At 45.0% G+C, this 243,793-nt stretch overlaps 1 protein-coding gene across 4 annotated transcripts; it reads right to left on the reverse strand.

Annotated features, from left to right (window-relative positions):
• Positions 1-42,699: 42,699 nt before the first annotated feature.
• Positions 42,700-243,308, reverse strand: LOC141133846 (NACHT, LRR and PYD domains-containing protein 3-like). 4 transcript variants are annotated; one of them, XM_073623423.1, is made up of 9 exons: positions 242,998-243,306; positions 150,003-150,070; positions 148,682-148,984; positions 143,231-143,269; positions 140,694-142,404; positions 139,138-139,335; positions 63,666-63,836; positions 49,817-49,993; positions 42,700-49,159 (listed from the first exon to the last, which is right to left on the reverse strand). In XM_073623423.1, the coding sequence occupies exons 2-9, from the start codon at positions 150,037-150,039 to the stop codon at positions 49,078-49,080; spliced, it is 2,718 nt and encodes a 905-aa protein (XP_073479524.1). In that variant the 5' UTR covers positions 150,040-150,070; positions 242,998-243,306; the 3' UTR covers positions 42,700-49,077. The 4 variants fall into 4 exon arrangements, with proteins under 4 accessions (XP_073479524.1, XP_073479525.1, XP_073479527.1 ...); XM_073623424.1 differs by lacking the exon at positions 242,998-243,306 and adding an exon at positions 168,824-168,922; XM_073623426.1 differs by lacking the exon at positions 139,138-139,335 and having other exon boundaries at positions 242,998-243,308.
• Positions 243,309-243,793: the final 485 nt, after the last annotated feature.

The raw sequence follows: 243,793 nt of genomic DNA on the forward strand, positions 1-243,793 counted from the left end.
TTTGGTCCGCAGCCCCAAGGTATGATCGGTTTCAGCAACCATCGCCAGCGTCTGTTTTACATGGTGCTGGAATACCTAGGGGCAAGATCTGACTTGGACACCTTTCCCACCGAAAATCCTCTGGGTTACTGGGTCTGGAGCATGGATCACTGGCCAGAGCTTGCACAGTATGCAATTGAGCTACTGGCCTGTCCTGCATCCAGCGTTCTTTCGGAATGCACATTCAGTGCTGCTGGAGGCTTTGTAACCGATCACAGGGTGCGTCTGTCCACCGACTCGGTCGATCGACTGACCTTCATAAAAATGAATCAGTCTTGGATCACCACCAGCTACCAAGCACCTGATGCTGATGTAACCGAATAGTTTTTTTAAAAATCTCAGATCCCTTCAAAGACTGCCTACGCTGATGCTGAGTGACTATCCTGAGTAATTATCCTCTTCCTCCTCAATGATCACGCTGATAGCTTGTAAGAACATTTTTGGTTCTGGGCGCCACCACCAGTGCCTAAGGCACAATTTTTCAGCCCCTGTTTAACAGGGGCGTGTAATTACAATTTTTAATGCAATACTTTGCAGCAGGGCTCGTTCCTGCATTCCAACTAGAGTATCTGTGAGGGGTAGCAGTGTTGTGGCACCAGCACCAGTGCCTAAGGCCTAATTTTTCAGCCCCTGTACAACAGGGGCATGTAATTACAATTCTTGATCTAATATTTCACAGCAGGGCCCTGTGAGGGCTTACAGTGTTGTGGCCACAACAACACCTAAGGCCCAAATTTCTGCTGAGTATATAGGGCAGGCCCCTACTTTCAAACATCCAACTTACAAATGACTCCTACTTGCAAACGGAAGGAGACAACAGGAAGTGAGATGAAATCTACCCCTAGGAAGGGAAATTCTCTCCTGTAACAGTTAATATGGGAAAAACATGTCTCCTCTTCAAGTGAGGTGAAATCTTCTGAAGAGGAGGACAGACAGCAAAACAAATGTCACAGGGGTGATAACCCTTCCCTGTGTTTTCCAAAAAGTTTAAAAGAGATTTTTTGGCTGGAACTAAACACGTTAAAAATGTACCCGTTCAAAATTACAAACAGATTCTACTTAACAACAAACCTACAGTCCCTGTCTTGTTTGCACCGCCTGTATACTGCTGTTCAGAGTATATAGGGCCTGGTGGCCCCACACCTTTCCTTATTTTAATTTGGGTGCGGGGTTCCCCTTAATATCCATACAAGACCCAAAGGGCCTGGTAATGGACTGGGGGGTATCCATGCAGTTTGTCTCACTGATTTTCATCCATATTGTCAGGACCCGACATTACATTAAAGCCGCAAGCACTTTTAAATGACTTTTTTTCCTTAAAAAATGACATTTTGTGCAGGGACTGTTCTAAGCACGGGAAACACGCGCCACTTTACAGGCATACTATAGACACCCCCCAGGTATGATATTTAAAGGAATATTTCACTTTTTTTTTTTTTTTACTTTAAGCATCATTAAAGTCACTGCTCCCGAAAAAACGGCCGTTTTTAAAAGTTTTTTTTGCATTGATACATGTCCCCTGGGGCAGGACCCGGGTCCCCAAACCCTTTTTAGGACAATACCATGCAAATTAGCTGTTAAAATGAGCACTTTTGATTTCGAACGTTCGAGTCCCATAGACGTCAATGGGGTTCTAACGTTCGTGCGAGTTTTCAGTCCGTTCGCAGGTTCTGGTGCGAACCGGGGGGTGTTCGGCTCATCCCTCCTGTTGAGACACATACTGTGAGGAGATGCTAATATCAACTCCACTCACCTGTCTGATGTCTGCTATTAAATGCTTAATGTAAATGAGTTTAGTCTGGCTCACCACAGGTTATAAGGGTATTCCACACATTGTTTTTTTTCTAATTAACACTGTGTTGATGTTTATGGTAATGTGTATTGAATAGTCAATGGCTAGGAGACGAACAGTCTACTCCTACTATAGTTTGTGGATGACTAGGCTGAGGAGGGGGGATCACTGTTTGTATTGTTAATTGTAATTAGCTCCTGCTATTGTGAGAAAATGTCCTGTGGTTGTACTTATGATAATGTATAATGTACTGTGTGAAGCTCGGTGACCACAAGTCTGGGCAAAAGTTCATATCTCTTAGTCATCCTGCTGTATATATTTGTGTGAGATCTCAAATAAAAAGTCAGTCCATGTTAGCAGTGAAACAAGTGTCGCCTTGTTTTGTGCTTATGAGCGGTTGGAATATCTGATATCTGAGTCCAGACTGGGAGGAAGTGGTATACTGACGGAAACACTCAAGCGGAGTGTGGGACTTTCCGTTACAGAGAGAGATGAAAAAAAAAATACAGGCTGTGCAGTTGGAGTCAGGGGTGCGGTTAAAAATCATGGGGATACAGCCTACCTGACACCCCCCCAAAGTGACTGAGGACATAGATTTTATCAGTCCCTTTATTTGCAGTCTCAGCTGCAAAGATCAATGAATTGGAAGCGCTTTGAGGTTTCCTGCTTATTCACAAATGGAAGCATAATAAACAGTTTACTATGCTTCAGTGATGAATGGATGCAGGAGTGATTGGTACCGATCACTCACTGTGTTCATTCAGGAAAAATAAGGGACCAATAACATATTTACCTGCCCCTTCCCTCACTCTCTATCCTGAAACATCCCCCTGTGCGCCTGCAGCAGCTGCCGGCAGGAGAGGAGATGTCAGGGGATGTTATACACAACATCCAATGCAGGTGATCAGATCGCTGGGCTGCACCAAGGAATCAGGGACAAACGAGAAACTGAATAAAAAGGTATGTTTATTGTTAATGATAAAGACACACGTGAAATCAAGACAGCAAACCAAAAACAAGTAAATGGTGAAAACACAGCAAACCCCTAAACCCACCTAACTATCTATCTATCTAACTAATATAATACACAAGCAAGGAAACAAACATGAAAATAAAAAATAAGGCATGGGCAAAAAGCGACAAGGGAACAGAAAACAGGAATAATGAAGCAGACCAAGGAACAGGGAACAGGAAACCGGAAACAGGGCTCAAGGACAGGATACACAAACGGGGTCCAGGAACAGGCTGGAACAGGCTGGAACAGGCTGGAACAGGAGCAGGTACTGGCAGGGACAAGGGCTAGCAGAGGAATTCTGAAGCACTGAGGTTAGTTCAGGGCGGGTTTATATAGTCCAGCAAAACCATGACAGGTGTGCTTGATGACAAGTCTGCAGTCCAGGCAGGGAGACCCCCGCTGGTGGCCACTGGAATTACACCCTTTTGGTGCTGAATGTAATAGTACCACCAGCAGGAGAAACCGGAGATGACACCGTTCCTGACAGGAGATAAGGGAAGCCGGGGCACACAGGGGGGCCCAGGCAGAAGATGGAAGGGGTGTATGTGCTAGAACTACTCCTCTGTAGTGCAGCCAGAGGGAGAAGATGGCAGTGTTTCAGGGGAAGGCAGAAGAAGATTGGTGTCTGCAATAAGACAGTACAGCCGGCCCTCCTGCATGGCAGGTGACTGGGCCCTCTCTTTTGAACTGATGGAACCCCAGGATCAGAGAGACAGGGAAGATGAGATGGGAGGAACTGCAGGGAGAGAAACAAAGTTACAGAGGTAACAATCTCACCTAGCAGAGCTAACATTAGAGCCAGCCCTGGGGGGGCACACAGAAAGGGGGATTGGTGAGAGATGACAATTGTGTCTCTTCCTCCAGCAGCTGAAATCTGTCAGCAGGGAGAGGAGAGAGACCAGCTTTCAGCTGCTGCAGGAAGAGACACAATTGTCCCTCACTAATCCCCGTTCTGTGCTTGGGCCCCTTACAAGAGGACTGGTGGTCCCCCCTATCAGCTGCCCTGTGTACAACTACGATGTTAAATCCACACTATAATGCTTTTTTCACGCTCTATCTTACTTGTTCGTACATTTTTATGTTAGTAGCTCAAGGAAACCTCCCTGGTATGGACTTTATTACACCACACCTATTTATTTTATCATATGGTGACCTGCATTGTCTCTTGGTGACACGGTGTACATGTGTGACTTGTTCTTCAATGTGGTCACCTCCTTTAAAAAGTATATCACATGCCTAAGTATGTTTCACTTTGTATTTGGTAAATCCAATGAAAATTAAACAGCTCCTGTATTAGAGTGTCCCCTCCTCTGGATGAAGGAGCACAGAGGGCACATTCAGTCTGGGGGGAGGGGAGTGTTAAATGTAGTAGCATATTTGAATACAGTAACACATTAAAGCCAAACTCCAGCTAACACACATGACAGCTTGTTCTGAATAAAAATAACAGACTTACTGGCCAGATTACCAGGTGAAAATTAAAGCAAATAAATGCATCCATCACATCTAAGAAGTGTACATGGGCAGTGTGATAAGAAGGGGCAGTGTGACAGGAGAAAGGTACCCAGACAGTGTGACCATAGGGAGAGCAGTGTAACAGGAGGGGACATTATGACAGGAGGGGCAAGATAACAGGAGGGGGCAGTGTGATGGGAACAGATTGACAGGAGGGGGCAGTGTGACAGGAGAAGGGCACCTGGACAGTGTGATGGGAGGGGGCAGTGTGATGGGGGAGCAGATTGAAAGGAGGGGGCAGTGTGACAGGAGGGGGTTTAGTGTGACAGGAGTGAGCAGGATAACAGGAGAGGGCAGTGTGACAGGAGGGGGCAATGTGACAGGGGAATGGTACCTGGGCAGTGAAACAGAAGGGGCAGTGTAACAGAATGGAGGCAGTGTGATTGGGACAGTGTGACAGGAGGGGGGCAGTGTGATGGGGGCAGTGTGACAGGAGGGGGACATTATGATAGGAGAGGGCAGGATAAAAGGAGAGGGGCAGTGTGATGTGATCAGTTTGACAGACAGGGCATTATGACAGGAGGGGGCAACATAACAGGGAGGGGAAGTGTGATGGGGCAGAGTGACAGCAGGGGGCAGTGTGACAGAAGGGGAGGGCAATGTGATGGGGAAGATTGACAGGAAGTGGCAATGTGATGGGAGAAGGGTACCTGGGCAGTATGACAGGAGGGGGGCAGTGTGATTGGGGTAGCAGTGTGACGGGAGGGGGGCAGTGTGACAGGAGAGCAGGCAGTGATAGGAAAAGGGAATCTGGGCAGAAGGAAAGGAGGGGGGCAGTGTTACAAGAAGGGGGCAGTGTGACAGCAGGGGAGGCAATATGGCAGGAGGGAAGCAGTGTGACAGGAGGGGAGGACAGTGTGACAAGAGGTGATGACATGTGACAGGAAGGGGGGCAGTGCTACAAGAAGGGAGCAGTGTGATAGGAGAAGGGTACCTAGACAGTGTGACCATAGGGAGAGCAGTGTGACAGGAGGGGACATTATGACAGGAGGGGGCAGGATAACAGGAGGGGGGCAGTGTGATGAGGGCAGATTGACAGGAGGGGGCAGTGTGACAGGAGAAGAGCACCTGGGCAGTGTGACGGGAAGGGGAAGTGTGATGAGGGAGCAGATTGAAAGGAGGGGGCAGTGTGACAGGAGGGGGCAGTGTGACAGGAGAAGGGAACCTGGGCAGTGTGACGGGAGGGGGAAGTGTGATGAGGGAGCAGATTGAAAGGAGGGGGCAGTGTGACAGGAGGGGGCAGGATAACAGGAGGGGGGCAGTGTGATGGGGGCAGATAGAAAGGAGGGGGCAGTGTGACAGGAGGGGGCAGGATAACAGGAGGGGGAAGTGTGATGGGGAGCAGATTGAAAGGAGGGGGCAGTGTGACAGGAGGGGGTCAGTGTGTCAGGAGGGGGTTTAGTGTGACAGGAGTGAGCAGGATAACAGGAGCGGGGCAGTGTGATGGGGCAGTGTGACAGGAGAGGGACATTATGATAGGAAAGGGCAGGATAAAAGGAGAGGGGCAGTGTGATGGGATCAGTTTGACAGACAGGGCATTATGACAGGAGGGGGCAACATAACAGGGAGCGGAAGTGTGATGGGGCAGAGTGACAGGAGGGGGCAGCGTGACAGATGGAGGGGCAATGTGACAGAAGGGGAGAGCAGTGTGATGGGGAAGATTGACAGAAATTGGCAATGTGATGGGAGAAGGGTACCTGGGCAGTATGACAGGAGGGGGCAGTGTGATTGGGGTAGCAGTGTGACGGGAGGGGGGCAGTGTGACAGAAGGGGAGGGCAGTGTGATGGGGAAGATTGACAGGAAGTGGCAATGTGATGGGAGAAGGGTACCTGGGTAGTATGACAGGAGGGGGCAGTGTGATTAGAGTAGCAGTGTGATGGGAGGGGGGCAGTGTGACAGGAGAGGAGGCAGTGAAAAGAAAAGGGATACTGGGCAGAAGGAAAGGAGGGGGGCAGTGTTACAAGAAGGGGGCAGTGTGACAAGAGGGGAGGCAATATGGCAGGAGGGAAGCAGTGTGATAGAAGGGGAGGACAGTGTGACAAGAGGGGATGACATGTGACAGGAAGGGGGCAGTGTTACAAGAAGGGAGCAGTTTGACAGGAGGGGGACAGCATGACAGGAGGGAGTCAGTGTGACAGGAGGGGGGCAACATGAACAGGAGGGAGTCAGTGTGACAGGAGGGAGTCAGTGTTACAAGAAGGAGTCAGTGTAACAGTAGGGGAGGCAATGTGACAGGAGGAGGCTGTGTGACAGGAGGGGAGGTAGTATGACAAGAGAAGGCAGTGTGACAGGAGGGAGTCAGTGTGACAGGAGGAGACTGTGTGACAGGAGGAGACTGTGTGACAGAAGGGGAGGTAGTATGAAAAGAGAAGGCAGTGTGACAGGAGGGAGTCAGTGTGATTGGGGGAGCAGTGTGATAAGAGGGAGCAGCATTACAAGAAGGACACAATGTGAAAGGAGGTGGGACAGTGTGACAGAAAGGGGGGCAGTATGACAGGAGAGGGGGGCAGTATGACAGGAGGGGCAGTGTGACAAGAGTTGTAGCAGTGTAACAGGAAGGGACAGTATGACACAAGGGGGGCAGTGTGACAGAATGGGGACAGTGTGATAAGAGGGGGGCAGCATTACAAGAAGGGGACAGTGTGACTAGAGGGGGGACAGGGGCAGAGTGATTGGGGGAGCAGTGTGAGAGGAAAGGGACAGTGTGATTGGGGGAGTAGTATAACAGGAGGGGGTAGTGTGACAGGAGGGGAGGCAGTATGACAGGAGGGGGGTAGTGTGACAGAAGAGGTGGGCAGTGTGGCAGGAGGGGGTAGTGAAGTGGCAATGAGGGTCAGTTAATGTGGGGGCAGTGAGAGTCGGTTAATGTGACCGTGTTACGTAATAAGAGGAGTCAGTTTAAAACTAGCTAAAAATTATTCTTCACATCTCATGTTCTATATGCCTATAAATTTGCGGTTAGACACTGAACTCACCCCCCTCCCCTCACAGACATCTTTGCAAAAGTTTAACCTCTTGCCGTCCGCGCTATAGCCAAATGACGGCCACAGCGCGGACCTGAATTCCCGGGAGGTCATCATATGACGTCCTCCCCTGTGAGTGATCACCGAGTCACTCAGACTTGGGTGATCACCTATCCGAGTAAGGGGCCGGTCCCCATGTGATCAGCTGTCAGCCAATGACAGCTGATCACATGATGAAAACAAAAGATCGGTAATCATTTGTTTTTTCTCCTCACGCTGACAGCGTGAGGAGAAAGAAAAGCCGATCGCGACTCAGCTGCAAGGGACATTGGTCCCGAAGAGGAAGAGGCACATCTGCCTCCTCTTTGCCACCTAACAGTGCCCACAGTGCCACCTATTAATGCCTACAAATGCCACCTATCAATGCCCACAAGTGCCACCTATCAATGCCCACAAATGCCACCTATCAATGCCCACCAGTAGGGATGACCATCGGCTGTTCGCCAGTTCGCTGAATATCGAACAATTTGGGTATTCGCGGCAAATTCGAAAGCCGCGGAACACCCTTTAAAAGTCTATGGGAGAAATCAAAAGTGCTAATTTTAAAGGCTTATATGCAAGTTATTGTCATTAAAAGTGTTTGGGGACCTGGGTCCTGCCCCAGGGGACATGGATCAATGCGAAAAAAGTTTTAAAAACGGACGTTTTTTCAGGAGCAGTGATTTTAACCACTTCAATACAGGGCACTTAGACACCTTCCTGCCCAGACCATTTTTCAGCTTTCAGCGCTGTCGCAGTTTGAATGACAATTGCGCGGTCATGCTACACTGTACCCAAACTAAATTTTTATCATTTTGTTCCCACAAATAGAGCTTTCTTTTGGTGGTATTTGATCACCTCTGCGGTTTTTATTTTTTGCTAAACAAACAAAAAAAGCCCAAAAATTTTGAAAAAAATAAAAGTTTTGCTTTTGTTTCTGTTAAAAAAAATTGTAAATAAGTAAGTTTTCTCTTTCACTGATGGGCACTGATAAGGCGGCACTGACAGGCACTGATACGGCGGCACCGATGAGGTGGCACCAATGAGCGGGCACTGACGGGCACTGACGATGGGCGCTGATATGCGGCACTGATGGGCACTGGTAGGCGGCACTGATGGGTGGCACTCATATGCAGCACTGATGGGCATTGATAGGCGGCACTGATGGGCACTGATGGATGGCACTGGGTGGCACTGGTTGGCACTGATGGGCACTGATAGGCGACACTGATGGGCAATAAAAGGCGGCACTGCTGGGCACTGCTGGGCACTGATAGGGTGGCGCTGATAGGTGGCACTGATAGGCGGCACTGCTGGGCACTGATAGGCGGCACTGCTGGGCACTGATGGGCACTGATACGTGGCACTAAGGGGCACTGATACGCGGTACTGATACTAGGCACTGATGGGCATCCCTGGTGGCACTGGCAGTGGTAGGCATTGAAGTGGGCACCGACTGGCAGCTGCCTGGGCACAGATTGGCAGCTGCCTGGGCACACAGTGGCATTTCCCTGGTGGTCTAGGGGCATACCTGGTGGTCTAGTGTGGATCGCTTCCCTGGTGGTCCTGGGCGGCTTCCCTGGTGGTCCTGGGTAGGATCCGAGGGGGGGCTGTGCTGATAAACAATCAGCACAGACCCCCCCTGTCAGGAGAGCAGCCGATCGGCTCTCCTCTACTCGCGTCTATCAGACGCGAGTGAGGAAAAGCCGATCACCGGCTCTTCCTAGTTACATCGTGATCAGCTGTGATTGGACACGGCTGATCACGTGGTAAAGAGTCTCCGATGGAGACTCTTTACCTAGATCAGTGTTGCAGGGTGTCAGACTGACACCCCGCAACAACGATCGCCGCGATGCGTGCCCCCGGGGGCGCGCAGCGGCTCGATATTCCTGATCACGTCATATGACGTCCGATCAGGAATTCAAACCACTTTGCCGCCGTCATTCTGTAATAGGGCGGGCGGCAAGTGGTTAATAATGCTTAAAGTGAAACAATAAAAGTGTAATATTCCTTTAAATTTCGTACCTGGGGGTGTCTATAGTATGCCTGTAAAGGGGCGCATGTTTCCCGTGTTTAGAACAGTCTGACAGCAAAATGACATTTCAAAGAAAAACAAGTCATTTAAAACTACTCGTGGCTATTAATGAATTGCCGGTCCGACAATATACATAAAAGTTCATTGATAAAAATGGCATGGGAATTCCCCACAGGAGAACTCCGAACCAGAATTTTAAAAAAATGATGTGGGGGTCCCCCTAAATTCCATACCAGGTCCTTCAGGTCTGGTATGGATATTAAGGGGAACCCCGCCCAAAATAAAAAAAAATGGCGTGGGGTCCCCCTCAAAATCTATACCAGTACCTTCAGGTCTGGTATGGATTTTAAGGGGAACTTCGCGCCAAAAGTTAAAAAAAATGGCGTGGGGTCTCCCCAAAAATCCATACCAGACCCTTATCCGAGCACGCAATCTGGCAAGCCGCAGGAAAAGAGGGGGGACGAGAGAGCGCCCCCCCTCCTGAACCGTACCAGGCCACATGCCCTCAACATTGGGAGGTTGCTTTGGGGTAGCCCCCCAAAACACCTTGTCCCCATGTTGATGGGGACAAGGGCCTCATCCCCACAACCCTTGCCTGGTGGTTGTGGGGGTTCACAAAAAAACTGTCAAAAATGTTAAAAATGACAAGAAACAGTTTTTGACAATTCCTTTATTTAAATGCTTCTTCTTTCTTCTATCTTCTTTCTTCTATCTTCCTTTGGTTTCTTCCTCCATCTTCTTCTTCTGGTTCTTCCTCCGGTGTTCTTGTCTGGCATCTTCCTCCATGATGCCGGCGTCTTCTTCCCTTCGTCTTCTCAGGCCGCTCCGCATCCAGTATGATGGGAGGCCCCCGCTGTGTGACGCTTCTCCTCTTCTGAGGTTCTTAAATAACGGTTCTTAAATAACGGAGGGTGGGGCCACCCAGTGACCCTGCCCCCCTCTGACGCACGGAGACTTGACGGGGACTTCCCTGTGGCATTCCCCGTGATGTCAGAGGGGGGTGGACAGGGAAGTCACCGTGCGTCAGAGGGGGGCGGGGTCACTGGGTGGCCCTGCCCTCCATTATTTAGGAACTGTCAAAGAGGAGAAGCGTCACACAGTGGAAGCCTCCCATCATGCTGGATGCGGAGCGGCCCGAGAAGACGAAGGGAAAAAGACGCCAGCACCGCAGAGGAAGATGCCGGACGAGAACACTGGAGGAAGAACCAGAAGAACCAGAAGAAGAAGATGGAGGAAAAAACCGAAGGAAGATAGAAGATAGAAGAAAGAAGATAGAAGAAAGAAGAAAGAAGAAGCATTTAAATAAAAAAATTGTCAAAAACTGTCTCTTGTCATTTTTAACATTTTTGACACTTTTTTGTGAAATGGTAGGGGTAGTACCCCCTTACCATTTCACACAGGGGGGAGGGCCAGGATCTGGGGGTTACCTTGTTAAAGAGGGCTTCCAGATTCCGATAAGCCCCCCCGCCCACAGACCCCCACAAGCACTGGGCAAGGATTGTGGGGATGAAGCCCTTGTCCCCATCAACATGGGGACAAGGTGTTTTGGGGGGCTACCCCAAAGCACCCTCCCAATGTTGAGGGCATGTGGCCTGGTATGGTTCAGGAGGGGGGGAGCTCTCTCGTCCCCCCTTGTTTACTGTGGCCTGCCAGGTTGCGCGCTCGGATAAGGGTCTGGTATGGATTTTTGGGGAGACCCCACGCCATTTTTTTTTACTTTTGGCACGGGGACCCCACGCCATTTAAAAAAAAATGTTGGCCAAAGTTCCCCTTAATATCCATACCAGACCTGAAGGGCCTGGTATGGAATTTAGGGGGACCCCCCACATCATTTTTTCTTCAATTTTGGTTTGGGGTTCCCCTGTGGGGCATTCCCATGCCGTTTTTATCAATGAACTTTTATGTGTATTGTCGGATCGGCAATTCATTAATAGCCGCGAGTAGTTTTAAATGACTTTTTTTCCTTTGAAATGTCATTTTGCTGTCAGACTGTTCTAAACACGGGAAACATGCGCCCCTTTACAGACATACTATAGACACCCCCCAGCTACGAAATTTAAAGGAATATTACACTTTTATTGTTTCACTTTAAGCATTATTAAAATGACTGCTCCCGAAAAAATGGCAGTTTTTAAAACTTTTTTTTGCATTGATTCATGTCCCCTGGGGCAGGACCCGGGTCCCCAAACACTTTTTATGACAATAACTTACATATAAGCCTTTAAAATTAGCACTTTTGATTATCCATGTTCGTGTCCCAGACTTTAATGGTGTTCGCGTGTTCGAACAAATTTTTTGCCTGTTCGCATGTTCTGGTGCGAACCGAACAGGGGGTTTTCGGCTCATCCCTACCCACCAGTGGTGCCAATCAGTGCCACCTAGCAGTGCTGCCTATCTGTGTAACTGATCAGTGCCCATTATTGCCACCCATCAGTGCCCATCAGTGCCGCCTCATCAGCGTACACCAATGAAGGAGAAAAATTACCGGTTTTAAATTTTTTATAACAAAATATAACATTTTATTTTCTAATTCGGTCTTTTTACATTTTTTTAACAAAAAATAAAAATCCCAGCTGTGATAAAATACCACCAAAAGAAAGCTCTATTTGTGGTAAAAAATGATAAAAATTTAATTTGGGTACAGTGTTGTGTGACCGCGCAATTGTCATTCAAAATGCGACAGATCTGAAAGCTGAAAATTGGTCTGGATAGGAGGGGGTTTAAGTGCCCAGTAAGCAAGAGGTTAAATATATGCTTTGCTGAAATTGTCTTGTGGCTTCGCTCTGCAAAGCAGCCAACACCTTTCTAACAGATGTATAAAGCAGATAAATATGTAAATTAAGGAAACCACAAAAGTTACAGGAAATGTGTTACGCTATTGCTAGTTATATGTATAATAAACTAAGAATAAATAGACTAATGCGCAAACCAACAGTGACCAATAGGCTGATAAAGAGCTGCCAACATATAACAGTGTACTCACATAACTAAAGCAAAATAAAAACAAATTATGTGGCGCTACTTACGCCTAAGTGTAAAACTCTATATAAGCAATAAGTGAAATAAATAAGAGTGCAAAAATTGCATAACCTAAATGCAAAAATAATAATCATACAATTCAATCATGAATGAGGTAAACTCATATAGGGTGAAGTGCGATTCCACCAAAGTACATAAATGATGTGCAAAAATGCATAAGAGCCCGTGACTCTCAAATGAGTGTAATAAATATATATAAAAGTGCAATCATGCATAAATATCATAAATAAATAATATCATACAATATAATGAAAAATGAAAAAGGGTGAAGTGCGATTCCACCAAAATATATAAACAAATGTGCAACAAACGTAAAAACCAGTGACTCACAGGTGAGTGTATAAAATGTCCAAATAATTAATAATGAGTGATCGGTAGAGTCCCAACGTCATGCAATGTAGCTCCCAATATCAGCAAGGTCAGATCTTCTGATCAGACAAGAAGGTGCAAGTGCAGTGAGCAGATATTTTGGCAAGAAATGTCTATGGTAGATGTGTGCCTCCCATCTGGCTCCAGAGTGCGACACCTGTTTCCCCCAGCCTCTCACCTGTAACAGCGGCCCCCAATGGGCCAAATGGAGCGTTAACAAACAAGTGGTAGAGATGTCCACAGAGAAAGCAGCTTCCGGTAGTGGTCACAGCACTTGGAGACATACGATATCCAACCAGCAATTGCACTCTCCCACATTCAATAGTAAAAGAGAAGAGAAGGCTCCATAGTGTAGTGGTTAAGTTCATTGACAAAAAAACAAGTAGTAACTTACATAAAAAACAGTAAAAGGGACCCTTTGAGAAAGTCACGTGTGATGTGACGCAACGCGTCAGCGAGGAGCCAGGTGCCGCTGCTTCCGAGTATGGCCGAACCCGAAGCCAGATGGAGGCACACATCTACCATAGACATTTCTTGCCACAATATCTGCTCACTGCACTTGCACCTTCTTGTCTGAAGATCTGACCTTGCTGACATTGGGAGCTACATTGCATGACGTTGGGACTCTACCTATTAGTGGCGGAACTACTGTCATAGCGACCCACGCGGGCGCTATGGGGCCCGCAGCTGCGTGGGGCCCAGTGAGGATGAGGAATGCAGACATCTCACCCGCGAGTGCAGGGCGATCTACCGCTAGGCGGCCGCCTAGGGGCGCACTGCTGCCTAGCCTAGCTGGGAGGATGCAGGCCGACCCGGGTGGATCATCATGTGAGTGTGGCATGTCAGTCTGCGGGGCCCAGCAATGGCCATGGCTCCGCCGGCATAGTGCTACCTCTGTGTGTTCTGACTCTGCATTGCTGCTGACCATGCAGACCGTTTGTCCGACCAGCGCTGTCTGTGTCTGCCAATTGAATTGGAGGTGACGCCGCCACCCGCCAGACTCCGCCAATGCCTATCACGATTACAATTCGGCTGCTTCCTGTGTGCCCAGTGAAAGGTGCCGTGACAGCCAATGAGGTACTGTGCGCAGGCGCGGTGCACTGCCCACCTTATTGTGATGACGTTCCCTCCTCCAGTGCCACCCACAATGGAGCAGAGGAGCCCGCGCAGTGCTTTGGCTGGCTGTCCCACACGGTCTGCACTCTGGAATGGAGGCTCAGGCTAGAGCTGAGAAGAAGAGAAGGTACAGACAGTCTGATGTGTAACAGTGTCAGTGTGGCCTGTAATTGGTACAATCTCATGTGTGTAACACAGTGTGTCAGTCAGATAGTGTGTCCTGCAATAATTGCTGCCTGGCTCAAGCTGTAGACAGTTTTTTACACAGTCTGTAGCTGCAGCAATCATATTCAGACTTCACAGTGTACAGTACAATGGCATCATATACGTATTTATTATAGTATACCATCATCCCGGTACCGTTTTTTAGAGCCAGCGATCGGCTTTCCAGGGATAACAACCGATGTGGCTAAAAGCCGCTTGGCTGTTATACCAGAGGAGCCGGAGGGGACACCTCCCCTCTCGCCGCTCTCAACGGGCCTCCCGATCCACCGGGAGACCCGATCAACAATCCACCACCTTCAGCGGCCAGCCGCAGACTGGAACAAAGCCGGAAACGGCTTTGTTCCAGTCTCCTGAATGTAAACACGGAAGTGTCGTCATGACGTCACTTCCCGTTTACTCGGCTGCCAATGGCGCCGGTTTTAAAAAGATACGCAGTATTCAGAATTGCTGTTTTCAGCGATCTGAATATTTTGAAGTGCAAAGGAGGGATCGGGGGTCCTGTCACCACCTATTACTGTCACAAGGGATGTTTACATTCCTTGTGACAAAAATAAAAGTGATCACATTTTTTTTTTAAACACAATTTATTAATATAAAAATAAATAAAATAAATAAGAAAAAAAATGTTAAAGCGCCCCCGTCCCCGCGAGCTTGCGCAGCAAAGAAAACGCATACGGAAGTCGCGCCCGCATATGTAAACGGTGTTCAAATCACACATGTGAGGTATCGCCGCGATCGTCAGAGCGAGAGAAATAATTCTAGCACTAGACCTCCTCTGTAACTCTAACCTGGTAACGGTAAAAAAAATTTAAAACGTTGCCTATGGAGATTTTTAGGTACCGTAGTTTGCCATTCCACGAGTGTGTGCAATTATGAAGCGTGACATGTTTGGTATCTATTTACTCAGTGTAACTTCATCTTTCACATTATACAAAAAAATTGGGCTAACTTTACTGTTTCGTTTTTTTAAAACGCATGAAATTGTCCCTTTTCCCAAAAAATTGCGTTTAAAACACCGCTGCACAAATACCGTGTGACATAAAATATTGCAACAATCGCCATTTTATTCTCTAGATTCTCTGCTAAAAAAACATATATAATGTTTGGGGGTTCTAAGTAATTTTCTAGCAAAAAATACGGATTTTAACTTGTAAACACCAAATGTCAAAAATAGGCTTAAGCAGGCCATACACGGTCGAATTTCGAACACATTTTCTTTTCAAAATCAGAATGTTCATTTTTTTTGTGATCCGATGACGCCACCATTGATTTTCGAAATTCGGCCGACTAAGCCTTCAATTTCACCTCATGTTGCTACAGAAAATAATTTTCGTGGCTGGGAATCTTCTTTTCTCTCCGTAAATGTTCTTTTCTTATTACATTTCTCGCACAATTCTCCTATCATTGATTAGAAAATCGTTCGTTTTCCAAAAATTTCCAACATGTCCGATTCCTTAAATTTGATTGCTGCACGAAAATCGGCCGTTGCTGCAGCCCACTAATGGTGCGAAATTCGTACGAAAATTCTTTAAGACGATTTTCGAAAGAAAATTCTTTCGAAATTCGAACCGTGTATGGCTGGCATTAGTCATGAAAGGGATACACTCTACACACTAAGCTGTTGCCTGGGTACTATGTCACATGAGTGTGGTAATCTGTTGTTCAATGGCATTAGTTCATTTTTTTGGGGGGGGGGCTGTTTCTAGGAGGGGGGCCCATACAACATTTTGCTATGGGGCCCTGTGATTTCTAGTAACGCCCCTGCTACCTATCACACATTATTAATTATTTGGACATTTATTACACTCACCCGTGAGTCACTGGTTTTTACGTTTGTTGCACATTTGTTTATGTATTTTGGTGGAATCGCACTTCACTCTTTATGAGTGTATCTCATTTTTCATTATATTGTATGATATTATTTATTTATTTATATTTATGCACGATTGCACTTTTATATATATTTATTACACTCATTTGAGAGTCACGGGCTCTTATGCATTTTTGCACATCATTTATGTATTTTGGTGGAATCGCACTTCACCCTATATGAGTTTACCTCATTCATGATTGAATTGTATGATTATTTTTGCATTTAGGTTATGCAATTTTTGCACTCTTATTTATTTCACTTATTGCTTATATAGAGTTTTACACTTATGCGTAAGTAGCGCCACATAATTTGTTTTTAAGTTATATGTATACTGTCAAAACCAATAGACGGGTCATTTTTAGCTCCGGCATGAGTCGGGCTGATTGCCATGTTGGCCAATGTGAAATAAAAATGGTTTTCCTAGAGTTTGGTGTTCTGGAAATCTTCCGCCTTAGTAATGTGACAAGAAGGGAGGAATTATGACAGGAGGGGGGGGGGCAGTGCATGGCTCCCAACTGTCCCTGATTTGGAGGGACTGTCCCTGATTTGGAGGGACTGTCCCGGATTTCCAGGGACTGTCCCTGATTTCCAGGAACTGTCCCTGATTTGGAGCTATGTCCCTCTGTCCCTCTTTCCACCTCATTTGTCCCTTTTTTTGGTCTGATCTCTATAGTTGTATAAAAAATGCACTTTTTATCTTTCAAAAAGTGTTTCCCAGTGCTGAGCCTTTCATCCAAATTCTAAATTGCTGCATTTGTACATTTAAAAAGCAAATATAAAGGAATAGTAGTGGTAAAAAAAAGTCCTTGTGGATTTAATTAACCTTTTTTTTTTGGTTAATTCTCCTTTAACCCTTTCATGACTAAGCCTATTTTTTAAATTTGGTGTTTACAAGTTAAAATCTGTATTTTTTGCTGGAAAATTACTTAGAACCCCCAAACATTATATATATATATATATATATTTTTTAGCAGAGAATCTAGAGAATAAAATGGAGATTGTTGCAATATTTTATATCACATGGTATTTGTGCAGCGGTGTTTTAAACACAAATTTTTGGGAAAAGGGACACTTTCATGAATTTTAAAAAATCCAAACAGTAAAGTTACCCCAATTTTTTTGTATAATGTGAAAGATGATGTCACGCCGATTAAATAGATACCAAACATGTCACTCTTTATAATTGCACGCACTCGTGGAATGGCGACAAACTACGGTACCTAAGAATTTCCATAAGTGACGCTTTAAATTTTTTTTACGACTACCAGGTTAGAGTTACAGAGGAGGTCTAGTGCTAGAATTATTGCTCTCGCTCTGACGATCGCGGCGATACCTCACATGTGTGATTTGAACACCGTTTACACATGCGGGCTTGACTTCCGTATGCGTTTTCTTTGCTGTGCGAGCTCGCGGGGACAGGGGCGCTTTAAAACATTTTTTTTTCTTATTTATTTGATTTATTTTTATATTTTTAAATTGTGTTTAAAAAAAAAAAATTTGATTACTTTTATTGCTGTCACAAGGAATGTAAACATCCCTTGTGACAGTAATAGGTGGTGACAGGTACTCTTTATGGAGGGATCGGGGGTCTAAGACCCCCGATCCCTCCTTTGCACTTCAAAGTATTCAGATCACCGAAAACAGCAATTCTGAATACTGCGTATCTTTTTAAAACCGGCGCCATTGGCAGCCGAGTAAATGGGAAGTGACGTCATGACGTCGCTTCCGTGTTTACGATTAGGAGTCTGGAACGAAGCCACCCACGGCTTCATTCCAGCCCACCCCCAGCCACCAAAGGCAGCCGATTGGTCATTGGTAAGAGCCGCGGGAGGCAGCGGGAGGGGGGGGCGTCCCCTCCCACTCCTCCGGTATAACAGCCGAGCGGCTTTTAGCCGCATCGGTTGTTATACTCGGATAGCCGATCGCTGGCTCTAAACAACGGTACTGGGATGATGCCTGCAGCTGCGGGCATCATCCCGGTATAACCCCGGAAAGCCGAGTACGCACATCTGCATACGCTTGGCGGGAAGGGGTTAAGGGGTGTGGTAGGGGGCGTGTCCTATGCCTACATACACTTGTTAGTAGGTGTCTCTCATTCCCATCTCAAAATGTTGGAAGGTATGGCAGTGTGATTGGGGGAGCAGCATGACAGGAGCATGGGCAGTGTGACATGAGGGGTGCAATGTGAAAATATGGGGAGCAGTGTGACAATATGGGGAGCAGTGTGACAAGAGTGAGGCAGTGTGACAGGAGGGGAGGCAGTGTGACAGGAGAGGTGGCAGTGTGACAGGAGTGGTGGCAGTGTGACAGGAGGGGAGGCAGTGTGACAGGAGAGGTGGCAGTGTGACAGGAGGGGAGGCAGTGTGACAGGAGAGGTAAGCATGACAGAAAGGGGGCAGTGTGACAGGAGAGGTGGCAGTGTGACAAGAGGGGGCCTGGCGATTGGGTGAGCAGTGTGACAGGAGGGGATAAGTATGACAGGAGGGTGTAAGTATGACAGGATGGGGTAGCATGACAGAAAAGGGGCAGCATTACAGGAAGGGGGCAGTGTGACAGTAGGGGGAGCAGTATGATTTGGGAAACAGTGTGATTTGGGAAGCAGTGTGACAGGAGGGGGCAGTGTGATTTGGGAAGCAGTGTGACAGGAGGGGGAGCAGTGTGATTTAGGAAGCAGTGTGACAGGAGGGGAGGCAGTGTAACAGGAGGGGGAGCAGTGTGACAGGGAGGGGCATTGTGACAGGAGGGAGCAGTATGACAGGATGACACCTGAACACACACTATACTGGCTCAGGGGCTGGGTAGTGCTTTGCATTGGGTATTCTTTCAGACTCAGGGATCTGCTGTAGCAGAGGCTTGGGGCAGGGGAAGCAGGACTTACCCGATGGGGGGGAGCCTGGCGACAAGGAGCAGGAGCCAGAGTTGGAGGGTGGACTGATGAATCTCTTATCATTATTGAGGATCAGGGTTGCCAGAAACACTTAACAGCAGGCTGGATTAGAGGGATGGTGGGTGGCATATAGAAGAACCGCTCCATTCTCCTCCTGGCACCTGCAGCCGCTCAATGCCTGGAGGAGGAGAAGGAGGAGGGAGAGGAGGAGAAGGAGGAGGGAGAGGAGGAGGGACAGGATCAGGTAGAAGAGGAGGAGGAGGAGGGAGAGGAGGAGAAGGAGGAGGGAGAGGAGGAGGAGGAGGAGGGAGAGGAGGAGAAGGAGGAGGGAGAGGAGCAGGTAGAAGAGGAGGAGGAGGAGGAGGGAAAGGAGGAGAAGGAGGAGGGAGAGAAGGAGAAGGAGGAAGGAGAGGAGGAGAAGGAGGAGGGAGAGGAGGAGAAGCGAGCTTTTAGTGGCTGCAGAGCCAGGAGGAAAATGGAGTGGTTCTTCTATATGCCTTCCCACCATCCCTCCTATCCAGGTGCAGACAAATGTGACAGAGGAGCTGCACCTGCGTATGTAGGAAGAATAGCAGAGATATATTTGTTTAGGAGATGTGTTTGAGTTTCGTTAAAATTTCCGCCCCCATTTTAAACAACACTGCCCATCATTACAATATACTCCCCTTCTGTAGGCATCTGCCCCTCACACGCGCCCATCATGAAGTAATCCGCCCCTTGCAGAGTTGCACGAGCATCGGGCGCGTGTGGCACAATGTTGGCTATTGTGCGCAGGCACAGTATACAGCTGATCATAAATTCCGATGTTCGGCGGCTTTTGGCAGCTCCGTACTGCGTAAGCGCTGTGCATGCGCAGTACCGGGCAGGCATTATTCAACAGGCAGGCATTTCTTGTCAGAACACCGGTGGGGGCTGGGTGGTGAGGCTGCAACAGTTGTGGAATGATCCAGTGCTGGTGCTACCTTATAAAAGCACTGGCGGTGACACGTAATGCCTCCTGCATTTGCCACCAAAAGACGAATGGGATGGAAGCAGCTGAGAGAGCTCAGCCCCATGCACTGCCCTAGGAGTCTGGAGGAAGCGGGTAAGCTAAGAAGAGAGAGGAGAAGAGCAGCTGTGTTTGCTTATATGGTGGAGGAGGGAGCGGAACGGAGCTGCTGCACACAGTGCATTTCAGTCTGCAGGGCTGACTGAGCCTGTCAGTCTCAAAGGACAAGAGCAGTGTACATGTGGGGGGATTTCCTGCTGTACAGGTGCTGTGGTCACATGGTGTGGTCCAAGGAGGAAGGCTGAGGAGGAGCCAGGATGGTTTATCATTGCTGCAGGTGTTCCGTCAGATATGGCGACCCGTCAGAATTGGTAACGGGAGTGAGGTTCCGTCGCCGCCATCTTGCTACACCCCTCACCCCTCCACAGTAATGATACACCAAGAAGGGGGCAAGCGGACCTCTGCCGGGTTAGCCCCCCATATCAAAATTTTTGAAAAAATCTTATGCAGTTTGTTAGATCTTTGTTAGATCAGGTTAGATCAACCGTTGTTTGCGTTAGATCTCACACAGAAGAATCGATATTAACAGTTATTTGCTGGGGGGGGCTAACCCGTTATCAGCCCCCCCTTATCAAAAAATTGACCAAACAGTTAGCTATTTTGGAAGCAATTTGTTAGATCCAGTAAGATCAAGTGGTTTTAACGTTAGATCTCACATAATTAGAGACTTATTAAGTGAATAATGAGGGGGGCTGGCCCCCCCTTATCAAATTTTCGGGCCAAAAATCATTCAGGCTAATAGATATTCATTAGATCAGGTAAGATCAAGTGGTTTTAACGTTTGATCACACATAATTTCAGAGATATTCCACATCAAAATAGAGATATTAGGTGGTACATATGGACCGGCTGGCCCCCCTTATCAAATTTTTCGGGCCAAAAATCATTCAGGCTAATAGATATTTGTTAGATCCGGTAAGATCAAGCGTTTTTAACGTTAGATCTCACATAATTAGAGACTTATTAAGTGATTAATGAGGGGGGGCTGGCCCCCTTATCAAATTTTCAGCCCAAAAATCATTCAGGCTAATAGATATTCGTTAGATCCGGTAAGATCAAGTGTTTTTAACGTTAGATCTCACATTATTTCAGAGATATTCCACATCAAAATAGAAATATTAGGTGGTACATATGGACGGCTGGCCCCCCCCTTATCACATTTTCGGGGCCAAAAATCATTCAGGCTAATAGATATTCGTTAGATCCGGTAAGATCAAGTGTTTTTAACGTTAGATCTCACATCATTTCAGAGATATTCCACATCAAAATAGAGATATTAGGTGGTACATATGGACGAGCTGGCCCCCCCCTTATCAAATTTTCTGGCCAAAAATCATTCAGGCTAATATATATTCGTTAGATCCGGTAAGATCAAGTGTTTTTAACGTTAGATCTCACATAATTAGAGACTTATTAAGTGATTAATGAGGGGGGCTGGCCCCCCCTTATCACATTTTCAGCCCGAAAATCATTCAGGCTAATAGATATTCGTTAGATCCGGTAAGATCAAGTGGTTTTAACATTAGATCACACATCATTTCAGAGATGTTCCACATCAAAATAGAGATATTAGGTGGTACATATGGACGGGCTGGCCCCCCCTTATCAAGTTTTCTGGCCAAAAATCATTCAGGCTAATAGATATTCATTAGATCTGGTAAGATCGAGTGTTTTTAACGTTAGATCTCACATAATTAGAGACTTATTAAGCGATTAATGAGGGGGGGGCTGGCCCCCCTTATCAAATTTTCAGCCCAAAAATCATTCAGGCTAATAGATATTCATTAGATCCGGTAAGATCAAGTGTTTTTAACGTTAGATTTCACATAATTAGAGACTTATTAAGTGATTAATGAGGGGGGGCTGGCCCCCCTTATTACATTTTCGGGCCAAAAATCATTCAGGCTAATAGATATTCGCTAGATCCGGTAAGATCAAGTGTTTTTAACGTTAGATCTCACATCATTTCAGAGATATTCCACATCAAAATAGAGATATTAGGTGGTACATATGGACGGGCTGGCCCCCCTTATCAAATTTTCCAGCCAAAAATCATTCAGGCTAATAGATATTCGTTAGATCCGGTAAGATCAAGTGGTTTTAACGTTAGATCTCACATCATTTCAGAGATATTCCACATCAAAATAGAGATATTAGGTGGTACATATGGATGGGTTAGCCCCCACTTATCAAATTTTCGGGCCAAAAATCATTCAGGCTAATAGATATTCGTTATAAGATCAAGTCTTTTTAACGTTAGATCTCACATAATTTCAGAGATATTCCTCATCAAAATAGAGATATTAGGTGGTACATATGGATGGGCTGGCCCCCCCTTATCAAATTTTCTGGCCAAAAATCATTCAGGCTAATAGATATTCATTAGATCCAGTAAGATCAAGTGGTTTTAACGTTAGATCTCACATCATTTCAGAAATATTCCACATCAAAATAGAGACATTAGGTGGTACATATGGACTGGTTAGCCCCCCCTTATCAAATTTTCTGGCCAAAAATCATTCAGGCTTATAGATATTTGTTAGATCCGATAAGATCAAGTGGTTTTAACGTTAGATCTCACATCATTTCAGAGATATTCCACATCAAAATAGAGATATTAGGTGGTACAGAAGGTACATCCATCTTCAACCGTCTCTGGACGGTCTCTGGAACCTTCTTTGCATGGTTCTTCAGCGGGTGCGTGGTGTAGTCTCTCCTCACACCTCCGTTCACCTCCCTGCCTCATGGTGATCTCTCCTCAGACCGACAAGCTTAAGTCTTTAGCTAGCCCCCCCTTCTTGCAAAGCAGGCTTGGTAGTTCCACCCCCTGTAGAAATCAATGGGGCTGTATTGTGGGCCGTGGTCCTCTGCTGCTGCTGGATTGGCTTCCTCTCCCTGCCAATAGGGACACAGGAAGAGGAGAGGGAGGGGGAGAAATCCCCCACAGGGACTGACAGGTGTGCTCTCCCTCAGTGAGTGCCTGTGTTAGTGTCTATTCAGTCCGGCGGTCGCTGGCAGGAATGGCGGGAGGTGCGGGACCATGGGTAATAGAGTAGCCCCCGCTACACACTCCCCCCACCAAAGAACCTTTGGTCCACCAAAGGAGGTAAAGAGTGTATGACCTGTTACATGCTTTTGATATACACAAAACAGGTTAGTGTGCGCAGGAAACCATACAATTTACATCTGCATAAAACCCTGGCAGAGGAACTTCCCAACAATTAGCATAGGAGGGGAGGTTAACTGGAATGGCCCAGCTAGATGTGCCAGAGGCTGAGTGTCAGAAACCAAGAAATCAGGCCAAGACAGAAGTACATTTAAATCACACTTGTTTAATAATAAAAGTAAAAAGAACAAACCTAGTCAAAACATAGCCAAAGTTCAGTAACCGGAACGAATAGTCAGCCAAGCCACAAGTCAGGGATCAATGTAGTGGAACAGCAAGCAGGATCTGGAGCCAGAAGGGATGGCAAAGCAAGTCTTGAACAGGATCGCAGGAGATTGTTTCTGTGATGTTGACCAAGGCGAAGGCAGAGATCCTCTGGACTGGACGGCTTATGTAGGCAGTACTGACGAGCAGGATATCATCAACAGCTGAGTAACTGTGGAGAGATAGGAGCTGGCAATTATTCGACAGCTGAGTGGCCAGCTCAGAGAAGGAAGGGCTGAGCCCAGCCCTGACAGTGAGTTGGGATTGTCCACCACCAAATCTGCAGTGGAAGGGTCAGTTTCTTCAAGAGTCCTTTTTGCAATGGGAACAAACTCCTCAGAGCTTTCACTCAAAATATCATATATTAGTCTTTTGGGTGGGTGAATAACCCTTCGCTCTCGCTGTTCTTTAGGTTTTGGGGTTACAGGCACACTGGTCTCTTCTTCTTCCTGCATATCAGCTTCAGCTTCCTCAATGAAGGATGGAAAGTCTTAGGGGTCTGTTGTCAGCAGGGAGGATTGAGGGTCTTCCAACTCTTCAAAAGGTGGACTTTGAGGTACAAACTCAGGAGCCTCTGGCCTGAAAGTCACCTCAGTCACCTTGGGAGGAGAAGAAAGGGGGGTGGCAGGCCCTGGCATTCGAGATGGCCACAGACAATCTTTCTCTTCATCCTAGCTGTTTTCATCTTCAGCAAGGGGTACAGAGTGAGATCTAGTCACTAGCCGGGATCTTTGAGAGGCCGTGGGTGTGGACTGTTAATCTGGCTGTGGTAGCACATGAACTGCTTCTGACAGAGGCAACAGATGATTGTGATGCTAAGTCTTCAGCAGGCCTGTGCTTCCCTCTGGCCGGATTTGATATACTGGGTGTCTGGGCAGATGCTTGCAAACCACATAGGGCTGCGACTTTCAGCAGTTAGCCAACTTGTGCTTTCCAGGGACACCCAGGTTTCTCAGCAGTACCTTGTCATCCGGCTGTAGGTCCTGCACTCGTACCCTAAGGTCAAAGTTTATATTGTTTCTCTTTCCTCGGGCATATGAGGCAGCTTGAGCCTTATCATAGGTGGTTTTCAGATGTCTCTGCAGGCGATCCACATACCCTCTGTGGAAAATTGCTAAGGTATGGTCGAGGGATGTGCTGAAGGCCAAGTCTACTGGCAGCCGGGCCTACGGTCTGAACATCAAACTATAGGGAGAGTAACCTGTGGCATCATTGGCGGTGCTGTTATAAGCATGCACAATAGCCACTATATGCTTGCTCCAGTGCTGCTTTTGTTCTGAACTTAGAGTTCCAAGTATATCCAGGAGGGTTCAGTTGAATCTCTCTGGTTGAGGATCTCCTTGAGGATGATATGGGGTGGTTTTAGACTTCCTGATGCCCAACAGTTCTGAAAGTCTCTTGATGAGATCTCTTGACATCTCTCGCTTGATCAGAGTGGATGCATTGGGACAGACCATAGTGCACAAAGAATTTCTCCGCGAAGATCTTGGCCACCATGGATGCTTGTTGGTCCCTCGTGAAAAACGCCTGGGCATACCGAGTGAAATGGTCAGTCACTACCAAGATATTTCTCTGCCCACTGAGATCAGGCTCCAAGCACAGAATGTCAATGCACACCAGCTCCATGGGTCCTTGGCTCTGAAGATGGTCCATTGGGGCAGCTCAGTGAGGCAAAGTCTTCCTTTGGATACATCTGATGCAGGAGTGGCAATAGTCCTCAACTTCAGCCTGCATGCAGGGCCAGTAGAACTGGTCCCTCACCAGGAAAAAAGTCCTCTTGGGCCCTAGGTGGCCATGGTTGTCATGTAGGTGTCAGGGCTGGGCTCAGGCCTTCCTTCCCTGAGCTGGCCACTCAGCTGTCGGCTAATTGCCAGCTCCCATTTCTCTCCACAGTTACCCAGCAAGTTGTCCAGCTCACTTGATCTCTGTCTTCACCTTTGTCAACATCACAGAGTCTTTCTCCTGCGTTCCTGTTGAAGACTTGCTAGGCTGACGTTCCTTCTGGCTCCTGATCCTGCTTGCTGTACTACTACGTTTATCTCTGGCTCTCTGACATTTGCTTGGCTGACTACCCGATCTGGTTACTGAACTCTGGCTTGTTTTGACTACGCTTACTCTGTTTACCTTATTATTATTATTATTATTATTATTATTATTAAAGAAGTGTGATTTAACTATACTTGTGTCTCGGTCTGATTCATGGTTTCTGATAGTAGGGCAGTTAATACTGTCTCTGTATGTTTTTCATGTAGGAATAGCTGCCATCTTTCTTCAGAATCGTCAAAGGGGCCCCTTCGGTAGACCAACCCTCTGTGCACCTGAAACCGATCCCACTCTCGGTGCAGCAGATGGGTTTCCTTCGGGGAGTCAGTGAGGAGCAACTCAGGGCATTGGCTCTCCAAGGCCTTGAATGCCAAGCTACAGGGAGGGTCCTCTAACTGGTCCCTCCACAGGTCTTTGACAGCTTGGGCAGACCTTCATTCCCGACTTGGCCGACATTGCAATAACATCTGGGGACACCAACGACTGACACTCCAACCTCTTCGGTCCTGGATCCTACTCCAGGTTGATGTTCTGCTCCTTGACATAAGGCTCGTACCCTTCAGGTGTCAGTTGGGCCTATTCTTCTGGAGAGTCTCTGGAACAATGGGGCTTTCTTGACAAAGCATCAGCGTCTTGTTTCCTGACCCCGGTCGATACTTCAGGCTGAAAATAAACCCTGATAGAGCAGCCAACCATTTGTGACCCGTGGCGTCCAACTTGGTGGTAGTGAGGATGTAGGTGAGAGCATTGTTGTCGGTCTTGATCACAAACTCCACTCCATACAGGTAATCCCTCAGCTTATCCACCCACTTCAAGGCCAGAAACTCAAGTTTGTGCATGGGATAGTTCTTCTCGGCGGGGGCCAAGTTCTGACTCACGTAGGCAAAAGGCCGTAGATGGCAGTCATGTTCTTGATATAGCACCCCACCTAACCCATCTCGACTGGTGTCAAAGTGTAGCTCATATGGCCTGGTTGGATCTTCATAGGCCACGACTGGAGCGGTTGTTAGGCTTCACTTCAGCTGCCTAAAACCTCTTCACACTTCAGAGTCAATTGTTCCTGAATGAACTCTCTGGGTTTTCTGGGCCCTCCAGCTGGTCTGACAGGCTTTGCCAGATCAGGGTCAGCGCCTTAGCGAATCCCTTGACAAATCTTCTGTAATAAGAGCAGAATCCTGGAAATGACCTAAGCTCGGTCACATTGGTAGGCCTCGGCCAGGAGGTCAGTGGCCACTTCATCAGCAGACACAATGTGACCAAGGTAGTTGACCGAGGGTTGATAAAACTGGCACTTTTCCAGAGACAGCTTCAACCCCCTCACCATGGAGTCTCTTAAGGACCTTCTGCAGAAACTCTTCGTGCTCTTTCAGGGTCTTGCTGAAAACGATGATGTCGTCTAAGTACACCAACACCTCGATCAATTTCATTTCATATGCCCCAGTAAAAGGACCTCTAGTCCGAAACATGTCGGGTTGCAATTGATTTTTTGTTCCTGGTACCACGCTACTTTTTATTGTGATCACTTTTATCTTGGCTGCTGTTATCTGGATTTTTACCCTATTTGGTTTAAAATAAACCTGCTTCTTTGGATTTAAGCACTATGTGGAGCCTTTTTTTCCTTTTCCGTGTCCGCACGATGGCTTTGTGAAAGGTGCATTCCTCCTATATACACCTGTCGGAGAAGTGCGTACAACCAGACCTGGAACATCTGATGTCTTTAGGTCGTTTACTATTGCTACAAAGGAACCAGTGGAACCTGCCGTATACGCCTCTACAACAAACATCTATTTGGATCGATCGATCCTTAAGCCTGTATGACACCTAGCCGTACGGCAAACGTGTCCACCTGTTCCGGTAAGCGTATTTGCTCCATTCATTCTTTGCTGTGGATACTAAGTGTTGGAACACCACCTCTGTGAAACCATGTAGCACCCTTGAGATACCTCTCACTCATCTTACATTTACAGTGCCTTGCGAAAGTATTCGGCCCCCTTGAACTTTTCAACCTTTTGCCACATTTCAGGCTTCAAACATAAAGATATAAAATTTTTATTTTTTTGTGAAGAATCACCAACAAGTGGGACACAATTGTGAAGTGGAACGAAATCTATTGGATTGTTGAAACTTTTTTAACTAATAAAAAAATGAAAAGTGGGGCGTGCAAAATTATTCGGCCCCCTTGCGTTAATACTTTGTAGAGCCACCTTTTGCTGTGATTACAGCTGCAAGTCGCTTGGGGTATGTCTCTATCAGTTTTGCACATCGAGAGACTGAAATTCTTGCCCATTCTTCCTTGCAAAACAGCTCGAGCTCAGTGAGGTTGGATGGAGAGCGTTTGTGAACAGCAGTTTTCAGCTCTTTCCACAGATTCTCGATTGGATTCAGGTCTGGACTTTGACTTGGGCATTCTAACACCTGGATACGTTTATTTGTGAACCATTCCTTTGTAGATTTTGCTGTATGTTTGGGATCATTGTCTTGTTGGAAGATAAATCTCCGTCCCAGTTTCAGGTCTTTTGCAGACTCCAACAGGTTTTCATCCAGAATGGTCCTGTATTTGTCTGCATCCATCTTCCCCTCAATTTTAACCATCTTCCCTGTCCCTGCTGAAGAAAAGCAGGCCCAAACCATGATGCTGCCACCACCATGTTTGACAGTGGGGATGGTGTGTTGAGTGTGATGAGCTGTGTTGCTTTTACGCCAAACATATCGTTTTGCACTGTGGCCAAAAAGTTCGATTTTGGTTTCATCGGACCAGAGCACCTTCTTCCACATGTTTGGTGTGTCTCCCAGGTGGCTTGTGGCAAACTTTAGACGAGACTTTTTATGGATATCTTTGAGAAATGGCTTTCTTCTTGCCACTCTTCCATAAAGGCCAGATTTGTGCAGTGTACGACTGATTGTTGTCCTATGGACAGACTCTCCCACCTCAGCTGTAGTTCTCTGCAGGTTATCCAGAGTGATCATGGGCCTCTTGGCTGCATCTCTGATCAGTCTTCTCCTTGTCTGAGCTGAAAGTTTAGAGGGACAGCCAGGTCTTGGTAGATTTGCAGTGGTCTGACACTCCTTCCATTTTAAAATGATCGCTTGCACAGTGCTCCTTGGGATGTTGAAAGCTTGGGAAATCTTTTTGTATCCAAATCCAGCTTTAAACTTCTCCACAACAGTATTACGGACCTGCCTGGTGTGTTCCTTGGTCTTCATGATGCTCTCTGCGCTTTCAACAGAACCCCGAGACTATCACAGAGCAGGTGCATTTATACAGAGACTTGATTACACACAGGTGGATTCTATTTATCACCATCAGTCATTTAGGACAACATTGGATCATTCAGAGATCCTCGCTGAACTTCTGGAGTGAGTTTTCTGCACTGAAAGTAAAGGGGCCGAATAATTTTGCACGCACCACTTTTCAGTTTTTTAATTGCTAAAAAAGTTTAAAATATCCAATAGATTTCGTTCCAATTCACAATTGTGTCCCACTTGTTGGTGATTCTTCACAAAAAATTAAAATTTTATATCTTTATGTTTGAAGCCTGAAATGTGGCAAAAGGTTGAAAAGTTCAAGGGGGCCGAATACTTTTGCAAGGCACTCTATACTGCTCACCTTTGTTGAACATTTATATGACCATAATGTTCACGTTATTGGTCGTTAATATGATCATGGACTCACTATAAAAATACAATATTGTATTTGGCTTCCTGCATTTTTCATATTTAGTTAATTACTATCATGCTGCACAGCTGATAGTCATATTTGTGTTGATTTTTATGTATAGCGCTGCATTGTTTTTTCTTTTCACTTTTCACATTGCCACTACTTTGTTGATGCTGGCTGCTATACACCCTCTCTCTCTTTTTTTCCTTGTCAAAAGACGTTTATTGAGTATACAATATTATAAAGATACATAAAGTAAGTTTACAAGGATCTATAAAGTAAGCTCATTGTTTTACAGTAGGGTTTATATAGGTAAATATCATGAAATTTCAAATATTAAACATTGGGTTCACGTAAACCTAAATTAAAGATATATATCATTTCCTTAGTTACTTTTGTAGGTATTTAAATGATTTATACCTACTATACATATTGTTTACAAGTAGAGTGTATATAGGTCAAATAAATTCTGATAATGAGCTTTAATCGTAATGTGGAGAAAAGGAAAGAGAAAGAAGAAAAAGGGTTGAAAGGTAGAGGTATGGTCCACAAGGTTGTCCCGCTCGTCAGTTTATTATTCTTTTTAGTTCTCTTTGAAGCCTTAGAATGGGTGTCTCTGTAAGTCATTTAATCTGTTACCATGGCAACAGGACAGAGTCATTGAAGTTTCATAGGAACTGTTGTTTTATCCAAGGATGCCAAAGTTTTTCAAATTTTGGAATTTGATTTTGATCGATGGCTACCATCTTAGCATGGGACATTGTATTATTCATTCTGTGAATTGTTTCTGCTAGTACCAATGTAGGAGATTTCCATGCCTTGGCCACTGTTTGTTTTGCAGCCGTTATTAGTTGGATCATAAGTCTGAATTGAGAGAGTGTTAACCATTCCGGTTTTAGATTAAGTAAAGTTAAATATGGATCTGGTTGTATTATTTTTTTAAATATTTTAGATGCAATCACGAAGACTTCCTTCCAGAAGGTTTGGATTACTGGGCAAGTCCACCATATGTGTAAATATGTGCCTATTTCTGGGCATCCTCGAAAACAAAGAGCTGAGGTATTAGGTGAATATTTTGCCACTCTAGCGGGTACAAGGTACCAGAGAGTTAGGACTTTATAATTTGTCTCCAGTGCTAAGATGTTGGGTGAAGATGACTTAGATGTGAGCCATATGTTAGACCAGTCCGTGTCTTCTAAAGTTCGTCTCAGGTCCTCCACCCACCTCTGAACGTAAGAGGGTCTATTAAGATTTGCTACTCCATAAAATTGATTATAAAGTGATGAAATTGTACCTTTAGCAAATGGATCTTTTATACAGATTGATTCAAAAATGGATAATTGGGATAATGGTGTATCCCCCTTTAGGAATGGTGCATAGAAATTTTTGATTTGGAGATATCTAAATATCTCAGAGTTTGGTAGATCATATTTTTCTCTAAGCGATGGGAATGAAAGGAATGATTTAGATGCTACAAAGTCATTTAGTGTCTGAATGCCTGATGTTGTCCAAGCTTTAAAAGAATTTGGGTAGATCCATGCCGGATAAAAGGCCGGATTTCTGATAAAAGAAAGGAGAAGGATTGTGTGGAGATTGTAACTAATATTTGGTTTTTAGTTTATCCCAGAGAGATAAGAAGTGTTTAGTTATGGGATTATGAATTTTAAAGCGATCTTTAGGATCAAGCCATAATAAATTTGATATTAATAGAGGGTCATTTTCTGAAGCCTCTATAAATACCCATAATGGGATTTCCTGTTTTGCATGGTATTTGGACAGACTGGCCAAATGTGCTGCTCTGTAGTAGTTAGTAAAATTAGGGTATCCCAGGCCTCCTTTATTTTTGGGAAGATATAGTGTGTGTATAGGTATACGTGGTTTAGAAGAGCCCCATATAAACGAAGTTGCTCTTTTTTGTACTATTCTCAAAAAATAGGAAGGAATTGGAATAGGGAGGACTCTGAATAGATAAAGCAATTTGGGTAGAATAGTCATTTTGATTGCATTAATCTTCCCTATCCAGGATAAAGGAAGTTGCGACCATTGTTTTATTAGATTTGTGATCTGTCTTAATACAGGAGGATAATTGGTTGAGAATAAGTCAGAATGAGATGCTGTTAAATGAATTCCAAGATATGGGATTGATTTTTCTGCCCATGTGAATGGGAGTGCAGCCCTAGCCGGGATCAATTCCATGTTTGTGAGTGAAATATTAAGCACTAGGCATTTCTTAGGATTAATCATAAGGCCGGATAGGGCTGCAAATCCATCAAGAGCTGGTATAAAGTTAGGACCAGAGACCTGTGGTGATGATAGAAAAAGTAATGTATCGTCTGCAAATATACATAATTTGTGTGTAATACCTCCTACTTCAATGCCAGTTATAGTTTGGTTTGTTCTGATGTATTGGGCCATGGGTTCGAGTATAAGGGCAAATAATAAGGGAGATAATGGGCAACCCTGTCGGGTACCTCTTTCGATATTAAAGGCATCAGATTTGTATCCAGCATATTTTATATAGGCTTTGGGTTTATTATATAATGCTTTGATCCATGTTAAAAAGTGGGGTCCAAAACCCCATTTTTGTAATGAATATTGCATATATTGCCAGGATACTGTGTCAAATGCCCTCTTAATATCGAGAGATAGAAAACATAAAGGTATTTTCCGTTTTTTAGCAATATGTGCCAATAACACTGCCCTGCGTATATTATCGCCTGCCTGTCTATTTGGCATGAAGCCTACTTGATCTCTATGTATTAATTTTCCTATAATGCTATTGAGGCGTTTTGCTATTATTTTTGCTAATAATTTAATATCGAGGTTTAACAGAGAGATAGGCCGATAATTCACACAGGAAGTATCATCAGAAAGGGGTTTTGGGATCATACAAACAATTGCCATTAGTGTTTCTTGCCGAAAAGAATGTCCATCTAGAAGTTTGTTAAAAGTTTCAGTGAGAATGGGAGAGAGTATTTTTGAGAATGTTTTATAGTATAAAGCCGAGTAGCCGTCTGGGCCTGGTCTTTTGTTAAGTTTTAGGTCTTTTATGGCGTTAGCAACTTCATCTATAGTTATAGGCTCATCCAAACTGCTTTTTTGATTCTGAGATAACTCAGGTAAGGTTATTTTTGAGAAGAAGGATTCAGCCTCTGTAGGATTAAATTCATTGTTTGTCTTGTATAAAGTTGTGAGATGTGAGTGAAATTTATGGACTATTTTAACTGGATTACAAGTGTAAACATTTTTTGATAATTTCAAACGTATTGGTTTGAAAGATTTGTTAGTTGAATTTAATGCCCGAGCCAAATATGTACCTGGTTTGTTTGTATTCATGTAGAAATTGTGTTTGGAGCGTTTGAGGGATTTATCAACTGACTCAGTGAGAAATAGATCGTATTCCAATCTAGATTTTTCCAGATGAGATTTTGTACTCTGAGATGGATTATCTTGGAATGATATGTAGGCTGCATTAAAATTAAGTTCTAGTTTTTTTGCTAGATTTTTGCGTTCCCGTTTAAATAGTGCCATTTGTCTTTGTATTGTACCACGCAAGACAGGCTTATGAGCTTCCCACAGTGTTATTGGGGAGATGTCTGTTGTATTATTAATTGATATGTATTCCTTTAAAGCTTGTTCAATGGCCTTCTGATGTAGTGGGTGTTTGAGCATTATGTCCGGTAAGTACCACATTGGGTCATGCGCTTTTGCTATGGCTGAGGCTATAGTAGTGTATACTGCATTATGGTCAGACCACGGAATCGGAATTATATCTGATGCAATAATTTCTGGTATCATTCCTATTGTTAGAAAAATATGATCTATTCTGGTGAAGGTTTGATGAGGGTGCGAGAAATAAGTGAATTTCTTTTTCATTGGGTTACTTTCTCTCCACGAATCTACCAGATTGTATTTGGAAAGAAGTTGAGAAAAAGGTAATCTAGAGGTTATTTTGGGTGGTGTAAAAGGTGATTTATCTAGAAATGGGAGGAGGACCTGGTTCGAATCCCCACACATTATCACTGTTCCTATTTTGTGTGTATTAATTACTTGTAATATATGTGAGAGGAATGGTGTAGGTTGTTCGTTAGGAGCGTAGTAGGAAATCACCGTGATTGCTGTATCCATTATATAACCCATGAGAATCAGGTATCTACCTTCTGGGTCTTTAATTTCTGATGATAAGGTGAATGGTGTGGATCGGTGAAATGCAATTAGAGTTCCCCTTTGCTTAGTACAGGCAGAAGCCGTGTAAATTTGTTGATAAAAAGGAGAAATATATTTTGGAGTAGAATCTTTAGTGAAGTGTGTTTCTTGGAGGCATACTATGTGAGCCTTCTTGTTATGAAAAGTACGGAAGGCTTTGGTCGTTTTTTGAGGGACATTTATTCCCTGAACATTCAGGGAAAGTATATTCAGTGGTGCCATGGCAACAGATCAAATAGTTTTGACTTACTTTTTGTTATGCAGAGCTGACTGCGCAGATCAACCTGTGTGGACTGAAGAGATGAATAGATAGAAAAGAAACCAGTGAATTCTGGAGTAAAGAGTAAACAAAAAACATATGAGATTAGATGATACATTGTATAAATTATTTTTTGCAAGTAATCACAATTTACCCGTGAAAGAGAGTAAATATCTCTCTCAGGGGAATAAGTGCCTTCGTCACACTCCCACATAATATGGTTGGGAGAATGAGGAGGGCTAATGAGGGTACACGGATCTTCCGCTTACAGGAGAGAAGTGCTATGTCAAAAGACATCAAAATGATGTTTCATTAATTGGAGTGCAGAATATAGTTTTTGTTGAAATTATTTATTCCAGGGTGGTTGTATATGGTTAGTCTTGCCCTAGGCTAAATAATTCAGTTAGAAAGGTACTGTTAATAACTTTGGTATTGATGAAGATAGTTTGAATTGTTTTGGGATTTTAACCCTTTTAGAGTAAACAATTACATATTTTATTCATATGTAACTGTTTAGATATGTTAACTCACAAAATTGAGGTTGTATTGCTTCAGATTAGAATAAACAAAAACATAATTCTAGGAACTAGTTAGGTAATAATATATTTGTTTTAGGAAAAGAAAGAAAAAGCTTCCATTACTTCTGGATTATTGAACATATTTGTCCTAAAAAGTAATAAATCTATTGTTATTACCTGATAATATATAACTGAACAAGAATTTCCTTATTTCACTTATATATTCTAAGGCTATATGAATCAGAAGTAATGAGAAATATAACTGGAATGTAACATGATCCCGCACAGTGTGTGACTATCAGAATGCAGTTACATTCAGTTATAAATACAGGTTTTTTATAGAGAACCATCTCTTAGTATAATAAATGAAGAGATATCAGGAATTAGGATGTCAGTCCATTGAATCTTCTTGGTCCATGGATGATGTGGCATAACGGCCTCTTTTGTGAGAATGATGATTCCCATTTTGTTCTGAAATTTTCTGGGTGTTGCCTGAAGGTGAAGATGATGCCATTCTTCTGCGTGTGGGAGAGTTGTTGCTTGTGGGTTCTGTCAGATTTAATTTTAAAAGGGTTTGTTGTAGTTCATCTGCTGATCTGCTTCTGTAAATTGTACCTTGGTAGTTAAATCTGACTGAAAAGGGGAAGCCCCATTGATACATAATGTTGTGGCGTTGCAGTTCCATTAGTTGGGGTTTCATGGATCATCTTTTAGTAATAGTAAGTTGGGATAGGTCAGCAAAAATTTGATAATTGTGTCCTTGAAAATTAAGTTCCTTTTTTCTCTTGCAGCAATTAGTATTTGTTCTTTCGTTCTGTAATAATGAAATTTTGTGATTATATCACGTGGGGGTCCATCTTTCTTTTTGGCTGTGAGGGCTCTGTGTACTCTGTCCAGTTCTAAACGTTCAATAGGGATATCTGGCTTTAGTTCTTGTAATAGAGCAGTAATAGTAGATTGCAGGTCTGTCACAGTTTCAGGTATTCCCCTTATGCGCAACTTTGAACGTCTGGCTCTATTTTCGTAATCTTCGAGCTTAGTTTGAAGTATTAAATTCTCTTCTTTTAATTGTTCCAATTCTGTTATATTTACTTGGGTTGTAATTTAAATTTCATCCATTTTTATTTCTAAGGCTGCGGTGCGGTTTCCCAGCTCTCTTATTTCTTTCGTTAGGCTTTTTGTTATTTGGTCTGAGGTTTGTTTTAAAGCCTTATGAAGCATCTTTTCAAATTGTAATAATATCACTGGGGATGCTGAGGAGGCTTGTGGAGAAGTTTGTGAGAGGAATTGTTCTGTATCTGACTCAAATGGAGAGTCTTGCTGTGACATTTTCTGTCTGTGAGAGCGCCCTGATGCTGTATATTGTGAGGTGACTGGAGCTGCTTTAGTTGCAGTGAGTGCCTGTGAGCTCTTTGTGAGGTGATTTTTATTTCTGCCACGGTTTCCTCCCAGTACCATATTTCCTGCCCAAACTTTCACAGTTTGTTCCCTGGGGCAAAAAGGTTCAAATGGATACCTTTTGAGCCTGCAGGCTCTGCTTTGTCCTTCTCTTCTCTCCTCAGCGGTGTGGAGCTCTAACAATGCATGTCTGCTCCGTTAGGCTCCGCCCATCTCCCTCCCTCTCTCTTTTTTTCAGTAGCGCAACCATATCGTTATTTTAACTTCTGCAAAGGCAGGTGCTTGAGGTGCCTGTCATAGAAGTCTCTGTAGAGAAGAGTCACTTAAGCTCCAGTATCCAGAAGGGCCTTGGTGTAGACTCCCTTTACTTGGATGGGAACAACAGGAGAAGGTCCCACCAGCTTGTCAGGGAGCATGGAGGAAATGGTGGCCCTGGTCTGTTCGGTGGTTTGTATCTGCGCTCCTCTCTGCGAGGTTCTGATTCGGCTTAAATCTGTGCTAAGTTCTGGGAGTCTGGTGTGCATTGACTCTCCGACACCAGGCAGCATTTGTCAAAAGAAACAGGACACTGGGTTGTTTGAAGGCAACAATGGGGGGCCCTCTGCAAGGGTTTGGACTTTCGCTGCTGTCTCTTCGTGTCATTGGTTTTGAGCCAGCTACTGTAGATGGGCACACGATTGACTCCTTCACCAGAGCCCTCCGAAGTTTCCCTCTGGCTTCTGTCACTGTGCTTCAGGCTTCACTGGGCTTGGACACACCTGTCGATTAATGTCCCACATAATTTCAGCATACCTTAGTATGCTCAATGGCACTCCTCCCTGGTACATGTGAAAATGCTCATCACCGCCTCTGATATAGACACTAGTATGGATATACGTGCATCGTTACCAAATATCCATAATATCCCTGTAGTTATGGATAATCAAACATTAAATCACTTGATCTTACCAGATCCAATGAATATCAATTAGCCGGGTGATTTTTTGACGTTAAAACCACTTGATCTTACCGGATCTAACAAATTGCTTCCAAAATAGCTAACTGTTTGGTCAATTTTTTGATAAGGGGGGGGCTGATGACGGGTTAGCCCCCCCAGCAAATAACTGTTAATATTGCTTCTTCTGTGTGAGATCTAACGCAAACAACGGTTGATCTAACCTGATCTAAAAAAGATCTAACAAACTGCATAAGATTTTTTCATAAATTTTGATATGGGGGGCTAACCCGGCAGAGGTGGCAAGCGGACATCTCGTTACACCCACCGGAGTTTTCCATTTTACAGTTATTTTTAACGCAAAGCGGAGCATATATGTTTAAATGCAGTATTGAGAAATCCGACGGACTGTTTACATGTTGAATTTTAAAATCAGAGGTGTTCTGTCACATTAGAAAACCTGTGAGGTCAGCAAGTTTGCCGCTGCTTTTAAAATGTAACATTTAAACAGTCTGTCGTATTTTCAATACTGTATTTAGGCATATATGCTCCGTTTCCTGTTAAAAATAACTGTGGAATGCAAAACTCCAGTGAGTGTAACAAGATGTCCGCTTGCCTCCTTCTCGGTGTATCATTACTATGGAGGGGTGCGGGGTGTAGCAAGATGGCGGTGACATAACGTCACTTCTGTTACCAATTCTGACGGGTCGCCATATCTGACGGAACACATTGTTCTGTTTTTAATGGAGCTGCTGCCTGGAAAGAGGGAGGGGGCAACTTTCCAGTCCTCTGATCTGATCTATGGCAGCATGCTGTTGCACACAGGCACTGACTGAAGGGACATGCCTGATCCGGTCACCGACTGAAGGGACATGCCTGATTTGGTCACTGACTGAAGGGACATGCCTGATCTGGTCACTGACTGAAGCACAATGACTAATCTGGTCACTGACTGAGGGGACATGCCTGATCTGGTCCCCGACTGAAGGGACATGCCTGATCTGGTCACTGATGGAGGCGACATGGCTGATCTGATCTGGTCACTGACTGAGGGGACATGCCTGATCTGGTCACTGACTGAGGGGACATGCCTGATCTGGTCACTGACAGAAGGGACATGCCTGATCTGGTCACTGACTGAGGGGACATGCCTGATCTGGTCACTGACAGAAGGGACATGACTGATCTGGTCACTGACTGAGGGGACAAGTCTGATCTGCTCTGGTCACTCACTGAGGGGACATGCCTGATCTGGTCACTGACAGAAGGGACATACCTGATCTGGCCACCGACTGAAGGGACATGCCTGATCTGGTCACTGACAGAAGGGACATGCCTGATCTGGTCACTGACTGAGGGGACATGCCTGATCTGGTCACTGACAGAAGGGACATGACTGATCTGGTCACTGACTGAGGGGACAAGTCTGATCTGCTCTGGTCACTCACTGAGGGGACATGCCTGATCTGGTCACTGACAGAAGGGACATACCTGATCTGGCCACCGACTGAAGGGACATGCCTGATCTGGTCACTGACAGAAGGGACATGCCTGATCTGGTCACCAACTGAATGGACATGCCTGATCTGGTAACCAACTGAAGGGACATGCCTGATCTGGTCACTGACGGAAGGGACAAGCCTGATCTGATCTGGTCACTGACTGAAGGGACATGCCTGATCTGCTCTGGTCACTGACTGAAGGGACATGCCTGATCTGGTCACTGACAGAAGGGACATGCCTGATCTGGTCACTCACTGAGGGGACATGCCTGATCTGCTCTGGTCACTCACTAAGCAGACATGCCTGATCTGGTCACTGACAGAAGAAACATGTGTTAGGGACATAATTCACTGTCTCAGGCCATCCTCGGGAATCAAGATAATATTTATTGCATATGCAAGACAAATGAATTGCATTACATGTTCATGCAGTCATCGTCATTTCTAAGGAAAATACTGTGGTACATGTCTTTTTTATAAGCCCTGGACACCCCCCTTTCCTGTCTTAAAACATGCCCAGTCTCATGTATTTTCAACTTTATTCTGGACACAACAGGAAAGGTGGAAGTGTCTGTTACAGACTTTTCACAATGGTTACAGGATACTGACTTAAAAACTCCCCAAGCCAACACAAAAATACGGGATGTATTCAAAAAACTGCAAGTCTAAGCTTCTTATCACTAAAATAGTGCTGACTCCATATTATCACTAGTCTATAGCTAAATCATAGATTCATAGCTTATTTCTAGGCCATGATAAACAAAATGGCGTTTTTCATAACTGGCATTTAAAGTATAATTTCTCTAACATCTCCCCCCTTTTATACTCATGATGTCAATAATTCAAATATCCAGGTTCTTTTATTTTACCAGGTATTATCATTTAGACAGATAAGTCTTTAGCGAGAGTTGTAAATTCATCATCAGGTTCCAAGTATAGTTCCGTGTTGCTCTGGAGGAGCATAGTTTTTGTTAAAGATGTGTCAATCAGTCTTTGAAGAATTCCCCTAATACAGGGAATGCAGCAACATCCACACAATGTAAGAACTGCGGCTGCCATGACAATAGAGATAAGCAAACTTTTAGCAAGATCACCCCATTTACCAAACCATTTTTCAAAGAGTCTCATCAGGGGGTTCTCTACACCAGAGTTCTCAGCTAATTCTTCGGATAGTATTTGTAGGCCTTGTAAGGCCTTGGTGATACTTCCATCAGGTGCCATATTGTTTGGAATAAAAGAGCAGCAGAAGGTGCCGAACATTTTGCATACCCTGCCCCTTTCTGCCAGCAACATATCCAACGCTATAAGGTCACGCCACGCTGTCAAAGAGGTGGCGTCCAATTATGCTGCTATACCTTTGATAGCATCTCTAGTGTAATTCACAAACCTCTGCTGGTTGTAGTAGATGTAGTTTATCCAGTCGATGTTCTTATTGGGCTGGACTCATATGAAAAGTGAGTGAAAAGTTCATCTGGAACTCCTCGTGGAACACCTATTTCGTCTATATAAACTCGGTTGTCAAATGATCCTTGTGGTGTTTCTCGCTTAATTCGTTTAAAAAAGTATTTACCTGGTAGTTTCATTGATTTATCACTCATAGGAACTATATAAAAGGGAAGCAGCAATCGGGTAAGGGCACAACTACCCTCCCATCTAGGTGGCAGTCTGGGCCTTAGTCTCTTATCTCCACGCAAACACCAAATATCAGCCAATTGCTGTTTTGTTCCTGAAACCATTTTAGTTGGTACTTAATGTCTGTAGTAAGGGTTGTAGTTGCACAGTATTCAGGGGATAGGGTGCCAACATTTGTACCGTTCCTGTCATTGTTTGAGAAACAAGTACAATTTCCTGGTAATGCTTGTACTGATGGGGGAATACTTTGCATTTTAATCTTAGGGTAGCTCTTTTTCTCAATCACACATTCAGACCCAGTAATATTTTATGAAAACATTCTTATTATACAAGTCAAGTCTATTTCCTCTTCAGGGAGAGGAACGGTGGCTAGTTGTGGAATATAATAAGGTTTACCATACAGCATTTCATACGGTGTTAGTCCTTTAGCAGTAGGGGTAATTCTTATACTCAACAATGCCATTGGCAAACACTGACCCCATTTTTTTTGTTTGTTTCCTGCAACAATTTTCTTAGTTTACTCTTTAAGGTACCATTGTCTTTCCACTGTGCCCACAGATTGTGAGTGGTAGACACAGTGTTTTTTTTAGGTCAATATTGTACCATTTACCAATTTGTTGTATTGTTCGGTTTACAAAATGGGAGCCGTTGTCACTGTAAATCACAGAGGGGATCCCATGAAGTAGAATCACCTCTTTAATAAGTACTTTGGCTACTGACTGCCCATCTGGGTGTGTCATAGGAAAAGCTTCCACCCACTTTATAAACAACAATAATCATAAAATCCATGCATATCGTGTGAAAGGGATAAGAGGGTTGGGGAAATGACCCCTTAAGGGTCTTAGGGCACCTTTAGCATGGTATCTGTTACAAAGTGGACATGTGAGGCAAACATTTCTAGAGTCGTTCATAAACCCATATGTTGTGAACACCTTGTTGATCACCTGCACCATCCCTCCTTTTGAGATATGGGCTTGCCCATGGCTCAATAACGCAGCATATCTAAACAGTGATGTAGGCAAGATGGGTTTACCTTGTGTACTCGTGTAGATACCATTGACCAGCGTTGCCCCTTTAGATAACCACTTTTGTTTTTCACCTGCCGGTGATGTTTTCTGCATTTTCTAAAAAACATGTTTTATCAATAGCTTTCCGTACCTCACCATTTTCTTGGGGACCTGTATAGTATACGTGTGTTTTTTGCTGTCCTGTAGCAGCTTCCCTTGCGGTCTTGTCTGCTAGTGCATTCCCTAGAGTAATTGGATCTGTCCCCTTTCTGTGTGCTGTACATTTACAAATAGCCACTTGTGTTGGTTTTTGTACATTTTCTAGAAGGGCAAGAATAAGATCTCTATGTGAGATTGGTTTACCTGTGTCATACCCCTATTTTTCCATTGCTGGGCAAATATGTATGGGTGTGGCTTATTGCATGCCTCTGTCCCATACGGTAGTGGGGACTGCAGGTCTGCGATAGGATATAGGGAATTGGGAGTGGGTGCTGAAATGGGAAGGGAAGCAGCGACTGTCAGTGAGGTTGGAGAGTTCTCCAAAGTATGTGCGGGGGCTGTTGGGTGCATTTAGTTTGTTACGTTTTGTTCAGTCAATACTTGCTGAACTAAACTTCAGAGGACGGTCATATTATTGTCCTTCTCTTTGTTCAAAAACATAGTCTTTTTATGCTTTTCTGAATTTAACCTATGGTTAGCCTCCTCAAGCCATTTCTTTGCCTGGGGAAGGCCTAATTTCTTCTGTTTTCTTATTTTCATGCCGGCATCATTTTTAAGCTTTCTACACAGTATTACACAGCAATCCTTATTTAAAAACGCATCAAAATCATACTTTGTTTTCCACATCTTAAGAAATTTCACATTCGCTTTGTCTAGACTACACATATACTTAGCATCTTCATTCATACCAACAGATTTTCCATGGATCATACCTGTTTTGTTTATCGTGCACACGAGCTCTTTTTTTGTTAATGTCTTCTCACAATGACACAACACACGCACACAGTATCTTATCACTTGCAGTCACTCACAGACTTTCTAGTCATGATATATCACTTCTAGATCACTGATCTTGTGTATTGCTAAAACACTGGTGTCTTAGAGAATTACAGAATTACAGAGTTCTGTTGACTGTTCTTTCATCGTTATTTCACTAACTTGTAGAGAGCATTTACAGAATTACAAGGAGACTAGGTTCTCCCGACTGTTCTTTCATCCTATCAAATCATTTAATATTTCAGTCATTGATCCAAGGGTATTTATGTGCCTGCTCAGGATTAACACAACATATGAGGCTGGCATGAACACTGCGGGTCCGCCAAATGTCCTCTGTTTGTTATCTGGAAATCTATCAGGCCACACCCTTGTATCAATGGGGGGGTTCTTTAGGTTTTTTTATCTGGTAGTATTTTTGATCCAAGGGTATTTATATGCCTGGAAATCTATCAGGCCACACCCTTGTATCAACAGGGGGTTCTTTAGGTTTTGATCTAGGAGTATTTATGTGTCCCCACGGGAATTTTTGAAGTTTACAAGGCTGTCAAACCGACAAATTTCCTTTATCTGCACCCGGATATTAGTATGGGACCATACCCCTATATCAAATGACAATTAACCCAGAGAAACAAACAAGAACACACAAGAGAGAGAACACCCGCAGTGCTCGACTGCCGCCAGGTTGCCCTGAGCGCCTCTTCCCAAAATGCGGGCTAGTCACTAGGTCTGCCCATCCAGGATGACCACAGACGTATCTATACGGGGAATATGTGACCACTTATTTCCCCTCAACAAGAGTAAAGCAGATAGGACAGGAACAGATAAACATTCGATCAATCTCTATATTGTATGTATGTATTCAAATCCCTTATTCATCAAATTCCTAATCAAGTCTAACCCAAAAGGTTACTAATAAAATAAAAATCTTACCTTGTCCCGAGAGCGGTCTCTTGTGCTGATCCAATAAGTCGCTGCCCGGGAGGACCTAGTTCAGCGGACCGGCCTCTCTTTAACATCTAATTTAAGACGGAGGACTTACAGTTTTTCCGTACGGTCATCGGTCACTGAGTTGATCCAGTGCGTCTCAGAAACTTGGACTTCCGGCTCTTCGAAGGACCAAATTGTTATGGAAATATATCACCATCTCAGACCATTCTCGGGAATCAAGATAATATTTATTGCATATGCATGAGAAATGAATTGCATTACATGTTCATGCAGTCATCGGTCATTTCTGAGGAGAATACTATGGTACATGTTTTTTTTTTATAGCCCCTGGACACACCCCTTTCCTATTTTAAAAATGCCCAGTCTTATGTATTTTATCTTTATTCTGAACACAACAGGAAAGGTGGAAGTGTCTGTTACAGACTTTCTTATCTACATTCACAATGGTTACAGGATACTGACTTGGAAAACTCCCCAAGCCAACACAAAAATACAGGATGTATTCAAATAATGCAAGTCTAAGCATCTTATCTCTAAGCTAAATAATGCTGAGTCTAAGCATATTATCACTAATCTATATTATATCTAGGCATGATAAACAAAATGGTGTTTTTCATAACTGACATTTAAAGTATAATTTCTCTAACAGCATCTGAGGGGGGCTGCGCTGATAAACGATCAGCGCATACCCCCTGTCAGGAGAACCGCCGATCAGCTCTACTCGTGTCTGCCAGACATGAGTGAGGAAAAGCTGATCAACGGCTCTTCCTATTTACATTGTGATCAGCCGTGATTGGACACGGCTGAGCCTCTGCCGGAGGCTCTTTACTGAGATAAGTGTAGAGGTGTGTCAGACTGACACACCGCACCACCTATCACAATGATGCATGCCCCCACGGGTGCGTGCCGGCATGTTATCCTGCTGGACGTCATATGACACCCAATCAGGATAACTGAACCACCGCTCGGCCATCATTCTGCTATAGGCCGGGCGGGAAGTGGTTAAAAAAGATTGTTTTAAAAAAATGTTTTTCATTGATGTCCCCCAGGGCAGTACCCGAGCACCCATGCCCTCTTTATGGCCAATTACTTCCATATAAGCATGTAAAATGGGGGCTTTTGATTTTTGCAGTTCGGGTCCCATAAACTTCAATGGGGTTTGCCGTTCGGGTCCAAACTTTTGTGATGTTCGAAAGTTCTGACGTGAACCGAACAAGAGGGTGTTCAGCCTATCACTAGTGACTACACGTAATACTCTGCAGTGGGATGGGTGACACGTAATGCTCTGAAGTGGGATGGGTGACACATAATGCTCTGCAGTGGGATGGGTGACACATAATACTCTGCAGTGGGCTGGGTGACATGTAATGCTCTGCAGTGTGTTGAGTGACATGTAATGCTCTGCAGTGGGATGGGTGACATGTATTGCTCTGCAGTGGGTTGGGTGACACATAATGCTCTGCAGTGTGTTGGGTGACATGTAATACTCTGCAGTGGGATGGGTGACATGTAATGCTCTGCAGTGTGTTGGGTGACATGTAATGCTCTGCCGTAAGATGGGTGACATGTAATGCTCTGCAGTGGGATGGGTGACGCGTAATGCTCTGCAGTGTGGTGGGTGACACGTAATGCTCTGCAGTGGGATGGGTGACACGTAATGCTCTGCAGTGTGTTGGGTGACATGTAATGTTTTGCAGTGGGTTGGGTGACAGGTAATGCACTGCAGTGTGTTGGGTGACATGTAATATGCTGCAGTGGGTTGGGTGACATGTAATGCTCTGCAGTGGGATGGGTGACATGTAATACTCTGCAGTGGGATGGGTGACACATAACGCTCTGCAGTGGGATGGGTGACACGTAATACTCTGCAGTGGGATGGGTGACACGTAATGCTCTGCAGTGGGATGGGTGACACATAATGCTCTGCAGTGGTATTGGTGACACGTAATACTCTGCAGTGGGATGGGTGACATGTAATGCTCTGCAGTGGGATGGGTGACACGTAATACTCTGCAGTGATTTGGGTGACATGTAATGCTGTCTAGTGGGATGGTGACAGGTAATACACTGCAGTGGGATGGGTGACACGTAATGCTCTGCAGTGGGATGGGCGACATGTAATGCTCTGCAGTGGAATGGGTGACACGTAATGCTCTGCAGTGGGATGGGTGACACATAATGCTCTGCAGTGGGATGGGTGACATGTAATACCCTGCAGTGGGATGGGTGACACATAATGCTCTGCAGTGGGATTGGTGACACGTAATGCTCTGCAGTGGGATGGGTGACATGTAATGCTCTGCAGTGGGATGGGTGACACGTAATACTCTGCAGTGATTTGGGTGACATGTAATGCTGTGTAGTGGGATGGGTGACATGTAATACACTGCAGTGGGATAGGTGACACATAATGCTCTGCAGTGGGATGGGTGACATGTAATGCTCTGCAGTGGAATGGGTGACACGTAATGCTCTGCAGTGGGATGGGTGACACATAATGCTCTGCAGTGGAATGGGTGACACATAATACTCTGCAGTGGGATGGGTGACACATAATGCTCTGCAGTGGGATGGGTGACATGTAATGCTCTGCAATGGGATGGGTGACACGTAATACTCTGCAGTGGGATGGGTGACAAGCAGTGGCGGCCCGTCCATAGGGGGTGCCTGGGCGCTGCCCCCCCCCTCCAGGCAGTCTCAAAAAAAATGTCAAAAAAAATATATTTTTTAAAGCTGGCCCTTTAAAAAAAATACACAAAAAATCCCTAAGTGCACTGTGTTCGGATGCCGGATACAGTGCAATGCCAGACACAGTGCACTTATGGGAAGCGCCACGTCTATGCAATCACGAGATTGCATACGTGGCGCTTCATTTGCGGGTGTTTAGCCCGCCTTGTGGCACTTTCTGAAGCGCCGAGTAGCTTCCGCCCGGCACTAGTATCTATTACTATGGCGGTTTGATTGACATCTGAGTATGATGTCACATCCTGTTTCTCTCCAATTGCACCCAGGAGAGAGAAGCAGGAAGTATGAGAACAATGGAGCTCTCCAGGAGACACCGCTGGAGAGGACAACACACAGCAAGGTAAGTAACCGGGGGAGGGGGGTTTGATGGAGACACACGCTGCAATCTGGTGACACGCTGCAATTTGGTGACACATGCTGCTGCAATTTGGTGACACATACTGCTGCAATTTGGTGGTTACACATGCTGCTGCATTTGGTGGGACACAGGCTGCATTTTATGTGACACAGGCTCTATGTAAGGAGGGACTCCACTGGGGACACCTGATGGCATTTGGTGGCAGGCGACATGGCTAGTGACATGCTCAGGGCTCCCACTGATTCTGTATTATGGTGAGTTGAATGATTTCATTTTATATTACAATGTAATAATAGAAATAATGCGCTTCAATCACCCTGACACCATAACAACCATGGTGCCGGGATGATTGAAGTGCTAACACCAGGTGTTTAGAGTATCTTTATCTGCTGATTGTTAAACTTTCTAGAATACACATATTTCTATTAAAATATATGATTATTCTCGCGCTGGTTCCCTCAGATGTTTTTTAGGGGGGGAGTGTGGAAATAAAAAAAGTTTTTTATTGTCCTTTATGTGAGTACCCTATGTTTACCTAATAAAAGCCGCTGTTTAGCAAAACTTTATTACACTATTTGGGATCCTCCTTTTTTTATTTCCACACTCCCCCCAAAAAACATCTGAGGGAACCATGCCCCGGGACTAGGATCATGAGGATAGCGCTGGAACCCTAAGGACGGCACCCCCAAGTTTGGTCATATGCGCTTGCCCTATTACCCTAAGATAAGGGGCCATTACCCACTTGTGTGTTTGAACACAAAGATGTGCACTATGTGATTTATCTGAGCACTACACTGCAACTGATGCATGATAGGATGCTGCTGTCACGTTATGAAGGAAGGATTTTGTGTTGAAGCACTCTGATTGTTTGGACATTTTTTTGCTGCATTTCCTGGCTGCACTGCTGCACATAGTCACCTTATGTGTCTCATGTTTGTTACACATTGTAATTCACTTATTTATTGCGTTATGCACTTTATTAGTAGCTGACACTTTCACATTGCTGTTATTTATTTATATGTATTTGGTGAAATTTATTTATTATTTTACTACTGATGAGTATTATTTTTCACTATTATGGCCCGTTGCTGTGTGTGTGAATAGTCCCACACGGCTGAGCTATTAATCACTATAGTTGAATACTTTTTGGCGCACATAACAATACACGCCACAGAATACAATATATTTTTTAGCCATTTCACTTAGGATTAGCGCAGCACCACCTACCTATACCACATATTTCTATTGTTGTGTAGGATCTGGGCCTGTTGTCCCTCCATCCCTCTCTCCCTCTCCCTCCATCCCTCGTTCATCTCAGACACTAACCACACCACCTTAGAGCCACGCCCACTATTTCGCTGAAACCACTCCAATTTTGACCAAGTGAGAGGGGTCAAAAAGGAAGGTCGGGGCCTGGCATCCCCCTATCCTAAAACTTCACCAGCCACCACTGGTGACAAGTAATACTCTGCAGTGGGATGGGTGGCATGTAATGCTCTGCAGTGTGTTGGGTAACATGTAATGCTCTGCAGTGGGATGGGTGACATGTAATATTCTGCAGTGGGATGGGTGACACATAATGCTATGCAGTGGGATTGGTGACATATAATGCTCTGCAGTGTGTTGGATGACATGTAATGCTCTGAGTGTGTTGGGTGACACGTAATGCTCTGGAGTTGGATGGGTGACACGTAATGCTATGCAGTGGGATTGGTGACATATAATGCTCTGCAGTGTGTTGGATGACATGTAATGCTCTGCAGTGGGATGGGTGACACATAATACTCTGCAGTGAGATTGGTGACACATAATGTTCTGCAGTGTGTTGGGTGACATGCAATGCTCTGGAGTTGGATGGGTGACACGTAATGCTCTGCAGTGGGATGGGTGACATGTAATGCTCTGCAGTGTGTTGGGTGACACATAATGCTCTGCAGTGGGATGGGTGACACATAATGCTCTGCAGTGTGTTGGGTGACACATAATGCTCTGCAGTGGGATGGGTGACATGTAATGCTCTGCAGTGGGATGGGTGACATGTAATGCTCTGCAGTGTGTTGGGTGACACATAATGCTCTGCAGTGAGATGGGTGACACGTAATGCTCTGCAGTGTGTTGGGTGACATGTAATGCTCTGCAGTGGGATGGGTGACATGTAATACACTGCAGTGGGATGGGTGACACGTAATGCTCTGCAGTGGGATGAGTGACATGTAATATTCGGCAGTGGGATGGGTGACACGTAATGCTCTGCAGTGGGATGGGTGACAAGTAATGCTCTACAGTGGGATGGGTGACATGTAATGCTCTGCAGTGGGATGGGTGACACATAATGCTCTGCAGTGGGATGGGTGACATGTAATACTCGGCAGTGGGATGGGTGACACATAATGCTCTGCGGTGGGATGGGTGACACATAATGCTCTACAGTGGGATGGGTGACATGTAATGCTCTGCAGTGGGATGGGTGACATGTAATGCTCTGCAGTGGGATGGGTGACACAAAATGCTCTGCAGTGGGATGGGTGACATGTAATGCTCTGCAGTGGGATGGGTGACATGTAATGCTCTGCAGTGGGATGGGTGACACATAATGCTCTGGGGGGTGACACAGAATCTTCCTGGGGGGTGACACAGAATCTTCCTGGGGGGTGACACAGAATCTTCCTGGGGGTGTGACACAGAATCTTCCTGGGGGGTGACACAGAATCTTCCTGGGGGGTGACACAGAATCTTCCTGGGGGGTGACAGAATCTTCCTGGGGGGTGACACTAAATCTTCCTGGGGGTTGACACTGAATCTTCCTGGAAGTTGACAAAGAATCTTCCTGGGGGGTGACACAGAATCTTCCTGGGGGTGACACAGAATCTTCCTGGGGGGTGACACACAATTCTGGGGGGTGATGGTTAAAATAAAACATTTTTTTCCAATGAAAATTGAGTCAGTAAAATGTATTGTCAGTACACTTTGACACAACAGGACAGTGTCTTGTATGAATAAAGTTTGTTGTAATGTTTGGTCCTTGTGCCGTTGTCACAAAACATCATCCAGGAGCCAATCCACATGCAGCTCTGAAAGTGTGTGAGCCGCTGTCACTCATAGAGAGGAGGCGGGGCAGAGGCGGGGCTCCAATCAGATGCCAATGGAGGTGGAGCTGTAGCAGTGATGTGATGTGCAGTGCAGCCAGTGTGTCACCGCAGGCTTGTAGTACAATAGATGGGAGCGCGCATGTGCGGGTGCCCCTATCAGATCCGTGCTGTGAAGCTGGCACCGGTCACACAACAACACAGGAAGTGGGCAATACTGAGCAGAAATGACGCCATTTAGAAGAGGAAAAGAACACAAAGATTACTATTACTGGAATTCTATATTTAAGGATCAGAAAGAGAAAATAAAAGCTGAAAGTTCATATGACTTTACTCTGATATCATTCCATTCCGGACATTCTCTTCATATCCGGATCTGTGTATTAGAGGGGGAGGGGCTCTCACACATTATTTTCTTCTATTGATTCATCACCGTCATCTTCTTCTTCTTTTCTCTCTATAGATACTTTCCAGCATCCTAGCCTATAAAATGAGAATGTTAGAGGAGGAAATGTTGCTGTGATGATGGAGGGGGGGAGGGGCTCATACTGTGCTCTGTAAGAAATGATGGAAAAGTGAAGGGCCCTCACCATGGCAGGGCCACACACTCATGTCCATCCAACCATTGGGATAGCAGACTGTATGACTGGTGTGCTGGGCTGTCATGTGTACAGGCTGAGAACACACATCTGATTGGCTCAGTTATACTGACACATTGGATGGACCTCGGGGGATGGGAGGTTATTTTTCTGTAAAGGTAAAACCTTGTGGAAGATTGGAGGACCTGACTAAGATTATTATTGGTGGATCTGATTTTCCCCATCGCCCATCTGTAATGATAAAACTTGTGATGAGGAATAAATTCTCCATCATCTGGGAAATCTGTGACTGGCCCAGGAAATCTCAATCATCTCTCTCATTATCTGTAGAACTACAGAGACCTCCAATGGGTTCTACAGAAATTGTATAGAATGTTTGTCACCCGTCCTTCCATTTTCATTACAGTGCAGCCCGGGTGTCAGAAGACCTCCCAACAACGTCCCACCTCCATCATCTCATCACCATCCAATGTTGTCTACATTTTACTATTCACATTCTAAGACTTAGTATGTGTGTTACCTCCAATAGAACAGATCTTACCGTCTAGTCATAGAGAAGCCGGCAAACTCGAGGTCGCTATAAAAACTTCTCACTTCTGACTCCGATATTTTCTCATCATCATACAATGATATATACAGATAGGTCAGAGTTCGTTTTGTGGAGATAACGGAGCGAAGATCATCACTGCACCATAATGTCCCTTTACAGTTGATAATACTGGAGGAAGAAGCAGGAAAGGGGTGAAATGTTCTTCCAAGGAGGGGCAGAAGTAGACACATCCAATGAATAATCAGTGGGCGGGGTCTTAGAGAATGAAATGTTCTTCCAGGGAGGGGCAGAAGTAGACACATCCAATGACATTTATATATATTTTATATCTCAGATTGAAATCTTCCCTTCCCCCTCCCCAGGGACGGAGCTTGTCATTTCCACTCTGCAATGCCTCCTGGGAGATTTGTGTCATCGATCGTCATCGCCGGGCCGTACCATCCCGTTATTTGTAAACCGGAAATGACGCCATGCAAGGTGGCGGCCATTTATAAAAAGGGTAACCAGGCTTTTATTGCCATGGTGACCAAAGCTTCTTATACACAGTGATGGGCGGTGGGGGAGGGGCTGGAACATCTCATCTCTCATTACATATAGAGCCCGGGGTGGAGGGGACACACCATTACTAATCATTTATAATACAGGAATAGGAGGGGGCAATTTTGATGGGGCAATTTTTAAGAGGCAATAGGATGGGGCAATTTTGGGGCAATAAGATGGGTGCAGCTTTCATGGGGCAGTTTTAATGGGGCAATTTGATGGGACAGTTTTCATGGTGGCAGGTAATGGAGCAATTTTGATGGGGCAAGTTTGATGAGGTCAATAGGATGAGGCATTTTTATTGGGGCAATATGATGGGGCAATTTTAGGGCAATAGGATGGGGGCAATTTTGATGGGGCTGTTTTGATGGGGGCAGTTTTGATGGGGCAATTTTGATGGGGCAAATTTGATGGGGGCAATTTTGATGGGGCCATTTTTAAGGTGGGAGTATAATGGGGCCATTTTGATGGGGAAGTTTTGATGGGGCAATAGGATGGGGCAATAGGATGGATGAGGGCAGTTTGGATTGGGGCAGTTTAATGGGGCAGTTTTCATGGGGCAATAGGATAGGGCACTTTTGAGGGTGGCAGTAGAATGGGGCTATAGGATGGGGCAGTTTTGATGGGGGCAATATGATGGGCAATTTTGATGGGGGCAAATTTGATGGTATCAGCACGATGGGGCAATTTTGATGGGGGAAATTTTATGGGGGCAATATGATGGGGGCAGTATGATGGGGCAATAATATGGGGCAATTGTGATAGGGGCAATTTGATGGGGCAGTTTTGATGGGGCAATTTTGATAGGGGCAATTTGATGGAGGCAGTATTATGGGGCAATTTTGATAGGTGCAATTTGATGGAGGCAGTATTATGGGGCAATTTTGATGGGGCAATAGGATGGGGCAGTTTTGATAGGGGCAATTTTGATGGGGGCAATTTTGATGGGGGCAGTTTTGATGGGGCAATTTTATGGGACAGTTTTAATGTGGCAGTTTAATGAGGGCAATAGGATGGGGCAGTTTTTATGGGGCAATTTTATGGGGCAGTTTTTATGGGGCCATTTTGATGGTGGCATTATGAGGGGACAGTTTTGATGGGGAAGTTTTGATGGGGCAGTTTTGATGGGGGCAGTTTTGATGGGGGCAGTTTTGATGGGGCAGTTTTGATGGAGTCAATTTTGATGGGGGCAGTTTTGATGGGGCAGTTTGATGAGGGCAATAGGATGGGGCAGTTTTGTTGGGGCAATTTTATGGGTCAGTTTGATGAGGGCAATAGGATGGGGCAGTTTTGATGGGGCAATAGGATGGGGCAGTTTTGATGGGGCAATAGGATGGGGCAATTTGATGGGGGTAATATGATGGTGGCAGTATGATGGGGCAATTTTGATGGGGGCAATATAATGGGGCAGTTTTGATGTGGCAATTTTGATGGTGGCAGTATGATGAGGCAATTTTGATGGTGGCAGTATAATAGGGCAATTTTGATGGGGCAATAGGATGGGGCAGTTTTGATGGGACAATTTTGATAGCGGTAATATTATGAGGCAGTTTTGATGGGGGCAATTTGTTGGGGCAATTTTGATGGGGCAGTTTTGATGGGGCAATAGGATGGGCCTGTTTTGATGGGGATAATAGGATGGGGCAATTTTGATGGGGGTAATATGATGGTGGCAGTATGATGGGGCAATTTTGATGGGGGCAGTATGATGAGGCAAATTTGATGGTGGCAATTTTGATGGGGCAATAGGATGGGGCAGTTTTGATGGGGGCAATTTGTTGGGGCAATTTTGATGGGGGAAATTTGATGGGGGAAATTTTAATGGGGGCAATTTTGATGGGCAATTTGGTGGGGCAGCTTCTGCAAAAGGTAATTACTTTTTAAACAATGCTAATTGTAAATGATAAATGATTTATGTACAGATGTTATATATATATGATATGGACATTCTCTGTATTGGTGATTTAAGCACAAGAGTAGGGATGAGCCGAACACCCCCCTGTTCGGTTCGCACCAGAACATGCGAACAGGAAAAAAATTCGTTCGAACACGCGAACGCCGTTAAAGTCTATGGGACACGAACATGAATAATCAAAAGTGCTAATTTTAAAGGCTAATATGCAAGTTATTGTCAATAAAAGTGTTTGGGGACCCGGGTCCTCCCCCAGGGGACATGAATCAATGCAAAAAAAAGTTTTAAAAACGGCCGTTTTTTCAGGAGCAGTGATTTTAATAATGCTTAAAGTCAAACAATAAAAGTGTAATATCCCTTTAAATTTCATACCTGGGGGATGTCTATAGTATGCCTGTAAAGGGGCGCATGTTTCCCGTGTTTAGAACAGTCTGACAGCAAAATGACATTTTGAAGGAAAAAACACATTTAAAACTACCGCGGCTATTGCATTGCCGACAATACACATAGAAGTTCATTGATAAAAACGGCATGGGAATTCCCCACAGGGCAACCCCGAACCAAAATTTAAAAAAAAAAATGATGTGGGAGTCCCCCTAAATTCCATACAAGGCCCTTCAGGTCTGGTATGGATATTAAGGGGAACCCCAGCCAAAATTAAAAAAAAAATTGACGTGGGGTTCCCCCTAAATTCCATACCAGACCCTTCAGGTCTGGTATGGATTTTAAGGGGAACCCCGCGCCAAAAAAAAAAAAAACGGCGTGGGGTCCCCCTAAAAATCCATACCAGACCCTTATCCGAGCACGCAACCTGGCAGGCCGCAGGAAAAGAGGGGGGGACGAGAGTGCGCCCCCCCCCCCTCCTGAACCGTACCAGGCCACATGCCCTCAACATTGGGAGGGTGCTTTGGGGTAGCCCCCCAAAACACCTTGTCCCCATGTTGATGAAGACAAAGGCCTCATCCCCACAACCCTGGGCGGTGGTTGTGGGGGTCTGCGGGCGGGGGGCTTATCGGAATCTGGAAGCCCCCTTTAACAAGGGGACCCCCAGATCCCGGCCCCCCCCTGTGTGAAATGGTAAGGGGGTACTTACCCCTACCATTTCACTAAAAAACTGTCAAAAATGTTAAAAATGACAAGAGACAGTTTTTGACAATTCCTTTATTTAAATGCTTCTTCTTTCTTCCTTCATCTTCTTCTTCTTCTGGTTCTTCTGGCTCTTCTGGTTCTTCCTCCGGCGTTCTCGTCCAGCATCTTCTCCGCGGCATCTTCTATCTTCTTCTCCTCGGGCCGCTCCGCACCCATGGCATGGGGGGGGGAGGCTCCCGCTCTTCTCTTCATCTTCTTCTCTTCTTCATCTTCTTCTTCATCTTCTTCTTCTCTTCTTCCTTCTTCTCTTCTTCATTTCTTCTCCGGGCCGCTCCGCAGCCATGCTGTGGCATGGAGGGAGGCTCCCGCTGTGTGACGGCGTCTCTTCGTCTGACGGTTCTTAAATAATGGGGGGCGGGGCCACCCGGTGACCCCGCCCCCCTCTGACGCACGGTGACATGACGGGACTTCCCTGTGGCATTCCCCGTGACGTCACAGGGAAGTCCCGTCAAGTCACCGTGCGTCAGAGGGGGGCGGGGTCACCGGATGGCCCCGCCCCCCGTTATTTAAGAACCGTCAGACGAAGAGACGCCGTCACACAGCGGGAGCCTCCCTCCATGCCAGCATGGCTGCGGAGCGGCCCGGAGAAGAAATGAAGAAGAGAAGAAGGAAGAAGAGAAGAAGAAGATGAAGAAGAGAAGAAGATGAAGAGAAGAGCGGGAGCCTCCCCCCCATGCCATGGGTGCGGAGCGGCCCGAGGAGAAGAAGATAGAAGACGCCGCGGAGAAGATGCTGGACGAGAACGCCGGAGGAAGAACCAGAAGAGCCAGAAGAACCAGAAGAAGAAGAAGATGAAGGAAGAAAGAAGAAGCATTTAAATAAAGGAATTGTCAAAAACTGTCTCTTGTCATTTTTAACATTTTTGACAGTTTTTTAGTGAAATGGTAGGGGAAAGTACCCCCTTACCATTTCACACAGGGGGGGGCCGGGATCTGGGGGTTCCCTTGTTAAAGGGGGCTTCCAGATTCCGATAAGCCCCCCGCCCGCAGACCCTCACAACCACTGGCCAGGGTTGTGGGGATGAGGCCCTTGTCTTCATCAACATGGGGACAAGGTGTTTTGGGGGGCTACCCCAAAGCACCCTCCCAATGTTGAGGGCATGTGGCCTGGTACGGTTCAGGAGGGGGGGGGCGCACTCTCGTCCCCCCTCTTTTCCTGCGGCCTGCCAGGTTGCGTGCTCGGATAAGGGTCTGGTATGGATTTTTGGGGGGACCCCACGCCGTTTTTTTTTTTTTTTTTTGGCGCGGGGTTCCCCTTAAAATCCATACCAGACCTGAAGGGTCTGGTATGGAATTTAGGGGGAACCCCACGTCAATTTTTTTTTTAAATTTTGGCTGGAGTTCCCCTTAATATCCATACCAGACCTGAAGGGCCTTGTATGGAATTTAGGGGGACCCCCACATCATTTTTTTTTTTTATTTTGGTTCGGGGTTGCCCTGTGGGGAATTCCCATGCCGTTTTTATCAATGAACTTCTATGTGTATTGTCGGCAATGCAATAGCCGCGGGTAGTTTTTTTTTTTTTTTAAATCAAAAAGGTGTTTATTGAACAAATTTCCATACATAGCTTCCATTGTACATACATCGTGCAACAACATACCATTATTTACTATTACATTCCAATAATCCTGAAATATTTCAATGCTCTATTACTTTATGGTCACTAACCATCAATAAAACCTCATGGGTCCCCCCCGAGACATTGCAATAGTCTTGACATTACCAGCTCCCTAGGACTCAATCCAGGGGTGTCTAACCATGGTGCCCAGATCCTCTCAAATCTATTGGGGCTGCCTCTGTGTTGGTAAATGTGCTTTTCCATAATCAAAGTGTTGCCCATATGAGTAATCCATGATCTCACTGAAGGTGGAGAGGTCGATTTCCAGCCAAGCAGTATAAGCTTGCGTGCCTGGAACAGTGCCCTAGTGAGTGCTATTCTAGTCATCTCTTCCGGGACCGTATCCTCTAGGACTCCTAGGATGCAGTGAATTGGGTCAAGGGGAATGGTGGTCTGGAACACTCGGTTGAGTGTTTCCATGACCTCACTCCAATACCTATGGAGCTTCGGACATCTCCACAATAGGTGGATGAGGTCCCCCTGGTGCCGCTCGCATCTGCCACATAAAGGATCAGTCCTCCTACCCATCTTGTATAGTTTAAGTGGGGTGTAATGCACTCTAAGTATTATATATAGTTGGGATACCTTCTGGGCCACGTTGAGAGAGCATATATTAATAGATTGTAAGATTTCTTCCCATTGCTCTCCCGTAATTGGGCCTACATCTTGCTCCCATAGGGATGGTGCCCTGGTCGGGTGTGCCTTCAAAAGTTGCATCAGTAGCATTTGATAGCAATATGAAATGAAACCTTTAGTTTCTGTGCTGGACTGTATCAGATGAAAGATAGGGGTGTTGGACAATGTCCAGGGAGTAGCACTACCTTGTGTGTCCACCGCATGTTTGAGTTGGATATATGAATAATACATGTTATTTGGGAGGTTGTATTTATTTTGTAGCTCTGAGAACGTCAGCAGCCTGCCATTGCTAAATATGTGTGATAAAAGGATAACACCAAATGAGCGCCATCTGGGGCCCTGTTGCAGCTTTGCTAGCTCTACGTATGAAAGATTCCCCCATATTGGGCTGTATTCTGTGAAGCCTGTTACCTCCTGCAGCTGTCTTCCCTTGTTCCAGACTTTCTGTATTAAAGTAAGAGTGGGCGTTAGTTTATTGGATTTGTGAAACAGTTGGGCCTCAAGGCCTAGCGGGATTGTTTCCGCTCCTGTCCCAATCAGCATTAACTGCGCCGATGAGCCAGGAGGGTCCCGGTTCATGGAGCCCACCAACTGCTGCAACTGAGCTGCTATGTAGTACAACCAAGGGTTGGGTACTGCCAGCCCTCCGCTGTCCTTAGGGTTTTGTAGCTGTTCCAGCTTAATTCTTGGTGTGCCTGAATTCCACAGCAATTTGCGGAAGAGAGTGTTAACCACCCTAAAAATCTTTAAGTGTATTACTATTGGGGAGTTGTGTAAAAAGTAAAGTAATTGCGGCATTAAAATCATTTTTATTAAGTTTGCTTTGCCCGCTAGTGACATTTTGAGCCTGTTCCATGTGTTGATTTTGTCTCTAAATCTGGATAGCAAGGGGTATATGTTTAGGGGGCAGTATTCTGTTATTTTAGGTGAAATTTGTATGCCTAGGTATTTAAATGATGACGTTACCGGAACCGAGCAGGAGTCCGGTAGATTCACCTCACCCCCCTCGTCTAGCAACATCAAAGCCGACTTAGACCAGTTAATTGTCAGGCCAGAAAAATAGCCGAACCCAGTGATGATTCTTGTCACCTCCGCTAAGGACGTTGTGGTATCCCCCAGGAAAAGCATCATGTCGTCAGCGTACAGCATAATCTTTTCGTGGAGGTCCCCATATTTAAAGCCCGTAATCTGCTGACTTGCTCTTACCGCAGCCGCCAGCGGCTCGATAGCGATGGCAAAGAGCAGGGGGGACAGGGGGCATCCCTGCCTTGTGCCCCTGCCCAGAGCAAATGCATGTGACATCCTACCTGACATCCTAATAGTCGCCTTTGGGGAAGCATATAACAGTTTGACCCATGCTATAAACCGACTTCCAAACCCTAGCTTTGATAGTACCGCCCACAGGTATCTCCAACCTACACTGTCAAATGCCTTATTGGCGTCCAAGGAGAGCAGTGCCCTGCTTCCTTTATTATCTGGCTGCAGCTGCATATTTAAAAATAGGCGTCTGAGGTTGGTGGCAGTAGACTTGTGCGGCATAAATCCAGCCTGGTCGGGATGTATTATGGATTCAATGATCCGGTTGACCCTAAGCGCCAGGGCCTTAGCCAGTATTTTAACATCACTTTGCAATAGTGAAATAGGCCTGTACGAGCCCGGGTCAACCGGATCCTTACCAGGTTTCAACAATAAAATTATATTGGCTCTAGTCATGGAGGTCGGCAAACTGCCTTTTTTAAGCGAGTCATTAAACACTTCCAGTAGCTGTGGCATTATCCACTCACCATACTGGGTGAAAACCTCCATGGGGATACCGTCCTCCCCAGGAGCCTTGCACGTAGGGAAGGAACATGCCGCATGTTGTAGCTCTTCCAATGTCAGGGGTGCTTCCAGTGATTGCCTAGCCTCCTCAGATAGAGAGGGCAGATCAATCCCTGCAAGGTATGCCTCTAGCTCATCATCAGTGTAATCATCCCTCGCTACATAGAGATCCTTGTAGAAGGATGCTAGCTCTGATAGAACCTGATCCAGGCCATTAACCACCTTTCCACTGGCCGTGCGAATTGCTCCAACCGCTGGAGACAGCTGCTGGGACCTGGCTATTTTTGCCAGTAGGTGTCCCGTTTTTTCCCCTTCTTCATAGAATGCCTGTTTGCTAAAGAACCTTTTGCGTTCTGCGGCGGAGGATCTCAAGCGGTCCAGTGAATCCTGGGCCGAAATCCACGCCTCCCTCGCAGACTCCGTGGGGTCAGTAACATAGGCAAGCTCCAACTGGCGCACCTGATCTCCAACCTGTTCCAATAGTACCGAGGAATTTCTCTTGACCATGGCTATTTCAGCAATAAATATTCCCCTGAGGTAGGCCTTAAAGGCTTCCCAGGTTTGAATTGTATCTGTTAAGTGTTTATGGGAGTTGAAAAATAATTCTATTTGACTAAAAATTCGTTCTGGGGAGTTAAATAATTTCAGCCAGAAGGCATTGAGTTTCCATGGCGCCTTAGGTAGTGAGGTAGGGGGTTGGGCACTCAGCCATACAGCCACAGGTGAATGGTCAGATACTCCCCGAGGGAAGTATTCTATCTTAGAGATATATTCTAGCAAATTAGGAGTGCCTATACTAAGGTCTATACGGGATAGGGATCCGTGAGTTTTGGAGAAGCATGAAAACTGCTTTGTATTAGGGTTACGGATGCGCCAGAAATCTGTCCAGCCCAGTTCCGTAACTAGGCGGCTGAGTGCCGTGCCCCTCCCACCTCCAGGAGAATGGACTGGGGGGTGCCTATCCAATTTTGGGTCAAGGTAGCAGTTAAGGTCTCCCATGATTAACAGTGGGACATCAGGTTTGCCCGCCAGGTACATCAACAAAAGCTGTAGCACCTCCCGTGAGAACGGGGGTGGGATATATATAAAGGCTATAATCAGTGTTAAGGTGTACACTTTACAGTAAATGAAAACATATCTACCAGCACCATCCACTAGTGAGTCCAGTTCCTGGTATGCCAGAGCTTTGTGTATCAATACGCTCACCCCACGAGAGTAGGCGGTGTGAGTGGAGTGATAAGATTTGCCCACCCAGGCATACTGCAGGCAGCCCACATTATCCCCCAGGAGATGTGTCTCCTGGAGGGCAATAATAGCCGGATGGAATTTGCGCAAACCAGAGGAGATCATGACCCTTTTTAAGGGGTCATTCACTCCGCGCACATTCCATGATACTATGGGCGTGGATACCATTGCAAATATTCAAAGATACATTTAAAGGATATTCTTCTGGAAGTCAGAGCTGATCTGGTTATATGGTTACCCATGAGCATTAGAATGTGATTCATCAAAAAACATTTTTTCATTGAAAAATTGTCCCAATGGAAGCTAGGTGTTCTTGAAGGGTGGATAATCTCGCGCAACTGCGCGGCAAAACAGTGAAAAAAAACAAAACAAGAGTAGGAACAGACTGCGTTGAGGGCCCTGGGTCCTGCCACGCTGTGGCGCATACCTCCAGAACCGTCCCGAAACTGCGGGCTACGTGGTCTGTCCTGATTATGAATGCCAACAGGGCAATACAGCATTAGCCATGTATCCCATGGCTTCAAACATCTTCTACTTTTTCTGCACATTGACTTCCCCTGTGAGGGTCTGTGCTGCAAGTGGAAATAACTGGTTGAAAAAAATATAACAGTATTTCCAGTGGTAGTCACTCGCTGCGTAAGCAATTGGTAAAGTTCCTCTTCTGAATGAAAAACATGAACAGGAAAATGGACGCCCTGCTTTCTCTCGCATTTCTTCTGTCTTCTCTGGTTTAACCGGCTCCTTCTTCTCAACCCTGGTGGCGTATAGCTTGCTCATTCTGGTCTAACCAGGATGTTGCATCTTGCGCATTTTCAAAAAAGTGGTTCTGTCCGTTTGCCGTTACTCTCAACTTAGCCGGGAACATCATTGCGTAGGATAGCTGCAGCCTTTGTAGCCTCTTTTTCACTTCCATAAATTTTGACCTCCTGCGTTGTACCTCGGCGGAGAAGTCCGGGTAAAAGGATACTTTAGTGCCATTGTGTTTAATGCTGCCTTTTTCCCTGGCCAGTCTCAGTATCACCTCACGGTCCTTGTAATTCAGGAGCCTGGCCAGCATTGATCTTGGGGTGTTCCCAGGGGGGAGAGGGCGTGGGGGCACTCTATGGGCCCTTTCCACTGTGTAGATGGGAGAGAAAGCTTCTTTGCCAAAGACTTCCTGCAGCCATTCCTCAATGAAAGTAGTGGGGTCACGTCCTTCCACTTTTTCAGGGAGTCCCACTATGCGCACATTGTTGCGTCGCAGACGGTTCTCGATTTCGTCAGTTTTATTAAGGGCTTGAAAGGCGTTTTGTGTGGCCATCCTGACATCTCTGTTAAGGGGGGGCAACTGGTCCTCCACGTCGCTCACCCGGCCCTCCACTGCTGTGGTTCTTTCCCTGATTTTTTGCAGATCTTGGCGCATAAGGGATACTGCTTCTTTCAGACCCCCAAATTTCTCCTTCAAATCATCAACTGAGGCAGTACATTTATGCACAGCATGCAGGATTTCACTCAAAGAAGGCTGTATACTGTCTTCTGAGGGGGAGTCAGATGGGTCAGACATGAGATCCTGCTGCAGATCTAATGGCACTGTGTCATCTAGCATGCTTGTATCTTCCCTGTTAGGCTGGGGGGAGTCAGGTATATGAGAAGTAGAATGTCCGGCCAGCTTTTGGGTATAATAAAGCATGTCCCTGGGTTGTTCCTTGCCTTTAGGGAGTTTACTGGACTTACCCCCCTGTTCGGATTTCTTTTCCAGGCCGCGCTGTGCTTTAGGAGGCTGAGACCGGCCGGCGCCATCTTGGTCAGCTTGGGACTCCCAGGCCTCGGTCTCCATTCGGTTCCCCCGGGTCATCATCAGCACTAAACGATCACCTGTCAGTACCGGGTGTCTCCAGGAGGTATCAGGAAGCTCTTTGGGGCAAAAACGGGCGATTTCGGTGGTGAGGAAAGGATATTAGGCAGGATTCTCAGCGGGAGCTCCGTGCAGCAGGTCTGCTCACATGCCTCGTCAGGCCACGCCCCCGCCGCGGGTAGTTTTAAATGAGTTTTTTCCTTCCAAATGTCATTTTGCTGTCAGACTGTTCTAAACACAGGAAACATGCGCCCCTTTACAGGCATACTATAGACACCCCCCAGGTACGAAATTTAAAGGGATATTACACTTTTATTGTTTGACTTTAAGCATTAATAAAATCACTGCTCCTGAAAAAACGTCCGTTTTTAAAACTTTTTTTTGCATTGATCCATGTCCCCTGGGGCAGGACCCGGGTCCCCAAACACTTTTTATGACAATAACTTGCATATAAGCCTTTAAAATTAGCACTTTTGATTTCTCCCATAGACTTTTAAAGGGTGTTCCGCGGCATTCGAATTTGCCGCAAACACCCCAAATTGTTCGCTGTTCGGCGAACTTGCGAACAGCCAATGTTCGAGTAGAACATGAGTTCGACTCGAACTCGAAGCTCATCCCTACACAAGAGACTCCATTTGTTGAAATGTGTTCTGTGATCTTCACCTCACACACAGACACATCTTCTACTAGAAGCTCTCTATGTCTCTACTCCCCCCTCCCCCCTCCAGGTTTTACTTTTACAGTTTGTTCTATTCTCCAGCTTTTAATAATATATTTATATTTCTTAGCTTTTAATAACATCTCACACCTCCCCTTTCTTATCTATGTATAAAATAACATGTAATAATACAGTTTTGCACGGAACAGACATTTTACACACAGTGATTGAGTCCTGTGAATCTCTTCCTGCAGCTTCAGGATTAACTTTTGTTTTAGAGAAATAATTCCATAACTATATATATATATATATATATATATATATATATATATATATATATATATATATCTGCACAGAAACAAGGGATAACATTTACAATTATCATCTTTTATAAAGTAATTACATTTTGCAGGAGATTTTTGTATTTCTAGATTTATAATCTTTGTAAATGTAAATAAACTTCCTGCTTCCTGGAGGGGGAGGGGAGGTTTCCATAGTTAAGGGGCGGCAACTTCCTCTGACACTGCTGTTGCTATGGAAACCCGACCTACAACCTATTACACGGCTCGTGCTGCTCTGAGCATGTGCGAGATCTGGAGGTGCATGCTGGGTAACCATGGAATACAGGAAGAGATACAGTCTGGCTTCAGATGCCCACACATGAGATGGCGGCGCCTGCTGGGACTTACAAAAGTAAGAAAACAATGCTGCAAACATACAAAGCGGACTTTGGATTACAGCGTACCTTTACTAGAATACATTCATCATGAGGATTATAGGGGGAGGTTTATCTACAAAGTAACATTTCTCCCGGAGCTCCGCTTTAAATATACAAGTGTCTTAAAAGTCCAACTTAGGGGTATTTATTTTGTTTCTAACAAGTTTTTGGATGTGGAACTACTGAGAGGAAATCCTCACCGACTCCATTTCTACAATTACTGTATAAAGTTCTTAGTTTTCTGCATAAAGTGTATTAATACCAATTCATTATTCTACTACACATTGTTCCAGCACTGAGGTTGTGGTAGTAGCAGACATATATTGTATGTAGTATTTGCTTTGTATTATAATTTTTGTTGTGTAATTATTATTTGGAAGTATCAGGATCAGGTGGTTCGGTGGTTTGTTACATAGTTACACAGCCGTATAGTAACACTGGGGTTATGGTAACACTTACCTCTGTCTGCAGGTAGGTTGTCTGTCTGTGTAATATAGAGCAGAGCTACACTAGTTTGTTATTTAGTGTATAAAATATGTACAAAGATAAAGAATGACAGAAAATACAACAAAGACAAAAGGACAGACACAGTCTGGCTGTGAGAATAAAACAGAAATAAACTTTTTCTGAGGATTATCCTGTGACAGGACCATGTCAGGAACATCCGCTATTCACCGGTTAGACCGGCACCATAGGAATCACCCCGTCCATATCTCAGGATCCTCAGTTTATGGATGTGGGTGGAGTTTAGCCATTAGCCAATCAACCCTGGGGGGTGTTCTCTGCCCAGCCCACAAGCCAGTCTTGTGTTCTGAAGGAACCAGAGCTAAATGGGCCATTAATGGTTCTGATGGATGAGGATTGGATTTCCAACACCAGTATGTGAGTCTGATCCCAACAAGACCAATCAGTGCTTGTCTGGTGTGATCAGACTCCATAGAACCATTCTGGGGGTTTCTCCTGGATTCTATCCTCACTACACATACAATGTTATATGTACATGTACCCCAACATGTCTACAATCAGGAGGAATTATTTCCATCTCTCTGTAACTAATATTTTTTTTTGTATGAGAGATAAAATAGATTCCTCTGATCTCTGATATACTGTAAATCAATGTCTGGCAGACAGTTCGGGGTCTTCTCACTGTATTGGCCTCGTTCTCTGCTGGGCTTGTAGATGAAATGACTAGGACTTCTCTTTGAGGCTCAGTGAGGTGACAATTTTACATCTACAAGGATGGGGGGATTTTATTGGCATCTAGGGGTCACTTCTGGTCTAGAGACTCGCTCTGTGCTCCCAGATTCTAATTGAGGACCATCTGTCTATGATTGGTCACTGAATGAAGAGAATATGGAGTCCTGTGCGTCTTCTGGTCTGTTTCAGGACCAAATTCAGCCCAAAATTCAGGTAGAAATGGCACCTGAAACGGTGAGTGGAGACGCACCGGACCCCCTTCTGTAAGCCGCTGTGACCTCCAGTGTGATCCCAGCCAAAGTCTGATCTCTGATAGTCAGTGGAGGGGGAGGGGATGAAAGCCTATAACAGTGAGTGACCTGAAGGACTATGATGGGAACTCCCAGTGTAACCAGCCAATCAGAAGTCTGTCTTTGTATAACTTTCATGTAGGTGACATGTCTGGATCCCTCACATAGAAGATTTATATCAGAATCCTGCAGAATATTATATCATTTATAGGATAATTCTCACTTCAGCCTCTGCAGAGTACAGCCAGGATGTCTGAGCCCCTCACATAGACGTTTTATTCCAGAGTCTTCCAGATTATTATCTAATAAATCCAGTGTGGTGAGGGATCGATTATTGATAAGAATGGATCGGAGATCATCCCAGCCGGAGGAAGTCACACCACATCCCTCCAACCTGCAGAGACAAATCCAGACACATGATATTATATTATAAGATGAATATGAGGAATTATTCCCATTTAGTGAAAAGTAACATAACATCACTAGAGCAGAATATCAGGATATACAGAATGTTATACAGAGGAAAGATCTTGTTATTAGGGAAGCTGATAAAGGTGAAGCTGTTGTAGTACTTATGTCTACACAGTATAAAGAGGGGGCGCTGTGACAGCTCAGTCACCCCCTTATGTACCCGGTTATTTAGCAGGACCTCACACAGTGTCTCATACAGGGGCTTCTGAAATTGATAGATAAGGGAAAGGATCTGGGGGGTTTATGAAATAAAACAGCAGAATTTCTGATGGTGGATACCCCAGTGACCCCAATATTCCATCACCTTCCTAAAGTCCACCAATCAGGAGTTCCCATTGAAGATCACTGGATTGTGGCAGGAATAGGATCCCTTATAGAGAATGTAGGGGGGAGGGGTGGATATACATTTCCAGCCTTTAGTGCTGAGACTTCTGGGATATATTAGAGATACAAGTACTATATTGGTGGATATTCCACATTTACAATGGGATTCTACATTCACACGGGGACACTTCACATTAAAGTACTTTATTTTTCCATCCCCCATTCTTTAGTGCCTCCAGCAATCAGATATCATCTCCATAGATGTAGATCATATACTAGGATGTTACAGGAATTATTACAGAGGATTTAAATGATGAAGTTTTTTTTACCTTAACGACTTCATCCCAGGAAGGATTTACCCCCTAAATGACCAGAGAACTTTTTACAATTTGGCACTTCGCTGCTTTGTCTGGTAATTGCGCGGTCATGCAATGCTGTACACAAACTAAATTTGTGTCCTTTTTTCCTTCAAATAGAGATTTCTTTTGGTGTTATTTTATCACCTTTGGGATTTTTATTTTTTTCAATATAAATGAAAAAAGATTGAAAATGTTGATGTAGCACTGGTAGATTTTAATCTACTGCTGATAGGTAAATTTAGTGGGTCGCTTTTTAGAGGAAGTTAGATTTGCCTCTGTTCCAGCTTGGCTGACGTTGCGTGTAGTTCCACATTATGCCGGTGGGTGTCATTGTCACCATGGGCTGGTGTTGGAGGAGCAACGTGTTGAAGCGGATGAGTGCTCCTCTGTCCCGGAGATAACTCGGTGGAGGTGGTCCTCCGAGTTGCATTCTGGGAGAGGGTATTTATGGGACAGATGCCATGTTTTAGGGTTCGTTTTCAGCCACCTGCTGGCCCTCCTGGCCGACAGGTATGCGTTAAGAGTACCACCTCGTGGTCCTCCGTTTTGGAGGCCCACGTCGCTGCGGCGTGTGGGTGGGCCCAGAAGCCTGTCTGGGGCCTACCACAGCAGCAGAGGAATGGTCCTGAGCTGTCTATCCAGAGTGAAGAAGCTGGACAACTGAGAAGATCCCAGGGGAGGACCCGTCATGGAAGGATCATGCAGAGTGCTGGTCTGGAGAGGGGCCTGGTGACTCGGTTAGAGGACATATCCTGAAGTAATCTTACTGCATAGTACTGCCGGGTTGGCTTAAAGGTTCAAGTGCTGTGTCTGACATTCATCAAATCCAATACATGCTGTGGCAGAGGATTGTACGGGTTTTACTTCAAACAAGTCTGTGGCAGAGACTTTAGTTCATGCTCCATGCTGGCTGCTAGACAAGTGAGAGAGGTCTATCCAGGCGGGAAAAGATTGACTTCCACGAGGGGAGCGCTTTCAACTGCAAGTGCTTAATTTCAAAGATTGATCTAAAGAATACTAAGGAAAGGTATTTGAGCTTCCCTGCAGCTTTCCTTCTACCTCTTTCCCGCTACTTCCCTTATTCATTTATTAAAGCACTGGAAAACCTACTCGAGTGTTTGGTGCTTTTGTCGTCCAGAGGTAAACTCAACGGAACCCTAGACCCGGTGCCAGTGAAACAGAGGTATCGAGAGTGAAGGTAACAAGCCCGCTTTAAACCAGCAGCTCCACCGAGAGTTATTGCTACATTGAAAAAAATTATATTTCTACTTTTTGTTATAAAAAATCCAATAAACTCAATTTTAGTCATATATTTAGGCCAAAATGTGTTCAGCCACATGTCTTGAGTAAAAACTATTTTAATAAGTGTATATTTATTGGTTTGCACAAAAGTTATAATGTCTACAAACTATGGTACATTTTCTGGAATTTACACAGCTTTTAGTTTATGATGGCCTATCTCATTTCTTGAGAAGCTAAAATGGCAGGGCAGTACAAACCCACCCAAATGACCCCATTTTGGAAAGTAGCCACATTTTGCAGATCTCACTTTTTGTCACAAAGTTTTGAAAATGTAAAAAAATAAAAATAAAATTTCCTTAGGTAAGACAGCTTGAGTGGAGTTCCGTCGGAAATTCTGTCGGAGAAACCTTCAGAGTTTATTCCGACGCCAAAACCGCTTGTGTGTATGGGGCATTAGGGTGTACATTTTTTCAGTTTCAGAGGCAATGAAATGCCAAGATAGCAGAGAACCCCCTAAATGACCCCATTTTGTAAAGTAGACACCCCAAGCTATTTGCTGAGTGGCATGGTGAGTATTTTGCAGATCTCGCTTTTTGTCCCAAAGTTTTAAAAATGTAAAAAAGAAAAAAAAAATCCTTTTCCTTTCTTCATTTTCCGAAACAAATGAGATCTGCAAAATACTCACCATGCCTCTCAGCAAATAACTTGGGGTGTCTACTTTCAAAAAAGGGGTCATTTGGGGGGTTTTGTGCTTTCTTGGCATTTCACGGCCTCTGAAACTGATAGGTAGTGATGAAGTGAAATCACCATTTTACGCCCTTAGAAATCCTGAAGGCGGTGATTGGTTTTCGGGGCCCAGTATGCGGCTAGGCTTCCAAAAAAGTCTCCCACATGTACTCAGGAGAAGCAGCAGAATGTATTTTGGGGTGTAATTCCACATATAACCATGTCATGTGTGAGCAATATATCATTTAGTGACAACTTTGTGCAAAAAAAAAAAAAAAATATATATATATACAAGTTTCAGGAAAAAAAAAATAAAAAAAAAATATGTGTATGTGTATATATATATATATATATATATATATATATATATATATATATATATATATATATATATATATATATATATATATATATATATATATATATATATACACATACACATATTTTTTTTTTATTTTTTTTTTCCTGAAACTTGTGGCAACATATAAAATATTCCATGGACTCAACATGTCTCTCAGCAAATGGCTTGGAGTGTCTACTTTCCAAATAGGGGTCATTTGGGGTGTTGAACTGTCCTGGCATTTTATGCCCAACATTAGAAGCTTATGCCACACATCACCCACTCTTCTAACCACTTGAACCACCAAGTCCTTTCTGACACTTTTTGTTTACATGAAAGAACTTTTTTTTTTTGCTAGAAAATTACTTTGAACCCCCAAATATAATATGATAAATGTTTTTGCCATACCAGAAACACTAGTGAGTTTGCCACATCCCTGTATATATAGAAAAAGTTAGAATACCCCCAATTGGGACTTTAAATTGGCAAAAACACTAATGGAATGAGTAAAATCATTTTATTGATACAAATGGAAACATACGATGATTACTAAAACAAACATGTACATCAGACACAAACACACATAATATAATATCTTGCAGTAGAATACAAAAGTACGTATATAGAGTAGTTTCCGGAAAGAACACTTTCCGGTAACCAAATCCAGGGAAAGCTATCCGGTACCCAACGTGTTTCAGGTTCAAAGTCCTTTCATCAGGGGTATTTGTATATTAGATTTTAAATTTGAGATATGGTGAATGGCACTGCAATCAAACACACAGAGTATTCAGGCAAGACTGAAATTAACATTGTCAGTGGATGGCATATGTAGAGGTCTAATTCAACCTATAGATTTGTAATGTAACGGCCTGCAGGAAAGGAACGTGTCAGTGGTCCCTCAGGCCAGGGGATGTGCAGCTGGAAACAATAACTTTACACCTTCTATGGAGATCTCACAGTAGGGGTCAGAATAGGACATTGGTCAGGGTCCTGCGTAAATGATGACACTATGTTGGAATGCTGTGTACCGTTCCTTAAGCTATGTACAGGAGGTCCATAAGGCACGCCATCTGGTCTGGCAAAGTCTGCAGACATATATATCATATATCATACATTTTTTTTTAAAGCAGAGGCCCTACAGATTAAAATGGTGGGTGTTGTATTTTTTTTTCACAAAGTATTTGCGCAGTGATTTTTCAAACTTTTTTGAATTGTAATGCACAAAAACACACTATATTGCCCAAATGTTTAGTGAAATGTAAAAGATGATCTTATTCCGAGTACATCGATACCAAACACGACATGCTTTAAAATTACACACACTCGCACACCGGTGACAAACTATATACATTTTTAAAAGCCTTTATAGGTTACCAATTTGGATTTACAGAGGAGGTCTACTGCTAGAATTACTGCCCTCGATCTGACGTTCGCGGTGATACCTCACATGCATGGTGCAATTGCTGTTTACATACAACACAAGACCGACGCTTGCATTTACCTTTGCGCGTGTGCAAGGGGGGGACAGGGGTGGTTTTATTTATATATTTTAATCATTTATATTGCTTTTTATTTTATTTTTACACTGTCCCTTTCATTTTATTTTTTATTATTTTTATTGTTATCATAGGGAATGTAAATATCCCCTATGATAGCAATATGTAGTGACAGGTACTCTTTTTTGAAAATGTTTGGGTCTATTAGACTCTAGATCTTTCCTCAGCTCTTAAAAGCATATGACCACACCAAGATCGGTTTGATAAGTTGCTTTCCCAATTTCCCAATGGAGCTGTTTATGTCCGGCGAAACTGAATTCATGAAATGCTCATAGCTTCCAGTTTCTTAGGCTATAGAGATGATTGGAGCCATTCTAGTCTCTGATCAGCTCTATGGTCAGCTGGCAATACCACTGGCTGTATTCTCGGGTTCCGCGGTAGGACAGAGAGCCTCTCACTGCTTGTAAAAGCAGTCTAGCGACTATATAGCCACTAGGATTGCTTTTACATGAAAGCTGACCGTCGGCCGAAACAAAAGATACCAAGATGATGCCTAAACCTGCAGGCATCATTCCAGTATAACCACTCAAAGTCCAGCAACATACCAGTATGTCGCTGGTCCTTGTTGGGCATATATTGTAATGATCTTTTTTTTTTCATGCAGCCAGATTCCTCCATTCACATTGATCAATCGGTGGTATGCCCACCATTAGAATTCCACCCTTCATCCACCCACTTCTAATGATGGGCATACATGCACCGTTCTTTTTTTTCGTTCATTCCATGGGCTGAATGGAAAAAAAGATCCTAACAGATACCTCTATTCACATCGATCGATGTGGATGAAGAAATCACTGCCAAGAAAATTAAACAAAAATATATGCCCCTAATTTCCACCCCTGCCCCCATGCTTCGGCATATATGCTTTTTTTTTAAACTGTGTTGGTGAAATCACCTCCTACAGTGCTGTAGTCATGGAATTAGGTATCGTGAGAGCAAACCCTGTTGCTTTTTAAAATAAATAAACCTGTGCTGCAGCTGAATGGTGTACCTGCTAAGCAAACAATGGTTAACAATAAAACACAGTAACAGTACAGTATAACAGTAATGTCAGGGACTTACTGCAGCAAGATGGAGATGCATGCATGCGCACATGCGCACATGGGTTCCAGTGTTGCCCCAACGAGCTGGGCAGCAGCGTATGTGTGCACGCGCAGGGGTACGTGCTAACCTCTGCTTGGTGCCAATGAGCCTTTATAAGAACAGCAGCTGCACTTGTGCAGTGCTGTTTGATCTGCAGCTTACCCGTGTTCTGAAACCTGTACCTGCTATCTGATTACCTGTACTGTAAATAAATAAATATAGTGCTATGTGTAAAATTATAAATATAAAGTGCAAATCTCTAAAATAAATAAATCCTACATATAAATGAATAGTCCAAAAAATGAAAAAATGAAGAAATAAAACATAAAAACTCTTCTTGTGATCAGTGTATCCACACAATTCCACCACAGTGATTGTCCGTCCTCAAAAGGAGTGCACACCACCACCAGTAAAAATGAGTCAAAACTCATATGCAGATCTCCCCATGAGCTCTTTGCTCTCACTTCCTCTTCCCAATCAAAGGTGGGTAATCCAGATGGCTCTTTTCTTAATGATAACTCAGCTCATCAACATCCAATGAAGCGGATCATCTCCCAGCTTGGCCCAAGATTCCATGAGTTCAGGACATGTAAATAATAATATAGTGAGATCATAGTGTTCTCCGTATACAAATTTATTCAAAGCCCCCAAATAGACAAGTTCCATCTACTGAGGAAGGCCTGTGATTGGCCGATACGCATCTAGAAGGGAGGAGTTGATAGTCACGTTCAGCCAGGCACTGTGTATGTGGACAAGGTGGTGCTACTCTGGAGGTTTTTATGTGATTTTAAAGTTTTTATCTTGTAAGTGCAACTTGTCTGTTTGGGGGCTTTGAATAAATTTGTATACGGAGAACACTATGGTCTCTATACTTAGTCTCAGTAAACACTTCTGCAAATGTGAAAGAAACTTAAAACACATCATCCATTTCACAGTCCCCACGAACCAGGTCACTCCCCACCAACCAGGTCACTCCCCACCAATCAGGTCACTCCCCACCAACCAGGTCACTCCCCACCAACTAGGTCACTCCCCACCAACCAGGTCACTCCCCACCAACTAGGTCACTCCCCACCAATCAGGTCACTCCCCACCAACCAGGTCACTCCCCACAAACTAGGTCACTCCCCACCAATCAGGTCACTCCCCAGCCACTTCCCATGTTGGCCCCCTCCCTTCAACTTATATCACAGGTGACCATTTCCCAACCTGCAGATGACAGACCCAACTCCAAAATATATCACTCCCAGTTACTCCACCCACACCCGCTGATTGATATCCCTTCATGACCACCTCACACCCCCCTTCTGACAGACCTCTCTCCCCAGCCTGTCCCCACACACACCCTCTCACCCATTGACCTGTGGATGAGGGAATCACTCCTGCAGTGTTATTGTGTTCTGCCAGTGGGGAGCCTTCCCAACCCACAGAATACAATGATCAGTGTTGCTAACTATAGCTGGCAGCACTGACTGTTTTGGGAAAAACCTGACAGGCGGGTTGTACTCAAGTCAATTAATAGATTGGCTTGAGAACAACCAGCTAGCCCATACATAGATCAACTATGGCTGGTCTCTGCTTAATTGGCTTAATTTCAATTCATGTATGGCCCGCTTAACCACAACGCAGTCCCTAAACATCCTTCCACAAACCTTTACATTTTTCCTTCCCAGATTCCTTCATTCTCCTCACCTGTACATAGTGCCCACTGTCATACCCTCCACACTCCTCTCCTGTACATACTGCCCACTGTCATACTCTCCACACTCCTCTCCTGTCCATACTGCCCACTGTCATACCCTCCACACTTCTCTCCTATACATAGTGCCCACTGTCATATCCTCCACACTCCTCTCCTGTACATACTGCTTACTGTCATACCCTCCACATTCCTCTCCTCTACATACTGCCCACAGTCATACCCTCCACACTCCTCTCCTGTACATACTGCCCACTGTCATACTCTCCATACTCCTCTCCTGTACATATTGCCCATGGTCATACCCTCCACACTCCTCTCCTGTACATACTGCCCACTGTCATACCCTCCACACTCCTCTCCTGTACATACTGCCCACGGTCATACCCTCCACACGCCTCTCCTGTACATACTGCCCCCATCATACCCTCCACACTCCTCTCCTGTACATACTGCCCACTGTCATACCCTCCACACTCCTCTCCTGTACATACTGCCCACTGTCATACCCTCCACACTCCCCTCCTGTACATAGTGCCCACTGTCATACCCCCCACACTCCTTTCCTGTACATACTGCCCCCTCTCATACCCTCAACACTCCTCTCCTGTACATAGTGCCCACTGTCATACCCTTCACACTCCTCTCCTATACATAGTGCCCACTGTCATGCCCTCCACACTTCTCCTATACATATTGCTCACTGTCATACCCTCCACACTCCTCTCCTGTACATACTGCCCACTGTCATACCCTCCACACTCCTCTCCTGTCCATACTGCCCACTGTCATACCCTCCACACTTCTCTCCTATACATAGTGCCCACTGTCATATCCTCCACACTCCTCTCCTGTACATACTGCTTACTGTCATACCCTCCACATTCCTCTCCTGTACATACTGCCCACAGTCATACCCTCCACATTCCTCTCCTGTACATACTGCCCACTGTCATACCTTCCATACTCCTCTCCTGTACATATTGCCCACTGTCATACCCTCCACACTCCTTTCCTGTACATACTGCCCCCTCTCATACCCTCAACACTCCTTTCCTGTGTATATAGTGCCAACTGTCATACCCTTCACACTCCTCTCCTATACATAGTGCCCACTGTCATGCCCTCCACATTTCTCCTATACATATTGCTCACTGTCATACCCTCCACACTCCTCTCCTGTACTTACTGCTTATTGTCATACCCTCCACACTCCTCTCCTGTACATACTGCCCATGGTCATACCCTCCACACTCCTCTCCTGTACATACTGCCCACCAATGGCGTCCCTAGGGGGAGGCAGAGGGGGCCCTGACCCCCCCAACATTATGCTGTGCCCCACCATGTGCCCCCCCAATAAAAAAATTTTTTTTTACAAAAAATCAATGTCTAAGAGGGAGAGAGTCCCCAGTCAGCTCCTGCGGGTGATTCCTCCCCCCTCCCTCTGCTTGCTGACACTGCATAATGCGAGCGCTTACACAACCACGGCAGCCCAAGCTGCTCCTTCCCCTGCATCCTCATTGGCAGGGAGAAGAGCGAGTTGCAGGAAGGACTCCACCAGGACTCTCAGTTACTGAAAAAACAGACTGATTTCTCCCATCCTTAGGACAGGAGAACCAGCCTGTAAATTCCAAGAGATGCCAGACCAGAGCAGTCAATAGCAGGGGCAGGACAGCAAGAGGAGGCTGGGAAACCCCACAGTGGCAGAACACCAGGGCCCAGAGGCAAGACAACCTTTGCAACCCTGATAGTTCTCCCACTGCTTTGGACCCTTATATTTTCTTGGTATGCTGGTGACATATATCTCTTGTTTTCTGCCACCCTGGGGGGGCCCAATACAGTAGGAAGGGAGCTCACTGCAGAACATGTGAAAGGGCCGTTGTGGGGTCGTAGTAAAGGGCCCCAGGATATATATATATATGCGTTTTATAGTTGCCCCCCTACTTTTGTCCCTGTCCCCCAATGTGCCCCCCCTAAATATTAAAGCTGGAGATGCCACTGCTGCCCACGGTCATACCCTCCACACTCCTCTCCTGTACATACTGCCCACTGTCATACCCTACACACTTCTCTCCTGTACATACTGCTCACTGTCCTACCCTCCATACTCCTCTCCTGTACATACTGTCCACTGTCATATCCTCCACACTTCTCTCCTGTACATACTGCCCCCTGTCAAACCCTCCACACTCCTCTCCTGTGCATACTTGTCACTGTCATACCCTCCACATTTCTCATCATTTACATACTGCCCACTGTGATACCCTCCACACTCCTCTCCTGTGCATACTGCACCCATCATAAACTCCACACTCCTCTCCTGTGCATACTTGTCACTGTCATACCCTCCACATTTCTCTCCTGTACATACTGACCACTGTGATACCCTCCACATCTCTCTCCTCTGCATAATGCTCACTGTCATACCCTCCATACTCCTCTCTTGTACATACTGCCAACTATCTTTTTTTCCCACACTCCTCTCCTGTATATACCACCATCATAATACCTCCCACACTCCTCTCCTGTACATACTGACCCTATTATACCCTCCACACTCCCCTCCTGTAAATACTGCCCCTATCATACCCTCCACTCTCCTCTCCTGTACATACTGCCCCTATCATACCCTCCACACTCCTCTCCTGTACATACTGCCCACTGGCTTACCCTCCACACTCCTCTCCTGTACATACTGCCCACTGGCATACCCTCCATACTCCTCTCCTGTACATAGTGCTCACTGTCATACCCTCCACACTCCTCTCCTGTACATACTGCCCCCATCATACCCTCCACACTCATCTCCTGTGCATACTGCCCACTGGCTTACCCTCCACACTCCTCTCCTGTACATACTGCCCACTGGCATACCCTCCATACTCCTCTCCTGTGCATAGTGCCTACTAGGGATGAGCATCGTGTTCGAGCCGAACCCATGTTCGACTCGAACATCATCTGTTCGCACATTCGCCGAATTGCGTAAGTTATGGGCCGTTCGCGCCAAATTCGTGTGGCGCGTCATGGCCCATAATTCACTGCGGCATCGCAGTGCATTGCTGGCTGATGATTGGCCAAGCATGCACTATGACCCGCATGCTTGGCCAATCACAGCGCCATCTGAACAGAGAGTCGTAATTGGTCAAAGCCAAGGAGGCTTTGGCCAATTATGGCTCAGGGGGTTTAGTACACGCCTTCACGGCAGCCCTGTGTAGTGTGTGTTCCGGCATTGAGAGAGATAGAGAGAGAGACAGTGTCATTTGATTTAAGTTAGATAGATTAGGCAGGACAGTCAGTGAGTTAGCTGCACTTACAGTGTATTGTGTATATATATGCATCCCAGGTGTTGTATATATATATATATATATATATATATATATATATATATATATATATATATATATATATACACTGTATTCAGTTTAGCTAGATCCGTTCCTATTATCTTGCTACTGACAGGCAGGCTTGTCTTGTTACATTATTTACAGCTACCTGAAGAATATTGCTGGTGTTCTTTTGATCCTATTAGTACCACAGTCAGGCAGCTAGACTATTTACAGTTAATGTAGTGCGTCCTCCCCACAGTGTTCAGTTAAAGCTACAAGTTAGTTTAGTGTGACCTCTGCACAGTGTTCAGCTAAAGCTACAAGTTAGTGTAGTGCGTCCTCTGAACAGTGTTCAGCTAAAGCTATAAGTTAGTGTAGTGCATCGTCCTTACAGTGTTCAGCTAAAACTACAAGTTAGTTTTTTGCGAGCTCTGCACAGTGTTCACCTAAAGCTACCTGTAGAAGGTTGGTGGTGTTTTCTTGATCCTATCACTACCGCAGGCAGCTAAATAAGCTACAAGTTAGTTTTTTGCGAGCTCTGCACAGTGTCCACCTAAACCTACCTGTAGAAGGTTTGTGGTGTTTTCCTGATCCTATCACTACCTCAGGCAGCTAAATAAGCTACAAGTTAGTGTAGTGAATCCTCCTCACAGTGTTCAGCTAAAACTACAAGTTAGTGTAGTGCGAGCTCTGCACAGTGTTCAGCTAAAGCTACCTGTAGTAGGTTGGTGGTGTTTTCCTGATCCTATCACTACCACAGGCAGCTAAATAAGCTACAAGTTAGTGTAGTGCGAGCTCTGCACAGTGTTCAGCTAAAGCTACCTGTAGTAGGTTGGTGGTGTTTTCCTGATCCTATCACTACCACAGGCAGCTAAATAAGCTACAAGTTAGTTTTTTGCGAGCTCTGCACAGTGTTCAGCTAAAGCTACCTGTAGAAGGTTGGTGGTGTTCTCATACTACAGGCAGGCAGTTGATTTTGCTAGCTGCAGTATCAGAGTATATATATATATATACTAGATGAAGGCAGTAACATGAGTACAGACAGAGGGGGTGCCCAAGAAGGACAGCAATCTGGCAGTCATGCTCCCCCTGCTGCAGCATACTGCCAGGTTTGCTCCAGTGATGAGGAGGGAGGGGATGATGAGGTCACTGACTCAACGTGGGTGCCTGATAGGAGAGAGGAGGAGGAGGAGGCACATCACCAACGAGGCAGGATGCCCTCCAGGGGCCTGCCTAAGGGCAGCACACTGACTACATCACACCGCAAACCTCCGCATGTGCAGGGCGCTGCTGTCTCTGCACGTTATTCCAAAAATTCTATGGTGTGGGCCTTTTTTGAGACGAGTGCATCAGATCGCACCGCTGCTATTTGCAACATATGTCTCAAGCGTATCTCACGTGGCCAAAACATCTCCCGCTTGGGCACCACATGCTTGACTAGACATATGTTGACCGGCCATGCAGTTCGTTGGCAAGCGTATATAAAAGACCCACACCAAAGAACAAAGAGGACCTCTCCTTGCTCCTCATCAGCTGAGATCTCCAACCCCACTATAACTTCAGTCCTCTCTGAGACCTGCACTGAAAGGAATGAAGGTGTAGAATTAGGTGTGTCACAGCCAAGTACTTGTGGGCAATCTGCTTTCGGTACACCGATGTCAGTTTGTACCAGGCAAATTTCCCTGCACCAGCTGCTGCACCGCCGAAAGAAGTTCGCTCCCAGCCATCCACATGCCTAGCGGTTGAATGCTAGCTTGGCAAAATTGCTAGCACTTCAACTGCTGCCTTTTCAGTTGGTAGACTATGCCCCCTTCTGTGAATTTGTGGAATGTGCGGTTCCTCAGTGGCAGGTACCCAAACGCCACTTTTTCTCATGGAAGGCGATTCTGGCTCTCTACCGGCATGTGGAAGGCAATGTCCATGCCTCGCTGGACAGGGCGGTCAGTGGTAAGGTGCATATTACCGCTGACACATGGTCTAGCAGGCATGGACAGGGACGTTACCTATGTTTCACAGCGCATTGGGTGACTCTGCTGGCAGCTAGGAAGGATGCAGGACAAGGTGCAGTAGTGTTGGAGGTTGTTCCGCCACCATGCCTCCAAAATGCCACTACTAATGATTGTGACACACCTCTCTCCTCCACCCCCTCCTCTTCTTCTTCCTCCTCCATGGCCTCTTCCTGTGCTTTGTCCTCGGAACCATTGGTGCTCCGTAGGCGTTCAAGGGGCTACGCAAGTACGCAGGCCAAATTATGCAATGCGGTGCTTGAGCTGGTGTGCTTGGGGGACAGGAGCCACACTGGGGCAGAGGTTCTGTCAGCTCTGCAGGGGCAGGTCCAGAGGTGGTTGACGCCATGCCAACTTAAGGCAGGAATGGTGGTTTGCGACAATGGCACCAACCTCCTCTCCACCCTCCAACAGGGACAACTTACCCATATGCCCTGTTTGGCTCACGTCCTTAACTTATTGATGCAGCGGTTCTTGGGCAGGTACCCAGGCTTACAGGATGTCCTGAGGCAGGCCAGGAAAGTCTGTGTGCATTTCCGCCGGTCATATAATGCCAGTGCTCGGCTGGCAGACCTCCAAAAGGAATTTAACCTGCCAAAGAACCGCCTAATCTGTGACATGCCCACCAGGTGGAACTCAACGTTGGCCATGCTGCAGCGGCTGCACATGCAGCAGAGGGCCATTAATGAGTACCTGTGCGACTATGGCACCAGGACAGGGTCAGGGGAGCTTGTTTTTTTTCCCCACGTGAGTGGGCCATGATCAGGGATGCATGCACTGTCCTGTCACCATTTGAGGAGGCCACGAGGATGGTGAGCAGTGACAGTGCATGCATCAGTGACACTGTCCCCCTTGTCCACCTGTTGGAGCACACGCTGCGTGGAATAATGGACAGGGCACTTAAAGCAGAACAGAGGCAGGAAGACAAGGACTTCCTTAGCTCTCAAGGCCCCCTTTATCCAGACAGTGTTCCTGCATGCCCGCCGATCACACAGGAAGAGGAGGAGGAGGATTGTGTCAGTATGGAGGTGGAGCCTGGCACTCAGCATCAGCAGCAGTCTTTAAGGGATCAGTCCCAAGAAACACATGGACCTGTACGTGGCTGGGAGGAGGTGGCTGTGGACCATGTCGTCCATAGTGACCCATAGGACTCCGGACCGAATGCCTCAGCAAACCTACGCTGCATGGCCTCCCTTATCCTGCAATGCCTGCATAAGGATCCTCATATTCCTGGTATCAAGGAGAAGGACCAATACTGGCTGGCAACCCTCCTTGATCTACGTTACAAGGGTAAGGTTGCAGACCTTATCTTGCCGTCGCAGAGGGAGCAGAGGATGAAACATCTTCGGGAGGCCTTGCAGAGAGGTCTGTGCAACGCATTCCCAGAGACTGGGAGGTTACAAACTCCTGTTTCTGGACAACGTGCTGCTGAGGCTTCGGTCAGTCAAAGAAGGAGCGGTGGAGAAGGTGGCCGTCTGACCGATGCTTTCAGACAATTTTTTAGTCCGCAGCCCCAAGGTATGATCGGTTCCAGCAACCATCGCCAGCGTCTGTTTTACATGGTGCAGGAATACCTAGGGGCAAGATCTGACTTGGTCACCATTCCCACTGAAAATCCTCTGGGTTACTGGGTCTTGAGGATGGATCACTGGCCAGAGCTTGCACAGTATGCAATTGAGCTACTGGCCTGTCCTTTCGGAATGCACATTCAGTGCTGCTGGAGGCTTTGTAACCGATCACAGGGTGCGTCTGTCCACCGACTCGGTCGATCAACTGACCTTCATAAAAATGAATCGGTCTTGGATCACCACCAGCTACCAAGCACCTGATGCTGATGTAACCGAATAATTTTTTTGGAAATCTCAGATCCCTTCAAAGACTGCCTATGCTGATGCTGAGTGACTATTCTGAGTAATTATCCTCTTCCTCCTCAATGATCATACTGATAGCTTGTAAGAACATTTCTGGTTCTGGGCGCCGCCACCAGTGCCTAAGGCCCAATTTTTCAGCCCCTGTTTAACAGGGACATGTAATTACAATTTTTGATGCAATACTTTGCAGCAGGGCTCGTTCCTGCATTCCAACTAGAGTATCTGTGAGGGGTTGCAGTGTTGTGGCACCAGCACCAGTGCCTAAGGCCCAATTTTTCAGCCCCTGTTCAACAGGGGCGTGTATTTACCATTTTTGATGCAATATATTGCAGCAGGGCTCATTCCTGCGTTCCAACTAGATTATCTGTGAGGGGTTGCAGTGTTGTGGCACCAGTGCCTAAGGCCCAATTTTTCAGCCCCTGTTTAACAGGAGCGTGTAATTACAATTTTTGATGCAATACTTTGCAGCAGGGCTCGTTCCTGCGTTCCAACTAGAGTATCTGTGAGGGGTTCCAGTGTTGTGGCACCAGCACCAGTGCCTAAGGCCCAATTTTTCAGCCCCTGTTCAACAGGGGCATGTAATTACAATTTTTGATGCCATACTTTGCAGCAGGGCTCATTCCTGCATTCCAACTAGAGTATCTGTGAAGGGTTGCATTGTTGTGGCACCAGCACCAGTGCCTAAGGCCCAATTTTTCAGCCCCTGTTTAACAGGGACATGTAATTACAATTTTTTGATGCAATACTTTGCAGCAGGGCTCGTTCCTGCATTCCAACTAGAGTATCTGTGAGGGGTTGCAGTGTTGTGGCACCAGCACCAGTGCCTAAGGCCCAATTTTTCAGCCCCTGTTCAACAGGGGCATGTAATTACAATTCTTGATCTAATATTTCACAGCAGGGCCTGTTTCTGCGCCCACCAAGATTAACTGTGAGGACTTACAGTGTTGTGCCACCAGCACCACCACCACCAAAGGCTCAATTTTTCAGCCCCTGTTCAACAGGGGCATGTAATTACAATTCTTGATTATTTCACAGCAGGGCCTGTTTCTGTGCCCACCAAGATTAACTGTGAGGACTTACAGTGTTGTGCCACCAGCACCACCACCACCAAAGGCCCAATTTTTCAGCCCCTGTTGAACAGGGGCATGTAATTACAATTCTTGACCTAATATTTCACAGCAGGGCCCGTTTCTGCGCCCACCAAGATTAACTGTGAGGACTTACAGTGTTGTGCCACCAGCACCACCACCACCACCAAAGGCCCAATTTTTCAGCCCCTGTTGAACAGGGGCATCTAATTAGAATTCTTGATCTAATATTTCACAGCAGGGCCCTGTGAGGGCTTACAGTGTTGAGGCCACAACAACACCTAAGGCCTAAATTTCTGCTGAGTATATAGGGCAGGCCCCTACTTTCAAACATCCAACTTACAAACGACTCCTACTAGCAAACAGAAGGAGACAACAGGAAGTGAGATGAAATCTACCCCATAGGAAGGGAAGTTCTCTCCTGTAAGAGTTAATATGGGAAAAACATTTCTCCTTCCCATTGATGCTTTATCACCAATCCTTGTTTCACTAAAAACCCCAAATTTTCAAAAAACATTTGTCATTGGGACAAAAAGTGAGGTGAAATCTTCTGAAGAGGAGCACAGACAGCAAAACAAATGTCACAGGGGTGATAACCCTTCCCTATGTTTTCCAAAAAGCTTAAAAATAGATTTTTTGGCTGGAGCTACACTTTAAAAATGTACCAGTTCAAAATTACAAACAGATTCTACTCAACAACAAACCTACAGTCCCTGTCTTGTTTGCACCGCCTGTATACTGCTGTTCAGAGTATATAGGGCCTGGGGGCCCCACACCTTTCCTTTTTTAATTTGGGTGCGGGGTTCCCATACAAGACCCAAAGGGCCTGGTAATGGGCTGTGGTGGGTGGGTACCCATGCCGTTTGTCTCGCTGATTTTCATCCATATTGCCGGGACCCGACATTACATTAAAGCCGCAAGCAGTTTTTGAATGACTTTTTTTCCTTTAAAAATGTCATTTTGTGCAGGGACTGTTCTAAACACGGAAAACACGTGCCACATTACAGGCATACTATAGACACCCCCCAGGTACGATATTTAAAGGAATATTTCACTTTCTTTTTTTTTACTTTAAGCATCATTAAAATCACTACTCCCAAAAAAACTGCAGTTTTTAAAAGTTTTTTTTGGATTGATACATGTCCCCTGGGGCAGGACCCGGGTCCCCAAACACTTTTTAGGACAATACCATGCAAATTAGCATTTAAAATGAGCATTTTTGATTTAGAACGTTCAAGTCCCATAGACGTCAATGGGGTTCTAACCTTCATGCTAATTTTCGGTCCGTTCGCAGGTTCTGGTGCAAACCGAACCGGTGGGTGTTCGGCTCATCCCTAGTGCCCACTGTTATACCCTCCACATTCCTCTCCCTCACCTGCACATACTTTAGAAGGACAATCCTGCCAGCCACCAATTCCTAGATGCTAAAACGTAAATAAAATTACCTAAAGCTGCTAGCGTTACACACGTCACATATATCGTGTAAAGACGATTATAAATATATATAAGGTATGTATAAGAAGTGCACAGTAAATAATTCATCTCAAAATTAAATAACTATTAAACCAGTGAATTATAAATGTTAATACACATATATCATACTATGGATAATATAGTTAAAGTGCCTAGTGCATAACTGTGTTTTACAAACCACAAAATAAAAAATATTAAAAAAACAGCAATATATCAAAGTGCTTCTGTGCTTTCATACAGTGTCCAAATAAATCAATGATGACTGTGCTGAAACACAATGCTGTAGGTGATAAGATCATATAAGAAAGTTCTCATGTGCATGTAGGCAGCGACCAATTGCGTCCAGTATTGATAAAGGTCCGTGTCATCCAAAAGATGTGATCCAAGCCTTCTTATACATACCTTTTAGCGCAGCGTATATATACCTGCACATACGTCCCACTTTTATAACATCCATACTCCTCCCCTATGCCTCTTACACACAAAAACTGTTATTTAAAATGATATTGAATATCCTCAATGTTACCAGCTCTGGGCACTTTTGTTCCATCTTCACTCTGATGGGTTCTGTGCTGTCGGTCACTTGCCTTGGCCAGGCTGTGTTGCTGTCACTTCCACGCATGCTCATGCGCATCCCCCCTCTCTCCCTCATCCCCCCTTCCTTACCCCTCACCTCTCTCTCATCCCCTTTCACTCTCTCTCTCTAATCCTTCCTCCCTTACCCCTCAACCCTCTCTCATCCCCTTTTTCTCTCTCTCATCCTTCCTCTCTCTCAGGGGCGTTGCTAGGTCTACAAACGATCTGGGGCTAGAGCCCATAGCAGCGTAGTAAAGAAAGTAAAGAAAGTCATATGCTTGGGCGAGCATACACATGTATATACAGTAATATACGTGTGTGTGTATATATATCCCCAGAAAGCCCCCCACTTACATCAGGGTCCCCAGAGAGCCCCCTTACATCAGGGTCCCCAGAGAGCCCACCTATATCAGGTTCCCCAGAGAGCCTCCTCCTTACATCAGAGTTCGCAGAGAGCCTCCCTCTTTCATCAGGGTACCCAGAGGGCCCCCCACTTACATCAGGGTTCCCAGAGAGCCCCCTTACATTAGGGTCCCCAGAGAGCCTCTTCCTTGCACCAGGGTCCCCAGAGAGCCTCCCCTCCCCTTGGGGACCCCTGCAGAGACTCGGGGCTATTAGCCCCAGATTCGGGGCTATAGCCCCAAAAGCCACCCCCTAGCGACGCCCCTGCTCTCTCTATTTAATTTAATTTGTTAGAACAAAATTGTTTGCAATTTTAATTATTTTTTAAAATTTTCTTTATAAAAAGCCCCACCATCATCCTCACCACCAGGCCCATGATGTTCTTAATCCGGCCCTTGTGCCGTGCTGTACCCTATTTTAATACTCCACTATTGTATGGTAGTGACAGAAACATTCACCGATGCAGAGACCAGGTTGGTTGGTCGGGGGTGTGACCGGATGTGGAGGTGAGCGGAGGTGTGTGAGCTCTCTCCCTGCTCCATCTCCTTGCTGCCATCCCTGATGGATTGATCCAGCTTCATATGCATTATTGCCTCTCCTGGTCTCCTTAACTTCTCCCATCCCCTCCTACTCGGCCTACCATCCCTTCAGACTATCTCGGCAGCATACCGTTTGGCTGGAATCGGCGGGGTGTGCGGAGGAGATCGGCACTGGCGGTGGCTAGCCGCTCAGCTGCATGGTGACGGCATCTCGGGCTGTTTACACCAGGCTCAGCTGGTTGCTCGGCAACGGTCTGTGCTCTCGCATGAGCTGAGAGTACCTTACGGGACCCAGAGGGGAGAGCGGCGTCTGACCCGACAGGCATACTCCGTGGAGAATAAAACAGGACTGGAGGGGGACCCGCTGGACGGGCTCGATCACGCTGGCTGCTGACCCCGATCCTGGGAAGATCTCGAGGTAACAGCAGCAGAACTGTCATTTTTTTTATATAAAATGCTGTACCACGCTGTGGAGTTGTAGACACTCATTAGTGTAGCTGGGGGAGTGTGTTATCCCTGCTGTTTAACAACGCCTTATCTTACTAAGGAACTAAGGAACTTTCCTCTGATACCTTTTTTTTTCTACATACACACATTCTCTTACATCCCGGTATAGTCACAGTATGACTAGAAAAAAGGGGGAGGAGCAGCTCCAGCACCCCCAGGAGAGTTTGTTAGCTCAGGCTACCCGCTCACTCAAAGAGAAGGGGAATCCAGCAGCATCTGCAACGGCAGCGGCGGCTAAACTGGAGAAATACGCTCATACCCCCTCACATTCTCCAGTTAAGGGTAACCAGCTGCCCCATGAGAAGACACAGCTGGGGGGCATGGGGGATAGGAAAAGTACAAGTAAAAAAACATCAACATCGCTAGCTACCACAAAAACGGCAAATAAAAAAAGCCCTGAGAGGGACCCCCTGGAAAAAACGCCTGAAGTTATCCCTGATACCAGCGCACTTAGTGAACCTGAGCCCACATTAAAAGAGGTACTGAGGGCGCATGCGTGCGGCGCCGAGGTCAGACATGTACTGACTTGGCTCCGCACACTTCCGGCCAGAAAAACTTTTAACTGAGTGATAGGGGACGAGCGGACCACCACCCTACTGACATCCCGGAGCCCGGGAGCAGATGATGCAGCGGAGAGGGCCGGGAAGCTCAAACAACAGCCGCAACCCTCCACAGCACCTTAGGACAACCCGCGCTTCTAAGGCCCAGCAGCAGCCCCCTCACCTAAGATGGCGCCGGAGAAGGGAGACACTGCACGCGGCGGGGCTTCGGCACAGCGGCGGACGCTGCAATCCACAATGCAGCAAGGAGGGGGACATACAGAAGGACACAATCCTCAAGCCCATCACCAGAACTGGGCGACTCAGCAGCCGCAGCAGCAGCCGAAGCATACAGCATCAGAAAAGGTCAGTCCCCAGACACAGCAGCTTCCCCCCAGCCTAAGATGGCGCCTGACATGGGAGACTTATCATGTGAGGGAGGCCAGACACAGAAGAAGGAGCCAAATTACCCAGCAATCACCTTCCTAGCTGAAGTGCACAGAGACCCCTTCTCATCCCAATCCCAGGAAGGACCTCCATCCCCACAGAGTGAACACCCACAGATGTCCCCCTTGTCTGGCTCTTCGGACAGACCCCTATTATTTACTGATTCCCCAACCTCTTCCACAGATAGGCAAATGGCTGAAATTGCTGAAATAGCCATGAGCCAAAACAGTGGGACCTTTTCACAACCACCTGCCCTTGCAACTGGGTATTCAGGAGACACAGTTCTCCTCGCTAGATTCTCAGCACTCCTGCAACAGGAATTATCTAAAGCATGCAACATCATCACCACGGGTATAAAAGATGACTTTCAAAATATAGGGGAGAGATTGGACACAATCGAGTCCAAAATGGATGGGACAGTAAAGCGGGTGAACCAAAACTCCAAAATGATCACGTCCCTGCAGGACCAACTAGACCAAGCAAACGCAAAAATGTAAGACTTGGAAAACAGGTCTAGGAGGTATAACTTCCACGTGCGGGGCCTCCCAGAATCAGAACTAGACCTGGAAGAATCGATCCATGACTTAATGAAACAACTGATACCGGACATCTCTCCTCACCAGTTAGAATTTGATAGGTTGCACTGGGCTCTGACAGCCCCTAGACCGGATGACCTACCACGCGATGTGATAGTTAAGCCTCACTTTTACCGTGTCAAAGAAAAGATTATGCTAGAGGCCAGAAACCACGGGGACATAACTACCTCAGGACACTCGATCCAGATTTTTGCGGACATAGCCCAGATAACAATTCAGAAGAGGAGAGCACTGAAGCCGCTTCACAATCAACCGACAGATTAAATACCGGTGGTCGTTTACATTCCAACTGTCATTCTCTTACAAAGGCAAATCTCATTCCTTTGCTACCTTCCAGTCCGGCGAAGATATATCCGGGATTTGGGTCTTCTATCATCAGAACCACAAGGGACCAGCGCCCTGATCGACGAGAGCCAACCTTTTTCCCCCTTATGGTCTCAACAGGGAAGATCCAGAGCTAGGAAATCTCTGTCAGTCACCTGAATCCTACCCAAGAAGCAGCTCTAAACTTCGGTTCTTGAGACCGAGCCCTTTATAGCTGGTCAATGACCAACCTTTGAAAACCCTGATACACATATCTGACTGTTCCTGCTGTTGCCATTCTTGTTCTACACAGACTTAAGTAGACACTGTTTCAGGTTATAAGTTACAATGCCTATGCTTTCCAGGAGGGAATTCTGCTCCCGCCAGCGGAATTACCCCCCTTCCCCCCTCCCCCTCCCCCTTTTTTTTTTATCCTTTTTTTCTCTGATGCTCTAAGCTTTCCTAAATAATTTTAAGAGGAGAGGGAGAGGACGACATTGCCAGTTGACCTCTTCGTTTCTTTTGTTTTTTTTTTCTCTTCCCAATCTTATGGCGGGTGGATCCCGCTCGCCCCCTCCTAAAGCTAGATAAATAGTGCCGGAGGTGAACCACATGCCACTAAGAGTGAACTTGTCTCCACTGTAATGCCCCGTACACACGGTCGGACAATCGGAAGCGTGTTGTCGGAAATTCCGACCATGTGTGGGCGCCATCGGACATTTTCCATCGGATTTTCCGACACACAAAGTTGGAGAGCAGGAGATAAAATTTTCCGACAACAAAATCCGATCGCGTCAATTCCGACCATGTGTGGCCTGTTCCGACGCACAAAGTGCCACGCATGCTCAGAAGAAATTCCGACACGGGACAGCTCGTTCTGGTAAACTTAGCGTTCGCAATGGATACAGCACTTTCGTCCCGCTGCAATGTTAAAAATGGTTTAATACAGCGCACTCTCTTCTTCTTTATAATGTGACAAGAATTAAGTAGTTTTGCTGCTCATATTCACACACACTTCTCACAAACTTTTATTTGTGTTTTTTTAGTGGGATTCCCTGAATATATTGTTATTAGTTGTCACATCTGACAGTTTTATTAATATTTTTTTTTTTTTTTGGATTTTAAGCCTTTTTTTTTCTTTAATGTTTGGATTTTTTCCAAGGCTGATCTTTGTTCAATGTTATTTTTATTTTTACTCCAGAATATTTTTGTGTGTGTTTTGTGTGTCAAGTTACCCCAACACCATTGATATCTTTTATTACTTAATCTCAAGGAGATTTTTTGCTGTTGGTGTCCCTTGTTCATTTCACATTGTATATTTGAAATGTACCTGAATCCTCACAAACAAACTGTCATTTTTGAAGTAAAACACATAGGAGAGTATAATTCAAAACAAAAATCCTTTATTAAGGGATCAGAACCAAACAAAGAGGGAGGCAACACTGGATCAACAACAGAAATTAGCGAAGCCTGGGACCCCCACGGCAGACAACAATTCTTCAACATCAAAATTGGTGGCTTGAGGAGTCCATATCTAAGGGAGGGCAGTCTGGTCCGGGATTCGCAGAGATCTGGATAGCAGCAGATGACATGTGTGTCCCCAGGCTGTGGTACCACAAGAGGCTGCATTTTTTGGCCGACCAGACTGAACCCAGGGCAATCACTGTCTGGTCTTCCTTCCACGCTTCCTTCCGGGCTGTGGCTGTGCAGTTGGAGATGTGGCAGGAGGAGGAGTAGGACCTGGAGGAGGAGGAGGACTGGGGGGACCTGGAGGAGGACTGGGAGGACCTGGAGGAGAGGGAGGAGGAGGAGGAGGAGGACCTGGAGGAGGAGGACTGGGGGGACCTGGAGGAGGACTGGGAGGACCTGGAGGAGAGGGAGGAGGAGGAGGAGGACCTGCAGGAGGAGGAGGAGGACCATCCCAAAGATGTGTCTAAGGTGTAATGTGGCCCCTCATACCTTTCTCCAGAGCCTCCGATATGAGGGCCTCACACCATACTTTTTGGCCCTCCTCCATCCTCTGCATTTTATAGACTATGAAGGCAGCAATGTTCTCCTCCATGGTGTGGCTTGCTCCTAGGACCTCTGTAGCCCTCCAAAAGAATGCTATAGCAGCCTCCTCTAGGGTACTCCTCCTACTGCCACTTTCTCTTTTCAAGGGGGGTGGAGGGACCTGCAGATCAGCCAGCCGGCTCGGCCCGGCCACCTCCTGGCTGAGACTTCCCTGTGTATGAAAAAGGGACATGGTTGTAATGTTTTGCTTCATCAATCACAATCCTAAATTAGTACTCCAAACTAACATCTAGTTAACATCATTGATTGGACAAGCAGAAATATTTAGAGGAATACTATACCTGGCTCAAGCTGGGCTCCTCCACATATCGCCTGGAAGGCCCAGGTTGGCCGTCAGAAGCCTCAGCCAGGGGGGGAGGAAGCGTGGAAGGAAGACTGGAGAGGGATGGCCTGGGTTCAGTCTGGCCTGCCAGAAAGTGCAGCCTGTCGTAGTACAACATCCTGGGGACATAGATGTCATCTGCTGCTCCGGGTCTCTGCGAATCCAGGACTTTCTTGCGCTCCCTCAGATATGTGCTCCTCAGGCCACCAATGAAAATCTTTAAATAGGTGATGTCTGCCGTGGGGATCACCTGCTTCACAATTGCACACAATTGCTCCAGTGCTGCCTTCCTCTTTGATTGGTTCTTGAAATGGGGGTGAGTAATCTCCCACAGGCAGGGCAGCTCACTTAGCATCTCTACGAATACTGAAATGAAGTCATTGTCTTTCATTAAGATATCCATGTTCACTGCAAGACACAACACAAGACAAAGCCTAATGTCACACAAAACTCTCCTAATCTTGTTACAATATAGGCCTCAATCTAGAAGCAATATAGGCACAAGTTTGTCTCTTACCTTCGTTCTTACGATCGGCGCGTCCAATGCTCCTTCCTCCGCTCACAGATCGTACGTAATACGCACGCGTGTTACGCTTTATACACACTGCGCATGCGTGTAACTCCGCCCGCCCCTGACGTTCTTTCTAGTCTATTCCCTGCCCCTTTTCGTTTGGCGCAGTGGGTGAAGAGCATGATGGCGGAGTTACAGCAGGTGCATGATAATTCTAGCAACGAGGAGGAGGAAAGCCTAGATCCAGGCACGTCCCGATCCAGAAGGAGACGTTTTAAGGCCACAAATATGTCATTTGGGGAGATGTTGGAGATGGTCGACATCATGAGGAAGTCCGACTATGATGGAAAATATGGGCCTTACCCCAACCCCAACATCCGAAAGGCCAAAATCATTGCTAAAGTGATCAAAAGCCTTCACAGGAATTTCAGGGTACGAAGATCTAAAGATCAGCTCAGGAAGCGGTGGTCAGACCTGAAGTTGAGAGAGCCAGAGCAGTACCAAAAGATCCGGAGAGTGCTGCAAAAAAGTAAGTAGTTGTGCTGTGTTCCTATTCTTTCTGTCTTTATTCTGTTCGTTCTGATCCATATGCTTTTATTAATTGTAACGTTTAAAAGGGCAACTTTAATGTTCATGGGCCCATTATTCGTTCATATCAAACATTTTTCTTTCGGCCTCTAGAACACCATTGTTTAGGCCATATGCATTTTCACACATTTTTTGGGGCCTACTTGGATGCCAAATATTTGTTTGTGTAGATGGGTTTGTTACTAGAATGAAATGCCAACTAGATTGTGTGTAAGGAGAGGACACTGAGCAGCTGTTTTCACATCTGGACACTGGAGCACTAGTGTGGGACACAAGAACACCATTTTTTATTAGGGGGGGCACACAGGTGCTCCAGTGTATACTATAGGGGGGGGCTACATCTGTGAAGCTTGTACCAAACAGGTAAAGTATTGCAGCTTGACAAAGGGCAATAAAAAATATACATCTTGGAACTCTGCTAAAATAGACAATTGTACCCCACTTCCAAGTAATGTTTCCTATTTCTAGTTCTGCCATCAAATATCTGTGTGCTAAGTATACCATTTTTGTTTTACATAGGGGAGAAAAAACTCGGAAGACACCCCTCATCCCAGGAGAACACAGACCCCCCACCTCTGGAAGAAGGGGAAATAACACCAACACAAGAAGCTGAGCAGGAGGAAGAAGAAGATGTGGTGGAGATTGACACCACAACAGGTGAGTGTCTGCGACCACAGGCTCAGGTAAAAGAGATGGATGTTGGCAGATTTTTGAGACCTTTTTTTTGTTCTTTATCTCTTTTTAGGTGATCGTGATGTGAGGGAGAGAGAACATTTCACATCTGAAAGTGCCCAGATACTGATCGGGGAGATCATGGGGTGTAATCTCGAATTGCACAACATACAGCAACAAATCAGTGATGTTATTAAAAAACATAATAACATCATTGATGTTTTGGGGCGAATTTAAACCCCACAAAATCACCTGTTTTATTGTGGTCCAATCTTCCAAAAATTTTTTCAATGTTTAGAAAAGCCAAATTTGGAGGATGCACACAGTGTGCCAACATGTGCTATCTGTCATCACGGGAGATCAATGAACGCGTTTTGGGGGTGCAACCCCTTCCTCAATAATAAAGTCGCGTTGAGGAAGGGCTTGCTCCCCCAAAACACGTCCCTTGATCCCCCCTGATGGCAGATAGCACATGTTGACATTCGTAAATTGGTGTGCATCTTCCAAATTTGGCTTTTCCAGGGGTGATTTCCACCCATCTGAACGCTATATCAAACCCAGTTCCTAAATACTGATGTCTGATTTAGCCTTCAGGTTTTACCATATGTGAACTTTGTAAGTTCAAGTTTTTTGGCTTTCTTGTTGGTTTTACACAGGCCTGTTGTATCTGAAATGGATATTTCGAATTTTGATAATGCTACTGCAAAAATTGTTATACAACAAACATGTTGGTTTGTTTTAAAAACCTTTCGTAAATGCACATGTGATTGTGCAGGTATAAAAAAGTGGCTTACTCAAGAATGTGTGGATTATTGTCTCAACACTACAACACTTTTGGGGTGATGTAATTGCTGTTTTATGCAAAAATGGGGGTTATTTCCTAAGGGCAAATCCACTTTGCACTACAAGTGCAGGTTCAGTGCAGTTGCAAATGCACTTGTAGTGAAATGTGTTTTTGCATTTAGGAAGTACCAGCCAACACTGTTTTTTATAAGGTTACCCAATCACGACATTTTCTGCACTCAACACATTTCTGTCAGGGTCAGCTAAAACAAACACAAGCAGTAAATGTCAACAAAGAATTTCTTTTGGTTGTTTTTTATTTGAAAAAGGTTTCACAGATTGTCTGACATATTGATAGCCCCCCTACCCGCAAAGAACTCCAGGTATCGTAACCGGACATCACGGGCACTCAGGGAGGGCAAGCCAGGACGGCCACTTTCAAGCGCCGTCAGTGTTGATAGATTTGGGATTCCGGCCTCAGGCCCAACTGAGCCAGCATAGTTGGCTGAATGTTTTCTTAAAAAATTATGGAGAACACAGCAGGCAAGTATTATATGGTTCAGTTTATACTCCGCCATATGGATGGGTATCAGAAATAATTGGAACCGGCTGGCCAGGATTCCAAATGTGTTCTCCACCACTCTTCGGGCTCTGGCCAGCCGGTAATTAAAAACCCTCTGTTCCGGGGTGAGGGTCCTCATCGGGAATGGATGCATCAGGTGGTCCCCCAACGCAAATGCTTCATCAGCAACGAACACAAATGGGAGACCTTCAACATTGTCCTCTGGAGGTGGCAAGTCCAAGCTGCCATTCTGGAGACGCCTGTAGAACTCCGTCTGGGCGATGACTCCACCATCAGACATCCAGCCATTCTTCCCCACCTCCACATACAAGAACTCGTAATTAGCCGACACCACCGCCAACATCACTATACTATTAAACCCCTTGTAATTATAATAGTATGACCCCGTGTTGGGTGGTGGGACGATGTGGACGTGTTTCCCATCAATTGCCCCTCCGCAGTTAGGAAAGTCCCACCGCTGGGCAAAGTGGGAGGCCACAGTCTGCCATTCCTGTGGCGTTGAAGGAAACTGTTGAGGAAAAAACAATAAACATTACTATTTTTTCACAGAAACATGGCAAGCAGATTATACACAAACATTATGGTACACCTATCATATGCCCCCTCCCCCCTCATGGGCCATTTCTAACATTATAGGGGGGGAACTCTTGGACAGGTAACCCTCTTCACTTCATTGAGAGATGAATGCCTAAATACAGGGTATTACTTGGAACAGCCCCTCCTTAGTTACACTATTGGCAGACCACTGGACAGGTAAGAAGTGTCATAATACAAAGATATAAATACACACTGTACACATTTGAGCACATTTGAACATTCTGCTGTTACCTATCAAGATAATAATAGGATACAAAAACTTTAAACAGTACCATTGGAAAGTATACAGGCAGGCCCTTGCACTACATGCTTTGGGGAATTCATCCATAAATCTGACCAGTAAAGAGGTGGGTATAGTGTGTATGGGTTTGGCAAAGTCAGCAGATAGATGATTGAGGATAGAGAATTGGGATCAGCTGACTTAGCAGTTGGGGGAGGGAGGGTTACAAAAAATTTGGGGACACCACAAAAAAAAAGCCTCTGGCACTCTGCCTGAATTTAAGAAAAAAACATTTCCAAACATTTTAGGGGGTTTTTGGGGTAAAGCACTACTATAGAGCTGATAAAATACATTGTTAAGTGACTACATGAGGTGAATATAGGGCAGGAGACACCATGCTGGAGAGGTTATTGAAGGGCAAATATGTATGAAGGACATAAAATAATAATTACATAAAAAATCCAGCATGCATGAGAACAAAGGGGACATTCACAGCATATTACAATCATGGTAATTAGGGAATGAGGAAAGAAACAGTGGCGTAGCGTGGGTTGTCAGCGCCCGGGGCAAGGCAAGTAATTTGCGCCCCCCTAACGCGTGGACTTTTAGCACTCAATGAGTCCCATCGACTAGTACAGTATAAAACCCCTTATCCCCTATGTCACAGATCAGCTGCAGAGCTGATCTGTGTCTTACCTTTACTGCTGTAGGTCGGCTGGCCACTTGCTTGAGCAACACTTATTCCTGAGCACCCTTCCTGTAGCCTGCTTAAATGGACTTCTCGTGAACTGATCCCTTGTGTACCAACTCGGCTAGTTCTCCTGATTACGTTGTCTGCTGCCCGCCCTGACCTCGGCTCGCTATCTGGCTCTCCTTTTGCTTCATCCATCCATTCATCCATCCATCCATCCATCTTTATCTGACAGTGTCTTCTGGTACTCTCCTTGTGAACAGGGTGAACCCTTCACTGCCAGTGTCATTTGCACAGTAATCAGTGCATTTTTATAGCACTGATCGCTGTATAAATGACAATGGTCCCAAATATGTGTCAGAAATGTCTGATGTGTCCGCCATAATGTCGCAGTCACAATAAAAAAATCGCTGATCGCTGCCATTACTAGTAAAAAAAAAAGATTAATAAAAATGCAATAAAACTATCCCCTATTTTGTAAACGTTATAACTTTTGCGCAAACCAATCAATAAACGCTTATTGTGATTTTTTTTTACCAAAAATATGTAGAAGAATACGTATCAGCCTAAACCTGAGGAAAAAAAATGTTTTTTTAAATTATTTTTTGGGGGATATTTATTTTTTTAAATTGTTGCTATTTTTTTGTTTATAGCACAAAAAATAAAAACCACAGAGGTGATCAAATACCACCAAAAGAAAGCTCTATTTGTGGGAAAAAAAGGACGTCAATTTTGTTTGGAAGCCATGTCGCACGACTGCGCAATTGTCAGTTAAAGCGGCGCAGTGCCGAATCGCAAAAAGTGCTCTGGTCAGGAAGGGGGTAAAATCTTCCAGGGCTGAAGCGTTTAATTAAAGCAAAAAAAATCCACACATAGAGCACATGTCAAAAATCACCCTAGCAGGCGCATCACTAAACCTAAGGGCCTTTTCACACTGGGGTGGTTTGCAGGAGCTATTGCGCTAATAATAGCGCCTGTAAACTGACCCGAAACAGCTGCTGCTGTCTCTCCAGTGTGAAAGCCCCCGAGGGCTTTCACACTGGAGCGGTGCGGGAAAAAAGTCCTGCTAGCAGCATTTTTGGAGCGGTGAAGGAGCGGTGTATACACCGCTCCTTCACTGCTTCTGCCCATTGAAATCAATGGGACAGCGCGGCTATACCGCTGGCAAAGCGCCTCTGCAGAGGCGCTTTGCAGTGGTTTTTAACGCTTTCTCAGCTGCTAGCGGGGGGTTAAACCGCCCCCGCTAGCGGCCGAATACGACGGTAAAGTGCCGCTTACAATAGCGACACTTTACCGCTGACACCACCCCCACCCCAGTGTGAAATGGGCCTAAGAAAATGATAAACAACGCAGTGGTGATATATTGTAGTAATGTGTTTACTATTTTATTTTATGTCATGATGTGCATTTATGGACACTGTCAGTGAATGAGAGAAAGAGATAAATACTGTATGCAGCCGCAGGACAGTATAGTGAAAGTCTTTCACAACGTTTAAAGCCATGAGAAGGGAAGAGAAATTCCTTGGAGCACTGGCTGATAACACCACCATTCATACTACACTGTCCTGCGGCTGCATACAGTATTTATATCTTTCTCTCCCATCCCCCCCGCCCCTGGGGCCAGTAACACGAATTGAGGGAGTCTCAGTCTCACACACCTTGTCCTGCCTGCGCCTGGATCGGTCCCGATTCCCCGGAGGATAAGAGAAGAAGACAGTGGCCGCGATAGGGTCATGTGTGGAGGCGGGACTTCAGGAGCGCTCACATGACCCCCATGCGGCCAATCACAGGGCGCCAGATACTTAACATGGCAGGAGCGCGGGGGACACAGGAACATAAAATTAGGAGGTGGCAGCCAGTAATGACACTACTGGCACAAAATTGCACCCCCCTAAATGTCGCGCCCGGGGCCACGGCACCCCCCGCACCCCCCACGCTATGCCACTGGAAAGAAATACAATATATTAGCAAACATTCAATACAATAGAATGTGATATAAAAGGAAAAAAATCTTACCTTCATATACTCCTTCTGCAGGACCTGGATGATGGCAGAACAGGTCTCTGGGATAATGATCCCCAGAGCCTGGGGAGAGATGCCTGTCGAGAACTTGAGGTCCTGCAGGCTTCTCCCTGTGGCCAAATACCGCAAGGTAGCGACCAACCTCTGCTCCGCAGTGATAGCTTGCCTCATGCAGGTATCCTGCCTGCTATTATAGGGGGTCAGCGAAGCCAACAAACGGTGAAACACGGGGTCCGTCATCCTGAGAAAGTTCCTGAAATCATCAGGATTATTCTCACGGATCTCACGGAGCAAAGGCATATGACAGAACTGGTCACGCTGAAGCAACCAATTCTTGGTCCATGAACTCCTCCCCACCCTGTTCATGGACTGGACTTGTGTCAAGGTCAGGACCCCAACACCAAGCCCCCGCACAGCACGAACTCTACAAGGAGTACGCATATGAAACATGGCTAGAAAACGGTCGGCTGCTCAGAACGAAGTAACAGAACGCACTGAAGAACAGCAAGGCCTGTGAAGAGCGACCTGAAAAACAGCAACGAGCAGGCAAGATCACACAGAAAACTCTGATACGAACTGACTGCACGCACTGAAGAGCAGATACAAACCCACAAGCACAAACTGAATGGCAGAAAACGATCTGAAAGCCACGAATCTGAAAAAGCACGAATCGTCTCTCACCAAACTTTTACTAACACGAGATTAGCAAAAGGAGCCCAAAGGGTGCCGCGCTTGGTTCTGAACCGGCCTTTTCTAGTCTCGTCGTACATGGTGTACGTGACCGCGTGGTTGTCGATCGGAAATTCCGACAACTTTGTGCGACCGTGTGTAGGCAAAACAAGTTTGAGCCAACATCCGTCGGAAAAAATCCTAGGATTTTGTTGTCGGAATGTCCGAACAAAGTCCGACCGTGTGTACGCCCTATAAGAGGGGAGACAACTTCACAACAATCACACAGGGGCTTGGTACCCCTGCAGCCACATTGCAATGCAGTGTGCAGGTGCCTTTTTGGTGCCCTTTTTTTTTTCATTTAATTTCTTTTTTTTTCCTTTTTTCATACCTTTTCGGTATTTTTGTCATTTATGGGTTTTACTTGATATTACAACAAAAAACAGTGCTATATTTTATGTGCTCATATATCTCTAACTCTGTCTTTTTTCCTCCCCTTTACCCCTCCTATTCCCTGGATGCGCTCCTGCACCACGTAAGGGTCCGAGAGGATGATCCTAAAGACTTCCGGACAGACCTATTGAAACGTCCAAAACGTGAGTACAGCCTTCCGAACCACCATGACCTGTAGAAATCAACCTACCTACACTATACTGACGCACAACACACAGGGCCTAAATTCCCTAATTAAACGGACTAAGGCTTTTCAGCAATATCACAAAATGGGGGCAGGCATTCTGTTTTTACAGGAGACACACTTTTCACGAACTTCAGCCCCAAAGCATCTAAACGCCAAAATACCCGACTGTTTATTTGTCTAATGGACCGGATAAAAATAGAGGAGTAGCTATATGTATTGCTAAACGGGTTCCCTTTACTCCCACTTATGTGATTAGGGATAGAGAGGGCCGCTACATTATGGTCGCTGGTAAGATTAATGATAGCGTGGTCATCTTTCTTTCTTACTCCCAATGTAGCACAGTTAAATTTTTTCTATACAATGCTTGAAGTCATAATGCCCCACTTAGTGGGTCATGTGATTCTAGGGGGAGACAGCAACACCTCTCTTGATCAAATTCTAGATAAGTCAGACCCCCGAAAGACATCCTTGAAACATACCCCTAAACAAAGCAGTACCTTAGCACGTTTACTCCACAGTTACGATCTGATAGATCTTCGGAGGGATGCCCATCCTACAGAACGTGACTACACATTCTATTCACATGTACATAAAACATACTCGCGCATAGACCACCTGTTTACACTGTCCCATTTGCTCTCATACATATCATCGACTAAAATAGTACCTATTGCATGGTCGGACCATTCTGCAGTCCAAGTTGGCCTAACAGATCTATGGTCTAAGTCAAGACAGCCTTCTTGGCGATTGAATGAATCCTTATTTATTGATCCTATATTTGCCAAGGAAGTTGAAACAGCCACACAACAATATTTCCAAGAAAACACCTCCTTGACCTCTTCCCCAGTGATAGTTTGGGCAGCCCATAAGGCTAGCATATGTGGTAAATTAATACAGCTAGCTACCAAGGTCAAACGGGAACGAACACAAACAATTCAACAACAAGAAGAAGAGCTACATCGACTCACACGCGAACAAAAATCTAACCCACATACGGATCTTAGGAACCAGATAGATATAGCAAGAACAGCGTTAAACTTGAGCCTCACTACCAAAGCAGAAAATATGTTAGATGGGCTAAACACCGCTATTACACAATGGGAGATAAACCCAATAGACTATTAGCGAGAAAACTCATTCCCAGGCCCTATAACCCGGCGCTCCCTTAACTGAGACTGCAGACTGGACAAGTGACACAAAACCCTCAACTTATACTCCGGGAATTCTATACATTCTATTCTAAACTTTATGACTCCCCTAAGGACATTAACAAAACTAAAGTAGAAGAATTCCTGAGGGACATACCACTCCCAACACTGTCTAATGACCATGCAGAGGTGATGGAGGCAGAGTTCACAGTGAACGAAGTAGCGGCGACTAATAAATCCCTGAACCCGTCAAAGTCACCGGGTCCAGACGGATTCTCAGGCCACTATTACCGCAAGTACACAGAAATTCTGGCTCCTCATCTTTGCTCTTTCTATAATTCACTAAGAAAGGGGTCCCCGTTACCACTCTGTCAGAGTCCTGGATGTGAGGCCGAATTGCAGAGGGGGCGCCCCTTGTGGCCAAGTGCAGCGTAACCCTGGGAGTGAGACAGGGAGTACGGTGCCCAAAGGTGCACGGGTTGCCAGATCGCTGTTGCTGAGTAGCAGATAGCAGGGAGCTGCTGGGGTGCGCTGGTAAGGTTGAAGGGCAACCGTGCAAGGAGGGATTCCAGGTATGGAGCCGTGGAGCAACCAGGAGCAGAGTCAGAGCCAGGCCAATGGTCATTCAGCACAGGAATCAGTCCAAGGTGAGGTACAGCAGGATAATCAGGAACAGAGAAGGTAGCCGAGCCGGGGGTCAAACACAGGAAGATGATCAAGGTACAAATGCAGAGCCGAAAAATAGTCAGGTCCAAGCCGGGGTCAATGCAGGCGGAATACTGGAGCAGTCAGGCAAGCCGAGTAGTAACAGGAAGCAGATATCACAACAGGAACAAGGAACACAGGAACAAGGAAAACAGGAAGCTGATGATAATCCAGCAACCAGCATGCACCAGCAGCAGGCTTAAATAGGCAGAAGGGCGCCACCATGAGGAATACTGGCAGAATTACCCGTCCTACGCTTATCACCCTGACACACTCCATGAAAACAGGGCCTTCATACATGTTATTCCTAAACCGAGCAAAGACCATGGAGACTGTGCGAACTACCACCCCATATCGTTGATCAACGTCGACCTCAAAATACTGACAAAGATATTAACCATTCGCATGAACTAGTTCATATCGAAATATATTCACCCTGACCAGACGGGATTTGTCCCACATAAACAAGCCCCAGACCAAACTAGATACATCATTGACATAATTTCTGCTTTGAACTCGGGTTGGGATGGAGAGGGCCAGAGAGGAGCATTATTGGTCTCATTAGACCTACACAAAGCATTTGATTCCCTATCCTGGGACTACCTCTTCTTTATTTTAAGAAAATACGGGTTTAGATCTCACTTTCTCACCACACTTAAAACAATCTATAGTGACCCTACAGCAAATCTTGTAGTTAAGGGCTATCAATCTCATAACATAAATATACTCAAAGGGACCAGACAGGGATGTCCCCTGTCTCCCCTATTATTTATTTTAGCCCTGGAGCCACTGGCCATCAAAATTTGTGAACATCAGGATATATTGGGAGTGAGATGTGGCGATCGTGAACACAAATGTGCAATGTTTGTGGATGACATCCTGTTACTCCTCTCCTCCCCGGTCACCTCCTTGCCTAATCTATAGGTAGTATTGAGACACTTCACAGAATTTTCGGGACTCAAAGTAAATCACTCTAAAACTCAGGCGCTTAACGTCCCTCTACAAACACACATAGTTCAAGCCTTGCAACAATCCTACCCATTTAAATGGCAGAAGGAGACAATGCCATACTTAGGCATCTTCCTTACTCCCACCCTTACAACACTGTACAAACATAATTATCCCCCCACTATTTAGGAAAATACTAGAGGAATTAAAAAAAATGGCCTCTATTTGGAAATGCACTGTTCACCCCGGGTCTCCATCCCCAAAACTTTACGTGGTGGACCAACAAAGGTTTAATGCATATAGCAGATTTTTGTGATCATAGAGGTGCTTTATCGAAATCAACCTTACAGGAGAAATACAATTTTCCAAATTCAGAACTTTTTCGCTATACCAAGATAACACATTTTTGGGCGACACTGAATCGTACCTCCGATCTTGCCACATTCACCCCAATGGAAAACCTCTGTAGGAATTTTGATAAGCACACTGGTCATATATCACAGATATATAACATTTTGACTTTGTCTACTCAAAAATTGTTCTATATGCATAAATGGGAGCAAGACATGGCCACAGATCTGGATACGGAAGAATGGAGCAAAATAATACAGAAAGCATCTAAATCGCTTATTAATACCTCTTTGATAGAGGCAAATGATAAAGTATTGATGCGATGGTATATGGTCCCAGAGAAGATAGCAACCTTTGTCCCAGGGGCGTCCCCCCGGTGCTTTAGAGGATGTAATACAGACGGTACTATGTTCCACACTGGGTGGACGTGTCCCAAAGTGAGGAGATTTTGGATACGTACGTACAATCTCATATACTCCCTCACGCAAGTGAATCTAATTAAATCACCTCTGCACGCACTGTTGGGACGTCCAGTGGAGGGGGCATCAAAGCCAATGCGTAGACTCATCACTTTCATATTTGTGGCAGCTAGAAATTCGATAGCCAAGTCTTGGAGGTCCCACACGGTTCCTTTTTACTTACTAAAAGCTAAACTTTCATGGATAATGGTAAATGAACGCCTTTCGGCAATCTTGAAGGATAAGATCACTGGATTCAATAAAATATGGGATCCCTGGATCAGGTACCTTACCACCTTAACTGAGACTGCAGACACCTGGCAATTGAAGTATCCGCTGCGTGACAGGAGCACAACCACATCCACACAACCTCCCCATCCCCTACCCCTCCCTATCTCTCACACCCCCCCTCTTTTTCTTTTCTTTTCCTCTTTTCTCATTCTCTTCTCAGGTCCTTTTCCAACACTGTTTCTTCCTTAACGGGTTGATGACTCGCCTCAAGTTCAATCCGCATAGATGTATAATATACTATGTAATTTGGGAAGTACATAAGATACAATTGTTTTATATTTTACCAGTAGAGTCTTATATAGATAGAAAAGTCTTTATACTGGCAAAGACACTGGCATTTCCTTATTCTTGGTTTTGTTTGCGGGTTTAGTTGATAACATGAATAAAATATTAGTAGATAAATAAATAAGTATTGACTTGTAGGGACTGCACCTCCGCCTAGTCACAGCAAGCTCCCATGGTGGTGACGGGTGGAGGAAGACAGTGCCGCCTGCACAAGGTACAATCACTACAAACCAAACAAAGGTGATGTAACTGTAAGTTAATGTACTAACTTGAGAGTTGTTATTTTCTTTTTTTATCACAGTCTATGATACCTGTAGAAGTATGCAAAATACTGTTCACCCTTTTGTATATCCAAAATTGAATAAACATTATTGATTAAAAAAAAAAAAAGAGGTACTGAGTGCAGTTAACTCTTGCAGGGGATCACTGAGTGATTTATGCGACCAGTTAAGAGGCCTTAAGGAAGAGCTGCGCTCCATGAGCCAAGAATTACAAAAAGCCGTGGAAAGGACTTCCATTTTGAAGGAGAGGTTAAGTCAAGTCGAAGATATTTTACATCCAATGCGGCAAGAGTTTAAACTGATGCAGACCCAGTTAGACACATATAAATTTAAAATGGATGAAATGGAAAACTGGCTGCGCAGGCATAACGTGAGGGTATTAGGCCTCCCAGAGAAAAGTGAGGGATCCTGCCCTGAAGTATTCTTGGAAAAGTGGCTCAAGGAGGTTTTTGGAGCTGAGACATTTTCACACTTTTTTGCTATTGAGAGGGCACATAAAGTGCCCACTAGGATTACTTCACCAGGTACCCGCCCCAGACCATTGATTATGAAGCTGTTTAGTTACAAAGACAAGGTGTCATTGATGCAAAGATCTAGAGAAAAGGGGGACATTTTTTACAATGGCGCTAGAAACTCAATGTACCCAGACTACTCACCGGACTTGCAGAAGAAAAGGGCAGGATTTGCTGAAATCAAGCGTAGCCTGCAGACTCTAAAAATAACATAGGCTTTGCTGTACCTGGTGCGCCTGCGCATAGAAGCCTTAGGAGAAACACAATTTTTTGATTCTGTTGAAGGGGCCACAAAGTGGCTTGAAGATAACAAAAAGAACTTTTAAAGCTGGAGCACAAAAAGTTGAATTTACTTGATGTTTGATGGGGATTTTTTTTTTTTTTGCAGCAAGGAATGGAGGGGGAGGGGACAGTTGGTGAATGTTCTTAATGAGAGATGGTAAATGGTGGGTTGTTGTTTTTCTGTTAACATCACAGTATGAGATCTGGGTTAAGAGAGGGGAGGGAGGCTGGGGAGGGCAAGTAAGGATAAGCAAGGGAAAGTTTCTTTTTTTTCCCTTGTTTTGGTGAAGGAGTGTTGGAAAGAGTGGGCTGAAGGGGTTAGAAGGGTCACAAGGTATGTCCCCAGGGTAGGCCAAGGTAGGCAGCGGGGAGGGGGGTTGGGCTCGGTTATTTAAGACAGACTCTTTCTTGTCTGCCTTCTTCCTGCAAGGGTTACACTCTTGTATTTTCTTTATGTTTTACTAAAACTTGTTTAGAATGGTAGGAATAAGCTCATGAAATATTAGGGGAATGGGCGACCCCAATAAAAAAGTCACTGTATTTTCAGAGTTGGAGTCCCACGGCACTGATCTGATGTGCCTGCAGGAGATACACCTGACCAAAGAGACCAAATTATTAATTAGGAATAAAAAATTTCAAGCTCAATTTCATTCAGTGTACTCCTCCTATTCAAGAGGAGTGAGTATATTGGTCAAAAAAGGTCTGGCGTTCTCCTGTAGGGATGTCAAGATCGATACACTGGGTTGCTATGTTTTTCTACACTGTATTGTAGAGGGTAAACCTTTTATTATAGCAAATTTGTATATTCCTCCCCCTTTTAAGATGGAGATTTTTTATTGTTTGCTAGAATATGTGGAGGATAAAGCCGATACCCCGGTCATAGTGGTGGGTGACTTTAACGCAGTCCTCAACAGTCATCTGGACAGGTTTCCCCCAGGGGCCAGGGGGGAAAGGGCGACTGAGGGACGGCTCGCCCAGCTACTTGAAGAGATTGGGTGGTGTGACCTCTGGAGAACCCGAAACCCAGAGGACCAGCAGTACTCTTGTTTTTTGGGGTCGCACCGCACACTCTCTCGTATAGACTTGGCTATAGGTAATAGAGTGGCACAGCCTCTAGTAAGTAAGATAGAATATCGGCTGAGGGGGACATCGGACCACTCGCCTTTGACGCTGACGGTAAACATTCGTGATAGATGCATTCAGAGATTATGGGCACTAAATCCAACATGGCTGGAGATATTAGGGAGTACGGAAGATATATCTGCAAAATTAAAAGAGTTCGTAGAAAACAACTTGGGCTCGGCGTCGGAGGGAGTGGTCTGGGATTCCCTGAAAGCATTTCTTAGAGAGATTTTAATACAGCGAGTAATATGGGTTAAGAAACAATCAAGGGAAAATGGAGAACAGATTAGAAAAGAGGTGCTGGAACTGGAGAGACAATATGGAAGATCCAAGTACGGAAAAACAGGAGTTATGGGTAAAAAAGCAGCAGGAGTATAAAATTGACACAATTAGAAATGCTGAAAACAGGAGACTCTTCCAGAGACAGAGGTGCTTTGGAGAGCGGGAAAGAGTGGGTCGCACGCTGGCATTACTAGCTGAAACTAATCCCCCCTCATCATAGATGCTATATGTTACATTACATCATATGTTACATCATCAACAATAATCATAGATGCTATATGTTACAATTGTCATTGTTTTTTAGATATTGTATTTTTCAATAAATTTATAATTTTTATACTGCTATATCTTCTCCACCAGTGGCGGCCCATCCATAGGGGGCGCCTGGGCGCCGCCCCCCTCCTGAAGTCAAAGAAAAAAAAATTCAAAAAAATAAAAATTAAAAAAAAAATTAAAATTTTTTAAAACGGCCCCTTTAAGAACAACAAAAAATAAAGTCCTTTAACAAAATGCACTGTGGCGCTGGACGCAGTGCACTATGGGAAGCGCCACGTCAATGCAATCACAAGATTGCAGACGTGGCACTTCATTTGCGGGCTTTTAACCCGCCTTGTGGCACAAACGAAAACGACAATTAGCTTCCGCCCGTAGAATCAGTGTGATTCTATGGGCGGGAGCATTGCTTTTCAAATCTCGAGGTCACTTCCGGCTTTCGTGAAACAGACTAAAGCCGGAATTGACGTTGGCAGCTCCGTTCTTCGGCCCGAGCGGAGCTGCAGGAGGAAGGTAAGAGAGCAGTATGAGGGACGGGTTCCAGTCTGGCAGGGAGGGTGAGCTCCAGCACAGCACAGCACAGCTGCATCTGTATCTGTCCCTCTATTCCCCATTCCCCCCTCTCCTGTCTCACTAACACACGGACTGAAGACACCTTCGAGGGCCTTCCTATACACAGACAGAGGGGGAGGAGAATGAACACATACACAGTACGTGCTGATCTGAGGTCTGAATATGACACTTGCAGGGGAAGGGGGGCAAGTTATCAAAGAAAGATAATCACAGTGATTTGGGGGGCTGGGAGAGGATGCTGTATGTGCTAGGGGCCACTTTGGGAGCAGAGAGGATTTGTATTAGAAGGGGGGTTGAATATAAAATTAGACCCCCCAGCACAAATCCTCTCTGCTCCCAAAGTGGCCCCTAGCACATACAGCATCCTCTCCCAGCCCCCCAAATCACTGTGAGTATCCTTTGATAACTTGCACCCTTCCCCCTTGTTCAAAGAGATGCTGGATGCTATTAAGGAGACAATCATGGTTTCTGGGATCAGTGGACACAGTGGATGCATTTTTGATGACACAGTGGATGTGTTTTGATGACACAGTGGATGCGTTTTTGATGACACAGTGAATGCGTTTTTGATGACACAGTGGATGCGTTTTTGATGACACAGTGGATGCATTTTTGATGACACAGTGGATGCATTTTTGATGACACAGTGGCTGCAGTTTGATGACAGTGGCTGCGCTTTGATGACAGTGGCTGCGATTGATAACACAGTGGCTGCGATTGATAACACAGTGGCTGCGTTTTGATGACAGTGGCTGCGATTGATAACACAGTGGCTGCGTTTTGATGACACAGTGGCTGCGATTGATGTTTTTTTTTCAGAATTTTTCAGTTTTTTTGCGCCCACCCAAAAATTTTGAGCACCAGCCGCCACTGTTCTCCACTGTTTCTTGGCCTAAAAAGTCCACCTCCCTGGTAATACTCAGTACTACCTTATTTTGTATCCTCAATGATTTATGGATGTGGCTTATTTTTTGGTGCACTTTCCTCTTTTTTTGTGTCTATATGTAGGTGGCAAACACCATTTAATCTAATCTATTAGTGCACATTGCTGTTTTTCTGAACTTAGCCTTTTTATTACTCTCTCCTTCCCAAAATTATATTATCTTATTCATTATTTTTTGCAAGTGTTTACCAGAATGGCGGAACTGGCAGGAAGCAATTGGGAGGGTTTTATGCTGGACATAAAGCAAACATGTTCCTCTGTAAACAACAATGTTGAAATGGAGATTGTCTATCACAAACTAGTGCAAGTCTTTGAGTGGAAAGCCAGTCTTTTTTGGCACACTAAGTACTTTGAACAATATATCCGGGAGAATCTTAATCCAAAAGGCCTGAGAGTCCAGGTCTTCCCCAATATTTGGGCCACTGACCATGACTTTAAGGCCCGATGGGAGCAGTACCTCCAGGATAGGGATGAGCCGAACACCCCCCTGTTCGGTTCGCACCAGAACATGCGAACAGGAAAAAAATTCGTTCGAACACGCGAACACCGTTAAAGTCTATGGGACACGAACATGAATAATCAAAAGTGCTAATTTTAAAGGCTAATATGCAAGTTATTGTCAATAAAAGTGTTTGGGGACCTGGGTCCTGCCCCAGGGGACATGAATCAATGCAAAAAAAAGTTTTAAAAACATCCGTTTTTTCAGGAGCAGTGATTTTAATAATGCTTAAAGTCAAACAATAAAAGTGTAATATCCCTTTAAATTTCATACCTGGGGGGTGTCTATAGTATGCCTGTAAAGGGGCGCATGTTTCCCGTGTTTAGAACAGTCTGACAGCAAAATGACATTTTGAAGGAAAAAACACATTTAAAACTACCGCAGCTATTGCATTGCCGACAATACACATAGAAGTTCATTGATAAAAACGGCATGGGAATTCCCCACAGGGGAACCCCGAACCAAAAAAAAAAAAAAAAAAAAATGATGTGGGGGTCCCCCTAAATTCCATACAAGGCCCTTCAGGTCTGGTATGGATATTAAGGGGAACCCCAGCCAAAATTTAAAAAAAAAATTGACGTGGGGTTCCCCCTAAATTCCATACCAGACCCTTCAGGTCTGGTATGGATTTTAAGGGGAACCCCGCGCCAAAAAAAAAAAAAAAAAAATGGCGTGGGGTCCCCCTAAAAATCCATACCAGACCCTTATCCGAGCACGCAACCTGGCAGGCCGCAGGAAAAGAGGGGGGGACGAGAGTGCGGCCCCCCCCCCTCCTGAACCGTACCAGGCCACATGCCCTCAACATTGGGAGGGTGCTTTGGGGTAGCCCCCCAAAACACCTTGTCCCCATGTTGATGAGGACAAGGGCCTCATCCTCACAACCGTGGCCAGTGGTTGTGGGGGTCTGCGGGCGGGGGGCTTATCGGAATCTGGAAGCCCCCTTTAACAAGGGGACCCCCAGATCCCGGCCCCCCCCCTGTGTGAAATGGTAAGGGGGTACTTACCCCTACCATTTCACTAAAAAACTGTCAAAAATGTTAAAAATGACAAGAGACAGTTTTTGACAATTCCTTTATTTAAATGCTTCTTCTTTCTTCCTTCATCTTCTTCTTCTTCTGGTTCTTCTGGCTCTTCTGGTTCTTCCTCCGGCGTTCTCGTCCAGCATCTTCTCCGCGGCGTCTTCTATCTTCTTCTCCTCGGGCCGCTCCGCACCCATGGCATGAGGGGGGAGGCTCCCGCTCTTCTCTTCATCTTCCTCTCTTCTTCATCTTCTTCTTCATCTTCTTCTTCTTCTTCTTCTTCCTTCTTCTCTTCTTCCTGTCTTCTCCGGGCCGCTCCGCAGCCATGCTGTGGCATGGAGGGAGGCTCCCGCTGTGTGACGGCGTCTCTTCGTCTGACGGTTCTTAAATAACGGGGGGCGGGGCCACCCGGTGACCCCGCCCCCCTCTGACGCACGGTGACATGACGGGACTTCCCTGTGGCATTCCCCGTGACGTCACAGGGAAGTCCCGTCATGTCACCGTGCGTCAGAGGGGGGCGGGGTCACCGGGTGGCCCCGCCCCCTGTTATTTAAGAACCGTCAGACGAAGAGACGCCGTCACACAGCGGGAGCCTCCCACCATGCCAGCATGGCTGCGGAGCGGCCCGCAGAAGACATGAAGAAGAGAAGAAGGAAGAAGAGAAGAAGAAGAAGAAGATGAAGAAGAAGATGAAGAAGAGAAGAAGATGAAGAGAAGAGCGGGAGCCTCCCCCCCATGCCATGGGTGCGGAGCGGCCCGAGGAGAAGAAGATAGAAGACGCCGCGGAGAAGATGCTGGACGAGAACGCCGGAGGAAGAACCAGAAGAGCCAGAAGAACCAGAAGAAGAAGAAGATGAAGGAAGAAAGAAGAAGCATTTAAATAAAGGAATTGTCAAAAACTGTCTCTTGTCATTTTTAACATTTTTGACAGTTTTTTAGTGAAATGGTAGGGGTAAGTACCCCCTTACCATTTCACACAGGGGGGGGCCGGGATCTGGGGGTCCCCTTGTTAAAGGGGGCTTCCAGATTCCGATAAGCCCCCCGCCCGCAGACCCCCACAACCACCGGCCACGGTTGTGAGGATGAGGCCCTTGTCCTCATCAACATGGGGACAAGGTGTTTTGGGGGGCTACCCCAAAGCACCCTCCCAATGTTGAGGGCATGTGGCCTGGTACGGTTCAGGAGGGGGGGGGGCCGCACTCTCATCCCCCCCTCTTTTCCTGCGGCCTGCCAGGTTGCGTGCTCGGATAAGGGTCTGGTATGGATTTTTAGGGGGACCCCACGCCGTTTTTTTTTTTTTTTTTGGCGCGGGGTTCCCCTTAAAATCCATACCAGACCTGAAGGGTCTGGTATGGAATTTAGGGGGAACCCCACGTCAATTTTTTTTTTAAATTTTGGCTGGGGTTCCCCTTAATATCCATATCAGACCTGAAGGGCCTTGTATGGAATTTAGGGGGACCCCCACATCATTTTTTTTTTTTTTTTTTTGGTTCGGGGTTCCCCTGTGGGGAATTCCCATGCCGTTTTTATCAATGAACTTCTATGTGTATTGTCGGCAATGTAATAGCCGCGGGTAGTTTTAAATGAGTTTTTTCCTTCCAAATGTCATTTTGCTGTCAGACTGTTCTAAACACAGGAAACATGCGCCCCTTTACAGGCATACTATAGACACCCCCCAGGTACGAAATTTAAAGGGATATTACACTTTTATTGTTTGACTTTAAGCATTAATAAAATCACTGCTCCTGAAAAAACGTCCGTTTTTAAAACTTTTTTTTGCATTGATCCATGTCCCCTGGGGCAGGACCCAGGTCCCCAAACACTTTTTATGACAATAACTTGCATATAAGCCTTTAAAATTAGCACTTTTGATTTCTCCCATAGACTTTTAAAGGGTGTTCCGCGGCATTCGAATTTGCCGCGAACACCCCAAATTGTTCGCTGTTCGGCGAACTTGCGAACAGCCAATGTTCGAGTAGAACATGAGTTCGACTCGAACTCGAAGCTCATCCCTACTCCAGGATTGTTCCAGGAAAATTATGGAATTAATGATAGAGTATTACATGCAAGAATTAAAACTAGTAGACTGTGAGATAAAACAAATCTACGATGAAAATACCACCATATTAAATAACTATAATTTTTCAACTTTTGATACCCGCTTAAAGGAACACATTCAAACGTTCACAAAAGACCTGTTGGTCAAGAAAGAGGACAAACTTGCACGTGATAAACTAGCCTTTGCAGGCAGGTATGCTTACAACTGGCCACACACTAATGGTCAATGAGGGAACTGTAAGTTCACTAATGTACAAAGAAATAGACGGAAACTTAATGAGAAAGCAAGCGACTCTGATTCCTCTGTTAATTCTTATCTATCACAAAGCTCTAGGACATCTGATCGGGGACGACAGAGAGGCCTTAATTCAAGAAAGAGAACACAAATAGGTGGTGGGCACCAAACAGGTACAGATAAGAAAAGAGCACTGGGTGAATTAATTCCCCCCAATACTGATACAAACACTGCAAAGACTGATACCGTAGTGGGAAACACAGGGTTAACTATGTTTCTGAATCAAGCACTGGGTGTCTCTTCTGATCTCTCTTCTATCACTATACCTCCAACTTCCAATAGAGAACTGAATACTCGATTACACATTATAGACAGCGCTAAAACCTTGAAGGCATCTAGACCAGCAAGTACTGCGACAGCTGGTGCAATCCAGAAAGATACTAAGAAATGACGCATAGACCAATTTTTCCTGATTACTACTAAACAGGTAAGCGCTAACTCTGACAATAGACCACTTTCTGACCCTATAATGAATACACCTTTAGTAGTTGAACAGAATTTTCCGACCAAGAAAGATAAATTGGAAGTGATCAATTTATCATCATATCCCCTGAATACTGTTGAACGGGAGCTCCTGCAGCTTGGCCTCAGTTTCTGTCCCAATTCACTACCAAATAAGTTTGACATCATTAAAGACCTGTATTTGTTTGCAAGAAAGCTGACTTTAAAATTCATGTATGATAGTGACAGACGGGGTAAACAAGCGCAAATCGCCCACCAGGAAATCTGGAAAGATTTCTCAGTGGCCGAATTTAGAGCCCTAAAAAACTTGGTCCTACTCCTGGAGGAAAATGAATCTGTCTCAACTACCCAAGATACTCTTGAATCGAATGTAATTTGTGGCCAACGAATACAAATGACTCTATTTCTAGAAGACATTAAGTCACTAGGAGAGGCAATAAAGACAAAATCTACCAACTTTCCGTCTTTACATATTAATTCTAATATATGGACTTTCTTGGTCCAAACCATTAAAGACATTGAATCTCTGCCACTAAGGAAGATAGCAAACCCCAATCTAAATGAGGCTCATCAAGCAGCCCTGATTAATTTAAGTAACAATACTGATGTGGTGATCAAGCCATCAGATAAGGGCAGCAATGTGGTTTTGATGGATACATTATCATACAGGAACATGTGTTGGGACATCTTAAAAAACCGACTCTGGTACAAACCGATTACTGCTAATATCCTAACCAAATTTGATCAACAGTATGATGATCTGTTACAATCCGCCCTCGCCAATGGCCTGATCACGCAAGAGATTTGTAAAGGTATTCAAGTGGCTCATCTGAGAGTACCCACTTTTTACTCTCTGCCCAAAATCCATAAACACCCTACAAAACCACCCGGACACCCAATCGTCTCAAGTATAGGCTCAAAAACAGAAAGGTAAGAGAGCATTTTTGTAGATCAATATCTACAACCCAATGTCACCACTTTACCCTCCTATATAAAAGATACCACAGATCTATTAAAAAATCTGGTGGGCCTAACTGTCCCCTATGGATGCCTTTTGGTAACTATTGATGTGGAAACCTTGTACTCATCTATTCCACATGAATTAGGTCTAAACACAGTTGCCAGATTTTTGAATGAAAGAGGACCCACGTTTTCGGACCTCAATGGCTTTGTTTTGCGACTTCTGTCACATATTCTTTCTAAAATAAAATATAAGAAAAGCTCAAGTGCTGACGTGGTTAAAAATCACTGCTGCGGAAACCAAATGGTTAATATAAGATGGCCAAATAATATAGCTGCAACTAAAATAAATGATAAAATCTATAAATAGTAAGGTAGTTAGTTGCGCTTATATTATCCTCATATTCCCATTATTATTAGTGAAAGGTAATCAAAAAATACTTCTAAAACACCTCCAAATGCTCCTAATCTGAAAATTTTTATAAAGTTTAAAGTGGAATATAAATCAAGCTTATCCCACCATTATAAGCGTGATGTGCTCATAAAAAATGCATGAGTGATAAAACTTACTATAATGTGCACGTGCTTTAAAACATATCTGCTGCTTTTGAAAAGAATATAAAATATATCTAAATAAGTGTATAACGTGCCACTTGAAGCTTCCAAAATATAAATAAATACAAATGTGCAGAAATATGCAAAAATATCTTCCTTTTCCTAAAAAATCCTTCATACAAAGTGCTCACAGTTCATCAGGTGTTTATAACCAGACCAATTAGTGTCAGTTATATTGTGACAATATTGAAACCAAAATAGTGTCAAACAAACTTTTTACTTTGACTTCTTTCACTTCTTCTTTAATTATAATCGCTCCTCCACTCAAATCCCGGACATGTAAAGAGAAAATTTATATATCCATTGCGCAGAGATTAAACAACCATTGGATACTATATGTCAGATTAAAGATGTTTCACTCACATACTCTCCTAAATGGGATTGCGTTTGTATTGATCAGCTGCAAAAGAGCTCAGCGGCAAGGCGCTTCATTCACCACCGCTATCTCACACACTGCAGATGCTGGGGACGTCACAGGCTTCTCCTACATGTTACGTCACTGCCACGTGACTTTTTCAAGGTGCAAACATAGTAAGTTTTATCACTCATGCATTTTTTATGAGCACATCACGCTTATAATGGTGGGATAAGCTTGATTTATATTCCACTTTAAACTTTATAAGAATTTTCAGATTAAGAGCATTTGGAGGTGTTTTAGAAGTATTTTTTGATCACCTTTCACTAATAATAATGGGAATATGAGGATAATATGAGCGCAACTAACTACCTTACTATATATTCTTTCTAAAAACGTCTTTTCTTTAGACGGCTCCCACTTCCTCCAGGTACAGGGGGTCGCTATGGGCACATGTTGTGCACCCTCCTATGCGAACCTGTACCTGGGGGGGTGGGAGCGGGACCTATTTGCCAATGATAGACACTCAAATCTTTTTGCCTATGTGCTGCGGTGGTTCTGCTACATAGATGATGTCTTGTTACTATGGGCGGGACCACCAGCAGCACTAGAGGAATTTATGGTTGTTCTAAGTCAGAATGACTACAACCTGAAATTCACCATGCAGTTCAGCCCTTCTACAATTACATATCTAGACATTACTATCAAAATTAATCAGGAGGGCCAAATAAATTTATCACTGTTTCGAAAACCCACAGCGGGGAACACAATACTACATGTGCGGAGTGCGCACCCACGCCCTCTAGTCCAGAGTATTCCCTTTAGTCAGTACATACATTTAAAATGCAACTGCTCAACGGATGCTGACTTCAAATATGAAGCTGACCTTATTTATCAACGTCTCTTAGCGAGAGGATACACCAAAACCACTCTCAAAAAAGCTTTTAAAAAAGCTAAAACCAAATCGAGAAACGCCGTGCTGTTTCCGGAACCAAAACAAACTAATTCAGAGGTAGTTAGGTTCATCACAGCCTATTCTGACCAACATCAAACCATACGTTCAACTATCCAAAAACATTGGCACATTCTACCTACTGATCCCACCATCAGTAAGTATATAGGATCCCGCCCCGAGATTACTTTTCGGCAAGCAAGATCCATAAAAAACTGTCTAGTACGAAGTCACTATTGCAAAGCCACTGATGCAACAGAATCCCCTGTGGGCCTCTTTAAATGTGGCAAATGCGACTTTTGCGATTTGCTACTGACAGGACCTTAGTTTCCTCTTCCAAATGGACACACACACGTCCTACGGCACCACATCACATGTCAAACTCAAGGAGTTATTTACATCATCTTTTGTCCATGTGGAGCCTTCTACGTGGGCAAAACCATTAGGCCCTTCTGGAGAAGAATTAAAGACCACGTATACTATGCTACAAATGGTCTTTTAAACACCACAATGGGTTATCACGTAGAATTCAAGCATATGTATGACCCTGTGATTTTTAAATTTGCAGCTCTTGACATTGTCTACGCAGAAAAAAAATACTCCAGCGTGAAACGCAATGGATACATAAATTATGAGCCACGGTCTATCCAGGCATGAATGACATTATCAGTTTCAAACCCTTTCTCTAATACAGTCATCCTATGTTGTACCATGCGATTTGCTTCACTTGCAGCTCTTGTGTATCTCTCCTCAATTGCTTCCCTATTCCCCCCCATCCCTCCCTTTTCCCCTTTCTGTTCCTTTTAGATAAGGTAACATATGTTAAACAGACTTAGTCCATATTTGTATCATTTGTAAGATTTGGTAGATGATTTGAATGGAGATATTGACATATATACCGATATAATGTCGTGTACGCATAATGAGCATTAATCATAAACTGAATTTGATTTGGAGAATTCATGCATGGTCTACACATTGTTCTAATATATATATGTATCATTTTGTTCATATACTGTGTTATATGCATCTTTGTTCTGTTTTTATGATGTATCATGCGCTATCCACCTGTGAGCGATATTGATGGAATATCTGAAGCTGAGTACCTGCTGTTCATCTACTTTCAAGTATGCAGCTCCTCAGATATGTATGTCCGGGGCAGCATACTGATCACAATATTTTTTAAAGAGATTTTTTACTATCTAGCACCTGCTGACCTTTGCTAATTATAGCTGAGACAACAATGATTGCGCAGAGTACTGGAGATTCATGCGTTTTCTAGATAGCGATGGGGTAGCATACTGATCACGGTATATTTTTAAAGAGATTTTTTACTGTTTAGCACCTGCTGACCTTTGCTAATCATAGCTGAGACAACAATGATTGCGCAGAGTTCTGGATATTCATGCTTTTTCTAGATAGCGATGTCACTGCAACACTGGCAATCTGCCTATTTCGATACAGATTGAAAGTCTAGTAATGGACAGAGGCACTATCCTACAATGCCCACAATGCACTAAAAAGCCGGCGTATGTGCGAGGTCTTCTCGCTCGGACGCTGTACTTGTTCTGACTCAACTACAAGGCAATAAACTTTATCTTCAGCTTCACATAGAGCTTACATGACCTGGTGATCTATTTATCCCTTGCATCAATTCAGACAACTTAACTCAATTGATAACTCACTGTATGGAAAGACAGACGATGAATCCTCTCGAATGTTCCGTTTAATGATGGGTATCCATAGGTAGAAAAATGTTGCAGTTGTAAGCCACATGTAAAGATGTTACAGAAATGAGGTATACTGTGCATAATGAATCAGAGAGAGGAAGGGGAGGAGAATATACAGAACTACGGTGAGAGAAAGAGTTCAGATAGACAGAGGGAACAAATCTTAAAGACAGAGCATAATAAATCACATAGTGTAACACAACACTCCCCGTCTGAAATCTTTAGATTTCATAACCATAAACAATTATATATATATTCAATAAGTCCAATACTGTTAAATGTCCTGGAACCTGTAATGAAAAACATGCAACAAGCAAGTATAAACATAAGTCTAACAGGATTGAAGAACATGTAGTCCGACGTATGACGTCTTCAAAGAATTCAAAAGTTCAAGGTAGAACCTGTAGATAGCAGCAATGTACTCCTCGCCGAGCCAACAGCATGGCTAGTCCTTGCATAAGTCACTCACCTGGCAAAAGGAGTACTAACTCAGTAATTGGTCGAGTGAAGGTTCGTGTGGATCCTCTCTTGTTTACCTTGACTTCTACCTTCTGGACCTTGTTATCGTCACTGGGCATAACCTTGGTAATAAGACCCATAGGTCACTCATTCCAACAAACTTCCTTGTCTTTTAGATGGATGAGATCTCCAACCTTAAGATTAGGCTTAGATGTTCACTTACAAGTTAATGTGAGAGATGACATCACTGAGGGGGCTAGGGAGGAAGTGGAATCTTTATGGGTAGAGCTCCAAAGGGATGAAGCTAAGGGGAAAATAATACTGGGAGTATGCTATACGCCCCCTAACCTGAGGGAGGAAGTGGAGACGGATCTCCTATCACAAATTCGATTAGCAGCAAGGATAGGAAGTGTTATCATAATGGGGGATTTTAATTATCCAGACATAGACTGGGCGGAGGGAACCGCGCATTCATTTAAGGCTCGCCAGTTCCTTAGTGTCTTGCAGGACAATTTTATGGGTCAGATGGTAGACGCACCAACTAGAAATAAAATCTTACTAGATCTACTGATTACCAACAATACAGACCTGATAACAGATGTGGAAATACGGGGCAATTTAGGTAACAGCGATCACAGGTCAATTAGTTTCAGTATAAATCACACAAATAGGAAACATGAAGGGAACACAAAGACACTGAATTTCAAAAGAGCCAACTTCCCTAAACTACAAACCTTGCTAAAAGGCATAAATTGGGATAAAATATTAGGAACAAAGAATACGGAGGAGAGATGGGTTTGCTTTAAGAGCATATTAAATAAGGGCATTAGCCAATGTATCCCATTGGGTAATAAATTTAAAAGAGCGAACAAACATCCTGGATGGCTTAACTCCAATGTAAAAATGCATATAAAAGCAAAGGAGAAGGCCTTCAAAAAATACAAGGTTGAGGGATCATCCACAGCATTCAGAATTTATAAAGAATGCAATAAGAAATGTAAGGGTGCAATTAGGATGGCTAAGATAGAACATGAAAGACACATAGCGGAGGAGAGCAAAAAAAATCCCAAGAAATTCTTTAAGTATGTAAAAAAGGGAGGACAGACCATATTGGCCCCATAAAGAATGAGGAAGGACATCTGGTCACAAAGGATGGGGAGATGGCAAAGGTATTGAATTTATTCTTCTCCTCAGTCTTCTCCTCGGGGGGCTTCAGTAACCAAAACTGCAGTGTTTATCCTCATGACACAACACAGGAAGCACCTACATGGTTAACAGAGGACGGAATTAAAATTAGACTTGAGAAACTTAACATTAATAAATCACCGGGACCAGATGGCTTGCATCCGAGGGTACTTAGGGAACTCAGTCAGGTGATTGCCAGACCATTGTTCCTAATTTTTACAGACAGTCTATTGACTGGAATGGTACCAGCTGATTGGAGAAAAGCCAATGTAGCACCAATATTTAAAAAGGGCCCAAAAAACATCCCTGGGAATTACAGACCAGTTAGCCTAACATCAATAGTATGTAAACTCTTGGAGGGGATGATAAGGGACTATATACAAGATTTTAGTAATAAGAATGATATCATTAGCAGTAATCAGCATGGATTAATGAAGAATCGTTCTTGCCAAACCAATCTATTAACCTTCTATGAGGAGGTGAGTTGCCATCTAGATAAAGGAAGGCCCGCAGATGTGGTGTATCTGGATTTTGCAAAAGCATTTGACACAGTTCCCCATAAATGTTTACTGTACAAAATAAGGTGCGCTGGCATGGACCATAGGGTGAGTACATGGATTGAAAACTGGCTACAAGGGCGTGTTCAGAGGGTGGTGATAAATGGGGAGTACTCAGAATGGTCAGGGGTGGGTAGTGGGGTTCCCCAAGGTTCTGTGCTGGGACCAATCCTATTTAATTTGTTCATAAACGACCTGGAGGATGGGATAAACAGTTCAATCTCTGTATTTGCAGATGATACTAAGCTAAGCAGGGCAATAACTTCTCCACAGGATGTGGAAATCTTGCAAAAAGATCTGAACAAATTAATGGGGTGGGCGACTACATGGCAAATGAGGTTCAATGTAGAAAAATGTAAAATAATGCATTTGGGTGGCAAAAATATGAATGCAATCTACACACTGGGGGGAGAACCTCTGGGGGAATCTAGGATGGAAAAGGACCTGGGGGTCCTAGTGGATGATAGGCTCAGCAATGGCATGCAATGCCAAGCTGCTGCTAATAAAGCAAACAGAATATTGGCATGCATTAAAAGGGGGATCAACTGCAGAGATAAAAGGATAATTCTCCCGCTCTACAAGACTCTGGTCCGCCCGCACCTGGAGTATGCTGTCCAGTTCTGGGCACCAGTCCTCGGGAGGGATGTACTGGAAATGGAGCGAGTACAAAGAAGGGCAACAAAGCTAATAAAGGGTCTGGAGGATCTTAGTTATGAGGAAAGGTTGCGAGCACTGAACTTGTTCTCTCTGGAGAGGAGACGCTTGAGAGGGGATATGATTTCAATTTACAAATACTGTACTGGTGACCCCACAATAGGGATAAAACATTTTCGCAGAAGAGAGTTTAATAAGACCCGTGGCCACTCATTATATTTAGAAGAAAAGAGGTTTAACCTTAAACTACGTAGAGCGTTCTTTACTGTAAGAGCGGCAAGGATGTGGAATTCCCTTCCACAGGCGGTGGTCTCAGCGGGGAGCATTGTTAGCTTCAAGAAACTATTAGATAATCACCTGAATGACCGCAATATACAGGGATATGTAATGTAATACTGACACATAATCACACACATAGGTTGGACTTGATGGACTTGTGTCTTTTTTCAACCTCACCTACTATGTAACTATGTAACTATGTAACTATGTTTGCCATTTGTTACGACCTTGAAGGTAATGAAGATACTCGTTCCTCCAGCGATGCCAAAACACATTGGTGAGATGCTGCACCTGCTTCCATTGACGCCTGTAGATATCCTTGGGTTCAATCTCACTTGAAGATATTACAGCAGTCCCAATCTTTTGAGTAAGGAGCGAAGCTGGAGTAAGGATCACTGGAGCATCAGGATCTGAAGATAGCGGCACTAAAGGTCTTGCGTTCACTGTAGCACACACTTCAGCAAGAAAGGTAGACAAAGTATCATGGGTGAGTGGTAAAGACTTGTGAGTCTGCAACATGGAGTCAACAGGGGGTGAGTATGACTCCTCACACAAAAAGCTTGGCGGTGACAGCCATAAGTTGTCCAGAAGAACATCAGATGACACAGCTCTGGTCCCACAGTCAGCTGGATTGAGTTCAGTGGGAACGTAATGCCATTGACTTGGTAGGGTGAATCTCTTAATACGTTCAACCCTGTTGCTGACGTACACATGAAACTTTTTTGTTTGGTTGTATATGTAACCAATTACTACCTTACTGTCTGTATAGAAGGTGAAAGAATCAATTCTAGTGTCCGTTTCACTTCGTATGACTTCAGCAATTTCTACTGCTAGCACGGCTGCACAAAGTTCAAGTCTTGGTATGGTATGTGCAGGTTTGGGAGTGAGTTTTGCCTTGCCTAGAACAAAACTACAGTGTGATTCCCCATTCACTTCAGAGGTCTTCAAATAGGCTACAGTAGCAATAGCTTCAACTGATGCATCTGAGAAAATATGAATTTCCCTCCGGTAAACAGTTGAAATAGAACCTGGAACATAGCAACAGGAAAGTTTTTCTAGTGACTTCAAAGAATGTCTCCACCTTTCCCACTTGTGTTGATTCTCACTAGGTAAGGGAGTATCCCAGTCTATGTTCTCAGTAGATAACTGTCTTAGCAGAATCTTACCTTGAATTGTAACTGGAGCAAGGAAACCAAGTGGGTCATAGATGCTATTCACCACCGACAGGACTCCTCTCTTAGTGAAGGGTTTGTCACAAGTTGACACTTGGAAGGTGAATGTGTCTTGTTTGATGTTCCACAACAAACCCAGACTTCACTGTACAGGAAGCACATCTGTACCCAAATCATGTTTTTTTAGACTAGTGGCATAGTCCTCAGAGTGAAAGGCATTCATAAGTTCCTGGCTGTTGGATATAATCTTGTGCAGTCTAAGGTTTGCTGTAGCCAGCATCTCCTTTGTTCTAGTGAGGAGATCAATCGCTTCTTTAGCGGTTGGAAAAGACTTGAGTGCGTCGTCAACGTAGAAGTTTCTTTCAACAAACTGAGGAGCATCAGATCCATATTCTTCTTCTCCAGTCTGAGCTGTTCTCCTTAGCCCATAAGTTGCCACTGCAGGAGAAGGACTGTTACCAAAGACATGTACCTTCATTCGAAAGTCTATAACTTCCTTGTGGATGTCATTGTCTTTGTGCCATAGAAACCTGAGGTAGTTTCTGTTGTCTTCTCTGACAATGAAGCAGTGAAACATCTGTTGAATGTCTGCCATAACTGCTACAGGCTCTTGTCTGAAGCGAATCAAGATTCATATTAGACTGTTGTTCAAGTTAGGCCCTGTAAGGAGCATGTTGTTGAGAGAAACACCTTCATGCTGAGCACTGGAATCAAAGACAACTCTGATTTGGTCTGGTTTACGTGGGTGATATACACCAAAGGATGGAAAGTACCAGCATTCTTCTCCCTCCTTTAGTGGGGGTGCAGGCTCTACATGATCTCTGTCAAATATATTTAGCATGAAGTCCACAAAGTGTCTTTGCATCTCTGGTTTCCTGCTTAAGTTTCGTTTTAAGGAGGAGAATCTACTGATGGCCTGTTGCAAGTTGTTGGGCAGTCTCTCTCTTGGGAGATGAAAAGGTAGGGGTGCTACCCAGTTATTGGAGTTGTCTTGAAAGAACCCATTGTCCATTACCTTGATGAATTCTTTGTCTTCCATTGAAGGAGCCAGTATGCCATCTTCGCTGGTTGTATTAAACACTTGGTCTGTATTCTCCCCGCCATGCGTTAACCTGGAAGGAGCGTTAGCAAGTTGTGCAGAGCTGGGCTCAAGCGGATGTAGGGCTTGCACATGCTCTTCGGAGCCACACTCTATGCACTTGATCGATACATTACAGTCCCTTGCGAAATGTTCGGTAGAAGCACAGCACCTGAAACATACCCTAAATGTCTTTAAAAGCTCCTTACGCTCTTCCAGAGGCTTTTTCCTGAAGCCAATACATTTTTTGAGGGGGTGTGGCTTCTTGTGAATGGGACACTCTCTGTTAGGGTTTTCAATCTTCTTACTCTGTCTGTCCGCGGCCACCACTGTGGTAGGAGTGTGAAGGACGTCAGCCTTTTTCACGGATACTGGGCCTCTACGGCTTCTATAGTTGCCCTGAAGACTGGTACTCTTAGAAAATGGTGAGAAGAGACTGTACTCACCGTAGGAAAAACTTGGATCATTCTTGGTCTCTGCGATTTTCCTGATGAAGTTGCAGAAGAAAGAGAATGGAGGGAAGAAAACCTTGTTCACTTTTTTGTATGATGATCCTAGTGCAGACCATTTCTCTTGTACACCATACGGGAGCTTGGAGACGATTGGCTTTACCCCTCTTGCAGTGTCAAGGTAACTGAGTCCAGGTAGTTTTGCGTCTGCCTTGGCTAGCTGAAGCTCAAGGAGAAGGTCACTCAGTCTCTGGAACTCCTTGTTGTCCTTACCAGATATCTTTGGAAAGGTTTCCAGACACACGAACAAGGCATTTTCTATAGCTTCTGGACTGCCAGAACTTTGCTCTAGTCGCTCCCATGCAGCTATGAGGCCTGCTGTAGGATTGTCCATGAAAACTGATCTTAATGGCTTAACACATGCAGCAGATAGAGGACCAAGCCATCTAATCAGCAGATCCAATTCTTGAGCCGCTGTAATGCCAAGATCGCTGATTGCAGTTCTGAAAGCACATTTCCAACTTCTGTAGTTCTCAGGTTAGTCATCAAAAGACCAGTCTTTGTGAGCTCTCTGTGAAGTATGTACCTCACAAACTCTGCTTTCTCAGTTGTCTCTGTCTTTATGTGAGATGCTGTTGGCTGAATGGTGCTGATTGCACTATCTTTGACATTATTGTTAAAGGACACAGGTAAATATGGTGCAGCAGATGCATTCAGGTGAGTTGCTTGCTTGAAGTCGGTTGTTCCAATGGTACGTTGACGCAATGCTGTACCGATGACAGGAAATTGATGACTTGCTTGCAGCTTGCTCTGATGCTCTGTGACATAAGAAGGAAGGTTAGGTAGGCAGTCAGGAAATGCATTGGAGTGATTTTGCATGCAGGAAGTTGCTGGAGCCTCTTTAACTTGGAGCTGTGAAGGAGTTTCTAAGTTGCCAGGAGCATTGGAGACAATGGAGTGTATACTGCAGTGGCTTAGGACATAGTCTTTAGTGCGTTTGAGGGGATCTTCCATATCTGCTATGTTTAGGTTGATGCTGTCTTTCTCACTTGCACCTTCGTCTGCACTGATAGCTTGCTCTAGAACCCTTAGCCTTGCTATAGCTGCGTCATGTTTACACTGTTCATTTAAGATTTCTATAGTTGCTCTTTGATATGCTGTGTGAGCTTCCAACTCTGCTCTTTGACGTGCTGTTTGAGCTTCCAACTCTGCCCTCTTTTCTGCATATGCGACCTGCACCTTGCTGGCTTCCGCTTCAGCGCGGGCACTAATAAGTCACTCACTGAGTGTTGAGTATCTTGAACTATGACTTCTAGAAGACCTTTTAGAATGTCTGGTGGAAACGGATATGTGAGATGCAGTGTCCTGTAGCAGCTTTAACTTTGCTTCTGCCTTTAATTTGGTTTGCTGGATAAAACTGTCTCTTTCCAGATTAAGAACCTTGAAATTCTTTAATTCCTTGAGTGAACGTTATGTGTTCTAATTTTGTAAGACATTAATGAACTTGTCACTGGTAAGCTGATAGAGCTCATAAGAGATAGAGAGTTGTTTAATGGCGCCCTCTAGTGTCAGTAATTCACCTTCAACAGACACTGTATTTAATTCAGAAGCAATCTTTTCCCAAAATAGCTTCAATCTATTAAACAATTCAGTTCTTAAGGCTTCATAATTCTCCATCACTTTCCACGTGGGTTTGACTGAGCATTCGGGTAAGTCAGTTGGCTCAGTGTCTTGTGTTGGAGTGGCTATGTATTCACATTGAGAGCTGTGGTGACTCATGGCTGACACAGGCAGACAATGTCTCAGTGATAAGCAGGCAGGATCTGTTTGCAGTAATATGACACCCTGCAGCCTGGTCTCAGGTTATGAAGATTCCATGTGCTGCTGTCTCATTCTTTCTTGCAATGAGGGCAGTAAATCTTCTCTGTAACAGTACTGTATGCAGAAATCTTGCAATTAGGCTGTGGAACTCCGTTTTTCTACTGTTCTGACTCAACTACAAGGCAATAAACTTTATCTTCAGCTTCACATAGAGCTTACATGACCTAGTGATCTATTTATCCCTTGCATCAATTCAGACAGCTTAACTCAATGGATAACTCACTGTATGGAAAGACAGACGATGAATCCTCTCGAATGTTCCGTTTAATGATGGGTATCCATAGGTAGAAAAACGTTGCAGTTGTAAGCCACATGTAAAGATGTTACAGCAATGAGGTATACTGTGCATAATGAATCAGAGAGAGGAAGGGGAGGAGAATATACAGAACTACAGTGAGAGAAAGAGTTCAGATAGACAGAGGGAACAAATCTTAAAGACACAGAGCATAATAAATCACATAGTGTAACACAACAGTACTCGTTCAGCTCTCTTCACAGAAATATTTTTTTTTTTTTTGGGATATCTTTCTGCATATGTGCAGAAAGCTCTGTTGCTGTTGGCCTACAATCCCCATAATTCAATCTGCTATCCTGGAATCACATGATGCTAGTTCTCAGGATCAGCTGTGACTGATCAAGGATATAAATATCTGTCAGCTGCTGCTGGTCCTGTGTGCAGTGTATTGCTGTCTCCCAGGGGCACTGTCAGGTCCCTCACTTACCAGACAGGTAAGTCCGCTTGGGCAGAGGGTAGGCTCCCTTACGTATCCGACTCGGGGACCCTGATAGAGCAGACAGAAAGCCCGCGAGTACGGAGTGGTATGAGGGCCTGGTGTATGGATCCTGGAGAAAGGTGATCTTTCAAGCAGCAGGTAGAACTCAGGAACGCTGGAACTGATGCTGAGCAGGAGCTTATTAGGCTGGTCACACACACAGGCAGAGGTCGGCAACGGGCTGGCAGCAAAGGTACAAGGGAGCAGGCAGTAGCAGGGTCAAAACAAGCCGGGGTCGGGTTCAGGCAGCAGTCAAGGAAGTCCAAAAGGCAAGCCGGGTCACAAAGGGTCAAAACTTCAGAGATACGGAACATAGAGAGGATTACGGAACTTAGGCACAGAGCTGTTGATCAGGCAGCACCGAACAGGAATAGAGGCAGACTTAAATAGGCCGATTGGCGCCAAACGCCGTGCTCATGCACGCACCGATTCACCAAAGCGCCCGCGCAACCTGCACGCGCCCGATCGTGCCCCCGAACACCAGTGTGCACGCCAGCACTACCAGGCACGCCCGCGGTAACGCCCATAGGCGAACGTGCGCTGGCGCGAATGTGCGTATGCGCACATGCCCAGACGCCACCCCACATGCCACGGCCGGACAGACCAGACACGCCAGTGCCCCCAGGAACACGCGCCACAGCATGCACAGGAACACACGCACCAACGCGCCCCGGTGCGCACCGGCGCCCAACCAGGTAACCTCTCTGACAGGCACGCTGGATTATTTGTATCCTGAATGTAAGTATTTAGCTATATACTATCACTTGGCCCTTGCTGCATCAAACGCCCCTATATGCTATCACCATTGCTGCAGTAAAATTTCTACATGAGATTAATATATTTAGCTTAATCTGTCATTATATGCTTATAGATGCAGCAATGGGATTGTATTGAGCCTTCAGCATTGCTGATACTAAATCCAGGATCTAAGTGGTGCATCCGGTGTTGGCCCTCTAATGGCTGATCCCTTAATTAGGATTTGTTTACATGCCCCTGCTGAGATATTTAGCTATATCTAATATAGTAAGTCTCATTCTTTAACAAACCTATAAAGTTTTCTCTGCCCAAATGCATATTCTCGCTGATAGACGCTGGTTGCATTTGCTTTAATTTCAGCTTTCTTACTGCTGATTGAACTTTCTCATGCTACCGTGACTTGCATGATTTTGCATTCCAATTTAAGGTACCGGCTTGGTGTTCTTTCCTATGCTCGCTGTTGCTTAGCGCATGATTTTTATCGCTAACAGTTTGTTTATGTGTTAGTTATGTGTGTCTAATTACATTATATCTCATTTTAGAGAGACATATTCCCTTCTCTGTCTCATCTGTGAACCTTGGCCGTGTCCTGAGGAAGCCTAACGGTAAAACGCGTAGACATACAAGGGCTCACTGCACAATAATCATAGATGCTATATGTTACAATTGTCATTGTTTTTTAGATATTGTATTTTTCAATAAATTTATATTTTTTATACTGCTATATCTTCTCCACTGTTTCTTAGCCTAAAAAGTCCGCCTCCCTGGTAATACTCAGTACTACCTTATTTTGTATCCTCAATGATTTATGGACGTGGCTTATTTTTGTTGCACTTTCCTCTTTTTTGTGACTAATTCCCCCTCCTCATCGATACCTATGATTAGGACCTTCAGTGGGGAAATCACGTCTGATTCCCTGAAAGTTAAAGAGACATTTTTTGAATATTGTAGAAATTTATATAAATCACATCGACAACTAGAACTGTGCAAGATAGAACGTTTCTTAGAGGGTGCCAACTTGCCAAAAGATCACCTCGATGCATCTTCATATAGACCAATCTCACTGCTGTGCTCTGACATTAAAATTCTGGCAAAAGTAATGGCAACCAGGCTAAACAAATGTATCTCAGGCTTAGTACACCCAGACCAGACAGGGTTTATCCCTAATAGATCTGCTAGTGTAAACATTAGGACATACCTGAACCTCCAGTCCCCGACAGGGAACAGGGGTTCCAGAGCGATCTTGTCCTTGGATATTGCCAAGGCATTTGACAGCCTGGAATGGGGGTATCTCTGGTGGGTACTGGAGAGATTTGGGTTCGGCCCCATGTTTATTAGATGGGTGAAAACCTTATATTCCCACCCAAGCGCTAGACTAAAGATTAACAACGAATACTCGGAGTGGCTGCCTCTTGAGAGAGGGACGAGACAGGGGTTCCCGCTCTCGTCCCTGCTATTCGCTCTAGCAATGGAGCCACTAGCAGAAGTAATAAGAAGCTCACCCGGTATACAGGGATTTGGGGGGAGGAATGGGGAAGAAAGGGTAGCGTTATATGCCGATGATGTGCTACTCTTTTTGGGAGATATGGGGCCATCCTTAGAGAAAGCAATACAGCTCGTGGAGAGGTTTGGGAGATTGTCGGGACTGATAGTTAATTGGGGAAAGTCAATACTTCTGCCGATAGACTCAACTATCAGCGCTCCTATGGGGGGCATATTGCGGTTAAGGGTAACGGAGAAGATGAGCTATCTGGGTATAGTCATCTCAAATGACCCCTTTCAATACATCAGAGATAATCTAGCCCCTTTTGGTAAAATTTAAAAGGAAAAGCAATATTTGGTGTCAACTCCCGCTATCCCTGGCAGGTAGAGTTAACTTGGTCAAGATGACATGGATGCCACAACTATTGTATGTGCTCCATAACTCTCCAGTCTGGATTGGGAAGAACTGGTTTCTAAAAATAAACACCTTATTTAGAGAATTAACATGGAAGAAAGGGCAGGCAAGGATCAGGTTACAAACCCTACAGCGATCCATCAGGGAAGGGGGAATGGCAGTACCCCATCCATATAGTTACTACTTGGCGGCTCAATTACAGCACATAGGGGGATGTGAGTCCCAAGGAATGCTGAACGTCACTGGGAAAATCATGCTGCAGGACAACCCACACAACTCTCTGGCAGAAGCATTAGAGGCTGGCTCACTTCAGGATGGGCCTCCAACATATAAGTTAGTTACTAAAGTCTGGCAGTCTGCTAAGAGGATCATGAGTTATAAGGGCCCCACTGAATTTTGACCCATATGGCATAATAAATTCTTGCAAGAGCTGTTAGCACTGGAAAAAAAAACATGATATGGGTGTGCCACGGAATACGCAGGCTGGCTCAGTTATATGATGTTAATACCTTGAAATCCTTTACTGAGTTGAGACGAGAATATGGTATTCCATTCGAGTCGAATATGGTAACTCATGTTCGACTCGAACATTGGCTGTTCGCAAGTTCGCCGAACAGCGAACAATTTGGGGTGTTCGCGGCAAATTCGAATGCCGTGGAACACCCTTTAAAAGTCTATGGGAGAAATCAAAAGTGCTAATTTTAAAGGCTTATATGCAAGTTATTGTCATAAAAAGTGTTTGGGGACCTGGGTCCTGCCCCAGGGGACATGGATCAATGCAAAAAAAAGTTTTAAAAACGTCAGTTTTTTCAGGAGCAGTGATTTTAATAATGCTTAAAGTCAAACATATATGACTAGAGAAATTTTCACTCCACATACACTTTTTGTTTATGCATTTGTTTGCTGTATTTTTTGTTTATGCATTTGTTTGCTATATTTCAATTTATTTTGTGTTATGCAAATTTATTTTTCCCTTAACATCACCTGTTTGCATAGATTGTAAGCGCACTCTTTTATATTATTTTATGGTAAATTCATAAAGATATGGAGACCCTGGTTGCAATGGTCGGGCATCTCCCTCTGAGCTGTATTTAAATTTAAAAGAGATCCCTGTTGAGGAGTATCTAGAAGTGTAGTGGGGTAGTGTAAGAGAAATAGGGCAGCCCTGCCTAGCAGTTGGTATTGTGACAACATACTAGATTGTTCAAGCACCCTTTCCTAAGGTTACTGATTGGGACAGGTGGGTGGGGGGGGGTTCTTGGGGGGTGGTGGGGGGGTGGGGAGCAGGCAGACTGCAGGGGGGAAAAGAGGGATTTAAAAGCAAGGTGGAGGAATTACTTTTAATGTCTCCATAATTGACTGCTGTAAGGACTTATCGGATAACTAGTCCTATTACTGTTTGTAAATTGGAGAGAAATTGTATGTTTTTATAAAACCAATAAAGAATAATAAAAGAAAAAGAGACCAGGTTGGTCAGGACAGAAGGGACAAAAAAAACGGGTGTCACGCCTATATCTGCATTTTCTACAGACACAACATCTTCTTTGGGGTGTTCTTTTAGTAGGGGTACCACAGAGGACATCCAGAAAATGCCTCTCATGCAGCCGGCTCACTGCATTTGCATTGGGAAGTTGGGCACAGCACCGTCTGGAAACAAAAGGGCTGTGATGATCTCTTCCTGGAATTTTAGGAAGGATCCAGTTCATCCTGACGCTTTGTATAGCACATTTAGTTCAGCAGAGCCAATTGAAATAAGTATGCAGACACTTTATTGTACCAGCGTCTGGTTTTATGGGCAATTAAGTACGACACCATCATCTGGTCCTTGAAGTCCACCCCTCCCATGTTAAGGTTGTATTCGTGGACACAGAGGGGCTTCTGAACAACACCAGTCGGTGTTGGAATTTGGACTGTTGTATCTGTGTGAATGAAGGATAGAACAAAAACATTCTGTGTGTCCCACTTCAATGCAAGCAATTTATTACACTTCAAGCAGGCTCTCCCCCCCCTGTCTAAGTCGGGAATCTACAAGTCTTTGGGGGAAGCCCTGGCGATTAGATATATTAAAAAAATATATATATATATATATATATATATATATATATATATATATATATATATATATATATATACACATACACTCTGCATTCAGTGTAGCCTATATATACAGTGCATTTGGTGGTGTACAGTTTCTAAAACACTTCAGGCGGTGTACACAGTATATAATACAGTGTGTACAGTTTCTAATACAGTGCAGGCGGCGTACACAGTATATAATACAGTGTGTACAGTTTCTAATACAGTGCAGGTGGTGTACACAGTATATAATACAGTGCAGGCGGTGTACACAGTATATAATACAGTGTAGTGTGAAAAGAAAAAATCCCCATCATGTCCGGAAGGCAACCAAGGAGAGGCAGACGCTCACAGGCCACTAAAAGAGGGCAAGCAGCCTCTGTGTCTACAGTCAACAGTGGTGGTCATGGACATGGTGCATCCTCTGCAGGTGGCCGTAGGGCACGCTTGTCCCTTTTGTCTGCTTCTGGCTGTGTTATTGAGCCACAACATGCAGAAGAGTTGGTGGAGTGGATAACAAAGCCGTCCTCGTCTTCCTTATCCTCTGTCACCCAGGCTCATAGTAGTTTGCCTTCCAACGCAGCTGCCAAAGCAAAAGAGATAAGAAAGGCGCGTAGCCTGTTGAATGAGCCCTTTTACAGTGTTTATTTCAAACAGATAAATATGAACAGAAAATATCATCATGTATTCATAGGCGGCTAGATAACAAGAAAATTATCACTAAAATTAGGATGGAGGGATGCGCAGCAATTTGAAGGCTCCGATGTTGGTTCCCAGGTGGAGGAAGGTAGTAACGTGAGCCTAGAGAGAGGGGTGCCACAGAATGACAAGAAACTGGCAGTCATGTTCACTAAGATGCAGCATACTGCCAAGTTTGCTCCAGAGATGAGGAGGGAGGGGATGTTGCGGTCACTGACCATACTTGAGTGCCTGAAAGAAGAGAGGAGCAAAGTGAGGAGGAGGAGGCACAACTCCAATGAGGCAGGATGTCCTCCACGGGTCAGCTTAAGGGCAGCCACCCTATTGCATCACACCTCAGAGCTCAGCAGGTGCAGGGCACTGCTGACTCCCTGCGGACTTTTAAAAGTTCCTTGGTGTGGGCCTTTTTCGACATGTGTGCTGCAGATCGCATCATTGCTGTTTGCAAGCTATGTCTGAAGCAGATCAAGCATGGCCAGAACAGCAGCCGCTTGGGCACCACATTCTTGACCAGACATATGATGACCTGCCATTGAGTCCGTTGGCAGCAGCACCTGAAAGGCCCACATCATAGAAAAAGGCGGACTTCTCCTTGCTCCTCTTCTGGGATCTCAAACCCTACTATACCCCCAGTCAGGGCTTTTTTTCAGCAGGAACGTGGGGGAACACAGTTCCGGCACCTCCAGAACTGACTGTATGTAATGGTAAGGGGGGCTGGGGTGTGCTGCAGGGTCTATTGATGCTGGCTGCTGAGGGATCTATTCTACCTGGAAGGGATCTATTTTTGCAGGGGGGTCTATTCTTACTGGTGGGGGACCTATTGTTGCTGGGGGTGGGTCTTATTTCCCTGAGAGGTCAATTATGGCTGGGAGAGATCTACTGTTGAGGGAGGGGACTATTGTTGCTGGCTGCTGGAGAATCTGTTGATGCTGGCTGTGAGGAGATCTGCTTTTGCTGCCGGGGGATTTTGTTTTGGGTGGCCCATTGTTAATGGAGGATCTATTGTTGCTAGAGGGGGCTTTATTGATACTGACTACAGGGGATATATTTTACTGCTTTTCTTGTTATCATTAACAAATTCCATACATATTGCTTATCACCACAAAATGATACTTGGTTCTCTATTCTCTAAAAGGGTAGTAATGGGAGGTAGGTAGAGGGTGCTCGGAGGTGGGTAGAGGCAGAGAAAAGGGGTGACTCAGAAAGGGGGAGTTCCTGCACCTATTCTCTGAGAAAAAAGCCCTACCTCCAGTCCTCTCATAAACCTGCACTGAGAGGAATGAAAGTATAGCACTAGGTGTCACAAGTACTAGCAGTCAATCTGCTAGCAGTACAACACAGTTGATTTCAGCAGGCAAATTTCCCTACCCCAGTTGCTAAACCATAAAAAGAAATTCAGTCCCAGCCATCCACATGCTCAGTGTCTGAATGCTAGCTTGGCCAAATTGCTAGCACTGCAACTGCTGCCTTTTCAGCTGGTAGACTCAGCCCCCTTTCATGAATTTGTGGAATGTGCTGTACCACAGTGGCAGGTTCCAAAATGGCATTTCTTTTCATGTAAGGCCAATCTGGCTCTCTACTGTCATGTTGAAGGCAATGTTTTGGCCTCTTTGGACAGGGCGGTCAGCAGAAATGATCATATTACCGCTGACTCATGGTCCAGCAGGCATGGGCAGGGATGTTACCTTTCCTTCACGGCACACTGGGTAACTGCTGGCAGCTGGGAAGGATGCAGGACAGGGTTCAGAGTTGGAGCTTGTTCCGCCGCCACCACGCCTCCAAAAAGCTAGTGGTGATTCTGCCACAACATCTGTATGCTCCCCTCCCTCCTCTTCTTCTTTCTCCATGACATCTTCTGCAGAATTGTCCTCTGAGCCAGCAGTGCTCCCTAAACGCTGAAGGGGCTAAGCAAGAAGTCAGGCAAAAACATGTCATGCGATGCTTCAGTTGGTCTGCCTAGGGGACAGGAGCCAAACTGGGGCAGAGATTCTGTCAGCTCTGCAGGGGCAGGCTCAGAGGTGGTTGATGCCACGCCAGCTTCAGCCAGGAATGGTTGTATGCGACAATGGCACCAACATTATCTCCGCCACTGACAAGGACTCAGAATCAAATGCCTCTGCAAACTTATGCTTCAAGGCCTCCCTGATTCTGCAAAGCCTGCAAAAGGACCCTAGGATTTGTGGTATTATAGAAAGGGATCATTACTGGCTGGCAACCCTCTTGATCCACGTTACAAGGGTAAGGTTGCAGAACTCATCCTGCCTTCGCAGAGGGAGCAGAGGATGAAATATCTTCAGGATACCTTGAAGAAAAGTTTGTGTAATACATTTCCAGACCCCGGGAGGTTTCCATTTCCTGGAGCTGGACAACGTGTTTCTGGGGCTTCATTTGGTCAGAGGAAAAGCGGCGGAGAAGGTGGCCGGCCAACTAATGCCTTTAAAAAAAATTTCAGTCCTCAGCGCCAAGGTCTGATAGGTTCCAACAAACATCGCCAGCATCTGCATTACATGGTGCAGAAATATCTAGCGCACCCTTATATAGCGCAGCTTCTCTTTTCCATTTAATTTGTGCATTTTGCTATATGCTGCTGCTTTTTGGACTTTGATATTTTCAATATACTTTTGAATATTTAAATCAAGATTGTTATATAGAGCTAATGCAGTTTTTTCCTATATACACAGCCATTAATGTCTAAACTGCCGGCAACAAAAGTGAGTACACCCCAAGTGAAAATGTCCAAATTGGGCCCAATTAGCTATTTTTCCTTTGCGGTGTCATGCGACTCATTAGTGTTACAAGGTCTCAGGTGTGAATGGGGAGCAGGTGTGTTAAATTTGGTGTTATTGCTCTCACTCTCTCATACTGGTCACTGGAAGTTCAACATGGCACCTCATGGCAAAGAACTCTCTGAGGATCTGAAAAAAAGAATTGTTGCTCTAAATAAAGATGGCCTAGGCTATGAGAAGATTGCCAAGACCCTGAAACTGAGCACGGTGACTAAGACCATACAGTGGTTTAACAGGACAGGTTCCACTCAGAACAGGGCTCGCCATGGCCCATCAAAGAAGTTGAGGTCACGTGCTCAGCGTCATATCCAGAGGTTTTTTTTGGGAAACAGACGTATGAGTGCTGCCAGCATTGCTGCAGGGGTGGAAGGGGTGGGGGTCAGCCTGTCAGTGCTCAGACCACACGCCGCACACTGCATCAAATTGGTCTGCATGGCTGTCATCCCCACGCGTCCCCCCTACCCACGTATGTGACCGATGTACAATGATGATGATTCGCACAGGAGAGCCAACCTGTCGCAGTACAACTGTGGCGGCTGGTCAGGAACCGGTTAATGTATTTTCTGCATTCTCTGTATTAAGGTAAAACATCTTCTGCATGCAGCTCCCCCCATCCCCCAATACTTACCTGAGCCTGATCTCCATCCAGCAATGTGCACAAGAGCAGAGGCTCTCTCCCTCCTCATTGGCTCAGACACAGCAGGGGGAGCCATTGGCAGAGGAAGCCTTGGGACTTTTTATGGCAGACTAGGACTCAGAAACGGGATGGAAGTTAGGGATGTTCATCATTTCTTCTAGTGATGGGGGAGGGGTAACTTTCCAGGATTTATAACTCCTATCTTGCAGAAGGGAGACAATGACAGATGATATTTCTGGAGTATGAGTTGTACTGGTTATGGGACGGCCTTTTGTACAGAAGTGAGAACTGTCTGAGGTCTTTGCCTTCAGAGGAATGGATCATGTTTTCTGTCTTTATTATGGTCGGGACAAAACATTCCATTCATAAATTTGTAAATATGAAATATTGTATATAAATAATTAGCATTTTCATATTCAGCCAGCAGGTGGAGCTGAAATCTCTTTTCCACATGTTTACCTGCTTGTCCATCCCGGATCACTATACAATCCATGTTATTTACAGAGATCAGTAGCTCAAGCTATAATTTCCCTTCATAACTGAATGACTCAGAGGGGGAGGGGAGGGGGAGCAGATTGCTGAAACCCACGAGGGACCTCACTGGATATTGTGTGAAAATTGAGGACGAATTGATCCATGGTGTCTGTAGCTACAGAGGTCAGTGAGGTCTCGGTCACACGTGTGTCAGTACCATGTGATTATGTGACATTTATTCAGCATTTCTAAAGCCTGATAACCGCCTTCCATGCCTGCCATGAATATTACAATAGCAGCACACAGTGCTGGTCAGACAGGTGCGGTATCGTTGTGTCGTGTTATAAATGAAGCCGCATGTCGCTGTCATGAGATATCCACGCTTGTCAGTCGCCTCCATTCATTTCATAGTGATGTCCAATAATCGCTGGGCATTGGAGGACAGACAGCGGAGGCTCAGGTATCCCAGAACGCACTGGGAAATAATAGAGAAGTAGGACAGATCTGCTCTGGTCAGAAGTAGGACAGAACAGCCGTGTGGTAACTCCAATAGCTTCTGTGTGCCGGCAAAATCACCAACCAGCCGGCAATACTGACAGTGCCAGGCAGGAAATGTGTCACTGCACAGCCAAAAACCTCTTACAATTATATATACTAATCAGCTGAACACAGAAGGATTCATCCACAAAATCCAACACCAAATACATAGAAAGAGAACTGTGCAGCACTACAAGTGAGTGAGACTCCCTAAACCGAAAAATAGGATTTTTATTTCAAATGTTTAAACAATCCATACGTGTTTCAGCACAACTATACAGGAATATTACTGTCAGGGAAGACCAGCCAGTACTCAAGATGTCCGATGGAGAAGTCGACCTGTGACCTCAGCCTCTGCCAGAACACCTTCGGTGCACCTGTGTGCACATGACCAAGAGGCTATTTAAACTTGGTCTGTGCTTGCATCCAGTGCTGTCCGTTCTACAGCGTTCCCGTGTATTCCTGTCTGCTTACTTCTGATACCTGTACCTGTTTACTGACCCGGCTTGCTTTGACTCCGTTACCTGCTGCCTGCACCTGACTCGGCTTGTTTTGACCTCCGCACCTGCCTGCTCCTTCTACTACCACGCTGCCAGCCCGTTGCCGACCCAGCCTGTGTCCTGACTATGCTTCTGCCTCCGCTTCTGACGTTCCCGCCAGTGTATGACCTGGTCTGCTTAACCTGCCTCTTCCACCAGCTGGAGAATCCTGCTCAAGCACCGTGCCCCCTGCTGCTGTTCCCAGTTCCAGGAAGACGACCCGTCAGGCACTCATGCTACTCTGCACTTCTGCGCCTCCTGTCTGCTCTATTAGGGGGCCAGAATCAGAGGAGTAAGAGAGGCCGCTCCCTGCATATCAGGCTCTACCATCAGGTACGTGACAGTAACAGACAGCCATGTCTGAGCCTGCGCAGGGACCCTCTCCCATGGATGAACTTTGCCAGCACCTGGCCGGCCTGGCACAAGCTGTCAAAGACTTACAGCGAGGCTACACTCAGCTGGAAGGATGCCTACAGACTCTGATGGACTCTGCCACCCCTCAGAGACCATCATTAGCATCCACTTCCTCCCAAGGATCCTCTCCTGCTCCTGCAGTGGTTATGCTTCCACCTGAGCCCAGGGTACCAACCCCAGACCGGTTCCTGCAAGTTTAGAGCGTTCCGGAACGCATGTGAACTTTACTTCGCCCTTCAACCCCGCACCTTCTCTTTGGAAGCTACAAAAGTCGGCTTTGTGATTTTCTTGCTGCAAGGCGAGCCACAGTCCTGGGCCCACCGCCTCCTGGAACAGAAGGCCGAATGTTTATTGGACTAAACTACATTCTTCAGTGCCATGGCCCAGCTGTATGAAGATTCCCAGCAGACGGCTTCAGCAGAAGCAGCCCTTCATGCACTCCAACAGGGTTGTAGGGCGGTGGAAGATTATGTCTCAGAATTTAGACGATGGGCATTTGACATGAATTGGAACGACGCCGCCCTACTCTACCAATTCAGCATGGGCCTCTCCGAACTGCTCAAGGACGAGTTAGTGCGGGTAGGGGTACCCTCTACCCTTGAAACCCTGATTGATCTATCCATTCAGATCAATCACTGGCTGAGAGAACAAAGACTAGAGAGAGCGGCAGCTCCATCCCGTCCGGTATGGATGTTACCCCGGGTACCCAGTTCATTCAATCCAGCCCCACCTGCTCCGGCCATTCCGACTCCTGACGCTCCAGAACCTATGCAGCTCGGCCTGCTGCATCCCTCTCTCTCCACCGAAGAGTGACAACGCCGTCGCCAGCAGAACCTGTGCCTATACTGCGGGGGATCCGGACATTATGTGAGGTCCTGCCCAGTGAAACCTCGTAAGTCCTTCTCTACTACTTCTGCCTTGCTGACTCCAAGCTCGCTTAACAATCCCACTCACCTTACTTTTCTCATCTCTTTACAGCTGCCAGGAAGGACTATTCAGACTACTGCCATAATTGACTCCGGAGCCTGAAGCTGTTTTGTGGACTTGACCTTTGCTGCCGAACATCACATCCCCTTGCAGCCTAAGGCACAGAAGCTCTCAGTTCACTTGGTCGATGGCTCCACTATTAAATCCGGAGCAGTCACCCACAAGACCATCCCTCTGCTTACCACCATTTCCAAGGACCACCAAGAACTACTGCGTCTGGACGCCATCGCTTCCCCTCTGTTCCCGGTCATCCTCCGTATGCCTTGGCTGAGGGCCCATAACCCCCATATCGATTAGTCTAAAGAAAGAATTAACTTTGTTTCTTCCTACTGCACCCAGTACTGCTTACAGACCCCCTGTGGTGTACCTGTTTGCTATGCCTGGACACGAACTCTGAAACCAGTCAGCTTTTGCCCCAGCCTACCATGACTTTCTAGACGTGTTTAGCAAGAAAGGGGCAGAGATCCTCCCTCCTCACCGGTCTTACGACTGCCCTATAGAGTTACTTCCGGGAGCCGAAGTCCCTTTTGGGAGAATTTTCCCCTTGTCTGAAAGCGAGCTGGTAGCGCTAAAGGACTACATCAACGACAATCTAAGGAAAGGGTTCATCCGCCCTTCTACGTCTCCAGCTGGGGCGGGGATTTTCTTTGTTGAGAAAAAGGATCATTCATTAAGTCCCTGTGTGGATTACCGTGAGCTCAACAAGGTTACAGTGAAGAACCTTTATCCACTTCTACTAGTTCCCAAACTTTTTCAGAGACCTGGTTCCGCTACCATATTTACCAAACTGGATCTTCGGGGCGCCTATAATTTGGTGCGCATTCGAGAAGGTGATGAGTGGAAGACTGCCTTCCGCACACGATTTGGGCATTTTGAGTATCTCATGATGCCCTTCGGACTCTATAACTCCCCGGCCACTTTCCAGCACTTCATTAATGACGTCCTCAGAGACTTAGTTACATAGTAGGTGAGGTTGAAAAAAGACACAAGTCCATCAAGTCCAACCTATGTCTGTGATTATGTGTCAGTATTACATTACATATCCCTGTATGTTGCGGTCATTCAGGTGATTATCTAATAGTTTCTTGAAGCTATCAATGCTCCCAGCTGAGACCACCGCCTGTGGAAGGGAATTCCACATCCTTGCCGCTCTTACAACAAAGAACCCTCTACGTAGTTTAAGGTTAAACCTCTTTTCTTCTAATTGTAATAAGTGGCCACGAGTCTTATTAAACTCTCTTCTGCGAAAAAGTTTTATCCCTATTGTGGGGTCACCAGTACAGTATTTGTAAATTGAAATCATATCCCCTCTCAAGCGTCTCTTCTCCAGAGAGAATAAGTTCAGTGCTCGCAACCTTTCCTCATAACTAAGATCCTCCAGACCCTTTATTAGCTTTGTTGCCCTTCTTTGTACTCGCTCCATTTCCAGTACATCCCTCCTGAGGACTGGTGCCCAGAACTGGACAGCATACTCCAGGTGCGGCCGGACCAGAGTCTTGTAGAGCGGGAGAATTATCGTTTTATCTCTGGAGTTGATCCCCCTTTTAATGCATGCCAATATTCTGTTTGCTTTATTAGCAGCAGCTTGGCATTGCATGCCATTGCTGAGCCTATCATCTACTAGGACCCCCAGGTCCTTTTCCATCCTAGATTCCCCCAGAGGTTCTCCCCCCAGTGTATAGATTGCATTCATATTTTTGCCACCCAAATGCATTATTTTACATTTTTCTACATTGAACCTCATTTGCCATGTAGTCGCCCACCCCATTAATTTGTTCAGGTCTTTTTGCAAGGTTTCCACATCCTGCGGAGAAGTTATTGCCCTGCTTAGCTTAGTATCATCTGCAAATACAGAGATTGAACTGTTTATCCCATCCTCCAGGTCTTTATAAACAAATTAAATAGGATTGGTCCCAGCACAGAACCCTGGGGAACCCCACTAACCACCCCTGACCATTCTGAGTACTCCCCATTTATCACCACTCTCTGAACTCGCCCTTGTAGCCAGTTTTCAATCCATGTACTCACCCTATGGTCCATGCCAACAGACCTTATTTTGTACAGTAAACGTTTATGGGGAACTGTGTCAAATGCTTTTGCAAAATCCAGATACACCACGTCTACGGGCCTTCCTTTATCTAGATGGCAACTCACCTCCTCATAGAAGGTTAATAGATTGGTTTGGCAAGAACGATTCTTCATGAATCCATGCTGATTACTGCTAATGATATTGTTCTTATTACTAAAATCTTGTATATAGTCCCTTATCATTCCCTCCAAGAGTTTACATACTATTGATGTTAGGCTAACTGGTCTGTAATTCCCAGGGATGTTTTTTGGGCCCTTTTTAAATATTGGTGCTACATTGGCTTTTCTCCAATCAGCTGGTACCATTCCAGTCAATAGACTGTCTGTAAAAATTAGGAACAACGGTCTGGCAATCACCTGAGTACCCTCGGATGCAAGCCATCTGGTCCCGGTGATTTATTAATGTTAAGTTTCTCAACTCTAATTTTAATTCTGTCCTCTGTTAACCATGGAGGTGCTTCCTGTGTTGTGTCATGAGGATAAACACTGCAGTTTTTGGTTACTGAAGCCCCCCGATTCACTCGTGAAGACTGAGGAGTAGAATAAATTCAATACCTTTGCCATCTCCCCATCCTTTGTGACCAGATGTCCTTCCTCATTCTTTATGGGGCCAATATGGTCTGTCCTCCCTTTTTTACTGTTTACATACTTAAATAATTTCTTGGGATTTTTTTTGCTCTCCTCCGCTATATGTCTTTCATGTTCTATCTTAGCCATCCTAATTGCACCCTTACATTTCTTATTGCATTCTTTATAAAGTCTGAATGCTGAGGATGATCCCTCAACCTTGTATTTTTTGAAGGACTTCTCCTTTGCTTTTATATGCATTTTTACATTGGAGTTAAGCCATCCAGGATTTTTCTTCGCTCTTTTAAATTTATTACCCAATGGGATACATTGGCTAATGCCCTTATTTAATATGCTCTTAAAGCAAACCCATCTCTCCTCCGTATTCTTTGTTCCTAATATTTTATCCCAATTTATGCCTTTTAGCAAGGTTTGTAGTTTAGGGAAGTTGGCTCTTTTGAAATTCAGTGTCTTTGTGTTCCCTTCATGTTTCCTATTTGTGTGATTTATACTGAAACTAATTGACCTGTGATCGCTGTTACCTAAATTGCCCCGTATTTCCACATCTGTGATCAGGTCTGTATTGTTGGTAATCAGTAGATCCAGTAATGTTTTATTTCTAGTTGGTGCGTCTACCATCTGACCCATAAAATTGTCCTGCAAGACATTAAGGAACTGGCGAGCCTTAAATGAATGCGCGGTTCCCTCCGCCCAGTCTATGTCTGGATAATTAAAATCCCCCATTATGATAACACTTCCCATCCTTGCTGCTAATCCAATTTGTGATAGGAGATCCGTCTCCACTTCCTCCCTCAGGTTAGGGGGCCTATAGCATACTCCCAGTATTATTTTCCCCTTAGCTTCTTCCCTTTGGAGCTCTACCCATAAGGATTCCACCTCCTCTCTAGCTCCCTCAGTGATGTCATCTCTCACATTCGCTTGTACATTATTCTTGATATATAGGGATACCCCTCCCCCTTTTTTACCCTCTCTATCCTGGACCTATTCGTTATTGTATACCTTGATGATATGCTAATCTTTTCTTCCTCCTTAGATCACCACCGCAGACATGTCAGAAGCGTATTAACTCACCTTCGACAACATGGATTGTACGCCAAACCCGAGAAGTACGAGTTTGAACGCCAGAGTATCCAGTTCCTGGGCCTGATCATTTCCACCTTTCTTTGCAAACTATGGTTTTCATCCTTCCTTTCTGTTTAATAACATTCCAGAATGCCCTGTACCCGCTGTACTCGAACGTTGGATTTCTTTAACTCCAACAACAAATTGTTACAAGAGACGATGGCCAAGACTCAGGCTTACAATAAACAGATCTTCGACAAGAAGAGAAGAGGGGAGTTGATCCTGAACCTGGGGGACCAAGTCTGGCTAGCCATAACTAACCTGAAATCAGCCTGTCCCTCGAGGAAATTAGGCCCCAGATTTGTGGGACCTTTCCCTGTAAAGAGGCGGATTAACCATGTCGCCTATGAACTGAAATTACCGGAGACCTTCAGGATCCACCCTGTGTTCCATATAGCCTTACTGAAGCCCGCCATCCGTAACTCTTTTCCGGATCGGAATACAGAGCAACCCGAACCCGTGGTAATAGACGGCGAAGAGGAATTTGAAATAGAGGCGATTTTAGATTGTAGGAGAAGGAGAGATCAGGTTCAATACCTTATTAAGTGGAGAGGTTACGATCCTGAAGACAACTCGTGGGAACCTGAAACCAACATTCATGCCCAAGAACTGATCCAAACCTTTAAGAGGACCTATACTGACAAAGTAGCCAGATTGGGCATCCGGAGGCTGCCCGTTGGGGGGGGCAATGTCAGGGAAGACCAGCCAGTACTCAAGATGGCCGATGGAGAAGTTGACCTGTGACCTCAGCCTCTGCCAGAACACCTTCGGTTCACCTGTGTGCACATGACCAAGAGGCTATTTAAACTTGGTCTGTGCTTGCATCCAGTGCTGTCCATTCTACAGCGTTCCCGTGTGTTCCTGCCTGCTTACTTCTAAAACCTGTACCTGTTTACCGACCTGGCTTGGTTTGACTCTGTTACCTGCTGCCTGCCCCTGACCTGGCTTGTTCTGACCTCTGCACCTGCCTGCTCCTTCTACTACCACGCTGCCAGCCCGTTGCCGAACCGGCCTGTGTCCTGACTATGCTTCTGCCTCCGCTTCTGCTCCTGACGTTCCCGCCAGTGTATGACCCGGTCTGCTTAACACGCCTCTTCCGCCAGCTGGAGAATCTTGCTCAAGCACCGTGCCCCCTGCTGCTGTTCCCAGTTCCAGGAAGACGACCCATCAGGCACTCGTGCAACTCTGCACTTCTGCGCCTCCTGTCTGCTCTATTAGGCGGCCAGAATCAGAGGAGTAAGAGAGGCCGCTCCCTGCATATCAGGCTCTTCTGTCAGGTACGTGACAATTACAGTGTTAGAAAAAACAATATAAGTAAGATATATTCAAAGTGTTCAATATTGCAGCATGATGAGTGAGACCACCCAAACTTTAGCATACTATGTACATGTAAAAAACCTACTGTGTGGTTGGCCACTTATGATTGGTGATGTGTAGTGACACTAAAAGTGTTAATATTTACACATTTTAAACAAACAACCCAAATATACATGATGAAGCCCCACCTAGGGCGTAACGTGTAAGGTGGAGACATCATCACGCCTGTAAGATACACTGGGAGAGCTGCTGCTATACTGTTATGAAGGAGAGGAGGGTCGCCAGCCGCTCTGTGCATTCTTACATGGATATATTGTGATTCTATGTGAGGATATATTACATGTTATTATTAATAAACAATTAATGACCCGAGTATCCAAGCTATTGTGACACATACAAATAAAACAGATCTGGTAACAAGGCACCAAGGGGGTATTATCCTCAGACCGGGAAATCTGTCCTCTAGGGGGCAGGAGAGCGATAGTGAATATGATGACATGGCGGCTGGTTTTCATTTTATAGAATTATTGTAATATATCCGAAATCCACATATCAGAGGAGATCATTTCCTCTACATCACTTCCCCTTTAGGCTCCTCCCACTAGAGGAGAAAACCCTCCCCCGGACATTTCTCCAGCATTCTGATAGTGTTTTCAGAGCTTCATAAACACAATGAAGACACATCATAAATGACATAGAAGTGTTACTGAGCATTGCTTCCTTCTACATAATCATCAGATGTGTGAGCGAGTCCTAAGGGGGTCTATTCCATCCTATGTCCTGCTTGTTAGGAATATGGATGGTTATTCCATATGTACATAGCCTGGTCACTGTTCTACTATAAGAGGAACCCCAAATCCCGTGGATGAGATTACAAAGAGAAAGATTCCCTCAGAGAGAGGAGAAGACATGAGAAGAGGACAGGTGATGGAAGATTCTACATGGGTGAGGATGGAGGACACCCAGAGATAGAAGGAAACACTGAGAGACGGGAACAATCACAAGACGTCACATTTCCCCATCACTGCAGATCACACATTTCTCTTACTCTAATTCCTGAATTTTACTCTCCGGGTTCATCAGAAAGGAAAGAGAATCAGACTTCCATTCATATCTTGAAGAGGGGATCACAATGGAAAGAGAAACCTCAACCATCCTTCTATATCTTAAAAAGAAGGAATCTTCTTTTTCTTCTGCTTTGTCCTCTCCCGGACAATCTTTACTGGAAATAGTACATTCCCAAAATCTAAAAACCAATAATGAGATAATAATTACCAGCAAGAATGTATGACCTCTGACACCAAGAATAACAATGTAACACCCAACATTTCCCTTCCACATGGCTGCCTTCCCTCTGGTTCTACAGTCTCATACTGGACCTGATGAGGACTTCTCATTGGTGGCTATCAGTGATCTTTGAAGTCACACTCCAGACAAAACTTAAAGGAGGCCCCTGATATGTATATGGGGTCTCCAGCCTACCTACACAGGGGTCTGCATTCAGCTTCTGAAAAATCCTGGAACACCACTTTGGTTCCAGATATAAAATGCAGTCCAGACATTCCCCTCTCCGCCCACTTCTGCAGACAATTGGTCCCTCCAATGTTGGGATGATGATGTCACACCCCTGGCATTATTTCCCTCCCCCAGATCTCTGAACACGAAGCTTTCCCTCCAAATGTTCTGTGTGATAAATGGTATAATTGGGGGGCAGGGAAAGGGTTAATACGATGTAAATGATGTGATTGGTAGAAGGTGATATGTGGGAACCACCATTTAGCTCTGGTTCACACAGCACAACATGAAAGTCGCAGCGACTTCCAGCTTGACTTTGCTCTACAACTTCCCAGCCAGGTGTGACTTTTTCTGTGTGGGTTGCCTCGTATTCGGAAACACACAGATATGAATGTCGGCTAATTGTTAATGACACCCCAATCACAGTTAGCAGACTCATGTTTTGCTGCCATGACGCTCCATGACTGAGAAGATTCTTGATCTACTTTGAGGTGTTTGTTGCATGTAGGGCAGAAAATTCCAGTGAATGGGCTCCCTATACACAATGTGTGCTTACACATGAAAAATACACAAATAATGGAAGTGGGAATGTGCATTTCCATTACGCTCAGGTGTGACTGGGATGTGCTTGGGAGGAAGATTTTAGGCAGCAAGGATGACCAGGGAGGAGAGGTGAGGGGTAAAGAAGCCTCAGAAGTCGCAGCAAAGTCTTAAACATTCAGACAAATGAACGAATTTCTGGGGATTTTACATTGAAGTCTATGGGAGTCGTGCAGCACAAGAATCACCCAAAAGTAGTGCAGGAAGTATTTTCTTTTGTTGCAGTGACTCAAATCGCAGCAATTAAGACAACATCCAATAAAATCTTTGTGTTTTCACCTGACCTGCGACTTTACATGTCATCAGAATGTCGCTGGAAAATTGCTGTAGTGTGAACCAGGGCTTAGGGCTGAGGAAAGTGTGAATTCCCAGGACTTGTAAAAAGTGTGGTACATGGAGAACATGTCTGATAATCACTGTTATACTGTACTGTATGCAGGTTCCTGCCCATTCTCTGAATTCAGTTAGGATACCCTCACACTCACTTACCCGACCTTCTGACTCCTGTGTAGGAATGAAGATAGAAGTTTCTGGCATTCTGGACCCACAGTGAGTTCTACAAACTGTAAAGACTGAAAAGTTTCTCTCTTCAAAGTCTTCAAGCAATAATTCAGCTGCTTAGAATAATTCCTGCCCATCCACAAGTGATCAGTATATGAGCCCCACAGCTCCAAATCTGTACAACCAGACATGACTCTCCTAATGAAGACCTCATCCTGAGTCTCATACAGACGGAAGATGGCCTGAGCATAGAAAATCTGATCACTGCGCTTCATGGCCCATTTTCTCATTGCAGGTTTTGCTCGGAGTGAGATGGTGATTCCTGTGCTCTCTGAGAATGTCTTCACCAGATTTTTATTTAAGAGACCAAACAGGAATTGTACAGATAATGCTAAATGTGAGTAATCTGAACTGAAGTCATGGAAAGATTCCCCTTCACAGATCTCCGGGAGGAAAGTACCTTCCATAGACCCCGACCCATCATCCATCCCATAATGGAGAGCAGCAAGGAACTCCTGTACACTCAGGTGGATGAAGCTGTAGGAGGTCTGGTTGCGGACGTCCCAATGAAAGATGTTCTCATTCAGAAATACAGACTCCACCTCATCCAGAGAAAGTCCATGTCTTTCTAGATCTTTCTTCTCAAATAAGATTTGTTGGTTCAGAAGTCCCTGATTGGCCAGAGCACACAGCTTCTTCAGACAGGTTTGTTTCCTGTGTACAGACTGCTCCTTCTTGCTGTGATGGTTTAGTAAAACCTCCAGGTAGAGAAGGTAAATTGAAGTCATTGTATGACACCGAATTAAACCCAAATCTTTTCTTATTTCTTGTTTCATTACAGTGCAGACAATCCAGCATGTGATGGGGACGGCACACATGGTGTACAGAATATCATTGTCTTTTATTATACTGAAAACATTATCTGCATCTTCTTTATTTCCAAAGAATTTATGGACATATTCCTCTCGATCGTCCCTTGTAAATCCCTGGATTTCCACATTGCGATAATCATCGATGAATGTGTTAAGTTTCTCCATGGCCAGTGACCTTGTGGTGATGATCAGAGAAGATTGTGGGAGAACCTGTCTCCTGAGCAAGCTTTGCAGAATTATTTCTTTGTGGGTTTCCATAGAAATGTCAAGACAGCCCTCAGATTTCTCCTCCAGGGTCCACCTCAGTTCATCAAACCCATCAACTATGGTAAGAAGTTTTCTCTGACTTCCAGGATCCTCCAGAATAGACACCAGGTCATCTGAACTCAGTCTGCAGGTTCTGGATAAAAGTCCCACAAGACTTATGTTTTCAGGGATGGTGTTGATTTCTCTACAGCTCAGATAAAACACAAAATCAAACTTGTCTTGGTAGAGATCCTCAGAGGCCCAGTCCAGCATGATCTTCCTGGAGGTCATTGTTTTTCCAATCCCAGCAGGTCCTTGTAACACAACAATCTTAGGGATGAACCCACCTTTATCAGCGTCAAAGAGGGCCTGGATTGTGGTTGGGGATCTTTTCTTCATGATCTGTAGATGTCTTCTGCCTAAACTCCTTAGTTCTTGTTCTTTTCCCTCTTTATTCTGGGGTCCGTTTATCATCAATAACTTGGTGAATCTTTCCTGTAGATGAACAGTCTCCCCCATACAGGAATTATATTCTTTAATCCTCTGGAACTTCTCAGACTCTCTGTGTTCCTTACTGATGTCTTTATGAGAGAAAAGAGAATATTTTATTCCTCATACACACAAAATAGTATTTATAAGACAGAGTTGGGACTATTGTATTCTAACCATAAACCGGAAGAATGGAACCCTAAAAGAAGATATCCCATGAAATACAGGAGGACTGTGGAAGCCTCCAAACTATGGACACATCATCCATATCAGAGGAGTAACTAGAACCTTCAGGGCTCCAGTGCAAGAAACCATGAAGGGCACCCCCTGACTGCTGGGGCCCTTTCCATCAGTCCCAGGCCCTTTCCTCTGGTCCCAGGGCCCTTCCTTCCAAGGCTGGGGCTCTTCTTTCTGAGGCAGGGGCCCTTTCTTTAACCCATGGCCCTTTCCACTTGTTCCTGTCGTGGGGCCCTTTATTAGCCCTAGTTCAGACTGCTGCGACTTATCATGTGACTTTCAACACAAAGCCGCATGACAAAACACATTCATTTCAATGGGTGATGTCCTAATAAATGTGACTAAAGTTACAGCAACAAGGAAAAGGCAATACTTTTCTATGACTTTGGTGGGATTTGAGTGGCATAGACTGCAATGTTAAATCACAAAATTGCAAGCAAGTCACAAGGAAATTTCAAGCAAGTTGCACAACTTTGGGATCACAGCAGTCTGAACTGAGCCCATGTTCTGCAGTGGGCCCCCTTGCTGCCATCTTTACCCCCCTACAGTGGCAGAACACCAGGGCCCTGTCTCAAGTGCAACCTTTGCAACCCTGGTAGTTCCACCACTGATCCAGACTACAATAAAAACAAAATGTTCATCCAGAAGAGATATCATATGAAACGTGGATGTCCTACTAACCTGATAATCTGTTGTCGTGTGTCGTCTTCTTCAGTTTGGCTGGAAATAAGATTAGGGAAGTGATTAATCCTGACAAACCTCTGAAATGTGTAAAATAATTACTAAGAGAGTTATTAGTGTAGTAGATCCTCCCAGACACCATCATCCCACCAACCCTCTGTAGATTGGGGTCTCTCCTCCTCCAGGTGATCGGGAGTGTCTTTGTCTGCCTGGTAACATCTCAGCACATTGCAGTGACATGTGACCATGGTGGGGGGACCAGAAAAGCCCCCAATTCTCTATGCAGGTTTACAGGCACACACCTAGAATCTGGAGCCTTGACTCCTCTTTCTGATGGAGGTTCAAGTGGATGCATGGGGCACAAAGCTCAGAACCCCGAGCAACAATTATGAGGGTCTCCTAAAAATACAGCTATAAATATGGAGGTTCTGTATAATAGACAAGTGGCTGTGATTGTATTGCTCTGCTCGGCATGCTGAGTGATATCATTGTGTTATGGTGACTGACTGCCGGCATCCTGGAGAAGTGTTACTCTGCTTCCCTTTTACATTGTTCCTGAACTCTGTAGCTTTTTCATTCATCCACAATTTTATACCCAAATGTATTTTATTCTGCAAACTCCTTCAGTAAAGATTGTTTAACCCCTTAATGACTGAGAAGTTAAACAAATGTTAATGCCTGAACACAATTTTGCAACTTTGACCTGTGTTAGTAAATCTGTACATATCATCCGAACTACATTGTGTATCCAGGTGGATTATACCGTATTCATTTCAGGACAAATCAAGCTTCTTTTGGTAACACCAGCACAAACACTGTTAGTTGTGGTTTGCACCCGTAGTGCCTAAAAAACATTGCAGATTAAGGCTTACCTGTAGGTCCAGGAAATATCTCCTAAACCTACACGGTTTAGGAGATATTTGCAAAAATACAGGCACCGCTGTCTATGGCGCAGGCCGCTGATAACGGCGATATGCCGTTAGTGATGGCTCCCATGCGCATGCGTGGGAGTGACATCATCGTGGCTCCACCCAATCACAGCACCGGAGCCACGATAGAAGAAAGAAGATGGATGCTCCGTACCAGAGGAGACAACGTTGACATCGCAGGCTCCTGTGTCAGGTAAGTGACACATAATGGGCTATTATGCGATGCATAGTAGCCCATTATGCTTTACCTTTGCAGGGAAACAAATAGGAAGTAAACCCATGAGGGTTTACTTCCTCTTTAAGTGGTTAAAAAAACCTACCCAAAATACACTAACCCTGACCCCTAACACAACCTCTGACCTTTGACCCTAAAACTAAATCTGGCACTGACCCAAATCAAACATTGATCTAGCTATTTTTTTCTTGATTAGAAAGAACACAATGTATGATATAATATATCCTGTATGTATACAATGTATTAGAGCCCTTTCACACTGGGGTGGTTTGCAGGCGCTATTGCGCTAATAATAGCGCCTTCAAACCGACCCGAAAGTGCTGCTGCTTTGTCTCCAGTGTGAAAGCTCCGAGGGCTTTCACACTGGAGCGATGCGCTAGCAGGACGGGGAAAAAAGTCCTGCTAGCAGCATCTTCAGAGTGGTGAAGGAGTGTATACCACTCCTTCACCGCTCCTGCCCATTGAAATCAATGGGACAGCGGCACTTTGCGGTGGTTTTTAATCCTTTCTCGGTCGCTAGTGGGGGTAAAACCGCCCCGCTAGCAGCCGAATACCGACGGTAAAGTGTCGCTTATAATAGCGGTGCTTTACTGCCGGCGCCGCCCCCGCTCCAGTGTGAAAGGAGCCTTATATAATATATCCTGTATGCATACAATGTATTATATAATGGATTCTGTATGTATACAATGTATTATATAATATATTCTGTATGTATACAATGTATTATATAATATATCCTGTATGTATACAATGTATTATATAATGGATTCTGTATGTATACAATGTATTATATAATGGATTCTGTATGTATACAATGTATTATATAATATATTCTGTATGTATACAATGTATTATATAATGTATCCTGTATGTTTACAATGTATTATATAATATATCCTGTATGTATACAATGTATTATATAATGGATCCTGTATGTATACAATGTATTATATAATATATCCTGTATGTATACAATGTATTATATAATGGATCCTGTATGTATACAATGCATTATATAATATATCCTGTATGTATACAATGTATTATATAATATATTCTGTATGTATACAATGTATTATATAATGGATCCTGTATGTATACAATGTATTATATAGTGTATTCTGTATGTATACAATGTATTATATAATTGATCCTGTATGTATATGATGTATTATATAATGGAACCTGTATGTATACAATGTATTATATAATGGATCTTGTATGTATACAATGTATTATATAATATATTCTGTATGTATACAATGTATTATATAATGGATCCTGTATGTATACAATGTATTTTATAATGGATCATGTATGTATACAATGTATTATATAATGGATCCTGTATGTATACAATGAATTATATAATATATCCTGTATGTATACAATGTTTTCTATAATAGATCCTGTATGTATACTATGTATTATATAATATATCCTGTATGTATACAATGTATTATATAATGTATCCTGTATGTATATAATGTATTATATAATGTATCCTGTTTGTATACAATTAGGGATGAGCCGAACAACCCCCAGTTCGGTTCGCACCAGAACTTACGAACAGGCAAAAGTTTGTTTGAACACGCGAACACCGTTAAAGTCTATGGGACATGAACGTGAATAATCAAAAGTGCTAATTTTAAATGCTTATATGCAAGTTATTGTCATAAAAAGTGTTTGGGGACCTGGGTCCTGCCCCAGGGGACAAGGATCAATGCAAAAAAAAGTTTTAAAAATATCCGTTTTTTCATTTTTCGGGAGCATTGATTTTAATAATGCTTAAAGTGAAACAATAAAAGTATAATATTCCTTTAAATTTCGTACCTGGGAGGGTGTCTATAGTATGCCTGTAAAGGGGCACATGTTTCCCATGTTTAGAACAGTCTGACAGCAAAATGACATTTCAAAAGGAAAAAAGTCATTTAAAACTACTCGCGGCTATTAATGAATTGCCGGTCTGACAATACACATAAAAGTTCATAGATAAAACGGCATGGGAATTCCCCACAGGGGAATCCCAAACCAAAATTTAAAAAAAAAAATGACGTGGGGGTCCTAAATTCCATACCAGGCCCTTCGGGTATAATGGGGGGCGGAGCCACCCGGTGATCCCGCCCCCCCTCTGACGCACGGGGACTTGATGGGACTTCCCTGTGGCATTCCCCGTGATGTCAGAAGGGGGCGGGGTTACGTAACAGGTGACCCCACCCCCTATGATGTCAGAGGGGGCAGGGTCATCGTGTGGCCCCGCCCCCCATTATTTAAGAACCGTCAGAAGAGGAGAAGCGTCACACAGCAGGAGCCTCCCTCCATGCCATCATGGATGCAGAGCGGTCCGAGGAAAAGAAGGGAAGAAGACGCCGCAGATGAAGATGCAGGACGAAAACACCGGAGGAAGAACCAGAAGAAGAAGAAGATGGAGGAAGAAATCGAAGGAAGATAGAAGATAGGAGAAAGAGGAAAGAAGAAAGAAGAAAGAAGAAGCATTTAAATAAAGGAATTGTCAGAAACTGTCTCTTGTCATTTTTAACATTTTTGACAGTGTTTTTGTGAAATGGTAGGGGTAAAGTACCCCCTTACCATTTCACACGGGGGGAGGACTGGGATCTGGGGGTCCCCTTGTTAAAGGGGGCTTCCAGATTCCAATAAGCCCCCTGCCCGCAGACCCCCACAACCACCGGGTAAGGGTTGTGGGGATGAGGCTCTTGTCCCCATCAACATGGGGACAAGTTGTTTTGGGGGGCTACCCCAGAGCACCCTCCCAATGTTGAGGGCATGTGGCCTGGTACGGTTCAGAAGGGGGCACTCTCTCACCCCCCCTCTTTTCCTACAGCCTGCCAGGTTGCGTGCTCGGATAAGGGTCTTGTATGGATTTTTGGGGGGACCCCATGCCATTTTTTAAAATTTTGACGTGGGGTTCCCCTTGAAATCCATATCAGACCTGAAGGGTCTGGTATAGATTTTGAGGGGGATCCCACGCCATTTAAAAAAAAAAATTGACCGGGGTTCCCCTTAATATCCATACCAGACCTGAAGAGCCTGGTATGGAATTTAGGGGGAACCCCCACATCATTTTTTTTTTTGGTTCGGGGTTCCCCTGTGGGGAATTCCCATGTCATTTTTATCAATGAACTTCTATGTGTATTGTCAGAGCGGCAATGCAATAGCCGAGAGTAGTTTTAAATTACTTTTTTTCCTTTGAAATGTCATTTTTTGTCAGACTGTTCTAAACACAAGAAACATGCGCCCCTTTACAGGCATACTATAGACACCCCCCAGGTACGAAATTTAATGGAATATTACACTTTTATTGTTTCACTTTAAGCATTATTAAAATCACTGCTCCAGAAAAAATGGCCATTTTTAAAACTTTTTTTGCATTGATACATGTCCCCTGGGGCAGGACCCGGGTCCCCAAACACTTTTTATGACAATAACTTGCATATAAGCCTTTAAAATTAGCACTTTTGATTTCTCCCATAGACTTTTAAAGGGTGTTCCTCGACTTTCGAATTTGCTGTGAATACCCCAAATTGTTCGCTGTTCGGTGAACGGGTGAACAGCCAATGTTCGAGTCGAGCATGAGTTTGACTCGAACTCGAAGCTCATCCCTATATACAATGTATTATATAATGTATCCTGTATGTATACAATGTATTATATAATGTATCCTGTATGCATACAATGTAATATATAATGGATCCTGTATGTATACAATGTATTATATAATGGATCCTGTATGTATACAATGTATTATAAAATGGATCCTGTATGTATACAATGTAATATATAATGGATCCTGTATGTATACAATGTATTATATAATGGATCCTGTATGTATACAATGCATTATATAATGGATCCTGTATGTATACAAAGTATCTTTCTCTCCATTTAGAAAATAAGAAATCACAGGGGTGAGCTGCACAGACACTCATTACTATGACTGGTAATAAGAGGTTATCACTTCGATCATGTGACAGGGAACCGGGAGTCCTGGGTCCCGATCATTAGTACGATACCCGGGGCTCTTGGTGAGATCCTAGTCTCTGTGCAGCGCTCTCCCAGCACAAAGAGAGGTATACAGATATGTGGCCCCCAGAATAAAGATCCCTTTTCATGGGGCCCCATAAGTGCATTCTGTCAGTGGAAAGGGGTTTTTCCAGTAGGAAGCTCCTGATTGGTCACTGGCTTTCCCTGAATGACATTTCTAGTTCTTCCTCACACAGATATTGATCAGGAATTGGTAGGAAATGGTCATTATAGACAGGAACTCACCATTTTGTGCTCTACTCTCCTGGAGGTCATTTGCAGGTCCCATCAGACCGATCAGTGTAAAGACATGAATGGTGACATCCAGAGCCCCTTCATTTCTATATGTATCTATCAGGAGGTCCTTGGTGGTGATCCTGTCTGCATTTTCTAGTCTTCCTGGGGGGATGGGACGTTTATCTCCATAGCAGAAATCAGACAATTTGTTCCTAAATTTCCTGAAGTCACATTCTATCAGATCCCCCAGAGAATGTATGATAAGATCCCCGGGGGTTTGTTTCCTCTTTCCCAGGACACCAGGAGCCGATCCTGCAGAGAGAACAATCAGAAACCATAAACATTCATCCTGATTGGAGGATTTCTGACACATGACAGCAGATAAGTCTGTACTGGCATCCAGCAATGCTATAAAGAGCATATAGAAGGGAAAGGAAATGATCCCCCAATATGTCTATATGTACATTATCCTATGGAGGGATTGGATTCCCTGTGGTAATTTCATATGATTGCCTCCATAGTGATAAGTTACCTCTCAGATGGATGAATATTGGGTGCAAACACCTAGGGAGGCTATTTATATAAAATGAATCACCTTTGTGAATCATCCCTATAATGTGTCTAATATGTTTATTTCCTATGATCATCAGCTCCATCTAGTGGTCATACGGCCATATCTTACTGGTTGAGATATTTCAAGAAAATAATGTATTATGAGCTGATGATCATAGGAAGTAAACCTATTAGACAAATTACGGGGATTATTAGTGATGACTGTACAAATGACACAAACTCATAGTTATTATTTTATATACCTCCTAATGTATATGTAAGGATGATCATTTTAATCATCATGTTTATTGATTGTTTCATAGTAAACTTAAAGACAATAATAAAACCTTTAAAAAACCTTCCCCCCTGAATAATGATGTGTCTGATCAGTGTGAACTAAGAACTCTGTTTACCCCCAAATCTCCCAGCAGTATGTGTCATGTTACACGGGGCTGTTTTCTCCTTAGGATTATAGACAAAGGATTCCCCCGACCACTACACAAATAGCTATACAATTTGGGGTCCTCCAGTCATTATGGATCACTGGACCATCTCAGAAGATCATTTCCATCAATGATAAAATAAATCTGAAGACACGGGAATGTGATGGTGGAATTGATGAAAGTTCCTGAACTCTTCTAATTGGTGTACTGACCAGATGTCTACAGGAAATGTCCAGACTATGGAGACATAAGATGTCCTATCATCTAATTCCAATCTCTGGAGATGTGAGATGGAGGAAAACATGGGAAAGGGTTGTCAGGATCAGCAGTCATACCTTGTGAGGAGGAGGATGAGGAGGAAGAGGTCGCCATGACATCAGGAGATGACCCGAGATGACATCACCTGGAAGGAGCACAAACAAAAATAAACTCAATTGTAGTGTGATGAATGGAACCAATAAGGAGGATTTGTTCCCTTCTGTGGATAACATTTGGTTGACTGGTTTTCCAATTAGAAAGTATAATGTCGTGTACACACGGTCGGAATTTCCGATGGGAAATGTTCGATGTGAGCTTATTGTCGGAAAGTCTGACTGTGTGTATGCTCCATCAGACATTTGCTATCGGAATTTCACAAATGTTTGAGAGCAAACTTTGTTGTCAGAAATTCTGAGTGTGTGTACACAAGTCCAACGCACAAAGTTAAATGCATGCATGAAACAAGCAGAAGAGACGCACAGGCTATTGAACTTCATTTTTCTCGGCTCGTTGTACGTGTTGTACGTCACCGCGTTCTTCACATTCAGAATTTTCGACAACATTTGTGTGACCGTGTGTATGCAAGACAAGTTTGAGCCAACATCCTTCGGAAAAAAAAACGATTGTGTGTACAGGGCATTAGAATTGGATGGATTTCTGTCATTTACAACCCATAACTATGAGGATCAATCAGAACCTTCTACCTGGCATTCATCTGATTGGTATATCAGGGGTCACAAAGGAATCCTACCCTGTATAGGGCCACAATTTATACAGACTCGTATTTCTAGGTGTCACCTTCAGAAATCTGTGCCATTCATAGCCAAGACTGGTACTAATCTGTGCCGCATTGCCGCTGTCCCTCACTGCCTGCTGTACTAGTTCTGGCCGGGACCCAGACCTCCAGACGCTGCCTGACTCACTGGCAAAACAACTGGTTGCTAGGCATGGCTCGCCTGGCGTCTAACAACCAGTGATGTCACAATGAGGAAGAGAGTGGAGACCCAGCATTCAGTGTGAGCCGGAGGAGGATTCCTCCTCGCGCCTAAGCTCTGCCTCTGACTCCGCCCCCCGGTCTTCCCTGAAGGCTGTTTCTGTGCTGGAAGAAAGGTAGGAGAAATGCTCCCTGCACCGCCCTGACTCTGAGTACGCTTATGGTCACTCTGCTCCCTCCCATACTGCCCTCCACTACCCCCCCATTATACTGCCCCCCATTATACTGCCCTCCACTACCCCCATTATACTGCCCTCCACTACCCCCCATTATACTGCCCTCCACTACCACCCCTCCCATCATACTGACCCAATCCCATCATACTGCCCTCCTCCTATTATACTGCCCTCCACTACCCCCCATTATACTGCCCCCCTCCCATTAAACTGCCCTCCACTACCTCCCCCATTATACTGCCCTCCACTACCCCCCCATTATACTGCCCTCAACTACCACCCCTCCCATCACACTGCCCCTATCCCATCATACTGCCCCTCTCCTATTATGCCCTCCACTAACCCCCCCATTATACTGCCCTCCACTGCGACCCCCATCATACTGCCCTCCACTGCCACCTCTTCTATTATACTGCCCTCCACTAACCCCCCATTATACTGCCCTCCGCTGCCTCCCCTCCTATTATACTGCCCTCCACTAACCCCCCCATTATACTGCCCTCCACTGCCACCCTCTCCCATCATACTGCCAACTACCATTATACTGCCCTCCACTGCCACCCCTCCTATTATACTGCCCACCACCGCCACCCCTCCCATCATACTGCCCTCCACCACCCCCTCCCACCATATTGCCCTCCACCACCCCCTCCCATCATACTGCCCTCCACTGCCACCCCCCATTATACTGCCCTCCACTGCCACCCCCTCCCATCATACTGCCCTCCACTGCCACCCCTCCCATTATACTGCCCTCCACTGCCACCCCTCCTATTGTACTGCCATCCACTTCCACCCCTCCTATTATACTGCCCTCCACTACCACCCCCTCCCATCATACTGCCCCCCTCCCATTTTACTGCCCTTCACTGCCACCCCTCCTATTATACTGCCCTCCACTGCCACCCCTCCTATTATACTGTCCTCCATTAACCCCCCTCCCATTATACTGCCCTCCACTACCACCCCTCCCATCATACTGCCCTCCACAACCACCGCTCCCATTATACTTCCCTCCACTACCACCCCTCCCATCATACTGCCCTCCACTACCACCCCTCCCATCATACTGCTCTCCCTCCCATCATACTGCCAGTATGAGGTACCAGTATACCGCCCTCCACTAACCCTCTCCCATTATACTGCACTCCACTACCATCCCTCCCATTATACTGCCCTCCACTACCATCCCTCCCATCATACTGCCCTCCACTACCATCCCTCCCATCATACTGCCCTGCACTAACCCCCCTCCCATCATACTGCCCTCCACTACCGCCTCCTCCCATCATACTGCCCTCCACCCCATCATACTGCCCTCCACTGCCTCCCCTCCCATCATACTGCCTTCCACTGCCTCCCCTCCCATCATACTGCCTTCCACTGCCACCCCTCCCATCATACTGCCCTCCACTGATAGCCCCTCCTATCATACTGCCCTCCACCCCATCATACTGCCCTTCACTGCCACCCCTCCCATCATACTGCCCTCCACTGCCACCAACTCCCATCAAAAACTGTAAAAAATCTCTAAAAAATAAAATGGTAAAAAAAAAAAATATATAATTTTAAAAAATAACAAAAATACAATAACTAAAATTAAAAAAACTACTGATCCTGTCCACTACCCTACTGATTATGTCTACTGCCCAGGTTCACTGCCCTACTGAACACGTCCACTGCCCTACTGTTCACGTCCACTGCTCTACTGACCACATCCACTGCTCTACTGACCACGTCCACTGCTCTATTGACCACGTCCACTGCCCTACTGACCATGTCCACTGCTCTACCGACCATGTCCACTACCCTACTGACCACTTTCTCTGCCATACTGACCACTTCCACTGCTCTACTGACCATGTCCACTGCCCTACTGACTGACACCATTCACAGTCCACACTGACACCACTGGCGGAACTACCAGCAAAGGTTGCACTTGCCACTGTGGCCGGGCCCAGGACTGCAGGACTGAAGAACATGTGAAAGGGATCTGCTGTGGGACCTTGAAGGGTGGTGGGATCAGTGGGAGGGGCTCTGGGCTCAGAGGGAATTGCCCAGGCTGGAGGTCGGGGGGCCCTTCATGGTTTCTTGCACCAGGGCCCTGAAAGTTCTAATTACGCTTCTGCTGCACCCTGTATATAGCTCATCCAGTACCCAGCGCCCTGTATATAGCTCATCTCAGAACCCTGCACCCTGTATATAGCTCATCCCATAACCCTGCACCTTGTATATAGCTCATCCCAGAACCCTGCACCCTGTATATAGCTCATCCAATAACCCTGTATATAGCTCATCTCAGAACCCTGGACCCTGTATATAGCTCATCCCAGAACCCTGCACCCTTTATATAGCCTATCCCAGAACAATGCACCCTGTATATAGCTCATCTCAGAACCCTGCACTCTGTACATAGCTCATCCCAGACCCTGCACTCTGTACATAGCTCATCTCAGAACCCTGCACTCTGTACATAGCTCATCCCAGAACCCTGCACCCTGTATATAGCTCATCCCAGAACCCTATATATAGCTCATCTCAGAACCCTGGACCCTGTATATAGCTCATCCCAGAACCCTGCACCCTGCACCCTTTATATAGCTCATCCCAGAACCCAGCACCCTGTATATAGCTCATCTCAGAACCATGCACTCTGTACACAGCTCATCCCAGAACCCTGCAATCTGTACACAGCTCACCCCAGAACCCTGTACTCTGTACACAGCTCACCCCAGAACTCTGCACTCTGTACACAGCTCACCCCAGAACCCTGCACTCTGTACATAGCTCATCCCAGAACCCTGCACTCTGTACACAGCTCATCCCAAAACCCTGCACTCTGTACACAGCTCATCCCAGAACCCTGCACTCTGTACACAGCTCATCCCAGAACCCTGCACTCTGTACATAGCTCATCCCAGAACCCTGCACTCTGTACATAGCTCATCTCGGAACCCTGCACTCTGTACATAGCTCATCCCAGAACCCTGCACCCTGTACATAGCTCATCCCAGAACCCTGTATATAGCTCATCTCAGAACAATGAACCCTGTATATAGCTCATGCCAGAACCCTGCACCTTTTATATAGCTCATCCCAGAACACTGCACCCTGTATATAGCTCATCTCATAAACCTGCACTCTGTACAGAGCTCATACCAGAACCCTGCACTCTGTACATAGCTCATGCCAGAACCCTGCACTCTGTACATAGCTCATGCCAGAACCCTGCACTCTGTACATAGCTCATGCCAGAACCCTGCACTCTGTACATAGCTCATGCCAGAACCCTGCACTCTGTATATAGTTCATCCAACAACCCTGTACTCTGTACGTAAACCACTCCAAACACTGCATTCTTTTATCCTTTTTTTATGAATGTGCTGGGGTTTGTATGTAACCATGAGACTCTTGCTTGTGGAACAATAATAAAAGCATATTTTATAGGTACATGGAAGTCCAAGTTTTGTTTAATGATGTCCATTAAGCTCCTCCCACTGTCAACAGTTTGACCACGCCCACATTTGCAGCAGCGTGTTATGCAAGGTTACTTCCTTCCTAAAGTGTCCCTCATTCTGAAGTTCAAAAGTTGGGAGGTATGCTATGTCAGGTTTTTCTGATATTGAATTATAATTATTCATATGAATTCTGAAGGAGATATGAACAATAACCTTCTGATGAACCACATGTTACAAATGTTATAAAACTAAAGATCCTGAGAGTCGGCTGTGAAAGGAAAGTTTGCATACAGAGCAATTAGTTACAAGGACACATTTAATCCAGCAGACAATGTGTTATAATGGTCCTCACACAACACCGGTATAAAGAGGATTTATTTTTATATTAGATATTTATTAGACATTTTTACAGGAAGTTTCCTCCCACTCCACAGGCTGCACAGTGGCTCATACTGTGAAGGTGAAATACCTCCTTGTGGGGTGAATAATAACGGTAAGTGCTTTTCTTATGGGGTTCTGTGTTTTCCAAGAAGCACAGAACAATTTGAAGGAGCAGATTGTCACTTTATTATTGGACTTTTTTTATACACCAGGGTTTAAGGATATGCATATTTCTGAGCCCAGTTTCACAGCAACAATACACACCAGTCATATATGTTGGATTTTGCACAGAAATGTCACTTTGAATTGCAGGTTTTGCACAGGATTGTGTTTATTTTATTTTCGTTTGAACATAACAATATGCATGACTAAAGGATTTGTCAACCTTGGTCCTTACCATTAAATTAAAGACACAGACAGCGTGACATGGGTTTTATATGGCGACAGCAGCCCAATTTATTAACCAAATAATAAAATAACATCTTGTAAAACATGTAACACATACCCGTAAGTGCCAATTTTAACAAAATAATGTCCAACAGCAAGAGGTCTTTGGGTGTCTTAAAAAAAAGGCACAATTTATAATTTGAATGGTCTATGTCCTCAGCTGTGCCCCAACCGGCTCGAGGACGTTCTGACATCACAAATATTTCCATATTCCCCTCCCCCAGGGGACCTATCTCCTGGGAGAACCACCGCTAACCAAATGTAAGTGTCATACCTTAGATGGGCCCCACTGTAGCCAGGTAATTCCTCACTAAACCCCCAAAGACCCCTTGAACCGCCGACTGCTGTGACAAAATTGAACAATATACACCCGACATAAAATTATACCCATACAAAATGTGTTTTACCCTTTTTTTTTAAATTTTATTTATTTATTTATTATTTAATTAATTATTTTTTTTTTTAAAAAACAAAACATCAAAGACAAAACAAATTCACTCAACACTATAGACTCCAATACGCCCACCACTTGTCTAGTGTGCTAACTTCTAACACAAGGGCGGGAAGGTGAGAAGATGTCTCTTCTCCTAACTTCTTGGAATGATGAAGAATTTTCCCCCTACACAGGACCCTCACCTCTGGACCCTGCCCCTTCTGACTTCTACCTCCAATCAGGTAAGAGCTACACCCATGCCCCCACCACTGACCTGACTGACCATTCCCTGACCCCTGTTCCTCCCCTAGTCATGCAGCCCCTCCATCCATTTTCTCCTACGGGTCTCACTTGACTAAAGGATTTGTCAACCTAGGTCCTCACCATTAAATTAAAGACACAGACCACGTGACATGGGTTTTATATGGCCACAGCAGCCCAATTTATTAACCAAATAATAAAATAACATCACATAAAACATGTAACACATACCCGTAAGTGCCAATTTTAACAAAATAATGTCCAACAGCAAGAGGTCTTTGGGTGTCTTAAAAAGGTGGAATGGTCTATGTCCTCAGTTGTGCCCCAATTGGCTCGAGGACACTCTGACTTTACACATACTTCCATATTCCCCTCCCCCAGGGGACCTATCTCCTGGGAGAACTACCGCTAACCAAATGTAAGTGCCATACCGTAGATGGGCCCCACTAATCCTGTAACCATGTAATTCCTCACTGACCCCCCAAAGACTCCTTGAACCGCCACATGAGCTTGATTGAAAACCTCATTCAAGCGAATCCCTCCACACCTGCAAAGCCCTCACCACCCCTTCCTGAAGGCCCAGAGACCAGATGTCTATGCCCACAGCATTCAGGTGAACACCATCGTCTCGCCAATAGCGAACAGACTGATCTTCCAGCTCCCGGTGCCGAACCACTATGCCCCCGAGCCGAGCCACAAACCTCCCAACCTCCCTGTTCAACTTAATCCTTGCTTTGTTCAAGTGGCCCATGGAGCGAGCAAAACGCCACACCGTTCTAGCCACAATATCCGACCACACAATGATGCAGCCAGGAAAAGTGCACATCAAGTGCAAAATGTCAAACTTGACATCCCTCCCCAGACCCCCAAATCATTGCCCCCTGCCTGCAGCACTAAAACTTCTGGGGGCTTGTCAACTCTTGAGTAGTAAATAAATTCAGGGAGAAACTGGCCCCACATCAAGCCTCGGACCCCCAACCATTTTAGGACAGCTTCACGCCGTGAAATGCCCAGTTGCCTCCCTTCAAGCCGAATGTCAGCTCTTACAGCCCCCCAGAAAACGTATGAATCCCCAAGATCCAGACAAGACCAGGAGGAAGATCTGAAAGAAAACAAAAAGGAACATGGAACCACACACAAAAACACTCAATGCAACTTCAAAGCAGATGAGGGTGAACATAAATCTGGAAACAATCTGACTCCCACCTCCCTATACGTCTCACTACCTGGGAACCCAAACCCCATCTGGCCGCCTCCGTAGCCGCCCCCATACGAAAGGAGTGAGTATTGAACTTGGAAACCTCGCTGCTCACCCTGGCCAAACAACGGCAAAATGCAACAAGGATGAGCCATCCTCATGCAACAAAAAGGAACCCGACCCCAACCCCCTCACCCTGAGATACCGTTGCACAGAAGAAACCGGGCAAACCGATTCCGGCAGCACCCGAAACAATGACACAGAAACCCCGTTTCCCAACTGATCAGTTTTTGACTTACCAATATGAATCTGAACACAATCACCGGACATTGTCCACACCTGTTCCTGCTTACCAGCTCCCTAATGCGCAACGCCCCAAAAAATGCCACCGCAAAAGCCACGGAGAACAGCCTCACCTCATAGTCAGAGGTGCAAACCCCGGGCAACAGCTCCACCAGATCCTGAAGCAACTCAAACGAGACCAGGCGCCTAGTATCTGGCTGTACTCACCCTCGCCGGAACCCCTTCATAGCCTGGCGCACCCTAAAGTCCTTTGTCACATCATTCAGGCCTTGCATCCAGAAGAGAAAAGCTAGAGCAGCTAAACTCTTGTTCATTTTTGATACCGACGTGCCCCGCGTAAATTCTGTCCTAATGAAATACAGCAGCAAGGCCAAATGATCCTGTGTGGACCAAACTTACCAGTGCAGACCACTCACCCCACACCGACGATTATGCCGCCCATGTACCCACAGTCACAGATCAGACTTGTGGGCACCGAGCTTCACACAGTATTAAAAACACAATAGCTGGAGCTAATTACAATTAACAATACAAACAACAATCCCCCCCCTCCTCAGCCTAGTCATCAGCAGTTCGTCTCCTAGCCAGTCCTGGAGGCTCATGTGATCAGCTCACTCAATTAACAGGTTGAGTTCAAAATCAACCAAACCAATAATAGTCTCTACATACATCCTGGGAGATATTGTGGACAAATATTACTGTCCCATTTTAAGTCATCCAAGATATATTTTCTCACTCACCCTGTGCCAGGATAGCACAGGGTGACTTAGACATAAGATGTATATGGGGAGCTGAAACAAGGACATCCCCTACTTTGCAAGGGATTCTGAGTTCCACGGGCCCTCCCGTCACATCTCTCCCCTTTCGGCAGAAGACTAACACAGGAGGAGACCCCAGACGGGTTGACTCCAAAGTTAGTAAGTAGTTCCAGTCCTCTAATGCCTGTACCCACACAGTACCCCAAATAAATTGTTCCAAACAAAGCATTACTCACCCAGCCAACCTCTGCCTCTCTCAGAGAACATATCTGCTGCTGGGGAGAGGCCTGGACTGGCCCTTCTTCCTGGAGTCCTTTCTGCCGCTGGAGAGAAGACAGGGTGACTGGGCTCACTCTGTCATGCTGTTGGGGATCTGGGCTCACTGCCCAGCATCCCTGGGGTATACAGGTGGAGACTGAAGACCCATCCACCTTCACAGGAAATCCATCCTCTCCCTTCTCCTCCTGTATCTGCTGCTGGGAAGTGATTGCCACCTTCTCACCCTGGGCCTCCGAAACTGCCACAGGTGTGGGGCAGAGGTCTTGGACCCTCTGTCCGGTTGCCAGCACTTCTGCTGGAGAAGTTTGTTGTAACTCCACAGACACTGCTGTTGGTGCTGGGCAGAGCACAGTGAAGTTTGGCCCTAATACCAGCTCTTCTGCTAGAGGCTCATCAGGTTGTTCTTCCTCAGCAGAAAAGTCTATTAAATCCCCTATCTCTATAACTGGTGTCTGGGGATAGAGGTTCACCATCTCCTGTCCATGGAACCCAGAAGATGTTATCAGTGCTGGACAGAGGTTAGCAGAACTCTGCCCTGTGCTCAGCACTTCAGGTTTGGGGACGGCAATCTTCAGATTTTCCACTGCCGATTCTCTGGCATGCTGCTGAACGTGTTCTAGCAGTTTCCTGTATGCCCTTTCCAGATGCTGTTCCTTCCTTAGCAAATGGTCCAGATCAGGTTTGAGCTCTGAGACCCCTGCAAGACTGAGCATAGCCTCTCTATATTCTCGCAGGTCCTCAAGGTCAGGTTCCCCTTCATCACCAAACATAAAATGATCTGTAAGGCTCTCCCACAGCAGTCCAGGGCCTCCAAAGTCATATCCCTCCGGAGAGCATTCTGTTGTCTCCCCTAAATATCCCTCCTCTGCGGGCCATTGCAGAGCCCAATAACAATTGTCCAGCTCTATCTCCTGCTGAACCAGCCTGTCCAACTCAGTCACCCATTGCTCCTGGGGCCGCTCTCCCAGGAATGCCATCCGCAATGCCCATTGGTCACTGGCCCGTTGCTCTTGGGTTGGAAAGAACTTGCCCTGTTTTATACCAGTGAGCTGGAGGGCTCCAATCCAGATCTCCACCCGAATCTGCTGCCTGAGCTCCAGGTATTCATCCTCAGACACAGTCCTGGTGTATGTTGAAAGGATGATCCGCAGCAGCCCCGGGAACTCTGATGCCAGGTCCATATCTCCGCTGGGGTGACTGAAGTCTGCTATGCTGATCTTGGATCCAGTTGGAGGTTTGGATGTCCCAGACTGCAGGAAGCTTTCCCGCTGCTTGCCACCAATGTCACGGAACGTCCCTCACTTTGCTTGAGTACTTCCGTCAGTATACCGCAGTATACCGCTAAGTTCTGGAACACGAGTCCAATGGATCCGGCTATAGGAACCCCCAAGAACTAGACAACACCAGTCTTGGAGTACATCAGGACTAACTCTTTATTTGAGATCTCACACACATTTATACAGCAGGCTGACTCAAAGCTAACCTAATTAACAGGAGCTAATTTACTAAAAAAAATTTACCCAGACCAGATGACAGACTTGTGGGCACCGAGCTTCACACAGTATTATAAACACAATAGCTGGAGCTAATTACAATTAACAATACAAACAACAATCTCCCCCCCTCCTCAGCCTAGTCATCAACAGTTCGTCTCCTAGCCAGTCCTGCAGGCTAATGTGATCAGCTCACTCAATTAACAGGTTGAGTTCAGAATCAACCAAACCAATAATAGTCTCTACATACATCCTGGGAAATATTGTGGACAAATATTACTGTCCCATTTTAAGTAGTCCAAGATAAATTTTCTCACTCACCCTGTGCCAGGATAGCACAGGTTGACTTAGACATAAGATGTATATGGGGAGCTGAAACAAGGACATCTTCTACTTTCCAAGGTATTCTGAGTTCCACGGGCCCTCCCGTCACACTCTGCTACACCAATGCCAGCCTCCACAGCCGTTTGGGACAAGGAACACCCAGTTGCTCCGACTCCGGTGCCAACCTCCGGAACCTCTCCCACTGGAAACAAGACAAAGAATCGGCAATGGAATTTAGAATACCCGGGACATGAACAGCTTGTACAAGACAATCCAAACTTAAACACCGTAAGACCAGGTGACGCAGTAAGTGCACTGCACCACCGGCAGCGAAGAAGCGGACAAGCTGGTACTACCTCCACCACCCCCAAATTGTCGCAATGAAAACATACATGATGATCCCGAAATTTGGAGCCCCAAATTTCGACGGCCACCAAAATCGGAAACAGTTCAAGTAATACTAAATTACTCAAGAACCCCCGCCACACGTCATTCCTCGGGCCACGCTGCAGCACACCAGGCCCCTTGGCAAAAAGCCCCAAACCCAGAACTGCCCGCAGCATAAGTGAAAAGGTCAATGTCGGAAGCTGCCATGAACGGGGCCATCCATAAGGACCTGCCATTATAGGTGGCCAAAAACTCACCCCAAACCCTCAGATCAGCCTTCAGCTCACGCGAAAGCCTGATGAAGTGATGCGGCAACAGTACCCCTGAAGTGGCGGCGCAGAGACAACGACTAAAAATGCGTCCCATAGGCATGATACGGCAGGCGAAATTAAGCTTATCCAATAACGACTGCAATTGCCCAAGCCTAACCTTCTTCGCCGACTCAGCCTCAGCCACCCCCCAACGCAAATCTTCCAGTTTTTTGATCGACAGGCGACATTCCATTAGATGCATGTCAATGACAATACCCAAAAACTGCATGACCATGGCAGGACCTTCTGTTTTTCCGGGCGCCAAGGGAATCCCGAAATATGTCGCAATAGATTCCAAAGTGTGCAACAGTACAGAACAGACTGAGGAATCTGGGGGGCCAATGCAAAGGAAATCGTCAAGATAGTGCAGCACAGACCTCAACTGGGTCCCCTCCCATACCACCCATTCCACGAAGGTGCTAAAGACATCAAAATATGCGCAGGAAATGGAACGGCCCATCGGGAGACAACGGTCAAGAAAAAACTGCCCATCCCAACAACAACCCAGCAAATGTTGACTGTCCGGGTGTACCGGCAGCAGGCGAAAAGCAGATTCAATATCCGTCTTTGCCATCAACGAACCCTGGCCATACCGTTGAACCCAACCGACTGAGGCATCAAAGGAGGTATAAGACACCAAAGCCAAATCCTTTCGGATATGACAAATGATGCGTTAACCGAAATTTGTTGGGTTCCTTTTTGGGGACAACCCCAAGGGGGACACGTGTAAAGACAGAACGGGAGGGTGATCGAATGGTCCGGCCATTCTCCCGAATTCCACCTCTTTCACCAACTTGTCAGAGACAACCTGGGGAAATTGTTGTGTTGATTTTAAATTTTGGGGCCGTGGGGATGGGGCCACTGGCCCCGAACATGGGATACGAAAACCATGGGCAAAACCATTGGCTGCAAACCCGCCGCCTCCCTCTGCGGATATCTATCTAGATACGGTACCTTTGCGGGAAGGCTTACCGGCGTCCTCCCTTTTTGAAGCTGACTCACCTGGTTGGGACTTTCCTTTTTTAACCACTTCATCCCCGAAAGAATTTACCCCCTTCCTTACCAGAGCACTTTTTGTGATTCAGCACTGCGTCGTTTTAACTGACAATTGCGCGGTCGTGCGACGTTGCACCCAAACAAAATTGACGTCCTTTTTTTCCCACAAATAGAGCTTTCTTTCGCTGGTATTTGATCACCTCTGTGGTTTTTATTTTTTGCGCTATAAACAAAAATAGAGCGACAATTTTGGAAAAAACGCATTATTTTTTACTTTTTGCTATAATAAATATCCCCCAAAAATATATAAAAAAACAATTTTTTTCCTCAGCTTAGGCCGATACGTATTCTTCTACATATTTTTGGTAAAAAAATCGCAATAAACGATTATTGATCGGTTTGCGCAAAAGTTATAGCGTTTACAAAATAGGGGATAGTTTTTTGGCATTTTTATAATTTTTTTTTTTTTAAATGGCGGCGATCAGCGATTATCGTGACTGCAACATTATGGCGGACACATCGGACATTTTTGACACATTTTTGGGACCACTGTCATTTATACAGCAATCAGTGCTATAAAAATGCATTGATTCCTGTGTAAATGACACTGGCAGTGAAGGGGTTAACCACTAGGGGGCGGGAAGGGGTTAAATCAGTACTAGGGAGTGATTACTAACTGTCAGGGGGATGGGCTGTGAGTGTGACGTCACTGATCTCTGCTCCAATGACAGGGAGCAGAGATCGAGTGACACTGTCACTAGGCAGAACGGGGAGATGCTGTTTACATCAGCATCTCCCCGTTTGTCCTCTCCGTGAGGCGATCGTGGGTATGCCCGCAGCAATCGAGTCCGCGGGACCCGTGACCCGACTCATGGAGCTTGCCGCGGGCGCCTGCTGACGTAAATGTATGTGAGGCGGTGGGCAAGCGGTTAAAACATTTGGCGTAACTGTGGGAGCCCCCGCAACCAGAGCACTCATGACGGAAACGACAGGTCGTGCCAAAACAGCATGACCCCTCATTAAACTGCCAACAAATTCCTCTCTATTGGGTGGCAGACTGTCCAGCGGCACCTGAACCCCCCCCAAGAAAGGGCTGTCCCGGAGCCCTCACCTGGGACATGAGCTTCATCCAAAGCCCAATGTCCTTATGATCCCAGCGCAAGCCCGGATGCAAGGCCTTGCGCTGGCGGAACTGCTCGTCATAGCGCAGCCAAGCAATATCACCATAAACTCTATATGCCTTCCCAATGGCGTCCAGATAACAAAAAAGCGGAGAACAATTCTGTTTTTTTGCCAATTACGCTGTCCAAGATGGCAAACGCCTGAAGCCAAGTCACAAAAGTGCGGGGAATAAGCCTCAAGCGGCGCTTCTCCTCCTCCTTCTTGCTTTCGTTCGCCTTGCCTTTTTCTATATTAAATTTTTCTAACGGCAAAAGAGAAAATATTTCAACATATTCCCCTTTCAAATTTTTTCCCGTACATCCTGCTTTAGATGGATGACCAGCGGGCCCTCAAAGCACACGTAAATCTCGCACTTCCCCGCATCCGCCAACCTCACCTTATCCTCAGAGGACTCCTTTGCTTTATTAATTTCCGATGCCCCAGTCACCTCCATCTGCAACGCAGACATCACACTGTCACCGGAGGACCCACCTGCCCCTGCCCCGGGGACCTCCACCGCAAGCGGCCCCACTGAGGGAGGCGTAGTAGGAACCACAGAGCCCATGCTAGAAGCAGCAGGGGCCCATTCCCCAACGGGCCCCTGAGATAGGGAAGAAGACCCCGCCGGGTCAAAATGGGCCAATTATTCCTGGAAACCTGCAAAAAATGCAGACAAAACCAACGTGGAACCTGAGTCCCCTACCGTAGCTCCTGACACCCCCAAAATAACCCCTGGAGAAACCCCCAAACCAACCTCCCCCACCTGACTATTAGACATAGGTAAAATTGGCGACTTACCAGGCTGCAGCCACACCACCACATGACTAGCCATTCATCCAGATCCCAGCTGGCTCTGCAAAGTAGGACACCCCCCGACAGACCGATCGTCTTCATCTGCGCTGGTGACCACACCAGACTCGGCTACCCTAACCCCTCAATGCTGGGCCCGAGGGACAGGGAATGGGCTCAGGCGCTCCGAGGGCTCACCTTCCTAGCCTGTTTTCATCCTGGGGAAGAAGGGGCAGTTGAGGGGGAAGCTCCCGACCCCCCAAGCACATCAGACAGCTGCTGCTGCAGCCACTGAGGGCCCCGTTCGACCGCTGTGGCCCTGACCTGTGCCATCAAGGCCTCCAAGTCACTCATCTTCCCTATTCTATCTACCTGCAGGTGGTGAACGAAGATGTCTCTTCTCCTAACCTCTTGGAATGATGAAGAATCCTCCTCCTACACAGGACCCTCACCTCTGGACCCTGTGGGGACGGAGCCACTGACCCCAAACACGGGATACGAAAACCATGGGCAAAACCATCGGCTACAAAACTCGCCACCTCCCTCTGCGGATATCTATCTAGATAGGGTACCATTGCGGGAAGGCTTACCGGTGTCCTCCCTTTTTGAAGCTGACTCACCGGGTTGGGACTTTCCTTTTTTAAAACTTTTGGCGTAACTGTGGGAGCCCCCGCAACCAGAGCACTCATGATGGAAACGACAGGTCGTGCCAAAACGGCATGACCCCTTGTTAAACTGCCAACAAATTCCTCTCCATTGGGTGGCAGACTGTCCAGTGGCACCTTAACTCCCCTGAGAAAGGGCTGTCCCGAGCCCTCGCCTGGGACATGAGCTTCATCCAAAGCCCAATGTCCTTATGATCCCAGCGCAAGCCCAGACGCAAGGCCTTGCGCTGGAGAACTGCTCGTCATAGCGCAGCCAAGCAATACCACCATAAACTCTATACGCCTCCCCAATGGCGTCCAGATAACAAAAAAGCGGAGAACAATTCTCCGTGCTTTTTCGTCAATTACGCTGGCCAAGATGGCAAACGCCTGAAGCCAAGTCACAAAAGTGTGGGGAATAAGCCTCCAGCGGCGCTTCTCCTCCTCCTTCTTGCTTTCGTCCGCCTTGCCCTTTTCTATATCAAATTTTTCTAACGGCAAAAGAGAGAATATTTCAACATATTCCCCCTTCCAAATTTTTTCCCGTACGTCCTGCTTTAGATGGCCCCCAGCGGGCCCTCAAAGCACACGTAAATCTCACACTTTGCTGCATCCGCCAACCTCACCTTATCCTCAGAGGACTCCTTCGCTTTATTAATTTCCGACCCCCCAGTCACCTCCATTTGCGACGCGGACGTCACGCTGTCACCGGAGGACCCACCTGCCCCCGCCACCATAAGCGGCCCCACTGAGGGAGGTGTAGTAGGAACCACAGAGCCCATGCTAGAAGCAGCAGGGGCCCATTCCCCAACGGGCCCCTGAGATAGGGAAGAAGACCCCGCCGGGTCAAAATGGGCCAATTATTCCTGGAAACCTGCAAAAAATGCAGACAAAACCAACGTGGAACCTGAGTCCCCTACCGTAGCTCCTGACACCCCCAAAATAACCCCTGGAGAAACCCCCAAACCAACCTCCCCCACCTGACTATTAGACATAGGTAAAATTGGCGACTTACCAGGCTGCAGCCACACCACCACATGACTAGCCATTCATCCAGATCCCAGCTGGCTCTGCAAAGTAGGACACCCCCCGACAGACCGATCGTCTTCATCTGCGCTGGTGACCACACCAGACTCGGCTACCCTAACCCCTCAATGCTGGGCCCGAGGGACAGGGAATGGGCTCAGGCGCTCCGAGGGCTCACCTTCCTAGCCTGTTTTCATCCTGGGGAAGAAGGGGCAGTTGAGGGGGAAGCTCCCGACCCCCCAAGCACATCAGACAGCTGCTGCTGCAGCCACTGAGGGCCCCGTTCGACCGCTGTGGCCCTGACCTGTGCCATCAAGGCCTCCAAGTCACTCATCTTCCCTATTCTATCTACCTGCAGGTGGTGAACGAAGATGTCTCTTCTCCTAACCTCTTGGAATGATGAAGAATCCTCCTCCTACACAGGACCCTCACCTCTGGACCCTGTGGGGACGGAGCCACTGACCCCAAACACGGGATACGAAAACCATGGGCAAAACCATCGGCTACAAAACTCGCCACCTCCCTCTGCGGATATCTATCTAGATAGGGTACCATTGCGGGAAGGCTTACCGGTGTCCTCCCTTTTTGAAGCTGACTCACCGGGTTGGGACTTTCCTTTTTTAAAACTTTTGGCGTAACTGTGGGAGCCCCCGCAACCAGAGCACTCATGATGGAAACGACAGGTCGTGCCAAAACGGCATGACCCCTTGTTAAACTGCCAACAAATTCCTCTCCATTGGGTGGCAGACTGTCCAGTGGCACCTTAACTCCCCTGAGAAAGGGCTGTCCCGAGCCCTCGCCTGGGACATGAGCTTCATCCAAAGCCCAATGTCCTTATGATCCCAGCGCAAGCCCAGACGCAAGGCCTTGCGCTGGAGAACTGCTCGTCATAGCGCAGCCAAGCAATACCACCATAAACTCTATACGCCTCCCCAATGGCGTCCAGATAACAAAAAAGCGGAGAACAATTCTCCGTGCTTTTTCGTCAATTACGCTGGCCAAGATGGCAAACGCCTGAAGCCAAGTCACAAAAGTGTGGGGAATAAGCCTCCAGCGGCGCTTCTCCTCCTCCTTCTTGCTTTCGTCCGCCTTGCCCTTTTCTATATCAAATTTTTCTAACGGCAAAAGAGAGAATATTTCAACATATTCCCCCTTCCAAATTTTTTCCCGTACGTCCTGCTTTAGATGGCCCCCAGCGGGCCCTCAAAGCACACGTAAATCTCACACTTTGCTGCATCCGCCAACCTCACCTTATCCTCAGAGGACTCCTTCGCTTTATTAATTTCCGACCCCCCAGTCACCTCCATTTGCGACGCGGACGTCACGCTGTCACCGGAGGACCCACCTGCCCCCGCCACCATAAGCGGCCCCACTGAGGGAGGTGTAGTAGGAACCACAGAGCCCATGCTAGAAGCAGCAGGGGCCCATGCCCCAACGGGCCTCTGAGATAGCGAAGAAGACCCCGCCGGGTCAAAACGGGCCAATAACTCCTGGAAACCTGCAAAAATGCGGACAAAACCAACATGGAACTCAAGTCCCCTACCATAGCTCCTGACACCCCCAAAATAACCCCTGGAGAAACCCCCAAACTAACCTCCCCCACCTGACAATTAGACATAGGTAAAATTGGCGACTTACCAGGCTGAAGCCGCACCGCCACATGACTATCCATTTGTCCAGATCCCAGCTGGCTCCACAAAGTAGGACGCCTCCCGACAGACCGATCGTCTTCATCTGCGCTGGTGACCACACCAGACTCGGCTGAAGATTCTTGCTGTGTTGGCGTCCCCTGCCTCCTGCATTCTGGCGACTCCTGCTCAGGGCTCCTGGAAGCTTCCTCTTCTGCCCCAGTCATGGTTCTCACAGCTGACGAGCCACTGGGCACAGTAGTACCCCCAGGTGCAGCAGGGACCCGCTGTCTCTTTAAGGAGGCGTGTCCCCCAGCCTGAGTCACTGGATGGCTCCTAGTGTGAGGGACAGACTGCAATGGCGCTGAAGAACCAGCAGAGGGCACCCTAACCCCTCAGCTGTTTGTGGCTGATATCTTTTTCTGCCGAGCTCCTCTCTGTGCGACATCCACAGAGAGAGCTGAATGCTTCGGATCCCAGCGGCAATGACTGGCAGGAGATGATGGCGGCACCCCCCCAGTGTGTTCCCTCACATCCCGGGCATCCGTCCCGCTTGAAACAGCTGAGGGGCCGTGACGCCCCCCCACTGTGCATCCCACAGCATCTCCCATGCTGAGCCGCCCTCCCGATTGGTACCTCAGCGGGGGGAAGGCTGCCGCATGCTCCGGTCAGTGATGAGAGGGGGAGGATGGCGCCGGGGGGTAGGATTCCTCCCAGGGCCCCCACCAGGACTGAGAGCAGGCAGCCCAGCAGCAAGCCCTGGAGGGTCCCTACGACAGGGGCTCCTTAGTGGACGCTGGGCCCAAGGGACAGGGGATGGACTCAGGCACTCCAAGGGCTCACCTTCCTAGCCCATTTTCATTCTGGGGAAGAAGGGGCAGTTGAGGGGGAAGCTCCTGACCCCCAAGCACATCAGACAGCTGCTGCTGCAGGCACTAAGGGCCCCGTTCGACCGCTGCGGCCCTGACCTGTGCCATCTAGGCCTCCAAGTCACTCATGTTCCCTATTCTATCTACCTGCAGGTGGTGAACGAAGATGTCTCTTCTCCTAACCTCTTAGAATGATGAAGAATCCTCCCCCTAGACCCTCACCTCTGGACCCTGCCCCTTCTGACTTCTACCTCCAATCAGGTAAGAGCTACACCCATGCCCCCACCACTGACCTGACTGACCGTTCCCTGACCCCTGTTCCTCCCCTAGTCATGCAGCCCCTCCATCCATTTTCTCCTACGGGTCTCACTTTATATATAAGCGGCTAGGAAGTTTACACAGTAGGATTTTTTGTGGATTTTTGTGAATATACAAATATTTATTTTCTGCACTTTTATTGTCACTTTTTGCATTAAATGAACCCGTGACACACATCCCTCAAGTATTTAGAGGTTGTAGGTCACCTCTTAATAAGAGCAGACCATACCTATCCCCTCTTTTTCACATTTCTTCTAGATTTACCTTAGGGGTGAATTTATTGATAGAGGATGCAGCTCCTCATTTTTCATCTTCACCATAAGCGCGGGGGTTACATCTTTTTACTATTTTTACAAGTCCAGCAAAAGAAATAGGAAAGAGTCTGGTAACAAAGTGTGACATAAGAAGAAAGTCATATAGGAGAAGGAAGAAGGAAAGCGATCAGTACACGTCTCTTCTGTATCGCTTCCATATTCACAAACCTTAATGAGAAGAAGATTATAGATGAAGGAATTACAGACAAACATGTGATGTATACTTAGCAGATTATCAGTAAGAGAAGTAATCAGGGTAACAAAGGAAAGAACATATCAAAGATGAACAGAGTAAGACCTGAAATAAAAGAAAGTATAGAACAATAGAAGATTACACGGTGTCCAATATGGACATGTAAAGGTTTAGCATGTCATAACAAATACATTATATTATTACAATTTGTTATTATTATACAGATTTCTCTGAGTTTTCCATCGATTGTCAAACCAGACATTTTTGTTATTGTAATAGGCTGGAGCTATTACAAGACATATGCCCCGTACACACGGTCGGATTTTCCAATGGAAAATGTGTGATAGGACCTTGTTGTCGGAAATTCTGACCGTGTGTGGGCTCCATCACACATTTTCCATAGAAATTTCCGACACACAAAGTTTGAGAGCTTGCTATAAAATTTCCCAACAACAAAATCGGTTGTCGGAAATTTCGACCGAGTGTACACAAATCCGTCGCGCAAAGTGCCACGCATGCTCAGAATAAATTAAAAGATGAAAGCTATTGGCTACTGCCCCGTTTATAGTCCCGACGTACGTGTTTTACGTCACCACATTCAGAACGATCAGATTTTCTGACAACTTTGTGCGACCATGTGTATGCAAGACAAGTTTGAGCCAACATCCGTCTGAAAAAATCCATGGATTTTGTTGTCGGAATTTCCGATCAATGTCCGACCGTGTGTACGGGGCATAAGGCTCAGGTCACATCTTTGTGGTTGAGTTTGATGCAGTTTTGCGTTGCATTTTGCATTTTTGAACACGTGTTTTTGATGCATTTTTTTAATGTGTTTTTTGTTTGCATTTTGACTGCTAAGGTGCAGGTGGCTGCCACGTCCTTAACAACCGATGACTCGTCAGCTGTCAGCAGAATTCCCCGCTGACAGCTGAATGTAAACAAAACAATGCCAGCATTAAAAAAATGTAAAAAAAAAACAGCGTGCCCCCAATCCATACCAGACCCTTATCCGAGCATGCAGCCCAGCAGGTCAGGAAAGGGGAGGGACAAGCGAGCAGAACCGGAAGAATTTGCCCCCTTAATGATCAGGCCATTTTTTGTGATACAACACTGTGTTACTTTAACTGACAATTGCGCGGTCGTGCAATGCCCAACCCAAACAAAATTGACGTCCTTTTTTATTCCCCACAAATAGAGATTTCTTTTGGTGGTATTTGATCAGCTCTACGGTTTTTATTTGTTGCGCTATAAACAAAGAACGACAATTTTTTTTAAAAAACGTTTTTTTTTACTTGCTATAACAGATATCCAAAAAATAATAATTTCTTCATCAGTTTAGGCCGATATGTATTCTTCTACATATGTTTGGTTAAAAAAATAAATTAAAAATCGCAATAGGCGTCTATTAATTGGTTTGCGGAAAAGTTATCGCGTCTAAAAAAAAGGGGAAAGATTTAGGGACTTTTAATTTTTTTGTTTTTACTAGTTATGGCGGCGATCTGCGATTTTTAGTGGGACTGCATCATTGTGGCGGACAAATCTGATGCCAAATAATACTTTTTGGGGACCAGTGACATTGTAACATTGATCAGTGCTATAAAAATGCACTGATCAATGTAAAAATGACACTGGCAGGGAAGGGGTTAACACTAGGGGGCGATCTAGGGGTTAACTGTATTCTCTCAGCGTGTTCTAACTATAGGGGATGGGCTGCCTGGGACATGACAGAGATCACTGGGAAAAATATATCTCTGACATGTCCCCTGTCAGAATGGGGATCATCTTGTTTGCAAAGGCAGATCCCCATTCTGCCTCTCCTCACTGAGACCGCGGGTCACCAGTGGACATCGATTCTGCCCAACATGCGGGAACGCCCACAACAGTGGGTAAAAAGAAACAAAAAACAAAAAGAAAGCCCCCTAGTGTAGATCGAGCATCATTCATGCCGTACGCTGCCAACATCATCCAAAAAAAAAAAAAAGAGGCTCCGCCATCTGACAATTCCTAAATACTTAAGGGTTGGGGCCACCAAATGACATCACAGGGTGGCCCCATCTGCTTTGTGATGTCATTGAACCAACATGAACCATTCGATGGGGCCCCAAACTTTTGACTAATATCCACAATCTGGAAGTCAAAAACAAAACCTCCCCAGATGTTACTGTGGTCACTTCCTTGACTAAACTCCGTACTGAACTCCATACTGATGGTCCAGCAGCATGATAAATACCTTCCGTCCCTAAAGATCAGCTATCGTGTCCAATACAACAAAATCGGAAAAATTCCTGGCTACTAGGTACAAGACACAGGGCCCAATCCACTAAGCGATATGTTACCACATCCGAGTATGCTTCAATATATCTCACAACATAAAACACATACATAAAATCACAGTATAAAAAAAGTTGCAATTCACAAAGAAACTCTTGTTATAAACTTGCATGCATTATATATTCGAAAATAACGCATGGCAGAGGGGACGGGGAGCCAGCCGTGGTGTCCTCAACAACCGAGGAGTCAGCTCTCAATGGGCTTCCCCGCTGACGGCTTGCAAACTTGTGTATCAGCAGCAATTTGCTCAGAGAGCATGTAACTGTCTCCTCCACCGTCGTGGCCCCTCCCCTACGTGTGACGACACAGGGATAATCACATGTCTTCCTCAGGGGGATCCCCTACAATAAATTCATACTCAAACAATAATGCACTATCAAGCCTCTTTCTTACTTTAAATTGAGGAAAACACCTCTGGATTATACCGGGGGGAACACGTGTGTGAAGTCACTGTTCTTATTACCTGGATCATCATCACAAGAGTCACCTTATGGGACATTATTATATATATATATTTTTCAATATATTTTTTCAACATATACCTTTTTCACTGTGGACTTGCTGAAAATTGAGAATTTTTTTGATATTTGATGATACTTCGATATTAATGAATTATTTCAATGTGAACTTGCTTGACACAAAGATGTTTTGTTTTTTATTATTCATATATTATTGTTTTTTCTCATAACTTGGATGTAAGTGTTCATGGCATGAATTTGTGGTATTTATATTCACACTAGTAAGGTTAATATCACATAGCGCTGCATTTTCTTTTATTTACCATATTTATCGGCGTATAACACACACCCCAAGTTTAGGAGGGAATTTTAAGAAGAAAAACTTTTTGAGGAAAAAACTTACATTTAAATGCCTATCAATGCAGCCTTATCAGTGTCCATCTGCATGCTTGTCCAGTGTCATTTGCAGCTTTTCCAGTGTTATTTACAGGCTTGCAGCCTTGCCAGTGTCATTTGCAGCCTTGCAGCCTTGTCAGTGTCCATCTGCAACCTTGTCAGTGACATTTGCAGCCTTGCGCAGGCTGCAGTTAAACTGCAGTACTTGTCAGTGTCACTGCAGTTTGAAAATGGCGCCGCCGAGATACACAGAGCCGACTCTTCTCGTAGTCCCGCCCAGTCCCACCCTATGATGGACATAACACAGGTCCAATGGCGGGACTGGGCGGGACTGTGAGCGGAGCTGAGCGCCGCCCATATACATACATAGCCGAGTGTACTCAGCTAGGTTCAGCTAGTTCCACTCACAGTCACGCCCAGTCTCTGTGTTATGTCCATAATATGTCACAATCAGTAGGGGGGATCGGCAGGGATCGGCTTATAACACGCACTCACAATTTTCCCCTGATTTTATTTATTGGCATGTTATACGGCAATAAATATGGTATATACTTTTTCACAGATTATGGGAGTGTGATTAATGCTAAGCTGCTGTGTATTGGTTCTTTCTCCACATTTATCATTTTTATTTTTCAACACTACACCTTATGGTAGTTGTAATCTAGGTTGATCGTCTCTAATGGTAGCTCTATCTATATTGAGAAAAAAAACTTGCCTGCACTAATGTGAAGGGTGAAACTTCTAGTGATGTAGTAGTGTAGTAGATGATTATTATTTAGCTATTATTATAATGTGAGTAATTTCCCACAGCAACCCGATTCTTCTAGAGAGATGCATTTATTGAAACTTCAGACAGAACAAAGTCCATAAGATACTTGCAACTAGGGATGAGCTTCGAGTTTGAGTCGAACTCATGTTCGATTTGAACATTGGCTGTTCGCAAGTTTGCCGAACAGCGAACAATTTGGGGTGTTTGCGGCAAATTCGAATGCCGCGGAACACCCTTTAAAAGTCTATGGGAGAAATCAAAAGTGCTAATTTTAAAGGCTTATATGCAAGTTATTGTCATAAAAAGTGTTTGGGGACCTGGGTCCTGCCCCAGGGGACATAGATCAATGCAAAAAAAAGTTTTAAAAACGGCCATTTTTTCAGGAGCAGTGATTTTAATAATGCTTAAAGTCAAACAATAAAAGTGTAATATCCCTTTAAATTTTGTACCTGGGGGGTGTCTATAGTATGCCTGTAAAGGGGCACATGTTTCCCGTGTTTAGAACAGTCTGGCAGCAAAATGACATTTCGAAGGAACAAACCCATTTAAAACTACTCGCGGCTATTGCATTGCCGACAATACACATAGAAGTTCATTGATAAAAACGGCATGGGAATTCCCCACAGGGGAACCCCGAACCAAAATTTAAAAAAAAATGACGTGGGGGCCCCCTAAATTCCATACCAGGCCCCTTAGGTCTGGTATGGATATTAAGGGGAACCCCGGCCAAAATTTAAAAAAAATGACGTGGGGGTCCCCTAAATTCCATACCAGACCCTTCAGGTCTGGTACGGATTTTAAGGGGAACCCCGCGCCAAAAAAAAAAAAAAAAAACGGTGGGGGGTCCCCCCAAAAATCCATACCAGACCCTTATCCGAGTACGCAAACTGGCAGGCCGTAGGAAAAGAGGGGGACAAGAGTGCGCCCACCCTCCTGAACCATACCAGGCCACCTGCCCTCAACATTGGGAGGGTGCTTTGGGGTAGCCCCCCAAAACACCTTGTCCCCATGTTGATGAGGACAAGGGCCTCATCCCCACAACCCTGGCCGGTGGTTGTGGGGGTCTGCGGGCGGGGGACTTATCGGAATCTGGAAGCCCCTTTAACAAGGGGACCCCCAGATCCCGCCCCCCCCTGTGTGAAATGGTAAGGGGGTACTTACCCCTATCATTTCACTAAAAAACTGTCAAAAATGTTAAAAATGACAAGAGACAGTTTTTGACAATTCCTTTATTTAAATGCTTCTTCTTTCTTCTATCTTCCTTCATCTTCTTCTTCTTCTGGTTCTTCTGGTTCTTCCTCCGGCATTCTTGTCCAGCATCTCCTCCACAGCGTCTTCTATCTTCTTCTCCTCGGGCCGCTCCGCACCCATGGCATGGGGGGAGGCTCCCGCTCTTCTCATCATCTTCTTCATCATCTTCTTCTCTTCTTTTCTTCTCTTTTTCTTTTTCCTAGATGGCTGGGAATCCCAAGACGTCATATGACGTCCACCCAGGATGGGAGATCCCATCCCAGGACGTCATATGACTATGGCTGGGTAGGGAAATGGTTAAATAAAGGAGTTGTCAAAAACTGTCTCTTGTCATTTTTAACATTTTTGACAGTTTTTTAGTGAAATGGTAGGGGTAAGTACCCCCTTACCATTTCACACAGGGGGGAGGGCCGGGATCTGGGGGTCCCCTTGTTCAAGGGGGCTTCCAGATTCTGATAAGCCCCCCGCCCGCAGACCCCCACAACCACTGGCCAGGGTTGTGGGGATGAGGCCCTTGTCCTCATCAACATGGGGACAAGGTGTTTTGGGGGGCTACCCCAAAGCACCCTCCCAATGTTGAGGGCATGTGGCCTGGTACGATTCAGGAGGGGGGGACGCTCTCTCATCTCGCCTGCCAGGTTGTGTGCTCGGAAAAGGGTCTGGTATGGATTTTTGGGGGGACCCCACGCCGTTTTTTTTTTTTTTTTGGCGCGGGGTTCCCCTTAAAATCTGTACCAGACCTGTAGGGTCTGGTATGGAATTTAGGGGGACCCCCACATCATTTTTTTTTTTAATTTTGGCCGGGGTTCCCCTTAATATCCATACCAGACCTGAAGGGTCTGGTATGGAATTTAGGGGGACCCCCACGTCATTTTTTTTTAAATTTTGGTTCGGGGTTCCCCTTTGGGGAATTCCCATGCCGTTTTTATCAATGAACTTCTATGTGTATTGTCGGACCGGCAATGCAATAGCTGCAAGTAGTTTTAAATATTTACCTTCTATTTATTAAACAGAATCACGCTGTGGAGGCGTTTTATTATCCCTACATGATACCTGCTTGACCAATTACACAAAGGAGAGTGAGATATCTATGGAAAGACCCGTTTACCACTATGAATCCCATAAGGGGGAGCACGAGTGACACACGGACACCGTCCTCTTGTGGGGATTAAGGTTGCTACTTTTTCTTCAAACCAAACCCGAACAATTTAGCGGCGCATAGTAAATTTTTTTGTTTTAGCATACACTATAGGATTGTAACAGACCTGGGACAACTTTGGGCACTCCAAAGAGAATAGTAATGAGGCACACATAGTGCCCCCCTACCTTCCTGTCAATCACTGTTCCGAGCCACATTTCTGTCTCAGTGCTGGAATTGGGACATCCCTGCCCTTTGGAGCCTGCCTGATGACAGGTTGCTTCCTGTTTGCACTTCACTGTGAGGCACAAACCAGCAGACTACATGCGTGTTGGTGGCGCAGTAATGTGACCCCACCCCTTGGGGTGGGCTTGTGCCACGCATCATCATGCTGAGGGACTCCGTGACAGATCAGGGTTGCAATTGGTTGAGCGCCGCGATCTGTCACACTGACCACCAGCTGATTTCAATTAATCTCAGTCAGCATCACCAGGGGTATATTAGCCCACACCCCAGACATCCACAGTGATGCCATGGTGGTGGTGGGACAATACATTACAGGACACAAGGCAGAGGTATGTGATTAGCAAACAGTGTTTTCACTCTCTCAAATCCAAATCTACCTTCCCCTATCTGTTCCACCCTATTCAGCATACTCATGCTTGGGGTGAAGCGTTCAGATAACAATCTCTACCGTGTCTATATACTTACCAATCTGCAGCTCTACAACGTCCTTCGAGTACCCTTTTCTTTACACTCTTTTTTTTCTCTTATACATGTACAGAGAAACATACACAGCACTCTACTGCAGTATACATTCCAGACTCCATCGCTTGTTGGTTAGAATCTTGGCAGGAGTTTGACTCCACACACCTAGGGTCCTTACAGTTGGGACAGATGCCGCCCCTCTGCTCTCTTGCCCCTCTGTGCATGCCCGCTCCTCTTTACCCGGTTGCCATCTGGTGTTTACCTTGGTTTTGCACTCAATCTGCAAGAATACAGCCTTTGGCCCCCTGGTTGTTCTTATTGGTGATTCGATCATCCTTGTAAGTATAGTCTCTTTTGCTGTTATGTTGTTATCAAACGTGTTTAGAGATGCATATTTGTTTTCATTATTTTTCTTGTTTAATTACTATTGACAAACTATTATACTCGTTCATTACTTTACTATTGTATTACTATATTTATATTATAGAATACTCATGACTTTCAAAAAATGACATAAGCCTCCGAAGAAGGACTACAAGGTCCGAAACATGTTAAAAGTCATTTTTAGTATGCGTTCTTGCTAGCCCAACATTGTCTACAGGGCAGCTGAGCTTCATACCAATATCATTTTGAGTATACTTGCTATGTGTTATATTCACATTTTTCTCATGTGTCATTTCTTCTCTAATTTCTACCCTTTTGCTTATGCAATTTAACTGTATGTCTATAATAAAATATATTGTTTCTACTACATTACCTGCGTTGTCTATAAAATCCGGAGTGTGGGGGCATGGCTTGACCTCGGTGGAAGATAGCCGCTTAACAATATGAGAGAGGCACGAGCTCGGATGGTGAAACGCAATTTATTGTAAAGCGGAATAGCACACCCTACCACCCACCCTCCATCCGCTAGGGTCGCTGTCAACGAGCACAGACTGACACACACAAGCCGTGTCACCGACAATGCCACATTGTAGGTGAACCTCCTATTCAGGACTCCCTATGTCTCGCTCGTGCCACCACCCACTTTTTAGCTATCCTCAGCCAGGATAACGTCCAAACCCAGACAATATCACATCGCAAGCAAGCTTATCCGACGGGTAATCCTCCGAGCTCCTTCCTCCAGGACACACAATGTTTACTGCTAGCTACTGTCTTAGACAGCTTGAGCATTATCCAATGCTTATAAGACCTTCATTGTTAATGAACCGAGTTTGCCCCACCCTTCATATCATATCACCACAGTCCACCCATGACATATCACTCTAGAGGGGATGGGTATTGATGTTCGTCTCTAAGGGGGTGGAAGAACAACACAGATGGAACCCCAGTGCAGTCTCCAGCCCTCTGTCTGATGTCACACCACAGATGCATATTGCTAACCCAGGATGACGGCACGCAGTGCCAATGCCGATTGCCTTATCGAACAGTCCACAGTGACTCTCTAGATGACTAGCATGGACCTGACACCTGCATCCCCCTATGGGTCGGCGATGCAACCCGCTGAGACAACATCACACAATATTTATGTTGACAGGAGTCGAGGGTCCTTTACCACCTATGGCACTTTCAAAGAATGACGACAAGACAGCACCCACGCACTTAAACCAACCAAGGCCTGCACATGTTAAGCATTACACGCGCTTCCTAGAGGGAGAGATATCACATGCCTCTAACAATCATTTACTAGCCCGATCTATGACTTGCTTCACCTAGTTGCATCAGGCAATCTGACCGAATAGGACAGCTGTATAGACCGATACCAGTCACCATTGACTAACACTAGTTATCTCTGCAACAACTTAGAGAGGCAAAACCGACCTTAACTGACTTGAATTGTATTCCACAAGCACCCAGGGACGACTCACATTCATCAGACTTATACCATAGGGGTAAAAGCAATATAAAATAAGCTAGAAATGAGCCTTGCAGGACATTTAAGGGGATCCTTATGTCTAATGCTTTTCAATTTTCTTCTGTTCTAATGTTTTTTCAAGTTTTCAAGGTTTCAATGTTTGCCTCTAATTGGGCTAATGACTGTTAGTTATCAAAGGTTTTGTATTAAAATGACGAGTTTCATGTCACTAATATCAATAAGGTTTTGTTTACCGTTGCATCACCACACTGTCTTGTATTAGTAGTCCTACCACTCATGTCCACAAACAATGCTGCTATGCAGTAAGCATACACCCACCAAAGCCTCCAGGTTATTCCTGTCAGTCTTTGGGCCACAACGAGGTTACCCACTCCCCATCCCTCCCCTACACATGCATTACTCAAACCTCCCCTACAGATTACTTAATGTTTTCTCTGTCAGCGGGACACGACCCCACTATTCAGTTTATTTCCTTCCACCAGCTCCAGCTCCTCTCCCACGCAGTGGTATCAGGCATTGCCTCTACTCTTTCATCCTATCCACTAAGCTACACCACTGACCCCTTCCGGATACACCTTCATACAGGTGCATAAATCATTTGGACAAGCGAGCAGAGCTCGCTAATTGCCGGAAGCTATCCACAGCTCCCAAGTCTCCATCTCTCAACTATACAAATCTTTGATCCATTCAACTTACTTCCCTTTTTATTTTGACCTATTTCTACTCACCCCCCTTCCCCTAGTCCTTCACTTACCTTACTCTCCATCTACCAGGTCCCAATCCCATCACCCAACCTTAGGCCAGTCCCAAATTCACATCTACAGAATCTTTGTCCTCCTCCGAAAAAAACCCTGTAAGAATCAGTGATCTCCCACAAGTGATTTATACCAAGAAAACTACGTTATACCCCACAATGGCTAGTCCAACTACCAAACAAACCAAATGCATTACTAAGATTGTATCCCTAAATGCACACGGTCTTAACATCCCTGAAAAACCTTCTCAAGTACTCCTTTTCATGTGAAAAAATAAAGCTGACATCATATTCCTCCAAGAAACACACTTTAAAGCGGATTCTACCCCTAAACTCTCCAATGCCCGCTTCCCAACTGCCCTACACACAACAAACAGGGCATCCAAATCAAAAGGGGTCTCTATCCTTTTCGTAGGACACTGCCAGTTTCAAATCTCAGATTCCTACCTAGATGAAGAAGGTTGTTACATGTTTGTTAAGGGGTCATTGTTCAGTAAACGTCTTACCCTTGCAAATATATATGCCCCCAATGTTAAACAAGTACCATTCTTGAGGTCTACTTTACAAAGACTTGCAACATTCCAGGAGGGCACCCTGATAGTAGGGGTAGACTTCAATGTCCCACTTAACCCCCTCCACGACAAGTCTTCAGGCACTTCCAAGTTACCTTACAAAGCACTACGTGCAATTAAAAAACACCTCCAAGACTGGACATTACATGACTCATGGTGCACGCTAAATCCTAATGTTAAAGGCTACACACCTTCTACTCAGCCCCGCACGACCGATACTCTGGACTTAACTACCTATTCCTGTCACAAAGGGATTTGCCAATGCTTACCTCAGCCAACATAGAGCCTATGTATTTACCAGACCACCATTAAATTACCATGGCCATAGAGTTCACAAATGCACCATAGAAATCCTCGATATGGCGCCTAGACCCATCACTACTCAGACAGCCTGATAGCACCTATCATTAACAAACGACTCATACAATATTTCAGAGAGAATGACTCTCTGGACATTTTACCAATGAGGAAATGGGAGGCACACAAATGTACCATACGAGGAAAACTAATTGCACGAAGACGGGAAAAACAAGCTCACATCACAAAACTAACGAAACACATTCACAAGCTAGAAAGTGCACATAAACTGACTCAAGCAACATCATCTCTACAAGAACTCCTCCAGGACGGGGCTGAACTTGTAGAAGAGTTAAATAAAAAAACAAAGTGTAACTATATATTATCCCAAAAAATGTTCTATGAGTACGGAAATAAAGCAGGTAGACTTCTAGCTAGGGATCTCTGAACGAAAAAAGCATCAACGACAATACACTATCTAAGCGATTCTTTGGGAAATAAAATGACTTCCAATGATCAGATAGCGGACCAATTTGTCCTGTATTATACCTACCTTTATAATCTTAAATCAAACATCCCCCAGATGGACGAAGAGACAAGACCCCAAATTATCAAAGATTTCCTCTCTCAATACAGCCCCAAACCCCTATCCGAGTTAGAAGCCACGACTCTGGAACAACCATTGTCTATGGAGGAATTAGATTCAATATTCAAACAACTCAAACCAGGAAAAAGCCCAGGCCCGGATGGGTTGACGACAGGGTATTACAAAGCATTTATAGATACACTTAAGCCACACTTCCTTAGCGCATTTACCTCCCTCTCATCAGACAATCTACTAGGGATGAGCCGAACACCCCCCTGTTCGATTCGCACCAGAACATGCGAACAGGAAAAAAAAGTTTGTTCGAACACCGTTAAAGTCTATGGGACACGAACATGAATAATCAAAAGTGCTAATTTTAAAGGCTTATATGCAAGTTATTGTCATAAAAAGTGTTTGGGGACCTGGGTCCTGCCCCAGGGGACATGGATCAATGCAAAAAAAGTTTTAAAAACGGACGTTTTTTCAGGAGCAGTCAAACAATAAAAGTGTAATATCCCTTTAAATTTCGTAGCTGGGGGGTGTCTATAGTATGCCTGTAAAGGGGCGCATGTTTCCTGTGTTTAGAACAGTCTGACAGCAAAATGACATTTTGAAGGAAAAAACCCATTTAAAACTACTCGCGGCTATTGCATTGCCGGTCCGACAATACACATAGAAGTTCATTGATAAAAACGGCATGGGAATTCCCCACAGGGGAACCACGAACCAAAATTAAAAAAAAAAAATGATGTGGGGGTCCCCCTAAATTCCATACCAGTCCCTTCAGGTATGGTATGGATATTAAGGGGAACCCCGGCCAAAATTTAAAAAAAAAATGACGTGGGGGTCCCCCTAAATTCCATACCAGACCCTTCAGGTCTGGTATGGATTTTTAAGGAGAACCCCGCGCCAAAAAAAAAAATCCATACCATACCAGAAGAGAAGAAAATGAAGAAGATGAAGAGAAGAGTGGGAGCGTCCCCCATGCCATGGGTGCGGAGCGGCCCGAGGAGAAGAAGATAGAAGACGCCACGGAGGAGATGCTGGACGAGAACGCCGGAGGAAGAACCAGAAGAGCCAGAAGAATCAGAAGAAGAAGATGAAGGAAGATAGAAGAAAGAAGAAGCATTTAAATAAAGGAATTGTCAAAAACTGTCTCTTGTCATTTTTAACATTTTTGACAGTTTTTTAGTGAAATGGTAGGGGTAAGTACCCCCTTACCATTTCACACAGGGGGGAGGGCCGGGATCTGGCGGTCCCCTTGTTAAAGGGGGCTTCCAGATTCCGATAAGACCCCCGCCCACAGACCCCCACAACCACCGGCCAGGGTTGTGGGGATGAGGCCCTTGTCCTCATCAACATGGGGACAAGGTGTTTTGGTGGGCTACCCCAAAGCACCCTCCCAATGTTGAGGGCATGTGACCTGGTACGGTTCAGGGGGGGGGGGGCGCTCTCTCGTCCCCCTCTCTTTTCCTGCGGCCTGCCAGGTTGCGTGCTCGGATAAGGGTCTGGTATGGATTTTTGGGGGGACCCCACGCCATTTTTTTTTTTTTGCGCGGGGTTCCCCTTAAAATCCGTACCAAACCTGAAGGGTCTGGTATGGAATTTAGGGGGACCCCACGTCATTTTTTTTAAATTTTGGCCGGGGTTCCCCTTAATATCTATACCAGACCTGAAGGGCCTGGTATGGAATTTAGGGGGACCCCACGTCATTTTTTTTTTTTTTAATTTTGGTTCGGGGTTCCCCTGTGGGGAATTCCCATGCCGTTTTTATCAATGAACTTCTATGTGTAGCCGCGAGTAGTTTTAAATGTTTTTTTTCCTTTGAAATGTCATTTTGCTGTCAGACTGTTCTAAACACGGGAAACATGCACCTCTTTACAGGCATACTATAGACACCCCCAGCTACGAAATTTAAAGGGATATTACACTTTTATTGTTTGACTTTAAGCATTATTAAAATCACTGCTCTTGAAAAAACTGCCATTTTTAAAACTTTTTTTGCATTGATACATGTCCCCTGGGGCAGGTCCCAGGTCCCCAAACACTTTTTATGACAATAACTTGCATATAAGCCTTTAAAATTAGCACTTTTGATTTCTCCCATAGACTTTTAAAGGGTGTTCGCGGCATTCGAATTTGCCGCAAACACCATAAATTGTTCGCTGTTCAGCGAACTTGCGAACAGCCAATGTTCGAGTCGAACATGAGTTCGACTCAAACTCGAAGCTCATCCCTACAATCTACCATCCCAAGACCTCCTAACAGTACACATTACTGTAATCCCGAAAACCAAATAAGGACCCCTCTGTGGTCACCAATTATAGGCACTACTAAACGTAGACTTTAAAATGTACGCAAAAATTTTAGCCAACCGGCTCCTGCCCCTTTTACCCAACCTAATTTCACTTGATCAAGTAGGCTTTATACCGGATAGAGAAGCAAGAGACAGCACCATAAAAACAATCAATATACACAAATGGCTAACCTCAACATACCAACACAGATTTTTCCTAGCTTTGGATGTGGAGAAGGCATTCAACAGAGTGGCATGGGACTACATATCAGAGATCCTTAAGATGATTGGCATACGTGACCATATGCTACAATTCATTTTAGCACCCTACTCAGGTCCGACAGCCAAAGTACGAGTCAATGGCCACCTGTCGAATGCCTTCTCCATTTCAAACGGAACCTGCCAAGGTTGCCCTCTCTCCCCGTTAATATTCTCTCTCCCCATTAATATTCATCATCACACTAGAACCTTTACTCATACGCATCAGGGAAAACCCAGATATCAACGGAATTTGGATCTCCAAAACTACATACAAGCTAGCGGCCTTTGCAGATGACATTCTCCTATTTCTAAAAGAACCACATATTACGATACCCAACCTACTCAAAGATCTGGCCCCGTTTGACACCTTGTCCAACCTACAGATAAACTTTTCAAAATTGGTGAAAAGTGGTGAAAGTGCTGAATATCTCCTTAAAAAAAGAGATTCTAGCACAATGTCAATCAAACTTCCCATTCAGATGGAAACAAGATTTGATTACCTATCTTGGAATCCAATTACCCGCCCAATGATCCGACTTACAGTCAGGTCCATAAATATCGGGACATCAACACAATTCTAATCTTTTTAGCTCTATACACCACCACAATGGATTTGAAATGAAACAAACAAGATGTGCTTTAACTGCAGAATTTCAGCTTTAATTTGAGGGTATTTACATCCAAATCAGGTGAATGGTGTAGGAATTACAACAGTTTGTATATGTGCCTCCCACTTTTTAAGGGACCAACAGTAATGGAACAATTGGCTGCTCAGCTGTTCCATGGCCAGGTGTGTGTTATTCCCTCATTATCCCATTTACAAGGAGCAGATAAAAGGTCCAGAGTCAATTTCAAATGTGCTATTTGCATTTGGAATCTATTGCTGTCAACTCTCAATATGAGATCCAAAGAGTTGTCACTATCAGTGAAGCAAGCCATCATTAGGCTATAAAAAAACATAAAAAAACCATCAGAGAGATAGCAAAAACATTAGGTGTGGCCAAATCTACTGTTTGGAACATCCTTAAAAAGAAAGAATGCACCGGTGATCTCAGCAACACCAAAAGACCCCGAAGACCACGGAAAACAACTGTGGTGGATGACCGAAGAATTATTTCCCTGGTGAAGAAAACACCCTTCTCAACAGTTGGCTAGATCAAAAACAGTCTCCAGGAGGTAGGTGTATGTGTGTCAAAGTCAACAATCAAGAGAAGACTTCATCAGAGTGATAACAGAGGGTTCACCACAAGATGTAAACCATTGGTGAGTCTCAAAAACAGGAAGGCCAGATTAGAGTTTGCCAAACAACATCTAAAAAAGCCTTCACAGTTCTGGAACAACATCCTATGGACAGATGAGACCAAGATCAACTTGTACCAGAGTGATGGGAAGAGAAGAGTATGGAGAAGGAAAGGAACTGCTCATGATCCAAAGCATACCACCTCATCAGTGAAGTATGGTGGTGGTAGTGTCATGGCGTGGGCATGTATGACTGCCAATGGAACTGGTTCTCTTGTATTTATTGATGATGTGACTGCTGACAAAAGCAACAGGATGAATTCTGAAGTGTTTCGGGCAATATTATCTGCTCATATTTAGCAAAATGCTTCAGAACTCATTGGACGGTGCTTCACAGTGCAGATAGACAATGGTCAGAAGCATACTGCAAAAGCAACCAAAGAGTTTAAGAGAAAGAAGTGGAATGTTATGCAATGGCCAAGTCAATCACCTGACCTGAATCCGATTGAGCATGCATTTCACTTGCTGAAGACAAAACTGAAGAGAAAATGCACCAAGAACAAGCAGGAACTGAAGACTTTTGCAGTAGAGGCCTGGCAGAGCATCACCAGGGATGAAACCAGCGTCTGGTGATGTCTATGTGTTCCAGACTTCAGGCTGTAATTGGCTAAAAAGGATTTGCAAACAAGTATTAAAAAGTGAAAGTTTGATGGATGATTGTTAAGATCCACATTAACCAGTTGCCGACTGCCTAATGCAGATATACTGTGGCAGAATGGCACGGGCAGGCAAAATCACGTACCTGGTACGTGATTGCCTTCCCGCGGGCGGGGGGTCTGATCGGACCCCCCCCTCGGTGTATGAGGTGGTCGGCTTCTGACTGGGAGCGTTCAGAGATGGGTGGAGGCCATCCATCAGTGCCCCCCCTCGCGATCGCTCCCAGCCAATGAGATCATTCCCCTGCCTCTGTATAGTACACAGAGTCAGAGGAAATGATGTCATCTCTCCTTGGCTCGGTATTTTCCGTTCCGGCTGAGAGGAGAGAAGACATCCGAGTGAGTGCACAACACACAAAGTGGAACATGGCAGGCATACTTTACACCCCCCTTTACCCCCCGATCCCCCCCGATCACCCCCTAATCACCCCTCCCCCCGTCACACTTACACCAAGCAGTTTTTTTTTTTCTTTTTCTCTTTACAGCATTGGTTTCAGTTTGTGACAGTTAGTGTGGTAGGGCAGTTAGTGTTAGCCCCCTTTAGGTCTAGGGTACCCCCCTAACCCCCCCTAATAAAGTTTTAAACCCTTGATCATCCCTCATCGCCAGTGTCACTAAGCGATCAATTTTCTGATCGCTGTATTAGTGTCACTGGTGACGCTAGTTAGGGAGGTAAATATATAGGTTCGCCGTCAGCGTTTTATAGCGTCAGGGACCCCCATATACTACCTAATAAATGTTTTAACCCCTTGATTGCCCCCTAGTTAACCCTTTCGCCAGTGATCACCGTATAACCGTTACGGGTGACGCTGGTTAGTTCGTTTATTTTTTATAGTGTCAGGGCACCCGTCGTTTATTACCTAATAAAGGTTTAGCCCCCTAATCGCCCGGCAGTGATATGCGTTGCCCCAGGCAGCATCAGGTTAGCGCCAGTACCGCTAACACCCACACACGCAGCATACACCTCCCTTAGTGGTATAGTATCTGAACGGATCAATATCTGATCTGATCAGATCTATACTAGCGTCCCCAGCAGTTTAGGGTTCCCAAAAATGCAGTGTTAGCGGGATCAGCCCAGGTCTGATCGGACCCCCCCCTCGGTGTATGAGGTGGTCGGCTTCTGACTGGGAGCGTTCAGAGATGGGGGGAGGCCATCCATCGTTGCCCCCCCTCGCGATCGCTCCCAGCCAATGAGATCATTCCCCTGCCTCTGTATAGTACACAGAGTCAGAGGAAATGATGTCATCTCTCCTTGGCTCGGTATTTTCCGTTCCGGCTGAGAGGAGAGAAGACATGCGAGTGAGTGCACAACACACACAGTGGAACATGGCAGGCATACTTTACACCCCCCTTTACCCCCCGATCCCCCCCGATCACCCCCTAATCACCCCTCCCCCCGTCACACTTACACCAAGCAGTTTTTTTTTCTTTTTCTCTTTACAGCATTGGTTTCAGTTTGTGACAGTTAGTGTGGTAGGGCAGTTAGTGTTAGCCCCCTTTAGGTCTAGGGTACCCCCCTAACCCCCCCTAATAAAGTTTTAAACCCTTGATCATCCCTCGTCGCCAGTGTCACTAAGCGATCAATTTTCTGATCGCTGTATTAGTGTCACTGGTGACGCTAGTTAGGGAGGTAAATATATAGGTTCGCCGTCAGCATTTTATAGCGTCAGGGACCCCCATATACTACCTAATAAATGTTTTAACCCCTTGATTGCCCCCTAGTTAACCCTTTCACCAGTGATCACCGTATAACCGTTACGGGTGACGCTGGTTAGTTCGTTTATTTTTTATAGTGTCAGGGCACCCGTCGTTTATTACCTAATAAAGGTTTAGCCCCCTAATCGTCCAGCAGTGATATGCGTCGCCCCAGGCAGCATCAGGTTAGCGCCAGTACCGCTAACACCCACACACGCAGCATACACCTCCCTTAGTGGTATAGTATCTGAACGGATCAATATCTGATCCGATCAGATCTATACTAGCGTCCCCAGCAGTTTAGGGTTCCCAAAAACGCAGTGTTAGCGGGATCAGCCCAGATACCTGCTAGCACCTGCGTTTTGCCCCTCCGCCCAGCCCAGCCCACCCAAGTGCAGTATCGATCGATCACTGTCACTTACAAAACACTAAACGCATAACTGCAGTGTTTGCAGAGTCAGGCCTGATCCCTGCGATCGCTAACAGTTTTTTTGGTAGCATTTTGGTGAACTGGCAAGCACCAGCCCCAAGCAGCATCAGGTTAGCGCCAGTAGCGCTAACACCCATGCACGCACCGTACACCTCCCTTAGTGGTATAGTATCTGAACGGATCAATATCTGATCCGATCCGATCAGATCTATACTAGCGTCCCCAGCAGTTTAGGGTTCCCAAAAACGCAGTGTTAGTGGGATCAGCCCAGATACCTGCTAGCACCTGCGTTTTGCCCCTCCGCCTGGCCCGTCCCAGCCCACCCAAGTGTAGTATCAATCGATCACTGTCACTTACAAAACACTAAACACATAACTGCAGCGTTCGCAGAGTCAGGCCTGATCCCTGCGATCGCTAACAGTTTTTTTGGTAGCGTTTTGGTGAACTGGCAAGCACCAGCAGCCTAGTACACCCCGGTCGTAGTCAAACCAGCACTGCAGTAACACTTGGTGACGTGGCGAGTCCCATAAATGCAGTCCAAGCTGGTGAGGTGGCAAGCACAAGTAGTGTCCCGCTGCCACCAAGAAGAAGACAGACACAGGCCCGTCGTGCCCATAATGCCCTTCCTGCTGCATTCGCCAATCCTAATTGGGAACCCACCACTTCTGCAGCGCCCGTACTTCCCCCATTCACATCCCCAACCAAATGCAGTCGGCTGCATGAGAGGCATTTTCTTTATGTCCTCCCGAGTACCCCTACCCAGCGAACCCTCCCAAAAAAGATGTTGTGTCTGCAGTAAGCGCGGATATAGACGTGACACCCGCTATTATTGTCCCTCCTGTCCTGACAATCCTGGTCTTTGCATTGGTGAATGTTTTGAACGCTACCATTCACTAGTTGAGTATTAGTGTAGGGTACAGCATTGCACAGACTAGGCACACTTTCACAGGGTCTCCCAAGATGCCATTGCATTTTGAGAGACCCGAACCTGGAACCGGTTACAGTTATAAAAGTTACAGTTACAAAAAAAGTGTAAAAAAAAAAAAAACACAAAAAAATATATAAAAAAAAAAATAGTTGTTGTTTTATTGTTCTCTCTCTCTTTTCTCTCTCTATTGTTCTGCTCTTTTTTACTGTATTCTATTCTGCAATGTTTTATTGTTATTATGTTTTATCATGTTTGCTTTTCAGGTATGCAATTTTTTATACTTTACCGTTTACTGTGTTTTATTGTTAAGCATTTTTTTGTCTTCAGGTAAGCCATTCATGACTTTGAGTGGTTATACCAGAATGATGCCTGCAGGTTTAGGTATCATCTTGGTATCATTCTTTTCAGCCAGTGGTCGGCTTTCATGTAAAAGCAATCCTAGCAGCTAATTAGCCTCTAGACTGCTTTTACAAGAAGTGGGAGGGAATGACCCCCCCACCGTCTTCCGTGTTTTTCTCTGGCTCTCCTGTCTCAACAGGGAACCTGAGAAGGCAGCCGGTGATTCATTCAGCTGACCATAGAGCTGATCAGAGACCAGAGTGGCTCCAAACATCTCTATGGCCTAAAAAAACAGAAGCTACAAGCATTTTATGACTTAGATTTTGAAGGATGTAAACAGCGCCATTGGGAAATTGGGAAAGCATTTTATCACACCGATCTTGGTGTGGTCAGATTCTTTGAGGGCAGAGGAGAGATCTAGGGTCTAATAGACCCCAATTTTTTTAAAAAAGAGTACCTGTCACTACCTATTGCTATCATAGGGGATATTTACATTCCCTGAGATAACAATAAAAATGATAAAAAAAAAAAAAGAAAGGAACAGTTTAAAAATAAGATAAAAAAGCAAAAAATAATAAAGAAAAACAAAAAACAAAACACCCCTGTCCCCCCCTGCTCTCGCGCTAAGGTGAACGCAAGCGTCGGTCTGGCGGCAAATGTAAACAGCAATTGAACCATGCAAGTGAGGTATCACCGCGAAGGTCAGATCGAGGGCAGTAATTTTAGCAGTAGACCTCCTCTGTAAATCTAACGTGGTAACCTGTAAAGGCTTTTAAAGGCTTTTAAAAATGTATTTATTTTGTTCCCACTGCACGTTTGTTCGCAATTTTAAAGCATGTCATGTGTGGTATCCATGTACTCGGCCTAAGATCATCTTTTTTATATCATCAAACATTTGGGCAATATAGTGTGTTTTAGTGCATTAAAATTTAAAAAAGTTTGTTTTTTCCCCAAAAAATGCGTTTGAAAAATCGCTGCGCAAATACTGTGTGAAAAACAAAATGAAACACCCACCATTTTAATCTGTAGGGCATTTGCTTTAAAAAAATATATAATGTTTGGGGGTTCAAAGTAATTTTCTTGCAAAAAAAATAATTTTTCCATGTAAACAAAAAGTGTCAGAAAGGGCTTTGTCTTCAAGTGGTTAGAAGAGTAGGTGATGTGTGACATAAGCTTCTAAATGTTGTGCATAAAATGCCAGGACAGTTCAAACCCCCCCCAAATGACCCCATTTTGGAAAGTAGACACCCCAAGCTATTTGCTGAGAGGCATGTCGAGTCCATGGAATATTTCATATTGTGACACAAGTTGCGGGTAAGAGACAATTTTTTTTTTTTTTTGCACAAAGTTGTCACTAAATGATATATTGCTTAAATATGCCATGGAATATGTGAAATTACACCCCAAAATACATTCTGCTGCTTCTCCTGAGTTCGGGGATACCACATGTGAGACTTTTTGGGAGCCTAGCCGCGTACGGGACCCCGAAAACCAAGCACCGCCTTCAGGCTTTCTAAGGGCGTAAATTTTTGATTTCACTCTTCACTGCCTATCACAGTTTCGGAGGCCATGGAATACCTAGGTGGCACAACCCCTCCCCAAGTGACCTCATTTTGGAAAGTAGACACCCTAAGCTATTTGCTGAGAGGTATAGTGAGTTTTTTGCAGACCTCATTTTTTGTCACAAAGTTTTGAAAATTGAAAAAAGAAAAAAAATGTTTTTTTCTTGTCTTTCTTCATTTTCAAAAACAAATGAGAGCTGCAAAATACTCACCACGCCTCTCAGCAAATAGCTTTGGGTGTCTACTTTCCAAAATGGGGTCATTTGGGGGGGGGGGGTTGTGCCACCTGGGCATTCCATGGCCTCCGAAACTGTGATAGGCAGTGAAGAGTGAAATAAAAAATTTACACTCTTAGAAATCCTGAAGGCGGGGATTGGTTTTCGGGGCCCCGTACGCGGCTAGGCTCCCAAAAAGTCCCACACATGTGGTATTCCTGTACTCAGGAGAAGCAGCTGAATATATTTTGGGGTGCAATTACACATATGCCCATGGCCTGTGTGAGTAATATATCATTTAGTGACAACTTTTTGTAATTTTTTTTTTGTCATTATTCAATCACTTGGGACAAAAAAATTAATATTTAATGGGCTCAACATGCCTCTCAGCAATTTCCTTGGGGTGTCTACTTTCCAAAATGGGGTCATTTGGGGGGGTTTTGTACCGCCCTGCCATTTTAGCACCTCAAGAAATGACATAGGCAGTCATAAACTAAAAGCTGTGTAAATTCCAGAAAATGTACCCTAGTTTGTAGACGCTATAACTTTTGCGCAAACCAATAAATATACGCTTATTGACATTTTTTTACCAAAGACATGTGGCCAAATACATTTTGGCCTAAATGTATGACTAAAATTGAGTTTATTGGATTTTTTTATAACAAAAAGTAGAAAATATCATTTTTTTTCAAAATTTTTGGTCTTTTTCAATTTATAGCGCAAAAAATAAAAAACACAGAGGTGATCAAATACCATCAAAAGAAAGCTCTATTTTTGGGAAGAAAAGGTTGCAAATTTTGTTTGGGTACAGCATTGCATGACTGCGCAATTAGCAGTGCCAAATTGTAAAAAGTGCTCTGGTCAGGAAGGGGGTAAATCCTTCCGGGGCTGAAGTGGTTAAATGCAGACATCCAAGCATTGACCAGGCAATTTAAATCAGAAATCTCCACAGTGAATAAGAGAGTTTCACACGTGGAGACAAAAATGGGGGAGTTCGCATCCACATTTAATGATTTAGCGCAATGGCTCTCAACGTCCCTAGTGCCGTGACCCCTTGATAAAATTTTCCAAGTTGTGGGGACCCCTAACAGTAAAATTATTTTTGTAGCGTGGGGTGTCAGCACTGAAGGCAAGACAAGTAATATGCGCCCCAAACCCATTAGGATATTTAGCACTCCCTGGGTCCCTTTCACTTGTACAGTATTAAAACCCCTTATGGTACATTTTAGGATGTACCACTCTTTTCCTTTGTTTTCCTTTCTTTCCCTTTTATATCTCTCTATCCCAATTACTTTTTTTTTTTTGTTCCCCATCCCTCTCTCTAGCTGTCTTTCTTGTTCTTTCTCTTATTCTTTCTCTCCCTTTTCCTTTGTTCCTCCACCTCTTTTCCTCTCCCTTCCATGTATTCTCTATTTTTATTCCTTCTCTTACTCCTTGGTGGGGGGAATGGGATGAGTGGCAGTGCTGGCAGGGAGTTGGGATGTGTGGCAGTGCTGGTGGGGGGTGGGATGAATGGCAGTGCTGAGGAAGTTCTGAATAGCCAACTTAGGTGCTCTTGATCAAGGTCATCTTCCAGACGCATCCCAAGAAAATCTCATTGTGGACTGCATCCACCGGTTACCAAAGCCCAAACATATTGCAGCACACCTGCCCAGGGCCTTCTTTAATATTGATTGGACCCTGGGCAAAACTTTTCTTGGGCCCCCCATGCAGTTTCGCTCTCCACCTGCTCTGAGACATACAATAAATAGCAGCTAGACTCAAAATCAGTTTACTGGATCAGATCAGGCAGCTATTGCGATTGGTTGCCAAAGGTTACAGTGTATTACAGCTCACTGACTGGTTGCTAGAGGTTACAGCACACATTACGGCTCACTGATTAGTTGCTAGAGGTTACAGCACATGATTTCTGCTTGTTGATTGGCTGCTAGAGATTACTGTGGATATGACCAGGAGGACATGATGTACATATCAATGCCGCCGGCCGCCCCTTTTTACATATGAATGCCGCCGCTAATTACATATGAATGCCGGTAATTTCCATGTAAACACAGGGTCTGCAGGTGAGTTATCTGTACACAACCTGTACACAAAAAAAGGGCAGCATTAGTAGCAGCACTTCACACTGAGATATTGGGACACAGCACGGGACTAAAACCTCAAGGGATGAGAGAATTTAAACCAGGATAGTTGGCAAGTATGGGGCAGCTGCTTTGGGCCCCACAACAATTAAAGGGCCCTGGGCAGCTGCCCCTTTTTCCCTGCCTTAAAAATGGCCCTGCACCTGCCCAGAGACACTATTGTCAGAATCCATTTTTACCACATTAAGGATCAGTTCATGGCAGCAACTAGACACAGAGATTCACTACCATCAGATCTGCAGAATTTTTTATATTTTGCAGACTTGTCGGCCTTCACCATGCAACAACGCAGATAACTGGCTATCATTACAAAGCCCCTGAACAATCACCATATCACCTATCGCTGGATATACCCAGTGAAGCTGCTGGTTACAAAAGATGGCACTACCCATCCGATTTCCTACATGAAAGAAGGCCTCCGTCTCATGCGGGAATGGCAGATGATTGTTTCTGATACCACAGAAGATATCAACCACTAGGGATGAGCTTCGAGTTCGAGTCGAACTCATGTTCGAGTTGAACATCGGCTGTTCGCCAGTTCGCCGAACAGCGAACAATTTGGGGTGTTCGTGGCAAATTCGAAAGCTGAGGAACACCCTTTAAAAGTCTATGGGAGAAATCAAAAGTGCTCATTTTAAAGGCTTATATGCATGGTATTGTCATAAAAAGTGTTTGGGGACCTGGGTCCTGCCCCAGGGGACATGGATCAATGCAAAAAAAGTTTTAAAAACGGCTGTTTTTTCGGGAGCAGTGATTTTAATAATGATTAAAGTGAAACAATAAAAGTGTAATATTCCTTTAAATTTCATACCTGGGGGGTGTCTATAGTATGCCTGTAAAGTGGCGCATGTTTCCCGTGTTTAGAACAGTCTGACAGCAAAATGACATTTCAAAGGAAAAAAAGTCATTTAAAACTACTGGCGGCTATTAATGAATTGCCGGTCCAACAATACACATAAAAGTTCATTGATAAAAACTGCATGGGATTTCCCCACAGGGGAACCCCGAACCAAAATTAAAAAAAAAACTGGCGTGGGGTCCCCCTAAATTCCATACCAGGCCCTTCAGGTCTGGTATGGATATTAAGGGGAACCCCACATAAAAATTTAAAAAAAAATGACGTAGGGGTCCCCCTCAAAATTCATACTAGACCCTTCAGGTCTGGTATGAATATTAAGGGGAACCCCGCGCCAAATGAAAAAAAATTAGCGTGGGGTCCCCCCAAAAATCCATACCAGACCCTTATCCGAGCACGCAACCTAGCAGGCCGCAGGAAAAGAGGGGGATGAGAGAGCACCCCCCTCCTGAACTGTACCAGGCCACATGCCCTCAACATTGGGAGGGTGCTTTGGGGTAGCCCACCAAAGCACCTTGTCCCCATGTTGATGAGGACAAGGGCCTCATCCCCACAACCCTTGGCCAGTGGTTGTGGGGATGAAGAACATACTAACTGTTCTTTCTAAAGGTTTTCCTAAAGACCCATCCATCTTTGTGAACTACTACGGAGGACGACATATCATAGTCAACCGAACATCTACCTACTGGGGCCATCTACGCTTCTCATCCAGAACCAGGTAATTTGACTCCACTTCAGTCTCCATCACTTAACCAAACACAGACACTCAAATAAGCTCAACATGCCCATCAAAATTACATCCTTTAATGTTAAAGGGCTGAACAGCTCATATAAAAAGGCAAATGGCATGGAAAGAAGCCAAAAATCTTCATAGTGACGTGATCTGTTTCCAAGAAACCCACTTTGCTTCCCACAAACCATCTACCTTCCAACACCGCCAATTTCCTCACATCTTTCAAGCAAACTATACTTCAAAGAAGAGGGGAGTGGCAATAGCCATTAAAGACTCCATTCAATTTAAAAGTTTGGATGTTCATCTGGACGAATCAGGAAGATGTATAATCCTTGTATGTGAACTGAACAATAATAAATGCACATTGGTGAATGTATATCTACCGAACACTAAACACATTTCCTTTGTGAAAAAGGTTTGGAAAAAAGTCTCAGCAATGAGACAAGGGCATGTCATCATGTGTGGAGACTTTAATACAATCCCTGACAAAGATATGGACTCATCCAGTAATACAAGAAACCAACAGAGCAGAGCAACTCTAGATAGCTTCATCTCCTCCTCAGGTCTTTATGATGTGTGGAGATGCCAACACTCATCAGAAAAGGACTTTACGTTCTATTCCAGTGTACATCACACATACTCTCGCATAGACCTGTTTTTTGGTATACAAGTTTATTTTACAACAAATTACAAAGTCTGATGTACATTGTATTACATGGTCAGACCATGCCTTGATATCCATTGGTGTGGGGTATCAACATACCGAGACCAGGGCTAACAGGTGGCGAAATGACATTTACACATTATCTCAACCTCAAAATTTAGAACAAATTGAGAAAGCAATTAAAGAATTATTTGCCATTAATTCCCCCTCGGTCGATGATCCCTTCACATTGTGGAATACCCACAAAGTTTATATTAGAGGCTTGCCCATACAGATGAGTGCAAGGGTAAAGAAACAAAGATCAGAACTTCTAAATGAATTGCTAACGAGAATCCAACACTTAGAAAAGCTCAATAAACAACAATCCACACAGAAAATCAGGGAATCACTGTTCAATACAGGCAGGGCTTACGAATCCACCTGATAGCACAACATGACCACCAATTGCGTTCATTAAAAGCCCAGTCATACAGATATGGGAACAAGGCGGGGAAATTATTAGCTACTCAAATCAATGAAAAAACAATCAAACAAAAAATCCCCTACATAATAAACGCTAAATCCAAACAAAAAGTCAAAAACCCCAAAGAAATGGCAGACACATTTAGCGATTACTACGACACGCTTTACAATTTTAACAAAGACCCGGACACATTCTAACCCAATGATACCATAATATCTGATTTCTTAGCCTCTGTAAACCTGCCTAAAATATCTCAAGATGACCTATCCCTCCTGAACCAACCCTTTACAATACAAGAAATAGAGAATTCTATTAAAAACCTCCCTCACAACAAAGCCCCAGGACCTGATGGATATTCTTCTGAATATTTTTTAGCTCCACCCTATCACCCTATCACCACACTTATGCCAAGTTTTTGAAGCAGCCATATCCAAAGCAAAATTTCCTTCAGATATGCTCACAGCAACAATAATTACCCTGTCCAAACCAGGCAAAGAACCTAACCTACCACAAAATTTTAGACTAATCTCTTTACTGAACGTAGATGTTAAACTACATGCCAAATTAATAGCAAATAGACTGTCAACCTTGTTACCTAAACTAATAAATTACGATCAAGTGGGCTTGTGTTGGGCCGACATACCACGGACGCCACCAGGAGAATGTTGAATCTCCTGCAATTAGTCAGGGAAAAAAAGAGCCTTGTCTGATTCTAACATTAGACGCAGAGAAGGCCTTTGATAGAGTGTACTGGGGGTACTTAAGCAAAGTATTGGAAAAATTTGGAATGATTGGCACAATACAGAGGGCCATACTAGCACTAGATTCTTCACTATCAACATTTGTCTATACAGAAGGAATGTTTTCCAAAACATTCCAAATTACGAATGTGACTAGACAGGGATGCCACCTGTCCCCTATTATATTTACCATGCCTATGGAGCCACTGGCGGAGACAATAAGAGCCAACCCGAACATACAGGGCATTACAAATCAGGAACCTCAACATAATATTACATTATTTGCTTATGACGTTATTCTTTTATTGTCAAAGCCAGCTGTTTCCTTACCCGCAGCACATGATATATTAAACTTGTTCAGCAAAGTATCCTACTACAAGGTTAACGCTACTAAATCAAACATATTAGAAATACATATACCGTATTTATCAGCGTATAACACGCGCCGGCGTATAACACGCACCCCAAGTTTAGGAGGGAATTTTAAGGAAAAAAACTTTTAGGAGGGAAGTTTAAGGGAAAAAAACTTACATTTAAATGCCCATCAATGCAGCCTTATCAGTGTCATTGAAGCCTTCTCAGTGCAGCCTTGTCAGTGCAGCCTTGCAGCCATGTCAGTGCAGCCTTGTTAGTGCAGTCTTGTTAGTGCAGCCTTCCCCAGTGTCTATTGCAGCCTTGTCCCTGTGCAGCCTTGCAGCCATGTCAGTGCAGCCATGTCAGTTCAGCCATGTCAGTGCAGCCTTGTTAGTGCAGCCTTCCCCAGTGTCCATTGCAGCCTTGTCCTAGTGCAGCCTTGCAATCCCCGCCGATCTCCGCTGATTTTTTGCGATCGTGCCGACATACACATCCGAGTGTACAGATTCAAATATGGTGCTGGAGGACTCGGCGGAGAAGAGCGAGCACCGCAGAGATTGGAGGGACTGGACGGAGCCGAGATACACATAGCCGAATGTACTCGGCTCTTTTCGGCTCCGCTCACAGTCACGCCCAGTCCCGCCCTGGGCGTGACTGTGAGCGGAGCCGAAAAGAGCCGAGTACACTCGGGTATGTGTATCTCGGCTCTGCCCAGTCCCTCCGATCTCTGTGGCGCTCACTCTGCTCTGCCGAGTCCGCCGGCGCCATATTTGAATCTGTACACTCGGATGTGTATGTCGGCGCGCCGCGCGATCACAAAAAATCAGCGGAGATCGGCGTATAACACGCACCCACGATTTTCCCCTAATTTTAAGTGCGTGTTATATGCCGATAAATACGGTAGATAAAAAACTTGAAATGTCCCTAAAAAATACTCTTCCATACCCCTGGACCGAAGAATCCATTACATACTTGGGTATCAAACTCACCTATCCCATTGCAAATATATACAATATCAATTACACCCCAATAATGAACACCTTCCAGCAATAAACCAAATAAGTTGGGGTAATTGGCGCTACCTTCCTAACTGTCACCTGAGGATAAATGAATAAGTGTTTAAAAATAGATGAATATGTCCCCCTATGGGCAAAAGAAAAGAAGGGGGGAAAAAAGGGGGGTATCCCCAATAATGCAATCAGCATACAATCATCACAATGTAAGTGACATAAGGGCAAGCAATAGTAATAAATGCCTAGTGGACCTATACATATGCAAAATGAGGTACAGGTAAATTAGGGAAATGTAATCAAAGTGATATGATTCACAATTAGGGATGAGCCGAACACCCCCCTGTTCGGTTCGCACCAGAACATGCGAACAGGAAAAAAGTTCCCTCGAACACGCGAAAGTCTATGGGACACGAACATGAATAATCAAAAGTGCTAATTTTAAAGGCTTATATGCAAGTTATTGTCATAAAAAGTGTTTGGGGACCCGGGTCCTGCCCCAGGGGACATGGATCAATGCAAAAAAAAGTTTTAAAAACGGCCGTTTTTTCAGGAGCAGTGATTTTAATAATGCTTAAAGTCAAACAATAAAAGTGTAATATCCCTTTAAATTTCGTACCTGGGGGGTGTCTATAGTATGCCTGTAAGGGGGCGCATGTTTCCTGTGTTTAGAACAGCCTGACAGCAAAATGACATTTCGAAGGAAAAAAAGCCATTTAAAACTACCCGCGGCTATTGCATTGCCAACAATACACATAGAAGTTCATTGATAAAAACGGCATGGGAATTCCCCACAGGGAAACCCCGAACCAAAATTAAAAAAAAAAAAAAATGACGTGGGGGGGTCCCCCTAAATTCCATACCAGGCCCTTCAGGTCTGGTATGGAAATTAAGGGGAACCCCGGCCAAAATTTAAAAAAAAAAATGACGTGGGGTTCCCCCTAAATTCCACGGTGCACGGTGACTTGACGGGACTTCCCTGTGACGTCACGGGGAATGCCACAGGGAAGTCCCGTTATGTCCCGTGCGTCAGAGGGGGGCGGGGTAACCGGGTGGCCCCGCCCCCCGTTATTTAAGAACCGTCAGACGAGGAGACGCCGTCACACAGCGGGAGCCTCCCTCCATTCATGGATGCGGAGCGGCCCACAGAAGAAAATTAAGAAGAGAAGATGAAGATGAAGAAGATGAAGAAGATAAAGAAGAGAAGAGGATGAAGAAGAAGATGAAGAGAAGAGCGGGAGCCTCCCCTCATGCCATGGGTGCGGAGCGGCCCGAGGAGAAGAAGATAGAAGACGCCGCGGAGGAGATGCTGGACGAGAACGCCGGAGGAAGAACCAGAAGAGCCAGAAGAACCAGAAGAAGAAGAAGATGAAGGAAGATAGAAGAAGCATTTAAATAAAGGAATTGTCAAAAACTGTCTCTTGTCATTTTTAACTATTTTGACACTTTTTTAGTGAAATGGTAGGGGTAAGTACCCCCTTACCATTTCACACAGGGGGGGGCGGGATCTGGGGGTCCCCTTGTTAAAGGGGGCTTCCAGATTCCGATAAGCCCCCCGCCTGCAGACCCCCACAACCACCGGCCACGGTTGTGGGGATGAGGCCCTTGTCCTCATTAACATGGGGACAAGGTGTTTTGGGGGGCTACCCCAAAGCACCCTCCCAATGTTGAGGGCATGTGGCCTGGTACGGTTCAGGAGGGGGGGGGCGCACTCTCGTCCCCCCCTCTTATCCTGCGGCCTGCCAGGTTGCGTGCTCGAATAAGGGTCTGGTATGGATTCTTGGGGGAACCCCACGCCGTTTTTTTTTTTTTTTTGGTGCGGGGTTCCCCTTAAAATCCATACCAGACCTGAAGGGTCTGGTATGGAATTTAGGGGGAACCCCACGTCATTTTTTTTTTTAATTTTGGCAGGGGTTCCCCTTAATATCCATAGCAGACACGAAGGGCCTGGTATGGAATTTAGGGGGACCCCCCACGTCATTTTTTTTTTTTAATTTTGGTTCGGGGTTTCCCTGTGGGGAATTCCCATGCCGTTTTTATCAATGAACTTTTATGTGTATTGTCGGACCGGCAATTCATTAATAGCCGCGGGTAGTTTTAAATGAGTTTTTTCCTTCGAAATGTCATTTTGCTGTCAGACTGTTCTAAACACGGGAAACATGCGCCCCTTTACAGGCATACTATAGACACCCCCCAGGTACGAAATTTAAAGGGATATTACACTTTTATTGTTTGACTTTAAGCATTATTAAAATCACTGCTCCTGAAAAAACGTCCGTTTTTAAAACTTTTTTTTGCATTGATACATGTCCCCTGGGGCAGGACCCGGGTCCCCAAACACTTTTTATGACAATAACTTGCATATAAGCCTTTAAAATTAGCACTTTTGATTTCTCCCATAGACTTTTAAAGGGTGTTCCGCGGCATTCGAATTTGCCGCGAACACCCCAAATTGTTCAGTGTTCGGCGAACTTGCGAACAGCCAATGTTCGAGTCGAACATGAGTTCGACTCGAACTGGAAGCTCATCCCTATTCACAATATTAAAACCTAAAATCATCAAAAACTCCCATAAAAATAATCTCAGAGAGTTATATATACACCATACAAAAAATTGTATATAAAGATATGAAAAACAATCACAAATGTGGCAAAGTCCCAAAATCATATAAAAACCATAAAAACCATGGTGATAAATAAAAAGAAATGTATTAGTGCAAAAAAGTTTATATGTGAAGCTTCAGAATGGCCAAATGGCCAAAAACATTCAGGTGACTCTTGTATTAAGCAAAAAACATTCAAGCGACTCTTGTCTTTAGCAGAAAACAGATGACTCATCTGCTCCCCCTAATGGGTCCCCACTCACCAGCTCCTTGTACCCCTACAGGGGTGATAGACATGTAGGGTAGCTATGAGTGATGTTCCTTGGTGGCTCCGCTTGTGGTCCGCCTCCAGCCTAAGATAATCTGTAGGACCTCTGCAGTACTGTCCACCCCATCAGGGCATCCAGAGGGATTTAACCGGTCACTTGTTCCAAGCAGCTTGTCAGGGATGGGTCCTCATAGAGAAAGATAAGCCTCCCATAGTGTAGTATAAAATGTTTTTATTTAAAATAAGGTTAAAAACAAAGGTAAAAGAAATTTTCATCCACAAGGGTATAATCCAGTGATAAGTAGTGTGTATAGGGCTCGCCGGTTCGCAGCGTGCGTCCTAGCTGCGTTCCAGCCCCCTGCTTCCGTGACGGGTATGACATAAAGAGCGTAGCCCCGGCTTATGCGTTTCGTCATTGGACGTTATCAAAGGCGGTGAACTATCTAGAATCCAACATTTTTTCCTAACCTGGTCTGGCCGTTTAGCAGCGTACAAAATGTTAATACTCCCTAAACTAATATATTTCTTCAGGGCTTTTCCAAATCCAATTCCTTCATCATTTTTTACCATAATGCAAAAACAAATCTCAAATTTCGTGTGGGCAGGGAAGAAGTCTAGATGCTCTCCTGACTTGCAGACCAAAAATAAATCTGCGGGAGATATGGGTTTACCAATATTAAAAGATTATCATACAGCAGCAGTCTTAGACCAACAAAAAAATTGGTTCACCAACCCAACTATAAAACCCTGGTGTCAATTAGAACTAGCATGGTTAAATAACTCATCTCCACTATCATTTCTTATGGCAGCCATCGTAGCTAAAAATAGCAAAATACCAAACCACCCCACAATACAAGCAACAGTACAAGACTGTGCTGAACTTAGAGTAAAAAGGAACAAATTCTACCCAACGACAAACATCCCCATCCCTCTAGAATCCCTCCAATGGATAATATCCAACATAAGGCTTCACAAATGGATAAGAAACAACATATTGAAATTAGCAGATATCACTAGAGGAGATACATTACTTCCATTCACAACATTACAGCAGAAATTCAACATTCCAAATTCAGAATTCTTGACATATACCCAACTTTCCTCCTATTTCCAAAAGACAAAGACCACCCATATTCCGATTATAGAAAAAGTGTGGTCCTACACTCAGTCAAACAACCCCAAACTGAAGGGCATAACACTAATATATAACTGACTGAAATCAAAACGTGCATTCAAACACAAACCATTAGTAAACTGGGAAAAAGAAATTGGTAAAGAATTCTCAGATCTTCAGTGAAAAAATGCAATTAAAATTAATCGCAAGTTCTCAAGATGCTCAAACTATGAAGAATTAACATGAAAACTTATGTTGTGGTGGTATTTTACTCCATACATAATAGCAAAATTCTCAAAGGGAAACTCAAACCTGTTCTGGAGAGGATGTGGACAGGTAGGGACCCTGGCACATATGCTATGGTCATGCCCCAATCTCCGAAATTTTACAACTTAATATCAAAAATAACAGGAAACTGGGGTGAACCAAAACATAGAACAAGCTATCCTCAGCATAAATATGAACCAATATCCATCCAGGTTTAGATCCAAAGCAACACATTTTACTGGCAGCACGATCAGCAATAATGTATAAATGGAAATCTATAGAGATCCCCAATCTGAAGAACATCAAAGTCAAAATAGACACAATAGCAGAATATGAACAGATATTAGCATACAAAGATGGAAACTCACTCAAGTTTGAAGAAAACTGGTCCCCATTGAAATCCTTTTCTTATTCTTCCTTTCATACTTTGACTACCTAAATAAAAGTTAAAGCTCTTCTAACATTCCTTATATTTTATAATATCTAAGATGACTTAATCGGCATATATTCATTACATGCTGTTATTTATAAAAGTTCTTGAACATATAAAGAGTTACCAAACCAAAAATGGGGAGGGGGGTTCCCTCTGAGGGCACAGCTAGGTCCCAAGGGGGTGCCCAGGAGAGGAATCCTTCTACGTTCATTATTTGTTTGATAAAAGTGACAGTTAGACAGTTCCAACATTGTTGTTTAACTTAGGAAACTGGAACTCATGCTACACTATATTAAATAATGTTATTATGCTTATTATACTTGACGTGACAGCATTACTGAATATGTCACTGTTTGTTTGTACTCATCTTTTATAAATGCTTAATAAAAATGATTGAAACAAAGCACATCTTGTTTGTTTCATTTAAAATTCATTGTGGTGGTTAGGGATGAGCCGAACACCCCCCCCCCCCAGGTTCGGTTCGCACCAGAACCTGCGAACGGCTTGAAAATTCGCACGAACGTTAGAACCCCATTGACGTCTATGGGACTCGAATGTTCAAAATCAAAAGTGCTCATTTTAAAGGCTAATTTGTATGGTATTGTCCTAAAAAGGGTTTGGGGACCCGGGTCCTGCCCCAGGGGACATGTATCAATGCAAAAAATTTTTTAAAAAACGGCCGTTTTTTCGGGAGCAGTGATTTTAACCACTTGCCACCCACCATGTAGCAGAATGACGGCGGCAAAGTGGTTTCAATATCCTGACTGGACGTCATATGACGTCCGCAGGATATTGAGCTGCTGCGCGCCCCCGGGGGCACGCATCGCGGCAATCGTTTTTGCGGGGTGTCAATCTGACACCCCGCAACACCAATCTAGGTAAAGAGTCTCTGACAGAGACTCTTTACTACGTGATCAGCCGTGTCCAATCACGGCTGATCACGATGTAAATAGGAAGAGCCGGTGATCGGCTTTTCCTCACTCGCATACAATCGGCTGCTCTCCTGACAGGGGGGGTCTGTGCTGATTGTTTATCAGCACAGCTCCCCCTCGGATCCTACCCAGGACCACCAGGGAAGCCGCCCAGGACCACCAGGGAAACCAGCCACACTGGACCACCAGGTATGCCCCCTAGACCCCCAGGGAAATACTGATCTGTGCAAAGGCAGCTGCCAATCAATGCCCAGGCAGCTGCCAATCAGTGCCCACTCCCATGCCTACCACTGCCAGTGCCACCAGGGATGCCCATCAGTGCTGCGTATCAGTGCCCATCAGTGCCAGGTATCAGTGCCCATCAGTGCCATGTATCAGTGCCCATAAGTGCCGCCTATCAGTACCCAGCAGTGCCGTCTATCAGTGCCCAGCAGTGCCACCCATAAGAACCCATCTGTGCAGCCTTTCAGTGCCCATAAGTGTCGCCTAGCAGTGCCCATCAGTGCCCACCAGTGCCACCCAGTGCCACCCATAAGTGCCCATCAGTGCCGCCTATCAATGCCCATCAGTGCTGCATATCAGTACCACCTATCAGTGCCGCCTACCAGTGCCCATCAGTGCCGCATATCAGTGCCCATCGTTAGTGCCCGTCAGTGCCCACTCATTGGTGCCACCTCATCGCTGCTGCCTTATCAGTGCCTGTCAGAGCTGCCTTATCAGTGCCCGTCAGTGAAAGAGAAAACGTACTTATTTACTACATTTTTAAACAAAAACAAAAGCAAAACTTTTATTTTTTTCAGAATTTTCTGTCTTTTTTTATCTGTTTCGCAAAAAATAAAAACCGCAGATGTGATCAAATACCACCAAAAGAAAGCTCTATTTGTGGGAACAAAATGATAAAAATTTAGTTTGGGTACAGCGTTGGATGACCGCGCAATTGTCATTCAAACTGCAACAGCACTGAAAGATTAAAATTGGTCTGGGCAGGTAGGTGTCTATGTACCCTGTATTGAAGTGGTTAATGATGCTTAAAGTTAAAAAAAAGTGAAATATTCCTTTATATACCGTACCTGGGGGGTGTCTATAGTATGCCTGTAAAGTGGCGCGTGTTTCCCGTGCTTAGAACAGTCCCTGCACAAAATGTCATTTTTAAAGGAAAAAAGTCATTTAAAACTGCTTGCGGCCTTAATGTAATGTCGGGTCCTGGCAATATGGATGAAAATCAATGAGACAAACAGCATGGGTACCCCCCAGTCCATTACCAGGCCCTTTGGGTCTTGTATGGATATTAAGGGGAACCCTGCACCTAAATTAAAAAAACTAAAGACGTGGGGCCACCAGGCCCTATATACTCTGAATGGCAGTATACAGGCGGTGCAAACAAGACAGGGACTGTAGGTTTGTTGTTAAGTAGAATCCGTTTGTAATTTTGAACTGGTACATTTTTAACGTGTTTAGGTCCAGCCAAAAAATCTATTTTAAGCTTTTTGGAAAACCTAGGGAAGGGTTATCACCCCTGTGACATTTGTTTTGCTGTCTGTGCTCCTCTTCAGAAGATTTCACCTCATTTTTTGTCCCAATGACAAATGTTTTTTGAAAATTTGGGTTTTTTGTGAAACAAGGATTGGTGATAAAGCATCAGTGGAAAGGAGAAACGTTTTTCCCATATTAACTCTTACAGGAGAGAATTTCCCTTCCTAGGGGTAGATTTCATCTCACTTCCTGTTGTCTCCTTCCGTTTGCAAGTAGGAGTCATTTGTAAGTTGAATGTTTGGGGCCTGCCCTATACACTCAGCAGAAAAATTGGGCCTTTGGTGGTGGTGGTGCTAGTGCCACAACATTGTAAGTCCTCACTCGCTCTTGGTGGGCGCAGAAACGGGCCCTGCTGTGAAATATTAGATCAAGAATTGTAATTACATGCCCCTGTTGAACAGGGGCTGAAAAATTGGGCCTTAGGCACTGGTGCTGGTGCCACAACACTGCAACCCCTCACAGATACTCTAGTTGGAACGCAGAAACGAGCCCTGCTGCAAAGTATTGCATCAAAAATTGTAATTACACGCCCCTGTTAAACAGGGGCTGAAAAATTGGGCCTTAGGCCCTGGTGCTGGTGCCACAACACTGCAACCCCTCACAGATACTCTAGTTGGAACGCATAAATGAGCCCTGCTGCAAAGTATTGCATCAAAAATTGTAATTACACTCCCCTGTTAAACAGGGGCTGAAAAATTGGGCCTTAGGCACTGGTGCTGTTGCCACAACACTGCAACCCCTCACAGATATTCTAGTTGGAAGGCAGAAATGAGCCCTGCTGCAAAGTATTGCAACAAAAATTGTAATTACACACCCCTGTTAAACAGGGGCTGAAAAATTGGGCCTTAGGCACTGGTGCTGGCGCCCAGAACCAAAAATGTTCTTACAAGCTATCAGCGTGATCATTGAGGAGGAAGAGGATAATTACTCAGGATAGTCACTCAGCATCAGCATAGGCAGTCTTTGAAGGGATCTGAGATTTAAAAAAAAATTAATCGGTTACATCAGCATCAGGTGCTTGGTAGCTGGTGGTGATCCAAGACTGATTCATTTTTATGAAGGTCAGTCGATCGACCGAGTCAGTGGACAGGCGCACCCTGTGATCGGTTACAAAGCCTCCAGCAGCACTGAATGTGCATTCTGAAAGAACGCTGGATGCAGGACAGGCCAGTAGCTCAATTGCATACTGTGCAAGCTCTGGCCAGTGATCCACCCTCAAGACCCAGTAACCCAGAGTATTTTTGGTGGGAAAGGTGTCCAAGTCAGATCTTGCCCCTAGGTATTCCTGCACCATGTAAAACAGACGCTGGCGATGGTTGCTGGAACCGATCATACCTTGGGGCTGCAGACCAAAAAATTGACTGAACGCATCGGTCAGATGGCCACCTTCTCCACCGCTCCTTCTTTGACTGACTGAAGCCTCAGCAACACGTTGTCCAGAAACAGGAGTGTGTAACCTCCCAGTCTCTGGGAACGCGTTGCACAGACCTCCCGAAGTTGTTTCTTCCTCTGCTCCCTCTGCGATGGCAAGATAAGGTCCGCAACCTTACCCTTGTAACGTGGATCAAGGAGGGTTGCCAGCCAGTATTGGTCCTTCTCCTTGATACCACGAATACGAGGATCCTTACGCAGGCTTTGCAGGATCAGGGAGGCCATGCAGCGTAGGCTTGCTGAGGCATTCGGTCCGGATTCCTCTGGGTCACTAAGGACGACATGGTCCGCAGCCACCTCCTCCCAGCCACGTACAAGTCCATGTGTTTCTTGGGACTGATCCCTTAAAGACTGCTGCTGATACTGAGTGTCAGGCTCCACCTCCATACTGACACAATCCTCCTCCTCCTCCTCCTCCTCTTCCTGTGTGATCGGTGGGCACGCAGGAACACTGCCTGGATAAAGGGGGCCTTGAGAGCTAAGGAAGTCCTCCTCTTCCTGCCTCTGTTCTGCCTCAAGTGCCCTGTCCATTATTCCATGCAGCGTGTGCTCCAACAGGTGGACAAGGGGGACAGTGTCACTGATGCATGCACTGTCACTGCTCACCATCCTCGTGGCCTCCTCAAATGGTGACAGGACAGTGCATGCATCCCTGATCATGGCCCACTGGCGTGGGGAAAAAACAAGCTCCCCTGACCCTGTCCTGGTGCCATAGTCACACAGGTACTCATTGATGGCCCTCTGCTGCGTGTGCAACCGCTGCAGCATGGCCAACGTTGAGTTCCACCTGGTGGGCATGTCACAGATTAGGCAGTTCTTGGGCAGGTTAAACTCCTTTTGGAGGTCTGCCAGCCGAGCACTGGCATTTTATGGCCGGCAGAAATGCACACAGATTTTCCTGGCCTGCCTCAGGACATCCTGTAAGCCCAGGTACCTGCTCAAGAACCGTTGAACCACCAAGTTAAGGATGTGAGCCAAACAGGGCACATGGGTCATTTGTCCCTGTCGGAGGGCAGAGAGGAGGTTGGTGCCATTGTCGCAAACCACCATTCCTGCCTTAAGTTTGCGTGGCATCAACCACCTCTGAACCTGCCCCTGCAGAGCTGACAGAACCTCTGCCCCAGTGTGGCTCCTATCCCCAAGCACACCAGCTCAAGCACCGCATGACATCTTTTGGCCTGCATACTTGCGTAGCCCCTTGAACAGCTACGGAGCACCGCTGGTTCCGAGGACAAAGCACAGGAAGAGGCCATGGAGGAAGAAGAAGAGGAGGGGGTGGAGGCAAGAGGTGTGTCACAATCATTAGTAGTGGCATTTTGGAGGCATGGTGGTGGAACAACCTTCAACACTACTGCACCTTGTCCTGCATCCTTCCCAGCTGCCAGCAGAGTCACCCAATGCGCGGTGAAACTTAGGTAACGTCCCTGTCCATGCCTGCTGGACCATGAGTCAGCGGTAAAATGCACCGCTGACCGTCCTGTCCAGCGAGGCCAAGACATTGCCTTCCACATGCCGGTAGAGAGCCAGAATCGCCTTCCGCGAGAAAAAGTGGCGTTTGGGTAACTGCCACTGAGGAACCGCACATTCCACAAACTCACGGAAGGGGAAAGAGTCTACAAAATGAAAAGGCATCAGTTGAAGTGCTAGCAATTTTGCCAAGCTAGCATTCAACCGCTGGGCATGTGGATGGCTGGGAGCGAACTTCTTTCGGCGGTGCAGCAGCTGGGGCAGGAAAATTTGCCTGGTACAATCTGACGTTGGTGTAACGAAAGCAGATTGCCCACAAGTACTTGGCTGTGACACACCTAATTCTACACCTTCATTCCTCTCAGTGCAGGTCTCAGAGAGGACTGAAGGTATAGTGGGGTTGGAGATCTCAGATGATGAGGAGCAAGGAGAGGTCCTCTTTGTTCTTTGGTGTGGGTCTTTTAAATACGCTTGCCAATGAACTGCATGGCAGGTCAACATATGTCTGGTCAAGCATGTGGTGCCCAAGCGGGAGATGTTTTGGCCATGCGAGATACGCTTGAGACAAATGCTGCAAATAGCAGCAGTGCGATCTGATGCACTCGTCTCAAAAAAGGCCCACACCAAAGAACTTTTTGAATAACGCGCAGAGACTGCAGCGCCCTGCACACGCGGAGCTTTGGGGTGTGAGGCAGTCAATGTGCTGCCCTTAGGATGGCCCCTGGAGGGCATCCTGCCTCATTGGTGATGTGCCGCCTCCTCCTCCTCCTTCTGTCTCCTATCAGGCACCCACGTTGAGTCAGTGACCTCATCATCCCCTCCCTCCTCATCACTAGAGCAAACCTGGCAGTATGCTGCAGCAGGGGGAGCATGACTGCCAGATTGCTGTCCTTCTTGGGCACCCCTTCTGTCCGTGCTCATGTTACTGCCTTCATCTAGCTCAGTATCATCATCAGAGCCTTCCAAACGCTGGGCATCCTCCTGGAGCATGTACCCAACACTGTGGTCAAACAGTTCGAGAGACTCCTCAGGAGGACATGGTGGGCTAGGGAAGGAGTCACTGATAACATTGAGCCAAGGGAAGAGGCCGCTGCTTTGCCAGACAAAGTACCCTGAGCATGGGTAAGAGAGGATGAGGACGGCTTGGTCATCCACTCGACCAAGTCTTCCGCATGTTGCGGCTCAACATGGCCAGCTGCCGAAAAAAAGGCCAAGCGTGTCCCACGGCCACGTGCTGATGAGGATGCACCATCTCCACGACCAGCACTGTGGCCACTAGACACAGAGCCTGCTTGCCCTCTTTTATTGGCTTTTGACTGTCTGCCTCTCCTTGTTGGCCTTCCAGACATACTAATGGCCTGTACCTGCACTAAGCTGGGATATATATATATATATATATATATATATATATATATATATATATATATATATATACTGATACTGCAGCTAGCAAAATCAAACTGCCTGCCTGTAGTATGAGAACACCACCAACCTTCTACAGGTAGCTTTAGCTGAACACTGTGCAGAGCTCGCAAAAAACTAACTTGTAGCTTATTTAGCTGCCTGCGGTAGAGATAGGATCAGGAAAACACCACCAACCTTCTACAGGTAGCTTTAGGTGAACACTGTGCAGAGCTCGCTCTACAATAACTTGTAGCTTATTTAGCTGCCTGCGGTAGTAATAGGATCAGGAAAACACCACCAACCTTCTACAGGTAGCTTTAGGTAAACACTGTGCAGAGCTCGCCAAAAAATAACTTGTAGCTTATTTAGCTGCCTGAGGTAGTGATATGATCAGGAAAATACCACCAACCTTCTACAGATAGCTTTAGGTGAACACTGTGCAGAGGTCGCACTACACTAACTTGTAGTTTTAGCTGAACACTGTGAGCAGGATGCACTACACTAACTTGTAGCTTTAGCTGACACACTGTGCAGAGGTCTCACTACACTAACTTGTAGTTTTAGCTGAACACTGTGAGGAGGACGCACTACACTAACTTGTAGCTTTAGCTGAACACTGTGCAGAGGTCTCACTACACTAACTTGTAGTTTTAGCTGAACACTGTGAGGAGGACGCACTACACTAACTTGTAGTTTTAGCTGAACACTGTGAGCAGGATGCACTACACTAACTTGTAGCTTTAGCTGAACACTGTGCAGAGGTCTCACTACACTAACTTGTAGCTTTAGCTGAACACTGTGCAGAGGTCGCACTACACTAACTTGTAGTTTTAGCTGAACACTGTGAGCAGGACACACTACACTAACTTTTAGCTTTAGCTGAACACTGTGCAGAGGTCTCACTACACTAAATTGTAGCTTTAGCTGAACACTGTTCAGATGTCGCACTACACTAACTTGTAGTTTTAGCTGAACACTGTGAGCAGGACACACTACACTAACTTGTAGCTTTAGCTGAACACTGTGCAGAGGTCTCACAACACTAGCTTGTAGTTTTAGCTCAACACTGTGAGGAGGACGCACTACACTAACTTGTAGTTTTAGCTGAACACTGTGAGCAGGACGCACTACACTAACTTGTAGCTTTAGCTGAACACTGTGCAGAGGTCTCACTACACTAACTTGTAACTTTAGCTGAACACTGTGCAGAGGTCGCACTACACTAACTTGTAGTTTTAGCTGAACACTGTGAGCAGGACGCACTACACTAACTTGTAGCTTTAGCTGAACACTGTGCAGAGGTCTCACTACACTAACTTGTAGTTTTAGCTGAACACTGAGAGCAGGACGCACTACACTAACTTGTAGCTTTAACTGAACACTGTGCAGAGGTCTCACTACACTAACTTGTAGTTTTAGCTGAACACTGTGAGGAGGACGCACTACATTAACTTGTAGTTTTAGCTGAACACTGTGAGCAGGACGCACTACACTAATTTGTAGCTTTAGCTGAACACTGTGCAGAGGTCTCACTACACTAACTTGTAGTTTTAGCTGAACACTGAGAGCAGGACGCACTACACTAACTTGTAGCTTTAGCTGAACACTGTGCAGAGGTCTCACTACACTAACTTGTAGTTTTAGCTGAACACTGTGAGGAGGACGCACTACACTAACTTGTAGTTTTAGCTGAACACTGTGAGCAGGACGCACTACACTAACTTGTAGTTTAGCTGAACACTGTGCAGAGGTCTTACTACACTAACTTGTAGCTTTAGATGAACACTGTGCAGAGGTCGCACTACACTAACTTGTAGTTTTAGCTGAACACTGTGAGCAGGATGCACTACACTAACTTGTAGCTTTAGCTGACACACTGTGCAGAGGTCTCACTACACTAACTTGTAGTTTTAGCTGAACACTGTGAGGAGGACGCACTACACTAACTTGTAGCTTTAGCTGAACACTGTGCAGAGGTCTCACTACACTAACTTGTAGTTTTAGCTGAACACTGTGAGGAGGACGCACTACACTAACTTGTAGTTTTAGCTGAACACTGTGAGCAGGATGCACTACACTAACTTGTAGCTTTAGCTGAACACTGTGCAGAGGTCTCACTACACTAACTTGTAGCTTTAGCTGAACACTGTGCAGAGGTCGCACTACACTAACTTGTAGTTTTAGCTGAACACTGTGAGCAGGACACACTACACTAACTTGTAGCTTTAGCTGAACACTGTGCAGAGGTCTCACTACACTAAATTGTAGCTTTAGCTGAACACTGTTCAGATGTCGCACTACACTAACTTGTAGTTTTAGCTGAACACTGTGAGCAGGACACACTACACTAACTTGTAGCTTTAGCTGAACACTGTGCAGAGGTCTCACAACACTAGCTTGTAGTTTTAGCTCAACACTGTGAGGAGGACGCACTACACTAACTTGTAGTTTTAGCTGAACACTGTGAGCAGGACGCACTACACTAACTTGTAGCTTTAGCTGAACACTGTGCAGAGGTCTCACTACACTAACTTGTAACTTTAGCTGAACACTGTGCAGAGGTCGCACTACACTAACTTGTAGTTTTAGCTGAACACTGTGAGCAGGACGCACTACACTAACTTGTAGCTTTAGCTGAACACTGTGCAGAGGTCTCACTACACTAACTTGTAGTTTTAGCTGAACACTGAGAGCAGGACGCACTACACTAACTTGTAGCTTTAACTGAACACTGTGCAGAGGTCTCACTACACTAACTTGTAGTTTTAGCTGAACACTGTGAGGAGGACGCACTACATTAACTTGTAGTTTTAGCTGAACACTGTGAGCAGGACGCACTACACTAATTTGTAGCTTTAGCTGAACACTGTGCAGAGGTCTCACTACACTAACTTGTAGTTTTAGCTGAACACTGAGAGCAGGACGCACTACACTAACTTGTAGCTTTAGCTGAACACTGTGCAGAGGTCTCACTACACTAACTTGTAGTTTTAGCTGAACACTGTGAGGAGGACGCACTACACTAACTTGTAGTTTTAGCTGAACACTGTGAGCAGGACGCACTACACTAACTTGTAGTTTAGCTGAACACTGTGCAGAGGTCTTACTACACTAACTTGTAGCTTTAGATGAACACTGTGCAGAGGTCGCACTACACTAACTTGTAGTTTTAGCTGAACACTGTGAGCAGGACGCACTACACTAACTTGTAGCTTTAGCTGAACACTGTGCAGAGGTCTCACTACACTAAATTGTAGCTTTAGCTGAACACTGTTCAGATGTCGCACTACACTAACTTGTAGTTTTAGCTGAACACTGTGAGCAGGAAGCACTACACTAACTTATAGCTTTAGCTGAACACTGTGCAGAGGTCTCACTACACTAACTTGTAGTTTTAACTAAACACTTTGCAGAGGTCGCACTACACTAACTTGTAGTTTTAGCTGAACACTGTGAGCAGGACGCACTACACTAACTTGTAGCTTTAGCTGAACACTGTGCAGAGGTCTCACAACACTAGCTTGTAGTTTTAGCTGAACACTGTGAGGAGGACGCACTACACTAACTTGTAGCTTTAGCTGAACACTGTGCAGAGGTCTCACTACACTAACTTGTAGCTTTAGCTGAACACTGTGCAGAAGTCGCACTACACTAACTTGTAGTTTTAGCTGAACACTGTGAGCAGGATGCACTACACTAACTTGTAGCTTTAGCTGAACACTGTGCAGAGGTCTCACTACACTAACTTGTAGTTTTAGCTGAACACTGTGAGGATGACACACTACACTAACTTGTAGCTTTAGCTGAACACTGTGCAGAGGTCACACTACACTAACTTGTACTTTTAGCTGAACACTGTGAGGAGGACACACTACCCTAACTTGTAGCTTTAGCTGAACACTGTGCACTACACTAACTTGTAGTTTTAGCTGAACACTGTGCACTACACTAACTTGTAATTTTAGCTGAACACTGTGCAGAGGTCACACTAAACTAACTTGTAGCTTTAACTGAACACTGTGAGGAGGATGCACTACACTAACTGTATATAGTCCAGCTGCCTGACTGTGGTACTAAAAGGGTCAAAAGAACACCAGCCGTTTTCTTTAGGTAGCTGTAAATACTGTAACAAGACAAGCCTGCCTGTCAGTAGGAAGATAACAGGAATGGATCTAGCTAAACTGAATACAGTGTATATATATATATATATATATATATATATATATACAACACCTGGGATGCATATATATACACAATACACTATAAGTGCAGCTAACTCACTGACTGTCCTGCCTAATCTAGCTAACTCAAATGAAATGACACTGTCTCTCTTTCTCTCTAAGCATGGCGGAACACACTACACAGGGCCGCCGTGCAGGCGGCCTTATATAGTGTGGGGCGTGTTCTAAACCCCCTGAGCCATAATTGGCCAAAGCCACCTTGGCTTTGGCCAATTACAACTCTCTCTACCGAGGGCGCTGTGATTGGCCAAGCATGCGGGTCATAGTGCATGCTTGGCCAATTATTAGCCAGCAATGCACTGCGATGCCACAGTGAATTATGGGCCGTGACGCGCCACACAAATTTGGTGCGAACGGCCCATATCGTTCACAATTCGACGAACGATCGAACAGCCGATGTTCGAGTCGAACATGGATTCGACTTGAACACGAAGCTCATCCCTAGTGGTGGTGTATAGAGCCAAAAAGATTAGAATTGTATCAATGTCCCAATATTTATGGACCTGACTGTATATAGCAAAAACTACCTCCCAATCCTTCAAAATTTTCAGAAAGACTTAAAGTCGTGGTCGACAGGACTTCTCGTGGTTCGGTAGAACATAAATTATTAAAGTGAATATCCTACCGAAAATACTTTATGTCATACAGACAATTCCCATAAAACTACCCCAGGCCTTCTTTGCCTCATACTGCAAATCCTGTACGGAATTTGTGTGGGGCAAATCACAACCCAGACTGAGCTTTGACAGACTAACCTTACCCAAATTAAAAGGTGGCATAGGACTCCCAGACATTAGCAAATACCATTGGGCATGTCTTATATCCGTAACACTCACTAATATAATAGAAGCACTTGCTGGGACACAACACTACAACACCTCTATACTGAGAGAAAGCTCTGAATAGAACAATGTGAAATATTGCAATGCGATATAACATTTTCACAAACCATGTAAATCTATAACTAACGGTATATGTAAAGACCCTAACATCCATAACGTAAAATAGCTCCCGTTAGTCCTCAACCCAGTTGAATGGGAGGACTCCCCCCTCCTGATCATATTACCCTAACAATACAAACTGTAACCAGAAACAAATTAACATGACATTTAAATCAAGCCTAGGTGTTGTGTTACACTACGTGATTTATAATGCTCTGTGTCTTTAAGATTTGTTCCCTCTGTCTATCTGAACTCTTTCTCTCACCGTAGTTCTGTATATTCTCCTCCCCTTCCTCTCTCTTATTCATTGTGCACAGTATACCTCATTGCTGTAACATCTTTACATGTGGCTTACAACTGCAACGTTTTTCTACCTATGAATATCCATCATTAAATGGGACATTCGAGAGGATTCATCGTCTGTCTTTCCATACAGTGAGTTATTCATTGAGTTAAGCTGCCTGAATTGATGCAAGGGATAAATAGATCACCAGGTCATGTAAGCTCTATGTGAAGCTGAGGATAACATTTATAGCCTTGTAGTTGAGTCAGAACAGTAGAAAAACGAAGTTTCACAGCCTAATTACAAGATTTCTGCATACAGTACAGTTACAGGCAAGATTTACTGCCCTCATTGCAAGAAAGAATGAGACAGCAGCACATGGAATCTTCATAACCTGAGACCAGGCTGCATGGTGTCATATTACAGCACACAGATCCTGCCTGCTTATCACTGAGACATTGTCTGCCTGTGTCAGCCATGAGTCACCACAGCTCTCAATGTGAATATACAGCCACTCCAGCACAAGACACTGAGCCAACTGACTTACCCAAACGCTCAGTCAAACCCACCTGGAAAGTGATAGAGAATTATGAAGCCTTAAGAACTGAATTGTTTAATAGCTTGAAGCTAATTTGGGACAGGATTGCCTTTGAATCAAATACAGTGTCTGTTGAAGGTGAATTACTGACACTACAGGGCGCCATTAAACAACTCTCTATCTCTTATGAGCTCTATCAGCTTACCAGTGACAAGTTCATTAATGTCTTACAAAATATGAACACAGAACTTTCACTCGAGGAATTAAAGAATTTCAAGGCTCTTAATCTGGAAAGAGACAGTCTTATCCAGCAAACCAAATTAAAGGCAGAAGCAAAGTTAAAGCTGATACAGGACACTGCATCTCACAGATCTGTTTCCACCAGACATTCTAAAAGGTCTTCTAGAAGTCATAGTTCAAGATACTCAACACTCAGTGAGCGACTTATTAGTGCCCGCGCTGAAGCGGAAGCCAGCAAGGTGCAGGTCGCATATGCAGAAAAGAGAGCAGAATTGAAAGCTCAAACAGCACGTCAAAGAGCAGAGTTGGAAACGGAGTCAGTGCTTCAGACCGCATGTCAAAGAGCAGAGTTGGAAGCTCACACCGCACGTCAAAGAGCAGAGTTGGAAGCTCACACAGCACATCAAAGAGCAACTATAGAAATCTTAAATGAACAGTGTAAACATGACGCAGCTATGGCAAGGCTAAGAGTTTTAGAACAAGCTATCAGTGCAGATGAAGGTGCAAGTGAGAAAGACAGCATCAACCTAAACATAGCAGATATGGAAGATCCCCTCAAACGCACTAAAGACTATGTCCTAAGCCACTGCAGTATACACTCCATTGTCTCCAATGCTCCTGGCAACTTAGAAACTCCTTCACAGCTCCAAGTTAAAGAGGTTCCAGCAACTTCCTGCATGCAAAATCACTCCAATGCATTTCCTGCCTGCCTACCTAACCTTCCTTCTTATGTCACAGAGCATCAGAGCAAGCTGCAAGCAAGTCATCAATTTCCTGTCATCGGTACAGCATTGAATCAACGTACCATTGGAACAACCGACTTCAAGCAAGCAACTCACCTGAACGCATCTGCTGCACCATATTTACCTGTGTCCTTTAACAATAATGTCAAAGATAGTGCAATCAGCACCGTTCAGCCAACAGCATCTCACATAAGGGCAGAGACAACTGAGACATCAGAGTTTGTGAGGTACATACTTTGCAGAGAGCTCACAAAGACTGGTCTTACAAGTTTTGATGACCAACCTGAGAACTACAGAAGTTGGAAATGTGCTTTCAGAACTGCAATCAGCGATCTTGGCATTACAGCGGCTCAAGAATTGGATCTCCTGATTAGATGGCTTGGTCCTCTATCTACTGCACGTGTTAAGCCATTAAGATCAGTTTTCATGGACAATCCTACAGCAGGCCTCACAGCTGCATGGGAGCGACTAGAGCAAAGTTATGGCAGTCCAGAAGCTATAGAAAATGCCTTGTTCATGCGCCTGGAAACTTTCCCAAAGATATCTGGTAAGGACAACAAGGAGTTCCAGAGACTGAGTGACCTTCTCCTTGAGCTTCAGCTAGCCAAGGCAGACCCAAAACTACCTGGACTCAGTTACCTTGACACTGCAAGAGGGGTAAACCCAATTGCCTCCAAGCTCCCATATGGTATACAAGAGAAATGGTCTGCACTAGGATCATCATACAAAAAAGAGAACAAGGTTTCCTTCCCACCATTCTCTTTCTTCTGCAACTTCATCAGGAGAATCGCAGAGACCAAGAACGATCCAAGTTTTTCCTACGGTGAGTACAGTCTCTTCTCACCATTTCCTAAGAGTACCAGTCTTCAGGGCAACTATAGAAGCCGTAGAGGCCCAGTATCCGTGAAAAAGACTGACATCCTTCCCACTCCTACCACAGTTGTTACCACGGACAGACAGAGTAGGAAGATTGAAAACCCTAACAGAGAGTGTCCCATTCACAAGAAGCCACACCCCCTCAAAAAATGTATCGGCTTTAGGAAAAAGCCTCTTGAAGAGCGTAAGGAGCTTTTAAAGACATTTAGGGTATGTTTCAGGTGCTGTGCTTCCACCGAACATTTTGCAAGGGACTGTAATGTATCCATCAAGTGCATAGAGTGTGGCTCCGAAGAGCATGTGCAAGCCCTACATCCGCTTGAGCCCAGCTCTGCACAACCTGCTAACTCTCCTCCCAGGTTAACGCATGGCGGGGAGAATACAGACCAAGTGCCTAATTCTACCATCATTTCTTCATCCTGCACTGAAGTTTGTGGAGAAGACCGCTGCGATAAGTCCTGTGCTAAAATATGCTTGGTGAACATATACCACAAGGACCAACCAGAAAAGACTCTAAAAGCCTATGCTATCTTAGATGATCAGAGCAATAGATCGCTTGCAAAATCAGAACTGTTTAATCTATTTGAAATAAAAGGCGAAGCTCATCCTTACACCTTGGGTACCTGTAGTGGAACTACAGAGGTTTCTGGAAGAAGGGCTCATGGACTCATGGTATCTTCTCTCAAAGGTAACTTGCAATTACCTCTACCTACTCTTGTCGAGTGCAATCAGATACCCGCTAACAGGGAAGAAATCCCTACTCCAGCTGCTGCTTTCCATCACCCTCACCTGAAGGTAATAGCAAATGAGATACCGCCGCTTGACAAAGATGCTCTGATCCTTCTTCTTTTAGGAAGAGACATTCTAAGAGTTCACAAGGTACACAAACAAGTCAGTGGACCCCCAGATGCCCCATTTGCTCAGTGAATGGATCTAGGGTGGGTCATCATAGGCAACGTCTGTATAGGCAAAATGAAAAGACCTACCAACATTTGGTCATTCAAGACAAATGTTCTGCCAAATGGCCGAAACACTTACTTTGAGCCATGCCCACATCACTACTGGGTGAAAGAGAAGATAGCCAGCCATAGATGGCAACATGGTATCTCAGGTAACACAAGCCCTTTCTACTGCCACGATGACGACTTTGGCTCTACAGTGTTTAATACAACCAGTCAAGATGACATACTGGCTCCTTCAATGGAAGACAAAGAATTCATCAAGGTAATGGACAATGAGTTCTTTCAAGACGACTCCAATAACTGGGTAGCACCCCTACCTTTTCGTCTCCCAAGAGAGAGACTGCCCAACAACTTGCAACAGGCCATCAGTAGATTCTCCTCCTTAAAACGAAACTTAAGCAGGAAACCAGAGATGCAAAGACACTTTGTCGACTTTATGCAAAATATATTTGACAGAGATCATGCGGAGCCTGCACCCCCACTAAAGGAGGGAGAAGAATGCTGGTACCTTCCATCCTTTGGCGTGTATCACTCACGTAAACCAGACCAAATCAGAGTTGTCTTTGATTCCAGTGCTCAGCATGAAGGTGTTTCTCTTAACAACATGCTCCTTACAGGGCCTAACTTGAACAACAGTCTAATAGGAGTCTTGATTCGCTTCAGACAAGAACCTGTAGCAGTTATGGCAGACATTCAACAGATGTTTCACTGCTTCATTGTCAGAGAAGACAACAGAAACTACCTCAGGTTTCTATGGCACAAAGACAATGACATCCACAAGGAAGTTATAGACTTTCGAATGAAGGTACATGTCTTTGGTAACAGTCCTTCTCCTGCAGTGGCAACTTATGGGCTAAGGAGAACAGCTCAGACTGGAGAAGAAGAATATGGATCTGATACTCGTCAGTTTGTTGAAAGAAACTTCTACGTTGATGACGCACTCAAGTCTTTTCCAACCGCTAAAGAAGCGATTGATCTCCTCACCAGAACAAAGGAGATGCTGGCTACAGCAAACCTTAGACTGCACAAGATTATATCCAACAGCCAGAAACTTATGAATGCCTTTCACTCTGAGGACTATGCCACCAGTCTAAAAAACCTTGATTTGGGTACAGATGTGCCTCCTGTACAGCGAAGTCTGGGTTTGTTGTGGAACATCGAACAAGACACATTCACCTTCCAAGTATCAACTTGTGACAAACCCTTCACTAAGAGAGGAGTCCTGTCGGTGGTGAATAGCATCTATGAGCCACTCGGTTTCCTTGCTCCAGTTACCATTCAAGGTAAAATTCTGCTAAGACAGTTATCTATTGAGAACATAGACTGGGATACTCCCTTACCCAGTGAGAATCAACACAAGTGGGAAAGGTGGAGACATTCTTTGAAGTCACTAGAAAAACTTCAGATTTCCCGTTGCTATGTTCCAGGTTCTATTTCAACTGTTTACCGGAGGGAAATTCATATTTTCTCTGATGCATCAGTTGAAGCTATTGCTACTGTAGCCTATTTGAAGATCTCTGAAATGAATAGGGAATCACACTGTAGTTTTGTCCTAGGCAAGGCAAAACTAACTCCCAAACCTGCACATACCATACCAAGACTCAAACTTTGTGCAGCCGTGTTAGCAGTAGAAATTGCTGAAGTCATACGAAGTGAAATGGACACTAGAATTGATTCTTTCACCCTCTATACAGACAGTAAGGTAGTACTTGGTTACATATACAACCAAACAAAACAGTTTCATGTGTATGCAAGCAACAGGCTTGAACGTATTAAGACATTCTCCCTACCAAGTCAATGGCATTACGTTCCCGCTGAACTCAATCCAGCTGACTGTGGGACCAGAGCTGTGTCATCTGATGTTCTTCAGGACAGCTTATGGCTGTCACCTCCAAGCTTTTTGTGTGAGGAGTCATACTCACCCCCTGTTGACTCCATGTTGCAGACTCACAAGTCTTTACCACTCACCCATGATACTTTGTCTACCTTTCTTGCTGAAGTGTGTGCTATAGTGAACGCAAGACCTTTAGTGCCGGTATCTTCAGATCCTGATGCTCCAGTGATCCTTACTCCAGCTTCACTCCTTACTCAAAAGATTGGGATTGCTGTAATATCTTCAAGTGAGATTGAACCCAAGGATATCTACAGGCGTCAATGGAAGCAGGTGCAGCATCTCGCCAATGTGTTTTGGCATCGCTGGAGGAAGGAGTATCTTCATCACCTTCAAGGTCGTAACAAATGGCAAACATCTAAGCCTAATCTTAAGGTTGGAGATCTCATCCTTCTAAAAGACAAGGAAGCTTGTCGGAATGAGTGGCCTATGGGTCTTATTACCAAGGTTATGCCCAGTGATGATAACAAGGTCCGGAAGGTAGAAGTCGAGGTAACCAAGAGAGGATCCACACGAACCTTCACTCGACCAATTACAGAGTTAGTACTCCTTTTGCCAGGTTAGTGATTTATACAAGGACTAGCCATGTTGTTGGCACGGCGGGGAGTACATTGCTGCTATCTACAGGTTCTACCTTGAACTTTGGAATTCTTTGAAGACGTCATACTTCGGACTACATGTTCTTCAATCCTGTTGGACTTATGTTTATACTTGCTTGTTGCATGTTTTTCATTACAGGTTCCAGAACATTTAACAGTATTGGACTTATTGAATATATATATAATTGTTTATGGTTATGAAATCTAAAGATTTCAGACGGGGAGTGTTGTGTTACACTACGTGATTTATAATGCTCTGTGTCTTTAAGATTTGTTCCCTCTGTCTATCTGAACTCTTTCTCTCACCGTAGTTCTGTATATTCTCCTCCCCTTCCTCTCTCTTATTCATTGTGCACAGTATACCTCATTGCTGTAACATCTTTACATGTGGCTTACAACTGCAACGTTTTTCTACCTATGAATATCCATCATTAAACGGGACATTCGAGAGGATTCATCGTCTGTCTTTCCATACAGTGAGTTATTCATTGAGTTAAGCTGCCTGAATTGATGCAAGGGATAAATAGATCACCAGGTCATGTAAGCTCTATGTGAAGCTGAGGATAACATTTATAGCCTTGTAGTTGAGTCAGAACACTAGGTGACTCAATTCCCCCCAGACTGTTGCAATTAATCACATATCCCCACTTAAGGCCAAACTTGCTGGTTCAAACTTCCAAAATACAATACACATTGCTACAAATATAAACACATCCCCCAATAGTTTGCTAGGTGACAAAGGTGTGTTAATTAGCACAATTACCAATGGGTGAAAGACCCTTTAGACTAGTAGACAACAGGAGACCCGGGCTTTCCAGATCTCATTAATCAGCTTACCTTTCACATACATCTGTCTACTGAGCCCCAAGCTGGCAGAGATCATCTGAAGTAATCCAAACCACATTCTCAGTGTCCATTAAGTAGTTGTCTATTTTCTCAGTGCCCCTAACAGTTCATAGTTGCCAACTGTCATAAATTTCCCAGGACATTCCTGGTATTTAGACCTTTGTCCCGGTCTTACCATTTCCCGCAAAATGTCCCTGCAAAATCAGCATTTGCAGATTTTTCGCTGCCACCACTAGAGGATCTCGGCTGACACCGGCCACCATTTTACAGAATACCAGCTATTGTGAGAAAGAAACAAGAGGCGCAACCCAGGATCTGCCTCTTGGTTCTTCCATTTGGCCTCCACAAGCTGGTCTTCTGTAAATGGCACCCTGAGTCACCTCCATTCCCTCCATGCACAGAGCCCTCCAGGACAAACAAACTTTTAGCACACCTTTGCACCCCAGGCAATGATGTAAGGAGTGACTCTGCTGGGGCCACCTGATGTAAGGAATGACTCTGCTGGGGCCGCCTGATGTAAGGAGGGACTCTGCTGGGGGCCGCCTGATTTAAGGAGAGACTCTGCTGGGGCCGCCTGATGTAAGGTGGGACTCTGCTGGGGCCGCCTGATGTAAGGAGAGACTTTGCTGGGGCCACCTGATGTAAGGAGGGTCTCTGCTGGGGCTGCCTGATGTAAGAAGGGACTCTGCTGGGGCCGCCTGATGTAAGGAGGGACTCTGCTGGGGCCGCCTGATGTAAGGAGGGACTCTGCTCGGTGCGCCTGATCTAAAGAGGGACTCTGCTGGGGCTGCCTGATGTAAGAATGGACTCTGCTGGGGACACCTGATATAAGGAGGTACTCCACCCCAGACCCCACAAACTCGCTCTAGACACAGCACGGCTACCACCACAGCCAGAAACATTACCGATCTGTTCAAAAACCAGGAGGTATCCTGCAGCAGCAAGGCGGGTAACAAAATGGCGTGGACACAGAGGGAGGAGGAGGATTCCAGCGAGCATTCGCAATCCACAGCAGGAGACTCAAGTAGGGGCTATACTCAGACAAACCAACCCCTGACCTATGCTGATATGTCGGGCTTTGCAGCTGACATCAAGTCCACATTCTGAGCAGCCATAACTGACCTAAAATCTAACCTGCTAGTCCAAACAGAAAATCTAGCTGCTGTGGAGACAAGTGGGAAACACAGGGACAGGAGACTACACAGACCGGAAAACATGGCAATCTCTCACTCCTCACATCTCATTGAGATAAACAGACACCTGGAGGACTTGGACAATAGGGGCAGAAGGAGCAACATTATAGTGAGGGGGATCCCTGAATCCATTGACACAGCTCAAATCTTCCCAGCTTTGTAAAGAGTCTTCAACAGCCTCTTAGAGAGACAGGAGGACACTGAAATTGAGTTTGTGCGGGCTCAAAGAGCCCTTAGACCCAAAGGCCCTGACACTGCTCCCACCAGGGACATAATTTGCTGCCTGCAAAGATTCCCACTGAAGGAAGCCATTATGAACAAAGCCAGAAGAAATGACAGCATAGTGTTTAACGGGGAAACCATTATGTTATTTCATGACTTGTCACAAATAACCCTGAGGAATCGCAGGGCCCTGCGTCCTCTGCTTGATAAGCTGAGAGCAAATGACCTGGAATACATGTGGCTATTCCACTTTGCCCTAACTGTCACCCAAGCTGGCAAACAACATGTACTACGCACCCCGACAGATCTGCCTGACTCTTTTAATCCCTGAACCTGGAACCTATCGCACTTCCGGAATGGTATCTGGAATTTTCTCCACCCCGGGCAGAGGGAGGCCTAAACAGATCCCCACTCTCCTCACCGGATAAAAGAGTGTCCAAAAAAAGGAAGCACAATCGGGGTACTGGAACACAGGGTGGAACTCCCAATCCAAGACAGGCCTCCTCCAGGGCACCAGATGATGACCAGGAAGGTCAACAGCCCTGGTAAATGAGGCCTACCGCACATTAAATGATCATTTTTGGTGTGGGTTAGAGGGATAAAGAAACTGTGTTCCACTTAATAGCTCAGAGACAGACTTTCACTGCTCATTTTGAATGGCTTCCAGCTCATCGAGAACCTCAAGCCAACTCCTAGGTTACCATTTGGAAGACGCATTGAGACACATAATTCCCTTTTGTTAGCGGCAGAAGCCTAACAAATTGTGCTATAACACCCCATCTACAAGTGGAAAATTATGGATGCCCCAATCAGGTTTCAACTGTGTTTAGTGCACCGACAGCCGTGATCAACACTACTTGGTCAATAGACGACCACGCATGAACAGCCACGGGTCGTGCCAACAGACTGGGGCAACCCACCATTACACCAAAGTGTTTATTCGCAGCTCTCTCATACCACAAAGATGATCCCAGAACTGTTAGAGCTATAGTTCTCTTTAAGCAGGTTTTCTAAATATGCACTCCAATTGATATTGTATTGTTATGCAATAATAATGGAATATTTGAGCCATTTTCAGGCCGGGTTTCTTCTCATTTTGGCTGTGCTACTTATCGCCTACCACTCGGTTTTAAAACAGACCTAGTACCTAACACCCAAAGTGAATAGGTGATAATATTTGCTTCCACCCCTCTGTTGTAGCCTACACACGTTACCACAGAGTGGGTTGGGGGACAAGATTTATCACCCCTTGACCCACTAATTATATACTTTGGAACAGATATTACTTTCTAAAGTGTTCGGATAACTCTTCCTCCTCCTCTCTCTACATCTTTATCACCTTTCTTTTCTCTCTTCTCTACCTTTCATCCTCCTCCCCATATCTTATGTGATTGCACTGTGATAAATTGATTTTTTTGACTAGCCTTGAGCTTTAATTACAGGTTTGGATCAGATCACTACACTCATGGGTTCTCCAGATGGCTTACTCCTCCTAGGGCTGCAGCCCTACAATCATATCACATAATGTAAAAGGGCTGAACATCCCAGAAAAAAGGTCTACACTGCTAAGAAAACACAATAAAGGTAGGCCACATTTTGCTTTCCTGCAAAAGATGCACTTTAAGACCGACCAGATTCCAAAACTGACAAGCACGTACTTCACCGAGGCATTGCATGCCACAAACAACTCTGCCAAATTAAAGGGGGGTTTCAATCTTGGTGAGCAAGGAAGCTCCCTTCACCCTGACAGACCGATTAGTAGACCAAGAGGGAAGATACATCTTTCTTAAGGGCATATATGAAGGCTCACCAATTACCCTCGTGAATGTCTACTTCCTCAACTCAGCCCATGTGACCTTTTGCCAATACATGATATGAGCACTCAGAGGATTCACATCAGGCTGCCTTATACTGGGGGGACTTTAACATCCCGCTAAACCCCTTGATGAACTCTTCATCAAGGAAGACTTGTATCACGTACAAGATACTCAAAAAGATTAAAACCCTCTTGCACTCAGTGCAATTAATTGATACCTGGCGATTCCTCAAACCAGTGCCTGAAGTGATAAAAAGTGAGTTTGAGTGAAAACATAATTCCCTAATAATAAAATAAAACACCACAATGAAATGGAATAAATAATATACATAAAAAAGATGAATTTCTATGTAAAAAAATATAAAATATAAAGTAAACACGTGCAACAATATAAAGAAATGGTGCAGAGACACTGAGCATATATCCTGTGAAAAGCAAAGATTAAGCAATATAAATTATAACCAAACTTGTGTAATCCATAAAAAGTCCAAGTCCAGAGGAACAGTGATTATTGAAGTTCGTGCATATTGTAGAAAACAGGCAAGTATATATCCCCCGGTGCTAGGTGAATGCAGAGATAAAACTTGCTGAAGTGACAAAAAAAGGTGCATGGGCAGACCTCCACCGTTTAAAACTGCTGCCTCTTACCAGAGAGAGTTGGTCTCTAGATTATAGGAGACCTAGAGGGCGAATGGCTGCAACCCCAGCCAGGGATCTAAACAGCAGACACTTGTTGTCATCCGAGACCCAGAACTCGCTCCGTCACACCCCCATGTCCCTAGTAGATAGACTGAGGAATCATTTCCCCTTCTCCTGGAGCAATACTTTCATCCCATACCTAGGCTTCCATCTGATGGCCTATATAGATCAGCTATACAAATACAATTACCCGCCCATGTGCAAAAAACTCACGACAGATGTTGTCCAATGGTCTATGTATAAGATGTCCTGGTTAGGAAGAGTTAATGCAATCAAAATGACCCTCCTACTAACAATTCTTTATCTCTTCCGCTCTCTTCCCATACCAGTTACCAAACTCCATATTAATAACCTTCAGTCAGCAATAATCCGCTTTATCTGGGGTAAAACTAGTCATCATCTTCCTAAAAAACCTCTTTAGACCCAGACAGAAGGGGGGTTTAAGTGTGCCTAATCTCTGGTGGTATTACCAGGCAGCACAACTGAGCCAAATATCAACCATATACTCCAGGGGCCAAAAACCCGATTGGATAGAGATGGAAAAACAAGCGATCCCAAATTTCACAATAGATTTCCTAATCTGGGGCCTCCTAGAACTAGGCCCCCTATTCCATCCCCTACATTATCTCACTCAGTAGCTTTATGCGACTCCCTACATAAATTGAACTCCATAACATCTAGGTGGCATCCCTTGGCCCACATTTTCCACAACCCCCAATTCCCTCCAGGGATGGACATCAAGGCCTGTTAGTGCTGGCTGGATAAAGGTCTCTATCGAATAGGGCTCTACTTTAACTCGAACGGACCCTTTAAACTAAGTTATTGCACTACAAAACTAGAAATGCCCTCCTCAGAAAAATTTTGCTTCCGCCAAATATCCCGCTTTCTACACTCAATTTTGATCCAAAATACACACATATTAACAGTTACCCCATATGAGCAATGATGCTCCACAGCCACAGATATGAGCGGGGGAAATTTACATGATCTACTCAGCCCTAGCTGAACCATTGGGGAAAGTGTCATACATGCAGAGCTGGGAACGTGACCTTGACATAGAGTGGGACTTAGACACTTGGCACTCTCACTTCACTAACGCATTCAAGGGGATCCTCAACATCTCCATGATTGAAGCTAACCTCAAGGTCATGTCCCGCTGGTCCAAAGAATAAGTGAAAGAGGCCTTTGCACTACTAAAAGGATTGGTGTATCCACAAACAAGAATAAAACACAAATAATGGAAATGATGATCAAAGTGAATAACGGGTGAATAAAAAGTGCTAATAGTGAATCAAAACCAGCTGCGAAACCTAATCATGTTCACAACACACTAAACAACAATAAGTAGATAAATTGTGATCTTGCGCAGTAATGTGTTAGCACTCAAAATGTTAAAAATGACAAGAGACAGTTTTTGACAATTCCTTTATTTAAATGCTTCTTCTTTCTTCTATCTTCCTTCATCTTCTTCTTCTTCTTCTGGTTCTTCTGGCTCTTCTGGTTCTTCCTCCGGCGTTCTCGTCCAGCATCTCCTCCTCCCCTGGCCGCTCCGCACCCATGGCATGGGGGGAGGCTCCCGCTCTTCTCTTCATCTTCTTCTCTTCTTCATCTTCTTCTTTTCTTCTCTTCTTCATTTTGTTCTCCGGGCCACTCCGCATCCATGCTGGCATTGAGGGAGGCTCCCGCTGTGTGACAGCGTCTCCTCGTCTGACGGTTCTTAAATAATGGTGGGCGGGGCCATCCGTGACCCCACCGCCCTCTGACGCACGGTGACTCAACGGGACTTCCCTGTGACGTCACGGGGAATGACACAGGGAAGTCCCCTCGACCGATGACCCCGCCCCCCATTATTTAAGAACCGTCAGAAGAGGAGACGCATCACACAGCGGGAGCCTCCCACCATGCCAGCATGGATGTGGAGTGGCCCGGAGAAGAATAGAAGAAGAGAAGAAAAGAAGAAGATGAAGAAGAAGATGAAGAAGAGAAGAAGATGAAGAGAAGAGCGGGAGCCTCCCCCCATGCCATGGGTGCGGAGCGGCCCGAGGAGAAGAAGATAGAAGACGCCGCGGAGGAGATGTTGGACGAGAACGCCGGAGGAAGAACCAGAAGAGCCAGAAGAACCAGAAGAAGAAGAAGAAGATGAAGGAAGATAGAAGAAAGAAGAAGCATTTAAATAAAGGAATTGTCAAAAACTGTCTCTTGTCATTTTTAACATTTTTGACATATTTTTAGTGAAATGGTAGGGGTACTGGGGGGGGCGGGATCTGGGGGTCCCCTTGTTAAAGGGGGCTTCCAGATTCCGATAAGCCCCCTGCCCGCAGACCCCCACAACCACCGGCCAGGGTTGTGGGGATGAGGCCCTTGTCCTCATAAACATGGGGACAAGGTGTTTTGGGGGGCTACCCCAAAGCACCCTCCCAATGTTGAGGGCATGTGGCCTGGTACGGTTCAGGAGGGGGGGCGCTCTCTCGTCCCCCCTCTTTTCCTGCGGCCTGCCAGGTTGCGTGCTCGGATAAGGGTCTGGTATGGAATTTAGGGGGACCCCCAAGTCATTTTTTTTTATTTTGGCCGGGGTTCCCCCTAATATCCATACCAGACCTGAAGGGCCTGGTATGGAATTTAGGGGGACCCCCATGTAATTTTTTTAAAAATTTTGGTTCAGGGTTCCCCTGTGGGGAATTCCCATGCCGTTTTTATCAATGAACTTTTATGTGTATTGTCGGACCGGCAGTGCATTAATAGACGCGAGTATTTTTAAATGGCTTTTTTCCTTTTTCATTTTGCTGTCAGACTGTTCAAAACGCGGGAAACATGCACCCCTTTACAGGCATACTATAGACACCCCCCAGCTACGAAATTTAAAGGGATATTACACTTTTATTGTTTTTTTTGTTTTTTTTATATAATCTTTATTTTAAAGATATTTCCATGAAAAACATACAGAGATACATAGCACAACAGTTAATACATACGAAGTATGTACGAATTACATAAGGGGGTGTTATGTATCAAATGAATATGTGTATTACCCAGGATCTTGCACACATCAGGGGCAATATGGTAGGGGGATATTTATAGTCATCTAATCGACACTTATAAATTCACACAACCATTGATCGCCCCTATTGCTCCCCGATGGAGGATCCCAGAACAAGACTATAACCATCAGTCAACTGTATGGGTTTAACTGGAACCCATAGTACCTGAGACCAGGTCGAACGCTAGGTCATAAACCTTGATGTAAGCCATAACATACTGTAATTATTCTTTTTATAATAATGAAAGTATCAGAAAAAACAGGAAAAAGAAAAAAAAAGGGGAAAAAGGGAGGGGGGGGAACAAAGGGAGAACGAAAAAGAAAAAGGAAATGTTACACCTCTTATCATATTCAACCATATTGAACTGCTCTGGGCTTATTAGAGCACGTCTGTGTATCAGTCGCCTGTTGGTAGTTACTTCAATATCTGTCAAAAAACAACCTCAGACGCGAGGATCAATTGGGGTTCTGTATCTGAGTAGATCCTCTGGCTGGCACCTTCCCCTGACCTGTGTAGTGCATCCATGTGGCCCATATTGAGTAGAACTTTTCGTATTTGTCCTTACACTTCGCCATCCATTCCACTGCGGCCATAATATTATCAACCAACCCCATCCATTCGGCACGTGTGGGTATTTGAGGCTTTTTCCAATGTATAGGGATCAGCTTTCGTGCTGCGTTAAGTAAGTGTGGTAAAATTGACTTGCGATACTGGCCGAGAGGAATGGTAGGGAAGTGCAGTAAGGATTCCAGTGGTGAGTCTGGGAGTTCTACATCCAAGATGAGTTTAATTTGAGTATATATGTCCAGCCAGAATGGTCGTAATTTGGGGCATTCCCACCAAATGTGGAGGAATGAACCCCGAAGCCCGCATTCCCTCCAGCATGCGGCGGAAAGAGACGGATAGATCTTAGTGAGCTTAGCGGGGACCCTGTACCACCTGGTCAAAACCTTATAGCTGTTCTCTTGCATTTTGGTGTCAACAGTGCTCGAATGGGTAAGGCGGAAAAGATGTTCTAATTGGGGTTCTGTAAAGGTGTGGTTAAGATCTTTCTCCCACTCCCTAATAAATCCCAGTTTTCCCTCTTCCTGTGAAGATTGCAGTAACTCATATAACACTGAGATCGCATGGGGGGTGATAGAGGATGACATACATAATCGTTCAAAAGGCGATGCCACCGTGGGGGAACGAACCCCCTGTGGTAAGCTATCAATAAAATGTTTAAGTTGTCTATATCGCCATTCGTCCATTGGGAATGGGCCGAACAGTTCCCTCAGCTTAGCCAATGGTATTAGGCCTTGATCCTGAACAAATCTGTCGCATCTGATCTCCCCATCAGCTGTCCACGTACGGAAAAAAGATGGGTGTTCCCCCGGAGTGAACCATGGGAAGCCACCTAGGGGTGCCAGAGGGGAAATCGCCGGAGTGAGCTTCCCTTTCCTATTCAAGGCATCCCACACGTTTAAGGTGTGTGAAGCCATAGGAGAGACCAGCATTGACAGACCTCTGTTCTCCCTGGGAACCCATGGTGCATGTGATAGATTTCGGCCAGCTAGGAATTTATCGAGCGGGACCCACAGTTTAAGGGAGACATTGTGATACCAGTCCAAAATACGCTGTAAGGCTATAGCTTCATAGTACTTGCGTATCATTGGGACCCCCATTCCCCCTCTTGCTTTAGGGCGTTGTATCGTGCGAAGGGCTAGTCTGGGGCACTTCCCACTCCATATATACTGTATAAACAGGCTGTTGAGGGTTGAGAAGAAAGTCCTAGGCAGGGCGATGGGCACCATCTGCAGGAAAAATAAAATGCGGGGTAGCACATTCATCTTCAAAATGCTGACTCGGCCCATCCATGAGAATGCAGCTCTATTCCAAGATTTTAGGTCTGTTCTGATGTTAGTGAGCAGTGGTGAATAGTTACATGTATAGAGCTGGGAACATTGTGTGGGCAGGTAAATCCCCAAATATTTCAGGGAGGTCTGGCACCACGTAAACGAGAAGGCAGTCTGCAGCTGTGTACGCAAAGCCATGGATATATTTAGGGACAAGATCTCAGATTTGTTGTAGTTGATCTTAAAGTTAGATAGTAAGTGAAATTCCTTCAGTTCTGCCATGATGTTGGGTAGTGATATGCGGGGCTCCGAGACATAGAATAAGACGTCATCCGCGTAGGCGGAAAGCTTATGTTCAATTGGCCCCACAGTGAAGCCCCTGATATCCCTATTGAGGCGTATTTTGTTTAGCAAGGGCTCCAATGTCAGAGCAAAGATCAAAGGGGATAAAGGACACCCCTGGCGTGTCCCATTATGTATTGGAAAGGCGTCTGACAGTAAACCATTCACCTTTACTCTAGCTGTTGGAGAACTGTATAGGGAGGATATCCATGAGAGCATGCTGGGGCCCAGGCCAAGCCTGGTCAGCACTGCCCTCATGTAAGTCCAATCAACCCTATCGAATGCCTTTTCGGCATCGGTAGAGAGCAAGAGACGAGGGTGTGCTGTGGTCCAAGACTCTGCCCAGTGTATCAGTTGGAGTGCTCTATTGGAGTTGTCCCTGGCCTCCCTACCCATTATGAATCCCGTCTGGTCCGGGTGTATAAGTGACGGAAGGATCGGTTTGAGTCTATTGGCCAGAATTTTTGCTAGGATTTTGACATCGGTGTTTAGAAGGGATATCAGCCTATAGCTCCCTGGCATGGAATGATCTTTCCCTTCTTTTGGAAGGACTGTGATATGCGCCATCAGAGCTTCCTTAGGCATCACCGTGCCGGAAGCCAAGGCTGTGAAATAAGCACACATGGGTTCCGTGAGTACTTCTGAGTACTTCTTATAGTATGCGTTAGTATAGCCGTCTGGACCCGGGCTTTTCCCATTAGGGAGATCTTTAATCACAGTCTTAATTTCCAAAAGGGAGATAGGTATATCCAGCTGTTTACTAATGGAAGCCGCCAGCTGTGGGCATTGGGCTTCTGTAAGGTATTGTGTAATACGGTCAGTCCGTTGGGTATCCGTTAGACCAGATACTGTGCTCGGGAGGTGATATAGTTGAGCATAGTATTCTTTGAAGGCTTGGGCTATTTTTGAGGAGTGCACCACCGGTGTACCTGTTGTCGAAGTCAGTTTGTGTACATGGCCTGAAGCCCGTTGGGGCCTAAGAGCTCTCGCCAATAGTCACCCACACTTATTACCAAATTCGTAGAATTTGTGTGCTACATGCCTCATTCGTGCCCTGATCCTAGCATCCAGCAGTCTGGATAAATCCTGTCTGAGGGCCTGTAATTCTGAGGTGACTGTAGGGGTTATGTGTCGTTTGTGTATCAGTTCTGTTTTTTGAATCTTCCCTAATAGGTCCTGCAATTCCCCTTCTCTAGCCCTCTTTAATCTTGATCCCTGAGATATTAGCTCCCCTCGGATAACCGCTTTATGTCCTTCCCACACCGAGCCCATGCCCACCTCACTCGTCGTGTTCTCATCAAAGTATAGAGAGATGGCATCTAGCACCTGTTTGTGTGCTACCGCATCATCCAAGATGCATTCGTTTAGGCGCCAGCTCCATGTCCGAGCTTCCGCAGACAAGGGCCGCAAGGAGATGAAGACCGGAGCGTGGTCCGACAGTGTGATGGAGCCAATTGAAGCACCAGACAGGGAGTCTAGGGAGTATTGGTCCATTAGTAATAAGTCTATGCGAGTGTAGACATTGTGTGTAGCTGAGAAGTAGCTATAATCTCTATCTACTGGGTGTAATAGCCTCCAGCAGTCCACTAAATGGTGTGCCTGTAGTGATTTCCTGAAGTGTTTCAAAAAGGCAAAGGAGTGGGCTGAGCGACTGGAAGAAGTGTCTATCTGTGGGTCGGGGCTGACATTGAAATCCCCTCCCATTATAAGTTGGCCTTCTTTAAAGGAGGTCAGGGTATCTAAGATAGAGTCTATAAAGGTAAGTTGTTTGTTATTTGGGGCATACACAGCTGCAAACGTGAACCTACGGGAGTAAATGGAGCCCTTGACGAACATATATCTGCCATGGGGGTCTATTAGTTGATCCATTAGGACAAAGGGGCAATTTTTGTGTATCGCAATGGCAACACCTCCAGATTTGGGTCTTGGGGAGTTGCTAAGAAACCAGGACCGATATAGGTGTGTGGGGAGCCGGGGGACCGAGTCAGCACTGAAGTGAGTTTCCTGCAAAAAAAACACATGTGCCCCTGAACGTTTCATCTCAAGCCACAACTTACCCCTTTTGGAGGGTGATCCCAGGCCTTGCACATTGTAGGACCCGATTTTTAGATCAGCCATAGTAGAAGAGTATGGGGGAGGGTCGCCATTCTGTCAGCAAGAGGGGGATTGATCCAAAGCGTAATCTTATCATCATAATGTAGCCTGAGGGACACATTAAGCGCCAATATGTACCTAAGAAATAAACCATGGTTATTGCAGGTGTAAAGAACATAAACATATAAGAAAAAACAGTCACAACAAAAAACATAGAAAAACCAAAAACCCTAAAAGTAGGGAAAAGTGCAACCTTGCCACCGGTCGGTGACCCCCACCCCTCCCCCAGTAAGAAGGAGCAGTGGGGGTCAGCGAGCAGCGCCAATTCCCAATACGGGAACAAAACTCCTAGGAGTTGACCTATTGGGGGTAAGTGAAACAGCACGGGGGGTGAGACCGTGGTGAAACCCGCTCATTGTGTTGGGCACAAAAATTGCACCTCAATACCAAGTGCATATGATGAATCAGCAGCTGGGGGGATGTCAAAAAATGACAAAGAAAAAAAAACAAAGAAAAAATAACGTCCAGGGGACATTTAGGATACCCTTGTTGGGAAGTTCTGTTTCTTAGGTTTCTCCTTGAGGAGATGGGGGGTGGGATGCCCGAGCAGGGGGGCCTCTCCTGGATCCTCGGTGGCGGCTGCGGCGATTCGCTTGCCACTGTTCAGGGCGGTTTGGGAGGGGTATCTCCGGCGAGGTCCTCCAGTCTGGAATGTCCACCTGTGGCAGTCCAAGAAACTCCAGAAAATGGGGTAAATCAGCCTTGCTCCGCAGTGTAGATTGTTTACCATCTTTAGTTGCAGATAGGCTGAAGGGGAATCCCCACCTATAGGGCAGTTGGGCATCCTGTAAGGCCGCCAGCAGTAGTTTGAGGGCACGACGCTGCATCAGCGTGCGTCCGGAGAGGTCTGGAAAAAAAGATAGTTTGGCTCCATCAAAATCCACATGTCTGAGTCCGCGGACTTGAGTCATGATCTGTTCCTTAAGAGAATACTTATGCAGTTTGCAGATAATGTCTCTGGGCTTGTCAGGGTCTTCAGATGGAGGTCTCAGGGCTCTATGTGCCCGGTCTATCTCAATATGTTCTGGCGCCTGGCGGCCTAATATTTGTTTAAAGACCCCTTGCAGGGTAGGAACAATATCTCTCTGGCCTGTGGCCTCAGGTAGGCCTCTGATGCGTATGTTAACCCTTCTGCTCCTGTTCTCAGCATCATCCATTTGGTCAAGCAGGGCTTCAATCCTGCGATCCTGCGATTTACAGCGGTCTGTAAGGGCTTGTAATGTGGGAGCAGTCTCTTCCCACTGTGTCTCCAGCGTTTCCACTCTCCCCCCTAGATGTGCTGTGTCTGCTTGTAAGTCCTCTATGTCCTGCCTCATGGCCTTCTCTACTCTGTGCACAAACTTCTCCAAGTCATCTTTGGTGGGAAGGGAGAGTATATGAGAGGGAGAGTATATGAGAGCGAATGTCTCTATCCCCCCAGGCATCTCCTCTTTCAGGGAGCCTTTCTGACCTGTCCGATCCAGAGGGAGAGGAGGGGGGAGGCAGGGAAGGTAGCGGTAAGCGTGGGGAGCTGATAGGGGAGGTAGCTCTGGAAGCGTGGCCTCCGGGCGCCATCTTGGCAGTTCCTCTGCGAGTCCCATAAAAGTAGTTTTCCAGCGATTCTGATCGGCCTCAAGGGGTCCGCTGTGGTTGAGGAGATGGTTTGCGTTTCGGGGGCATCGTTGCGGGTGATAAAGCCCCCTTTAGTGCTGCTGATCAGGCTTTGTGTAGAGCGGGCTGCACGGAGCTCAAGGAGAGCACGTCTTCACTCCTGCATGCCGTAGCCACGCCCCCACACTTTTATTGTTTGACTTTAAGCATTATTAAAATCACTGCTCCTGAAAAAACGGCAGTTTTTAAAAGTTTTTTTTGCATTGATCCATGTCCCCTGGGGCAGGACCCGGGTCCCCAAACACTTTTTATGACAATAACTTGCATATAAGCCTTTAAAATTAGCACTTTTGATTTCTCCCATACACTTTTAAAGGGTGTTCCGCGGCATTCGAATTTGCCACGAACACCCCAAATTGTTCGCTGTTCGGCGAACTTGCGAACAGCCAATGTTCGAGTCGAACATGAGTTCGACTCGAATTCGAAGCTCATCCCTACTCTCTGTATACTCTACCACACCTGTGATAAAGTTGACTGTTCCATGCTTGTATCTGTGAAATCTCTTAATAATAGTTACTTCACTGTTCTATTCTCTGCACTATACCGCTGCGAGGGTGAACATTTGTCACAATGTTATTCTTCTATACAATAAAAATTATTTTCAAAGAAATACAGTCCATTTCACACCACGCACCAATATCCTTGACAGTAAATCAGATCACCCCTAAGGCTGACACAAACTCCTGGAGACTGAATGCTTAACTCCTGACAGATCCTGATCTTTTCTCTAAAATTACATCAAAGCTTAGGGACTTCTTTAGACTAAATGAATGGTGCACAAATGCTCAATAAGGGGTGACTTGATGAGAATGGGTGCACACGGTAAAAGACAACAGGAGGCTGAATATAAAAGATTGACAGGCATAATCTGTGGACTGGAGACAAAACATAAACAGTCCCTGACAGAGACCTCAGCTACAGAACTACTAGAGGCAAGGAAAAAATACAGCTAAGCCTAGAAACTAAAATGAAACACCTTTTAAAAGATCTACTATGAGGCAGGAGACAAATTGGGCAGGCTGCTGGCCCTGGGGGAGCCTACAACCTCCAAACACATAATGGGCATTAAAAGTACAGATGGAACACTAGACGTTACAACAGAAGCCATAGAAAAACATTTCCACACATACTACTCCAAACTGTAAAGTTTACCTGCACAATACAGACCTCCTGAGGTATCAGGGGATAGAGCTCAGGCCATACAGGACTACTTAAGGGACAGCGGTCTCCCTAAATTATCAACGGCCTACAGAAGACGAGATCTCTTCCATGGAGATTTAACAGGCTATTAAAGCCTTAGAACCAGGGAAAAGCCCAGGTCCAGACAGCTACACATCTATCTATTATAAGACTTTTATGAACATACTGACAGAACCACTTAAAAAAGCCTTTAACTTTCTGGCTAACGCTCGATCGGTACCCTCAGACTTTCTCACCGCACACATTACGGTTCTTCCCAAACCCAACAAGGACACCACAGAGTGCTCTAGCTACAGGCCTATTTCTTCGTTTCATTATTTTTTTATTGAAATTATCGTATAAATGACAGTACAACAGTACATCCGTATACAGTTACAGGTATTCTTTGGTCATTTTTATAAATGCATCAAACAAAAGAATCAGCATGACACGGTGTACATTATATAGTAAATGTAACTTAAATCGAGCATATTATTACAAACTTTTTCTTTTTCTAGTTGTGCTACGATTGGGATCAGAGGCGAGGTCCCCCCCCCCAGACACCCCATCTGGGAACAAGCTGTGACCAGAGAGGTGCCCCCCCCCCGCTCCCAATAGTGTTCCAATTATCAAAGTAATTATCTCTTGGAGCACTCTATTTTAAACTATATTGTTTTTTTGTATATAATATTTATTTGTACTAATGCAGTATAACATGAATAGTTGTGGAACTACATAATATAAAGATAATGAAGTCAGATATACGGCTGATTGTTAAAGCTTTTAGCCAACATATTATTATTAAAGAGAAGGAAAAGAAAGGAAGAAGAAAAGGATGGAGGGAAGGGAAGAAGAGGTGAAAATTAAAAGAAAAATAAAAATTCCAAAGAAATATAAATTAAAGGGATATAGAATTAAACATAAGATTGTAATGACAACATCTTACCACCAATTGACTTTTTAGTCATTATGTCAATATCAGAAATTCAATAAGAGGATTCTGGAACCTTTGTGCACCATGGAGCCCAATCACTCAATAATTTAGTTTTTGCGGTAATGGAGTAAGCAAAAAATTTTTCATATTGGAAGTGAGTGTTAACTCTTTGTATAACTTCACTAACGTTAGGGATATTATTTGATTTCCATTTTGAAGTGATCGATAATCGTGCTGCTATTAATATGTGAGTAGTTAAATGTCTATACTTTCTTGGTATTTTATCTATTCCTAAGTTGAGGATAGCTAATGCAGGATTGGAGGTAATCACTATTCCAGTGATTTTTGATAACAAGGAAAAAGTTGAGTTCCAGAAGCTTCTTATAGATTTACAATCCCACAATATATGAAATATTGTTCCAGTGCTATCGCAATCTCGCCAACAGTGTGTGTCAGAGTTGTGGAATATTTGTGATATTCTCATTGGGGTTAGGTAGCTTCTATATAACAACTTGAGAGAGATATCCCAATGGTTAGTGCAATGGGAGTATATATGATTAGCTTGAATAGCTTTGTTCCACTCAGTTAATGCAAAACAACTCTTTAGGTCTCTTTCCCAGTTTAGCATACTGGTAGTTTTGGTTTGATTGTGTGTAGTTTGCAGATATTTGTAAAACCATGTGAGGCCTTTAGGTTTGGCAGAAGAGGTGGAGATATATGTCCACACTATAGGGTTGTGGCTGAGAAATGAGTGTGGGTATTTAGTATGGTAGTGATATAATTGGATATGTGTGTATGATGGTGTTGACAAAAGGTGATCTTTAAATTGAGTGTATGACATATTTCTCAGAGCATCTATTTTGGTTAATTTTAAAGAGGGGATGAGGTATTCGTACATGCCTAGTGAGATTTCTTTTTTCTGTAGGTTTTTACTGGCATGATCTTTTTTATTGATTATTTTCCATGCGTTAACTGTTGCGTTTATAGAGGGGAAGTTGGGGTGAAACACTGGTCTGTTTGTAAGAGTGGCTAATAAAAGTGAGGGTAAGTCTCTGTGGTTTACTATTGCGTTTTCTATTTGCACCCATAATTTATCTGATGTCCTGGTGAACCAGAACTTAGCCTGGTCCAGAAGTGCTGCTACATAATAGTTACGTATATTAGGGAAACCCATTCCACCTTTCTGTTTTTGTTTTTGTAATGTAGAATAAGATAGTCTAGCTATTTTACCAGCCCAAATATATTTTCTTAGTATTTTATCTACTTTGATAAAGAAATGATCCGGCAAAATGATAGGGATAGTGCGGAAATAGTACAATATTTTGGGTAAAACAGACATTTTAAACGCAGCAATTCTTCCTATCCACGAGAGTTCATGTGAGGCAATATGTTCAAGGTCATTATTTATTGTATTTAATAGTGAGGGGTAGTTATGATCGTAGATAGTGGCTGAGGGATAAGCTAGATTTATACCTAGATATTTTAGATATTTGTGGGTCCACTCGAAGGGAAAGTCGGATTTTAATTTTTTAAGACTAGATTTATTAATGTGAATGGGGAGAATTGAGGATTTGTTAACGTTAAGTTTATAGTATGATATTTTCCCGAAGTCAGTAAGAATTTGTTGAGCTCTGTCAAGGGATGTGAGTGGTGAGGTTAATGTCAGTACCACGTCGTCAGCAAATAGTCCTATCCTGTGATCTACGTCCGACACCGCTATGCCTTTGATAAGGGTGTCTTTTCTTATTGTCTCCGCCAGGGGCTCCATCACCAATGAAAAGATCAATGGCGATAAAGGGCATCCCTGGCGGGTGCCATTTGTTATGTGAAATTTGTCCGACATGGCGTTGGAGGTGTAAACCTGTGCCGTTGGGACTGTATAAAGTGCTGATATAGAAGAGAGGATAGGACCACTGAGACCAAATTTCGCAAGTGTCGCTAATAGGTACCCCCAGTGGACCCGATCAAACGCCTTTTCGGCGTCTAGCGTCAGGAACACCGTGGGCACCTTTCGCGTTTCTGCTATTTTGAGAAGGTTAAACATTCTACGAGTTCCGTCGGGGGCTTGTCTTCCTTTTACAAAGCCTACTTGATCCGGTTTAATTAGTGAAGGGGTTACTTCCGCTAGACGGTTGGCTAGAATTTTCGAATAAATTTTCAAATCAGTGTTGAGCAGGGATATGGGCCTAAAATTTTGTGGGGCATCTGGTTTTTTCCCTGGTTTGGGGAGGGTTATTATAATTGCCTGAAGCATTTCTTCTGGGAATGAACTTTCGGAAGATGCTTTTTGAAAAAGATTGGTCATATATGGCACTAAAATATTGGAAAGAGCATTATAATATTCAGCTGAAAAACCATCAGCACCAGGTGATTTGTTGTGGGGTAGAGATTGGATGGCTAAAGTAATTTCTTTATTTGTTATTGCAGAATTTAGGTACGTTAATTGGTCATCGTTTAGGGAAGGGAGGTCAATTGAATTTAGGAAAGTGTTGATTCCTTTTTCTGTGGGTTGTGTCGTTGAGGGGTCTTCTTTCAAGTTATACAATTGTTTATAGTATTTACAGAATGCGTTAGCAATGTCCTTTGGGTGATAAACAGCTTGTGAAGTGATAGGGTCTTTAATGTAAGATAGTTTAGATTTTTGTTGTTTTTTACGGATGTAGGCCGCCAAAAATTTGCCAGCTTTGTTACCTTGGGTATAATGTGTTGCTTTAAATTTTTGTAAGTATAGTTGATGTTCTAGAATCATATGGTTTCTAACCTCTTGCCTAGTTTGATTTAATTCTGTGTTTATCTTAGAAGAAGGGTGTGTTTTGTGCTGTTTTTCAAGGGATGTAAGTTTAGCCATTAAAGAGGTAAATGCTTTTAATTTCCTTTTTTTTTCCCGTGCTGCTATTTGTAAGAGTAGACCTCTGCTGAATGCTTTGTGGGCACACCACAATGTGAAAATGTTTGTATCTGGAGTGTCATTGTATTGAAAGAATTCTTTGATCCGATCACGCAGACCATCCTTATGTATGGGGTTATTTAGAATTGATATATTGTTTCGCCATAAACGTATAGGAGACTCTGCATTTTGCTCTTTAATTGAGAGTGAGACGGGTGCGTGATCGGACCAAGTAATTGGATGTATTTTAGCTGAGATTGCATTATTAAGACAAGCTAGGTCAGTTACAAACAGGTCAATTCTTGAGTAGGACTTGTGAGGAGCTGAATAGTAGGTAAAATCTTTCTCTCCTGAGTTGACGCAGCGCCATACGTCATATAAGTCAGAAGAGTGTAAAAAAGAACGTAGTTCAGTACGTAGGGATTTCCGTGGGGATGAACAATCTAGTTGTTTATCAGGAACGCAATTGAAGTCCCCACAGTATAAGACTAGACCTTTTTTGATGTTCCCAACCTTTTTTTTGAGAGCATTCAAAAAAGGTAGCTGTCTACAATTCGGAGCATAAACATTAATGATTGTGTACATAGTATTATTCAATTCACAAACTAGTATAATGTATCTACCCAATTGATCGCATACTATTTCCTGTAAATTAAATGCTACATTTTGGTTAATAGCAATTAACACTCCTCTCTTTTTCTTTGGGCCTGAAGCCGTGAAGATATGTGGAAATTGTCTATCTTTACAAATAGGGTGCTTGTGCTGGACGAAATGAGTTTCCTGGATGCACAAAATGTCGCTCTTTAGGGATTTAGCTTGTTGCCACATAGCTCTTCTTTTAAAGGGACTATTAAGACCATGTGCGTTTATAGTCACAAAATTAAGAACCATTGGGCTGTGAGAAAATTTGCTTAGGAGTGATAATAATCAGAATTTGAGTGGCGGGCTGGATAAGAAGGTACTTGCATTTAAGGTTACCGTGACCTTGAGTGGAGGGTGTCTGGTCCATTGGAATAAACATATTGAAGATTTGGGTTCCAGATTGTTGTCATCAGGTTTGCCGTGGATGAATATCGGTGGTATAGTAAGAAAGAAAAGAAAGAAAACGTCAACATGCAAACAAAAAACAAAACTTAAAAAATTGAGGATGACATCCTCACAGTGCGAATAAAATCGCATGGTAACACTTGGGGGTATAAACTCCTAACAGCCCGCTGCGGCCCTTGGATTAGGAAGGTAAACATCAGATGTGTAGTTGATTTCCGATCCATGAGATAACAGTCAAGTGTCGGTGACAGACTTCCACTCTGGGGAGATACTTCTAGGGGTTTTGGTAGTGAGAGTGTCCTCTTCATCATCTAAAGGGAGTCCCCATTTCTTGGTAAGTTGAAGGCCCTCTTCCAGAGACCTGATTGTGTAGGTGCGGCCATCTTTGGTGATAAGGAGTTTCGTGGGGAAACCCCACGAGTATGGGAGTTTACTATTGCGTAGTAATTTGGTTAGTGGTAATAACTTTTTTCTTGCCAACATCGTGTGCTGGGAGAGGTCTGCATAAATAGCAATGCCCGCGTAAGGATTGGGTAAAGGGGAATTTTTTCTCGCATAGCGCATTAATTCATCCTTAATATGGTAGAAGTGTATGCGAGCTATGACATCGCGGGGTATTTTTTCTGGTAAGTATTGCGGCTTGGGTAATCTGTGGGCGCGATCTACCGTAACTTCCCCTGGTGGCGTGTCTGGGAGCAGGTCTCGGATTAGTTGTTGGACATAGTTCCGAAGTTCAGAGGGGGGTACAGATTCCGCTACTCCTCGCAGCTTTATATTATTTCTTCGGGACCTATCCTCTAAATCCGCCATTTTGTTTTTCAAGGCTTCTATTTCGTCGTCTTTTTCGTTATGGGCGTCGACTAATTCATTATGTGCTGTAGAGAATTCTGCCATCTTATCCTCCACATGGCTGACTCTTTCACCAATATCATTGATGTCAGATTTTAAGTGAGCTATACACTCCATGAGGTCCCTGTGCATGGATCCCCTCAATGAGACTAACATTTCTTTCATAGTAGTGTCATTTAATGGCAGACCGGATGTTGGGAACTCTTGGATTTGTTCAATGAATTCAGTAGTACTGTCATGAGATGTAAAATCCTCCTCATGTTTATCCCCTGCATAAGTGTGGGCAGAGGAGCGTTTAGGGGCAGCTTTTTGTGGGCTTTGAGAGGGGGTCTGGCAGGTGGAAGAACGGCTGCTGTGTCCTGGAGAGAAGGATGGCTGTCCGCAATCCTCCTTCCCTCTCCCTCTAGTATCAGTCTGACTGGCGCGCTGCTGCCTGTGAGCGGCGGCGCCATCTTGGCTTTCTGGCGTGCAGGCCGCGGAATAAAAGTCCGTCAGTTTGCGGGGTCCCCCAGGGGGTTTCCTCTTACCCATCGCTGGATCGATGTGCAGGGGTTCACAGGCTTCTCCGGAGTGGGTTTACCGGCTGATATAGTCGCTTTGTGCGGGTCGCTGCGGCAGGCTGTCACGGAGCTCTCTCCTTATGCGGCCATCTCCTCCGGCTGCTGGCCACGCCCCCCCCAGGCCTATTTCTTTACTGAACATGGACCTGAAGTTGCTAGCTAAAATCCGGGCTTCAAAAAATCCTGAACAAGTAGCCTTTAGGCCAGGCAGGGAAGCGAAAGACAACATCATATAAGCACTCCTTCCCACACAAACATCACAATCCCAACACATGGAAAGTCTTCTATTATCCACAGACATGGAGAAGGCTTTCGACAGAGTCGCCTGGGACTTCATGTTCGCAACCTGAAATCACATGGGACTTAATCCTCACATGATGGCATGGTTTACAGCACTATACCAAAGACCTTTGGGCAGAATAAAAATGAATGGAACCTTATCAGACAAAGTTGAGATACTGAATGGCACGAGACAGTGCCGCCCCTTGTCCACGCTGCTATTCATTCTCTCCCTAGAACCATTCATTTGTACAGTAAATAAAAACAACTCTTTGAAAGACATTTCTCTACATGACAGGGTATACAAGACGACAGCATATGCAGATGACCTTCTATTCTTTGTGACAAAACCACACATCACAGTACCCAATCTTATGAAAGCCTTTGCCCGTTATGGATTTGTCTCCGATCTCAAAATAAACCTATCAAAATCTGAGGCCATGAACATCAACCTGTCCGAGACTAATCTAGCCGGTACCCAAGAAAATTGCCCCTTCAAATGGGAGGGATCGGCACTAAAATACCTTGGAATATGGCTGACCCCCAAATTGTCAATGACTTATGACGCAAACTTCCCACCTTTACTTCAAATGATAGAAAAGGATTTAAAACTTTGGAACGCAGATTACTTCTCATGGTTTAGGAGGGCTGCCATTCTGAAAATGGTCATTTTGCCCAGGCAGCTATACCCTTTTTGGGTATTACCAATTAAAATACCGCAGAGGTTTTTTAAAAAAAAATACACACCATACTCCTGACCTTCTTATGGTCAAATAAAAAACCTAGGATCAAATTCACACTTCTGACCAGACCTAAGGAATTAGGAGGGATGGGGCTTCCTGACTTCAGGAAATACTACATAGCATCCCATTTAACAAGAATAGTGGACTGGAACTGCCACCAGGGAACTAAAGACTGGGTAGCCTTAGAGGATGGATTAAGCCCCTACCCCCTACTTTTTTCTCCATGGAACCTAGAATCCCCGAAGAGACCAAACATTAAAAAAAATCCACGAATGGAAACCAAACTAAATATCTGGTTAAGAGCGGCAAAACACCCTACAGTGACCTCCCTACTGAGCCCCCTAACACCACTAATGGACAATGCTGACTTTCCACTGGGATTGGGAACCATCTGCTACGCCGCCCTCCTAACAACAAATCCCTGCAAGCAGAAGAATGTTTTCAAGACGGGAGATTCAAGGAATTTGTGACATTAAAAAGAGACAGCGGACTATACAATTTACCGCTCTGGATATACTTCCAACTACGCAGCTTCGTTGGCGGTACGACCAGACAGGGAAACTTTTCAGGCAGAACATGAAGGGCGCGCCTGCATAGATCTTCATTAAATAACTTATGTGTAAATCAGCCACAAGCTTTCACGAACCATAGAAATGTTAAGTGACTCGTAGATGTTTTGGTGCTTTTTCTCTGTATCTGAGTTGAATGTTAACAAAGCCAAGACTCTCAGACCTACGTTCACGCTGATATACAATTAATATCCATACATGATTACTATGTATGACTGTAAACCTTCCTGTACTAATGTTGAAGTTAAATAAACTTTAAATGTTTAGAAAAAAAAAGTAATACGCTTCAATCATCCTGACAACATAACAACCATGGTGCCAGAATGATTGAAGCACCAACACCTGGAGTATCTTTATCTGCTGATTGTTAAACTTTCTGGAATATACATATTTCTATTGTGGTGTAGTATCTGGGCCTGCTATCCCTCCATCCATCTTTCTTTCCTTACTTCTCTCTCCTTCTCTCAATATTTCTTTCTTTCTTTCTCTCCCCATCCCTCGTTCATCTCAGACTCGAAAAGTCAGAAAGATACAACAAATTCTTACCTCTGTGACACGCTCAGACGAATCTCGCAATGTTTCACTTTCCTATAACAGTCTATTATATATCTCTCCCACACCTATAGCGGGAAATCACATGTTTACTGAACTTTGCTCTCCGAGAGGGCCGTGTACAAAGCTGGAGAATAAACTCATCCTCTGAGCTCCTTCAGGACTCGTTTATAACACTCGGATGCAAACAAATGTTTTTTTTAAACGCAGTACAAATGCATATGCAAAAAAAAATGTTTACGTATTTCAATAAACCTCGTTGATACCATTGTGTTGCCTTTATGTGTGTTTAAAAAAAGTACAGCTTGCTGCATTTTGTGTGATTCCACCAAAGCAATCAAATCCACAAACAATTTAATAGCCTTAACGTCTCATCCGATCAATTTTGATAGGATTCAATCAAACTGAGTTGATTGGTCAGGGCGGAATATTATCATTTTCAATCAGTCAGCAGCACTGAGAAACACTGTCTTACCAAAACTATTGGGACACCTGCCTTTACACACACATGAACTTTAATGACATCCCAGTCTTATACCACGTACACACGGTTGGATTTTCTGACGAAAAATGTTCGATCCGAGCTTGTTGTCGGAAATTCCGACCGTGTGTAGGCTCAATCGGACATTTTCCATCGGAATTTCGGACACACAAAATTTGATATCTGGATCTCAAATTTTCCGACAACAAAATCCGTTGTTGGAAATTCCGATCGTGTGTACACAATTCCGATGCACAAAGTCCACGCATGCTCAGAATCAAGCAGAAGAGCCGCACTGGCTATTGAACT

Source organism: Aquarana catesbeiana, linkage group LG03 (assembly GCF_042186555.1).
Source record: "Aquarana catesbeiana isolate 2022-GZ linkage group LG03, ASM4218655v1, whole genome shotgun sequence".
NCBI classification, from domain to species: Eukaryota; Metazoa; Chordata; class Amphibia; order Anura; family Ranidae; genus Aquarana; species Aquarana catesbeiana.

Excerpts from the sequence above, each read along its gene's own strand:
- LOC141133846 (XM_073623423.1), bottom strand. The coding sequence starts at position 150,039 with ATGGCGACCTCTTCCTCCTCATCCTCCTCCTCACAAG. Across the intron at positions 143,270-148,681 it reads GGAGAGTAGAGCACAAAATG|CCAAACTGAAGAAGACGACA; the intron begins GTGAGTTCCTGT and ends TCTTATTTCCAG. Across the intron at positions 49,994-63,665 it reads TGTACTCTGCAGAGGCTGAA|TATTATCAACTGTAAAGGGA; the intron begins GTGAGAATTATC and ends TTCTTCCTCCAG.